At 40.9% G+C, this 229,523-nt stretch overlaps 28 protein-coding genes and 3 non-coding genes across 41 annotated transcripts; 16 read left to right on the top strand and 15 right to left on the bottom strand.

Moving 5' to 3' along the window:
- Positions 1–8,440: 8,440 nt before the first annotated feature.
- Positions 8,441–11,611, bottom strand: u2af1 (U2 small nuclear RNA auxiliary factor 1). The gene is made up of 8 exons (XM_085921050.1): positions 11,458–11,611; positions 10,583–10,670; positions 10,407–10,473; positions 10,255–10,304; positions 10,061–10,159; positions 9,860–9,993; positions 8,935–9,030; positions 8,441–8,805 (listed from the first exon to the last, which is right to left on the bottom strand). The coding sequence occupies exons 1-8, from the start codon at positions 11,601–11,603 to the stop codon at positions 8,652–8,654; spliced, it is 834 nt and encodes a 277-aa protein (XP_085777176.1). The 5' UTR covers positions 11,604–11,611; the 3' UTR covers positions 8,441–8,651.
- A 1,098-nt stretch (positions 11,612–12,709) lies between these two features.
- Positions 12,710–18,391, top strand: gabpa (GA binding protein transcription factor subunit alpha). Its single transcript, XM_085919844.1, has 10 exons — positions 12,710–12,875; positions 15,117–15,214; positions 15,304–15,451; positions 15,567–15,651; positions 15,723–15,947; positions 16,054–16,248; positions 16,319–16,375; positions 16,462–16,584; positions 16,680–16,872; positions 17,176–18,391. Exons 2-10 carry the CDS (start codon positions 15,138–15,140, stop codon positions 17,393–17,395), a joined length of 1,323 nt encoding a protein of 440 aa, XP_085775970.1. The 5' UTR covers positions 12,710–12,875; positions 15,117–15,137; the 3' UTR covers positions 17,396–18,391.
- A 205-nt stretch (positions 18,392–18,596) lies between these two features.
- LOC147050897 (amyloid-beta A4 protein-like) lies at positions 18,597–28,678 on the bottom strand. Of its 2 annotated transcripts, XM_085919840.1 has the most exons (18): positions 28,417–28,678; positions 25,847–26,014; positions 25,643–25,772; positions 25,463–25,575; positions 25,096–25,286; positions 24,731–24,972; positions 24,443–24,610; positions 23,135–23,268; positions 22,993–23,067; positions 22,560–22,718; positions 22,315–22,443; positions 22,018–22,117; positions 21,793–21,860; positions 21,571–21,709; positions 21,439–21,492; positions 21,182–21,273; positions 20,901–21,047; positions 18,597–20,286 (listed from the first exon to the last, which is right to left on the bottom strand). In XM_085919840.1, exons 1-18 carry the CDS (start codon positions 28,474–28,476, stop codon positions 20,185–20,187), a joined length of 2,271 nt encoding a protein of 756 aa, XP_085775966.1. In that variant the 5' UTR covers positions 28,477–28,678; the 3' UTR covers positions 18,597–20,184. The 2 variants fall into 2 exon arrangements, with proteins under 2 accessions (XP_085775966.1, XP_085775967.1); XM_085919841.1 differs by lacking the exon at positions 24,443–24,610 and having other exon boundaries at positions 28,417–28,677.
- piga (phosphatidylinositol glycan anchor biosynthesis, class A) lies at positions 27,307–32,151 on the top strand. Of its 2 annotated transcripts, none has more exons than XM_085919842.1 (8): positions 27,307–28,762; positions 28,874–29,037; positions 29,180–29,646; positions 29,739–30,009; positions 30,083–30,215; positions 30,421–30,553; positions 30,655–30,861; positions 31,006–32,151. In XM_085919842.1, the coding sequence occupies exons 3-8, from the start codon at positions 29,206–29,208 to the stop codon at positions 31,264–31,266; spliced, it is 1,446 nt and encodes a 481-aa protein (XP_085775968.1). In that variant the 5' UTR covers positions 27,307–28,762; positions 28,874–29,037; positions 29,180–29,205; the 3' UTR covers positions 31,267–32,151. The 2 variants fall into 2 exon arrangements, with proteins under 2 accessions (XP_085775968.1, XP_085775969.1); XM_085919843.1 differs by having other exon boundaries at positions 27,307–29,037; positions 29,180–29,397; positions 29,485–29,646.
- Positions 32,152–32,308: 157 nt separating this feature from the next.
- LOC147050895 (lanC-like protein 3) lies at positions 32,309–35,226 on the top strand. Its single transcript, XM_085919845.1, has 5 exons — positions 32,309–32,873; positions 33,125–33,248; positions 34,162–34,359; positions 34,419–34,626; positions 34,765–35,226. Exons 1-5 carry the CDS (start codon positions 32,337–32,339, stop codon positions 34,922–34,924), a joined length of 1,227 nt encoding a protein of 408 aa, XP_085775971.1. The 5' UTR covers positions 32,309–32,336; the 3' UTR covers positions 34,925–35,226.
- Positions 35,227–35,635: 409 nt separating this feature from the next.
- xk (X-linked Kx blood group antigen, Kell and VPS13A binding protein) lies at positions 35,636–39,675 on the top strand. Its single transcript, XM_085920583.1, has 3 exons — positions 35,636–36,202; positions 37,780–38,042; positions 38,206–39,675. The coding sequence occupies exons 1-3, from the start codon at positions 35,958–35,960 to the stop codon at positions 39,000–39,002; spliced, it is 1,305 nt and encodes a 434-aa protein (XP_085776709.1). The 5' UTR covers positions 35,636–35,957; the 3' UTR covers positions 39,003–39,675.
- Positions 37,381–37,463, bottom strand: trnal-cag (transfer RNA leucine (anticodon CAG)). The gene has a single exon. It is a non-coding gene; the product is annotated as a tRNA-Leu (tRNA).
- A 429-nt stretch (positions 39,676–40,104) lies between the features above and the next one.
- On the bottom strand, positions 40,105–41,823 carry LOC147050892 (dynein light chain Tctex-type 1-like). The gene is made up of 5 exons (XM_085920419.1): positions 41,684–41,823; positions 41,215–41,256; positions 40,992–41,115; positions 40,837–40,914; positions 40,105–40,655 (listed from the first exon to the last, which is right to left on the bottom strand). Exons 1-5 carry the CDS (start codon positions 41,756–41,758, stop codon positions 40,585–40,587), a joined length of 390 nt encoding a protein of 129 aa, XP_085776545.1. The 5' UTR covers positions 41,759–41,823; the 3' UTR covers positions 40,105–40,584.
- A 746-nt stretch (positions 41,824–42,569) lies between these two features.
- On the top strand, positions 42,570–57,552 carry sytl5 (synaptotagmin-like 5). Its single transcript, XM_085920362.1, has 17 exons — positions 42,570–42,700; positions 47,948–48,005; positions 48,129–48,204; positions 48,641–48,856; positions 48,961–49,257; positions 49,366–49,506; positions 49,634–49,718; positions 49,798–49,924; positions 50,000–50,100; positions 50,788–50,883; positions 52,275–52,453; positions 52,539–52,641; positions 52,719–52,880; positions 52,953–53,061; positions 53,351–53,489; positions 53,564–53,772; positions 54,351–57,552. Exons 2-17 carry the CDS (start codon positions 47,972–47,974, stop codon positions 54,500–54,502), a joined length of 2,226 nt encoding a protein of 741 aa, XP_085776488.1. The 5' UTR covers positions 42,570–42,700; positions 47,948–47,971; the 3' UTR covers positions 54,503–57,552.
- Positions 54,001–66,725, bottom strand: srpx (sushi-repeat containing protein X-linked). 2 transcript variants are annotated; one of them, XM_085920364.1, is made up of 10 exons: positions 66,594–66,725; positions 61,843–61,899; positions 60,447–60,635; positions 60,058–60,234; positions 59,583–59,709; positions 59,345–59,466; positions 59,059–59,238; positions 58,295–58,428; positions 58,019–58,140; positions 54,001–57,932 (listed from the first exon to the last, which is right to left on the bottom strand). In XM_085920364.1, the coding sequence occupies exons 1-10, from the start codon at positions 66,652–66,654 to the stop codon at positions 57,749–57,751; spliced, it is 1,353 nt and encodes a 450-aa protein (XP_085776490.1). In that variant the 5' UTR covers positions 66,655–66,725; the 3' UTR covers positions 54,001–57,748. The 2 variants fall into 2 exon arrangements, with proteins under 2 accessions (XP_085776490.1, XP_085776491.1); XM_085920365.1 differs by lacking the exon at positions 61,843–61,899 and having other exon boundaries at positions 66,594–66,658.
- Positions 66,726–66,751: 26 nt separating this feature from the next.
- Positions 66,752–70,878, bottom strand: LOC147050889 (NXPE family member 3-like). Its single transcript, XM_085920363.1, has 5 exons — positions 70,691–70,878; positions 69,150–69,913; positions 68,838–68,908; positions 68,550–68,753; positions 66,752–68,449 (listed from the first exon to the last, which is right to left on the bottom strand). Exons 1-5 carry the CDS (start codon positions 70,775–70,777, stop codon positions 67,908–67,910), a joined length of 1,668 nt encoding a protein of 555 aa, XP_085776489.1. The 5' UTR covers positions 70,778–70,878; the 3' UTR covers positions 66,752–67,907.
- Positions 70,879–71,627: 749 nt separating this feature from the next.
- On the top strand, positions 71,628–76,580 carry gpr161b (G protein-coupled receptor 161b). The gene is made up of 6 exons (XM_085920834.1): positions 71,628–72,099; positions 73,132–73,492; positions 74,113–74,840; positions 74,955–75,062; positions 75,154–75,279; positions 75,355–76,580. The coding sequence occupies exons 2-6, from the start codon at positions 73,149–73,151 to the stop codon at positions 75,621–75,623; spliced, it is 1,575 nt and encodes a 524-aa protein (XP_085776960.1). The 5' UTR covers positions 71,628–72,099; positions 73,132–73,148; the 3' UTR covers positions 75,624–76,580.
- On the bottom strand, positions 76,252–88,374 carry dcaf6 (ddb1 and cul4 associated factor 6). Of its 3 annotated transcripts, XM_085920833.1 has the most exons (21): positions 87,981–88,374; positions 86,469–86,530; positions 86,072–86,164; positions 85,449–85,634; positions 85,261–85,374; positions 84,829–84,964; positions 84,544–84,755; positions 83,871–83,964; positions 83,240–83,359; positions 82,872–83,156; positions 81,897–82,079; positions 80,896–80,955; positions 80,578–80,746; positions 80,360–80,463; positions 79,319–79,625; positions 79,184–79,225; positions 78,062–78,200; positions 77,739–77,895; positions 77,573–77,661; positions 77,198–77,303; positions 76,252–77,128 (listed from the first exon to the last, which is right to left on the bottom strand). In XM_085920833.1, the coding sequence occupies exons 1-21, from the start codon at positions 88,066–88,068 to the stop codon at positions 77,070–77,072; spliced, it is 2,805 nt and encodes a 934-aa protein (XP_085776959.1). In that variant the 5' UTR covers positions 88,069–88,374; the 3' UTR covers positions 76,252–77,069. The 3 variants fall into 3 exon arrangements, with proteins under 3 accessions (XP_085776959.1, XP_085776957.1, XP_085776958.1); XM_085920831.1 differs by lacking the exon at positions 81,897–82,079 and having other exon boundaries at positions 76,257–77,128; XM_085920832.1 differs by lacking the exons at positions 79,184–79,225; positions 81,897–82,079 and having other exon boundaries at positions 76,261–77,128.
- Positions 88,375–90,482: 2,108 nt separating this feature from the next.
- LOC147050886 (NXPE family member 3-like) lies at positions 90,483–93,430 on the top strand. The gene is made up of 5 exons (XM_085920753.1): positions 90,483–90,569; positions 91,512–92,281; positions 92,363–92,433; positions 92,498–92,704; positions 92,865–93,430. Exons 1-5 carry the CDS (start codon positions 90,483–90,485, stop codon positions 93,428–93,430), a joined length of 1,701 nt encoding a protein of 566 aa, XP_085776879.1.
- A 1,240-nt stretch (positions 93,431–94,670) lies between these two features.
- On the bottom strand, positions 94,671–98,331 carry LOC147050885 (NXPE family member 3-like). The gene is made up of 5 exons (XM_085920752.1): positions 98,245–98,331; positions 95,902–96,677; positions 95,645–95,715; positions 95,361–95,564; positions 94,671–95,236 (listed from the first exon to the last, which is right to left on the bottom strand). Exons 1-5 carry the CDS (start codon positions 98,329–98,331, stop codon positions 94,671–94,673), a joined length of 1,704 nt encoding a protein of 567 aa, XP_085776878.1.
- Positions 98,332–98,857: 526 nt separating this feature from the next.
- On the bottom strand, positions 98,858–104,103 carry LOC147050884 (NXPE family member 3-like). The gene is made up of 6 exons (XM_085920508.1): positions 103,925–104,103; positions 102,840–102,979; positions 101,946–102,724; positions 101,535–101,605; positions 101,248–101,454; positions 98,858–100,546 (listed from the first exon to the last, which is right to left on the bottom strand). Exons 2-6 carry the CDS (start codon positions 102,969–102,971, stop codon positions 99,984–99,986), a joined length of 1,752 nt encoding a protein of 583 aa, XP_085776634.1. The 5' UTR covers positions 102,972–102,979; positions 103,925–104,103; the 3' UTR covers positions 98,858–99,983.
- A 392-nt stretch (positions 104,104–104,495) lies between these two features.
- Positions 104,496–109,426, bottom strand: cep97 (centrosomal protein 97). The gene is made up of 11 exons (XM_085920313.1): positions 108,945–109,426; positions 108,312–108,454; positions 108,069–108,227; positions 107,852–107,953; positions 107,599–107,712; positions 107,357–107,523; positions 106,850–107,014; positions 106,575–106,765; positions 105,787–106,312; positions 105,563–105,638; positions 104,496–105,320 (listed from the first exon to the last, which is right to left on the bottom strand). Exons 1-11 carry the CDS (start codon positions 108,976–108,978, stop codon positions 104,916–104,918), a joined length of 2,082 nt encoding a protein of 693 aa, XP_085776439.1. The 5' UTR covers positions 108,979–109,426; the 3' UTR covers positions 104,496–104,915.
- A 62-nt stretch (positions 109,427–109,488) lies between these two features.
- On the top strand, positions 109,489–111,856 carry rpl24 (ribosomal protein L24). Its single transcript, XM_085920314.1, has 6 exons — positions 109,489–109,557; positions 109,683–109,758; positions 110,004–110,114; positions 111,023–111,159; positions 111,418–111,481; positions 111,723–111,856. Exons 1-6 carry the CDS (start codon positions 109,553–109,555, stop codon positions 111,801–111,803), a joined length of 474 nt encoding a protein of 157 aa, XP_085776440.1. The 5' UTR covers positions 109,489–109,552; the 3' UTR covers positions 111,804–111,856.
- Positions 110,732–110,914, top strand: LOC147050882 (small nucleolar RNA SNORA23). The gene has a single exon (XR_015067331.1). It is a non-coding gene; the product is annotated as a small nucleolar RNA SNORA23 (small nucleolar RNA).
- Positions 111,857–111,979: 123 nt separating the features above from the next.
- Positions 111,980–115,300, bottom strand: mpc2b (mitochondrial pyruvate carrier 2b). The gene is made up of 6 exons (XM_085920315.1): positions 115,223–115,300; positions 114,932–115,085; positions 113,979–114,019; positions 113,523–113,607; positions 113,180–113,291; positions 111,980–112,750 (listed from the first exon to the last, which is right to left on the bottom strand). Exons 2-6 carry the CDS (start codon positions 115,023–115,025, stop codon positions 112,708–112,710), a joined length of 375 nt encoding a protein of 124 aa, XP_085776441.1. The 5' UTR covers positions 115,026–115,085; positions 115,223–115,300; the 3' UTR covers positions 111,980–112,707.
- An 855-nt stretch (positions 115,301–116,155) lies between these two features.
- On the top strand, positions 116,156–121,266 carry LOC147050879 (high affinity cGMP-specific 3',5'-cyclic phosphodiesterase 9A). Its single transcript, XM_085919829.1, has 14 exons — positions 116,156–116,432; positions 117,215–117,376; positions 117,473–117,524; positions 117,608–117,710; positions 117,808–117,950; positions 118,028–118,087; positions 118,542–118,719; positions 118,792–118,914; positions 119,174–119,266; positions 119,367–119,434; positions 119,535–119,637; positions 120,463–120,567; positions 120,687–120,833; positions 120,901–121,266. Exons 1-14 carry the CDS (start codon positions 116,345–116,347, stop codon positions 121,090–121,092), a joined length of 1,617 nt encoding a protein of 538 aa, XP_085775955.1. The 5' UTR covers positions 116,156–116,344; the 3' UTR covers positions 121,093–121,266.
- Positions 121,267–122,412: 1,146 nt separating this feature from the next.
- Positions 122,413–129,552, top strand: LOC147050878 (glycerol kinase-like). 5 transcript variants are annotated; one of them, XM_085919823.1, is made up of 20 exons: positions 122,413–122,592; positions 124,375–124,448; positions 124,659–124,765; positions 125,211–125,288; positions 125,530–125,609; positions 125,746–125,883; positions 125,990–126,099; positions 126,220–126,286; positions 126,624–126,659; positions 126,935–127,002; positions 127,090–127,132; positions 127,217–127,297; positions 127,367–127,445; positions 127,539–127,635; positions 127,777–127,861; positions 127,991–128,111; positions 128,236–128,379; positions 128,449–128,538; positions 128,606–128,681; positions 128,939–129,552. In XM_085919823.1, the coding sequence occupies exons 1-19, from the start codon at positions 122,539–122,541 to the stop codon at positions 128,677–128,679; spliced, it is 1,626 nt and encodes a 541-aa protein (XP_085775949.1). In that variant the 5' UTR covers positions 122,413–122,538; the 3' UTR covers positions 128,680–128,681; positions 128,939–129,552. The 5 variants fall into 5 exon arrangements, with proteins under 5 accessions (XP_085775949.1, XP_085775952.1, XP_085775951.1 ...); XM_085919826.1 differs by lacking the exon at positions 128,606–128,681 and having other exon boundaries at positions 128,449–128,548; positions 128,939–129,549; XM_085919825.1 differs by lacking the exon at positions 128,606–128,681 and having other exon boundaries at positions 128,939–129,547.
- Positions 129,553–129,621: 69 nt separating this feature from the next.
- ddx18 (DEAD (Asp-Glu-Ala-Asp) box polypeptide 18) lies at positions 129,622–133,689 on the bottom strand. The gene is made up of 15 exons (XM_085919822.1): positions 133,504–133,689; positions 132,987–133,166; positions 132,834–132,920; positions 132,599–132,748; positions 132,140–132,275; positions 131,908–132,008; positions 131,565–131,764; positions 131,365–131,479; positions 131,060–131,199; positions 130,831–130,992; positions 130,607–130,759; positions 130,330–130,443; positions 130,195–130,251; positions 129,950–130,127; positions 129,622–129,802 (listed from the first exon to the last, which is right to left on the bottom strand). The coding sequence occupies exons 1-15, from the start codon at positions 133,607–133,609 to the stop codon at positions 129,657–129,659; spliced, it is 2,025 nt and encodes a 674-aa protein (XP_085775948.1). The 5' UTR covers positions 133,610–133,689; the 3' UTR covers positions 129,622–129,656.
- LOC147050877 (small nucleolar RNA SNORA13) lies at positions 132,401–132,536 on the bottom strand. Its single transcript, XR_015067329.1, has one exon. It is a non-coding gene; the product is annotated as a small nucleolar RNA SNORA13 (small nucleolar RNA).
- Positions 133,690–134,034: 345 nt separating the features above from the next.
- On the bottom strand, positions 134,035–136,079 carry LOC147050875 (uncharacterized). Its single transcript, XM_085919832.1, has 3 exons — positions 135,493–136,079; positions 135,239–135,396; positions 134,035–135,161 (listed from the first exon to the last, which is right to left on the bottom strand). Exons 1-3 carry the CDS (start codon positions 135,668–135,670, stop codon positions 134,475–134,477), a joined length of 1,023 nt encoding a protein of 340 aa, XP_085775958.1. The 5' UTR covers positions 135,671–136,079; the 3' UTR covers positions 134,035–134,474.
- Positions 136,080–136,136: 57 nt separating this feature from the next.
- LOC147050874 (actin-related protein 3-like) lies at positions 136,137–142,322 on the top strand. 2 transcript variants are annotated; one of them, XM_085919830.1, is made up of 12 exons: positions 136,137–136,384; positions 137,696–137,751; positions 138,001–138,125; positions 138,337–138,447; positions 138,946–139,041; positions 139,148–139,255; positions 139,440–139,583; positions 140,052–140,225; positions 140,753–140,845; positions 140,970–141,095; positions 141,268–141,351; positions 141,489–142,322. In XM_085919830.1, the coding sequence occupies exons 1-12, from the start codon at positions 136,341–136,343 to the stop codon at positions 141,582–141,584; spliced, it is 1,257 nt and encodes a 418-aa protein (XP_085775956.1). In that variant the 5' UTR covers positions 136,137–136,340; the 3' UTR covers positions 141,585–142,322. The 2 variants fall into 2 exon arrangements, with proteins under 2 accessions (XP_085775956.1, XP_085775957.1); XM_085919831.1 differs by lacking the exon at positions 136,137–136,384 and adding an exon at positions 136,418–137,283.
- Positions 142,323–148,911: 6,589 nt separating this feature from the next.
- dpp10 (dipeptidyl-peptidase 10 (non-functional)) lies at positions 148,912–192,289 on the top strand. Its single transcript, XM_085920881.1, has 26 exons — positions 148,912–149,094; positions 171,098–171,212; positions 173,297–173,392; positions 178,617–178,711; positions 178,799–178,873; positions 179,473–179,525; positions 179,813–179,894; positions 180,087–180,207; positions 180,997–181,151; positions 182,387–182,484; positions 182,635–182,758; positions 183,025–183,063; positions 183,332–183,439; positions 184,017–184,108; positions 184,189–184,236; positions 184,556–184,677; positions 186,126–186,170; positions 186,963–187,061; positions 187,149–187,218; positions 187,426–187,620; positions 187,967–188,021; positions 188,238–188,337; positions 188,561–188,619; positions 189,152–189,224; positions 189,502–189,575; positions 190,513–192,289. The coding sequence occupies exons 1-26, from the start codon at positions 149,038–149,040 to the stop codon at positions 190,651–190,653; spliced, it is 2,391 nt and encodes a 796-aa protein (XP_085777007.1). The 5' UTR covers positions 148,912–149,037; the 3' UTR covers positions 190,654–192,289.
- Positions 192,290–194,328: 2,039 nt separating this feature from the next.
- Positions 194,329–196,584, top strand: LOC147050872 (uncharacterized). Its single transcript, XM_085920816.1, has 2 exons — positions 194,329–194,753; positions 195,111–196,584. Exons 1-2 carry the CDS (start codon positions 194,684–194,686, stop codon positions 196,262–196,264), a joined length of 1,224 nt encoding a protein of 407 aa, XP_085776942.1. The 5' UTR covers positions 194,329–194,683; the 3' UTR covers positions 196,265–196,584.
- Positions 196,585–196,992: 408 nt separating this feature from the next.
- On the top strand, positions 196,993–200,587 carry LOC147050871 (cyclin-Y-like). The gene is made up of 10 exons (XM_085920818.1): positions 196,993–197,200; positions 197,902–197,976; positions 198,636–198,670; positions 198,776–198,873; positions 198,951–198,986; positions 199,136–199,193; positions 199,267–199,389; positions 199,645–199,811; positions 199,948–200,110; positions 200,228–200,587. The coding sequence occupies exons 1-10, from the start codon at positions 197,053–197,055 to the stop codon at positions 200,342–200,344; spliced, it is 1,020 nt and encodes a 339-aa protein (XP_085776944.1). The 5' UTR covers positions 196,993–197,052; the 3' UTR covers positions 200,345–200,587.
- A 642-nt stretch (positions 200,588–201,229) lies between these two features.
- On the top strand, positions 201,230–211,755 carry gdap2 (ganglioside induced differentiation associated protein 2). The gene is made up of 14 exons (XM_085920973.1): positions 201,230–201,407; positions 201,893–202,104; positions 202,862–203,001; positions 203,113–203,266; positions 203,649–203,737; positions 204,461–204,537; positions 204,617–204,776; positions 205,646–205,796; positions 205,975–206,051; positions 206,608–206,684; positions 207,276–207,415; positions 208,574–208,628; positions 208,971–209,114; positions 209,748–211,755. Exons 2-14 carry the CDS (start codon positions 201,914–201,916, stop codon positions 209,778–209,780), a joined length of 1,488 nt encoding a protein of 495 aa, XP_085777099.1. The 5' UTR covers positions 201,230–201,407; positions 201,893–201,913; the 3' UTR covers positions 209,781–211,755.
- A 10,163-nt stretch (positions 211,756–221,918) lies between these two features.
- Positions 221,919–226,920, bottom strand: tent5c (terminal nucleotidyltransferase 5C). The gene is made up of 2 exons (XM_085920082.1): positions 226,741–226,920; positions 221,919–225,497 (listed from the first exon to the last, which is right to left on the bottom strand). The coding sequence occupies exon 2, from the start codon at positions 225,476–225,478 to the stop codon at positions 224,324–224,326; it is 1,155 nt and encodes a 384-aa protein (XP_085776208.1). The 5' UTR covers positions 225,479–225,497; positions 226,741–226,920; the 3' UTR covers positions 221,919–224,323.
- Between the last annotated feature and the right edge of the window lie 2,603 nt (positions 226,921–229,523).

Here is a 229,523-nt window from a genome sequence, read left to right as displayed (position 1 = left end):
TTTATTCTCTGATTCCTTTCTGCCTTTGTCTGATCATTACTTGTGTGGCTTGTCTTTCTGTTCCTGTCAGTAGTCACGTCCTCAAGTCATGTTCAGTCTTGTCCTAGTTTTTTTTTTGTCACTTTGAAACTTGATTCTACCAGCTTCCCTGCACTTAGGGCCACAACCTTGCAATAATTGTGACACATTATATGGTGTCTCTGTGAATAGTTGTCAAGTAAGTGTCAGTCAGTTATTTATTTATTTATTTATTTATTTATTTATTTATTTATTTATTTATTTATTTATTTATTTATTTAAATAGATAGATAAATAAATCAACAAATAAATATAACAATATAATTTATTTATTTATTTATTTATTTATCTATCAGCTCCATGCATCCAGCATGACTACACACAGCTTCATTTTCATTGAGCAGAAATTATAAAACTGCCTGGTAACCCAAATTGAAACTCGGACAGCGCGTGTTGACAAACACATTCCACCGCCACTGCCCGCCGTGATCTCATTGCTGTTGGCCTATTTATATAACATCTTTGGGAATGCATGAAGATGCGGGAATGTCGACAAGTCATGGGGGGCAGTGTCACGAGTCATTTACATAACCAGTGAAGGTGTCATCGCGGTGCCAAGGGACTCCATTGAAGTGAGTTGAGGAGTTTTATTTGTGATATCTATAAGTAGTTGCTTGCAAATGTTTATTTGCTGTTGACTCTGTGTAGCGATTCGTTTTTGTGCATTTAGGTGACATCTAGTTCTTGATGACTAAGGATATCCAACCTAAAACTATATCTAAATCTCAAATTGTAACTGTAATATGCGATATGTAGAAAGTCGTTTTGACTAGTAATCGTTTCATCTATAGATATACGTTAAAATAATATTGTAGATGTCACAATCCACTCAAGGGTCTCCTCTCTCTCGTGACTGTATTATGAGTGTGTTGCATTCTAAAGAATTACAGCTTTTCGGGTTATTTGTTTGTTCAAATGTAAGAGAATGCAACACCATTATGAAATTTCTCACTTCCCTTTCTGATTTTCCGACTGTTTACAATAAGTAGTCACGAGTTATGTTATTTCACACTTGAGGCTTGAGCAGGCATGTCACAAAACCAACTTTGGGTCTAAAATCTAAAGTCGTAATCATTTCTTATACTGATTAGTTAAAGCGACCAAAAATCGGTTAGCTGGTTATTAAGAATATTATATTTACTTCATTTTCAGTCCACAGAAATGACAAGCCACTTTAGCTCTTTAACATTCCAATCCTGCTGGGTCAAACTAATTAACCCAACCTTGAGTAAAAGCAATCCATTATGCTCCAAATCAACAGCTACTCAGTGTTGGGGAAACTACCCAGATATTTTTTTTAATTAGGATGTGAGCAATTAAAATGTCACTTTTCTCGAATATGTCCCCCAAATGGAAACTTGTGCTATTTCTCGAGCTGTGTGAACAGAAAGTCCCGCTGAGCTTGTTTGTTGACTTTGCTACGGCCCTCCGCGCACCGCATTCTTCTCTTCCTGTCAAAGAGCTCCATTATGCGGCGTGACGCATGTGTCTCCTTTCCCCCCTCACGTAGGCCCAATTAGCGGCGCACTTATCTGACATGGCTCTATGGCCGACTTCCTGACAATTCTACTTGTGTGACTTTGTGTTTACAGTTGATGTTGCATCATTGTTTTCTTAATAGCTCTGTGGCATGCTCGAAATACCGAAAGGCTCACAAGTACAGTCATATAATGGCGTTTTAACTCACAGTCCCATCCAAATGTATTGGAACAGCTTTTTTTTTCTGTTTTTTTTTTTTCCATATTGGAGACAACTGGATTTCCAATCAAAAGATGAGTATCGCACTTAAGTTCAGAATTTCAGCTTTTATTTCTTGGTATGTACAACTGTGTTGAATAACTCAGGACAGAGCACCTTTTGTTTGAAACCACCCACTTTTTTTTGGTGAGCAATAGTATTGGAACTTAGCCACTTGAAAAACTGCATTGAGCCTGGAAAACATTGACTTGTTTGCTTCATTTATTTAAAATGCTTTATCAAGTATTTACTGCAGCTTCTTTCAGTCCTTTGTTTCTGAGTGTTTATCCTTTTCGGGAAGTAAAATGCTTGCTCTTTTGAGTTGAGGTGCGGCGGTTGATTTGTCCCTTCCAAGACCTTTGACATTTTGTTTGCTCCTTTCACGAGCTACTCGGTAAAAAGGTCGCAAGCCGTACATATTTTTGTCTCTGTATGGCCACTTATTGTTTACTGCATCTGTATCAGGTACGCACTATTTACATTAGCATCTATACTAATCTATACTATTGATCATTTCAGACGTGTTTACAAATCATTAACCAATCTAAATTGTCCAAAATGTCTTAATTGTTCTTTTTCACCATGCAATTCTAATGGTCGAACTAAAGATCTATTTTTGAGGTCTCGAGATTTTGCAGATATGAGGATTACGACCGACGCCGGCGATATGTGATATCATGAATCAAATTAATGATGAACAATTTGTTTTTGTTTTTCTTCTTAATTATGTAATTTTATTTCTATAAAATAGAAATACGAAGAAAGTTTTTGACTTGACTCTTCCTTTTGCACAATCATTATAGTTCAGAGGGCAGAACAACAAATCAATCATTTTGGGTGCTTTTAACATTCCCATCTGTCACTAAGTAGTCAACCTACACTTTGGGATGAAGTGCATGCACAGACTTGTAATTAGGACACTGCATACATCAGCTTACTGTAGCACAGTAATGGCAGATCTCTCGCACACACACACACACACACACACCGGGCTGTCATCTGTGAGTGCTATGACGCACGTCGGGCCTCTGTTAATATTGCACAGCAGCTCCATGAGCATTCCTTGACAGGCATTCCTTTCCATTATGGCTGCTGCCCACTCAGCCGAGCGAGCAACGGCGTTCCGATTTAGCTCCCCTCTGCAGATTGTCTTTCTACACTCCTGATGGAGCGCTTCACCTTTCATTCGTGTAACTCAAGCCACTGGTAGACAGCTGCGTTTTTAACACACGGCCAACTGCTGCCAGCTCATATTGGGAGACATGTTTCTCAAAAGCTTCAAACCATCCCAGCTTCAAACTGTTTAGCTTATTCAAGACAAATCTCCAGCTCTTTATGTATTATACATTGGCTGGAGATCCATATGAGAGCTTAAATTAGTAGTAAATTAGGTCTTTTTGCATTTCTTTGGCCTTTGAGACTCATAATTCAAAATATCAATGCACATTTGAAGTTGCGTAGACTATGTGGAAACATTTTTGAAAGACACCAGCGTCAACATAGACAATGTCATTCACATGTTACTATTAAAAGAGGTTAACTTTTGGGTAACGTTTGAATGCATCTTCCTCAAAAGCCATGAATTAACATGTGGTGTGCCTCAGGGCTCAATTTTAGGCCCTTTATTGTTTTGCATTGATTGATTGATAGATTGATTGAACTTATCACACTTGTATGATAAATATGAATGTTAAAAAGTGAAGAAAAAACTCGATAATACGCTATCACATATCGCTAGTGGTGTGTGCCTCTAATTGCATCACACGTGACACATGACTATCAGAGGAGGAACCTCGGGGTCATGGCAGGTGCCTCACTCGACCTACGTTGCAATGAAGTGACACCAGAAACCGTCACGCCGCATGGTTGTTACGTGAGCACGTGTATGTGTATCTGCAGTGAGGATTACTAACATAGCGTTGGGATGCAAATATTTACTTTTTTTTACAAACACATTAATGAACATATTGAAGTAATACTTGCAATGCAATATACTAGGTTGCCAGTTTTAGGTCCATGTGACGGTCTCACACTAAAATGATTCACGAGGAGGATTTGCAACTGTGCACAAAGGTCATCATTACATCACACTTGTAGTGTGCAGAATGTCCATGTTGAAATTGGTTTTGTTCTCCCCTAAGTGTGTCATGTTGGCACAACCGTCCGGAGGACAAAATGACGATGGGCATTGGCAGCAATGAGCATGACTGATTTGAGCCAGAACATCTCGTCATGGAGACTCTTTTGGGATTTGTTGAAGTAATTAAGAGTCTGTGCCCTGGGATATGAGTCTATTTTCTCTTCTTTTTTATTTTCATGTTAGAACTTTTCCCATCAGATCACTATGATAACGCTCTCAAGGACCAAACTCATGAGTTATTTCCTCCACTGATTTTCCTCCTGAATACCTCAAAGTTTGGAGTTTATTGCTGCCGACAGGCCAAAATCTCCAATGTGAATATTTGGTAAATTTCATATTTTTACACAAAACTACTATTGTGGCCAAAAGACCCGCATGTACTAATTACATTCTGGTTAATCCTTGCTTCACTGTCCTTTATGGAGCTATTCATTATCTATGGCTGGTGGGAAAATGGAAAAACAAAAATGTTTAAAAATTATTGAATTTGAAAAACACAATCAGTCTGCTATAATAGAGGACTGTAGAAATTTGAGAGTATTTCCTGTTGAGAGGCTGAAATTCATTGAATTTGGACAACTTCAAATTTAACAATAGATTAATTGACTATAAAAATAAGACCAATTAATTTGTCAATCAATTAGTTGATGGTTAATTAGTCTAATATATATATATAACTGATTGGTCAAGACAATTGTAGTGGTTCTGTCTTACAACAAGTCTTTCGGGGTCCATTGCGAACATTCAACTGACCAAATATGGTTCCTTTATTGCAGCAAGATTAAGATCAATTTCAGATCACTGCTTTATGATTGATGTTTCGGCTATTTTATTTTATACACAACACCCACCGCAGACAAATCCTGTGATCTTGATCATGCAGGCTGCGATCACGAGTCTGTAAAAAGTGAGCGAGCAAAAAAAAAAAAAAAAACAGCTGGCTGCAGCTCTCACGGCTCTTTGAGCTGGAAAACCCGGTGACCCAGCTGTCTGCATGCATTGACGTAGGAGATGGAGAGTTGGGGGGGGGGGGGGTAATGGGGAGGATAGGGGCTCTCAGGATGGAAAATCCTGAGTCACCATAACAATTCTCCAAAATCTACAAACATATGTCGCTGGGTGACACTTTAATGTGACAGTCATAAAACGCTGAGGATCCACAATTGCTCATAATATATATTTGATGCTCTGTCCTCGTTGTGCCTCGGCAGGAACTCCAGATAACATCTGTGTGCTGATGTTGATTAAGAAGCAATCACGTGCTGTGGGGCCACTTTGTCTGTCCTTTTATTGTCTTATGTCCTTTTATTGTTTTATGTCCTTTTATGTTTTGTCCTGCCTCCAGGGCCGTACATAGGATTTTGAAGCTGGGGGGGTCAAGGGTGGGAGGGGAGTACAAGTTTACAAAAATAACACTGATCAATAAATTGCATTTTTTTAACGAGACACTAACTATTCTCCTTTAAACAGCATTACGTCTGACCGCAGTTCCACTAAATATCCATACTCATTACAAACTGGAAATCAGAGTTTTCTGTTTCACTGTAAATAAGCCAAACCAAGCTACCATTTGAAAAATCATTTTATAAGGAATGACTTATTAATTTAGCATGAAGGTTGTATGAATACTGTCCTGTGTGTGTGTGTTGGGTAGCAGTGGCTGTGGACATCTCGGTCATGACACAGCTCTGCAAATGTTGCATAAGATGGAGCTGTGCAAGGTCACTAACGAACAGGATGGGGGGCGGGGACATGCTGCAGACGTCAATAACCTGCAAAGTTTGCAGAGGAGATAGAAAAGAGCAAGGCTCAGGATGCAAACAGAATGAGAAAATTAAATGGCAGACTTGACACACGTTCTTTTCTTTTTTTTTTATTTGTTTGTCCTACACAGTCATGTGACTCTAGAATATCATCAAGTATTTAAAAAGCTGCACTGGCTGCTGAACTTTTAGCTGTTGTAACGGGAAAGCCAAACGTCAGTGTTTGGACTCCTTGTATTAATTTTGTTTTTGTGCTAAAATGAACTAAATATGTCAATAAAATATATCATGATTACGTTATTCAATATGTATTCTTATTTAGAATGGAGTATATATTCATATAATACAGCAGCGGTCATGGGAAAAAAAATCTTTGATTTTATCAAAGTGTATGAGAGAATAATATAGAGTTCAAAGGTTATTTTCAAACGGCTGCACTCCGCTGAAGGGGATTTGTATGAAGCATAACGACACAACTCACACCCACACAATGATCACACTGTCTACCATGTGTTCAATTCTGCTTTTAACTATGTCGGTATTCTCCTCCAGGCTTGTCTATCAGTGTCCTGAATTTAAAATAAATTAATAAATACATCTCTGTCTACCATCCTACAGACCCTGAAAGTGATTGCGATAGGGGCTCTTGATGTTTTGCCATATAAATGCGATGAGTACGAGATCTTCCTCTCACCTGGCACCTACAAACTCTAAAGTTCTTCGTTAAGCAGTCCTCCTTTAGACTAAGGGAAAAAAATCATTATCTGAGATGAGCAGCAATGTAAAGATTGCAAAATTTGCAGACTAATTATGCTTTTGGTTTTAGTTGAAAGTTGTCCAAAAGTCAGGACAGTTCATTTGTTCAATTGCCTCACAGTTCTGAGCTTCGGGGTTTGATTCTCGGCTCAGGCCTCACTTGTGTGGAATTTCCAGGTCCTTTTGTATCTGGCATCTTTGCCAAAAATCAAACAGGATAGGCCAGTTTTCACCAAATATGTGTGACATCATGGTGATAAGCACTACAGAATGTTTTTTTTCCCAGTCAGACAGAAAGAGAGAGAGAGTGGAGCTATTTTCACCTCCTATTGAGCGCCCCCCCCCCCCCCCCCCCTCCACTAATGGACGTGACAATCAAGCGCTATCAGAGCCGCCTCCGTGTGACGCAAACTCCCAGACACGGGGGGTCGTGACTGCAGGTGCCATGGTCGCCCCTCCTCCTCTCAACCTCACCCCCAAGCCCACCCTCCCTCCCTCCCCACCTGTGTGGATGGCAAGGACCTGATTGGACAGTGGGACAAGAGGTCGAGGTGACATAAGCAGAGGCAACAGAGCGCTGACGAACTTCCTGCCCGGAGCTAAGTGCTGTGTGAATGCTGAGGTGACGTTTGTGTCACTCACACACAAGTGTGTATGTGTTTGTGATGTGTTAATATCTCCTTGTGTCCTTGTCTCATTCGAAACACAGTGAACCCATTTACATAGTACCACTGAAAGCAACACTACGTCACAAATCCAAATGACAATTGCCTGAGGAATTTAGAGGAAGTTAAAGAAACTAATTCTTTAACTCAGGTGAACTTCTTACATAGATGGAGGCATTCTTAAACATCTTTAAAGCAAATAATGACACTGGAGAAATTTTATCACAGGAATGTGTATGTTTGCTGGTGATAGCTGGCAGTTTTATTTATTATTATTATTATTATTATTTGCAGTTGTTGAAATACATTGCAAATTCTCCAAATTGATGGGAGGGCTCGACTCAAGACTGTTCAAGCCAGGACTGTTTTTCTGTCGTGCAAGTTTTGGGGTAATTTGAGCGGTTCATAAAACGCATCATCTGCTCTGAAAAGTATTTTATCTACAGGCCTCACGAGACTTCACCAGTTTCTGCAGTTATTCGCAGCGGGCAAACGAGTGCGTGAAAGGCCGAGAGGGAAGCGAACATGCGTCATCCGTCTGAATTGAACTCGCATATTCTGCTCATTAGCATGCGCGCACGTACACAAGCATGGGGTTTGTGGTCGTCAAATAAAGGCACGTGTCTTTTTTGATGGCGTCAAAGTCCAGTCAAAGTAAGCAAGAGCAAGGCCGGGTGTAATAAAAAAAAATAATCATCACATTCATTCACGATCGTTTTAGGCACATCATATCTGATTGAGGGATGCCGTGTCGCAGTGTGAAAGCACACGATTGTGTCAATTTGACGCTTTCAGCGGAGTCATTTGTATAGTTGGAGCAGTTCAGAATCAAAGTTTCTAAAATGCCAAATGTATTTTAAAAAAATGCAAACGAAAGACACCCTCGGGGGGGTGCTTATTTGCAAATGTATTCATATGTGCACATCACAATATATTTTGTGATTCTAACTCAGCTCGTCATCAATTAATCAGAGGGCGAAATAATCAGCACCCCATGATGTGCAAAGTTCTACCTAGTTTCTATACACGGTGTCTAGGTGAGAAAAGACATTCATCTCATATTTCATTCCTTTTTATCTACCAATTACACATCATTAAAGAGTCATAAGAATTGCAGCATGGCCAAAAAAGCATTTAGATTCCCAGAACCGGCAAAGCTACTTACTGCTCAAATGGGTCACTAATGGCGAGTGTTCCGACTATAACTGGACAAATGTCACAAATTAAAATGTGAGTCTTAATACTGTATTAAAACTGACAATTGATGGAGCCTAAAAGGTTATGCAGACAGATGACATACATCACCGTTACATAAAAATTTTAATGGGGTGAAAGTCATTTTAGAACATAACAAGTTACTTAGAGCCGTCACAGCTTCAACACGTGGCACCACTCAACTCTTCCTACAATACAATTGGGAGGGTACAAACTTAAAAAAAGGAGAGAGAGGGTAGGGGGGAGAAAGCAATTGGTGAGAATGGAACAAGGAAGCAAGACGTCTTGGCTCGTGGTTCAGAAACGTCCCGAGCGCTCTCTGTCTCTGGAGCGGCGTCTATCGTGGTCGCGTCCGCCCCCTCGGCCTCCTCTGTCTCCTCGGTCTCCTCTGTCTCCTCGGTCCCTTGAGCGGGATCGACGGTCTCTGGAACGTGAGCGGGTCCTGTGACGGCTACGCGGGGGAGGGACAGACGAGCAAATACATTTGGATTGCTTCATAATCTGCACCACGCACGCACCAATACCGTGAGCAAATTTGCAATGGTGTCAGTTTGGTGTCTGTGTAGACAGATGTACGTACCCTCCCTTCCGGCGGCGTCCATACAACTCTCTCCTCAGCTCACGTGAAATGGGCTTCAGGTGCATGAAATTGCAGAAGCCGCCTCGAGTGCATTCTCTGTGACGAGAGGAATACCCAGCACAGACAACAGCTGTCAGACATATTTCCTTGCAGGTCTGCTGCGACGGGCGTAATTGATTTTCATTGCAAATTTTGTTACTCTTGTGTACGCCTGTCACAATAATCTACTTATCTTAAATGGGACAGCTCAGCTCTTTTGTGGGTTTAGTCATGTGGTGGTAGCAAGCTGAAACCTCAGCAAGTGTGATGTCATTTTCAGTTGACAGCAAATGGCAAAATGATTTTTAGAGGTATTACATGTACATGTAAAATAATTACAGTGTCAAATTGATTATGGAAGAACTATTAACTTTTTACAGCTGAAATCATCTAATAAAAATATCCCTATAAACTGCAAAATATTAAAGCAAAAACATTTGTTCTTCCCCTAGGCTCTTTCATTGTACAAGTCCCAGCTGTTCATGGAAGTCTTTTTGTTTTATGGCGCCGTCAGGAGTGGCAGCCTCCCAGCAGTGTTCTCTCTTTCTTTTTATTTGTAATATGGACTTGGCCCGCAACAATGCGTGGCCATGGTCGGGGTCGTCCATTAGGCGACGCCAGTGCCTTCTACCGCACCTTGGCTCGGATCGGATGTTTTTCCCGTGCCTGGCTGCGCGCATTGGTTGGGACTGGTGAGAGTCAGCGACAGTCCCGCTCATCTGGCCAGTGCGCCTCGCAGCCGTGAACCCTGTGAGAGGTCCGCTCACTTATGCTCGTTGAAACCTGGATGTGGCCGACCTTCGCCGAGCCTGCCCCTTGGTGACGACGCACACCATCTGCATGTGCCCCACCCATATCCACCCATCCATCCAGCGCACACACTTACCCCATTTCATACTGGCGACAGCAAGCTTCCCTGAAGTCTGTGACGGGAGAGAGCTCCGCATGAATGGGTTGCCCGTTGAACCAGCGATTGTTCAGGTCAATCACTGCCTTCTCGGCATCCTCTTCACAACGGAACTACAAGGAAACAATGACGACTTAATAAAAAGGGACGACAGGCAAAAAAAGGCTACTGGACACCAACCTTCACATACACGTTCCCCACAAGGTGGTCTCCCAGGTTGTCGCACACGTTCATTTCCTCCACCTCGCCATACTTCTCCTCCATTTCTGTGAAGACCTCCTAAGAGCATGACAGGAGGAGCAACCAGACCATTTTATCTGTGTACTAAGAGGAGTAGATGCAGTGAAAAGCAACAATTTGGAAACCATTCTTACCTCAAAAAACTCATCATAGTGCTCCTGCATTTCCATGTCACTGATGGCACCTAGTGGACACAACGGAGAATGACAACAAGGCACATGCCAGCACTGGATTTAAATGCATTTATTACATTTATTCTCCTCATTCTATGAATCAAGAGACTTACAGGTGAGGCCATCAGCAGACTGGGCGCTGTTCTGAGGATTGCGGTAAATGTTCAGGAGGGCGATGGTCTGAAACCCAAGGCGCACAAAATCACAACGTTTGCATCAGATCTTATTAGATTCTGCAGGTGTGTCTGATGCAATAGTATATTCGCTGGAAACAATAAAAGGACTTTACCTGGCTGAAAGTTGGTTTATTGTGTAATCTGGAACAACGGTCCCCATGTCGACAGGCACCAATTTTAAAATAAAAGGAGCAATTTACTCTGGGGAAAGAAGCACAAGAACGTCCAGCATTATTATGACTTAAAAACATTGGTCACCAATATTCCTAGGAATGTTTTAGAAGTCGTAATTATAATGATCTCAAATCAAAAGTATGAAAAGAAATAAAATGAAAAATATATTGATTAAATCTATTGAGCGTGTAACATTGCTACTGAAAGTGAGCAAGAAAAGTAGAATCTCGTGTTTTACTTGGTTAGCCGCCGTTTCAATATTACAGTTAAAAATCAACAATTGAGAAATAAACTCCAATTTAAATCCGTTTTGAGTTACAGCACTCATTGTCGTGTTTCATACGCCGGATTGATATTGGATTGGGATGCAAATTTAAATCCGTTTTGGGTCACAGCACACATTGTTGTGTCTCATAGGACGAACTGCTATTGGATCGAGATGCTACATAGCACGCTTCGCGGCGTTTTCATTCAAACAAAGACTTGTCTTAAATCCTGCTACTACGCACATAATCCATTAAAGTACCACTTCCCTTTATTTAAGATATTAAGATATTATAATTTTAACCCGTAACGTCAACTCGTGGGAGTATTCCAGCACTACTCGTATGTTGGTTTAGAAGGCCAAGAAATGGTAGCAGCGCGGCATTTTCTAGCTAGCCAGCCGGCTAGCTAACTAACGCTCAATAGCATTAGCAGTTAATGATACAGCACCTCTAAAGCCGAACCACAGCATGTATGGAACACCAATCGATACAAAACTTACAGTAAGGATCCTACTTATACGACGAATTGTGCCCAAAAAAAACCTTACTTGTCTTTCTCTGTCCCAAAAATCGACGCCAAGTACTCAGCCATCTTGGCTAGCTTATACCCTTCCAGGCAGCAACCCCACGTTTTTCCGTCCCACCCCTTCACAATAAAATAAGAAACCACCAGCGCAATATGTTTGATTGGCATCCAAAGAGAAAAATGCCATATGAACTAAAACAATTTAACATATTTTGACAAAGTTAGTCACTGTTCACCCGTAAACACTTCATATCACACATTTCCACACAAAAAACGAGGAAACCAGGATTGAAAGATACTTCATCTTTATTCTGAAAGAAACACCAGAAATTCACATTGCTGTGCATTTCAGTCTAAAACGGCTTTCAAAATAAGACCAGCAGTGCATTTCAAGGACTGCTAAATTTATCTTCAACAATCATCTCCTTGTGTATTGCTTTATTTGGGTCTCAAATTGACCATTTATAATTGTTCGAAGAAACATGACTTTGGCATCCATTCGGCCCATTGAATTTGGATCCTGGCGTGCAGTCCAAACACTCAAGAAGTTATGTCATGTGGACTTTTAATTCAGTCAGAATATGTATGTGTGGAGTTCTAATTCACTTACACACGCACAGTTGTTTATATAAATACGAGACATTAGTCAATTTAGTATACAGTAGATATTGGCATTAATGCAACTCACATAAACACAATGGATACCATAAAAACCTGGGAGTGTAAAGTTAAATTTTCCTAGTTTTAACTTAAATATATTGATAACGAATGCACAAGAGAACAAAGAGAAATATGTTTATTAATCTGGTTGAAAAGCTTAATGGACGAGAGGTGTAAAATTTTGCATGTTTTGCTTGTGTGAACTTCCTCACAGCAATAAAATATGCATGTTAGGTGCATTGAAGACACTAAATTCTCCATTGAGTGCGTGAATGTGAATGGCTGTTTGTTAAAGTGATGTTATTGACTGTTCACCAGTCAACAGATGGACAGTTCACCCTCGATTCAAAATTGAAATATAATATATATTTACAAGTTTATATTTTATAAATTCTGCCAGGGGGAAGCAAAATGTAATGCAAACTTTATTTTTAAAGTGATATACAGTATTTTGTTATACGTGCAAAAAAAAAAAAATTATACGAAAATATTAATTTACAACTATAATACAAGACCTTCTAAACAATCCACAATGCGTCTCAATAAACTACACAAAGCTATGGTCAACTACCTTGAAAAATATACATGCGTATTCCTACACAAGTTTTAAAGTAACTTCAATCATGCCAGTTAGTCCCCGCCCTCCTCTCTTGTGTGTACTGTGTTGTAGTAGTAGTTGTTGACCAAAAAGTTCGCCTCGGCTGAGAGAATATTATTAAGGCTACCACTTCCTATTGATCACATTTCGAGACTTTAAAACCAAGGCTCCACGCTTAAGAGGTATGGTTGTTTCTCGAAACATTACAGTAGCTCTGAATAAAGTCCATTTTGTTAGCTTCGCTCGGGCTAGGTGTGTTCCCGCTATTTTGCAGCTAGCTTAGTGTGTTAGCACTCGTTAGCCTAGCATGGAGGCCGCCTGCCTTAGAACCTCAAAAGAAAAATCCCCTTGTTATTTACACGAACGTCCAAGAAACCTGTGGTAGCAAGTTGAAGATATACAAAATGGGAAATTGTTATACGATTTTCCTAGACGGAAGCTATCCGTCTCGCTAGCGGGGTTAGCCAAGCCCGCTTGCTTCCAACGCACCGAGTAACATACGTCGTCAAATGATAAAGGGCGTTGTTGGATCCCCTCGCCGCTGTCTGTACACCGTTACCGCTAAACCGTTGTGTATCGTAACAATATTCTATCTAGATTTTAGTCTCTCCTTGGATTTAATGGTCTTGCCGTAAAAAGCGTGTGCTGCCCAGACGGCTTGCTCTCGGAAGTCTATCAACGCAGTAAACCTTTGCCAGGATTTCCGGCTCCTTTCCATTTGCCCTATGCTGTTTTGTTTCCGTTTATTCTATTTCCGTTTCTCAAACTTTCCCCCATTCAGAATTCAAGTCGTAGTTAACGCTCATATTTTTGAAAAGTACGAAGCCCAGCGTGCATATAGGGAAATCGTACGCGTTTCTTGCGCTTACGGTGGACCCGCTGTTGTGTAACGAGGGCTGCCTCGCCCCACGCCAACACCGCCGCTTAGGAAATGTGCTGCTAACTTTGTTCACTCTCTGCGTCACCGAGTAACTTACTCGACCTGACGTTTAGTTCGTGGCTAATTCATCCAAACCCTCGCAACGTCTATATGTACATTTTAACGGGGTCTCTTTTGGCGTACGTTGGCCTAGCGTTTGGCCTTAAGACGCTAAAGCCTCGCCCTCGAGTGTGCTAACGTTAGCCGATAGCAGTCGGCAGTCCCAGGCGGCAAAGTACTGTAGAAGTCGAGGAGGCCACCACCTCCTTACTACATTTGTAAACTCCCCAGCACATTCACTAACCACTTTCACCTTCTTTAAGAGCGTATTGTTGATTCTTCCCGATTAAAACGCATTAGATCCAATGACAGCAGAGAATTTAAGAGGTTGCCATTATCATTCAACAGATAGCTTGGCCACGATATGGGTCATTTTCATTTATTAAGATTATTAACGTTTAAAAAAAAAAAAAAAAAAAAACACTTGAGCAATTTTTAATGCTGCTTATGTGTAATTGTCTCCAGTGCTGAATTCAGCCATACTTGAAAGTTGTTTTTAAAATGTTACTTCCAAATTCAGGCTATCATAGCAAAGATGGGATTAATATATAAATTTCATGGCTGTCCATCACAAATGTACTCAACAAAGTTTATAGAACTGTTTTTGAAAAAAAATAGATAGTGATAACAGCCTAAATTTAGCCACAAATTTGATGATGGAATTCATTGACAGAGCACATTTAGTAGCCCACTAAAATACACTTCCTGCTCCAATAAATGCATAATAATCAAAATCAACTTTCTAGCAACAATGTGGGAGGTATTCCACAGGTATCACATAATCCTCTGGTCTACTGTATTGTGACAACATAATGAGGCTATCTTCGTAGAATGAACGGGGAAACAGTTTGAGTGACATAGTAAGAGCGTTTGTAAAAGAATCAAAACTATGAAGTTGTAAGAAAAGGCATATCGGACAGTAGGGATACTGTGAGGTATATCCAGAAAAAAATATTCTCGAGAGGGGAAGTAAAAAATAAAAATAATGTGGTTGCACAAGTGTGTTGTGCACATCCTTTTAAAACTGAATGTCGCAGTGTCACAATCACATTTATAACCACAAAGAAACTTTTCTTTTTCATTTTTCAAAAGTCTCCAGGAAACAGATGGTACACTGCTACTGGAAGTCACCAAAAGCTATAGGAACAAGCTTAAGAAGATGTAAACATACGAACAACAGTGGTGGGGAAGAAGGATACACATTTGTATGGATTGATAAGTAGTTCAATTTCTGCCTGTGGACGCAAATTAGAAACAACAAAAAATCTTTGCCGATCCACTCAAACCAATTTTTGTTTCGCTGGAGTCAAGATGATGTACAATTTTCCTCTTATTTTTTTTTACAGTTGTATTCATTTATAACAAACCTAAAGTATCAACCCAAAGTAATATTTAACACAAAATGAATTTGAAATAAATCTGTTTGACCTCTACCTCCCTGCAGCTCGCCACTCTTTCAGAGACGATGTCCAAGAGTGGAGCAGAAGAGATGATTGAGATCGAGATTGACGAACGAGAAAAAGAAGCATGCTTGGAGGAGGGGTGAGAACGCTTGAATTTTTTCCCCCATAATTTTCAACCTTTGTAGTCGCCTCATTTCACCGTTTCAATTTCCCGTCTTGTCTTGTTAGGACCATGGAGGAACAAACCATCATGGCGTCAGATCTGATCCAGCAAGACATCGACATCAACGAGCCGGTCGGCAATTTGAAGAAGCTGTTGGAGCCTCGTCTCCAAATATCACTGGATTCTTATGATATATGCTTGCAGGACATTCAGGTAACGCCGCATTGAAATCCCCAAATGCTTTTTGGGAAGTAATTTATTTTGAAAGTCAGGTCACCCAGGACCAGATTGTGTATGGCAAATGGATGTGTTATTTTCTAATTTGTAGTTGCACCCAGATCACAGCCTCTTTGATCAGGGTGTCAAAACAGACGGCACGGTGCAGCTCAGCCTGCAGCTCATCACCAAACCGGGTAAGGATTGGAGTACAATCCCTAGTTTCCCAGCACCAAAAGCCGAACTTGCTATCGCCCCCGTAATCCAGGTGAGGAAAAGCTGAACATTTTGGAGATAGTGAAGCCAGTCGAGACGGTGGAGGTGGTGATCGACCCGGATGCAGCAGGGGAGGAGGGCTCGCTGGTGGATGAGGGGCAGCTGATCGCCGTGGAGAGATCCGGCCTGTCCGACGAGACCTCGGAGCAGGTGACGCGCTGGGCCGCTGCCCTGGAAGGCTACCGCAAGGAGCAAGTTCGACTGGGCATACCATATGGTGAGGAATGAGAACACACTGGAGGAGGCCAAACAGTTTACACATGCTCGTGGAAACAGATATCTTTGCTCTTATGGATTTTTCACTCTCTTTGTCTTTTTTTCAGACCCCGTTCTGTGGACGGCCGACCAAGCGATCCACTGGGCTGTGTGGGTGATGAAAGAATTCAACATTGACGAAATGGAAATCGGGAGCATTCACATCCCTGGCCGAAACCTCTGCGCATTCACTCAAGAAGAGTTCCTTCAGAAAGTGCCCAATGGAGAAATCCTCTGGAGTCACCTCGAACTCCTCCGCAAATGTAAGTCATTTTCACTGACGCAGTTTATTTTGTTTTAAACGAATCCTGATGTTCGTGTTTTGGTTTTCAGATGTTTTGGCAAGCCAGGACCAGTCCGGAGGAGACGCCACAGTCACCATCGATCAACGTAAGACTTTGCCTAAAACCAGATGGCCAGATTATTTCTGCTCCTTTTGTTCTGAGGAGCGTACAATCTTGTCCATGGTTGTCCAGCTGTGCAGATAATCCCGGCCCAAGTCAGCACACCCACGGCCATTAAAGTATTGAAGCAGAATCGCGGACCCAGGACACCCCGCATTTCGGGAGAGGAACGCAGCTCTCCCGGCAACCGCACAGGTAGAGTCGACTCCCTTCACATTTACTGAGTTTGGACGAGTTAAAATGGACGCTGGAGCCTTAATGCAAGGAATGAGCGACTCCTCTGACGACAGGCAACAACGGTCAAATCCAGCTGTGGCAGTTCCTGCTGGAACTGCTGACGGACAAAGACGCCAGGGATTGCATCTCTTGGGTGGGTGAGGAGGGAGAGTTCAAGCTCAACCAGCCCGAGCTGGTGGCTCAAAAGTGGGGCCAGCGGAAGAACAAGCCCACAATGAACTACGAGAAACTCAGCAGAGCCCTCAGGTACGCTTGGACTTCAATGCTGCACGAGTGTACATATTAACACAAAACTACTATGCAAGTTGTGGTCAGTAGGTAGGCTTCCCCCCCCCCCCCCCCCCCCAAAATGTCAGATAAAATGTTGATTTGACAGATTTTTAAATCCCACAATATTGGCCTATGTTTCTTCCCCTAAAACTAATACGATGGAATGCACTTTTTCTTCGACCGAGTATAAGTCCTTATTCATACCGAGTGAAGTCAAAGTTTCGAGTTTTGGGGAAACCTTGCTCCAAACAGTACGTAGCAGCATCTTCACTCTTGCAGGTATTACTATGACGGCGACATGATCAGCAAGGTGCAGGGCAAGCGCTTCGTGTACAAGTTTGTGTGTGACCTGCGGACCTTGATCGGCTACAGCGCCGCCGAGCTCAACAACCTGGTGGCGGAGTGCGAGCAGAAGAAGATGTCGCGGGTGCAGGTGCACGGCATTGGGCAGCCCATCACCACTGTGACATTGGCCACCACGCTAGACAAGGACAGCTGAAGGAGGAGAAGGGGAGGCCTTACCTCATGAACGCTCCCAATGAACTTTGCTGACACAGTCGAATGGATGAACGCTTTCTTTCAGCATTTTTTCAAAACCACGAAAGTGGTGGACAAGAGGGTACAAATGAAATGTGGCAACAAGTGAACGCTTTGAATGTGACTGAAATGATGTCTTCCTTGTCTTTAGCGACGACCATTGTGTGTGTGGGTGTGTGTATAAATATACTGTATATACATATGTATGTACACAGACGCCGTACACACACACACACACACACACACACACACACACACACACACACACACACACACACAGACGTGTTTTTTGGACAATAAGTCACTTTGGAGTATAAATCGCACTAATCAAAACAAAAAAATGCATCAAGGAGTTGTACTGGATTATGTCAGAGTTTGGGGCAGAATAATTTATTTTGCAAAAACTGACAAGGATAGTAGAGCTCAGACTCTCACCCAAAGTCCTCGTTCCCTAATCACGTTGACGTCAGCGAAAGAGATTTTTTGGATTTGAAACTTTTGCTTCTATGGAGAAGCTTTTCTTTTTGTTTCAAAATGAACTGCCAAAAGAAATGGAAGTGGTAGTAGGAGTCATCAGTTTGCTGCAACAAGTCTCCCCAGCAAACTTGCCAGTTTGTCATGTGGGATCCAATTGACAGCAGCAAAAAGCGCAAAACTCAGCCATGAATTCTTTTCCACAATGCAACTTGGCATTCGAGTTAAGGTAAACCAAAAAGTTGAGTCAGGTGTGAGTTTGAAGTTGCAGGACCAACCAACTATGAGATAAGTGTGACTTATAGTCCGAAAAATACAGTACACAAACGCGCTTCATGTTTTTGATAGCCGCCCCCACAGCCCTTGTATTTTCATATTTTTCCTTTTATAGAAGACCCTTTTTGTATTTTTATTTTAGTGTATGTCCCCTGCAATTTTGGACAACATTTTTGTCCATTAAGGGGGAATAAAGTGGCAAACAATTTTCCTCTGTGGTTTTTTTTTTTTAATGTTTTCCATAACAGTTGACATTTTACTTCTGATTAAGGTCACTGGTTAAATCAATGAAAATATGCAACATGTGAGACAAGTGGTAAACACATCTGACTCAAACTTCTGAGACTTTCTCCCATACTCCTAATTCCTAAACCATGCCTGGTATTTTAAAACAAAAATCAAAGAGACTAGCGTTTATATATGTACATTCAAAATTTTATTCATGGTATGGTGGCAGTAGAAACCTTTAAGCAAATGGTTCATGGAACTACAAAACTTTTTTTTTTTTTTTAACATTCACCTGAACAAGAGCTTCAGTTCACATGTCCTTGTTGGGATATGATATGTTCATGTTAAGGAGGGATGACGTTGAAAGGAGAAGATGTGGATGGGACCACACGACAGACCTAAGGAACAAGACACATCGCTGCAATGAAGAACCAAATGGTGAGCCGTTATGAAAGAGAGGCAATAAAAATAAGAATATACTAATCTGTGATTATTAAAGATGGAGGTGGAAAGGACTTAATGAAACACAGGCCTATTTTGCCCAAACATCCAATTTACAATCAATAATGGAATGACTCAACAGGAATGATTTGGATATTAGCCTCCAGCTCCACTCTCGTGGATCTGTCGAAAGGTCCGATACAGTCTGCAATGAGGGCAAATACAGTGGAACCTTGTCATTGGAAACACAGTTATACTGTTTGACTAACAAGTTTTCCTAATGACCAAGTCATTTTTCTATTGGACTTCATCAATTATTAAATTTGCTTGTAGAACAAACAAACAAACTAATTCATACTTTCTCTGACAGTAATGGAGTGTAGTGAATTTACTGACATTGAAGGAATTGTTTTTTTTCTCATACTAAGCAGCATTTCTTTGCCTTCACCCGTTGCCATCATCCTTCACACAAAAAAAACTCAATCAATTGTTTTCACGTTATCATTCATTTTTGTTCCACGAGGGAGATTCTACTGTATTTGATGATAAGCAGACGTTCCCCAGAATGACAAAGACAGAGTGCATAAAACGCAAACAGTAACACAATCATCTTCCTTTCGGATACTATGACACTTTATATATTACATATAGTAAGTATTTGAGGTTTTTTTTTTTCTTTTTTTTGCCCATGCAGCTAACACAACAGTGAAGCATGGATATAAGCTTAAAAATTGTTAAAGCATTCTGAATATTTTTTTTCTTCTTCTTCTTCTTCTTCTTCTTCTTCATATCGCACAAGTTCACAAAGAAGACACCAGAAATGTACAATCCCGCTAAAATATCTAAAAGTCAACGAGTCAGACCCGGTTGGATTGCATCCGTCGATATGGCCATGCACTACATAGACGTACAGCTAAATCTCCTTCATATATTACACACAAAAAAATGAAAAGATTCCTTCTTGAAACAAATTGGAAATGTTTTGAGCTGTATGGTTTTAAATAGCACAGTGCTGCGATGATTATAATAATATTCATATACTATGTGTATATACTGTATAGCTATAATCAGTTGATGAAGTTCATTGAGTACAAACACTGTTGTGTGATTGGCTTCAGTGTGCAGGTGACACCCTTGTCTCACTTCCGTTAGTGTTACTTTGTGCAATTGAGGGGGGATTCGCCAAGCTTTGTTCCATGTCTGCTTCCTTTGGCCCAAACCAAAAAAAAATAAAAAAAATCTTTGCTTTTTGAAATGAGCACAATCGGCTTTTTCAAATGGGAGCAGAGAGTGGAACAGCGCCTGGGAGTGGGGGAACAAAAGGGAGTCTTTTTAGTTGTGGATCTGCTCAAAGAACTTGTAGGTGGGATTCTCGTAGCCGTTCTGCTGCATCTTGGCCAGGTGACGCTCCTCGGGTGTCACTGCCGCGTCCACCTAAACAGCCAGCACAACAAGAGATTCTTGAAGTCCAACTTGATGGCCATGATTTTGAAGTCTTAGTTTTTATGTAGGGCTTTGGGCAGACTTGCTAACAATACTGTTCTCTGGGATGTGTCAAATTTAGAAGATATATTTTTACTGAGTAGGGTTGAGCAATTAATTGTAAAGTAAAATCGACCATTGCAATGTAGCAGAATGCGATTTTCAAATCACAAAGACTACAATTTGGAATATAAACAGAAACAGTTCGTAAGCCTTATTAATATTTTTTATACTAAAACATTTGTATGTATGATTAATCTGATGTTTATACAGATTCATGTATTGCGTGTGTAAGTTGTGTTTATTTTCAAAAAATTAAAGGACCTTGAAAAAAAAGACTCACATTAGATCATAATATTGAGGGGGGGAAATAATTTCAAGGAGATCATCTTTCAAAATCCTTCAGCTCTATTTAAGGGACTTTAAATATGCATTCATTTTGCTGATATAATGGCCAGGAGTGGGTTTACCCACCCAGCTGCAGAAAGTATGACGATTTATTTGCATGAAAAAAACAAAATGTAGCGAAATCCACAATCAGAGAAAATTGCAAATCACGCCTTTACCTCGATGACACCGTGGTGAATAGAAGTGTATTGCTTCTTCCTCAGCATCACCAGGGTGATGACAATGACGGTCGCTATGACGACGCCTCCCACCATCAGCCCAATGATGGCACCTTTGTTGGAGCCCACGTCCTCAGCAAAAAAGACCTGTCATTGAAAAAGCGTCAAAAACAGTGAGTTAAGGATTCAAATAAAGACATTAAAACACTTATTTGAACACGCCAGATTGTACAGAAAATATTATACATGTTAAAAAGTGGTGTTGCGGTGTCTTTAATTACCAGTTTTTGATGGTGGACTTCATAACCAGCACTTTGCCTCTCCTCGGTCTCCATACGCACTTGGGGCATCTCTTCTGGCTTCAGTGCAGACACTTTGAAAAACAAAAGCATGCACATGCATTATAAAAAACATGAAGACAATAACGCACTGTAGGTGTTCCTAATATTTTGCTCTGATGTGACTGAGCAAAACAAATTAAAAACCCGGTAAAAAGTGTGTGGGGCTAAAACGAAAAACTACAAGTAGAAGCGGATACCGGGCCGTGTGGGCAGTCCTCGATCTGGAAGTGGGCGGGCATCAACTGGCTCAACTGTGAAGAAATTGCAAGGATTTTTGTTTGCTTTTTGCGTACATCTGTCATGAGAGTCGTCAGTGAATGATGTGTTACCGTGGTTCTCGGTGTTGGGCTGGTTGAAGCTCTCGGGGTGGATGAAGCCCAAACCGCCGAGGCCGAGGTCCACGGGAGCCGAGCTGTACGCCTGGTCGGGCATGAGCGCGTCGTTGCCGTAGCTCATCCTGCCGTCCACCTGTTTACCGAGACGGAGGACCCGTTAATGTGTGCTGAGTTAGGTCACGGTGGTGAGTTGGTGGGTGGGGCAACCTGACTCACCCTACTGTCGCTCTGCAGGGAGGACACTTGCTGAGAAAGCTCGGACTGAACTCGTTGCACGATGACGGCTAGCGGAAGAAAAGACAGGATTGGTTGAAACGAATCATCACTTTAGTGAAGAAACGCTCCCAAAATGAACTTGTCATTAGCGTACCTTGGGACCTTCCGAAAAATAATACATGCAACATGCACTTGTCTTTAAGAAAGGAAGTATCAGGAGCTTACAGACTTGGCTGTGGATCTCGCTGGCCACGTTGGGCACCTTGTAAAGCAAACCGAGCGACTGGTTCATCCTTTCGTCGATCACACGCAGGTGAGTCAAAACCTACAGAAATAAAAATTACAACACATGGCGAAATCCGTATTGCGCACAAATTTAAAGGCCAACCTTAAAAAAAATCAAAAAATCTCCAAACCCTGTTCAGCAAGAAATCTATATTTTTTAAACTCCAAATAAAAATAGGTTTCAGGATGAATAAGACTATTTCTGATCAAAATAATCTGCTGAGCAGTGTGGCGTACCTGAGGCCGAATCTGCGCCGCCTTCCTCGGGTCGACGGTTCGGACGTGCTCGTAATGTTTGACTGTGTGCTGGCGATCTTTCTGCTCGGCCCGAACGTATTTCTTCAGGAGACTCAAAACCTGACGAGGCTGGTGAGGGAATATCAATAGTGGCACCAATCAATGTCAATACTTCTTATAAATACATATTTGATGAAGGTTTCAGTTTGCAGTGCTGTTTTTCGACAGTTTTTGTGTACGTGTACCCGTGGCGGGTCGGCCTGCAGTGCACTCAGGTAGTTTTCCAGGGCCATGCGTCGGCGACTGTTGAGCAAAGCTTCTACGCGGGCCATGTGGGTTTCCACCAGCTGCTGCCTCTCGCCGGCCGCCTCCTGCTCCAGGGCCTCCACCTTCTCCTGGAAGTGCTACGACAGCACACGCAAGAGGGACACGTCATTCTCAGAATCCCGTGAGACAGCAGTATCAGAAAAAAAAAAATCTATTTTCATTTCCTGTAGGTATAGTCGCTAAGCGTCCCAACACTTTTGTACCTACATCCATGTTTTTTTCCTGCAATTGGGACATCATGTTCTAAAATTTTGCAAAACCAGAATTGTGCTAATTTTAGCACGCTTTTTAACCACAATATCATAAAAGCAAAAAATTGAAGATCAAAATGGCTGTTTAATGCTCATTTACCTGAATGACAGCTTTCTTTTCAGCACGTGGGAGGTTCTTGGCCTTCCTCTCAGCCTCCTCCCATTCCTTCATCACCTGAAGATCAAGAGACATTATTCCGTGTACACACAGTGCACGCCAGTGAAAACATCACATTACACACCTGGGACAGCTTTTCCCGATGCTTGGCCTCCAGGCTTTCCTTCGCCCTCTGGAAGTCGCCGTGCTCACTGTCGTCGCCGGGGGACTCGAGGTACTGGTCCACGGCGTCTGGGGGGCTGGGCGCCATAGTGGGCACTAGGACGAGGAAGGAAGATCAAATATAGTGCAAGGAAGGTGACGGAAAGGTTGAGAGGAAAAAACGGTAACGTGATCCTCATGCCTCTAGAACATTGACAAACGTATACATGTAAAACAAGCAATGTTAGCATAAACCGTATTTCCTCAGTGGCTCAAGGTTTTTATTTACTCCAATGCAGAAGAGCGGACATTTATTCTTATTCTAGAAGAATTGAGTCCTGCATAATGGTTTCATTTTTTTTTCTTATGCCAATTTTTTTTTGGGACACATTGTGCTGCCACTATGTTTTTATTAACTAATGTATTAAGTCAACTAACAGACAATATACCAATATATTATGCAGGAAGTCTTTTATTTGAGATGAGGCGTTCATTTGTTTTATGAACTGAAGCAGGATTTTTATTGGAGGAGGCCACTATTCAAGGGAATACGGTAGCAGGTTAGACACAAGGGACATTGTACACACGTCAGCATACAGGAAAACACATGATTATGGAATGAAGGGAGATGAGTGTCCCAGTGGAAAATGTGTTTATGTTTGACATAGGAGCTCGGAGATAAGACGAGGAGTGTCGAGTCATGACGACCAGACGTGACATCTTAAGTCGACATGCAAACACGTGCAGCTTTTGCCCCAGCTTTGAAGCGCTTGTTGGCGGCTCACATGCTGAGGTTAAGTATCAGTTAGTGTGAGTGACTGCTTGGAAGACAATATGACAAATGAGATGAGTCCCTGCGTGATCTGCTGGTGATTATCAGATTAACGTAACTGTTGTACAAAAAGGGCGCCGCGGACCTTGACGGTAAATCCCTCCAACGGTTGTTAACTGTGCCGAGAAGATTTTGTTTTAATGAATAGAAAAGATTTGGTTTCATCTGTCAGTATTCCAAATGAATATTATTAATGAAACTATTTTTTTCTATCTGAGATAGATGTCATAAAAAATAGACTTCCATGAAACAAAATAAGTGAATTATGAATAAATATCGATGAACTAAGAACAAGAAAACATTGTAAAAAACGATATTTAATTCCTCAACCAGTCATCAGACTGGTCAAAACGAAAAGGAAAATGTGAGTACTAAAGAAAGCGAGAGATTCAGAGCAGTCAGGCTTCGGAGAGTTGACGACAACCCCGGTCACGCCCGTTTTTCCATCCTGCGACTTACGCGAGCTGCTGCAGACAGCTAGGCAGTATTCCTCGGAATCAAAGTTATTCCTGTTGCCCCCGCAGCCCCCAAACAGGAAGGGGGCGCAGAGAGCCTTTTCAGGTATGAAGTACCAGCGCTCCAGCATGTCGTGACACGGGCCTGAGTCGGCGCGTGCCCAACAAGCGGCTGAGGCGCGTACACACCGAGGCGGCGACACAAAAACAATAAATAAATAAAGCAATGTCCGAAATGATCACCAAAAATGAACAAAAAGATGAATAAAAACCAAGAGGACTGTTTTCGTACCTCGAACCACCTCCTCAATGGATTCAGTGGTGGTGGTGGTTGTCATGGCGACGTTAGCGTCGCGCTCCTCGCTATCCCGCTCGTCGGTCATGTCGTCGTCTTCCTCCTCTTCCTCCTCGTCAATTTCTTCATCGTCGGCATTCTCGTCCCTCTCAAAAGTGTCACTCTCTTCATCATCTTCCTCATCATCCTCCTCTTCCTCCTCAATAGCAGCCGGCTCTGTGTCGGTCAGCTCCGCCATGCTTGGGAGGAACAGTTCAGATAGTTTGGGGATTAAAATGATAACAATGGAGCCATTTTGATTCCATTATAAAATCGTCTCAATTTGACTCCTTATCGACTCTCGTCGGTTGAGGGAATCATACCCGTTATCGTTGTTCTCGGGCTCAGCTCCGCCCCACCAGACGTCCGACTCTTCGCCATCGATCGCCGCGCTATCGGACTCTTCCTCGGCTTCGATTGGGCAGCACACAAACTCCACCCCTCGGTAAAGATCAATACCGCACGGCATCAGGAGCCCGTAGTCATGGAGATTGGTGGCGTGGTCTCCACAGGACTGATGGATGAAAAAATGAAAATGTGGCCTTGTTTTTTGGATTCGTGTATCCGCAGAAACACCGATTACCATAATTCACAATGAAAAATCGATTTGAATGAGCATCTCGAACGCGAGCGGATGGCAAAAGAAACCGAACATAAGATTCACCACGGGGGACTCAAACAATGACCCACCTCTTTGGCCACAGCGTGCCAGTGCAGATGGCTCTCGCACTGGTCCATATATTCCTTGTGCAAGAACTTACACTTGTCAGGAACCAGCAAGGCATCGCTTACAAACTCCCCGACTGAAAACACACATTTAATTTATTTAGTAGACTAAACACACTCATTTGCATCCACGATTGTGCGTACCCAAGCAGCGGTAGGGCACCACGATGTGATTGTGACTGCGGCACTGCTTGCGGCCTTTTTTGCACCAGTTTTGGATGCTGACAGGCTGGTTGGCCTCCACGACATTAGTGATCTGAAGTTCTGGATACACCTGGAGAAAACATTCGATTTTTGCAACATTTCCTTGCCGTCGTATCTGCTTAGCGTCTTGCAATGCCTCCCTACCTCTCGGCAGTAATTCAGGATGCCTTCCTTGGTGGCGACGCAGCTCTTGGAACCTGAAGGGTCTGGCTCCCAGTTGCCACTCTGCACATTGATGTGCATGTTGAGCTTGCCGCAGAACATGGCAACCTGCGGCTCGGTCAGCAAGCCCACTGAGTCATCAGCGGGCACCTGGATTGACAAAGTGGAACACTATTTAGCCTCTCACAGTAGGAAAGTCCGTCATGATTGATTACTTTTGAATAGTTCAATTAATTGTGTGGAATTATTGATTAATCGTGTCTTGAAATCATCATATACAGCTAGCAAAGTTTAGCAAGTCCAGGGAGCATTGCTTTCAATACAACAATCTGTTTTGGGGAGATTTAAGATTTCACTAGTTTTGAATATTTTAGAACAATAATAACTGTCACCAGAGAAACTGGACAATTGCTCATTAATTTGCCTGGATGAAATGTCATCCAAATGGCATTTGTACTACTATAAGGGTGGAGATCAAAATGCAAGGACAAAGACAAAATTGCTCTGGAACATTGTGCATGTAAATCATAACTATAATCCTGGTGAGACAGAAATTGTTATCCCTTTAAGCCCTCAATGCACAAAGCTAAGCATAGTCACAGTACAGTATAAGTCGCATTTGTTGTCATTGTATTTCTACTTTAATTCCTATATAATGGTGGCCCAATGGACCAGGGTCACCACGTGACTGTCAGGCCTACTGCAGTTTTCTGATAGTGGCCTGCTCGAGTCAGTAAAGTTTCAGTATTCATTAAATTTAAAAATTGTGCTGCAATTCATTCTGCTCGGTATTCTTTCTTCCTGTAAAGTGATTATCTTGGTATTATGTCTACATCTGGATAATTATTTTTGCCATCTGAGCTTTCCTGGTGTGGTTTTATATTATTTGTATGTTTCTGAAGTCTTGCAACTGTTTTCTGATGTGGTGATCAGAATAAGGTGATTCTGAATTTCCTTCCAGCTCCTTTTCCTGGTATAGGTCAGCATGTACTAGCAGTTTCCTTTCGGGCGAGGGGACACAATAGCCGGAAACTTCTGAATGTGACAGGGAAAAAAGAGGAAGCTATCCATTTTTTCATTGTATACCAGTGAAACAAAACTGGCTTTACAAATAAAAAAAGATTTTGTTTCCTGTCTGAATAGAAACAAATGGACCATCAAGCCAGACAATAAATCGTATTTGCATGACGTCACGTATAGTGAGGTTGGGAGGTCGACGAATCTGTCTGAATACAATATCCCAGACGTTCTCCACCACCAACATGGTGGACAACCACAGACAACATGATTCAAGACTAATTCTTTAAAAAAATGTATCTATTTTTTGAAAGGTCATCAATCCACTGGGGCATACTTTATAAGGATATGTTTTAATGATAATGGAAGACAGACAGTTTGTGGGAACAGTTTCCTTTTCACAAAGAGGAACATTTCCTGACATTTAAAGCTGTGGTACACATGGATGCTGGCATTTTGCGCCACTGGATCACAATGAGAATCTTTGTTGACTCTTTCATGAAGATAAAAAACGTAGCCAAAAGACCTGTTATTTAAAACAACAAACGTTTTGTCTGGATGTTGGATTCAGGTTTGATACAGCTTTTACAAGGTAATAATATAATAATAATCATCATCATATCATCATAATATCATTCATCAACCGAGCCATACTTTTTTTTTTTAATGCAGTAAGTGTTTCCAATTGACCGACATTGTAGGGTAGGCCGTGATAGTGTTTTGAAGAGGTGTTTGACTCCCTGAGCCGAAGCCAAACAGCCGCAAACGGGAGGCGCCATCTTGCTTATGTCATAACTGCACAATGTTCAAGTTGGCTTAAATGGCTTCTGACAGGGAACTGAAATAGTGCCAACAATAATTGGTTTCAAAACCAAAAGGTAAAAAGGTATTACCACATCGAGAGGCTTTTCGTTTTATTTTATTTTTGGGTTATTTTCTTTTTACAAGAGAAATGTGACTTGTGGCCTTTGCCAGCTGCACCATTAGCTTAAAAAAGGCTAATGATAGCGCATAAACGTCATTATCTGCGTCAAGCTAGCAGGACATTTAAAAACCCAAAACTAATTGAAGAGCAAATACACACCCAATGCGCGACTTTATTCCATAACATAAAAAGAGGTATTTTTCCATAACCAATTTTGACGGACTGAGGCTTTGGGCCTTGTTAGCCTGCAATTTTAGCAGTTGCTAATCTATGCGGAAAATCTGTGTGCTCAACAACAATGCAGAATGCGCATCTTCACACGCCTTATATTAACAGTGATGTGAGGAACCTAATAACGGGTTGAATGTTGCAAGGGGGTCTTTCCATTTGCTTTTTAGATGCAATGATGATCTTACGCTCAAAATGTAATATAGACTGTAATTTCCTCCTACGTCATATTCATTTCGCCATGAGAATGACACCGTAACCTGCAGAGGCGCAGCCCGGAAACGGATCACAAATATTCGGCCACAGGCTGATGGTGATGATGACAGTGGAGGTATAGGTTGGTATTGGTAAGTGGGCTTGCTCCATTTATACTCCGACTCACCTCAGATGAGACCGTCAAGGTCGCCGCAAGTAAGAGCACAAACGCCTTAAGTGCCCCCATCACGTCCTCCCTGTATCCAGTACAAACAAACGACCTCTTGGCGATGTCCCCGTTAGATGATGGCTTGTTATTGGAATAACTCGCGCCTTTGGCTTGATACGGACGTGGCGGATAAAGTGATCCCTGATCCCAGTGATCCCTCCTCCCTGTTTTCCCTTCTCTGTGGTGACGGATGGGGGTGGGAGGGCCGGTGTTGGATGGAGTCTGCGTACAGTAGAGCTATTTAACCCGTAGTGGGAAGTAAACTATAGTACATAACCTTCATAAATATGAACCTGTGACAGAGGTAAGAAACACGTTTTTACTCTCACTTATATGTCATCTATCAATCATCTATCCATATGTATTCTCTATCATTCGGGAGAACGATTTAGTAAATGCATTTACTCGTGTTCAGCAATAGGGGTCACTAGAGCAGAAGAACAAACGTAAACATATGACGTCATGGACCCGGAAGTTACACGGTTGTTCGACCTGGCTAGCGCCCGGCGAGCTAATACAGAGGAAAATGTACACTGTTGGAGTTGTCCGTAGTTTGTCAAGACGAAACAAGACAAAACGGTAAGAACATTTGAATAAACTCGGTTTGCGCTTATGAAGTATATCAATCTTCGATCCGATGTTGACTAATTCAGGCACTGCTGCGTCCGGACTGTAGTCATGCTCAACGTTAATGAAATTGTGTTTCCGGTTATCATTACAGCTGACATTTGTTATTGTACAAGTACCATGAGCTACAGAAGGACAGCAGCTTTCAATCATGCATCTCAGGCCGTTTCTGGACCCCCATCAGAGGCCATCAAACCCGCCACAAAGACGCACAGCATTTGCATGGTGTCTGACTTCTTCTATCCCAACATGGGAGGAGTTGAGAGTCACATATACCTCCTGTCCCAGTGTCTGATTGAGAAGGGACATAAGGTGGTGATTGTCACTCATGCCTACGGTCACAGGAAAGGCGTGAGGTATCTGACCAATGGCCTTAAGGTCTACTACCTGCCTCTGCAGGTGATGTACAACCAGTCCACCACCACCACCTTCATCCACAGCATGCCACTCCTGCGTAGTGTGTTTGTCAGGGAGCGCATCACCGTGGTGCACTCGCACAGCTCGTTTTCTGCTATGGCCCACGATGCTTTGTTCCATGCTAAGACTATGGGCCTAAACACGGTATGTTGTTCTTAAGATGGATTCACACTGCATGTAAATGACTTTATTTACATATTGTCATCAGTTGATGATATAAATGTATGTTTTCATAGGTGTTTACTGACCACTCGCTCTTTGGATTTGCCGACGTGAGCTCAGTGCTGACCAATAAGCTCCTGACGGTGTCGCTGTGCGATACCAACCACATCGTGTGCGTCTCCTACACCAGCAAGGAAAACACTGTGCTGCGCGCCGCGCTCGATCCGGAGATCGTGTCCGTCATTCCCAACGCGGTCGAGCACAGCGATTTCACGCCCGACCCGTCTCAGCGCCATGACGACAGGATCACCATCGTTGTGATCAGTCGCCTTGTCTACCGCAAAGGTACGGTCTTTGTCGCTCTTGGTTGTTCACGTTTCAATTATAAAGGTTTACTCTGAGGTTTACAACTTTTCAGGCATTGATCTCCTCAGTGGAATCATCCCAGAACTCTGCCTCAAACATCCAGATCTGCATTTCCTCATTGGTGGAGAGGGACCAAAAAGACTTGTTCTGGAGGAAGTGAGGGAGAAATACCATCTGCATGACAGGTACTTTGACAGGACAAACCATCTCCCAGGTTAACAACGGTGACACTTTATCCTATAAATGGACAAGAAAATAATCCCACCAACATCCTCTAAAATCTCATAGCAACAACTCCATATTTTTGTTTTCACTTTCTGTAGGCCATGTGTTTGAATACTTTGATCACAACATATGTGAAGTGTTTATACTGAATTGATATAAATGCAGGGTGCGCCTTTTGGGGCCTCTGGAACACAAAGATGTCCGAGGAGTTCTGGTGCAGGGTCACATCTTCCTTAACACGTCACTCACAGAAGCTTTCTGCATGGCCATCGTGGAGGGAGCCAGTTGTGGACTGCAGGTGTGACGTGCATTCCTTCACCCAACCTTCACAAGAAATAAAGGAGAAATGTCTGTCACTTTATAACATTTATATTATTCTCTTCTGTTACTTCCTTAAAGGTTGTCAGCACTCGTGTAGGTGGGATTCCTGAGGTGCTACCAGAGGACTTGATCACGCTTTGTGAGCCAACGGTCCAGTCGCTATGTGCCGGGCTGGAAACGGTCATAGAGCGACAGCGCTCTGGGTCAGTACCCACTCCCGCCTCCATTCACGCTCGGGTGCGGAACCTCTACACCTGGAGAAACGTTGCCGAGAGGACTGAAAAGGTGCGTTTAACAGAACGCTTAACCTTCCACTGTGATTTCTGCACAAACGTGCACTATAGTGAAGGAGGACAATCATTGTTTTCTAAGACAAATCCTTACTATAAGTGAAGCCAAAAAAAAGTGAGTTGTTGTTTTCTCTCTCAGGTGTATGACCGAGTATGCGGCGAGGAGGTGCTCCCCCTCAACCGACGCCTCCGGAGACTCAGGACTCACTGCGGCCCGGTGGCCGGCTCCATCTTTGCCTTTGTGGCGGTTCTAGACTTCCTCTTCCTTTTGCTTCTCCAATGGTTGCTGCCCGACAGACTCATGGACGTGGCCGTGGACGCTAGCGGTCCTCTTGGGCTGTGGCAGCAACAACCAAGCAAGAGTAACGACAAAGCCCTGTTGAAAAGATTCGTCAAGTAAGCGGCTTCATCATGCTTTTTTATTGGTCCCCAAAACTATGGTGAGATTAAGAACTACAACTTTTGTTTACATTATTTTTTTACGATCTATGTCTACTGTGTCAAAACATTGGCACTCTTTGTTTTTTTTGTTCTATTTTTTTTGTTTTGTTTCTTAACCTTTATAAGGACTTATTTCCTACTCATCATGTGTTATATTGTGAGCATTTTTATAAATTAAACACAAAAAATTACTGAATGTGGACATGAGCACTTCTGGTCCCATGCAGTTTTTGATCAAACTGAAACAATGGAATTATTTCATGCACATGTTCGAGACTTTTGTTTCCAGGTTTTCCTCCTAGTGTACCTCACAGTGCACCTTTTTTAAAAAAATTTTTTATCTATGATCTTTTTCTCAGGACAGGTTAGTCTAGTTGAGCTGGTAAAAGACAACCCCCTCAATTTCTACTGTTTTCTTTAACAAATAGTGAAGTTTAAATGGCAGGCATATTGGGAAAATCCAATTTTTCAGGGCTAATGGTGCAAATTTGCATAAAGTTTGGCTGAAACGTGTAGGCAAATGTAAAACTATTGTCTGTGTGTTATTCTATTATCAGTGTATTGTTTTAAAGTGGAACTTCCCGTGTTCAATGGAAAATCTCGTTGAGGATGCACAGTTCCATGTCCATCTACCTTTTCCCGTGAATGGGTTGTGAAAAGACAGTTATGGAAGAACATGATAAAAAAAAGTAGCACCATGGACAGCTTCAAATGACTCCCCCTGCTGGTTACTTCCTTTCCAAAACAAAGTTGTCCCACACAGTTCCTTCCAGGATGCTGTTTAAGCTCCGTTTTGTTTTGATTTCAGAGCAAATTCTCCCATGAGAAATAATAAAAATTTACTTCAACCATACATGAATGAATGAAGGGTCGTTTTCATCATCCAATCTGAACCCAAACCATCACTGGTGACGACCAATCAGCTCAGCGCTGTCGGGATTGGATCATTGGAGGAATATTTTCTCCACCTTCCTCCCATCTTTAAGCAGGCAAACAATCATTTGGTTGTCTTCGGCATCTTCCTCGGGGATGGAGAACACACGCTGCTTCGCCAACCGCTTCTCGGACTACAGCAAGGGCGCGCTGCTGGCAGACCACGGGGCCGAGACGGTGGTTCCGGCCGTTGTGGCCACGGTGGACAAGATCCTCCAAAAGGTCCCCATATCCAAGGACAACTGCGACGGCGGGCTGTACGACGGTCCAGCCGGCGTGGCGTACATGCTTTACCACGTCAGCGAGTGTCCGCTGTTCTCGGAGCGGCGCGACACGTACTTGAAGGCGGCCAAGCGCATCATTGACGTCTCAGTGCGCTATGTGGACGCCGAGCCGGACAGAAACATGCGCGCCGCATTCCTACTCGGCGGGGCGGGCGTTTACGCCGCGGCCGCGATGATCTACAAGTCCCTGGGTTTGGCTGACTTCGTCAAGCCACTGACGAAATTTCGCAATCTATGGGAAGTATGCGCGCCCATTCATTTCCTGGAGTGCGGATCTGATGAGTTATTTGTGGGCCGGGCAGGTTACCTGTGCGCCGCCCTGGTCCTCAAACAGAAGCTGGGCATTGAGGTATGAAGACCTAGTTTTCTCGAAAATAAATTGACAGAAAATTTCAATATAAAATGACTCGAGGAGAACACACATTAAACACAAACAATGTATAACACAACTATTGCAATAATTTTGGCTTTGATTCTTTGATGCAAAATCCTACTGTGAACGTTAGTATCATGTTTTCTTTGCATTTTATCTGCAATATAATGGGATCATGAAATCTGAAAATCACCTATAAAATATATAACTTGTGTTTTAAATTGCAGATTCTCAGCAAGGATCAAATCAAGTCAATCTGCCAGGCCATCATCGAGTCAGGAAAGCAGTATGCCAGAAAGAAGCGAAAGCCTTTCCCCCTCATGTACGCCTACTATGGAACAGAGTATCTCGGTAAGAACCACCCACATTTGAGTTATAGACATGACCATAATAATCAATTGTATGATTAATTGTGTGATATCATTTATTAATTAACTGTGTCTTGAAGAAATGAGAGCGCACCACTTGGCTGCATCTCAACTTGTTTGCGAACATTTTCAGACAAAAATTACCATTGTATATTTGTGGTAAATAATTTGAATTTCCATTTCAACAAAGAGTTCATAACGGAGCGAGATCAACATGTGTGAAGCTAACCGTCCTTTCCTTGATTTGCATCAGATGACCAGACCTGAGCACCACAGTAACTATCACACCAACACACAATTAGTAAGCCATATTTGCATGAGGTCTAAAACATCAAATGACACATCAATGACAGCTTTTTAAACCAAAATAATGATTACGGACCTGGCTGTGGTTATGATCCTGCTGCATGTCTATACCAAAATGGATTATGGATTTAACTTTATTTAAAAAACTAATGGGAATTCACAGACAGTTGCTTCCCACCGTTTTAAAAGAGCTGTGTTTTTCCCTGCATGTTTTCAAAGTGAATCAGAAAGGACAAAAAAAAAATCATTGGAGGAATATTCTCACATTTTTTTATTTGATACCTGCAACATGTACCAAAAGGAAACAAAAGACTGAAAAAATTGTGAAAGAATATATACACTATAAAGACAACCTTTTTTTTTTTTTTAAAACCATTTAAAAAGTGCATCATTGTTACATCTAGAAATCATTGCTTATAATGAAATGATCCATCATGCCTGCTTTGTGACAAAAAGCCAGTCCTTCAGTAGTCCTTTGTTAACATGCCTGCGTGCTTCAGATTGTGTGCGAGTGTGAACAGCATGATATGTCCCTGCATGTGATTTTTGGTTGGGTTTCGCATGTCTTCCATCCCCCCCCCCCCTGCCAGGCGCTGCCCACGGCTTGTCGTCGATACTGCAGATGTTGCTGAGCTACCAGGAGCTGCTGAGCGGCGCCGACAAGGACCTGGTGTGGCAGAGCGTTGATTTCCTCATGAACCAGGAGCAGAACTGCAACTGGCCCGCCGAGCTGGGCTCTATCATTGAGCGCGAGAACGAGCTTGTCCACTGGTGTCACGGAGCTCCAGGTATATGAGCAATATCCTCCACCCCCCCTAATACATCTGACTGTTTCCACCTACCATAGGTGTGGCTTATCTCTTCGCCAAGGCCTACATGATCAATAAGAAGCCGCAGTATTTGGACACGTGCATACGCAGTGGCGAGCTGGTGTGGCAGAAAGGTCTACTGAAGAAAGGACCTGGCATCTGCCACGGCGTCGCCGGCAGCGCTTACGTCTTCCTGTTGCTTTTCCGCCTAACCGGCTACTCCAAATACATCTACCGAGCTCAGAGGCAAGAATCCCATTGTGCACAAATTTGGACATCATTGTCCTCAATGTCCCTTCTTGAGATGCAATCGAAATAATGACTGACGCAAAAAGCGGTCAAGACCAATATTCTTGATGAACATTTGGCTTTCCTTCCACAAAGGTTTGCAGAATTTCTGTTCACGGAAGAGTTCAAGGAAGGCTCGCGCTCCGTCACCAGCGTCTGCAGCCTGTTCGAAGGCCTGTCAGGGACCGTCTGCTTCCTGGTGGACCTGCTGCAACCGGAGCAGGCTGAATATCCGCTCTTCAGCGTCTTTGACTGAAGGTGACTAGACCAAGGCCTCTCAAAATGTGTTACTACACCAGTTTTGGCGGCACCTTGTGGCATCTCAGGGCGTTTCAGAACGCATAAAAGAAGCAAATAGGTGCAGTTTTTCAGTGAATAACATTACATTTAAGAGAAGATGAAGCATATATGCTAACAAGCGTAGCAAGGTTAATTGTTCTTTCTCGTGGTGATGTTTTTTTTTAAAGAATTGAGTCAATGACGTGTGACTTTGACATTGTTAACCATTGCATATAAAATTAAGCAGACTTTGAAGACAACTAAGAGACTGAATAAATATGATCGTCACCAAGTGGCATTCTGAAATAAATGTGTGTATTTCAAGTATTTTACATTAGCTTGTAATTAGTAAAAAATGTTTTATGGGTACTTAAAAAAACGGACTTGTTCATAAATGTGTGCATTCCAATCTTCAGGTTCGAATTTTTAAAACACCTCTGATCTTTTATTAGATTGTGATTGTGAGCTACTGGGAAGATGAACATCAACAATACTGTACAATCTTGTTCAATATATTTGTGCATCCCTGATGACAATGTGGAGAATGCAAACCGCTTATTTCATTTATCCAAATAAGCAAAGATGTTTCAGATATCAAATGAACAACAAATTATAACACCAAACACAAGAAGAAAACGTCACAACCTTGGGGGCGTGGCCAATACCGAAAGTCTGCAACAGTTGCTCCCCAAAATAAGTTGACATTGTTCTTACGACAGCGTTCGTTGTCGTTGATTCTTGATAGCAAACGCGTCATGTGTGTTGCGTCTGTGCCGTGTGACGCTGCAACCCCACTTGTATTCGACGCATTACAGCTCGCTCGACAGCGCCATATGTCTTCGTGGTGGTCGCTGTTGGTAATTACACCTGGGTAAGTGAAGCCATCAGTGGCGGTGCGGATGGGCTGCGGTAGGTTGCGCGGCGCTCCACACCAGGGCGCCTTCCGAACCGCCGACGCCGAGCGGACGCGCGTCCCCCGGCCTCGCCCCTCCATGGCGGTGTGAGCGAGGATGCGACTGCCCTGCTCCATCTTTTTGTCGGTGTCCCTGTTCACGGCCGAGACCACTGCGGCGCTCTACCTGAGTTCCACGTATCACTCGGCGGGGGACGAGGTCTGGCAGAAGCTCACCTTGCTCTTCTCGCTTGTGCCGTCCATACTGGTGCAGCTGGCCCTCATCTTCTTTCACCGGGACTTGGGCAGGGACCGGCCGTTCATCTTGCTGCTGCACATCCTGCAGTTCGGACCCATCGTCAGGTCTGTGCATGCTTTTTGTTTATTTGCTTCTGTGATTAAAACACGCACACACACGGGGACGTGCGTGTGTGTACTCGCTGTGCACGTAGGTGCACGCGTGCATGAGGTCGTTTCCATTTTCCGATGCACAGATTAGTTGCAGCCATCTGATCAATACTCCACTTATTGATATGTTCTCCATGCCCTCGCTGCTCACCCCCCCCCCCCCCCCCCCCCACACACACACACACAACCACGGAGGAGCCTTATTTCAAATCTAGTAGCATTGTTTTTTGGGGCAATTGATACAATTGATTGACAATTAAACTTTTCCTTCGCTCTGAGAATAGTATTAAAATGAAAATAAATGGATGATATCTACAACGAGGGAATTATTCATTTGTAAAATTAGTAGGATTATGTACTATTTACACAATTTTTTTAGCACACAAAAAAATAACAGTAATGTCACATGAAGAAAGAAAATGACAACGGCACCTGGCATGATGAGAACGTTGTCAAATATTCTTCATGCACATTCCATGGGTAAGAATGCCTGTGATTATGCATTTTCTCTTTTAAAGTACTGAAAGATTTGTCAGAATCATGTTGTCACCTAAAAAAACTACAGTGAAATGTAAATCACAATTCCCAATGCTGACACAATGTATATACTTTGAATGATCGATTCAAAGAGTGAAGTTCGTAACAGTGCCCCCTGGCTTCAGCTGCGAGGTCCATCATATTCAAAGTTGGTTTTCTTTGAAATATATACATTCCATGCAGCCTTTGCTGATGTTTGTATGGCGTCAACGGATTTGATCTTGTCATTTCCTTTTCCTCCTCAAGTGTACAAATACACAGTGGAAAAGGGAGGGAGGGTGGGGACTTGCATGTTCCCTCAGCGAAGAGCATGTCTAAGAATAGCATGTGACACCGTTGGCCTCCTTATCTTCTGACAACACGAGCTGAGAGGGGAAGACAGCAATCGTATTTCCCCTTATCTGAGCCAAAAGTTACTTTTGTACGTAGTGCCATCTAGTGTTAAGCTTTAAAGCACTTGTTGTTTGGATTTTGACATGGCTGTTTTACGTTATTAATCTTTAAAATGGTTTATTCTATCTTTCCGAAAATTGTCTGCAGTGAAATCAATTTAGACACCGAAATAATCCTGTGTTGGTTCCAAAATATAATAATCATGTCAGAAGTGGGATTCGAACCCACGCCTCCAGGGGAGACTGCGACCTGAACGCAGCGCCTTAGACCGCTCGGCCATCCTGACATGCTGGTATTACTGTCATATACAGCATATCATCGATATTAATTTTAAAAGGCGCTACCAGCTTTTGTCAAATGACGAATAACTCCCGATTCATACGTGCTCCAAAAAGTAAAATGTAACTTTCCTGATATAACTAACCTATCAGGAATTAAGGCACAAAATACAGCTTATAGACCGCATGTTGCAGAAATCCCCACTAAATTGCTCAAATCTGCCATGCACAGCATTTTTTATCCTCACATATAGGAAAGTCACAAATGACACAACTCTGATGTTGTCTCATGTGCAAAAGTGACGTGACCTGTGTCGCTCAAAGGTGTTTGGAGGCCTTCTGGATCTATGGCAGCGTGGGCCGTGTGGAAGATCCCTATGTCAGCATTACCAGGAAGAAGCACATGTCTCGCCGGGGCAAGCCTGAGGAGGTGGAGCGCCAGGTGGGCCAGGCTGAGGGCAAGTTGGTGACACACCGGGCAGCCTTTGCGCGCACCACCGTCATGCAGGCATTCCTGGGTTCGGCCCCGCAGCTCACCCTGCAGCTCTACATCTGCGTACTGCAGCGTGGCGTGTCTGTCGGAAGAGGTGAGACGGATGGGCTGGATGAGGTTAGGGTCAGAATTGCCAGCAGATTAGTCAATGGATTAAAAAAAGACTGTTATATAACAGCGCTAGTGCTTCACTTCATGATCATGGATCAAATGGAAGTTGGATCTCCAGGCATCAATGTATTTGTGTTTTTCTCCAGGCACTCTGATGGTGATCTCCTTGTTGTCCATCGTGTACGGCGCCTTACGCTGCAACATCCTGGCCATCAAGATCAAATACGACGACTACCAAGTGTCCCTGAGTCCGTCGGCCTACCTGTGCATCTTCATGTGGCGCAGCTGCGAGATCGCCAGCCGAGTGGTGGTGCTAGTTCTGTTCAGCTCGGTTCTGAAAATCTGGGTGCTTCCCGTCGTCCTGGTCAACTTCCTGGCTTTCTTCTTCTACCCGTGGATTCTGTTCTGGAGCAGCCACTCGCCTTTCCCCCAGCACATCGAGAAGACTCTGACACGTGTGGGGACCGCTGTCGTGCTGTGCATGCTCACCTTCCTGTACGCCGGCATCAACGTGTTCTGCTGGTCAGCCGTGCAGGTGAAGCTCAACGACCCGGACCTGATCAACAAGTCTCAGAACTGGTACCGGATGGTGGTGTACTATATGCTGCGCTTTGTTGAGAACGCCTTGCTGCTGCTGATCTGGTACATCTACAGGACCGACTTCTACGAGTTCATATCGGCGCCGCTACTCCTGATGGAACTATTGGGGGTCTACGGCGCCTGCGTTTTCTTCATGCTTCTATTCTACACCTCCTGTCACCCGTGTCGTCGGCTCTTCAACCCAAGCATAAACCGGGGCTTTGAAAACTGCCGCGGTCTCCTCTGTCTATCGTGCACCTCCGCCGAGTTGACAAATGACCCCCGCATGGATGCCAGGCCCGGCGGCGAAGTGGCCACGCCTGCCGATGGCAACATTTCGCAAGACGGAGTCTGCAGTGCTTGACTCCCAAGTGCCACATTGACGACTTTCTAGGTTTACACTTGCCTTTATTGATCTGCTCTTTCCCATCAATTTAACAGCACGTGCCTCCTTATATTACAATTTATTCATACAGTTGATGTTATTCTGTAACCTGCAGATAAATTAGATTTTTGAACAATCCCTCAATATAGATCAATCTGTTCCAACACTCTCCTAAAATAGGCCTCGCATTTTAGTTTTATCCACAACCAAAAAACAGAACACCAGTCAGTGTTTCCTGTATTATAGTGCGGGCTGGTTTCCAAGAATGTTCTGTCCATCCATTTAGAGATGATCCGGATATGGCATGCAAGATATGCGTGTGTGGGCTCTTTTCTATTTTGTCTTGACGATAAAAGCTTTATGTGCTGCTGCTGCTGTTGTTGTGACGTAGAGTATTTGAGACCATCATCAAACAAAAGACTTTAGTTGTAGTTTTTGCACGTTTATACAAGCACTCCAAGAGAAGCTTTTTTTTGTATTTGCATCCCAAGTCAGAGTTACGTCTCTATCTATGCAGTGTGCGCACCAAGAGCGCGCGCAAACACACGCACGCGCACATACGCATGAATGGGTGCTGTACCGTCGTTTCAAACTTCACGTGGCAGTGTACAGTGTTGTTTGTCTTTTTACATATACATCTGAAATGCATTCAATGGTTGAAATGCTCATTTAAAATGTCATAAATTTGTATTTATAAATGAAGTTTTATGCTTAATTCCATCAAATTTTCTTTTAGCTAAGCATCTATTGTCACAGCACTCTATTGACCTATAGTGGACAAAAGGAGATTTCTTCCAATGATTACGCTGGCCATTTTTTTATTTTTAAATCAGCGAATCGACGTAAGGGAAAGTGTATAGTTTAGCGCTACCTAGTGGTTAACTAATATATTGCACCAAGTACAATTTAACATGAATGTGATGTTTACATGTAGACTGGTTAATTCTAAACACATTCACATAATTCCAGTTATGATGGTGTGCACACTTAGTTATTTATACTTCATTCATCTAGGAGATTTTTTTTTCATCCTTATCAGATGTTTTAACTTTTAATTTTAAGTCGCTAACGGTACAAATGATCATGATCTCAGTTTTATTTTGCAAAACACAAAATTTAACTTCCTTATAAGAAAAAAGGGGCAACATTACAATATATACATTTTTTAAATATCTATTAAATCCTGGAACAAAACAAGACATCTGAGTAAATATTCTTGAACACATTTCGGCCAAACAACAAGTAATAAATAAATCATTCCTTTGTGCATGTAAGTACTGCAAGGACAAGACTATTTCGGAATGGAACAAGGGGGACGTCACAATGCCTGGAAACAGCTGAGGGCTTACTACAAAGCAAAAGTTCAATTTGCATTGCATAATGCCCTCAAGACGTCGGAATGATCACATATTACATGTATAACCACACGCTTGACTCATCATGGCATCCTGAAAATGATCAAACTATTCATTTCAGTCCCTGGGTGTTGGATTGTTGGGAGAAATACTGGACGTTAGCTAGCAAAGAGGATCGTCACGGTCCCGACGAGGTTTTTCTGCCATTATATAGCGACGGCAAAGACGCTGACCACGCAATACATGGTGCGGTTCTCCCATCGGACTGTGCAGCTTCCTGAAAAACATGTTCGAATGACAGTTTAACTTCTTTTTCACCATATTTTGTAAAACAGCGACTAGAAAATATAGACATACACAAGTCTTATAAAGAGGGAAAGAAAAGAAAATGGCAGCTGGGGCACTTGTATGTAAATCAAGATACTATTAACAATCCAAGGTGATAAATGATCTCTCACCATCCGTGGTGTTGTCCCAGTAGCATGAATTTGCAGTGTGCAGACCAGCGCCGCTCTTCTGCATGACGGTGCAGTTAACTGAAAAAAAAAAAGTCACATGTGACCCTGAGCCACTAAAACACATCCCGTACATCACATATTGCTGGCCAAGTCACCTATGTACTTGAACGGGCGTCCTTGTTTGACCAGGTGAGTTAGAGAGTGCTCCACAATGCTAGCACTCCACTGGTTTACTTTACTTTGACTGTAGTCCATCCCGCCAATGACTCCCTCGATGCACTGTGACATCAACGTACACAAGCACAAAACTGTTGTTTTCTTTTATCATCAATGATAAGATTGCCTGTAATACTGAGATGTGTATTCTCACTCGCTTACCTCTTTAATGTTATTAGTGACTTCATCAGCATTAAAGGCCACCTATGTGAAAAGTCAGAGGAATCATTTAGTTAGAAATTAAATTAGAACTAAACAGGATCCAACAATCAAATGTAAATATTGGTTTAATTCGATTTTGCAATTATTTCAAGTTAACAGTGCAGAAATGCACGAACAGATTAATTTCGATTCTGTTAATAGCTGTTCGAAAACAAGCAAAATAATACCCAGGGTAAAAGTAGATGCTTTTATATTTCTTATTTTGATTCAACACCGAGATGAAGTTTTTCTTGGAGGACCTGAGAAAACAAACGGAATTCCTTTCTTTCCTTGCCCCACCCACCCTGCTTAATGGAACCGACGCAGCTCCTCTAGCTGACCGATCCGCGGCAAATCCCTGCCAGCTACGACTTCCATCACAACGTCGGGCGTCATATTAAGACGGGTATTATTAACATACAGTATGTACCTCGTCGCCATTATTAAACTCCTCCATTTGTAGTGTCTCGTCGTCGCTGTCTAGCCGTGTTTCTGTTTTGCGCATGCGTCAACCAACGAGCGCAGAAAAGACAATCATTTAGTTGTTTACTTACTGCTATGGCGCCCCGTAGTGGCCGTATGCAGACACTACTTCAGTGACTTTCATTGAGAAAATAACTTGGATGAGAACATGAAAAACATACCTGATGACGACCAGAGGTGGCTAGTTCTCTCTCTCTTTGAAAGATATAAAAAGTTACATACAACACTGGCATGTCATTTTTTTCTTGATGTGACTTTTATGCTATCAATGCAACTTGTTACCATAGCGCTGCTAACATTGTGGAGTGTGAACTGAGTGCAAGAGAATAATTAATAAATATATGAATAGAAAAAAAAATAGTCATTCGTTCATCATCATCATCATCATCATCACGAGGGTCCCAGCAGTCTACCGTGCATATTTTAGGAATGTGGGAGAATACCTGGAGTAACCCCACGCAGGCCAGAGCCGGAATCAAACCCACCACAATCTCTGTACTGTGAGGCATACATATATTAATCATAAACAATATTAGAATGTTACATAGTTGTATCGTTTTATTATTATTATTAATGTTTTTGCATACACACGTGCACGCACGCACGCACGCGCACGCACGCACGCACACACCCAAGTACAGGCATACATGTGCAATCATGCAATCACACGCGCAAACAAGACACGCACGCAAAAACAGATAAGTGCACGCACGCACATGCATACACGTACACACACGCACAGACACACACACGCGCGCACACACGCACACGCACACACACACATACTTACACCACGCCCCCTCATCTAGAACCACCCTGCCAGTGAACGCGTACTCTCACAGTGCGCGCCGAGAAGACAAAACCCCTCACACGGTCCGCGACACCGGGACGATTCGAATCGTCCACCCGGCCCACGAAGGTTTCCTGCAGGCTTTCCTCTCCATCCCCTGGTCGTCCCTTCCAGGTAAGACGAGTGTCTCCCGGCGGGTCAAATGACGCGCTGCTGTTTTGTCACTGACATATGGCAGCTGCTTTCTACTTGTACCTCTCGTTGTGTGTGTGCGTGTGTTGGGGGGGTAAAAAAGGTGAGTGGGCGAGAGGAGTGGCGCGATCACGACCGCGGAGGCACAGCCAGTCACCGGTGGGACCGTGGAAAGTTCGGGGGCTTTGCACAGGTGCAATGCAGCAAAGAGACCATTTTCTCACCACGGTTGCTGCTGCGACTGCTGCTGCTGCTGCTGCTGCTATGGATGATTGTGTTGTAGTGTCAACTCTTTGCACCGCCACTTCAATTCATTTCGGCTTGTTGAAAACCTGAAGCGCATTGTGAGCACCCAGAAGCTTCATGTGTTCAAGCAGGAGACTGTTGAAGGCAAGTGGAGGAAGAGTTGCAGTGATGTCATTAGTTGCGTGCGTGATTGTGACAATGGATAATATTTCCCTTTTGTTTACATTCGATTTGGAATGATTACAATAATTGTGTTTATCTGTAATCATTGACAAATAAAGACAAACACAATCAATCAAATTCAAAATAAAATAATATTACAAAATGTATATTGTAAAAAGAATGCACATTTTAAAATTGAAATAGTCCGATTTATATTTTATAATATTCCATTTTTGTTTAAATTCAATTTGTAATGATTACAATAATTCTGTTTGTATTTATTTGTAAATCATTAAAAATTCAGCAGTATTATTTATGTGAAGGCAACATTGTTTTTGCCCAAAATTGTTTTCCAACTAGTGACGGTGGTGTTGAGTTCATTAAGAAACGATGACGGCATTGTTAAATCAATAATAATATTATTTGATTTTTGGTAAGCAAATGTTATCTAGTTGTATGCTAAGTAATTTTGAAAAATAAATAAATAAATAAATAAAATAATTCAATTTATATTTCTTTTTCTTGAAATACTGCATGTGGAGAATTGTCTCTCCCCGTGCTTCTTCTTTCGAGTAACGTCTGACAATAAATATACAATTGGAGCCGAGCAGGGACCGCGATCGAGTAATATAATGCTGTGTATTGATGAAGAGAACTGTATGTGGAGCACGTGCATACCAAGGGAATAAAAGAAATGGAAACGGAGGAAAAAAGCCTGCAGGGGACTCCCTGGTTTTCATGACTATGGATGTGGGGGTTAGCTCAGGGTCAGTGCAACATCGCGATGGCTGGCGTGTCCGTCAAATTCTCTCTGGCGCTACAGGAGGGATGCTGCTGCATCCATCACGTCTGCTGATGTCGTATAGTGCGGGGTTTCCCTCCCTCCCACACACCGGTGCCTCCCCGCTCGCTTGGTATGCAGCCCGAAGCATCCTGCAGCCTCAGCCAGACACCGTGTCCCCCCTCCCCTCTTCATTGAGATCGTGAATGTAGGCAGGCAGCCCCGCGACGGGTATGATCAATGCATGGTTTGATCATTTGGTCTTTTTTTTTTTTTTTTAAGCGCGTTGAGTTTGATGGATGGTCTTAAAATCCAGGTATGGATTGCACGAGCAGGAGAGGCAGAGTCATTTGGAGGCTCCGGCATTTGCCACCTAAATTGCAGAAAGATAGAAATGGAAAAGAGGATGTTGAGTTTAACATATAAGGCTGATTTCTCCTGTGTTCTTTCTGTTTGTTGCTTCTAAGATTGCAGATACAGTCCATTTGTCGCAGTACCTCCAGAAATTGTGTGTGGGGGGCAGTGTTGTGAGTTAAAGCGAATCATTTTCAGAATGAAAAAAAAAAAGTCTCATTTTCATTCCAAAAAATTGCAGTTTTTGAAAATGTAAGTTAATCAATGGCATATGAATGTATCCATGCCAAAGTAGATGAACAAATGGCTCAATTTATTTTCAATGGCCTCTTGTTGCTAGGTAGAATTGGTGATTAGGATTTTATTTATGGAACTTTTCAGATTCCCAGAACACATTTTAGCCTCTTGGGATTACAACTCTACTTGTAATATTGGATTTTTTTCTAGAACATAAGATGACAACTTCATAATCATACATTTAACCTAATCATACCTAACCCTATTCTAGATGTAATTTGAGTTTGGTCTTGGCTTTTGGTGCAAAAGCATGATTTTATTTTCCCATCATTAATATTGTCATTGTAAATTTCTAGAAAAAAATCTGACATTTTTTTTCCATAAGAAAAAGGACTTTGTCCTTGTAAAAATGACCTAAGAATCTCGAAAAACAAATGTAACTTTCTTGTCATATTACCAAATCTCCATCTCCATTGACAGGAGCTTTTCTGTTATCTCGTTGCCGTCTGACATTATTGGCTTTATGAAAAATACACTGAATGACTGGCGCCATGTAATAAAGCTGAATTGAAAAGGTCGAGTGCCTTAATGTAGAAATTAGATGGATGATCAAGAGTGTAGGCGTCTGCCAAGGTCAGTCTGAGAAAAAAAAAAAAAATCTCAACGTATTGGTTGCTATGACAATATAAACTGTTTAGTGGAGAGAGATAGGGCTCGAGTGGAGCACCTCTCAAACCTCTTTGCAAAAGAACACAACACAAATACACACTGCCATTTTCTGTACATGTTATCACTTTTGCTGCATTTATTATTGATGACTAATCAATACGACACTTTTAAAAGCGGCACTTTGTTCCAGTAATCACATCTGCAAGCAGTTAACTCGACAGATTACCAACATTTCCCCTCCCACTACACGACTATTATGATTATTAACATGATCATCTTTGTTTCATGTGGTCCATCCATCTACTATATTATTTCTCTGAGGTCAGCGATACAAGGCCACAAGTAGCACACATGACATGAGCCATGCTGCATTATCAGGCACTCCGTTTTTTTATTTTTTTTATTTTCATAAAGACGTGCATCTGGCTCGTCAATCATTGCGGATGCGTGCGGCAGAGACAGGAAGGAGCGCGATGAAATATTCAAGTGTGAGCGTGCTTACTGAGGCGAAGTTGTGAAACTGGGTTAATAACCTCCAAACATGCTGTCAAGAAAAAAAACAAAAAACTCTCGCACTGAAAGCAAAAAGGCTCCTCAAGTGATTGACAAACAGTTGTTATTGTGAGAGATGCATGTCATTTATTAACTGTCCTCATTTGTGTCGTAAAGTCCCGACGGAGGTCCGTTAACATCGGAGGTAAAGTTTAATTTGATACCAAGAAGCGTTTCAAGGGTGCACTCAACTCAAAGCAATGAATGGAACAAAGTGCTTTCATCTGGCGTCATCGTTCTGAGTCATTCATTGCTGTTTCCGCTTTTAGTGAGATGACAGCAACATGTCAAATGAAAATGAGCGTTAAACACATGTAGTGGACTCTGGAAACACCAAATAACATTCCGAATAAGTTCTAAGTTTAAGTAGTAGCACTTTTTGAAAAAATATTTTAAAAAAATGGCAAATTACTCTTCTCCAAGAAAAATATATCTCATAAAATTACAAGATTAATCTCATACCCTTAGGACAAAATATAGCAAGTTATTGCTATAATTGTAGCTAATCTGGTTATTTATTAAATTTAAAAAGTCTATTTCTTGAAAATATTTTGCATCAAACGGCTTTGGTGACTGAAATGGTTTTCAAGGTCACAGCACTGACTCATGTTTTCAAGTCAATGCTGAGTACCCTTGTCTAACCTCCCGCCTCCGCCCCTCGCCCTCTTTATAGTGATCACATCAACAAACACAGCTCACTAAATCAATCACAAATCTAGTTGCCTTCCTGTGGCCCCCGCTTCTCCTTCAGCAGCTCATTTTAGGAGGAGTGGCACTCGTTTCCTACGCTGAAGCCACCCTCTCTTTGCTTTTAATTAGTGGCCGAAAGGACGCAAACAAGCCATTAAGGGGCAACTTAACTTCAGGGCAAGTTGAAACAGCTACAACATCAAATCATCCAGTGTGTGTGTGTGTGTGTGTGTGTGTGTGTGTGTCTGGAAACACAACATGGCCAGCGGGCCTGGCGCAGAATTGATCAAGCAGCTGTGAAGCGGGGCATTATTGACCTTATGTTGATGCATTTTTAATGTTTTCAACACTCTCCTGTGTGTGTATGGGTCACTGGCTGATGACTGGCTGCTTATTGGTCACCAATTCCTGCGTGAATTATTCAGGAAGTCGTTTGCGTCAGAGGCATGCCGATTTACCACGGCAGCTGCAATAAGTGCAATGTGTAAGATGTCATGGCATTAACACCTTATTAACACTGAAAAAGTGTCAATCAAATGAGATCACTACATGGAGGGGGGGGGGGGGAATAAATTTGAAAATATGCTTTCTAAAAAATATGCAAAATAAGAATGGTTAGATAGAAATTGAGCATGGTCTTGCCCGTTGAAAGATTTGGAGCCTTTGAGGCGTTTTACTTCAGAACTAAGAACTTTTACAGGACCATTGTGTGTTTGGGTCTTGAGAAGCATTGTGAATTTGGAGAATTTAAGGAGCAGTACTTTCAAAACATTTAAGACAGTGTCTCATGATGAGTTCCTAGACCTTTGGGTGGATATCCGGAATGCAGCGCGGGAAGCATTTTCTGAATTTGGTTTCAGAATAATTCATCTGTCATCAGGCGTAATTGAAGACTACCTATTGTTTATTTTGCTACTTGAAATTCCTTCCGCGGCAACTTAAAGGTGAAAGAAATTCTCCTCATTGATCCGAGTGCAGCTGCAGCTCAACTCAAGAAGCAGCTGAGCTATTGTTGATAATGAAGCTGCACGACTTCCCTAATTGGCGTGAAAGGGAGGAGACGAGCGCAGGGAAGAGGATGTCGCTAAAAGCCGAGGGAACCAAGCAGGACGGAAAAGATTAGAGGGAACGAAAAGAAAGTGTTCCCACGGGATGGCAAAATTATTCTCAGTCCATTGATGTGACGTTCTATTAGATACTCTGTATTTTATTTCGACCACGATCCAAAGACCTTCGTCCTTATAACGTTGAGTTTAAAATGCTGTTCGGCCCAATGGCTTTTGTAACCCTACAATAATGAATATAATATTGTGTGCAATTACAGATTCTTGTCTTGTCATTACCAAGAAAAGGCTAGCTAATAGCTGTAAGTACGTGTGTGCATGTGTTCCATTTTAAATGTCACCATCAATTACATGTGACCTTACAACCCTGGCAATTATCCTATTTTGTGACACCTGAAAATGGCAAACACATTAAATTGCCGTTTTAATTCTTGCTAATGATACTGACTTTCCCTTTTTCTTGGCGCTGTACAGGTTTCATCGACAGAGGCTTCGAGGATGCTGATGTCTGTGATGGAAAGAAAGGCGTGTGGTGAATTAAAAGTCGGCGTCCATTTCCGTGCGGCTTCCCCGCTCGGTTGATTCCCACCGGCTGCGTGTAGACCCGAGTCAGCCATGGATGTGGTCGACGACCTGAACCTCTCCTTTCTGCTAGAGCACGAGCGAGATAGCATCCTGAGGGTGCTGCAAAAGGACGAGAAGCTGAGGAAGCGAGAGGAGAAGAGGATACGGTGAGAATCTCATTTGATGTGTCTGTGATTCAAGAACTAAAAGTTCATTTTGACCAAAAGAAGACAGTGCTAAAGGTGGAGTACTTATGATATGTCCAAGAACCTTTGGGATGAGGCTGCTCACATTTGATTGGCAGATACCAAGGACTTACATTTCAGGATAGTTTATCAATGCTTGGCAGCCAATGAGTGTGCTCACGCCCACAACGGCACAAACCCCCTTTTTTTTTTTAAATGCATGTGAAATGACAATGTGATTGGCACATTGTAGCTTTGACAACTATTTCTGATTGGAGCCTTTTTGTATCAGAAAATGCCTCACCAAAATTTCACAGTGCTCTAAACTGAGGTCAAAGATGGACAGCACATAAACGTACTTCACCGTAATGTGACGTAAGCATGGCCTTAATATCTTCATTTCTCTTGGCTACAATAGGAAGTTGAAGAACGAGCTACTGGAGATCAAACGCAAAGGTTCCCGGCAATCACGTGAGTCGGCGGAGCGTCGGTGCGCCCGCTGCCTCAAGACGCTGGGCCTAATCTTCGACCGCGGCGAGCTATGCGACGAGTGCCAGCAACGCGTGTGCAGCGAGTGCCGAGTTTCAACTCCAAAGCAGAGCCAGCGGAGGTGTAACGTGTGCGCTAAGATGTCGTAAGTGTCCTCTAGGCTACTGTCTGAATGTGTGTAAACTTAGATCACAGTTCTCGGGTCATGCTCCTTCATATCTGAGCCTTTTGTTTCCATTGTGTGCGTAGGGAGTTGAAGGTGGTGACGGGCGAGTGGTTCCTGGAGGAGCGATCAAAGCGCTTTGAGCACAAACTGTTGAGCAGCGACGTGGTTAAGCAAACAATCCTGAGCAGCTCGGCGGGTGAATTTCATCAACACGCATATGCTTCTTGTCTCACCTTTTCTTTATCAAATGTTTTATCCCAAGCCACAGAAGATAGAAAGTCCCAGGAGAACGTGGCACTCCATCCTGAGACGGGAAGGGCAGATACACCAAAATCCAGCAAGAGTTCCAAACATCTTATTGATGGAATGAGGAAGAGAGGGTAAGATGTGTTATCTAATCCACTTACTCCACAACTGACCATCCCATCTTAACGGAATAATGATACGCCATTTTGTTCTGTCTGTATGTGTTTGTGTGTTGATGACAGGAGGACGAGGATGGACAAAGTAGGCAGCAGACCCTTGAGGTCAGAAAACGGCATCGGCGGCCTCAACATCAAATCTGCTTCAGATGGAGACGCTCACAGCGTGCGAAGCGTTTACTCCGCTCCAAGTTATCATTCAAGCAGGTCAATGTTAGCTTAGCTCATTCCGATGAGCATTGATCATGATTGTGATATTATGGCTATTCTTCCTCAAGAAGTTTTGAAAATAAAAGTGACCTTTTACTACTTCCTCTGTACTTGTGTCTTTTAGGAAAGATACAGCGGCAGTACTCAACGATCAACGATCTAAAACTCTTGACAAATATTCCACCGCCAGCAGCAACCGGAGGGTCAGGGTTAGCCAACGCATCAGACGCACACAACTATACACTATACTGGTTGGTTTCATTTCAAAGCTTTCTTGTTTGCATGTAGCCTGACGGAGCAGAAAGTGTTTCCAGCTTCCACTCCAGCAGCAGCAGCGCGCCCGAGAAGAAAGCCACGGAAAATCATGGCTACGGCACTCCGACCATTTCCGTGTCCCAGGCTTCGGTATCATCGGGTCGGTACTGTCGACACAGTTTAATGAGGTCCCATTTATTGTGAAGGCTTATTCTAGTCTTTTCTTGTCAATTAGATCACAGTCGTTCCGAGATGGACCTTTCCACCGCAGGTTCAGAAATCAGTGATGACACCATGAGCCTCAGAAGTCGCTCTGTGCCAGGTCTCAATGGGACGGTAAGTGGCATCACTACAATTGGCGGCCGGACCACGACGACATCATAATGTGCATCATTTGCTCGTCAAGTTTCCAAATGTGGTTCCGTTTCTGACAAATCCATTTTGCTTCCATTTGTTTTGTTTTGAGGGAATGAGGTGTTCGGTCTAAGGCAGGGATCATCAACCATATTTGTCAGTGGGCCAGAATTTTACCTAGGGAGCGTAAAAAAAAAAAGAGATGAAAATCTAATTTTGGCACAACATTATGATTTGATGTTTATTCTTTATACACATCTATATTTTCATTTCATTACAATACTGAAGGCATTTTTAGCCTTTATAGTCTAAGTTGTTGCTATTTTCAGTTGCTTTAATGTGATCACGAAATATATGTATATTTTCGAAATTATGGAATCAAATCATGCGCCAAATCGAATGGTTCGGTGGTCCCAATTTGTCCCGCGGGCCGCCAGTTGAGGATTCTAGTCTAAGGGGCTTACAGTACTTCCCAAACTGGCCAAGAAATGATCACACGGTGGTCTGACTTGTCACATTGACTTTACGGAAGCTGGCTGAATGCGCCAACACACACACACACACACACACACACACACACACACACACACACACACACACACAAACAGACACACACAAACTGCCTCGGGGCAATCTCCATCTGCCTTCACATTCAATAATGGTCTACAGGAGTTCTCCGACCAGGACGCAGAGGAAGACATCGACGCCCTGATGTCAGCCCACAGTCAGACAGCAGGACGCCACCTCAGCAATGCCGTGTCTACGGTAACAACGTAACCTCTTTGAAGTAACACAACACGCACATGGTAGGGAAAGCGTGTCTTTATGCAGTCTCATGCTGCAGTGCAAACATGCCCCCTGGGTGTGTGCAACACCTGTTGTGTGTGTTGACTATGTAAATAGGCAGGGAGCTTTAAGGCCTCACAAACATTATTCGGCTGCTGCACACACACTATACCTGACTCATCATTGTTGTTTTATGATATGATAACATTTATTATGTCATATTTGAGATATATTACACACACCTTATAGTACATTAATTGAGGGTGTTCTTGAAGGATGTGGTGCATCATAAGGCACACAATGAACACGCACGACCCAATATTATGAGGCAGTCAAAGACTATCAGAGTCAAATTAAGTTTAGATGTTGTACAATTATTGTATTAAACATTTTTTTGATATATATATATATATATATATATATATATATATATATATATATATATATTTTAGAATAAAACATTTGTTTTTGCACAGTAGTGTAGTAGGCCCAAGTGTTCATTCAAGCATTTAACATTAAACTGGACTGTATCCTGCACTCCACACACATTAAAAAAAAAAATAATAATAATCTTTCTTGTTGGTAATAGAGAGGATATTTTAAGAATATAGCAGTGTGTAACTACTTTTATCGACATAATGTAATTTGATGGACAAAATTGAGCAAACACGATGAAGGAAATGTCCTTCAATTTGATTATGTGCGCTCATGCTGGTTTTTATGGCCAATACCGGACAAACCATAATCTCTGTATCTTGGCTCTGATAATCGCCATGGTAACCGAATGTCATCTTGTTCCTGGATGTGCTGCTGGCGATCTCTGCAGCCCAGTCTCTGGGGCCTGACGGGCTGGTGCCGGTGCCGGTGGTGGGGATTGTGTATGCTTAATTTCCGTCTCTTCTACTAACACGTCAAAAAGGCTCAGTTCTATTCTCTCTTTCTTTTCTTCTCTTCTTAACTCGCTGCTAGTCTTCCACCCCTGCCTCAGAGAGGAGGTGGGCCTTCCTCAATGTCCCCGACTCAGATGCTGAGACAGTAAGACACCAGCTCCACTTTTTCCAATCAGTAATGCGATGTGAAGCATACATACCGGTGAACACTATTTGACCACTAATGGTAGAGCAACACAAGTCGACAGACAATATATCTTTTTGCTGTCACATTTAAAACGTGTTCAATTTAACTGTCTGACAGGATTGAAAAGAGGTTGTTCTAAAGTTTACAAAATGGATTCCCTCCTGGCAAACTTTTCTTAGCAACAAGGACATGAGTAAAATGACCTCACCTTCTCTACTTTTCTCACACTTCTGCTTTTTCGTCATTCCATTTGCCTATCATGGACCTGTGCCACTCTTGTCTGCGCCCACCAGAGTAGCATCAGCAGCATGATGAGCATGTACAGCGAGACGGGTGACTATGGCAACGCCCGCGTCAGTGGTGAGATCCTGTTGAACATCAGCTACAGCTACAAGACGGGCGCTCTCAATGTGCTGGTCAAAGAGTGCCACAACCTGGCTACGGGGGACGAAAGGAGGCAACGCACTGATGCGTGAGACACACACACACACACACAATCTTATTCGATATTTTGGTACACACGGAAAGCAATAGTTACCGTGCGCGTTTCCTGACAGTTATGTGAAGACGTACCTGCTGCCGGACATGTCCCGCCAAAGCAAGAGGAAGACAGGCATCAAAGCTAACACCATCAATCCCGTTTTTAACGAGAACCTGAGGGTTTGTGCATTTATTTCATCAATATATACTATTTTTGGTTCAGTTCAAACTCACTTGTGTCTTCTTTATTGGTGTAGTATGTGATGAGCCACTCACAGCTGGAAACGCGGACATTGCAAGTGTCGGTGTGGCACCACGATCGCTTCGGACACAACAGCTTCCTGGGAGAAGTTGAGCTGACTTTTGACTCCTGGGAGTTTGATTCCCAAATAGATGAATGGTTCAGTCTGCAGCCCAAGGTAGCCCACTCCACTCTTAAAGACTTTTTCCTGTCATGTGCCAAACAAATGAGTGCCGACGTGTTTTGACAGCTGGAGAGCAGCATGGATGCTACCATGCAGTACAAGGGAGAACTGACTGTGGTGCTGAAGTACATTCCTGCAGAGAAAAATCTCATGTTGCCTCTGGACCAAGTACAAGGTCTATTCACAACTCCAATTATTTCTTCTGATGCAAGTTTCATTTGTCGTGCTGCCATGCTTTTAACTCAACACACTCCATTGAGTAATGTCTTATTTCATTCGAACGTAAAGTATGAAACCGTTTGCACATTATCGGGATTTATGCGGGTCATTAATAAGCATTTCAAGTCAATAAATGGATTTTGACAAAAATTAATGTACTAAATGACATGTCCTGTCGCATTAATTCAATTAAAACACCATTGGTAGATTGCCAATTAGCAATTCTGACTGTGGCCATCCTTCAGTTAAGAAAGGCTTCCTGAAAGGCAAGAAGAAGAGCACCTTCACGCCACCCAAAGGGGGCATGGTTGAGCTGCTAGTCAAGGGAGCCAAAAATTTAACTGCTGTCAAGTCTGGAGGAACGTCTGATCCTTTTGTCAAAGGGTGAGATAATAATCACGTTTGTTACCATTCAGGTTGACGTCATCAGTCATTGTGTTGAATATTACTGCGTGTAGTTACCTGCTCCCGGACAGCCAAAAGTCCACCAAGCACAAGACAGCGGTGGAGCGTCGAACGGTGAACCCGCATTGGAATCACACTTTCACGTACTGCGGTCTGCAGCCAGGAGATCTCAACAATGTGTGTCTGGAGCTCACCGTGTGGGACAAGGAGGCCCTGGCCAGCAATATCTTCCTGGGCGGAGTCAGGCTGGGGGCCGGGACAGGTGTGTGCAGTACTGCAATAGGGCACAGATGAATGATGGGCAAAAAAAATTCTGTGTATTTTTATATTACGTCTGCCTTATTGGCTCTTTTGTTTGTTCTACAAAGAAAATGTGACCCTTGAGGAAAAAAAAAGTCTGCCTAGCCCTGGTCTAATGAATTCCAATACAGGTTGAAATGCTAACAATAATAAAAAATGGATTATATCATTTTTATTAATTTGTATTTTTATTATAAGATTATATCATAGAAAATAATGCAAAACAATACTTTTGTGTTTGTTTACCCATCAGTACAGTAAATTATCGGGAATGTAAAATGCCAGGATTGGACGGATTGACTATAAGCAGTGAATCATTTTTGATCGTGGGTAGTGGAGAATCTTAAATCAAACAGCAACAAAGGAAAATGAATTACTATTACAAAAGTGGGAAAATGTATTTGTTGGCTTCTATAAAGGCGTAAAAATCGAATTGACTGGATTCATACATTTGTTCTGCTGTTGTGTTCATCACATTGCTCCAACTCCATAACACGATAAAGACTTTTTTTTTTCTCTCTCTCTAATCGTCCCCTCAAGGCACAAGTTACGGGAACGAAGTGGACTGGATGGACTCATATGGGGAGGAGCAGCGGCTGTGGCAGCGTATGATTGAAAATCCCGAAGTCCCCCAGGAGTGTACGCTCATGCTGAGGTCCAGCATGCGCAAATGCACCACATACACCGCATGAGCCCGAATGGATTACAAACACAAAACGTGTTTCCACCAAGTAGTACAGTACAGCTTGGAACAATAAAACCCCATCTGGCTTGTAATCGAACTATGTTGCACAACTCGGTTTTGTCTCAGACTCCAACTTGAGAGTCTCTCACGCAGAGATCTTGCAAAAAATTTTCACAGAACCTGCGGAAGGCGGGAACTGCCGCATCTGTGGGGAAAAAAAGGAATGCAAAAACAAAATGATCAGCCAATAGAAGAGAAAAAAAAATTGCTTGGCAAGCTTAGGTTGTCTGGAAAGGAAGGCTGGATTTGTCATGATTGTGGAGCCTCATTTTATAGACTTGGCAATTTTTTTTAAATCCATTCAAATTTAGCAGGATTGTTAATACAATTCTCTGTAGTGTGTCAAAAGACAATTTATTCCTTTTTACAGGAAAAAAAATGTAGCTATCCCCAAAAACCTCAAGTGGTGTCTTAAAAGTAGTACTGTATACTACTATTGTAGTATGTTGGGAAAAAAACGAATGTCACAACGACAAATTATATTTATATTTTTGGTGTTTCTTATTGTAAATGAAAAAATCGTTATAAAATCTTGTTGGAATATTACAATTTTAAAGAGAATGAATGCTTGCTAGCAAAGACCGAGTATTTTGCCCATATTTACTCTTAGTTTGAGTTTTTTGTAGTGTAGATGTGTCACAATTTCCGCACAAATTTGTGCATCAGAGTTCACTAACCAGAAGGAACCCAACTTTGCTTTTATACAGGATCCAGCAAAAGTGGGATTATTGCCGCAATTATGTACAATTACGCACAACACCAGGCAATCAGATCACATCGCCACAACATCAGCACAATAGCAGCAGAGTGGTATTTTACTTAAAAAAAAAGAAAAAATTCTCCAAAATTGCATGCACTTTCACACAGGGACTTGCAGGAAGAAGTCTACAGTCCTGGGAAACCATATTTGAAACATGAACAAAAAACAAAGTGTCCACGATTTTGGTACGCATCACTTGTAAGAGTGCAAACACTAAAAATACATGACCTTTCTAATTGTACTGCTTGGTGGAAATGGGCCAAAAGAATGACGTTACAAGAAACATCTCTTTCCAGTGTCACCCTTTCTCCCCAGTACGGAACAACCGCTCATGCCTTACGCTCGGATCCAAGCGTGCCGCACTGGGCTTTTAAAAAAAACAACTTCCAAACAAGAAACACAATGCAGTGTTGGATCTGGTTTTAAGCACATCCAGATGGGATTTGTGCGTTTGAATTATTTTTAGTATGTAGATGGCTATCAGATTTTTAAAAAAAAATACAAGACATGAGTCAAAGCACTGATAAATGTTGGTGATGAACACCCTTGTCATCAAGCTATTTTTGCTGTGAAGCACATCCTTGCAAGTACAATGAGTCAAAATGTTTAGTTCAGAACATTCTCTCTCGCTAAGATAGTATTCCGTTTCTTAAAAGCTCTTCAACAGTAAAGTAGCGACAATAAATGCAAATACAGTGGTGCCTTGATTTACGAGTGGCCCAGTTTTTCAAATTACGAGTCATTGATTTTTTTTTTTTCCTTTGTACAAGCTAGCTTGAGAAAAACAAACTGGAATGCCTCAATTTTTTAGGCAATTTTTTTTTTGCACATGCTTAAATGTATTTAACTAGTGTAATCATTTTTGAAGATATCAGTCCCAGCCCAAATGCTGACTCCCCTAAAAAGCATATCCAACACATGAATATACATACTACAGTATCTGTATACAGTAATCACCCTTGATAAACCTATTTTATTTCTTATGCATTCTCTTTTAATTTATTTTATGTTATTTTTAGTCAATACAGATATCTTTTTCATTTGACACAATAAAATTGTGTATTATTTCTTAGTGGAATGGTTCAATATGGGTAAAACTGATTTGATACATGGCTCGTAAGTCAAGGTACAATCGTGAAATGTTTGGTACCAAAGTTGTAGACGAATCCGACTTTCAGTTGGGGCGTCAGCTTCCTCGTCATCTTAGCATGTTCAAGTTAGCATTTAGCTCAAAGCACCACCGTGCCTGTAACACACAAGCTCCCCTAGTGCAGTGTACATAGCATGATTTGTCTCTACCACTAAATTGAATTCATTGTAATTCATTATATTAAATATTCATTTGATGCTTGCTTTGAAAAAAATATATTTATCTGGCCAAATGAAGTAAGGACCTGACTTCCAGCTTTGATGTAAATGTAGATAACACTGTATCAGTGTGACCAGTGTTGCTGCATGCTCGTAGAGGAAAATATGAACAAAAGAGCATACAGGAAATTGACCACTGATAATCACCTCCATCATTGCTTGACTCTGATGGTGGCGCTTCTATCGTAGGGGCTCACCACTCACAAAAACATGTCACCAAAGGAATGCTGTATAAGCCTTTTCCTATGATACTAATGAATGCCAGTCTGTGTGTGTGTGTGTGTGTGTGCATCTGTTGTGTATCCCATTCCTGCACTACTACTACTAATGTGCAAGATGATTTTAGATAACAAGCTTGTTCAAAACCCGCCTGCCGACTTTTGACGTACAGTATGTGTTATCGTGTCTCATGTTTCCGACGTGCCCAACCGATTTCATCCAAATATTTTGAAAATAAAACTATTACCTTTTCACGGATAGATTGTTTGACTGCATGTTATTTGACTACATCAAATCTTGAACATTTTCACATCATAATCTAAATCATGTATAGGGCACAACGTGTGTCATCAACCAATCCTTGAATGTTTTGAAATATTAAATTCTCAGCCTTGAGGTGGCATATTGAATTGTGTCATAGTTTCTATTGGGAAATGAATTCAAACCAAATAGTTTTGTTGGATTTTAAGGTTGCAATGTATTTTCTCCAGGAAGTGTACAAAACACACACTGTATAATCCAAAGAGTGTGAGAATCCATTATTATTAAAGAAGTGGGACATAAATAATATAGTTTTCCACTCCATACAGTGAAAATACTTGTTTCTACAAAACGTACTTTTGTTTTGAAAAATAATACATAGCAGTAGGCAAGACACATGAATCAATATGATTGTTGTGGTGTAAGACTTGAACGCTTCAAAAAAAAAAAAAAAAAAAAAACCCACGAGTGACGTGTTATTTCAAATATACACACACCTACGGGAGCATGTGTTGCAACAAAAGGGAAGCCACTGGATCGAAAACACCTTCAAGTCCCGTTGTAGGGCGATGTGAACGCCGACGATTACGATTGACAAGTTTGTTCGGCGGCCTGCTGCAACAGCATCTCGTCCTTGCGCAGGGGGAAGGTGTCAACGGTGGTAAACAGCTCGGCCGCCGTGATTGGGAACGGGTAGCGTTGCTTGTCCGTGCCCGTCTTGTCCATTAGAACCATCTGGAAAGACCTTTGTGGGATCTGGAGCAGTAACCTAGGCAACATGGAGGAGACAGTGTGTTTACAGCACACAATAAAATCAACAGGTCTTTGTGTGTGTGTGGGTGTGTGAGTGTATACCTGACTTGCAAGGCTAGCATGGGGGGGAGGAGCCTGTGTCGAATACGGCCAATTTGGGCCGGGTAGGTCCCGACCAACTCGATGATGGTGATGTGACGGAGGTCCAGTCCACACTGGGCATGCTGTTGTCCCCACAAATATACAAGTTTCAAAGTCTGACACGTAATACGAGTATTGTTTATGAGACAATATTCTGCCTGTCTCTGTAAATTGTTGGAATAGATGAATCAAGATATTATAATTGCAATCAATAAATGATACTCGTCTTTAAGTCACCTGCAGATTGGTCATCTGAAAGCGGTAATTATGATTGGCAGCCGTCGGGGCGGAGATAATGAGGAGCCGTCGCTTGTCGTAGAACTGGTCGAGCAGCGTCGCGGCCAAGCGCACCCCCACATTAATGTTCATGGCTGTGACGGGCAGAAAAAAAAATACATGGATGAACGAAAGCAATGTCTAGTGAATGGAATAAAATTTAATGTCAGATTTAGACGGCCCACTCCCATCAGGCTCACAGGAAGTGAAATTACCACGCCAAAGGCAAAGGCATATAAATGAGCGGCGGCATGAATAATAGATGGGCAAATACTTGAATACATCACGTCGGTTATATTTTGGCCTTGGTTTGGCATTCTGTGTGTGCGTGGGCCAAGAAGGCAGGACATTGGGGCCTAATTTCGCTTAATCCCAAAAGAAGATCCACTGCAAAGCACTCAAAGGTTCTCCTGGAATCATTACACCAATTATATGCCTATCTGTAAAAATACATAATAACTAACCACAGTGAATACACAGTGGGAAAGACCAAAGGAAGCGTAAATACAATTTGTGTCGGTATGAAATGTGTGTAATATACTGCAGCTAGGATGGATGGATGGATGGATGGATGGATGGATGGATGGATGGATGGATGGATGGATGGATGGATGGATGGATGGATGGATGGATGGATGGATGGGTGGGGTTGGATGGATGGATGGATGGATGGATGGATGGATGGATGGATGGATGGATGGATGGATGGATGGTGTGTTACGTACGCGCACAGTTGGTGTCACTTCCAGACCAGGTGAGTCCATATTGGCATACTCGGGCGGCACTGCCCTGCAGATCGGCGCCGCCGGTGCAGGTAAATTTGCAGGTCGCACCGTAGTTGTCGCCGTCGCTGTCACATTTCATGTAGCCATTGTCGGGCGGGGACAGTGGACTGCAGCGTCGCACTAGAGAAGAAGACTTTGGTCATGGGCGGTATGTTCTCATACCACGAGGGCGTAGTTTGATGGTCTCAGAAATGCAAAGAGTTCTGTTCCGTTTGAAAAATCCCACCTCGTACTCTGACAGTGAAGCGACAGGATCCTTTATTCCCGGCACGATCCAATACGGTGTAGGACATCTTGTGAAGACCTTCGGGGAAATCCGTCGCGGGAGCTTTCCCTTTCAGGATCACGCTACAAAAGACCACATCCGAGGTTGCGTGAGTTACTGTGATGATCTCATCTGTCTCCAACATGTGAATACCAAACAGCAAGAGGGAGGAAGAAGAAGGCGAGATGGGAGCACATACTCTGTAAGGATGCCGTCGGCCGTGTCCACACCTTCAGGCGTATACCAGGTCACCCTAGCTGTCAGTTTACCTGGCTCTGCCCACTTGTCCTTCACATGAGGACACTTGATCTTTGGAGGATCCTCGTCTGGTTCAAATGGAAACAACAAGAGAAAATGAAAAAAAAAAAAAATGATGAGTTATCATTTCCCAATGAACCCAACTCCAAGTGCAAAAAGATTTTTTTTCCTTACAGGGAGACTCAAGCTTTCGTCACGTATAACGTTCGAAGGTTAAAATTGCGCGGGCGACTGCAGGAACATTAACAATGTGCGACTGCAGGAACATTAACAATGTCTCGTCTCATCATTGAAGGCCTTGCCATTCAAACATGTCCTGTACATTCCTTGCTGACTTTATACCGGCAACATCCATATATCTGTCCATCCATGCATCACATTTCTTGAAGTACTTTCTGGTATCTACTCAAACCCACCGACACAAGTGGGGACTGTGGCACTCCAGGCTTTGTTGTACTGGCACGTTGACGTCTTGGGGCCCTTCAACGTGAATCCTGGCGAGCAGAAGAACTCGCAGCGAGAGTTGTAGTAAGAGCCATCTGAACACTTATAGCCGCCATTCATGGGCATGTTCATCTTGAGACAGCGTATTTCTGCCAAAGACAGAGAAATCAAAATTGAATTGACGGCATCAGACATACCAATGGAGGAAAATGAGGAGGTTCATTCTCCTGGAATTATTTCATCAAGGTCATCTCACATTAGCGTTTACGGTTCTTATTTTGAGTTGTATCCACAAATGTTACAATCATGAATCTTCTCAACCGACGAGGCTGTGCTTCTCGCTAGAAATCCTCGTCCTCACCTCGACACGCGTAGTTGGAGGACCAGTGTTTGGTAGCCATGCACACCACTTCGCTGCTCTGGGACTCGTACCCTTGCTTGCAGCGGATTTTACAACGTGTTCCCATGGAGTTCTTGGAGTGGTGTCCCCTTGGCGTGCGGCAGCTCACGTCGCCGTGCTTCAACTTAATGGGCGCACACCACGGTGACCCTAAAAAGTACGTTAAGACAGCCTGTTGGTGTTTTACAGTTTGAATCCGCCCTTATCATGAGGGATACATTCCAAGGGTCCAAACATTGGCAGAGCTGAAATATGCTTGGACACCCCCCCAAAGTCAGAAATTGACTTTAGGCTATTTTATGATTTTTCTGGGAATTCTTTGACACATTTCCACCCGACCCCCATAGGCATCTTTATCAACATTTTTTTGTGTACTTTTTGGGGTATGCACAAGTCAAGTCAAATTTATTTTTATAGCCCCAAAATGTGCTTCCCCAAACCACACAGACACATTTGAACTTATCAAAACATCTTTGGGAATGTATTTGAGCACAAGAAAATCATGAATTGTGAGTAGTATTAACAAGTAGCACTTACCTGATGACTTTTGAAGACAGTTGTATTAATTTCATGGGATGCCCAACCACATACAGCAGGAGGTCTTAGTTTGATTTAAAGCCGAATGAGTACAATTCAGAAATTCACTCAGGAATGTCTTTGGTAAAAAATAATCCTTAGCACAACAGAGTCTGTTTTTATTGTGTTCATTGCAAAAAAAAAAAATTGTATTCAAGCATTTTTGCTTTCCTTGGCATTTTTTTTGCATTTTCTTATTCTAAATGAATAATTAATTATTGATTATTAATTATTCTAAGTGCACCTTTTTTGTGCAAAGGGCAACCAGAGCAATTTGCGTGTTGGATTGAGGAGGATTAAAAATTTTTTTTTTTTTTTTTTTTTTTTATACTTAGTGACAACCACAGACGTTCTTACTATTTTCAGTGTGCATGATAAAATTCTTCAAGGCTTGAGGGGCTCACAAGAAAGATTAGATTACAATGCAATTACTTTTGATTTCCGAGTTTCAGCCGCCCAAGTTACCATGTCAACCATCGTCATGTCACAGAGAAGTTAACCCACGGCGAGTCCACCATAGTAAGAAATCAACATGTCTCCTTGCCAACTTGGATTACATGTCCACAACGCTTGCATAAATAAATTCTTGCCTTTAGTGGTTTCTCATCTGCAGTCTATTTGCAGCTGGCTCGGGATAAACACAAACATGTACAGCGAATTCCCAGAATGAGAAAAAGGAGTCATTGCAGGGAAAATGAATGAGGAGATATTCCTTTTGACCTTCTTTGGCCATCTGACTGAGCTCTTTGATGCAATTGTGCATAATAGAGAGTGACGTCACCTTTAAACGCATGAGTATACCAGTCCTCATCGTCGCCGTAGGAGTGCTGTCCTGACCCTGGGGAGGCAAGCAAAAGATGAAGAAAAAAAAAAAAAAGCAGCTAATAAGCAGGAAAAGATGTGAGGCAATGCTTTTAATACACACTCCCAGGCTTTTTGTGCACTGGGACTGCAAGTTTAAAAGATTGCTTTTACATCAGAAACACACTCACAAGAAAGAGAGTGTGTGTGTGTGTGTATGTGTGTGTGTGTGTGTGTGTGTGTGTGTGTGTGTGTGTGTGTGTGTGTGTGTGTGTGTGTGTGTGTGTGTGTCTGTGGATCTTTTGAATTGGAATCATGCAGAAGGGGCTGAACTTCAAATGATCCAGTTTGTTCCAACCACTTTGCACAAGAGACCCACTTAACTTTGGTCAGTGAGAATTAGTGGGGACTTTTGCATCTCAGTGATTTGCTGTGTATGAAAAAACTTTGCGCTGTTTATTTGAGTGATTTCCACAGCGTGTTTATCAACCTGCCACTACTCCGTGAATGTTTTTTTTTTTTTCTGATATGAGTGGTAGCAGAGCCCTTGACCCCTAGTTGTCAGGGAAACGGCATAATCAGTGTGGCCTGAAATCTGCATGATAAGCAAATATGATGTGAGCAGGCTAATAAAAGAAAAACAAGCTTGTTTATGGTCAGGAAAATCTCAGATGGGTAGACAATGTGGTACTTTGCATTTACATCTAAAATTGGAATTTGAAAGAGGAACACTCCTACAATTTAGAATCATCACTCAAAATGTGTCTTGTAAATCCAAGATTCAAAGCGCCATCTTGTATATCGTCCAAAAAATATGGTGTAAATCACAGGTGTCAAACTCAAGGCACGGGGACCAGATCCAGCCCCCCCACAACATTTTATGCGGCCAACAAAATCAAATTCATGTGCGTCAACTCAATGTTTCTTGTTAAAATATCCAAACTCGAAATTGTCCTTTCTTTTAACGACAGTGAGATATTGCAACATTTTGGTTATAATTTGATGTTCAAAATCAATTTGATAATTGCTGAACTTTTTTGTTGTGTGTATGTGATCAAATCCGCCCATTCATTTCTATTTAAGCCATGAATGGCTCCACAGGGGAAACCATAACTACAATGTGGCCCCAAACAAAAATGAGTTTGACACCCCTGGTGTCTAAACGAGTACATAAAGAGTATATGAAGAGCATTTGGAAAGGACTCAGTGCAAAACTGCTCCCCATCAAGCATACTTACCACAGGCATCGATTCCTCCTTGGCCAATTTAAACAGCAGTCAGTTAATGTGAAACAGAAACGTCTAAGGCAAACAGACGGCTTTTCAAAATGTGTCACGGTTGGGAACCACTTTGAAAATCATCAGTATGAAGAAAGAGTCAGGTTGGATTTATACATGTTTCCAATTTATAATTCCCTGTTTTTCTTTCTCCATGATGCATAGAAGAAGCCATGTGAATAGTGATGAGTAAGCACAGAGGAAGCTGGGAAGATCAAATAAAAACTATTGCCAACATGTAAGTGGTTAAAATAATGGTCTAGTGGGAGTGAGGAGTTCAACTTGTTCCACCTTGGCCTCAGCACATTGGTGAATGTGAGCTCTGTTCACGAGTAAAGGAGTCCAGTCCTCCTCCAGGCTTCGCATGTCAGTCTTCTGGTCAGTGACGTTGGCTTTCGAGACACATTTCTCACTGTGTTTTTTTTTTTTATCCTGACACTTATCTAACCAATATTGGGTGGCACGCACACACACGCACACACGCACACACACACACGCACGCACGCAAAGCCGCGACCAAAGCCGCCGCTGAGGTTTTCACTTGACACATGACACATCATCATTGGGAAAGAGCGAAAGACTCACGCTGAGTTTCGCTGGCTCAGAGGAAAACTTATGATTGCGCTTGTCGCAGAGGAGAAAAGAATGGGTGATATATGGAAAATGGATTGCAGAAAATACATACTCTGAAAATGAGACATTTGAGTTTTCTTATGAGGCCTTGATAGAGGAAATGGTTTTTGCAGAGGAACAAATCGTGCCAACAAACAACCGATACGCAGGAATAAAATTTCTGGAAGAATGTCTCAAAATTCACACAATACATTGAGTTCAAACTATTAGAATACATGACAGACTCGAGAAAACAAGTGCTATAATTACCGGTGTTATAATTACAATCATATGAATTATATCAATGTCAGTGGCACTGCAACTAAATTATACTCACGTTGAAGTCAAATATGGTTCAGTGACATATGTTATAACTTGCAGGCTGTCTCTACAGCATGCCCGATTGTTCGACATCTTTCTGTTTTTTGTTTGGCAACAACTGACCGCTTTTTGCATTCACAGATATGAACAGATGCTTCTCCATTATTCTGCACCTCAGCACCAATGGTTAGACCTCAGCGGTTCTTCACTGAATTTCTTCATGCGATGAAAAAGCAACTTCACGCTGCAGTTTTGCACTGCTTCCAAATCCCTAATTGCATGTATGACTATTTTAATCCTGCAGAAGAATAGCCTTTGTTTCAATCGCCTGATCAGAGGCCATATGAGGAGACTCACAACAGCGTTGAAGCTCTATTTATCTTCCCCTGCAACGTACTGGAGGACATGCGCCAAGTTCAACAAAACTGCTTAAACCACAGCTTGAACTCATCACTCAGTCACAATTTTTATTGTGCAAGCGTGCAGTGCGTGAAGGCCACACAAAGTGGAGGCTAATAAAATAAGACATTTTGGGGCTTATAAGTAAGTACAGCGCTACCTTGTTTTACGAGGGGCCTGACATTTTTCTCGATTTTTTTTTGCTCTTGAGTTGTGAGCAACATTTAGGTGGTGTCAGCAGTTTTGGCAGAGTATGACCAATAAAGTACAGATCCATTATATGCATTCCCATTCAAAACTTTGGACAATAGGAAATGCGATATGACGAAGTGGTACAGTACAAATACGTTTTTTATTTCTTGGTACCCGTGTATACCATGACAATGCAAATATAAGCATGCAAAACAATCATACGGTATAACTGAGCTCTTTTGATAGGCGTTCATAATTTTTGGACAAAGGAGACAAGGTTGCCACAAGTGGAATGGGACGGAGCAGTTCTTTTACCTATTACGGCTGCAGCTATCAAATATTTTTGGGGATCTACCCATTGTCCCATCGATTAATCATATACATTGATAAACAATAAAATGTGCCCGTGAGGTGCAATTGGTGTCAACTCGGGGTCTCCATTTTTACGTTCCACATTACTTTGAGCAGGTGGAGTCAATGAGAGTTTCAACTCCTGGTTGCGAGCTCACATTAGCGCCTGGCTGTTAACTGGCTCGGCTAACTGTTTGACAGTGCATGCATATTGTTGAATATTTGTGTGTTCAATTGTGACTGTAGCAGCTTGTGTATAAATATGCTGACTATGTGTTTATTTTGTTGCCATTTGTTCAATAAATCAATTCGTGTCGATATTTGACCAATTGTGAGGGGCATTACAATAAGTTTTGAGTGATGATGTCAAACTTTGGATATTCTCTGTCTTTTCTGTGCTCTTTTATTGCTTCACGTAGTGGTGCGTCAACTGAAGTGACATAAGTCGGTGTGAAAGAAATTATACCTCCGAAGGTTGGAGGCAGAATTTTTTTTATTGGACTTTTTATTCATCAAATTATTTGAATTATTCGGTTAATTGTTTCAGCCCTAATGCCCGTATAAATATTGTCACAATAACAATGCCAAGGGTTCCAATATGGGCCATTTTAGTCCCCATTCAAAACTTTGGACAAATTAAAAACACAAGTTTGACGAAAAGTGGTACGATACGCTCTTTTTGTACCCACTAATAACTCCACCTGGATGCAGGGCTCCCAAAAAGTGATATGGTATGGATCATTGTGCAATTAGACAATTTGTTAGTACTTTCCAGGACATTTTTTTTAAGTTATGCAAAATTCAACATGCATTGTGAACCCCTAACATCAGTGATACAAGAATCACTTGAGAAAACACAAACACACACGCAAACACATGCACACACAAACACACACGCACGCACGCACACGAATATACACTCACACGGACATATCAAATACACACAAAAACACCAATACGCACGCACACACACACAAATGCACACAAAACACACACACACACACACAGCAAAGTCTTAGTTACATTTTCATGACGAATGTGTAATGTAGCCGCTCGTGTTCATGTTTCAGCATGTGAGATTGCCATACAGCATGCGTAACTTTGAAGTCAGTCCAACTGCACGGCTCCAAAAGCCAGTCCGGCCTCATTATAAACTTTATATGTGTGTGTGCTGTGTGTGTGTGTGGGTGGGTGGGTGTACATGCGCGTGCATGTATAGACATCCATGAAGTGGTCATTAATGCTGGCCTCACAGGCGGACTTGATCTAAAAGGGGAAAAGCGCCAACGCCGAGCTGGAATACCCCCCCCCCCCCCCCCCCCCTATGCACACTGCACTCCCCCCCGTTCCACACCACCTCCACGTACACACAAGTAAAAAAAATAAAAAAAATAAAAAAAGTGGTTTAACCCACAAATGCAGGGCATAACATCTCACAGCCTTTGACTTGAGAGAATCCAATCTACATACGCAATCCATCCCGTCCGTCTCTAGAGACGAGACAGCAGCAGAACAACAAAAAAAAAAGTAGGGCAAGGTTTTAGGGGGAGGAAAAAGTGAGCTCTGGTAGGGTTCTTACCTTCATATGCGGAGCAGACGCAGATGTGGACACAGAGCAGTAGCAGAGACCACATGACCATGCTGAGAAGGTCGAAGGGATAAGAAAAGACGCTCCTCAACTTGTGCAGATCTTCTGCAGGAAGACGTCCAGCGCATTCCTCGTTTTCTCTAAGAAAAAAAAAAAAAAAGGCCCGCCTCTTTGCTCCACAAACAAGGGAACACAGTGTGGCTCACCCCGAGAGAGCCTTAAACTAACACGGACTCTTCATCACCTTTTAAAGTAGACTAGGCCAACCATTTTCCTACCAGGAGCCATTTCACTTTTTATCAAATCCTCCGAGGGGGATTTCGATTATTTTATTTTTTCTTATTATGATGTGACAAAGTATTTATTATTATATGTGATGGGCATTTTTGTGTGGCTATTTTTTTTTCAACATTGTGATGATACATTTAGTTTAAAAACGTTCAAAAGTGTCAATCTGCAGCAGAATATATGAATACATAAATGTGCTGTACATTGTACACATTGAGTGAATTATCTTTGATATATCATTACACTGCATCTATCTCCCTGTTAGTTTTGGCCCCCTTGTTCCCGATCTGATCAAAAAACCAATGCATATCTGGTGTGACACAAACTTTTGAAATATTTGACCTTTGATGGATCTACCAGCTCGGAAATATTGCAGATCTAATTGCAGAATAAAGTGGGATAGGGGAGCCCTTCTGTTGAGCAATGAAGGACATCTTTGTGTACGAGCGACAACATGTTTTTAAATTTTGACCTGTATATTTTGAAGTGAGGATGCGGTGCGCGTAACGATCCTGTTCCATGATGATGTAAACCTGTTTGATTAATAATAAAAAGATTTGAGTCTTGCAAATTGAGTGCTTTTGTGCAGTTGCAGCACCCTCTTGTGGCTATACCTATGAAGTATTTTAAATAAGTATATTTAAGTATATCTACATTGGCCAGGAGTTTAAATTCACTTAATTTGTGCTAAAATGAATAGTGACATAAGTGCATTGAATTTAATGCTATCATTAGCATATGTCAAAATTCACCCAAATACGTACGTGATTTTTCCTGCATTTATTGAATCATTTTCGTGATGTTCAAACTTATTTTTTGGATCCACACATATTTTCGTGATTTTCACGTTTTATATATGCACAAAAATATTTTCAATTTAATTGAAAAAGGGGGATCAGTAACACAAATAAAATCTTGCAGTATCTCACCTCAGTGTCAGCTTTCCTTAACCGTGAAGGGTAACGACTAGTTTCTAAGTGAGGCCCTATTGTCGCCAAAAGTGATCTTCTTGGTCCGTTAATGACAAACATAGGACAACATCATGTCTACCATGTTTTTGACAATGACCTCAGGTGGGTGAACGTCATGAGGTTGGTGGTGCGCCACGCACATCTGCCAAGCGTCCACCAGCTTAACGTTGAGACCCTTAAACATAGCGCGAAGCATGACATCCAGCTGCAGTGAAAACCAGTCGCTGTGGTTCAGGCTGACGTCCCGGTCCAGTGCCCGAGGGTTGGCCGTGCGTATCACTATCACCGTCCGCGGCGCCCGGCTCAGGAGTCGCACCACCGCCTTGCGGATATGCCGGAGGCGGCGTAGGTACACTTCCACGGGGAAGGGGCCAAAGTGAGCCCAGACGCTGAGCGCCACTATCGTGTTGGGACCGCCAATCATGCCGTCCAGTTCGTTGGCGATATAGCGCAATTCGTTGGCCATGATGGCGGTGTAGATGATGGGTGGGCCGTGGCAGCGGTACTTGAGCACGATGTTGTGAGTCCTGTCCACCGCCATTAAGGGCCCCGCTTTTTTGGGGGTGTGCAAGTCAAATTCTTTCATCTCTGTAGGACAGAACACAAAATTACGACAAATCAAAAGCGCTATTGTTGTTCTGAGGTTGCTGCGTAATAATCGGCCAAAATCTCAACGACCAGTTCTCACCTGGAATCGCTCTGACGATGTACTCGTACCACTGTCGAATGGTGGAGTCGCCGAACATGTAGACCAACTTGTTGGTCAAACACCGAGTGATGGACGCCCTATTAAACTGCCGCATGACGAGGCCATTCAATGGCCTCCACAAATCCTGGTAGTAGTACCCGGAGACCCCCAGCTTCACGGGATCTGTTTGTTGACTGCCGCTTTCTTCATGAATGAAAGACACAATGATGCAAATAAATCGCCATTGCCCAAAAATGTGACAGTCATTCGTTTGAAGATTCCCAGTACCTTTAACGGATGGCATCACAGTGATGTTGTTCGTTGTAGTTGCACGGATGGGAACTTTGATGTTCACGCCACTGGTGTCAAAAAAGTCCAGGTCAAAGAATGCACCAGAAATAGCAACAAATAGTTTCAAGTATCACTTGACAGGCATTCAAGTTTTTGCTCACTGTCTGACTTTGCAATTTTGAACCAATTTCAAATGAGTGTCAAATTGGACGGATGAACTTTACAATAGGCCGAGACCAAAGGTGATTTGGGGGTCACCTGACGGTTTGAAAAACCTTTGCATGTCAACCATTTGCTTATTGTACATACCTCTGAAACAGCAACGATTCACTGTCGGTAATGACGTTTTGGAGGTAGCCTGCCCTAGCGTGGTTGATTCTGGTGTCACAGCTAAGATTTTTGGGCTTGAAGCAGTACCACGGCTCACCAGAGTAAAGGTCAGTGTAGTTGCACAGTGGACCCTGGTCCGACGGCAGGCATGTATCACATGAGGTTGTCTCTGAGCTAAGGCCGCTGCGAAAAAGGCTGACAAAGAACACCCGATGGGGCAATGTCTCTCTCAGTCTCCGCAGCACGGCCACAGCCTCGCTCGAGTGGACCATCATGATAACAACCTGAGCCGAGCCATCCCACAACAACGGGAATCGAGCGGAATAAAGTCCGTTCTTGTGGTCCAGCACTTGCCCGGCCACACCCGCTTTGTATTTTGGGGAGTGCAACCGGGCCAAGAGCAAATCGCCGCCGTAGCGCTTGGGTCGGCCCTTGAAGTCCCGCAGTTGAACCTGCACTTCCAGCTGGTCGCCCACTGACCAGTTTTTGGCAGGGACAATTGTAAAGTGACTATGGACCGGGTCACTTGTCTGGGACAATTCGGGTGATTGGGAGCCAGAGGGCGGCTGGGGCCAGGTGATGAGGTCCAACAAGTTGCGTTCTTCCAGCTCTTCTTTAGGTGATTGTGGCTGGCCCAGATGAGGACAATGAAAGGTGCCCTTGTGCTGAAAGACTTGGTGGATTCTGGATTGGTTTGACGATTGGCTCTGGACCAGTTCTGACACTATGTGGTACTTCCAGTTCTGAAGAGAAGACATCACATTGTCACATTCTAAATATGGATCATTGTAACCCAATCACTTGTGCCGCGGAATACACGTGTGCAGGAAACGGTCCAATTTATGTTTGAGTATTTTTCTCATTTATTGTGTATTGTGGTTCATATCTCTATCGCAACAATGGATCATGATAGGGAGAAAAATGTAACGCTTTTCCAGTAGATGCCACAAGACACAAATCAACCTGCTGCCATCATAAAACAAGAAAAAAAAAAAAAGCTGTGTATTCATTTCTACAGACCCAGATTTCACACTTTACAAGCAAATTGAGATTGCCTTTATTTCTATTGAATTATATTACCGTGCCACAATCGAAGAAAGCATTGAAGAAAGCATCACTCAACAATAGAACTATCCGGTCGGACAGGTTTGTCTGGCAACTGGCGTTAACTTTCCTGTTATGCATGGTCCCATTGTAGGACAAAGAAGAAAACAAATATTGTCAATTGCTGCAGATAAATCAATCTTTATCCCCAACCTACCCAAGAGTAATGCCCCTTTAAGGCTCTTGACTCTTGCATTTGCTGTGTTGTTCAATTTTATAGTTTCATTCCATGAAGATAGAATGTGTTTTATTTGTTCAATTGTAGGTTCTTTAAAGAAACATACACAATTTGCAAATTCTACCAGGGAATGCAAATTTATCAGTGCAATTTTAGCATGTTGAAAAAGAACAAACACACAAACAAACAGACTGACTGACCAACTAACTAGACTTGGAGAATTGAAAAAATCTTTCACCTCCCCAATGGTGAGTTTCTGCAGCAGTAAGACGAGGCCAAACAGGGTGACAGCGATGAGGATGTAATTCCTTATACGTGGGAACATGGTGACCGTGACTCTGGTTGTGTTGACTACCGACCGTCGCCACAGTAATGATGATAAAGTCGGTGGGACTCTTGCCGGGATAGAATTACTACACTGGCTCCACCCAGGAAGTAACCAGAGAGAAGGAGTTGGCCATACTTTGATATTCATTCTTTGTATTCTTTAATAATAATAAGAATAAAAAAATCTTCATGTCAAGAGAATTAAAAAAAAAAAAAGTAAAAATGAAAGGAAATGAAATGCTGATATTGTGGCAAAACAATAACGACAAAATATATAACAAATATTTTTTTTTAAAATTAAAAAGAGAGAATTTTAATTTAACAATACGTTTTAGCCCTGACAGTTTGAGCAGACCTCAGATCTATGGGAAATTTGTTCCATAGGTGAGGAGCATAATAACTGAATGATGCTTCTCTGTGACGTAATACTTCAAGATAATAAAGAATGGATCAAATCGAACGGATTAAAGAATATCCCCCAAACATCTAAAGGTATCCCTGCAGCAACTAAAGAGATTAGATTAAATTTCTCTACAATCCTGGAAACTCCAAGTGCACAACAAAGTAAATATAAAAGCTAAAAAAAAGTGGATTTTGCTTGATGTTTCATCTAATTTAAAAACTACCAACAGTTAGATCAACATGAGTGGCTTTTGACCACATTGTTCATTATTTTAACTACCTACACACGCCACACTGTGGACAAAATGTGTATTGCACGGAGCGCTGTGATTGGCCGAGGTAAAAACTACGCTTTAGTGCGGGAAGCTCTGTTCCACTTGGGTGGTCCAGTATTTGTAAACGCAATTAAAACACTTATTATTTCGTAAATATACTAGCACTGCTGTATAAATAACCAAGTCAACTTCAACAGCAGTTGTTTGTATGCACACACGAAAAAAAAAGCCATTCTGCCTATATGTCATTTTTCATTTACTACTGTATAGTTGAATGGCGGAATGTTTTACCAATATATTCATCCGAAAATGGTAAGGAACGAAGCCCCAACATGGATACTGAAAGTATTGCTGCGATTAGCATCTACACGCCTTATGTGTGCAAAGAAGGATCTGCCGGGGAAAGTCGGGGTGGGAGGAGAACTGCATTGCTGCCCCAACTTTGGGGGGGTTGGAGGGGGATTCGGCGGATCGAGACACGAACACTCGCCCGGCTCGAGGACGCGTATGTCGGCTAAAGTACTCGAGCGGACTCTCGGCCTTTTTGGGATGCGGACATGGACGAGTAGAAAGTTTTAGGAAGTGCGGTTTGCATGAACTGGAGAATAAAATGCGGAGACACGCCATCGAAGAAGAAAACCAGGTAAGGGAAGTGTGTGAGAAAGATGAGGAGGAAGACAAAAGAGAAGAAAGTTGCTCAACTTAGCTAAGCAACTGGCTAGCCTCACTGCTAAAAACTTTTGGAACAGTCTTTTTTTTTTTAGTTCAACTTCCGCACTCGGATCTAATTACTCTATATTGACATCACTGCAACTCGTTTCCATTTACACTTTCTCCTTTTTGAACAAAAACTGCCGCTTGCAAAGAATTCAAACTAACGGAGTCTACCCTTGGAGTCGGCAATACTCCTTAAATATTTTACGCAATAAAATTACTTTTGCAAGATATTTCCTAGTTTGCATTCGTGCAACGTTTACCGCTAACTTCATTTGTTTTATTCCGAGAAAAAAAAATACAATAATAATAAACACACGCACGCTAATAAAACAACAAAGAATAACGCATATAGAAATAAGTTAAACTCAGGTTCAGTTTAACAGAATTAACACGTGTTATTAATATTTGAAGTCGTCTTTTTTTTATAGCGATCTTTTTTTATTTTCTAGTTATTCGTCTCAGTGACGTCACGTATAATGCGCGTTCTGCGCGAAGCGTCTGAAATGTTTCATTCTAAAAATGAAACGACTTCATGCAAACGTCTATTTCAGTTCGATTGATTAAACAGTTTAGTTGCGGCAAATTGCAATCTATATGACTTTTGATCGAAAAACTTCCACGATTAACCCTTTTAAATCGTTAGAGTAGGGTTAGGTTTCCAAACTAAAGTTTCAAAACAAGGTTAGATCAGCTACCCAGGGTTATAATTTGAGTTTTAAATAGGAATGACCCTTGGATTTTTTTTTCTCTCTCTCACAGGGGGGCTTGACCGATATGAAGAAAAATAATGTATTCAAATATTTTAGAGTATAAAATAAAATGCTTCAGGAACCTAACTGGGGCTACAGTCATGGGCCAAAGGAGATCTTTTGCCCTGAGATGGACTGATTTGCATTTCCATCCGATCAGAGTGATCCTAATTTTGCCCATTCATTCATAACTGTGCGTTCTGTTCCAGTGGGTCCTTCAATCAACATGAACACCAGTAGCAACTGCACCCCATTGGGGAGCGGTGGCGGGCTGGCTGCTCTGGAGTCGGTCTCCATCGTGAGCATCACCCTGCTGGCCTGCCTGGCCAACCTCCTGATTGTGGTCACATTGTACCGCCGACCCTACCTCCTGACACCCAGCAACAAGTTTGTGTTCAGTCTGACTCTGTCCAACCTGCTGCTGTCGGCCCTGGTCCTGCCTTTTGTGGCCGTCAGCTCCGTCAAGAGGGAGTGGGTGTTCGGCGTGGTGTGGTGCAACTTCACCGCACTGCTCTACCTGCTCATCAGCTCAGCCAGCATACTCACGCTGGGAGCCATCGCCATCGACCGGTTAGTGAGGGATAATCATCATGTGTACCTTTTTTGGTCCATTTTCTAGATCACTTCATGGTACTGTAGAAAGAAATAACAATAAAAGAAATAACATTTATGACTAAAGATTTGCAGCAGATTCCTGTCGTCGAAGATGTGTGATTTGGTCACTTCATAAAAATACTCTACCCGTGTTATGTTTTAGTGAATGTCCAATCAAGTCGCGCTTCTCCCAAACAAGTGCCAATAGTAAGGTTTTTCTTCTTCAAATGTCAATTCTTTTGTTTTAGTATTTTTAAATGTAATAATTTCTCATGGTTTATATGATATACTATTATATTATCAAAATATTTTTGGATATTTCTTCAAGGTATACAGCATAAATATGAAATACTCATTAAACTTGAGCATAATATTTATAATCTTGCCATAAGTATTTTTCCCCTTTTTTTCACAAAAGATGAACAATTAAGCCAAATATTGATGATAAAATTGATCATTTCATTTCCTGGGTTGACTTTTAGCAGAGGTGGCCAGCGTTATTTTGGTCTTCTAATTGTAAAAGATTATTTTAAGAATGTGACAATGCAGGGCCAGTGGGGGATTCTGACAGACTGCTTACCTTTTAATCACGACAGGTACTACGCAGTGCTCTACCCGATGATCTACCCCATGAAGATCACGGGGAACCGGGCCGTGGTGGTCATCGCCTACGTGTGGTTGCACTCCCTGGTGGGCTGCGTGCCCCCTCTGTTCGGTTGGTCCTCCTTCGAGTTTGACTGTTTCAAGTGGACCTGCGTAGCGTCTTGGCACCGCGAGCCGGCCTACACAGCCTTCTGGGTAGCCTGGTGCATCCTTCCGCCCTTCCTGGTCATGCTGGCGTGCTACGGCGTCATTTTCCGCGTGGCCCGTGTCAAAGCCCGCAAGGTGCACTGCGGCACGGTGGTCGTCTCCCAGGAGGACGGCGGCGGCAGTGCCTCGCAAAGGAACGGACGCAAGAACTCCAGCACGTCCACGTCTTCCAGCGGAAGCCGGCGAAGCTTGGTGTACGCCGGTAGCCAGTGCAAGGCCTTTGTCACCATTCTGGTCGTGATCGGGACTTTCCTCGTGACCTGGGGCCCGTACGTCAGTGTGGTTTGTACAGAAGCTCTTTTTGGACAGGGGAGCGTCTCCCACGAGCTGGAGACTCTGGTGGCGTGGCTTTCCTTTTGCAGCGCCGTATGTCACCCCTTCATCTATGGCCTGTGGAACAAGACGGTGAGGAAGGAGCTTCTGGGGATGTGCTTTGGAGATCGCTACTACAGAGAGTCCTTCGCCACGCGACACAGGACCTCACGCCTCTTCAGTATCTCTAACAGGATAACAGGTTTGTCTTGTCTCACCATACTTCAATTTGGCTGATGAAATATGTTAAATAAAATAAGGTGCCTTACCATTAGAATTGTAAATACAAGTGTTTCTTTTTTTTTTTTTTGACCAGACTTGGGGATGTCGCCCCATCTGACGGCCATGTTGGCTGGGGGAGGGCAGCTGCTGGCCCCTGGGAGCAGCACAGGAGACACTGGCTTCAGTTTCACTCAGGATTCGTGTAAGTGTCGCACAAGCGTGGTCAGTCTTGTCATGTTTCAAAGTATAAATATTTCATTTTGGTCATTTCTGTGTTGGTGTTACCACCATAGGTACGGACGTGATGCTGCTGGACAACTTTTCCACTGATGGCTCCTCCCATCAACATTATTCCTGCCATTCATCCGGGAAGAGGAGGAGCTCTGTCACCTTTGAAGACCAGCTCGAGCATTCCAAAGGTATTTGTCAGACATCCCCAAAGCTGCCTCTTTATCGTAACTGTGCTCACCAACATGCTTCTTCTCCTTAACCAGCGGAGCACGCGGCGGCATCAGTGCAAGTCCACGCCGAGGTCGACAAATCCCTGGACAGCTTCGCTTCCGGGCTAGCCAAAGCCATCGAGAGTGACGCCAAGCTCACCCTCTTTGGGGACATTTTGGCTGTTCCGGCTGCTCTTTTCACGGCCCGGGCGGCGCCCAGGCCAAGATACTTGGACGGTCAGAGACTGAGGTTGGAGAGCATAGACGAAGGCATCGTCAAAGACGACAATGACGAGCGGGACTCGGAGATGAAGGCTGCCTGAGGTCAGCCGACCTGCACGCAGTTTTCCATGGAGATTATTCAGACTGAAACACAATTTTACATGAAAGACAGAAAAGACTATGTGCGCATTCTTCATTCACATAGCAAAAAAAGCTCAACCACTACAACTTTATTTATGCTTTTTCCAAAGCACACCAGCTCAGTTTTTCTATTTTGGGCCAGTAATGTATCGAAGACTACAATAAGTCTGGTAAGAAAAGGCAGCAATGCAAAGTCAAGACCGTGGTGTCCAGAATTCTGCTCAGCCAATGAGCAACCAGCAGTGGTTGGCGTCGCCCACCTTGAACATCAACACGAGCTCAACTCACTGAGTACTCGGAATAGCACCAAGTTTTGTCAATTGAAAAGTATCCAAAACGTGGAAAGGTGAGCCAGGTCGGTACCGTGTGCCGAAATAATTGCGTCAGTTTACTTTTTACTGTCGTCTGTTAAGTATAATTAAACATCATTCTTAGAGTCGATAAATCGCAGATAATGGTTCAACTCAATTGGTCTAATTTCCCAGAATTTTCACTACGGTAAATAATGTCAAAGTATAATGTCAAATGAATGACATGGACAAATGTCACCATCAGCGTAAAATAATATGCATTGACCAACTTTATTAAAACGATATATATTTGAAGCGTGGTCTTCCAAACTCCAAGTTTTATGGAGTTCCCCTTAATGTTCCACAGTGCGTCTGCGCACATGTGTCTCGGAGGTACATTTTCTTGGTGTACGTATTTGTTTTAAATCTTGAAGCCAGACCCCTGAATGGCACTTTGGGAGGATGTTATGTGAAAAACATTCTAATAAGCACATTGATGGTGCTTCAGTCTTACCTCGAATGTTGTATTTTGCATCATACTCTTTTTTTTTTAATATAACTGAGATGTAACCTTTGATTTTTACTACGTTGTGACTAAAACTTGTATTGAGTTTTTATAAAGTTTGGAAAGTGTGTCCACAGTGCTGTTTTGTTCACGTGCACATAAAATGAGTCAACCAAATAATGGTGTAACCGTACATTTGACACGCAGGCATCTTTCAGATGCCTTGTAGCTTTATTCTTTTCTTCCAAAGTTGGTAAAATATTTTTATAGAGACGAGCCATGTTTGTTCTCCTCTCTCTAACAAAAGCAAAGCAAGCACCTTTGTTTACATTGCTTCAAATGCAACGTAACACCAAAAACCAATGAAGCAAACTCACTCCTGACAGAATATTAATAATATTGCACTTAATCTTGAACACCACCTGTCACTCACAGCTGCATAAGGAACTCTTTTCATTCAAGCACACATAGTTCACCCTTTTACATAAACATGAGTAAGAAAGTCACTTAAAAAAAAACAATTGGTGGGAAGTTGGGCTTCAAAAGGTAGTACTCTACACTTGTACAAAGAAGTGCTCTCAAGCAAAAAAAAAAAAAAAAAAGTCACCCGCCTAATGCTCATCCTCGTTTTCCTGGCCTGACCCTTCAGAGCGGTCGCCTTCGAGCCGATCTGGAAACAGTTCAGAGATTTGTCAATTTGAAAGTGAAACGTTGACGAGAGCAAGTGCAAAAGGTGTACCTGATCGGATGTGATTGAGGGATGCCAGCATTCGCAGCATGAAGGAGGCAGGCACTGTGATTGTGTTCCTCGTCTCCTCCAGCATCAGCTCGTTTCGCGTTATCACCTGCCAGACGGAGGCGGTATGGGGGGGGGGGGGCGTGGCATGCATATATGAAAAGGGTTGGTGGATTGTATACGATTGTATAAATTGGTATCTCTGGAATAGCTGTTAACCCACTGTGTTGAAGCAACCAATGCTTGTTATATACACATTTATGAAAAGCCACTTTTAAGTGACAGCCAGAGTCCAAACCAAGAACCTCTAAACTGTGAGGCATATATGCGAACACCAAAAAAAAAACCAAAAAAACGCCCAAGTCTTGGTTGTCGTACCTCATCAGCAAGAACCCTGTTGAAAGACGCAGACTGCTCCAACGGAGACCAGATCTTGATGTCATAGTCAATGCCGGACGAGGCCAGAACTGGCCGGGAACAGGGAAACAATACATTTGGTGGAGTGATAGAGATAGGGTCAGGTGGGGCGGGTTTTCGGACTCACTTGGGTCGTAAGGGTGCGGCTGCAGGCAGTTGACCACGTGGTTGTCGGCCTCCAGCAGCATGAGGTGCTCAGCGGTGTGCCGATCCCAGATGAAGATGTGGCCGCAGTCGGAGCCGCTCATCACAAAGTTGTTCCCCCAGAAGCAGGACTCCTTTATCTGGCACGAGAAAAGCAAACCGTGTCTAACTGTAGTACATGACTGGCTTTGAGATTAGAATGTGTTTAATAAATAAATAAATAAATAAATGGGGGGAAAAAAAAAGTTAGGAACTTCCAAAAAAAAAAAAGATGAAGAAGTTTGCAGAAAGCAGTCTTGTGAGTACCATAGTGCGAGAGTTGCGGTGGCCTTTGTACACCATTTTGACTGAGGGCCTCCTGATGTTTTGCGTCTCGCTCTCCTCCATCTCTCTTCGCTCTTTCCTCCTGCGAAACAGCTCCTGGATGCGAGCTGCGGCAGAACGTCTGAAACACGAGGACACCGTGTGACTCAACGTGCACGGTTGTAAACTCATGCTTTCGATTTAGGCTGGCACAAGCTTGTGACAAGCAAAAAAAAAAAAGCAGCCACTACAACTGAAGCACACAATATCAGTATAGTATCACAATATCCGCATCTTCCTTAGGGTGGGACAAAAAAATTGTAGTGCGTCATATTGCAACATGTTTTATGACACGTATTATGCTTTGTGTAGGTTTATCTTCTGGCTTAAGGGAAGCCACTATGATGAAACCAAGACCTAACATAACTAAAATATGACCAAGGAAATAAAACACTTTGCTGGAATGAGTTAACCAAAATCAAAAATAACTGAATCATTATAATGGTTCCATTGATGAAGACCAACAATATGCTGCTAGAATGGAAGAAAAATGTCAATTTATCAAACCCCCAAATTTACAGGACATTTTAAGTGGATTCAACATCATTTAAATTTGTGAAACTCAATGTTCTGTATCATCCTTGATTAATAAGCCAAGAATTTAGTTTTGACAAGTATTGAATAACATAGCTTACAATTATTGGATTCATTTATTTGTATTTAGTTTGATTGTTTGAATTGGACCATGATGGGTTTTTTCTTCTCATTGCTATCTGAAAAGCATCTTTGACCATCTTTTAGAAAGTCAGAGCAGCTTCTTGGGTACTGACTATCTACCAGTCTAATACACTTCTGAAATTATCAAATATGCTCGATATAGGTTTATTGTTATAATTAATAATCAATTCATCTGAAGACACTGACAATGTTAATGATTTCTCACAAGAATTAGGAAACAGATCAACACTTTCCATACATAAAAGTATTTTCAAATCAAAATCACAAAGTTCCATCGCTGATGATGAGTCTTGCTCCGTGCATCACACACTCAGTGGCATCAGTACCCACATGCACGACAGTTAGTTCTGCGTGTACATTAGTTGCCCTCATGACACACACTGTTACCTGATCATTCTATCTCCTACTGCAGATCCTCTGGAATTTGCTCTAGATGCGCAGTACGACAATCAATGATAAAAACTTGACATGCGAGAAGGTAAATATTGAGTTGACCCGTGTCAGTCGACCCATTGAACGTACCTCTGGCCTTGTCCTCGATACCTGGTTGACGGGATGAGGATGGGGTCGTCGTCACTGTCGTCAGAGTCCTGGTTCCCCCTTGCGGGCTGGCCCTGGCCCTCAGTCACCGTGGGAACCACATCCGATCCCTCACCCCCCGTGGGTTCCTGTCTCCGGCAGTCCCCAGAAGTTTCCTCCGGGGCGTCTGCCGGACTCCTATCATTTGACGAGCCTTCCGGTGGGCCATTGGCGGTCAACTTGTTGTGAGTACTAGAGCAGGAGGGGTCGCTTGAAGGCTCTGTTGTGGCCGAGGCCTCACTCTTCTGCGCTAAAGAGTCAAATGTCGGGGGGTAAGATTAAGACAATTAAGTTAAAAACACTTGCGCCAGGATTCAGAGCGTCTTGCTCCCTTTTTTTCCCGCATTCCAGTGTAATACACAACTAGTAAAAAGTCATTGCTTCCACGAGCACGAGAAGAGAGAGATTCGGCTGGATGACGCGAGAAATGTTACCTTCTCTCAAGCTAAGTGCTTGTTTAGTCACTTCAACAAAAACTATGCACAACTTCTGGTGTGTTTCAAAATAAAGTTCCGGTTTGCTTCTGAACTATAAATAACTGCTTTTCTTCACATGGAAAACATTTCTTAGCATAACATATACATTCAATAAATCAGATTTACGTACACTTACCTTTCTAACATCAAGAAAACAATTATATCATCAAGAAAACAATTGTGAGGGCAGAACAACGATACTGCAAATACGGTACCTGAAAGGACTTAATTCAAATCATTATGCCCCAAGTTTGAGAACCAATCATTGTGGTATTAGAAGCATTGACAGCTCGAAAGAATTACAAAAGCAATTTTTTTTGGGTGTGGTTGACCTTAGTGTTGAACTTTCTATGGGACAAAATTAAGTAAAGTTCTGTTTTTTTTTCTAGTGTAGGGTTTTGACTTGGAAGAGATGTGTTTTTTTTCAGAGCTCATATCTTCTTACTCATTTCTTAAATAAGAAGAAAAATACCTTAACAGCTTTTGATTATAAAGATATATAACTCACGTGGCTCCAGCACAGGATTCTCAGTGGATACACTCTGCCGGCTCTGCACTGTCTCAAATGCCTTTGGAGCGCCGCTGCCTGGAGAGCTGGACGTGCTACTGCTCCTGAAGAAGTAGAATGGTTTCACAACATTTTCTTCATCGTTGGGTTGCTTGGATGCAAACTAAAGTAGAGTTCAAAAATATTGTGCGAGATACAAAAGTCTTTGATGGGCTCACCATTCATCAGTGAAGTCCAGTTTGATGGTGCTGGCGGTGGTTCCCTCTGAGCTGTAGTGCAGGCTGAGCACCGGTTCCGCCGCAGTGGACCGGCTGGTGCTGGAGGTGGAGGGAGGGTTGCAGATGGCTGGCAGTGAAGCATCGTCAGACTGTGAAAAAGATACGCCTCCTGTGGGGCAAGAGTGCACACATACACGACAGCAGCAATGGTTCAAAAATGTTTGTTTTTTTTGTTTTGTTATTAATATACATCTTCTTATAAATTGTATTTATTCTCATGCCACAACATTAACAAGAGCAAGTGGTCTCAAGACGCACCGTGCTGTTCATCCAGAGTCATGGATCCCAGCTGCTTGTTTACAACTGATGAAGGGGAATCTGCAAAATATCAATAAATAAGAGAAATATAAAATAAAGGCAACTACCATATGTAGACCAAACATTGCTGCACAGTCACAATGCACAGAAATAGAATGCAAGTGACAGACATATTGCATTGAGATGAGGTAATAGTTCGATTAGAAATCAGGTGTTACACAACACCAACAAACTTAACTTCTGGCTTGAGCGAGAACATGAATACATTATCTTTAATTGGAGATTGGCAATGCGGTAAATCTTCTTTCGCCTTCCCTTACATGTGATGCCAAACATGCGGTGAGCACAACACAAATCACACAAAGTTAATTGACTGGCAAAGGAAGTCAAACAGTTCTAAAAGACATTAAACTGCCAGTAAAGCAGCCGGTCGACTGTGTACATGCCGGAACAGGGTTAGGACTGCAAGTAAAACCGCAAGAAGGCTCTGGAGTGATGCAACATGGTGGAGGACAACAGCTTTATAAAAAAAATAAAAATAAAAAAATAAAAAGTAAGAATAGTGTCTTATAGTCCGGAAAATACGGTATGTTGGATACCACACCACAAAATAGTACCAACCACATGTCCTATCATAATGACAACACTTACATGTATGAAGACAATATTAGTTATTCTTGTTATGACTCTGATACACCAATTTGAATATAATACGATATTAGAGACATATTGTAAATGGTGTCTGTATATCCCATCATAGTCGGAAGTTCCACTCTCTCTTCTCCCGTCCTGCTATTGTGAATGAACGAAAGTTATATTCGCATAAGAGAGCCTAGTGGCATGTTAATAAGCACATGGTGGTATTTCTGTGAATGGAGGAGAGATCACAAAGGGATTAGTGGTCATTGCGGAGCCTAACTAGATCTACAGAAGCATGTCAAGGGGAAAACCACATGGGGAAAAAAAAAAAAAGACAAGAAGCAGGTTTGGGTGAGGGTAACCTGTGTGGGGTTGAGTCTCAGGAACAGCAGTGGCTTCCAGTCTTTCCGGAGGGGCAGAGGAAGAGGAGGAGGAGGCAGAAGAAGGGGCCGCTCGCCGCCCCTGTCCTGGGGGGTCGGCCAGGCGAAGTAACCTCTGCAAACGTCTACACACTAAACTTATGGGCAGCCGATGAGGGCCGTACTCTGATAGAGAGGCGAAGGGAGAAAGGGTGGAAGTTTTATGGAGGAGGGACAACGAAAAATGGAGGACATGATGCTGAAGGAAAGGAACTGCTACTTGAAAGGTTGTGCCACGTATTCTAATAAGATGCCAACACAACACTGGGTTTGGACCAAGGACAAAGGACTTTCATTCTATAGGGCAATGCGACAGCATTGCGTAAAATCTCCTCCTCTTCCTCGCACAACACGGTTGCTTGATGCCAGGATGTCAGCGAAAAACCTCAAAGGAACATTTTGGAAATTAGACATGGCTGTCTATATGGTGTTTGTGGTGTGCGGGATTGGTCATCCCGAGTACACCACACACACCAGAAGAGCAGTCAACACTTTTCCGACAGTCAAGAGAGGTGTCTTTTCACAATGTGTGGAGTTTGCATGTTCTCCCCGTGTCAGCGTGGGTTGTCTCCGGGAACTCTGGTTTCCTTCCCACATCCCAAAAACACGCTTGATAGGCCAATTAAGCACTTCAAATTGCCCCTAGGTGTGAGTGTGAGTGCAGATGGTTGTTTGTGTGCCCTGCGATTGGCTGGCAACCAGCTCAGGGTGTCCCCCCCCCCCCCCGCTTACTGCCCGATGACTGCTGGGACAGGTTCCAGCACGCCCGCGGGGACAAGCGGTATAGAAGATGGATGGATGGATGGAATTTCACACACTATGTGGCACCCCAAATACACAAATATAAAGAATAAAAAAGTAACTCTTCAATAAAATGTCACCATTTAAAATCGACCTAACTAACAGGTTGAGACTTACCGGAGAGGGCAGTTTCTGACGCGGCCGTTCCTGGAGTAGGGGTCTGTCTCCGCAATGACGATGCTGATCTCTCGACTGATGATGTGCTGGAAGAGGGTGTTGCAGTAGCAGCTGAGGATAACGCAGGCGCAGAAGAGGAGGAGGCAGGCGAGGACGCCGCCGACGCCGCAGCAGGACTGCTTTGCAAGGCCAGGGCGTCAGCTGCTGCTGGCCTCTCGAAGGAGCTGATCTCCCGGCCGGCGGCACTTACAGTGGCGACGGGAATATTGGGACGAATGGTCGTTCCTAGAAGCAAGATCAAATATATATTACACACAGTAAACACATCTTACTGTAATACAGGTTTATGGAGAACGCAAATGTTCCACCTCGGGGTCGCGCCTGAGGGCGAGTTCCTCTACTGCTCTGAGCCTCACTGGCTTCCTCGAACCAGCGTGACAACATATCCGACATCCTCTGCATTAAGGACACGTTGGGGCTCTGTTCTCCTGGAAGGGAAAAATAAAAAGTAACAACTTTTCTGTATCATGACAAGAACGATTCATAAAATAAAGGTTCGTGAGAAATGGATGAAAGAGGTTTGGGTTATGAGAATACATGTCAAGTTGCACAAAATAATCAGCTTTCAAAATAAGCTTATATATTGTCATCTCCAGCTCAGCCATGACCCGAATGACAAGGACAAATGTGACCTATCCACAAGAAAATCTCTGTAGATCTGACAAATGGACGACTAAATCCAATATATGATCCAGGTCCCCTCAATAAGTTACTATGGAATACCGTGCGCACTTTATAAGATGGAAATCTTCTCTCACAATATCCAACAATAGTGATGTTAGATGCGTTCTTTTCTTTAATATTTGACCTAGTTTCTGTACATTGTGTAGAGTGGAGTACGTTTGTATGGACATATTATGTCTTTTTGGCAAATTAACCAAGAGATATAGATACATTTGCAGGAGTCATGGTGTTGGCAATCAAGGGCGATATACTTACCATCTCTCTCCCTCTCACTCTCAGGACGAGCTCGGGGTCCAGTATCTGACCAGTCGCCTCGCAAACGAAGGCGCTTAACTGGCGGCTGCCTAAGCTGTGGAAACACACACACACACACTGAAAGATTAGCAGCTTGTCAATCAAAGCGTGTTCAAAAATAGATGCACTGGCAAAGCCAAACAATGCACATCTCAGTCAGTCTGCCCCTCTCTCACAGAGCACCATGTTGCCTTTACTTTCCGTTAGCCCTCATCCCCTCCACCCTCTCCCATGCCTGTCCCTATCTTTGAAAGGGCCAGAAATGGAAGACTGAGGTCTTCCAGGTATCAACACTTCAATGAGGAAGTCAGGGACTGAGATGGTAAGAAGTGGAGTGACCTGCTCATTCAGTCAGAGAAAGTTGAGCTTACGGGTCACGCACGCACATACACAGTTTAACATAACTTCCACTTGAACTATTTGAGGTGAGTGGGAACATAGTGTGCGTGGGTTGCTCTATTTGGAAAGGAATGTTGGGTTGCATCTCGCCACAGCTGACCTCACGAGGCACTGAATCACTGGCACCGTGATGGAAAGTCGACGTGTTGCTTTTCCGACTTCAGCGAGAGTATCAAATGCCACCTGTGGTCAAAGACCCTGTGATTTCAAAGATTTGTTCCTCTGTTGTCCTTACCTCCTCCCTCCTCTCCTCCGAGGGGCCCTTCAACTCTCGGGCCTGATCGTCTTTGGGGTCAAACAGGTAGATGTAGTCGGATGAATAGCTGACCAGCACCTCTTGGCCGTCCTCGCTGTAGCATAGCGACGTCACCCGACACGATTTGTTGGACAGATGAGCCGGCACGAACCTCACGCACATGCCCGTTGTCCCCCGGCCCATGTAGTTACCTAGGAAAGGACTCGAGCAATAAACAAAAGGCAGCCTGCCATGATTTTTGCTGCAACTGCAGTTCGTACTGACCTGTGGCCCTGGTGCCCAGCATACGTCTGTCGTAGATGCGCACGGAACTGTCGGAACAGCCCACCGCCAGGTAGTAGGGCATCAGCGGCGAGATCGATATAGACGTAGCCGCTCTTCGGCAATTGATCAGGATGTCCTGTCAAACGCGGAATTTCTGTTGTCATTGCAATGCATCCATCCGTCCATCAGACAGGTTGGCCATGATCTGAATGATGCTTTTCATTTGAAAGCAGTGCGGGGCGGGTTCTCACTAGATTTGGTAACTTGGGCTGGGTGATTATGGGAAAAGTAAGAGTCGTGATCTTTTTGATAGCTATTGAAATGAATGACAATAATGGAGTGTAAATCGTAGTCTCTAACGACCAGGAAGCTATTTCTGATGAACAACAAACACGGGAAAGATAGGCGACGCATAAAAGATTATCACCGTACATCTTTGCAATCCTCTTTCGTGCAGCTGGTTTTCGTGCGGAGATCAAACCATCGCACCGTGCCATCCTCCCCGCACGACAAGAAGGTGTAGGGGTCGTTTGGTACTGTCATAATCTGGCGACACAGCCAACGGCCAAGTTAGACATGGAACATTGTCACAGAGGGATTTCTGAAGCGTTTTTGTTGACCTCATAGGCGGTGCCGTAATGGCAAGTAAACTGACACTGTCTGTTGAACTCGGCACTCTTTTCTGTGCGGGTGTAGTAGAGGATTCCATCTCCAGAGCAGGAGATGATCTCCTGGTCGTTGGTGTGGGGCATGAACTTTGCGCTGAAGATATTGGCCCGGTGGCCGGACCGTATTGACTTTTTCACCTGAGGGAGTCAAAAAGAAACAAGATGCCACTAAAGAGGGGGAACTGGTTTCATCTTGGGCTGGAACTAAGGACTACTTTAATAATAATACATGAGGTCATTGTTTTGGCGATATCAATCAATGATTTGGTTTTAAAAATCAACTTGGTTTGAGTTTCACCCCTTCATCATATACTTTGTTGAAACATTTATAAAATTCTTTCCAACTGACAGTGCGGGAAATGCACATGCAGCACTTTTTCTACTCAAAGCTCGAAATGGGAATCTTGAAAAACGAGATTCGTGAAGCACACGCGAGTATCCCAAAAAAAAAAAAAAGCCCTCGACATTATATCTACGTCATTCGTATCAAGACAGTGAGAAAGATTCACAGTTTTGACCTTTTCTACACAGATTATTTCAACATCCTTTATTTCCTGACACTTTTCTCTACAGACCTTTTTCTTGTACGGGTTGGTAATGGCCAGGAAGGTATCATCTGAACCTGACAGGATGTATTCTCCCGTCTCGTTCCACGATATCGTGTTGACCTGAAGGAGTCAAAGAGTCAGCACACAGTGACACAAGATAATAGTCGCGTCCACGTCAATTAATCAGAGACATCATTGATATTTACTTCTCCGTTGTCAACTCACAATGCGAGCTCTCACCTCCAAATAAAAGTCCACCCGACGACCGACACAGCCAGCCAATAACAAATCACATTCAGCCACATTCAGACTCAGTTCACGTAACATAACTGCATTTTCACAACAAAGTGGTTATTGATCGACCACCACTGTTTTGTCAGGTTTATGTGGTCCTGAAGTCAACGTCAACAAAGGAGGTACTCACACAGCCATCGTGGATATTGAGCGTTGCTTCTAGTTTCAGTCTCTGAACAAACTCTCTTCTGCCTGCAGATAACAAAGGAAATATGTTTTGGGGCTTCTGCCAGTTATAACAATATTACTTAGTATAATATCATACAGACACACCATTGCACCTCTAATACTGTATAATGTCATAAATAAAACGAACAATCACTTTAAACGTTAAAGGGCAAAAAAGATTCAAAAAAATATGCGCTGAAATAAGAATTTGAAAATGAAAAGTGCAAATACTTATTCATAGCCCTCTAAATGAACACAGTTGAGCCAATTTGGATGTGCACTTTATTATTATAATTTTTTTTTAACTTCTTAATGCATTTCCAAGGTATCGGATCATGGTGCACTTGAGTGTAAAGCAACATGATTGGGACATCCCTAATACAGTGGTTTACTTCACTTAACGTTTAAAAGGACAGCTAAAAGGGAAATAAACCCTCTGAAAATGTTAAGATGGGATTATTGATGAAATAACAAAAAATGAACGGGAATTTTTTTTTTTTTATTTAAATGCATCAAATCCTTCTACTTTACAATGAATATTAAAGCATCTTTTATTAGAGAGATGCAAAAACAAAGATAGATGTGATGTTTTAAATGTATTTTTTGGAATAAATACTTTGATTATTTGCTGATAAAGAAGATATGGACCAAAACTGAGCCATTTGCTGTCTTGGATTTAGTTCCCCCTTGAGGTTTATGTTGCTGACAACATTACCTGCATTATTGATTACGATTTTATGATGACAACTGTTTGAGGCTGGGGGAAAAAAAAAATCACTTTACATTGTTTGTTATGTCAGGGTTTCAAGAAGTTCACAGGTCTTCCCCCCCTAATTGCTGCAGCACACAACTTTATCCTAATGGCATTTAACAATGGCATTTTGTTTTCTTACGCAATAGGTTAGGTGTAGACCATATTATTCTTACATAAATGCATTATAGGCCAGAATCCTATTTTACATATAGGTCGTTATGTGGGGAGAAAAATACATCTAAGAATCCCTTTTGAAAGGCAATAGTGTGCGACTGGAATACAAGCCACAAGTTGTCACCCTTCTCCTTTTCCAAGCTAAATATAAACTGGGAGTGCTGCTGTTGCTGCTGCTGCTGCTCTTGCAGTGTAACTGAACACAATCACTGTCAAGTTAAATACAGCAATGATAAAAACTCAGAGGCACCTGCTTCAGTATTCAGGTGGATACAGCTTGACGGCGATGCCATCGGAAGGACCAATAAGTCATAAATAATTCACTTGGTAAATCAAGAGCACAATACCTCTTAAGTCAATTCATCTGACAATGAGTGTGAATCCATTATGAAATTAAATGTCGGTGCTACAGTGTCATCTCCGTCATAATAATAATAATAATAAAAATAAAAATAAACAAATAGGGAGAGGAGCATAGGGGGGCAGGGGCTACAAACCACTACGTTCCAAAACACGCTAGCGTTACTCTCCATGTTTCATTCTTACCCAAATAGTTCGTCCGAATGGTGTTTGGCTCGCTGTATCCGATGAGGCGTTTGTTTACATCCCATACCAGGTTGCCGCAGTAGGACATGGTGAGCGAGTGTGGCTTTTAATAAACAACAACATTGAAATTTAAGCTAACCGCCTCGGGGATTTCTTTGGCCATCGGTCCCTGTCAATCGGGACGATGCTAACGTTAGCTGGTCGCGACAGCGCAGAGTTTCATGGCGGAGTGAGATGAGAGTTCCTTGAGTACCGTCCAAGCAGTTCCTTCTTGCTAGTAGCTCGACAAGCTCCCTTGCTCCTGAGCAAGTAACTGTGCGGCGGGTTAGCCCGCCGGCCTGCTTTATTTTGGATAAGAGGCAAGGCGGACGATCAGCTGTGACCAAACAACGCGATAAACTGCGAGGTTTACCAGAGCGAGGGTGTGTTCGTTTTGGGAGTTGGTGAGACGCGCGGGAGAAGGGTGTTTGTTTTGTTTTGTTTTGTTTTGTTTTGTTTTGTTTTGTTTTGTTTTGTTTTGTTTTGTTTTGTTTTGTTTTGTTTTGTTTTGTTTTGTTTTGTTTTGTTTTGTTTTGTTTTGTTTTGTTTTGTTTTGTTGAAAATAAATATACAGTTGGATCTACTTCCCACAACACGGCGCACAGCATGCACGCGCACAAACACATTCCATTTGTTTTTGTTTTTTCGTTTTTTTTTTCTAGTTCAACCTTTTATTCAAACACAAACACATTAAGTATAATAACACCACCTACTACAAGCCGACAAAAACAAAATAAGACTTCCCCAATACTAGTTCAACCTTTTATTCAAACACATTAGGTATAATAACACCATCGACTACAAGCCGACAAAAGCAAAATAAGACATCCCCAATACCAAAAAAAACACGAAACAAACAAACCAAAGCACACACACCAAAAAAACTAAAAACTAAAATGAAAAAAGTAAAAACAAAATAAAAACACATTTCAGGGCAACTCCATCTTATTCACAAAGAATACACAGCCAGAGCAAATATCTTACAAAGACAGCCTTTTAATAAATGAGGTCAGTTTTACAGCATTCTTGGTGTTAATAGGCTTTAACGAATTGGTATAGAATTTCAGATCATTCTTCCAATGCAGAATGTTTTGTTTTAAAGAAGCGGCATTTGTGTGTGTATTGTTTGGCCAACAAAATAATATTGTTAATGAAAAAAAATCGAATTTACCATTATTAAAAAAGCCATATGCACAAACCATTTGTGTAATGTATTACTGTCTTCATATCAAAGCAGATGACATGACCTTAAGTTACAGCCCCTCTTCACATTCAGTTCCGATATAGAATGCTACAATACAGTGTTGCGAGTGCATGCCACATTTAAGATGTTTAGTACGTCATTCAGTCTTTTCCCAAAAGGACTCTTGGACACAGACCACCAAGCCAAGTTGAGACATCAGACACGAGCTGGGCTCAGGGTCGAACCTCACACCTCACAACTGTGCTTTCAATACTTGTGACTGCATTTTTGTGCTTCTGTCCACCAAAGCTTTAGGTGTTCAGGGGTACCTAATGAAGTGTCCACTGAGGGTCTGCAAGAAGCAGCAAGAATTTACCAACCTGATACATTATGTGCCTTTGAATAGTTAGTTGGTTATACTGTTTGTGCAGTGGAAAATTTTCAAGTGAGAAAGCACATATCAGTGCCTCTGGGTGTGGCTTTTGCCAAATGTTCAACTGAATTATAATTATTTTTCTGTTTGTTTGTTTGTTTGTTTGTTTGTTTGTTTGTTTTGCAGTCTTATATATGGCACTTTAAAGTTTTTTTTAATCTCTTTTTTGTTTTGGATGTGTTCGAAATAAAGATATCAATCAATCAAAAAAAAAATTACTCTTAAAAATGCAGGGTTAAAACACACCTACTGGTCGAGAATGCTGTCATCACGAAGAACAACACGCCTTTGGGAAGCGAGAATGTCACCTTAAACAACTACAGCGTGCAGGTGACGCTGGATATCTTGAAAAATGCTGGTGAAGGTAAGCCAGAAAATAAAAAAAATAAAAAAAATGGCTAAAAATTAAGCACACTAAAATCTATTGCCCATAAAAGTGAAATAAAATTGTACCAGATTTTTTTTACATAGTATGTATATATAAAGGTCATTAGATGTTTCCATTTTAACAATAATTTATGACAATAATTTAAAAAAGTCTACGTATTGGAGGTGATTGTTTTTCACAAGAAAATGTACACCCAGTACATAAAGCTAAACTTTGGATATTTTCATAAAAAGGTGGAATGTAATAGAACACTCACACTCTCATGGGAAAGTCAGTGTCTTAGATTGAATTTCCAAACACACCCTTTGTGTCACTCCATGGATGTCCTGCCTAATGGGCGAGGTTACGTTCTGATCGGAGCCAGCATAAGGGGGACCGAAGGACCAGGTAAGGCGGTTAGGGGATATCATCATAACTGCGTGACGACTCATAACCGAGACGATGAAAATCTCCATCACCATGTCTCTGAATGTTTGGAAATATATCCTCATCATTCTCAGCCTATATGGCCTCATCTTCCTGCTGAAAAACATAACCCTTGGGGAGGTGAGAGAAATTTGTTCAAGTTTTTTTTTTTGTGTGTGTGTGTGCTGAAGTTGTACTCGTGGGCTTACGTACCCTGTAACGTGAAACGTGAATAAAACTATAAGGCACAGTCAAACGCGAGGCCCTGCGGCCTGATCCTTCCTATACAATTGCATTGTGGTGAAAGAAAAAAAATAGATTGACACCTCTGTATTATGTATGAAATGGGAGGAGGGCAAGGAATTGCAAGGCCACATTTGGCCCACCACATCGTTGTATGTGGCCCGCAAAGACAAATTGTGCATCAAAATCATGTGTCATTACTTAAATTGCAAATTGTCTTCACATTGATGAATATCTTTTGAAGTCCTCTTTGACCCGGGATCAGAGATGCTGGCGTGGCTCCACGACACTGACTTGGAGGTCTGACGTCACACAAAAGAAGCTATTGCGAGAGGCAAAAGAAAACATTGCTGTCATTTCTGATAGTCTGAGATGCGGAAATGGAGTGGCTATTTTTGTGGCGCTTCCACCTCACTCGTTTGACGAAGTTACTTCCCGGTTGATGACAGTCAGATAGGTCGGGCGGAATCTTTATCACTGTGGCCACGGCAAGTGACAATACATGATGGAAGTCACTGTGAAAATGTTCCTCAGCTATGGGAAACTTATTCTCATCGTTCTCACCCTTTTCGGTCTCATCTTCTTGCAGCGCAATATCAGCAAAGTGGAGGTGAGAGAAGCTTGTTCAACTTTTTGGTAGGAGGCTGGGGGGCGTAATCTGTACTGGCATAAAGAGATGAGCAAAAATACATTATTCCAACCAATTTCATATAAATGCCAACCTTTTTGAACTACCCTTGATCATCTTTGTTACACACGACAACAGTTGTTCATAACTGAGACAGAAGGAGCCGTAGTTAAAATCTTATCGTCTTTTCGTAACACGTCATCTCTTCACAGAGTTGGAAGAATCACTTGGTGTCAGCACTGTACAAGGACCAGAACCACATCCAGTGGTCAAACCTCTCTGAAAGCCACCAAGCGCACAAGCGCACCCCTCACTGTCCACATCTGGCCAAGCCACTGTCACCTGAAGAAGAGCTGGAGGAATGCAACTTGTTGGACCTCATCGCCTGGCCCAAGCCGCCCTCTGGCTCCCAAGCACCCGACTTGTCCCAGACAAGTGACCCGGTCCATAGTCACTTTACAATTGTCCCTGCCAAAAACTGGTCAGTGGGCGACCAGCTGGAAGTGCAGGTCCAACTGCGGGACTTCAAGGGCCGACCCAAGCGCTACGGCGGCGATTTGCTCTTGGCCCGGTTGCACTCCCCAAAATACAAAGCGGGTGTGGCCGGGCAAGTGCTGGACCACAAGAACGGACTTTATTCCGCTCGATTCCCGCTGCTGTGGGAGGGCTCGGCTCAGGTTGACGTCGTGATGGTCCACCCGAGCGAGGCTGTGGCCGTGCTGCAGAGGCTGAGAGAGAAACGACCCGATCGGGTGTACTTCTCCAGCATCTTTGGCCAAGGTAATCATTCTGAGAAACTGGTGTGCAACATGTGTCTGCCGCCAGACCAGGAGCCACTGTGCAACTTCACGGACCATCAGACCGGTGAACCTTGGTATTGCTACAAGCCCAAAATGCTCAGCTGTGACACCAGAAATAACCATGCCATGGGAGGATACACCAAAGACATCATTACCAAAGAGGAAGCTTTACTTTTTCAGAGGTTTGTGTACACAATGAGAATGACTGGTTCTTCCTTGTTCATGGAGGGTTGTTTTTTTTCACACTTTCTTCTTTACGTCAGTGGCAAGAACATCAAAGTTGCCATCCGTGCTTCTTCAACTGATAAAATCAATGTGCTGGCTCTCACAAAAGGTATTGTCAAACGAATGACTCTCATTTTTTTGGGAGCTTGCAATTTGTTGATGTCATTGAGTAGAAGCTGCCAGCCGAAGACCGGATCCTGTGAAGTTAGCGACATCTGGGTACTACTACCAGGACCTGTGGAGGTCGTTGGGCGGGATCTCCATGCGCCACTTTGACAAAGCGTTTGCCATCACTCAGTGTTTGACCAACAAATCAGTCTACATGTACGGCGACTCCACCATGCGGCAGTGGTTTGAGTACCTCCACAGTGTGCTCCCAGGTTACTGCTTCTGTCTCATAGTTTGGAATGGGAGTTGTGAATGTTGATGTGTGACCCTGTCATGACACGCGACCACTTCCGAACGTTCTTGTGTTGAAGCCCCAGTGGTTCCTGACCAGTTGTTTTCTCTTATCCAACTTCATTGTATCGTGTCCTGCAGACTTGAAACAAGTCACCTTGAATCCAAAACCGGTGGGGCCCTTTATGGAGGTCGACAGCAAGCACAACATTCTGCTCAAGTACCGTTTCCACGGCCCACCCATTCGGATCGCTCCAGTCATGACCAGCGAGTTGCGCTACATTGCCAACGAGCTGGACGGCCTGACCGGTGGACCCGACACGGTGGTGGTGCTCAGCGTCTGGGCTCACTTCGGCACCTTTCCCGTGGAGGTGTACATAAACCGCCTCCGTCAGATCCGCAAGGCGGTGGTGCGACTCCTGGACCGGGCACCGGGGACGGTGGTGGTGATCCGCACACCCAACCCTCAGGCTTTGGACCGAAACGCCAGCCTGTACAACAGCGACTGGTTTTGGCTGCAACTGGACACGGTGCTGCGCGCCATGTTCGAGGGTCTCAACGTTTGGCTGGTGGACGCTTGGCAGATGTGTGTGGCGCACCACCAACCTCACAACCTGCACCCCCCTAGAGCCATTGTCAAGAACATGGTAGACATGATGTTGTCTTACGTTTGTCGTGACTTGACCGGGAACCAGGGCCGGCAATAGAAAATGTGGCTGAATGTGATAGAGTTTATTTGGCAATCCGCTTCAGCTGTGATTTATGTACACTGCCCAAAAAAAGAATCCACTTATCTGCATGCTGAATTTAGGCATGTGTACCCTCAATTAACTAATCTTCACCCTCAGAGAGCACGTCGATAAGAGTCGAAGAGCAACGGACCACAAAAAAGGTAGTGTCATTTTCAATGGTTAATGTTTTCACGCCGCTTAATTAAACTATAAAGTCAATCAACTTAGAATGACACACCAACCAAATCTGGCTTAATGGAACGGGAATAGCCTAGCGGCGACCGGTTTTGGACTTGAAAATACACGTCTTGAAACTCAAAATGAATGTATTCATTTAGAATTTTAAAAAATATCACAAGATGTTTAAAAAAATAATTGTACGAAACGTGCCTTTGAGTGAAAAGAATTTTGCTTCAGTTTGGTACTTTTTATTTTTATTTTTCACTTGTCATAATAGTTGTACTATGTTCATTTTGTTTTCGCTTGTCAATTATTTTACTGGTTCTTTTATCACAAACAAGATATTTAGGTTGCATTACCTAACATGTTCCGTCCGGCTTGTCCACTCTGATGAAGGCTTTATGGTGTCCACAAGCAGGAATAAGGAAGAAAAGTTGTACTAAATTCATTCTGTTTCCTTTTTCAATCACTTTTTGGTTTTTATCACAAACAGGGTATTTTAGGTTGCATTACCTGACATGTTTCGGCATGAACTTCCACCTATGAAGGAAGAAAAAGTGAAGGAAGAAAAGGGAGGGGGGAAACTAAGGAACGATATGGCAGACATTTGTTCCGTTATCACCTGAATGTCTTGTTATCTACTGAATGTTTTGTTTCTATGTGTCAATGAGTTACTGAGCTGTGCCTTATGTGTAAAGGAAATTTTACCAAGCTCTGTGTGATGTGTCAGTGTTCTGGTTGAATAACTTTGAATAGAATAGATAGATCTTTATTGTCATTGTCACATGTACAACGAAATTTTAAAAAACGTATTTTTACGCATTTTCGCAAAAACTCCAGGGAGCCGCTAGGTGCGTGCTAAAGAGCCGCATGCGGCTCCGGAGCCGCGGGTTGCCGACCTCTGGTCTAACCAATAACCAGATTCCAAATTCAAAGTAAAAGAGGGCGTGTAAATGTGTGTTTGTGTGTGCGTGTTTTCTCCTTGTCAGTCAAGCCATAAACCGGTTTCTACTTCACCTAGTTTGATTTATAAATATCATTCAGTCTTCTTGGTTCTGTCACGACAAACGTGGGACAACATCATGTCTACCATGTTTTTGACAATGACCCCAGGAGGGTGAATGTTGTGAGGTTGGTGGTGCGCCACACACATCTGCCAAGCGTCCACCAGCCAAACGTCGAGACCCTCGAACATGGCGCGCAGGATCGTGTCCAGCTGCAGCGAAAACCAGTCACTGAACTTTAGGCTGAGGTCCCGATCCTGAGCTCGAGGGTTGGCTGTGCGGACCACCACCATCGTCCCCGGCGCCCGGTCCAAGAGTCGCACCACCGCCTCGCGGATCTGCCGGAGGCGGTGTTGGTACACCTCCACGGCGAAGGGGGCGAAGTGAGCCCAGACGCTGAGCGCTACCACTGTGTCGGGACCGCCGGTCAGGCCGTCCAGCTCATTGGCAATGTAGCGCAACTTGTTTGCCATTATGGTGGTGCGGGTGACGATGGGTGGGCCGTGGAAACGAAACTTGAGCAGAATATTGTGGGTGACATCCACGGCCATGAAGGGCCCCACTTTTACTCCACCCTCCTGGTTGAATTCTTTTATCCCTGCAGGGCAGAGTGCAATAAAATTACACACACAAAAAAAAACAAGTGATCACGAGCAACCAAATTGTATTATTTGATTCCCTCAACAAGTCACCCATTTTCTACTGCAATGAGAGGCACGAACCTGGAATCACAGTGACGAGGTAGTCGTACCACTGGCGCACGGTGGAATCACCGTACATGTAGACCAACTTGTTGGTCAAACACTGAGTGATGGACGCACCATCAAACTGGCGCTGGGTTACGCCACCCAATGACCTCCAAATGTCCTGGTAGTAGTATCCAGACGTTGCCACCTTTGCGTGGTCCAGTTTTTGAGTGCTGTCTCCTAAAATGATGGCAGGCAAAATGTTGTGACAAATCACCGACCCCTTCAAAAAAAATCATTCCTCTGAAGATCAACAGTACCTTTCCTGGAAGGAAGCACTATGATGGCGTTCGATGAGGAAGCATGGATTGGAACTTTAATGTTCGTGCCACTGATGTGAAAAAAAATGAGCACAGTGGTTACAACAGGAATACAGAGGTTGTGCTGCTCCAATAGGACCAGCTGCCAAAAACTCCCATTCTTCTAAGACACTCAAAAAGATCTCATCTGGAATATGTGGGTCCATTATTTTAAATATGTTCTTGAGTTTATGTCAAAAAAATCATTGTGTGCAAACCTTTGAAAGAGCAACGCTTCCTTGCTGTTGATGATGTTTTCGAAGGAGTCTTCGAGGACGTAGTTGTTTACGGTGTCGCAGCTGAGCATTTTGGGCTTGTAGCAATACCAAGGGTCGCCGGTGTGAAGGTCCGTAAGGTTGCAGAGTGGCCCCTGGTCTGGCGGCAGACACATGTTGCACACCATCTTCTCAGAATGATTACCTTGGCTAAAGATGCTGGAGAAGTAAAGCCGATCGGGTCGTTTCTCTCTCAGCCTCTGCAGCACGGCCACAGCCTCGCTCGAGTGGACCATCACGACGTCAACCTGAGCCGAGCCCTCCCACAGCAGCGGGAATCGAGCGGAATAAAGTCCGTTCTTGTGGTCCAGCACTTGCCCGGCCACACCCGCTTTGTATTTTGGGGAGTGCAACCGGGCCAAGAGCAAATCGCCGCCGTAGCGCTTGGGTCGGCCCTTGAAGTCCCGCAGTTGGACCTGCACTTCCAGCTGGTCGCCCACTGACCAGTTTTTGGCAGGGACAATTGTAAAGTGACTATGGACCGGGTCACTTGTCTGGGACAAGTCGGGTGCTTGGGAGCCAGAGGGCGGCTTGGGCCAGGCGATGAGGTCCAACAAGTTGCGTTCCTCCAGCTCTTCTTCAGGTGACAGTGGCTTGGCCAGATGTGGACAGTGAGGGGTGCGCTTGTGCTGAAACGCTTGGTGGCTTTCAGAGAGGTTTGACCACTGGATGTGGTTCTGGTCCTTGTACAGTGCTGACACCAAGTGATTCTTCCAACTCTGTGAAGAGATGACGTGTTACGAAAAGACGATAAGATTTTAACTACGGCTCCTTCTGTCTCAGTTATGAACAACTGTTGTCGTGTGTAACAAAGATGATCAAGGGTAGTTCAAAAAAGTTGGTATTTATATGAAATTGGTTGGAATAATGTATTGCTGCTCATTTCTTTATGCCAGTGATGCATGGAGAAAATTACAGTTAACCATTGTCCAATTCTATAAGTGAATAACAGTTGTGCACCCAGTCCCACCCACGGCGAGAATTTTTCAGTGTCTTGGTCATGAAGTTTAGAAACATCTCAACTGTAACAGACCAGAGAAGCCTGGGTGATCAACAAAGTTGCGAGTTGTCTTTTGGGAAGGCATCACGCTGCAAAAAGTCTTTCAGTCATTACGTTACTTTAGCTACGGGACTAATATGTTTTAGACGTCAATAGATGCGTTCAGTTTTCAATGTTCACAGGTGACTAACTAAGGAGTAAATTTATCTGGCAACTCTCCACCTTGATATGAAATGTCTTCAAAAGTTTTTTCCAAGTTGAAAGATCATAGTGTTTAGAAATGGATTTATTTCAGTCAAAGTCTGCTTTATTGTCAATTTCTTTACATGTCAAGACATACAAAGAGATCGAAATTGCCTTTCCTACGAGACATATTACACCCAATTGGTCCACAGAAACATTCAAGTAAACAATACAAAAAGTCAAAATCAGAAGGTCCTCTAAAGGCCATAGGTATTCCAATGGGTTGGACTCTTATCTAAATTGAGATCAATGGGTTTTGCTCACATTTTGACAGGTTGGGTGAAATTAAACGTACAGATTACGCCCCCAGCCTCCTACCAAAAAGTTGAACAAGCTTCTCTCACCTCCACTTTGCTGATATTGCGCTGCAAGAAGATGAGACCGAAAAAGGTGAGAACGATGAGAATAAGTTTCCCATAGCTGAGGCACTTTTTCACAGTGACTTCCATCATGTATTGTCACTTGCCGTGGCCACCTTGATAAAGATTCCGCCCGAGCTGTCATCAACCGGGAAGTAACTTCGTCAAACGAGTGAGGTGGAAGCGCCACAAAAATAGCCACTCGATTTCCGCATCTCAGACTATCAGAAATGACAGCAATGTTTTCTTTTGCCTCTCGCAATAGCTTCTTTTGTGTGACGTCAGACCTCCAAGTCAGTGTCGTGGAGCCACGCCAGCATCTCTGATCCCGGGTCAAAGAGGACTTCAAAAGATATTCATCAATGTGAAGACAATTTGCAATTTAAGTCATGACACATGATTTTGATGCACAATTTGTCTTTGCGGGCCACATACAACGATGTGGTGGGCCAAATGTGGCCTTGAAATTCCTTGCCCTCCTCCCATTTCATACATAATACAGAGGTGTCAATCTATTTTTTTTCTTTCACCACAATGCAATTGTATAGGAAGGATCAGGCCGCAGGGTCTCGTGTTTGACTATGCCTTATAGTTTTATTCACGTTTCACGTTACAGGGTACGTAAGCCCACGAGTACAACTTCTGCACACACACAAAAAAAAAACTTGAACAAATTTCTCTCACCTCCCCAAGGGTTATGTTTTTCAGCAGGAAGATGAGGCCATACAGGCTGAGAATGATGAGGATATATTTCCAAACATTCAGAGACATGGTGATGGAGATTTTCATCGTCTCGGTTATGAGTCGTCACCGCAGTTATGATGATATCCCCTGACCGCCTTACCTGGTCCTTCGGTCCCCTTATGCTGGCTCCGATCAGAACGTAACCTCGCCCATTAGGCAGGACATCCATGGAGTGACACAAAGGGTGTGTTTGGAAATTCAATCTAAGACACTGACTCTCCCATGAGTGTGAGTGTTCTATTACATTCCACTTTTTTATGAAAAAAAAAAAATCAAAGTTTAGCTTCATGTACTGGTTGTACATTTTCTTGTGAAAAACAATCACCTCCAATACATAGACTTTTTTAAATTATTGTCATAAATCATTGTTAAAATGGAAACATCTAATGACCTTTGTATATCATCAGATACATAGTATGTTAAAATATCAGCCATCTACGATGCTGATATGTTTAGATGTTCAAAAACAATAAAAACATGAAATACAAAGATAGAAATTTAAAATGAAATCAATCAATCCAAATTCTTTATTTGTTTTTTATATATAGATTCATAGTTTAGGACACCCCTCACAACAAAGCACCGGTATATGGAATTCCATAGCTTCTGCCATGGGTGTTCAAACTCGGTCGTTGGGGGGAGCAGTCCTGCATGTTTTTTAATGTCTCCCTCCTCTGACACACCGGATTAAATGATCAGGATCGTTATCAGGCTTCTTTAGAGTTGATCATTTGAATCAGGGGCGTTGGAGGAGGGAGATGTTCAAAACGTGCGGGACAGCGACCCTTTTTCTTTTTTGTTTTGAAAAAGTTCTTGTACTAAATTGAAGTGGATATGCAGCATGTGGGAAAAGCAGAATTATGATATAAAATGGTTTTATATTATTTCTATATTGCGTCTTTTCAAGTGTGGAAAGTATTCCTAGAATGGCTCACTGTTATTTGTAAACAAAAGAGCGGAAACGGTTTGAATAGAGACAAAAAAAAAAAGCAAAGGCTGAATGAAGTGTTAAAAATGGGGGAGGAGAAAAGTCGCTTTGTGGTGTGAAGCAGTTTGTACAATCAGCAGCGTTCACTCTGATGAGAAATGAGGCAGCACGTGGCAAAGAATGGCTTCTCCAGTGTTTGGATTCCACACATAGACTCAACTGGCTAGTGACAAGATATATTCAAGTTCCATTCAGTGCAACAAACTGAACAATACTGACATTGTTTTTTTGCCCTAGGGTGGGGCGGAAGCTTCCATCACAAGTCAGAAAAAAAGAAGAAAATAGCAAAACAGGAGAAAGAAAAGTTCGTTTGTCACTTTAGCCGGCAGTCTGTTTTTCCATTGTGACCGCCGACGACATAAACACTGTCCGCATTTCAAAAATGGCACAAATTTGAACTTGTTTTTTCTGCAGGATGTTGCTGGGATATTTATTACACCAACACTACTATGTTCTCTGATTTCAAATTAGTGTATGGCAAAACTTTGTACCTTTAATACGTATGTAATGTAATTCAAGTCATTCTTTTGCAAGGGCATATATGTCCAATACATTCTCCTCCCTTTATGACGTTAAAAAGGAGGAAATCCATCCATCCATCCATCCATCCATCCATCCATCCATCCATCCATCCATCCATCCATCCATCCATCCATCCATCCATCCATCCATCCATCCACGGTTGTGAAAATCACACAATATTTCTGGTTCCATCTCGACAGACGTAGGACAACATCATGTCTACCATGTTCTTGACAATGGACCTAGGGGGGTGCAAGTTGTGAGGTTGGTGGTGCGCCACGCACATCTGCCAAGCGTCCACCAGCAAAACGTCGAGACCCTCGAACATGGCGCGCAGCACCGTGTCCAGCTGCAGTGAAAACCAGTCGCTGTTGTACAGGCTGACGTCTCGCTCCAGAGCCTGAGGGTTGGCTGTGCGGATCACCACCACCGTCCCCGGCGCCCGGTCCAGGAGTCGGACTACCGCCTTGCGAATATGCCGCAGGCGGCGTATGTACACCTCCACGGGGAAGGTACTGAAGTGAGACCAGACGCTGAGCGCCACCACCGTGTCGGGACCGCCGGTCAGGCTGTCCAGCTCGTTGGCGATGTACCGCAACTCGCTGGTCATGACGGTGGAGAAGCGGATGGGTGGCCCGTGGCAGCGGTACTCGAGCAGAATGTTGTGGGTGCTGTCCACTGCCATTAAGGGTCCCACCTTTTTTGGACTCTGCAACTCGAATTCTTTCATCTCTGCCGCGGAGAACACAACAGAGCTACGTAAGAGGGAACAAGTTGTCAGAAGCTACTGAGGATTCAGGATCTTTCACAAGAACACTTCGATGGGTATGGGCGGCACAGTATAGACATTGTATAAAAAAATAAACATATAAAATAAACTTCAATAGTGCAAAGTACCGTATTTTCCGGACTATAAGGCGCACCTAAAAACCTAAAATTTTCTCAAAAGCCGACAGTGCGCCTTATATATGGACCAAATTCCTCAATTTAAACTGGGCCGAAGCATTGTGTCATGAAATCAATCATAAGTGGCCCGCTGAAGACTATGAATCATGAATCAAAAAGACTATGGATCATTATTTTGTGATTATAAAAAAGGTTGTTGCATCTGAAGTTGAAATAAAAAATATAAAATGGAGAATGATTTGATTTGGATTAAAAATCTAACATGATGCATTAATGGTGCGCCTTATATAAGGACAAAGTTTTAAAATGGGCCATTCATTGAAGGTGCGCCTTATAGTCCGGAAAATACGATACAATTGCGTTTAAAATTAGCTTTCAGGGATTGTAATTAAATGCAAAATACGCAAGTGTGCACAGAAGTATCTGTAATCACTCAAGTACAGAGTGTGAAGACCTTTTCAGCCCTGTTTACCACCCAAGCCAAGCCAAGCCAAGACGTCACAACGCTATGAGACGGAGTCACTCACCTGGAAGCACGCTCAGGAGGTACTCGAACCACTGGCGCACAGTGGAGTCGCCGTACATGTAAACCAACTTGTTGGTCAAACACTGAGTGATATCACAACCTCTGTCAAACTGCCGCATATTGACACCACCCAATGGCCTCCACGAGTCCTGGTAGTAGTACCCAGAAGTCGGCAGCTTCACCGGATCTGGTTTTTGCCTGTCATTTTCTACATTGATGGCAGATACAAAGATGCAAATAAATTTCCGCCAAAAAAAAGTGAATTATTATTGACACGGTAGCCAGTACCTTTCCTCGAAGGCAGCACGACGATGGTGTCCGTTGTGGAAGCGTGGATGGGAACTTTGACATTGACCCCACTGATGTAAAAAAAAAAAAAGTTCATTCCAAAAGTTGCAACAAAAAAATGAATGTGAAACAGTGTAGATAGAAAAAGGGGTTTGCCTCAGTTAAATTTAAGGGTGATTGATTACAACGGTACCAACCACATCCTTCAAAACCTAAGACCTATGACACCAGAAAGTACTGCAAAAATAAATTATAAGAGCATCTCTTCTATCCTTCTATCATTTAAGGCGATCCCACCAGAGATTGGGGTCAACAGATTGGGATGAATTTGACCAAAACCAAAACCTGATTTGGATCTCAATGGCAAGAAATACATGAAGAAGAGCGTTTGTCATATATAGTAGTACGAACCTCTGGAAGAGCAAAGCTTCCTTATTGGTGATGATGTTTTTGAGGTAGCCTCCCTTGGCATGATTGATTCGGGCATCGCAGCTGAGCATTTTAGGCTTGTAACAATACCACGGCTCGCCGGAGTAAGGGTCCGTGTAGTTGCACAACTCCCCCTGGTCCTGCGGCAGGCACATGTTGCACACTGTGCTCTCAGAAAGAAGGCCGTGGCGAAAGAGGCTGACGAAGAACACTCGATCGGGCCGTTGCTCCCTCAGTCGCCGCAGCACGGCGACGGCCTCGCTCGAATGCACCATCGTGACCTCAACCTGAGCCGAGCCCTCCCACAGCAGCGGGAATCGAGCGGTGTAAAGTCCGTTATCGTGGTCCAATACTTGCCCAGCCACACCCGCTTTGTATTTTGGGGAGTGCAACCGGGCCAAGAGCAAATCGCCGCCGTAGCGCTTGGGTCGGCCCTTGAAGTCGTGCAGGTGGACCAGCGCCTCCAGTTGGTCACCCACGTACCAACGCTGGTTGTTTTTGGAGGGGATGATTGTTAACAGGCTGTGGGCCGGGTCACTTGTCTGACAGAGGGTGGGTATTGTAGAGGCAGATGGCAGCTGGGGTCCGGCGATGAGGTCCAACAAGTCTCGCTCCTCCAGCTCTTCTATCAATGACGGCGGCTGACCCAGATGTGAACAGTAGCTGTGATTGTGGTGAAATGTTGGGAGGCTTCTATAAGTGAGTGACTGGATCTGGCTCTGGAACTTGTACAGCGCTGACATTGTGTGGTACTTCCAGTTCTAAAGGAATGACATATATGAAAAAAAATCTCAAGGACCCATTCACAAAACAGATCCTCAGGTGACAGTATAGTGTGCAAAAAAAAATAAAATAAAAAGATTTAACTTCTCTCACCTCCCCATTGGTAATGTTGTTCAACAGGAAGATGAGGCCAAACAGGGTGACAATGATGAGGCCATATTTCAAAACATTTCCAGACTTCATGAACGCTTTCTTTCGCTGCCCCGGCAGTAATGATGATGTCATCACGTAACCTTGAACACGTCGGAGAGAGAATGTCTGCTTCAATAAAACAATCGTATGTCTTTTCTCAAATGAAATTGGCTTCACATGTTCATGTTTAATTTAATTTTCCAGAAACCAAGAAGTAACCCGATGAACATGACCTGGATGGAATTGACCTTACATGTCATTGTGCTTGAAACTGATTGATTGATTGATTGATTGATTGATTGATTGATTGATTGATTGATTGATATCTTTATTTCAAACATATTTAAAACAAAAATGGAATACAGAACTGCATACCTAAGGAAATAGAACTCAATTAATTAAATCTAAGTTTTGTTTTTTTTGTCTTTGTTTTCTTGCTTGGTGTAATGCATGATTAACTTATCATTGCCCCAAGTTGTTTTTATTATTATTACTATTAATTATTTTTTATTAAATGTTGCTGTTTTTTTTATTATTTGCGCTCTTATTTTAATTGTTATTAACGTTTGTACAAATCTGTTTTGTTTTACGCGTGTTCATTGGACATGTCAATGACTAGATTGTCTAGATTGTATCTATATTATAAATACGACAAGAATTTAAAGTTTGAACGCATTTATATAACGGTACACGTTCTTGTTATTGTTGAATCGATATTTTATGTGTTCATGATAGAAATTCGTCATCATCTAGTTAAGAGCAGTGTGCGTGATTTGCAATCTGTGCTGTGTTTTGGAGGGGAAAAAAATTGTTTAGTGCTACCAAAATCTTTCTGAAAGAAATAAAAATCTGTTCTAATCTGAAAAATATCGCCTATCCCTCTCGAGAGAAAAACAACTCAGAATTAGGTAATGTTTATTCATCCTGCAGACGACTCTGACAAGAGGTAAAGAAAGCATTACAGCCTTCTTCTTTCCTAAATAAACATATATATATTTAATATACACAAGCAAATAAAGCACCGGTAATGTAAAATATGAACTTACACAAGCTTGATGTCTGTCCGCTATCCACAAGCGGACCAGCCCACAGCTCGGTTCGGGACAAAACACAAGCCCCAGGGTTCCTGAAAAATCTTAGAAATGCATTTCCAAATCCAAATTGCAATAAATATTAGTCCCAAAGCACGATTGGTTTGTCCACAATTTGGGTAATTGTCAGTGTGACGCATCCCTGGCCGGGGTTTAAAAAAACAATCGAGATGTACGTATTTGCTTGTCGTCGACTCTGATTGGCTGCTTCCTCTTGGCAACTTCCGCATTACCCCCAACCCTTTTATTCTTTTTCTTTTTTCAAGATTGAAACACTTTATTGAATGAAAACAAATACATAGGAGAGAAGGGGTCTTAGGGATAATCGGACTTTATACGGAGTTTTCTGGCCAGCACAATCAGCACTTGACTCGATATTGGCTTCCCATATAAGAATCGAGTTTTAGGATCTTTTTAAATGTCAAGCAATATTCAAATTTGGCAGTTCTAATGGATTTATATTTTGGATGAGGATGCATTATGTCAATGTATTGCCTTGAAATGACACACATCCAGAGAGCATATATGCATTCATCTGCTTTTTATTGCAGTGTAATTACTTTGTATGTGTATTAGGCAAGGAGAACAGGTTGATATTCAACTATCAAAAGAGGCAGAAGAAAACATTGCAACAGTAAATCCACTACAATACTCACAGGTTTGGGATATTGGACGTTTGGCTAAAATTTTAGGTTGAACTTTTATGACCAAACTTGATTTCTAAACAACTTGTTCTTGAACAAAGGCATATGATCCGTTTATTGGTGTTCATAGTCGTAGATTTTGAGAATTTCACTTGCGAGCTAAATATCCCTAGCCTAGACAATATATGCTGTGGGCATAATGTGTTCAGCTAACAAACGTTCACTCTGTTGTGTGACAGACAATAAATATAAGTGCAGTTTTCAGTCATGCCTCAGTGGGCAAATATAACATGCCGTTTCTTTCAGTGGACATCTGTCTGGTCATGTTTGATTTGCAGCGATGAGGATGGCCGCGATGTTACCGCCTCCTCTGCTTCCTCCTCTTCCTCTTCCCTCTGCAGCAACGAGGTGGCGTACTGCTCCAGGAGGCTGCAGTCCGTGCTGTCCGCGCCTCCGTCGGGCGCTCGCACAGTCATCACTGACTCTGCAGTCCCGCTGCTCAGCAGGCTGTCCTCCAGTGTGGCCTGCTCGTCGCTCGTTGTCATTTGGAACCCAGAGTCCGGCAAGGAGACCTCGGTGGCCGCTTGGTTTGCGGTGCAGCTAGCTGCAGGGAGAGCCGACAGACACGGTCCGGGAGGAGTGGAGACGCCAGTGAGGCAGGCCAGCTGCTCCTCAACAGACTGCTTCCACTGCTGCATAGACTGGACCTGGGTAGAAAGAAAAAAAATAAATAACCGTGTCAGGCATGCAGCTTTGAAGGCAACCTCGTCATTTCTTTTTTTTTTGGTCATGGAGCAATATGTGTCAAAAATATTGTGGCGCTGTCCGGTTTTGGTGTCTCGACTCTTGATCGAAAATCGATATTCGCCATAATCGCCATAAGCACAAGACTCACAAACATAACTCACAACTCAAAGACATCCTTTTTTTTGTATGTTAATCAGCTTACCTGCTTCCATAGAAACCTAACCGCTTCCTCTTGAACCATCCTTTGTAATCTCTCCTCTTCATACTGCTTCTGCACCCTGCAAATGTATTTCAGTGCAAGTCTTCCAACCGTCAATAAAAAAAAATAAAAAAATGATACCACACTTCCGTATTAGTCCGGATTTAATATTTTGCTTCTTTTACGTAGCTATATAAGTCCAATAAAAAAGGATATATGGAATGTACCTGTCAAATTTGGATGATAAGGAGATGATGTGATCTTGCATCCTGCTCAGACGGATCTCACTGCGCACCTCTCTGGCTTTGGGGTGACAACACCGAGTGTACCAACCCCTCCACCACGACTGGATCTTAACAGCTGCTCTTGTTGCGCCCTCTGACTTGTTGGACAAATGTAAAAATGTTTCTTCTTCTGGGGCTTTCAAATGTGGCGTAACAGTGTCTTCCTCATTGCGCTGCTCTGGCGGGGGGACGCAGCGAGAGGACGCCGGGCGCATGGGGGCCAGCGAGTCAGCTTCGAATGTCTCCGTCTCGTCTTCACTGTCCGAGTGCGGAGGTCGTGGGTCTAGGTGGGGTACGAAGGGCATGAAGGTGGACTCGGAAGATAGCATGCTTTCGTTGAGCTTGTCCTCGTCGGTCTGCACGTCTTCCAAATGGAGGTTCTCCTTTCCCAGCTGTGGGCTGCTTAAACATGGAAGCGACGTGTAGGTCGAGTCGTAGCTCATCCATGTATTAAACTGCACTGCTCGCCCTGTGGAAATTTTAGAATTTGATTTGCAGGGGACTTGTGGTTAGCCTGTTTGCAGATCTGTTTTCAATATTTAAAGAATCACTTTTTTTATTATGAGCAAGTATGGGTGGGTTTATCCCCACTTCTTCAAGAATTCCTGAGGTTAAAAAAAAATAAAACCTGGTACTCTCTGCAGTTGAGTAAATAAACACCCGAGATCGGTCCGTCCATCAGGAGGGACACCTGAGTTCAATAAAAGACAAAAAAAAAAGCCTCTTCTTGCCTCTTTCTGGGTCTGATAGAATAGCAGCTTGCAGTGGTGGTGGTGGTGGGGGTGTTATTTTCTGCGCCTGTACAGTGTTCCCTTGTGGCGATGTATGCAAAATGTCTGTTGCTTCCACAGCGAGTTGAGTGGGCCGAGGAGGGCTTGGACATTCCCCGCGGGTCTCTTCTAACAACTGCATTTGGTGAAACCTCAGGAAAGAAATGTAGGATTTTTGATACAGACTAGTCAATATCTCACAAGAAACACAGCACAGTACTAGCTTGAGTTTCTACCTCTGCTTGTTTAAGATCTTCTCCAATTTAGCATCTTCCGTCATCAACAAGGGCGACGAAGTGGTCCGGAGGCAAACGGTGGACAGGTACTGAACCAGTTCAACATGCTGTCCCGGGCGAAAGAAACGACCTTTTCCCTGACTGTACAGCCACTCCGCTTTCAGTCTGGAATTGGTTACAAAACACACACAAAGAAAATAATAAATCACACTTTCTTCGATAGATGTTTATTCACACAGCTGCAGAGTACCAGGTCTCTGTTAGCAGTAAGGGGCTTCTCATTTGAGCAAAATCACTTTAAGTACAGCCGACTTTTCAAACAACAGTCAGTGACAGCACAAAACTTTCAAGCTTCTGCTAGAAAGCAAGAAAAAAAATAGTAAAGCTCAAATGCACTTCAAATGGTGAGTGCCAGCTCCTATTTAACATGAGTTTGAATTATGTCATTGTTTAATTCTGTACACAGCCACAGCTCAAGAATTGCCAAAGGGCAAAAAATGGACTCACCCTTCTTTTTGGGACACCACAAAGCCATCCAAAACTTTCAGGCCTAGACACCAATTCATCACATAGGGCCGGTAGTCGTAGTGCGGCAGTGACGGAGTTGGCATCACACAGGGGTTGTTCATAATGGACAACTGCTCCAGTTTGTGGAGGGAGGCCAGGTGTGCCACCTTTAGACAAATGTGACTATCTGTAAAAGTCCACGTAAAATCTCTGCACGCTTCGAATGAAAGAGGAAGGCTTACTTCATTCAGATCCGTTATCTCATTAGATGCTAACGACAGGATTGACACGTGGGCAGGGAGATTGGCAGGTACAGTGCGGAGTGTTGTCAGGCTGTTTCCATGCAGAAGAAGAGTCTGCAAAATTTATTTTTAGGACTTTCAGGCGACTAGTTGGGGCAATTTTTTTTTTATCCTTGATATATTTTGGAAAAAACAAAAAAACAAAAACTAGTACAGACATGTTATTCAACCACCAAACTAACTCCATACATACCTTTAGTGCCACAAGTTTGCTCAGATCCCCAATGTTAAATATGCTATTATCTGAAAGATCCAAGTGTTGCAGAGAAACACAGTTGTTCAGCTGCTCAATAACCTGCGGGAAAACAATCACACTTAAAATATGCATCTGAGAGAAAAAAAAATGTTTTGATCCATTCGTATTTTTTTCCTCACAATCACAACAGTAAGAAAAGTCACAAAAGATGAACCTTAATTGCGTTTCCCGACAGGTTGAGCCACTTGAGGTTGGGTAGGTCCCGCAGTCCCTCGATGTAGCCGATACTGTTGTTGGGAAGATTGAGGACTTGCAACTCCTTGAGCTGAGACACACCCATCATCCTGACAAGACGATTGTTGGCTACAGACAGCTAAATATGAAAGGAGCAAGAAAACACATGTAACATGAAAAATGTAGCACAGCATTTAGTTCAAGAGTGGGACAAGTTACGCACCTGCTGAAGGCCTGGGTTCCTTTCCAGATGGTCCAGTTTCATGATTTGATTTTGGTCCAGGATGAGTGTGTGAGTGTCCTCAGAGCAGATGAAACTGGGATCGAGCTTCCGCATACCCTGAGCCGAAAGATCTACCACAGGTCCTTTTGAGTAAAAAAAAAAACAAAACAAAAAAAAAAAAAAAAAAACCCCAAAACATAAACAAGGGATCAAATAATACAATGAACAATGCTTAAACACCTTGTGAATGTCATGAACTTATTAACCATATGATGTCCTCATCCTTAACTGGGGTTTAGTGAACGACAGGTTATAGTCGTTAGTTATTTGCTAGCTCTCGACAAAAGTAGATTCATTGCAAAGAATTGTTTACGTTAAAGTGCTTACAAGATTCCAGCTTGAGACTGCTCTAAACATATATTATTACATCTCCATGTGCAATTTAATACAATATGATTTAAAACAGGCTGAGAAAAGAAAAAACACTGTTATTTGGCATTACAACTACAAATAACAAGTTTTACGCGACTCACACAACGACAAACACACGTTAGCCAACTGTGGAATTCAACATCCATGGAGATTTTTGGATGCAACAACAAAAAACGTATATAAAAAGAATGTCATACTTACCGTTTGTATTAAATTGTAAATCTGACACCCCCATTATGTCGCCACACACTTCCAGACAAAATTACCGGTTAATGTTAGCTTACAAGTCTGGGTAACAAGACGCGTCCGTCGCTAGCAGGAAGTTGAGCGTAGCCGATGAGCATTCTGGGAAACGTAGTTCATAAATACTGCGCTCCTATGTATGACAGTGGGTCCAGTTGATCTTAAAAGACTACATTTCCATCTCGTTGTTTGTGTTGAGCGCGCTAAACGGTACGACGCCACGAAATGTTGCAACGGCGATAAACGTGTTAATTGAGTTAACTTGTCAAAACCTCTAGTATTGATAATAGTCACAAGTTTGTTGTGATATCGCTATTACCCAAAACTTCATGGTACTTGCCAAGACGTCAAACTGATCGTACTAATGATATATATATAGATATATATAGATATATATTTTTATCAGAAATTACAATCAAACGATAAATATATTTTAGTCACCCATGTTACAAATCGTCAACTGAGTTAAAAACAATCAAATAATTATTTTAGAAACTTTTCGTCTTTTTATTCAGCTTCCGTTTCCGGCGTCTTTCTTTCCGGTTTTGAGCCCTCTCGTAGCCGTAATGAAGTGAGTTCACCGAATAGAATCACACACCATCTCGTCATTTAAAAGACTATATTAATCAATCATGACATTTAAACGATTACACAAACCAATTTATTTCCTTGACGCCCAAACTTTGTGCTTTTCAGGGTTGACTTGTGCAGTTTCAGCGGGTATAAAATATACCCCGGCCATGGCCGCCGATACGCCAGGATAGACGGGAAGGTAAACGTCCTCGTTGATACCCCCTTTCTGGTTTTGGCAATTTTTCAGTATTTACAATGCAAACTAGGACTCACCAAACTAACTGCCAAACATGTTCGGTATACTATTAACGTTGAAGTAGCTTTCGAAATAAACGAACACCTGCAATAGGCCTACCCGGCTCATGCTAAATGCTATGGATGCTATCCCTGCCTACTGCGTCAAGTCCTCCAGCTTGATCGTCCAATGCAATATTTTTAATACAGGTGTTCCAATTCTTGAACGCCAAATGCGAGTCTGCATTTTTGGCCAAGAGGAATCCCCGACAGATCAACTGGACAGTGCTGTACAGACGCAAGCACAAGAAGGGACAATCTGTAAGTAATAAGCGAATACCTCATGAAAAGTGTCTCCAAACTTATTTCTACCGAGCGGTGGAGTTGTCATGGGCACGGTGCTTTCTGTGATGTGCTTTCTAATTCGTTAAGATGTAATGACTCCCAAGTGGACGTATTGATTTTTTTTTCCCATAATGTCAATAGCTAATAACGAATAAAACAATTTATTAGGAAAGTCATGTTTGCTTTTAGATCAACATTGTTATACATGACATTGTGCGTTAGTGATTTACTGAGAGAACAAAAAGCCGGCCTAAATTTGATTCCGAAACTGATTTCATTCAACCGACATCTTTTACCGTTTAGGTAAAACATCTGTCTTGTTTTCATCGATAAAACCTAAAGAACAGGATTTTTAAAAAAAAATTAAGCTTCTGCTCAAATCTTTTCATTTGATTTGAAAAGAAGCTTAATTTTTTTTTAAAAATCCTGTTCTTTAGGTTTTATCGATGAAAACAAGACAGATGTTTTACCTAAACGGTAAAAGATGTCGGTTGAATGAAATCAGTTTCGGAATCAAATGAATTTACATTTTTCTGCAAATGCACAAAAGCTTCACTGTATGTCGACAGTAGGCTGTCAATCATTTGGCTCTGGGGGGACGGTGTGTATGGTTTCCCCTCCATGTTATGTGCTGTTGCCGGGCTGTGTTTTGCAGGCTGTGCATCAGCACTCACTCCACACCCCGCAGCCATAGAATACACGGAGATCATAGTACTGGCCTTTGTTGTCACGAGTGACTCATTACCAATGGTCGGCCTCCAAACTCTCCGACATACTATATTGATTTCCTAACTTGAGATTTTTATTCATGTTTTGTTTTTGTACGTAGTGTTTAATAGCAAAACTGCCCTAGGATTGCCGCTAAACATTATGTGCCCTAACAGGAAGAGGTGAGCAAGAAGCGTACCCGCCGTGCCGTTAAGTTCCAGAGGGCCATCACTGGTGCCTCCCTGGCTGAGATCATGGCCAAAAGGAACCAGAAGCCCGAGGTCCGCAAGGCCCAGAGAGAGCAGGCCATCAGGTAAGAACACAGTAAAAGTCACACCGCTCTCTTGTCCGTTGATGTACGTCCTTCTTGAAACTGAAAATGTTCAAAGATAACTGAAGATATTTATTTCTAAATAATTACCAAAGTGAATCAAAAGTATATTCAACCTGAAAGGGGTGTTACAAAATTAGCACTAAAATGTGCAAATAAGTGAATTCACAAAAAGGCAGGGTTAACAAATTCAGGTGGATGAAGAAAACAAAAATTTCTTTCCTTTTTCTTCTCAATCAGGGCTGCCAAGGAGGCCAAGAAGGCAAAGCAGGCAGCAAAGAAGCCCGCTGTCCCCAGTACTAAGGTGAGAGTTGTGTTCATATTCATGCGGATTTGTTATGCAGATGTTACAAGCAATTAGATGTAAATATTGGCCGATTGTTGAGAAACTCTTGGGGATAGCTTGTTTTATGTGAATCTTATAAAAGCTAGTGTGGTCATTGTAGTTCAGTTATCGCAACAAAATGTGTCAATATGTTTTGTTCACTTTTTCTGTCATTGTATATCCCTGAATTCTCAAGTGTTTCTATTCCTCTGTCCTCAAGGCAACCAGCAAGGCTGCACAGAAGCCGAAGATCGCCAAGCCCATGAAGGTGAACGCGCCCCGTGTTGGTGGAAAACGCTAAGCTCTGGCTCCTTGGTTTTTGGTTGTGAATAAACGTTTTGTGGGTAACCATCATCTGAATGGGTTTCTTTGAAATGTGTTCTATGTGGTTTGGCTTTACAACAAAGCAGAACTGAGTTCTGAAATTTCAACTTTTTGTGATTTACGGTTTGAAATAGGACTGGACAAATCAGCGGCCTCTGTTGAACAGGGTTTATTAGCCATTCAGAACAGGCATCACAATTCCACAGTGCCTCAAAGTGCCATTTGCTCCATCAATCGGCAGATCAGGTGACAAAAGTCAGTTTGATTATTGCCATAACAGTGAGGTGACTATTATAAGTCGGCAGGGCTTTCTGTTTTATAAATTAATTGATACACTTGCAGACTTCCTAATAGCAAACATCATTTGCTAACCAGTGTTAGCGAGTGCTCCACAGGTTGAATAGAAATGGTGTTATGCAATTACGATAAGTGAAGCAATGAATTGGTTATGTTCTCACAAATTTAAAGCATTAAAAGGAATCACAACTGCATTATAAATAAGTATGAACAATGTGATGATGCCCTTCAATGAATGGACACATTCTTCAAAACCATACATTTTTGGGAAATGATTGCATGAGGTAATGATTGCTACACCCTAGAATGATAAAAATTAAATGTACAATCAAACAACTTGTTAAACAAGTAATTATTTGTGCGTAGGTGACCATCTTTTTTTAATGTTAAAATATACACACCCTGAAGAAACTTGAGACTTTTGGGAAAGTGCACATTTCCAGCAGGGAGCTCGATAGGAAATACGATTGGATCACGTTGCTGGCATGGATGTTAGGTGGAAACGGCGACATGATGACGTACAAATGATGAGGGATTTGTGGGGCAGCTCAACCGGTGTTGTCCTTTCGCTTAATTGTTGACGGTCAGGACTCTGCCACCTCCTGAGCCTTCTGGTCCTGGTGGTATCTGTTCAGGGACACGACAGTTGCCCAATGAAGAATATAAATGGTAACAGAACAGTTTAATGAGGAATGTGGTTAAATATGTTTCAACATGATTACAGTGTATGTGAGGAGTATTTATATAAAAAATAAAATAAAAATGAAATTGTGTTGCTCTAGTCTGTCAATGACGTGCAATGACAATAAATTTGATTTCAATCCCATTATATGTAATTCTATATATGTTATGCTTTCAAAATTTGGGGGGCAATGTGATTAAAACGTTTCAGTAAATTCAAATGGTTAAATCAATGTGTAAAGGCCAATTATAGCTTATAGCTTAGATCCCATACAAATACAAATATATATCCCTGCCTACTTTGCTAGATGCACTAATTTGACCTAACTTGCCATACAACAAAGCTGATCTCAAAAAGATGAGTTTCATGGTCACCTCCAAATCCTGTAGAGCTGGGAGGCTCCGGCACTACCCAAGAAGAAGTTGACAGCAAACAGGTTCCAATTCTTTGGGATGATGACCAGTGAATATCTGGACCAAATCAGGCCTGGGCAGCAAGAGTCGAGGTTATGCACACATCAGTGAGAACATAGTCTGTTTTGTCCAAAACGTCCTAAGATAACGTTTGTTTGAAGAAATATGATGGCGAAAACAAAAAAAAAAGGCATTCGACAAACCTTGCCTACCTTTGCCCTACATTGGTAAAAGGGCAATGTACTTTCTATTAAATTCAAGTCATAAAAGACAGTGAGAAAAAAAAGATTAAGTTGTATCTTACCTGTAGCTGTCAGTACTGCAGACTGGGAGGTACTCAGCTTTTCTGCTGGCCGCGTCATATCAGCCAAACCAGCTGCGACCAGGCCCTGAAATTAAATGATCACTTATATATTAAAAAAAATAATAATTGTAAACCACATAGAACCTGATCAATTCATTGCCGCTTTGGTCCGGTGGCTGCATTGCTAATTATTAGTGGCTAAACTGCTAATGTGCTGGCAACAATGATGTTGACGAAGTCTCCACTTGAGCGCCTGGGTGTGAGCTGTGGTAGACAGCAGCTCCTGCGTACATAAGTGTGCCGTCTTGTGTTTTTAATAAACAAGGTGACAGAGTCAGGGGTGGTGGTTTGATCAACCCACAATGTAGCAAGGAAACAATGTATCTCTTAACCACTCTTAACACTGACTGGAAATCAATCCCATGCCAGCTATTGATTAAAAAAAAAATTACTTACCCATTTGAACACGGGAGCCCAGAAGAACACTGTTTTTGGACCTTAAATGAAAACATTTGAACAAGTGAAAACCCATGAAAGCCCTCAACATTGTTTTATGCGTATCAAAATTCGAAGGGTTTCTCTCAGGAGAAAACTACAATCAGGTGAAACCCAAATCCAAGTGGCCAGGCTACAAAAACTGCTGTCGATACAAAAATAAACACCGACACGACTGCTCTGCTGCACAGATGAGAGAACCGTAAGGGATCCTAGAACCTGCTGGTTTGGTTGTCAAGAATGTAAAAACTTTCAAACTTCATTTCCAGTCTGCTTCCAGTACAGTACAAAGAAAGTATGAAAGCATTATTTTTCTTATCATGTAGGTCATGGGGTCTCTCACTTTAAAATTTAGTTAAGATGTTAAAAGCTTCCTTTGACAAATATAAGTCTTTGTGCGAATGAGACATCAAAATGCAAAGAGGACCATAAAAGGCCAGTGGCCTGCTTTCACTACACTTATTACCGAACCCAGTGCTGAGGGCTTTACAAAAAAAGGACACGTTTCTGCAAATTAAATCAGAGGGAGGCGATTTTGTTTTGGTTCCGCCCAGTCATACCTGGTCACAATGTTGTCCTTACATATTTCCATTAACCTTGGAAAAGGGAGGGGGGCACAAAAACCAGACTATAAACAATTTCAAGCATCAACTGGACTGCCTCCACTTCAGCTGTTGGTTATTGTGATCTTTGGATTAAAGGTTTGGTGAGACTGAACACAATAGCTTCTCTCATATTCCTAAATAAGCATCAAGCTCAAATCTGAACTGAGTATAACTCAAAGCTCACTTTCTAAGCAGATGATCAAAACCAAACACAAAAAATTGACCTGAATCTCGGTGCAAAAAAATGATCGCGACTTCTTTTAAAAAGATTGCTTTCATCGGAATGCAGGCGGTGTCAAGTCGCTTTACCTGCAGGGTGGTTGTACAGGGGTCTCAGTTTGGCGGGCAGTAGATGCTCTATTCGGTCCAGAATCCTGTGATAGGACACTCTCAATGCAGCCATGATGATGGTAGTATCTCGGGGTGGGAGGCAGATGACAACCGCTCGGAGCTGGAAGCTCGGCTAAACAAGACGGTAAGCGATAATGAAGTAGCTTGTATTAAAAGTTACGCAGTATTGTAAAATATACGATGTTGTAGATAAAAAAATATATTTTTCTTTTCAGATTAAGAAAGTAAAGGATGCCAATTCTTACGTACTAGCAACAATGCTAGTCTAGCTGTCACTAGCTTCTCCCTGACCGACACGAAAAGGTGACTTTCCGCATGTGCAGCAACCTTGGGCAATAGGGCGGGGCTTAGAGAGTAACACTGTCCTGATTGGGCTGTATTTTCAAAGACCGTTTCTGATTGGTGTAGAGTGGACCATGTGGGTCATGCCTCAATTTCTGTCCAATCGGATTCATCTTCTAAATCTTGCTCCACAGTTTCAAATGCTGTTGTGTCGCCTCCACAGCAGATGGCAGCAAAAACATCACAAACGTTCCTCCATTGTCCGCAGAAACTCAGTGTGGTCTGCCTTTCCCCTAGTAATGTTGAGTGGTCTGTGGTTGCCACTAGTGATGGGAAAATTAAGCTTCATGAATGGTGCTTTTGATTTAAGGACAAAGGCTGCTACAATGGAAAGGCTGCTTCTTTCAACCAGGATTGCCATCACGAGGAGTCAAAAACAATCTTATGAAGCTTCATTTTTCCATCACTAGTTTACACATATGCCTTTCCAATGTCAGACAAACAAACAAACAAACAAACAAACAAACAAACAAACAAACTAACTAACTAACTAACTAACTAACTAACTAACTAACTAACTAACTAACTAACTAACTAACTAACTAACTAACTAACTAACTAACTAACCGTCAAACACCAAAACTGATTAGTAACTCAAGAACATTTTGCAAGAATTAATTTTAATAATGATGATTTTTGTGATTTTTGCTTTTTTTCCATCCAGGCTGTGGTCTGCTTTTTTGCCAAGGTGCTAAGAAAAGAAGAAAATGTTTGATAGTGTGTACATTGTGACAAATTATTATATTTTTTTGTGTGTTCATTTGTCTTACCTGAAATAATATAATCATGTTTTTTGAAAAGAATATTTGGAAGGCTCTTTCTTCAACCACTGACGGGTAAAACAGCAGTGTGTTATTGCCTGATTACTTTAGTTTTGTGTCATTAGAAAAGACCGTCCAATGGAGAACAGAAGGCGGGGCACAGAAGAGATGGGAAGTATATTAAAGGGAGGTGGAGTGTTGTTCAAAGTCGATTAATGAGGTCAACGGACGCTTGATTCAAACCTATAAGCTGCTCTGAATAAATGAGATGGCAACAAAAATTATTTACTTTACAGTAAATGGGAAACCAGAGCAAGCTGAGTTGCCGCTGAGTTGTCCTGCTCAAGATGTCAAAGGTAAGAGCAGATCATTTACTGCCTTAGGGTTAAAGTATCATTGCTTATAAAACATTTTCTATTTTCAATGCATAATGTGTTCAATGTTCCTGAACGGAATTTTGCAATTGTAGACAAATAAACACAATGTTTAACTTGTGGTGTGAAAGCAAAAGTGGGGCTTAATGTGCACAGCTTTGTATGGCATCATAGACCTCACAATGATTTGGTCAGAGAAAGAATAGAACGGGAGCAATCCAGGTCTGCTGACTTTCCGACGGCTGCTACTGACAGCTCGATATGTTCACTGGCCTACAAACGTGCATTTTGTTTGAAGTGCTGTGGAATGTCAAAAGTGTCTAACATGGAGGACTCATAAAACACCAAATCATTTTTTAAAGCAATTTATCACTTATTATGCAACTGCCGTAAGATTAGTGTCAGCTTAAAGCCTCGACGTGCATACATCAGTTGGGTACTTGCAGTGTGGAATTAAAGTTTTTTTTTTCTTTTACAGTATTTGTGTTTGAAACGTTCTGTTCAGAAAAGCAACATTGAATGTCCGTGTAGATTCTTTGTCCCTGAGGTCATGGTATCTGCAAAAGTTAAATCAACTCAAGAGGTGCAGTTTCAGCTTTTCCATTGTAAATCTTAAGTGCAATTGTCTTATGCCTCAAGAATCACTGGGATTTGATTCAAGATAAAATTTCTTCAACAACAAAAAAAACCGTTCAGTTACCTTGCATCAATAGAACAGCACCAAATCTTTCAAAACACAGCAAAAACTGAAGCGACCCTTCCAGATCTGTTCCGAGCTGCAGCTGAAGCCGGTCCACATGACATCTTAAAGCTTTACAATCCCAAAGGCAACATTATCAACATCTCACCAAATCTGGAGCCGAATAAACCCAACGCCTTCTACAAACTGGAAGTGGTGGCTTCTGGCTGCAACAGTCAGCCATTAGGTATCTTTTCCTTGGCACAAGGGCACAAATCTTTAACCTGCTTGCAAAATAGTTGACATGACCTTTTATTGTTTTTATTGTTTTTTCCCAAATAAGGTGTGGAACTTGCTGGTGCACTGGGATATGATCTTTCATCTATGGAGAAAAGGTGGACTACCTCAATCTGGTGTATATTAGCACAAACTAAATGTACATTTCCTCATGTGTTGTTATTGTAACACGTTACCTCAGACTTATAGGCTTGGAAAAGAAAATCCTCGATGAAGCAGGAACTACGCCTGCGGTCATCTATGAGATGAAGAAACAGGTGGATTCATTCCGGGAGAAACTAGAGGTGTGTGGAAATTTACTTTTCAGGCTTCAAAAATAGGTCAAACTGAAAACGCATGTAGTGTCTAGCTAACTTGTGTCTTGAACCAATTTTATTTCAGAGTGTGGAACATCTCAGCTGGCTGGGGTTATTCAAGGACTTGTCTGAAGGGGCACATAAGCCCTCTCCGTTCTACCACAAGAGAACGTTACATAAAACCAAAGAGGAATGTGAGCATGTGCGTGAAAAGTTCCTTCAAATGAGGCATGTGGAACTGACGCCAAATATGGATTTTTGTGTATTCATACAATCAATGTATTCATTTCTTATTATCTTCACAGCTCTCTGGAGGTATCAGAGGAAGTAAGGCAGTACTTAAAGACTCCAACATTTGACAACTGGTAGGTTTTGGATTTGGATCAAATATTATTATTTTTTTGGATGCACTGTGTGTGTGTGTCTGAAAAGGTTGTGGTCTTCCATTCTTCTGGTTAGCATACTCATCTCAATATCAATACGCCTGCATGCTCACATATCAAAAGGCTCACGAGTGGCTTCATCCAAACCATGTTTGAAGTGGTTTCAATGTGCGTCGCATATGGATCGAGATGAGCTTTTACACAAATTGGGATGGATGGGGTTGTTATATTACGAGAAACCAAACCACAATCTCACACACACAGATGTTTACAAATATCAATTCCGGGTGGTTCCGTTTGAATGATTTATAATAGAATTCATTTGTTTACTTGTGTTTATCATGCTACTCTTTTCTATTTTGTGCAGGGCGGGCACATTAAAATTCACTTGACTGACTCTTCTGAGATATTTTTTTCTCTTTTGGTGTGAGTGCAGGCAGTGGGAGGATGCGGAGATAATGGTTCTTCTGCAAGTCATGTACACAGATTTGGATTTTATTGCGACCTACAATATTGAACCTGAAGTATTACAACAGTTCCTGTTTGAAGTGTATCGCAGATACAACAACATTCCTTTCCATAATTTCAAGCATTGCTTCTGTGTCACCCAGATGGTGGGTGGAATACGTACCATCAGAGATCTTCTGAATCAAAAGTAAAAGAAATCTTGTCATCTCTTATAACAGATGTATGGTTTAATCTGGTTGACCGACCTGAGAAGTAAGATGGACGGCATTGACCTACTGATCATGCTGACGTCTGCAATTTGCCATGATCTTGACCACACTGGCTACAATAATGCATACCAGGTACAAAAAAAATAAATCTCAATATAGAAGAGATCAGTCCAATTTCTCAAATGCTGAAATATTAAACAGCTGCAGCCCAACAATGAAGTTCACCATTATATTGTCCTATTTTTATTGAATCAAACCCAATCACCTGAGATCAACCTGGAAAAAAAATAATGCTACTCAAAATCTCAAGTGAAGTCATTGGTTTGCAAAGTAGTTCCTCTAAGGAAAACAAGTTATTTCCAGCCTTGACTATGTGTGCATATTATTCCAGATCAATGCTCGGACAGAACTTGCACTTCGCTACAATGACATCTCTCCCTTGGAGAACCACCACTGCGCAGTGGCTTTTGATATACTGGAGAAGGTACAACTTTTACTCTCTGTCCAAAAAAAAACATCGAAAGAAGAAATTGTCAGGTGGTAAAATTAAGGGAGTGATGAGATGAAGGATTTGTTGTGTCTAGACAGAAAGCAACATTTTCAGGAATCTGTCTCTGGACCAATACAAGCGGATAAGAGAAGGCATTATTAAGTGAGAATTTTTTTTTTTTTTTCATTTGAACCATTTTGTATATGTTTATTTGCTATGCCCAGAGTTGATGAAACAATAGCACAATATTTTGAAAGTGCAGATGCATTCTGGCAACTGATATGACAAGACACAATGAGATCCTCAACAAGTTCAAGTCCATTCTGGCTCCGTTTGACTTTGACAATAAGGATCACAGAGATGTGGTAAGAAATGAAATTGTACTCTTATTACTTATATCCACCTTTTTTTTCTCAAATCTTTTTACTGTAACAAAGACAAATTGTTGCTATAAAAACCTAACCTCAAAGGTTTGTTTTTTATTTTTGACTTCCTTTATAAACAACCTTTGAGTAAGAAGTAGTCGAAGTGGATGATGTCATAAATTGAGACGATAGCATGACTGCTCATGAGGAGTAAACACTTCGAAAAGGACAGATTGGGAACCGTCATTGGGTTCAAAGTTCAAGTGTGTGAAATTTCAAATGAGTGAGCGAATGTCAAGATGACTTGAGCATTTTACAATCAAAAGATTAATCTGAGCAACAGAAAGCTCAAGTGATAATAGCTTTTGTAGTTGCATAACAGGAAAATAGGTCATTCAACAGATTATAAATCCATGAACAAAAAAAACAAAAAAACTAAGCAAGAAAATTATTTTTCAGTCATTATTTGTTTTCCAAAAGTGGGCAATTGACCAAATTTCATCCTCTGGACACAAACTGAGCACTCTTGTGTCATCATCAATTTGTCAATCATCTGTTGGTCCTAATTAAAAGCGCTTGCATCACCGCTCCCTCCGTCCCTCCCTCCTTCCGTCCATCGTCAGTCGGAAATAAAAATCATCGTCCAACAGATAGGATGCTTGTACAAAGCCTCACATTCACTTCTTTTTACTTGCAACACCAAAACGTTTGACCTTTTCAAAATGGCTTCCTTGCCATTTAGATAAAAGTAAAAGAACAGGCTTTTATGTTTTCACTTCAACTGTGTGTCACAAGGACTCTATTGAATCTTTCTTCCTTACGCAGCTTATGATGATTCTGATCAAAGTGAGTGACATCTCCAATGAAGCACGACCCATGGAAGTGGCAGAGCCTTGGCTGGATTGTCTTTTACAGGAATTCTACAACCAGGTGATTGACATACGTCAAACTTACTCGAGCTTCCATCGACCACGCAATGTTTTAAATTTCGATTTCAATGGATCTTGTTCACCGTCATCCAAGTTGAATTCATTCTGTGTGATCCTCAGAGTGATGTCGAGAAGTTACAGGGTCTTCCCGTCACCCCTTTCATGGACCGGGATAAGATAACCAAACCCACATCTCAAACTGGTTTCATCAGATTTGTGCTTTTGCCGCTCTTTATAGAGCTGGCCAACCTCTTTCCCTGCCTGGAGGTAATCACATGACTTTGCATGCATCTGAGGGAATCTCCGACATTGCTGACTTTTTTTGGATCTGCAGCAACACATCATTGATCCGGTGCGGAAGGCCCTCGACTACTACACTGAGATGGAGAAAGCACTGGAGAAAGAGAAACAAAATCGAGCTCAATCTGAAAATGGATTCAAGAGCAAAGAGATACCAGTGGACCAGCCGAGTACAGATGAGCGGCGGACCTCTGGACCTGAAGCTTCAAGAACAGACACACAGTGACCAAATTGAAACTTGTATGTACAAACTCAGATGTACTTAGGGCATTTTGAATGTTATAAAGAAAAATAAAAAGTTTGTTTATGCAGGAGGTGGCAAAGGAGACGAGTAAAGTGATTTTGCTAAAATCCTATTTATGACATAACGCTGACAGAAATAAAACAGACTCCAACCAAATCTTGTAATATATTTCTATCTGTTGTTTTTTTTGTGTCACTGAAGACATAGAAGTTTTCAAATAATCCAGAAGCTAGTGCCAGTGAGTTAAATGGACATGAATAGTATATGAAATAATTTCTTCATGTTATTCCATCAACTGTTGATGAAAGCTACTCTCACATGGCTCCAGGAGAACCCAACCAGCCTGTCGACTAATACCATCTAGTGGTGAATACTGATATTACAATTAAAAACTATACAGTGGCCAAGCGGGGATTGAGGGTAGCCCGCAAATAGGGGAAATTCTAGTTTAATTGACAGCCCCGGAATTGTTCCAAAAATTAAAACAAACCTACAATATGCATTTTTCAAAAATGCTCATCTCCATTAAAAAAAGTCAAAACAATTAGGGAAAAAAAATAGGGGAATTTTTTTTACCTGTGAATATGGGATTTTTGTTTTCATGAATCAAGAGCCAATCACAGTGCAGTGCACTAAACAGGAAACAAAGCAACACACAAAAGTACAAATATTTGATCAGTCATGAAGTCCAAATATTGAATCTGTTATCATATGTTCGCTGGCAGGCAAGACCACTTCTGCTTCTCACTGAGAGGCTCATCAAATGATGTCCACAGAGATCAATTCTATTTTAAGCTCAAGGGGGATTTTGGACTGATTGAAAGAAGAGAAGGGACAAGCACGTGTGTCGAAACTTTTTAACCATGCCCACTGTTGCAACAGCTGTTTGACTGCCCACCATTGTATATAACTTTGAGACACTTGGATGTATAATCATTTAATTCATTTCTATAATGTATGGCTTATAATAATTTCATTTTTTTTCATGTATACTGTAAAAGTTGATACTACACTAAGCATGAGCTTGCTGTTCTTTCATAAGTTAAGAAATTTCTCAGTTGAGAACATCAATGCAAAAAAGGAGGACGAGAGTTTGTAAGTCAGAAATGAAAGCTCACCAAGTAACAATTTTCCACAGTAAAATGAAACATGATAAGTATTAGGGCCATATGCTTTCAGCAGCAACACGTGGTGTCTCTTTTTGCCGATTGGACAAAATGGGACCAACGCCTTTTTAGTAACGAACCTATAGGAGCGTCGCTTGAACAGGTCTGGCTTGTTTCGAGCAGGCTCGAAAATCCCGCCTACTCGTAAGTCTACTCATGATGCAGAATTGAGCTGCTGTGCTTCAAATGCAAACACGGGACTTGGGAGCTGCAGGGTTATCATTTTTCTCTCACAAAGGCCATTAGGAGAGAAAACACAGTTATGGATCCACTCGTGGGTGCTATTGATCAGGGCACGAGCTCAACGAGGTTTCTGGTAAGTGACGTGGCAGCGTGGCAGCATGTTCATGTTTGGTTTTGTGACAAGCGCTTACACATAACGCATAATTATCTCGGGATAGTTTGGAAAGTGAAGCAATGTATGTCTTGCATACTGTATGCATATAGTACAGCAATAGTAAAGATCAATAAATGAAATCAAATTTTTTTTCAAAGAAATAAAAAATAGGAATATGAAGAAAATAGTAATGATGACACTAAAAAGTTACATGATCAAGAAAGGGCTTTCATCTTTTTTGTACTTTGTTTGACTAATTTAAAATCTTATATTTTTGATTATTTATTATCTTTTGAAAGTTTTGTTTCAATGTACTTTTAATGATGTGAAGCACATTGTGTTACCTTTTGTATTAAACGTATTATTTAGCTAAAGCTTCCTTGCCGTGCCTTTAAATAAACAAATATAAACTTGAATAATGAGGTCCTAAAACTGGGTAAAATGTGTCAAAGCTTTAGTGAAAAAAAAAGTAAAATAATAATCCTAGGACCCGTTTGCTTTGACCTTGGACCAGCTCTGGATTAAAGTCAAGTGTAGATACTCATTCTCTCAATATATACAATTATACAGTGTAGTGTGTGTAGAAAACGTAATAAAAATAATGTGACGTTAAATATCATACAATATGATAACTAGGTGAACTTATGCTGCTTCAATTCTTGACTGAGAAGTTTTGGTATTAAAAATACATCAGCATGCAAGTGCAGTGCAAGTATTGTATCAGCTTCACCGTGTTTGTTTATTTGAATGATTTTCATTGCTTTTGTCCGATTTGAAGTGATGAAATCAATCTTTGCAATTCCTATCAGTTGTATGCTGAAGTGTGATGCTATCACCTGTCAAAAATTAACTTTTCATCTGTGGTGTTGGAGGTCTTTTTATAACCTTTGTGGTCCCCCCCCCCTGTTCTACTTTTTGCATGGTTTGGAACATAAATAGGCAACTAGTGGCCTACAAGCTGCATGCCACCTGTACCTGCACTTGCAATTAAATTTTGACAATGTTGTAATAACACTGTTCACCACTAGATGGCAGACATTGTTTTAAGGTTGCCTTCAACCCGATTTTCTCCGATAGACTCAGGAGCCTTTTTGATTGAGAGGAGAAATGATTTCCAAGACAACCAGAACAGTACAGCTACCATTGAGTCAATGCCCTGAGAAGAAATTCTGATTAGATCCAAATCATATACAAGGTTCCTCAAGGGTCTATTCTCGAATTTTGTCGCTTCAACATCACAAAATGTTTTGTCACACTTAAGCAGTTGCAGATGACACACACAACTATGGTTGTCATCACATGACTTAAACGGAAATAACTATTTTATGATGATGATGTTGTAAACTGCAAAGTTGAGTCATATATACTTGAAAAATACTGCATTTTTCTTACAATTGCCAATAAGTACTATACTGTACTCCATACCTCCCATTTATACTATTTATCTGACAAAATATGACTTCTGTGATCAAACTATATTGACATTACTTTGCATAAGTGACCAATTCCTTCACCTACCTGAGTTCTATGTTAAAGTTCATGAGATGACACAAGAAGTTAAACTTTAACTTACCTGGTTGTTTTTGGACTAAAGTTTAACATACCTGGTTGTATTTAGACTCATTGCAAGACTTAAGTCAAAATAAGCAAATCACAGACACCGTTGCTGCATTTCGAAAGATATAAAACACTCAAAGACTTGAATAACTAATTACTTTGCTACTTTTTGATGTTTTTCTTTCCTAATCTGCTTTTTCACAGGTCTTTAATGCCAAGACAGCTCAATTAATCCTTCACCACCAAGTAGAAATCAACCAAAGTTTTCCAAAGGAGGGGTGCGTTTTAAATATTCATAATATTACTTAACTATTATTTGCATATTCTTCATCCTGGACATCAAAAGTAGAATTTACATAAACTCCATTGTTTGTGCCAAGCATAAATTCATCTTCTATCCTCTTGTTTTTTTTCATGTTAAAGGATTTGTGAGAAATCGTATTTCATGTCAACAACATGAGATGTTTTGTATTTTTTTTCTTGACCAGGTGGGTGGAAGAAGACCCCAGGGAAATAATACAGTCAGTCTATGAATGTATTGAGAAAACATGTGAGAAACTTAGCCAGCGCAACATTGATATTGGCAACATAAAAGGTGGGTGAAAGTGCCTCCACTACTGCACATCATTAAGTGTCAAACTCAAAGCCCGGGAACCAGATGCGGCCCGCCATATCATTTTATGTGGCCCGCAAAGACAGATTTGGCATTGACTGTGTCATTACTAAAATTACAAATTGTCTTTAAAAAAAAAAAAAAAAGAGATATTGCTTGCAATTCGTCTTTTTAGAATATTTGAACAGTTTTTACTAGTCTCTGATTTCGAAACGAGTCCTTCATCACTTTGTTTTGTAGCCTATAGTGTATTTCGAAAACGTTGACAATCATAATGGGAGAGGGAAACTATGACTGTGATTTGGCCCGTGACAAAAACGAGTTTGACATCCTGCTGGAGATGATGAATTCATGATACCCCAATTTTTTGGGACATAATAAGAGTAGGAGCAGTTTGTTATGGACAATGACCATGTTGTTTCATCAGCGGTGGGTGTGACCAATCAGAGAGAGACAACTCTAGTTTGGGACAAACACACTGGAGAACCTCTCTATAATGCCATTGGTGAGTTTGCAAAGTATTATATTCATAGTCTGTTACGTGTTATATTTCTGAGTACTACATTGGTCCTCAAAAACAGGACTTCATCAAGCACACTTCACCAACATGGATCCTCCAAGAACCTCTGCTGTTGCTTTTAGAAATAGATTACACTGGATTGTATAGTCCATCTGGATTAAGTTAGTTCATGAAAACGAACCTAATCATGATGTAAAATCATTTTTTTGACATTTTGACTCTTTAGTATGGCTAGACCTTCGCACACAGTCCACAGTGGAGCGGCTCATCGATAAATCACCAGGCAAAAATAAGAATCACCTCAGGGTGAGTGTAATCAACTAGCAATCGTTGTGTTTTCACTTAACATTCCCTTAAAGTTGAGTAACTCTAGGCTTGAATTTGTCTTGTTTACTACTCTCATACATTTGATTTCTCCATTTTGGAAATATCCTCAACACAGCATAAGACGGGCCTTCCCATCAGCACGTACTTTAGTGCAGTGAAGCTACGTTGGCTGCTGGATAACGTGGAAACGGTGCAACGGGCTGTGCAAAGCGGCCGTGCCATCTTTGGCACGGTGGACTCCTGGATCATCTGGGTACGACCCCCCGCGCAGGAATAGTCTTTTTGTACATAGTCGGTCAGGGATAAGGAAATTGAAGCTCGGTGGTACAAGTAGTGGGGTTTTTTTTTTGGCTCCTCAGTGCCTGACAGGTGGCAAGAATGGAGGAATCCACTGCACAGATGTTACTAATGCCAGTCGCACCATGCTCTTCAACATTCACACTATGGACTGGGATCGTGAGCTTTGCAGGTAATGACACGTGCGCATTGAAATAACATTTGGAATATACTAACATGTGCAAACTTGTCTGAAGAGCCTGTGGCAATTTATTAAAAAAAAACCACACATTTCCTGTTTTGCTGCTTTTAGTTACTTTGATATTCCAATGGAACTTCTCCCCAAAGTTAAAAGCTCCTCTGAAATATACGGCTGGATGGTAAGTTGTTATTCATAAGATTTCACACAGAAAGATGAATGCAATGTGAAATGGTGTTTTCTTATCAACCAAAAACATATTCACACTCAATCTGGTCCATACTCGATGCACCGTGTAATTTAATTTACGTCGTAAGTGAACACTAAGGCATTGTTTGTTTGCTTATTTTGGAGTTAAATACAGGTACCCTCTCAGACCTAGTTTCAATTTTCAAAAAATATACATCATTTAGCCCAAAATAAGTGTGTGTGTAGTGTATATAAACCTGAAACACAAGTTTGACAATATTTGAAATGCAAATGTGAGACATGTACTTACTTACCTATCTTCTCACCAGAAAACAACCAGCCTTGAAGGAGTTCCAATATCTGGGGTAAAACCTTTCTTATGTAGCAAAAGAGTAAAAAAAATAAAATAATCCAACACATTATTCTTTCATTTAAAGTGATATTAATTTGCAAATCATATTTTTTTTTCATTTGGATTCAAAATGATTTTATTCCACATAAATGTTTAATAAATTAAATATATCATTTAATTAAATTTCGATTTTATATTATTAGTAATACATTTCCATATCAATACTATATTGTATGCCTGTGACAAAATGTTGAGCAAACACGCTAATAACGACATTGTTATTATTAGTGTCTTGGTGACCAGTCGGCAGCTCTGGTGGGTCAGATGTGCTTGGAGGACGGCCAGACCAAAAACACGTAGTGTACATCACTCACAACTTCACCTTTTACTGTATCTCACAATTGTCACTGATTCATTGGATATCTTTTTATCGTCACATTGAGGTATGGGACGGGTTGCTTCATGCTCCGTAACACAGGGAACAAGGTATGTTATAACAGAACGGAGTTTATGAAAGACGTTTTGTCATTATTCTTTTTTCTGTGTTTTTGTTGTTCCCATTTTTGCTAGCCTGTGATGTCAGAGCACGGCCTGCTGACCACAGTTGCCTACAAACTAGGAACAGATCAACCTCCTTGCTATGCGCTCGAGGTTTGTGAGTGCTTTGAATATTTTCCACGTATTTATTACATAGAGGCATAATTCATTTCACCCTGACAGGGCTCAGTGGCCATTGCTGGGGCGGTCGTTCGATGGCTCAAGGACAATATGGGCATAATACAATCCTCTGCAGAGATTGGTATGATTCTTGAAAAGCCACAAGCACATTAAAAACTACATTGAATGTCTTTTTTTATTTATTTATTTATTTTTATCGTCACCCTCATCTCAGAGAAGTTAGCTGCTTCAGCAGGGACATCTTACGGCTGTTATTTTGTGCCTGCTTTCTCCGGGCTCTATGCCCCATATTGGGAGCCCAGTGCACGAGGGTGAGATATGCATTGTTTACTGTAATTTGCTCCTGAATGATCAGAATATACAAAAAGATTTTTGTCTTCTTTTCCAAACATACAAATTGGTCTGAGACGTTTGGTGTAATTGTGCTAATTCGCTCTTTCTCTCTCCTGTAGCATCATCTGTGGCCTCACACAGTTCACCAACAAGAGCCATTTGGCTTTTGCTGCTCTTGAGGCTGTTTGCTTTCAAACCAGAGAGGTAATCAGAAGCTCTATTAAACTTTCTCATCAGATTTTGGGCCCTTTTCAGCATCCCAATGGTGGAGTAAAAAAAAATATCTAAAATTTTCAGACAAAGTGTGGATTATTTCTATTTGTTATGCATCAGATCCTGGATGCAATGAATATGGACAGCGGTGTACCTCTGGTGCAGCTGCAAGTGGATGGAGGCATGACTGCTAACAAATTGCTGATGCAGTTGCAGGCTGACATCCTTGGTGTATCTGTAGGTATGTTTTTCCTCATATTTAAGATTGATCTCCATTTCAAATATTCACAGATAATGAAACTTAATTAAAAAAATAATAATAATCTGCTGATGGTGTGTGTTCATTTTTTGTCACGGCGGTCCAGTGAAACCTTCGATGTCAGAGACAACAGCTCTAGGAGCCGCCATGGCAGCAGGAGCTGCAGAGGGTGTTAAAGTGTGGAGCCTGAACCCAAGTGATCTTCCTCACATCACTTCTGAAAAATATGAGCCTCAGATCAATTCTGATGGTAAGAAAACAAAAGCTGTAAGCATCTTTCCAGCACGTGGATCACCCTACATGTGTAATTTTCCTAAAGAGAGCGAATTCCGCTTTGCTCGCTGGAAGAAGGCTGTCCAACGATCCATGAACTGGGAGACGACAGAGCCGGCAGGCTGCGGTGACGACGGTATGGGATTGTAAGCGTGACTCTTCTTGAGGCTTCACCTTGAATGAATGCGCTCTCTTACTGCCAGGTTTAGCCAAGGAGGTGAACAGCATCCCTTGGGGGCTCTCTCCTTCACCTCCCTCTGTCAGAGTGGACCTCTAAAGGTCCGGCATTCGTTGCCGCTTTTATTCTTTGGGCAAATATTTTGGGTGTCTGCAGGTACCTGAAGTCTTTCAACACAAGCGTAAAAAAATCGAAATGGATCTCTGATTATGAAGCATACTGAAAGTTGAATGAACCTGCAGAGATCCTGACTGATGTGTTGGATAGTGGAAGAACACTGCTGAATGCATCTTTTAGATTCCAAATCATTTTCAAATATTTTTGATCACTCATTTATCTTTTTGTTCCTAACCCCCAGATAACCGGCAGAGACGTTAGATGGGAATAAAGGTGCTAGACGCAGCTACCTCAGAGCTGTCACATGACTCATCAGCGGACAATTGCCAGTTGGAAAGAAGAGTGGGAGCTGTGGAGCAATGAGAAGGTTTCTCTTTTATTTGGAATAAGAGAACACTTCAATTAATACATGTAGTATTTTCTAGGCATGGTTATACAGGGTTGGAGGGTGGGGCACATTTGGAGGATTGAGGAGCTCTGGTAGATATTCCAAGGTGAACGTTTATTTGTTTAAAATTGAATCTGGAATGTTGAGTGTAACAAATAGAAAATAGTACAATGGCATTTATATGCAGCATATCTGCAACTTTTCAGTTTCCCTGTGCAATTGATTGACGAGCACCTTTTTTTTTTCATCAGATGGAATGAATTACAGATTACTGTGATAGATGTTTTATTAAACTTTCTTATTTAACTCGGGGCTTCCACATGATATCAAATAAGTAAAACAAAGTCATTTACTACGCAAGGTCACGTGAGATTTTGTATTTAAATCCAACATGTATGCACTAATGTTTTGTGGACAAATAAGCAAACATGGTGTATATATATCTATAAAACATCCAGGAAATAGCCACAAAGTACAATTCCTACAAATCAAGAAGGAAAAAGAACCTTGAGAGCTATTTTTTTTTCTGATACTCTATCAAGGGACCAGTCCAGGCATTCTGCTAACTCAATTAACGAGAGAACTGCCTTGTGTCATTCCGTCCTTTGTTGACATGCTTGAAGATTTTGGCCTTGTGCACATTCTTGGATTTCTGGTAACCAAAGCCACCACCGCCTCCTCGTTTTTGCAGCTTTGCACCTTTGCTGCCGTGGACGTCTGAGAAAAAGTTGGGTTAAGGCAAAAAAAAAAAACGTGTTGAATCATTTTACAATGCTCTAGTAGTGTGGTGTAAAATTATTTCAAGAGCAGCGAATTCTCAATTTGTGAAAGATTGTACTCGCATTAATTGCCGGAAAAGGATACTGAGATCAACGTAGGGTGGGACTCTGAATCCAAACGAATTCGCCACCATGGGGAGGTTGAGTGTGTTGACGCTGTAGATCTGCTTGAGCGAGTGCGAGTCGTAAGCCCTCACGTACGACTTGTAGGCCTCTTGGGCTGACTTGTGGAGGTAGTAGTTCTTCTCAATCAGTTTCTCCAACTAAGACCATTTTCACTCACGTCAAGAACATTTCACCTCAGCTGAATTCAAACACTAGATTGCTTACCTGGGACTGGATATCTGAGATTTTACTCCAGGAAAATTCAAACTCGCTCAAGGGGACCTGGAGAGCACAGAACGCTGTTACTCCCGTCGGCGCACGAAACATGCGGCGAGCGTGGAGGCAACTTGAAATATTTACCTTGGCGTGCTTGAGGAAGCGCAGGAATCCAAGCTCCTCCGGTCGCAGAATCAGAAGTGCGTGGCCTCTGCCGTTGATGCCTCGAGCTGTTCTGCCCACTCTGTGGATGTATTCCTGTGGACGGGAGAGTTAAATTTGTAGAAGCTTCACGAGGCTAGAAATGGAAAAACTAATCGGTGACGATAGGTTTGCCGAGTTGAGATGGTTACAATGCAGTGATCTAATTTCAAGTTGTCTGATGTTTGTTTAGCTAGGATGATTCAAGCCATCACGAGACCTTGGGGTCATCTGGCGGGTCATATTGGACGATCCAATCCACCTCCGGGATATCCAGGCCTCGAGCCGCGACGTCGGTGCAGAGCAAAATGCCAGAGTCTGCATTGCAGAATTGGAAGAAGGTGGTGGTGCGTTTGGTCTGCTTTTGCTTGCCCTAAAACGATGAAGAACCCGGTTTCTTGACAGATAACACAAGTGGCACTGACAATCGATGTCACCGCTTACATGAATGGCCATGACGGGGAGGTCGATATAGTTGAGGAGCTCGTAGTGGAATTTGACAGACATGCAGGAAGAGAAGAAGACCATGAGCTTCTTCTTGCGGTTCTTCTTCAGGAAGGTGAAGAGCAACATGAAGCGCTTCTCCGATGGACATACGACATAGCCCTGCGATAAAAGGGGGACAATCGTGAAGAGAGAGCCTGACCACGTCAAAGTCACGCCACCAACATACCTGCTCCAAACCATCTACAGTGGCCGTGTCCTTGTTGTCATCCACCCCAACATAGAGGGGCTCTTTCTTCAGAGAAATACGAGCCAAGTCCTCCACCTTGCGCGTCTGTGTTGCTGAAAACAGCATGGTCTGTCTTTTCTCTGCAGAAAAGACACACCAACTCTCATTTACTCCGAGTTTGACCTAAAAAAAACAAACTGAATAACATTTTACATTGTCATAGGCATTAGAAACATTGATTAGCATAAGGAACTACAATAGACACTAGAAACCAGGAAAAAAACAACAACAACAACAACACATACTAGGCAGAAGCTTTATGATCTGCTTCAGTTCTTCCTCGAAGCCCACCTCCAAGATGCGATCAGCTTCATCAATAATCAAACACTGCAAGTTCTTGTACATGAAGCCGGGTGTGTTCTAAGGATGGGAAATGATAAAGTGACAAAACTTTTCAAATGGATGATTGAAGAAGATATTATCGTCCAGATGGATCCCGCCTCACCTGGAGGTGATCCAGAAGCCGGCCTGGTGTTGCCACCAGGATGTTGATACCGTTGGCCAGTTTTTGGGCCTCTGCTGATCGATTGCTGCCTCCCATAATCAGGCCATAGGTATGCACGTGGTGGGTCATCAGTTCTTTGAGCACACCATACGTCTGCATTGCCAACTCGCGCGTCGGAGAAAGAATCACGACACCGGTCCCTGATAGTAAGAGGGCAGACAAAAACTATTTATGGTACTATGACCAAAAGAGACAAAGAGGGTCTTCCGACTAAAACCCGCAGAAAATTCAACATCTATTCAATATTCATTCTTAAACAATGGATGAGGCGAACAATCATTACCATTTCTGGGCATGAATTTAAGTTTGAAGATGAGTTCTATGGATGGGATCAGAAAGGCCAGGGTTTTACCGCTCCCAGTCTTGGCAGCAGCCAGCACATCTCTGTCCAACAAAACAAACGCACATAATCAACAACGATAATAATAGCTGCAACTTATTTGAATACAGCAAGTGACATCATTTCCACACACATCCTAAAACTCAAAAGGAATGATCAAGAATCAAACGCCCACCTTCCATCCAGCAGAGGACGAATGCTTTTGTGCTGGATGTCAGTCATGTGTTCGAAGCCCATCTCTTCAACTCCTTTCAGCGTGCTTTCACTCACCAGTTCAGCGAGAGAAGCAAAAGACGTGTCCTCAAACGCTCCTGTACGGAAAGGCCAACAGATTAGAATTGCAATTATATTTGAATAATCTGAGTCATTGAAAAAAAAGATAGATGAATTGATGTTTAAACCACTATTTAGATGCCGTGTGACATTTTACAATAAAATGTGTACTTGGGGTTAGTCTTATCAGAGGAAGCATGGGTGACTTCTCTCATATCCAAGACAACCTCAAGTGTTTATGTATGCCTTGGTTGACACCCGTATCATGATGGAAACATTGAAAGGGCAACACAAAGGCAATAAATAGTATTCACAAACACGATAAACGTTAACAAGCGGATGAATGGGATATTAAAATTACCTGTCAAGCCAAATGGCAATTCGGGAACATCTTCTTTCTCACCATCCTCCTCATCCTGCTCATGTGGTTTGACGGGTTCCTCCTCTTCCTCCATCTCACAGTCATCTTTCTCACCATTAACTTGGTGCACAGTTTTGGGCTTTTTTTCAGCTAAGGAAAAGATAGCAATTTGAGAAATGACAGTCATGACACATTGTTTACGCAGTGGTTCCCTACAGCTTCGGAATTGTGTTACCTGGTGATTCAGGTTCCTCCTCTTCCTTCAACTCAGAGCCATCATTCTCACCATTTACTTGGTGTACAGTTTTGGGCTTTTTCTCAGCTAAGAAAAAGATGAAATCAGTTTGAGAAATGACAGTGGTTCAATACTGCTTCAGAGTTGTGTTACCTGGTGATTCAGCCGTGAGAGGCGGTTTTCTTTTCTTTTTCTTCTGCTTTCCAGTTCTTCCCTGTGCACCAGTTTCAATGTCAACTGGCTCATTGTCCTGCTTCTGCTGTTCCTGGATGACTTTGGTTTTGGCCTTGCACGCTTCTTGAGTGGATTTCTCACCCACTCCCTCTGACTTCACTGTAATAAATGTCGAATCGTAATGTGAAATTCAAACCGTTTTGATGGGCTAACTTATTGTTAATGTAGCCTACTATTTACAGTACATTGCTTGACTATAGTCAACGTAGTATAGGTTCAGTGGAAGTTTAAAACCACAACGGATATTTACAGGACGCCAACAATGATGCCACAGAATACATTAAGGGCAATTACAAGATCATTTACCACAGGAATTTTCAGATGTTTATTTGATGAAACATAATTAGAAATCATGCCGCGACAAGCTAACTACGCTAAGGAAGCTAACAGTCGTCGTCGAGAAAACAAACATTACACTTTGACGATCGCTACTTACCAGACTCCTCCTCCTCGGCGCACTTCTTGAGTAGCTTGCGCTCTTTGTTTTTTTCATTTCTTTTCTGTATTTTCTTACGGAGAATTTTCATCTGTAAATCGGCCATGTTGACGACTGAATCACACGTGTAAGCGGACTGGACGGGAGTTAGGACCCTATTCTAGAAGCAACCTGAAAGTTGCCTGAATGGAAATGTCAAGGACCCCACAAGGTGTTAAGCAAAATGCCCTATAAAAATACTAAAAGGAATACAGGTTTAAAATGTTCTGGAATAATGATGGATTCTAGCTATGGCAATCATATGGAACATCATTGTTTGAAAAAACAAATATTGCTGCGCACCAAAAAGTTAACTTCTTTCACCCAATTTATGCTTAGTTAATATATTAATATATTCGGACAGTCTGATAATTATGAGCAAATATATTGCTGTTTCACTGTACTAATTTTACAAAAGAAAAAACCTTGTAAAATATTTGGGAAATGAAAACTGAGCCTCCCCTTTGAACACAATATATTTTATTTTTAAACAAAATATTGAATATTTATAAAAAAAAAGACAAAAACAAGTATCACGTTAAGTTTCAATAAATAAATAAATATCATTTGTGTTTTAACTCTGTGTGCGCGTGTGTGTGTATATATATATATATTATATGACAAAACATAATAAGGGCAAAAGATGTGTCTCGTTTACTCAACTCCGACATTCCGTCAAAAAAGAAAAGAGCAGCATATTACCAGTGAGAGCCAATATTAGCAGATATTAATATCTTGACTATTTAATTTAAAACTATGGTAGACCATTAATCCGGTCACCGGCCTATGCCTAGTCTAAAATGATGACCTCGTTTGGCCATTTACTGGCAATATTAAGTCATCACCAATCATGTCAGCTTTTGATCAGTAATACACACAATCTTTACCATGATTTGTTGAATATCAGTGATTCACACACACTGATGGAAATGTCACAGAACACTAAGTGTCTCATCCTCGGTCTTAACCATGTGTGGATCTATTTCTAATTTGATCTCCGAAGCCTGAATCATAGCCTGAGGGATATTTCCATTAATCCCCTCAAGCGCCTGACCTGTTTGGTTTCTGCAAAACCTCCTTATGTGCTTTACAGGTCCCCTGTTCTTTCTCTTGAAAACCCTCTGCAAGCAAGTTGGAGGCCTTGAGGAGCTTGGTAGTTGTGTATTTTCTCCTAGCTGCAGAGAGGGGACTGGATTACGTCTTTGCATGTCCTCCTCCACTGCTTTGAACACCAGGTCAGTGATATCTCGGCGAAGTCGGATAAGCACCATGTTGTCTTTAATCTGACGCATATCTGCCAGCATGACGTTGACAAACTGGTTTAATACGTCGTGATTTGATAGATTTGCCGGTAACTGTTCAGGAACATCAGGTGAGCTTTTGTCATCATGAGGTTCAAAACTCAAGGACATAGTCTCTGCTAGATGAGGTTGTGTATTTGCACAGTAAGAAGAAGGGTTTGAGGTGGATGCCTCAGATGGAAATTCCTCATTTGGATCTTGCCCAGCCTCATCATCATCCAATGGACTCCCAAATGTGCTTGTACCCGTCTCATGATCATTACTCCCCTCAGTCTCAACCTCTGCCTCATCGTCCTCATGCTCATCGGACTTGTCCTCCTGCAACAAAGTCGGATGGAAAATCACAATCAACTAACATTCGTAGAAAATTATTTTGCAGATCGGTTTACACTTACCGGATAGGAATCACCTCGTCTTCGCACAATGTAAGGTCTCAGGAAATCTAGTTTCTCTCTCAGCATCCTTTGCTGAAAAGTATTGACCCTCTCTGGGTGCCATAACACCCTTCCATACTGAGTCCGCAGAGACCGTGATCTTCTCACAACATCGCATACTGGTGTGGATAAGGAATAAGACACAATCAGACTTGCTAGATATGAAATCTATATGTTAATCAGGACAAAAACTAACATCAAATTGTCACTCATACCAGACTTCCCCAGCAACAAGGCGCACTCGGACCACAGCTTTGTCTTCATGTCCCTGTCGTAGAAAGACTCCAGCGAGGAATTAAACAAACATTCGTGCCTTTTCCAGAAATCTATAAGTACGTTATCCCTTTTGGCGCCCCAGTGTGGCCCCCGAATCTGACCACGAAAATGTGCCATAGCTTTTCGTTATTTATGAAATTGTGGCGCCTGCTTCCCCTCGGACGGATAATATTCCGCTTCCTTTCGTTTGCCTTCATGATGGAAGACAAATGCTGCCACCTGCTGGTGTGGAGCGAGGACAAGAAATATAAACAATTATGTATTGGAAGTTATTTATTATTGTGCACAATGAGCGAATTAATTGTTCAAAAATCCTATTTAGTGGTTACATAACATCACAATTCCAAATAATTACATAAAATAAAACACCCTAAATTTGTGACACGCGGGACACACGTCACTGTACTACTAAGACACAGAGGCTATTAATGGAAATGATGACAAATTATTATTATTAATTTTTAAAAAAGGCATTAAACAAAGCTTGTATGAAAGAAGCCCCGAAGTGATGCTTTCTCCTCATGGTGATGGACAGACGGATTTGCTTTACGTGCTATTTGCCCTCACTCGTCGGGCCCCCGCCATCTTGCCTCTCCCCTGACTCCCCCTGCCCTGTCTACCAGAAGCCGAGTAGTACGGAAGTGGAAAGTGGAAACGCCACTGTGCAAGCTGTGCGGGCTGGGCTTGGTGTTCCGCTTGTGGAGAACTCACCGGTTGGATTCTTCTGCTGACACGGCCTGCTAGACCGTCATCTTACCCGTTTTACACATCAGAAACTCGGGGAAAGATGGCTGGAAGGCTACCGGCGTGTGTTGTGGATTGCGGTACTGGGTAAGATGCACAAGGGCCCGGGTGTGGAGCAAGAGATTGTAAACAGCAGGAGCAAAAAACAACAACGGGGCGTGTATGTCTGCGCGTGTAATTAATGCTTCTAGTTTGCCAACTTGCTGTCGGATAGCCTTTTAAACGTGATCAAAAGTCGGTAGCTTCCTCAGTGGGTCAATCATATGTGCAACATTGCTTGTTTGCCTCCTGTGTGTGTTTCTTCCTGTCAAGTAGATTTCATTGCGTTTATAATGTCGTCAGCACAAGACTTGATTGGGAAATCCTATCCCGCTTAAGTTTGATTCATTTACTAGTCTTTTGTTGGATGTGTAGCGTTTTGATTTTAAAATGTTTTCTCCCAAGTACTCGTGTCTTAGCTACATATGCGCAAGCGCAGTATAGCGGTATTTCCTGCGCACACTTCCTCATTCAGTCTTTTTAGTCCATATATGGTTATTTCTTGCATCGTGAGCCTTTTGATGATTTCTGAAATATTTGGGGCGTTTTCTTTCGAAAATTGAAGGGCTCACACCTTAATTCATGTTTTGCTTTGATTTAACATTTTGCATTTTCTCACATCGTTGCACATTTCATGACGTATAAGAAATGTGTCATCATTATGTGTCTTACCTGGAAGTTCTGTTATTTATGAAAACGGTCTGTTTGTGCAAGGAATTACAATCTGCAATCTTAGATTTGAATTGTTTTCATGTATCGTGTTGAATCTTATATTCAAGCCTGTACATCCTCACATTGCATACCTTAAAAAAAAAGGTATTTGTTGTCTCTCTAGGATTTTTAAAACACAACTTTTATCTGTTGCATGAATATCCCCCTCTCAGTCTTGTGGTGGAGTTTGAGCCTGTTGAGGCAGGTTGAGGTGGGCAAGCTGGGACTGTACAATGGTATGAAGGCCTTAAGTATGTCTGTTGCCACATATGATTGAGTCTGAGTCTGTTTTTTTTGTTTTGCTTTTGGAGTAATTGTGACTTTCAATTACATCGTCAGGTTTTTTTGTTCAAGTTAGTGAATGGATATTAGAGGAAGATGCCAGCCAGGATTTGTGAGATTTTTTTTTAAACCATTGTTACTGATAGAATGGTAAAATCGAGTTGTTTTTACAAGATCAAATTTATATGCAGGCATCAGCTGAGTCATGAATAGTTTTTTTTTGTAGACTTCCTGTTGGGAGTCCAACTAGTAGACTGCTTTAAAAAAAAAAAAAAATCACTGTCCATTGTTTGAAAAAGCTATCTTTACTTAAGCTACACATTGATTTTTGCCATTTTGGGGTTTGACTTCTTTTTTCTTTTTCAGTTACACCAAACTGGGGTATGCAGGGAACACCGAGCCACAGTTCATCGTTCCATCATGTGAGTTTTCCACGATAGTTTCAGCTCACACGAGCTCAGTGCCTACAATATGCCTTTTAAAAGAGGAAGTCTTTCAGTGCTTCAACGATCCACAAAAGTTTGAATTGTTGACAATTTTATATACTTTTGAAAGTACCGGTATTTGTATCAAATAAAATGGCTTTAAATAGACAGTATAACAATTTCACATATTAAGTGAGAGACATTGGGATCCTTTGCCGACCATGTGAATTTGAATTTTCTTTTCAGGTATTGCCATCAAAGAGTCAGCTAAGGTTGGAGACCAAGCTCAGCGGAGAATGATGAAGGGGGTGGATGACTTGGATTTCTATATTGGAGATGAAGCTGTAGACAAGCCCACATATTCCACAAAGGTACCTAACCCTGACTGCTTTGGTTTCACTCTGAAGATCTCAGAGTTATTCTGTTCTGACAGAGACAGTCAATTGTGGAAGCCATCCTTGGTTCACACATATTTTATTATATTATATATTTTGGGGTTTCTGGTGATTTTTGGGAGAGGCCGTTCGAAAGTATAGTGACTCATGTTTTCATTTTTATTTTCTAATTATTGGATGTCAATAGTGGCCAATCCGTCATGGGATTGTTGAAGACTGGGACCTAATGGAGCGTTTCATGGAGCAAATCATCTTCAAGTACTTGAGGGCTGAACCTGAAGATCACTACTTCCTCTTGGTGAGAATAATTCTCTGCTCTGTATTGATTAAAAAAAAAACTAGCATACTACCTATGTAGTAGGCACATTTAAAACTGTATGCATGTATGTCTTAAATGTCCATTACAATATACTGCCAATATCCATTTTGTCTTCAGTGCTTTTAAATACTTCCAAGTCAAATCAAACAATTGTATACAATTTTATTTGTGTTGAAGTGTGTTACAAAACATTTCCCCTCCATTGCTGTTTATTAACCAATTATTTGTTTATTTGGTATTATTTAGTGATTTTAAAAAATGACTGCACAACAGTTATAAGCAATAGCACGCAAAAAGGTTTGATAGTCATTGTTTTCCCAGATAAAATCAAATGGGAATATCTTATTTAGTTTTGAGAACCTGAAATCAGAAGGTTTGGACCATCTTTATTTGCTGCAGATCACGGCAATCTGTGGCACTGTAACCATTTGTCATTAATTACATTCTGAATATTTGTGTTTTGACATAAAATGACAGACCGAACCTCCTTTGAACACACCAGAAAACCGAGAATACACAGCAGAGATCATGTTTGAATCCTTCAATGTTCCAGGGCTGTACATTGCTGTGCAGGTCAGAATCATTGATTTTCATTTTCCAATTGTTTAAGAAAGATCTACTGACCGTTTACTTCCACATTGTGCTTTAACAATAATGTCGACGCATGACTGTTCTACAGGCCGTCCTTGCTCTTGCAGCCTCTTGGACGTCCAGGCAAGTTGGCGAGAGGACATTGACAGGCACCGTTATTGACAGTGGTGACGGTGTAACCCATGTCATTCCTGTGGTGAGTGTATACGTTGAAAAAACATTCACACAAATGACTCTATTTTTTTATTTTTTTTTTCTATTTGTATTTTTTCTAATTTGCACAATGAGAAGTTGATCTTATTGATGATTCAGCTAGCAAAATATCTTCTTGTACAACACACGTGGCGTGATAGTTAATTCATGGAAAATTGTTTTTCCAGGCTGAAGGTTATGTTATTGGCAGCTGTATAAAGCACATTCCCATCGCAGGAAGAGATATTACTTACTTCACCCAGCAGCTTCTAAGAGAGAGGGAGGTGGGCATACCACCAGAGCAGTCACTGGAGACGGCCAAGGCAGTCAAGGTTTGTCTTCATTTTGAGTTTCATCTTCTGTGATTTCTATTTCCATGAACATTTTCACCTTTTATTCTTGAAGCACATGTGAGGCAAGAAGAAAATCAATGCCAACATCAATGTTCAACACTGTCCACTTTCATAGAGAACTATATTTACGGTTGAGAAGCTGAAATTTCGAGTATGTGAACTATTCAAAATTAAAAAAGAATTTACGACAATGGCTAGGAAACTTGAGGCAGATCCAGCGGTCACCTTGGTCTTGACCCGTCACATCCAGATAGGAGTGAGGGGTTAAAAGGAAAAATTGGACCAAACTAGAATAACATACGAATAATATAATATAATCAAATTTAGTGGTACCCTTGATTATTATTGAATATCTCAAATTTTGAGCAATTTATTCCGAATATTATTGGCCATCTTGTCATCCAGCGTGATGGTAAGATTCATACAAATGTTGTCTTACCTTTTTAGGAGCGTTTCAGCTACGTGTGCCCAGATCTTGTCAAAGAGTTTCACAAGTATGACACAGATGGTTCCAAGTGGATTAAGCAATACACCGGCATCAACACCATCAACAAGAAAGAGTTCACTATCGATGTGGGATATGAGCGCTTTCTGGGACCGGAAATCTTCTTTCACCCAGAGGTAAGTTAAAAAAAAAAAAACACAACATCACAAACAGGTTTATTTGGATGACAATCACAGCCAACGTTTAAAATTGATTACGATTGCCACATATTGCTTGCAACGGTTTCGCTAAACGTGCAAGCTAACTATTATCGTCAACATATTCTGTCGAACGCGCTTTTGTCCTAAGGTGTGCAATTCTCTTTCGACACTTTGTATTATATTCTTAATTGTATTGTTTTAGTAAGCTGCTTCTAGTGTGTAAATTGAGTTTGTAATGAAATCAGTAAACAAGTCTCGCTGGAACTGCACTCGTTACAGTGGAGCGGAACAAACGGTGAATAGCAAATTAATAAGTATCAAGAGAGGGGGGAAAAACAACAACAACATACAGCCCCACACAAAACACCGCTAAAAATGTAAATGACTGTCATAAAAATAATAGTATAGCCGAGCAATTGGCACTCAACAACATAAGAGTAAGCCAAGCCACAAGGCGCTTCCTTAACCTAATATCACGTCTTCTTTGTTTACGACCCACCTAGTTTGCCAACCCAGACTTCACCCAACCGATCTCTGAGGTGGTTGATGAAGTCATCCAGAACTGCCCTATTGATGTCAGGCGTCCACTTTATAAGGTGAGCTGGCAAATGTTCACAGTTTCAATACTTTTCAATACATTTTGCTTCGATGCTACATACCGCCCCTTAGCTGATTTTAGATGTGTGATTAAAAGTTTCCTCAAACTTTTTCCTTGCTCAGAACATTGTTCTGTCTGGAGGGTCCACAATGTTCAGGGACTTTGGTCGCCGTCTGCAGAGAGATGTAAAGAGGTCTGTTGATGCCAGACTGAAAATGAGCGAAGAATTGAGTGGGGGCAAACTTAAGGTGAGAAAAATGTACTTCATCACAACAGAGTTGCCGGCTACTGATGGAAAAGATGTGGAATAATATACTCATCTGAAAATGGAGGCCACTGCCTAATCGTGTAAATACAATGAATTGTGCATAAAGGCATTGTAGTAGGGTATGAATGATATTAAATTGTGTCTCTCCGCAGCCTAAACCAATTGATGTTCAAGTTATCACTCATCATATGCAGAGATATGCTGTCTGGTTTGGAGGCTCGATGTTAGCATCAACTGTAAGTAGCAAAGCAATAAACACTTGTAGATGAATGTGATCATGACTGGAACTTTGTAACTCCTAAAAAGATTGGGCATTTTTCTGTGTGTTCTTAATGCTTCTGTTTGTAATTTCCTTTTGGTTGTTGTTCCACAGCCCGAGTTCTACCAGGTTTGCCACACCAAAAAGGACTATGAAGAGATTGGGCCGAGCATCTGTCGCCACAATCCTGTGTTTGGAGTTATGTCTTAACTCAATTCAACAGCGGTAAGGCAGGTGACAGGGGAAAGGTCGGGGGTGAGTTTGATTTGTGTCAAGGACACATTGGAGAGGTGGTTCTCTTGAGACAGCAAAGCGCAAAAGCGACACCTGACTGTTTTTTTTTTTTTTTTTTTTTTTCCCTTTCTGCCTTTTGTTTCTTTTCAAAATGAAACCATTTCCCGGTTTTGCATTTATTTTTTTGTTTTTTCAAAGCAACATGTAGTGAATGGTGAGGAGTGTGAAGTGAATATCCAGGTTTGGTATTGACCTTGAATAATAAATACCATTTGTTGCAAATTCAAGACAAAAGTACTTATGGTCAGTTCAGAATTAGTATCTGTCCTTTCTATTTTCAAATGCTGTATCAGAGCTTGATTATTATATTACATGCCTTTTGAAATTGTAAGTCTAGGATCATACAAAGGGTTAAGAAAGAACACTTGACTGTTTTATCTGATGGTGCAACTTTGTAGACAGTATTTTCTCATTGAATTGCATTGAACCCATCTGCTTTCACTTCAGACTGGCAGTTTTCCACCTCTGTGGTGCAGGGAAAGAAAACTAGTTCAAGGTTAGAACGATGCAATTGAATTCAAATGACTCTCGGACCAGTATTGTTTGATCAAAGCTTTTTTTTTGTTAATTAAATGCCAAATTATTCAAAGAATGGGAAATGTGTATTTAATACCTTGTTACATTCCAATAAAGGCATAAATTGGTTTCTTAAAACTGCAGTATGCTTTATTTTTAGTCATCCTCTATTGTGTTAGAGGGGTTGTAGCTGGGTTAGTCTTAATTATGTCCAATCAGACCCCCCCAACTATAAAGAAAACATGTTAAAAAAAAGCCTGGTTGTTATGCATTTCTGCAGTTCTAGCACCCTCTAGTGGTTAATTTATTTAATTTGAAATTTGCATGTATTTGAGCCACCTACGTTGAAGAGCCACACTAATCACCAGATAAAAGGGAATATAACACGTTTGATTTTCTCCACAAATTGACTTGATTCCCAATGTGCATGCATTATTAGAATGTGAGTGGTTAGATATTTCGGGGTATTAGTGATAATTGTAGCTCATTTATGTACAATGAGGTGAATGTCACCTGTACTAATTGGACTATATAACTAGAAAATGTCAATTTTCTGAAATGCTGAATATAAAAATTTGAGCACAAGTGAAAAGAATTACGTACATGAATTTAAAAAAAACAAGTGCAATGCACAATAAAACGATAAACTGAAAATGAAAATAATCATTTTCAAACATTGTGTCAAAGCTAACTTAAGTGTGAATGGAAGAAAACAGCGCTTGAGACCAAAAAATATATATAATTATATAAATATTTAAAAATATATATATTTAAAAAAAAAATAATACACATGTATGTGTGTCTCTCTCTCTCTCTCTCTCTCTCTCTCTCTCTCTCTCTCTCTCTCTCTCTCTCTCTCTCTCTCTCTCTCTCTCTCTCTCTCTCTCTCTCTCTCTCTCTCTCTCTCTCTCTCTCTCTCTCTCTCTCTCTCTCTCTCTCTCTCTCTCTCTCTCTCTCTCTCTCTCTCTCTCATACACACACACACACACACACACACGTGTATATAATGTAATCAAATAATATCTCAAATAATAATAAATAAAGATGAAATTAATAATAACAGAAAAAAATGAGATGTGTGTGTTCATTTCTTTTCTGCAGCTCGAATTGAGCTGTTATAAATCCCTCCATGGAGGATCATCAGCCTTGGCGCTGCAGCCCACCCCCATCCCCCATGCCTCAATCCTCCGATATGGAACTCAATGAATTCCCCTTATTGCTGTTTAATGGAGATGAGTAACCAAACAAATGAGCAGCCGTAGTCTGGCTCAGCATTGCAGGTTCTCATTAATCCGGATACTGACTTGCTGATGGCAAAACAATTTTTTTCAGACGACACACTGCCTCTTTCTCAGTGCTTCACCACTCTGTCACAAAAAGAGAGTTTCAATCGTAGGTAGCGCCCACAGGCAAAGAAGGTGTGGTTTTCATGTCACACCTGTTCTCGTGTGATCTCTTCCTCACTGTTGGAACTCTCCCCTGCAGTGCCCATCTGCGTCTGGTGGGAAGAAAAAAAAAAAAAAAAAGGCATAATGTCTCTCTACCCAGCTATTAAATTTATGCAAGGGAAAAAGAAGAGCAGATTACATTCAACGCCAAATGTTTTCAGACCATAGCTTTTATTTTTATGCCATCTCTTGGTAATTTGGGAAACAATACAAATATATTTGTAAAATAAAGTGCTTTGGAGATAACATTTAGACTGCTAATAAATAAAAGTAAAAAGTGGGGGTGGACTAGAGATCTACATCTAACTACAATAGGAAAATGACATTGAAGAAATGACATTTTTATTTATATTTGATGAGAACAGAAGTGTCCACGGATGGAGTTTCCTTCACTTTGGTATTTTCGTAGATGCAATTAGAAACCAGCAGTTTGAGCTTTGGCGTGAACACAGGTGAAGGTCTCAAGCTACTATTCAATCAACGCTCCTACCCTGAGTTATTGATCACGAGCTGTGGATGAAACATGATCTCGGATGCAAGCGACAGAAGTGAGTTCCCTCCCCGTGATGTCTGGGCTCTCCTTTGGAGAAACTCAGTCATCTGGGAAACAAGGAAACAATTTAGATTTCATAAATATTTAACTACAATCATTTACAATTCTTCTCAAGATGAATCGCATTACAAACCGTCATTTATATGAGTGATTAGCGTGATTTTAATTACCACCTGTTTTTCCTCTAAGTTCAGTGCATCATTAAATATGAAAACAACATTCAATTTTCTAAACTTCTCAAGAAAAGATTGATTCATCATATTTCGTCATCTGATTCGTGTGCTGCTAAGATTTTGCGATAACAGTCACAAAATTAACCTCATTCCATCGTCCAAGTAAGCAGCAGTGAAAGTCGCTGACGTTTATGGAATGCTAACTACAACTGGGCCTTTGGGTAGACCAGAGCAATAAAAAGAAATCAGCAGAAATCAAAACATTCACTGGCATTACGCTTATGTTAATACCTTTCCACTTCTCTTAGAAAAGCACACTCTTTATATTCATGCCATCTTCATATTAGCAATGACATCAATTGTTTTTTAATGAAGAGAAATAGCTCACACCCTTCATTGAAATGTATCAACAGATGGACAGTGGTGACGGCTCACTTGGTAACAAATTGAAAGCTGGATACGAACCATTCATTCATTCATTCATTCATTCATTCATTCATTCATTCATTCATCTGCCCTCGGCGAGAGACATAGCCACTGCTCGCAATGGGATATTTTGAATATTTAATGAGAACGAGACAGGCCCCATACACAGCTGAATGAAAATCCATTGTCAGTGAGCTGTTAGAGACGGAATTAACGATTTTTTAAACTTTATTTTTGATGGAAAAGAAAAAAAAAAGGGGGGGTTGCATGAATGAGCGCAATTATTTGAGAGTATCTAAGAAACGCTCCCTAGTTTGAATCCATCCATTTAACCCTGAAAGAAATTTGGGAAGCCTTATCAATTTTCTCTCCCACTGGTTCTTATTAAGGGTCGCGTGTGACCCCAAACATCTCACCAGGGAGCCAACCTTCCTAGATGCTTGAGCTACCTCATCTGGCTCTTCTTAATGTAGAAAAAAATCTAAATACACCTTGAGAGATTTTGACTTTAGGGATTCTTTTCCATCCAGACCTAATCTATGTAAATTGATGTATTGCATTATAGATTATTACTCCAAAGATAAATGGGCTGGCCGTGCTTCTGCCTTTGGGTCTTGCAAGTGTGAGTGTTTTAAGATTGATTCCCAGATCGCTGGCTGCTTACCAAAGTAGGGACATCCCACAGTGCCTCAGGGGAGCAGTTATTCATCTCCTCATGAGTGACTGTATCATTCAATTGCAGACCTGCTTGAGCTTTGCTTGCGTAAATAAATGACTGCACGGTCTTGCACAACAGCCTTTAATTGTCACAGTATGAAAGATGAGGTACCATGCAAACGCCCCCCCCCCCCAAGCGATGGTCCACATTCCGCAATAATCAACTTTATTGCCATCGCAAGCCAATTTGTCTTCCATGCATGAGGTGTCACAGCACCAGATAATTTTTTTTCTATACACATCCTAATTATTAGCACTTTCCAGTTGTGGAAGTATTATTATCTATTTTAAGTTATGCATGTTGAGCACTGAGCAAATTCATCTCCAGATGTATGTAAAGGAGAAAAACACCGCTGAATTCATTTTAACAAGTAATCTTGTCATTTTTGCATTTACTAAATGAGTTGTTATGACATCAATATACAGTGGAACTCGTCTTTTTTTTTTTTTTTGAAAGCCGCCTTCTGCTTTCACAACAAAAAGAAAATGACTCGTGTCGGTGTCCCAGTGAGCTGCAATATTCTGCGGTCTGATCTGAGGTAGCTATTTCCCCTTCAAAGCAAATTGGACACAATTGATTTTGTCCCATCACTGGTGGCGCAGCTTCAAAGCAAGTTAGTCTCCAAGGCCAAGTCATTTCATTGAAGCAAGGCAACCCCCCCCTGTGTTGAGTGTGGGCAGCAGTCCCCGCTCAATATGTATTTAATTAATTCCTCACTAAAAGACAATTAGCATGTTAAGTCAAAACCTTCACGAGTGTTTGAATTTGGTTGAGACTCTAGCTAAAGAAACAATTATACCCCTGCATATCAATCCCTTTTATTCCAACAATAACACCTCCCTTTTATATTTTGGAGTCACCATATATTAAGCATAAATTTACAAACAAATGCTGAGATTTATAGGAATAAATTGATTTGTGTTGATATTTACATTTCTTAACCTGTTAAAATTGTTGTCATTATTTTTGACTAATATTTACATCAATGAATATTGCCTATAGGAATCTGTAGGAATAGTTATTATACTACTACCAATGTTTTATGTGTGCTGTTATATTCTTATTTTATATGATCTGTAAAGCACATTGTTAAAACTAGAGCTGTAGTGAAATCACATTATCAATAACCATGTACTATATTATATTATATTATATTATATTATATTATATTATATTATATTATATTATATTGTATTGTAATTTGAGCACTTTAGTGTATCATACATACGTGATCCCAGCTCTAGACTGTGTGAGCAGTCCTTTGCACGTTTTTTTTTTTTTTCACAAGATGCAAAGCTCTTTGGAATTGTGACAACGTTTCTTAAGTTTTTGCCTGTGGGCGTTGTATTCAACGCATTGCACAAAAGGTGTTTTGCCAAGATGGAACTAAAGATGGAAGTCACCGAAAGAGCCTGGATGCATACATGCTCAGTCATGGATATGATTTTGTATCCTGCATACAGTCATCTGAAAATAGAATCATTACTTCCTGGAAAGACTATTGCAATGACACCAATAGGTTCAGTTTCTGTACATGTCAAATCTAATATATGTGTATAGATATGCAAAAAAAAAAAGCTACAGATACTGGAACTCATTTAGGCAAACATGCCAGTCTCCTTGTTGTTGTCACAGAAGCTTCGGACTCAGTTCCAGTTCATCCGCTCCCTTGCATAAACTCAAGCCCACAGATCTAAACTCAGCTCACTGCTGTTCTTCGTCTTATTAATTGGACCACGACTTAAAGGGAAGTAATTACCAGATCGTCTTAACATGGACTTGTAGTTACAGTTGGTTGATAATAAGATAATTTCAAAATAAACTCATAGTGACATATGTCTTGTCTTATCATTAATTGATGGAAAATTTCATTTTCCAATTAACTGGTCTGGTTCATCCTGATGAATGCTTCTCTCTTTAGGTTGGATTGTAAAAGAAACTGAAAAGATAGTGTTTCTTATCATTTTTTTTCTTTCTGTTTTTCACCATGTTGTCGTGCTGAAAAGAGAAACATGCAATTTCTCAGCAAGTGAAGGACACTGCAGACACTTCTACTCACTTTCTGGAACTTATTTCTGGTGCCTGCCAGCACACTCCTCCTCTCGCTGGAAATTTCACTCAGAAGTGTTGGAGGATTGTGTCCCTGTATGCCGCACCTTATACTTAGCCTTTTTTTTTTCCATGGAAATTCTTTTAGAATAGTGATTTGACGCGGTATGTGTCTAAATGATCATTGTTGTTTTTTTTTGCAAGAGAATGTGATTGAGATTGAGCGTAAAATGACAGTTTAGATGTAATTTGGATCTTGACATTATGGGGTGGATTGTAAAAAGGTGCAAATAGACTTGCCGAAGCTCATTTTGCTGTTTTGCAAAGCGAGATAAGAGACACTTGTGAAGCGATAATGTGTTAGAATTTCTGCTCTGGAACAAAAAGCCCAGATCACTAAAGAAAAATGTGACTCGATAATCCACCATGGTTGTTGTAATGTTGCCAATGTTCCTGCAAGAATTAGGACAACCTTGTCTTTGTTTCAGGAATGATACAAATCTGTTGTGCACATGAAATGCAAAAGCAGCCTTTGAAATCGAACCACTCTGTGATCTGATTTCATTTGCATTTTAAGGCAATCAAAATATGTGAAGGAAAACTTGAAATGATAAAAAAAAAAAAAAGTCTACTAATGACTCCTCACTCTCATCCACCTCCAACTCTTTGCGCCTGTTGCTCTCCCTGACATGAGCAGAGTCACAGCCAGGAAAAATGCAAAGTGTAAATTCACCACACTAAAAATATTTTGATGACATACATTCTAGAAGCCAGGTTGAAATCCATCCAATATGGCCACCGCATTAATGGATGGAGCAAGTTCTCCATCAAAACCATGAGCCACTCATATGGGTTGGAGCTGGAACGGAATTGATGTCGGAAAGAGAGGTTATAATTAAATGTTATTAGTAGTGGATGATGATGTTTAGCACCCATTACCAACGATGTCAAACATCTAGAAGCTATGGTGAAAGAACTTGTATGTTTTTTTTCTATGCAGTCATGCTGCTTTACTGGTAAGGCTCAACTTGATCAGAGACGAAGTTGCCATGACAACTATGCCTTTGCTGTATTACTTGTCCATCATTTCTGCTTGCACTTTGTGAATGACTCCCCCCCCATCAAATTTCTACTCCATTTCTGTATTTTGAAATACTTTGTCATGAGCAACTTTTTTTTATTTATTTATTTATTTATTTATTTATTTATTTATTTATTTATTTAATTTGCGTGTATTGTATTAATATTTCACCGTATCATTTGAGGTGCAACAATGCATATCATTTTCATCGCCTGAGCAGCATCTCGAAAAGTGCATGTGCGCTCTTGGTTGGCCATTTTTAAATAGCGATTGCGTTACGTGCGCAGTGTGGTGTCTTCCAAGCAAGCTTCCGTTATCCTTTCCCAAGGACTGACTGTATTTGCTCGCTTGACTTTGTTGCCATACTTGGATAGGAGAGGAGCGTTTTTTAAATTTCTTTCCAAGATGAACCAAACCGCTACGGTATCGCAAGTTAAATGCCAATCTACAAAAACAATTAAGGTAAGCTCTGATTATTTACTTAATTGGGCGACAGGTGGGAATTTCTGTATCTTATTGGCATGGCGTCAAAAGTTACCTGTCAGCCGAGATGAATTGTGGCATCGCACTTTGGAAATGATTAGGACTCATGCTTATGTTCCTCTTCAACTAAGTTGTCATCGGTGTTTTTGTTTTTTGGTGACTTAATATGCAACCACGCGTCGTTGAATCGTTTCCTTTGTGGAACGGCGTTTTATTGTTAGCGTTCAGGGGTTCAAGTGTTGGAGCTACACTGACGCAGTGGCGTCATTTCATTCGTATCACGTCGTGTTTGTTATTATTATTATTATTATTATTATTATTATTATTATTACATTTTTTGTTGTTGTCGTGCATGCCGCGGGTGCATTCGCTAGTGGACTCAATTACAATCCAGTTCCACGAAGCGGTGTGTTTTCATTATTTATTTTGCTGTTCATGGTGTCATGAAACAATGAGGATGCGATGTGAAAAGAAATCAAATTGCAAGAAATGTTTGTATGCCTCGCTTTAACATGAGCTGAGCGTATCATGCATAAAAGGAGGCTTTTCTTTTCTTTTGTCTGGGTGTGCATGTGCGCGTTTTCCTTGCAAAGGCGCGCGCTTGCCCACTGTGACTGAACAGTGATATTGATTTTGCTGAGGGGTTTTGCATCACTTTTCACCACCGGGGTCCCACATGAGGAATTTAGCTTTTGGGGGAAATCTATTGATCCCTCCCAGTATCCCAAAGGTGCGCACTTCTGGAATATTGGATGTAATGAGAGTTTTAACATGAGGCAGACAGAGACTTGGTTGTGATCTTCAATTCAAGCGAATGAATACGATTAATGAAGAAATAAAAATTCTTGTTATTTGCCTGTTTGTCTCTTTTGACTGTTTTCTTGGCAATTGTTTGCAACTGAGGTGCAGGCAGCACAAGTGGGAATAGCTGACTCCTGTAGCCTTTCTATTATTCTGTATATTGTTAGTCTATTTTCTGTTGTACCTGTCGTGTGTTTGTCATTTCATGCTCTATAGCTTGTGTAGATTCGATTCACTTTCATTTCCTTCTCTGCCATTGCTCCATTTCACCACATTACACCAGTTTACTTTTAATACTTCTATTTTCCCAATGTTTTGTCTTTATAGTTTTTCATTTGCATCTCATTGTTTTTCTATTTGTCACAAGCTACGGATGCTCATTGTTTTTTTGAAATTGTATTCTAAGTTGAGTGTATTGGGGTCCGAGTTGTCAGCACACCCTCTGTAACAGATTTTGTCTCTTTGTTTTATGTGTGTCTCTAATTTTCAGATGAAATTGAATTAATTCCAGTTTGATCCTTTGACTGAATTTGCATTTATTTGACCTCTAATTGCCAATCCCTTCCAATATGGATACTGCTTGGATTGCATCATGCCGTTGATCGTATGTTGATTTAACCGATTGCTCAAATTAAAAAGTAAATGATAACAGGATCAAGTATTATTTTGAGATGTTAATACTAGGTCTTTAGAATATGATGTCTATTTTTCTGGTAACTTAATTATAGTCTACACACCTGGGCCTGCCGCCAAATCTTATACAAATGACTTGTAATTAAAGCTTGAGGATTTTATTGATCGTCATCATTTTCCTGGATATTCTTGTTTATCTTGAAATATAACCGTGTTTCTCCACACAACAACAAATTCCTCTGGGTAACAGCCCCTGGGATCACAGAATGTAAAGTCAACTTTTGATCATGATTCGTTGTTGAAGATATTTAAATATTTCTATGAATGATGATCTAGTGATGCTTTTTGCTCTTATTTCCAGCCTTGTCCCAGAACAGCAAAAGCCAGCTGGGTTTGAGGCCGCGGCTGGCTTTTGGTCCTCATCTCTCAAGGTCTCACAAAGTTTGGTTCACAGCCTGAGGCTTGTGTCATTAACGGTCATCGTAAGTGTCAGGTCCACCCACGTGCAGATGGCAGCTAGAACGTAGGATTGTCACAGAACCAGGGTGTTGTGTCACTGATTCTGTATTCGGACCAGTGATGGCTACACAAGGTCGACAGGGAAATGTTTTTCAGCTCACGCTGCGCTACAATGACATGTCCTCTCGCACAAACAGCTTTCTTGCCACTCGATATTATGAGATGCAACACACGTTGTTTTTACACGTAGATTCTACCGTTGTTTTATACGAGGATTTCTGTTGACACCTTAACAACGCCGTCAGAAAACTTGATGACGATTCTCAGAAATTGGCAGTGCCTAACTGGAATTCCGATTCACATGATCTAAAATTTTTCCATGTGTGTTTAGTCATCCATTCTCAGCAATAATTTATCAGTCAACAGAGAAAACAAACATTCTAAAAAAACAAAACACAGAGGAGCAATTAAACGCATAGCAGACATATGGCAGCTGGCGGCCATCTTTCCGCTTTGAGGAGGCCAAAGGTGAATTTGTGCTCAACCTTCTCATCTTCACTAACAAGTGTAGCTGCACAGCTAAGACAGAAGCTAAAAAAAAAAAAAACGCCGAACACTCTATTAGATACATGCCATGTGCATCTTTGTGCTTGGGGGTGATAGCAGATGAGTAACAAACGCTATTGAAGCAAACCACTTTCATTTATATTTGATGTTAGATGTAAAACAATATGCTGAGATCCACTATCCGCATTGTTTGCATTTTTTTCTGTAGGTACACGACAAGCAACGTTCTCATCACTGTAACTCAGCAACCGGGACGATATGTCGTATCCCCTCCCACAGGTCTTCCGACATAAGCAGTCTTTAAAACCTACTCAGGAATAGCTTTCAGTTGGAGTGATGGATTGCTTCACTCAGTCTCATAAGAAGGATTACGTTGGCTCTTGAATCAGCCAGTCTATAAATTATAGCTCGATGCCATGAATCATGTGTCACTAATTTGTTTTATGGCTGAGACATAACAGTAACTACTTGCTAATTTGCATTAAAAGATAAGCTTTCTCTTGAGAGAGATAAATTGGTTCGTGTGTTTTGAAAGAAAGAAATGTTGCTTGATCGAGCTCAAATTGTGTTAAGCAGTAACCTTCCGCTAGTAGTTTGGAGTACGCCCACGTTCAGGTTGGACGCCTGACCTTCAAGCCGTGTGTGTGTGTGTGTGTGTGTGTGTGTGTGTGTGTGTGTGTGTGTGTGTGTGTGTGTGTGTGTGTGTGTGTGTGTGTGTGTGAGAAAATACACTGTTATGCCAAAGAAACAATATGTTTGACTTATGGGATCAGAGCGTATCCATGAGTGGACTGTCAATTGAATTTGTCCTTTTTTTGCTAGTAGCATGGCACGTGATTAACCTGTAACAATGACTCATTGCCGGGCAAACATCCAAAAGCTCTTCTTGTGATTCTCTCCCTGGCTCTTAAAAACACAACATGATACTTCCCAAAAAGTCTACGACGTTCATTTCATGAGCTTTGAATGTCACGGCTCAAGTGGTTGAGTGGCAAATCCCCAAACCGATCGCCGTGGCTTCAATTCTGAACCTTTGTGACCACGTCAAAGAGTCTTTGAGTAAGTTACTGAACTCCCAGTTGCCTGGTGAATAAGGAGAGTATTAAAAGAGTTTCAGGACTTCGGAATGAGAAAAGCTCTATTCAAGCAAAAGCCCTTGGACTATTTAACATTTACCACCCACACCTTTGCGTCTTGTGTTCTGACATTGACAAGTTTTGTATTAGCCAGTCCTTTATCACTCGGTGATACTTCAACTTCCCATAATAGTTCAACTCCCTCGGTCGTTACGTTTTGTATCACGGCAGCCGATTGTTTTCTGTTCTGCAAAACATCACGCACATTGTTCCCTGAAGTCTTTATGCGCTCGACACATAGAAGAGACAAAATCGAGAATGTACTTCTGTCTCGTGTGTGACTCCGGAGGCATGGCGCTCGTACAACCAACGGTGCACCCCCACCCATTCATCATAATGTCCTCTCAGAGCCCCCTTGCTAACAGTGTCGCTGGCTTACTTGGGGCACACAGAGGAAGTACGTGTCCCATAAGCAGTACATGCGTTTGTGATTTATCGCAGGACTTGTAGAAATTGTCTGTGCAGCACCTTCTATGGAGTAGTTGCAAGCCTGGCTTTGCCCAATTTTACTTTGTAGACTAGCTATAAAATTATCTGGCAGGTTGTGGGTGAAGCTTACGATCAAGTCGTTAGGATTTTGTTATGTGGGGTCCCTTGTCCTTTTGTTTTCTCTGGACCCAGCTGTTTTGCTTCTGTTGGTGACACTGACCTTCATGTGTCTTGGCAATTGTGGCTTCTGCTCCATACCACCTGCCACCTGCTACTGGATTGAAGCTCATGGATGCAGGTTGCTATTTCACAGTTTTGCAATTTAATTTCCCTGTCTTTGGACTTTCCCAACTATCTACTTGTCTTTTTTTTTTTCTTTAATTTTTTTTACTTTTACTTTTTTTTACTTGTCATTTACTCATCATTTCATTTTCACTTGTCTTTTTTTTTTACTTTAATTTTTTATTTACTTTTTTTGTTTTACTTGTCATTTCATTTTCACTTGTCTTTTTTTTCTGTCTTTGGACTTTCCCTACTATCTACTTGTCATTCCCATTTGGTCAAGCAAGTCATCTTTTGAAGGATCTCTATCACTGAAAATTGACTACTTTTTATTTCTAACACTATCTGATAGTTAGAGCACTAAATTGACACACATTTGAATCATTTGAGCATACCGGTACACAATTTCCCTCATAAGACAATAAAATGTAACTGGCAAAGATTACCCAAAGAATGATTAAGTTTCTCCTGATGAAGAATTTTGCAGCAATTGTTATCTAACTAAGTGTTGCTTTAATACATCTGCAGCCATGGCCTTTACCATCATTCATTGCCAAGAATGACAATTTCATATCGCCTCGACGTCAATAACTCTCTTTTCCGTGGTATTTAGAAATATCCTTAAGATGCATTGAGGTAATTTAGGGCACTATGTCCTGATTTTGAAAACAGTTGTCCTGGTCTCCCTTTTCTCATTGACATACTCTCTCAAAGCATTTTGCACATTTCCTCACAGTACTTTCTCTTTTATAACCCTGTGCTATTTTACTGGCATGCTGTTTTGTTCAGGAAATAAATTGGACAACGGTTGGAGGTTGAGTGTTGATTGGCGCTGCACCTTGAGATTTGTGTGAAAGCCTCATATCCATAATAGTAGTCAGGGGTGGTGTGTAATTTACACACATAATATACATACACACAAAAAAAATAATGAATCGTGAAAAAAAAAAAATAGCTCCGTGAATTTTGAACAACAAACCCATTTTGAAAGTGTGTCCTTTTCTTAGTAAGCATTGGCTTTTTCTACTCATCGAGAATCCAATTTAAAACTGCATAAACTTACAATCTGGGTTGCTAAGTGGATGTTATTATCTCCATGCATATTCTGTTGATGAACTCGCAACCATTCCACAGAAGATAATTACTCCCCCTTCTACACTCAACACATTTCCTCAGAAATTGAAACCATTTACAGAGCAATAGGATTTAATAGCGGCACTAATCTGTCGCAGCACAACTTGACAGATGATGCAATTTCTTGAGGCGTTGCTTGTTTTGTACTCTTTTTTTTTATTTTTATAGGATATAAAGCTTGTGTTTTAATCCCAGTGAAAGGACAATGAATTACTGTGACATTAAACTCAACAGATTACTGACCTAACCTACTTGGTGAAAGGTGATATAATTCTAACTGTATATTGATCCCTCTTGTGGGACATTTTGGGGAGAGGAGGGTGGGATGGGGGGTTTGGGGGGGTGACAGTAATACAACATTGGAATTCTGGAGCTGTCGTGCCTGTCTTGCTGTACAATAGAATGCATAGACTTTGTGACAAACTTGATGAAGCATGCATTTCATCACAGCAGGGCAGAGCGTCAACACTGCCGACAGAGGCATTAAGCAGCATTGCAAAGAAGAAATCCATATGTCTGAGGGCAGACATGCAATTTGGCTGTTTTTCTGCAGCTACTGTTTCATTGTGCATAACAGCCTTGTCAATTCAATCGAGATTATCGGTCAATCTTTTCATCAAAATCGAGAGGGGCTTTTCAGAGCTGTTAAAAGTAAATTCACAATTATTATTTTTTTTCAGCATGCTTAGTCATCTTGAGAGAATGGCGCCTGAATAGTTTGCTATTATTTTGCTTCTGAATGTGGATCTGCCCCCGCACTGAACACCAATTTATCTCCACATTCAGCCCGCAACAGTTTTTTTCCCCTCATCTTTTTTAACCAGTAGGGTGAAAATTGCACTTGACTCAGTGGATGGCAGCAATGTAGAAATGGCAAAATTGTAATAACTTGCAGCAAAATATTTTGAAATATGAACTCTGAATTCAAATTGTTGACTTTAAAATTAAGGAATTTGTGTTCATTTATGAAATGAATAATTCATTTTTATTCATCATGTTAGCCTGGTTGCCAGTCAATATGTCACAGTGCTCACCTTGCATTTCAATCTGAAATACTCCCACACTCCCAATATTAAACACAATTTTAAACCTGAAATTTTAGCTCTCCAATTTTTGTGTGGTACCACTGATCATCAAGCCGTGGAAATACACGTCATATTTTCTAACGATATTGTAGCTCCCAGCATAAACGAACTGTTATTGACCTACTCCTGACAGTAGCAACCCCCCCACAAGGTGCACCTCTTGCCCAGGCATGGAATTGACCTTAGCCTGCAGGCTCTAGACTCAGATAAGACAGAAAAAGGCCCATTGCGAACAGCAGAAAGTAAGCCTTTCAGCCCATACTTTTTTTTTTTTTTTTTTTCCATGCACGTCACATTAAAATGCATGAGCTTCGACGCTACAAACGTTTGAACGCCAAGGTCTATGGTTACCCCTGCATCGCTCCTCTGGGATGAACAGCTCGTGATTATAGAATGAACAGTTGGGAGAGATAGGCATTCAAGAGGAGAGTGCTGGGATATAGAAAGGAAGGAGGCAGTATTAAAGCTTTCAAGATGTCTGATTTAAATTTAAACAGTATTGATGTGTCCTGTTTTCAAGTAGAAACTTTCAGCCAGAAAGAGTCAAAAAGGCCAATTACTATGCCACAGATTCTTAAACAGTACTTTCACTTCGATCCACCCACGCACACACATATATATATATATATATATATATATATATATATATATATATATATATATATATATATATATATATATATATATATATATATATATATATATATATATATATATATATATATATATATATATATATATATATATATATATATATATATATATATGCGCACAGGGAAAAAAAATCATGTTCCCCTTTTATTGCTGGACACATTTTTTTGTGTTGTGTGGTATGCCTATAAAAACTGCTGCTTAGCAACAACATAATCCAGGAAGCTGCTTTAAAAAAAAATACGATACAATGATTTTCAATATTTCCTTCTGTTAAAATTTTAAAGTACCAGGAATAAACACTTACCTGAAAGCAATTATTGCACAAGAATAGGAATGCTAGTTGGCAAAGAGAAGAATAGTAAAGAAAGGATTGATGGGGGCAGATAACTGAATTGTTCAAGGCCAACATAAAGAACATCTTTTAAAGATGTGAAGTAGCATTGTCAAATTCTTTCAAAAAGTGAAAATGAAATGACTCTGACAGTGTGAAATGTTTGCATCAGGGGAAAAAAATGGTCAAATAAAATGTGTCCACTGATGGATTATACAGCCAAGTGCAGTGTACAAATGAGGAGTGATGAAATGATCTACTGAACGAGCAGGAGATGGACAGTTTCAAATTGAACACAACGACTGAAGAAAAGAGGAACAGTCAACTGGCACAGAGATTTAAAAAAACAGAGGATATGCTGATGGATGAAAGCTATTCACTGAATACCCACGAGAGGGCAGTGTTGCACTGAGTAGAGTAATGCACAGTGATGAAAGGTTCATTGTATAATGGTCGTTCATCTTTTAACATACAGGCACTATATGCAATATGAAACCAAAATACAATGAGCAATGAAGGGACTGTATACTGAAAATATAATCATGTTTTGAATCAGATCAAAGACACACATACTACATTAGTGGCCAAGTACTAAGCATATTTGTCTCATTACAGTTCTGTAGTGCAGGTTTGAATCTCCACTTGGGTTTTTTTTTTTTTCTCTGGGTACTCGAAAACATGCACGTAAGGTTTATTGAAGACTCGAAATAGTCTAGAAGTGAGAATGGTTGTTTGTGTGCCACCAGACTATTGCGTTGCCTCTTGGCCAAAGTTAGTCGGAATAGGCCTCACGCACGAACGCACGCGGATAATTCAGTTTTTTTTCCTCGTTTCTAAGAAGAAAAATGCAAATTTTCAAGTTGCTGTTTAGTTATGCAGTTTGGTGGATCTGTTTTGTTTTGAAGACGGAACAATCTTGCAGCACAACACAAGAGTTTGATATTTAAATTCCAAACAAATACAACAATTGTTATTTGCATTGAGATGGAGTTCAGTTTAAAAACAACAGACAAAGAAATAACGAGAACAGAACAAACACAACAGAGAAATCCTAAAGAGTAACAACAGTACCTGACAACAGAATTTGGATTATGTAATGTATAGTAGCTTGGGAAGGCAGTACCACATAATGTGGCAAAGCGAGGCGATAAATAACAAATAAGACAAAACGGGACAGGGAGAGGTGAGCCAGATAGTGTTACCGCTGTGTAATGAGAGTGGTTATGCATCGTCAAACACTCTTGCCCAGAATTTTACATCTGGACAAAATGTAATAAAAAGCTTTTTTTCCCCCCCTGCTACTATATATTAAAAATAATGCAGGAAAGAGGTGCTTCAGGGTTCGTTTCCCGGCCAATGATTTTAATACTCAGTCTCTGTTGGTCCCCAGATCAGTTAAAAAAAAAAAAAATAGGTAGCTTGCTTCAGGAGGAGCATCCAGCGTAAAAAATGTGCTAAATCATGCGAGCGACCTCCTGATGGGACACAGTGAAAGTCAAACAACATGCAGGGGAACCTGGAAACAGTTTTTTTTACTCTTTACTATCTTTTAGTAGGAGTGCAATTTTTTTTTTAGTAAAACTTCTAAGCTTGTGTCACGGATAGAAAATGTCATACTTGTTACCCGCGGCTCATAGCAAACGGCAAAGACTTAAAGAGCTAGAACCTGTTTGGTTGGGGGAAAAAAAAATTGTGGACTTTACATAGTACCTAATCTATCTAATGGAACCTATAACCTTCGAACTGAAAAATGTAGGCGCCAACCAAACCCTAAAACTTGATTTAACAGCCATTCCTATTTCAGTCTGTCCCCCCTCCAAAAAAAAAAAAAAAAAATCCAACTGAACAACATGTGATCTATTAATTAATTCATACCATACATCAGCAATCTTAATTGTAGAAAAAGCCAGTCGTGTAAGGGAACTGTTGAAGTGCCTATAAAGCCATAATATATTTTATTATGATTCCCATAGTAGAGGAACTGCTCATAGATAATAACTCAAGCTGTGTGACGCTTCCATACAGATTAGATGTCCTGTTTTATAGTTGTGGTAATTAGAAAGGCTTACTTGGCTCTTTCCTAAAGGGAATGACCCCAGAAAAAGCATTTGGAAGCTGTTAAAAAAAAAAAAAGTTAATTGCAATGTTCACTGGCTCTTCCTTTTATTTCCCATTCCCTCTTCTCCTCACATATTCTTCCCATAATTCCTCTCTTATCTATGTCACAGTCGCCTCTTAGTCAAATAAGAGAAATATGATGCTTGAAGAGTGAAGTTACTTTATTTTGAAATTTAAATTATACTAATTATACTAGACCATAGGTGTCAAACTCAAGGCCTAGGGGCCAGATACGGCCTGCTACATCAAATTCAAATTTCAAACACATCAAAAACAAATTGTGCATCGACTTCATACGTCAAAATTAATATTACAAGTTGTCTTCCCTGTAACAAAAAATCGAGACAATTGCTAGCAATTTTTTTTATCACCATTCACCTTTTCAAAATATTTGAACGCTTTTTACTAGTCTCTAATTTCAAAACTAGTTATTCATCAGTTTGTTGTGCACATAATCTATACTGTATACAATATAAGACAGTCATACAGGCCCTCTGAAGGAAACTATGACTACAATGTGGCCCGCGACAAAAATGAGTTTGACACCCCTAATCTAGACAATGCAAGGTGAAGAACACAATGAGAATAGAAATACAACGGGAAAATGCACTCAAAATGTTATGCTCAAAGTTCCAGTGGTTTGAGAAGCTCGACAATTTACTCAAGATGTGAACATTTGGTTGTTTTAAATTTTAAGAGTTTTGTCACCTTAGACGGCCTGGCATCAGAATGCAAGCCAAGTGTTAGATCAGCATGTGACTGAAAAGTTTCACAAATCCTTTGCCCAATTAATGGCCAGTTTAAAACGCGGAAGTACCCCAAAGGTGAGGTGATTTAAATAACTCCACTTAATAGGCAGTTACTCTGAGGGTTACACTGGCAATTATTGCTTGTGACCCACAGCAATTATCACTTGCTCCCAGAAGACAAAAGGCAATTTTCAACTAATTGAGTGCTAAGACACATGAATTGTAAAAGCTTGACCTTTCAGTCATGGTATGGAAGAAGGAAGAGAACGGTTGCGGCCATCTGAAAACTGTGACAACTCACTTTACATCACTGACCTCAATAATGAGCTGAAAATCTAGGAAAGAGTTCGAATATTTAAAAAAGAAAATCGACAAGTTTTGAAAAAAAAAAAAACAGTTACATCTGAAAACATATTTTGACTTCCATTCTGGAGAAACTGGCCTAAATCCAATGGTGCTATATATTTTTACCGTCTATTACTTACTCAATTATTTACTTACACTTTCGCTCCAGGAGAATTAAACTGAACTGTAGCTTACAAAAGACTTGTCTGAAACCTAATTGAAAAAATTCAACTTAAATAAAACCAGGTTCCGCCTATAACAAGCTGCCTAGCTTAGTAGTTTGCACCGCACAACAGACCCGTGTGACTGCTGTTTACTATGCTAAAAGTGAAATAGTACTTATGCACATACTTAAGGAAAATAATAATCATTAAAAGCAGAGCTTCTTCTGTCATGCACGAAAATATTTATTTATACATTTACAGCGAACCATTTTCAATGACGTTATCCCAGATGACTCAAGACGAAAGGCGGACACCACTTGAACGCATCGCCAGTCAGGCTCATATCAAGACGAACAACCACTCACACTTATATTCTCGGCATCACTGAGTGCATGGAACTGAATACACAATGTCTGCACAGAAGTCAGCCGATTACATCACTACACTATACCACCAGTGGCAATATATAGCTTCTTTTTTTTCTTCTATTTTTCAAAAGTAACAGAGGCCATGCCCTCTTCAATGTTAAATGGGGTATGTGCAATCAGTCCAAAATGATTCATAGTATGTGTAATAGACCAAAACCAAGTCTTTCAGTTCACCCCCACTAAAGTCAGATGAATGTTCTATTTTTAGCCTGCTTAGAGTGGTGAAGGTCAGGATAAACCATGTACTTTGATCCTGCACAAAGATACTGCATACATCTTGTATACTAAATGACTTCATAGAATTCATATGTTTGGTGCAAAGCTTGTAAATGCAATTTATTTGTGGCACTGAGGAACATTTGAATTAAAATACTCATATCATTTGATATTTAAAGGTCGTGGCTTGTGGAACATTCATCCAAGAAGGATGATAGAAGTCTGCAGCTAAAGTACCAATCATAGGACCCAATTGGAGTTTGAGTCCCTCAGTTTTTTTCCCCTCCGTTTTCATTTCCTAATTCCAACAACATGATTATACCTGCGCTACATCATTGCAGCTTATTAAAACAATACAATATACTGTTTTATGAAAATACATGAAATTCATATTTCATTTGACTTACATTTGGAAGTGTTCACCTCTGACTTGCAGTATGGCATGCTGTAGTCAGTCCATTCATGATCTTCTTCTTTGAGAGGCCACACCACCCTCGACAGGCACCTGTCTTGAGCCTCCCACCAAAGCAGCCTCCACATCTTTACTTCCCTCCTTGCCCCCCCCCCCCCCCATCTCCTCAAACCTCTGTGTGCCCAGCTCCATCTCAGTCTCTCCGTTCAATAAAACATCTGCTGAGCTTCTTTTTTTTTTTTTTTCCTAAGCCAAACACCATCATGTAACAATGCTTCCCTACATCCTCACACTCAAGCCTCAAGATAGGTACCAGCCAATAGTTCAGAGCAGTCATTCATCAGCCAGGAACATCCTCCATCCTTCCACCCTCCAGATGAAGACTACAAGTTTCTAACAGAGTTGTAATAGTACAGATTGTGCACAGCCGTACAGAGGCACAGGAAGGAGCCAGCCGAGACGAGCTTGCCTCCGATTGTAAAAATGCTTCTTAGACAAATATCTTCATTTAATTACAAGTTAGAAACAAGATTGGAAAGATCAAAAGTGCAAAATACGGTTCGTATAGTTTTAAGAAATGGAAGATACGCATTTGTAAATCCTCAAAGATCATTAACAGAAACGTGATGAGTGAAGTTTATTGACACTGAGTGTCGAATAATTTTGGCCAGTTTAACACCAGGGCTCGATACCCGTTCTTACCTGTGAATATTATATGTATCATTTGTGTTGTTTACAGGCAAATAATGACATCAAAATAAATGCAAGCCTATCTATGGTGACTTGTTCGCTTGAGCATTGGTTTGTTGTTTGCTTGACACAATGCAGAATGTTTTAAGATGATTAATAAATAAACACACAACTAGAGATTACCAATCTGTTTTAGCCTGCGGTTGTACTATTCCTCGTATTTCGCAATTCTTGTTTTTAATGTGAAGTGAGTGCGGTGCCATCCTAGTGTTAGACACTGCCGAGGTTGGTCATGAAACTTTCATCAGCTGCCCAGTGGCATGCAGTTGCTGAATGTCTGCACTAAATTGCCCCAGGGTCATAAATACTTCATCAACACAAGACACCTCAGCAAAACGACTCCCTCGGGCTCTCTTTCCTTTACATTCTGCCCGTCTCTCTCCAGCACATCTCAGCCTGTCCTTTCCCTCTGTCTGGCTTTGTGTGTGTGACTGGCACTCACCAACTGCTTGCTCGCGAGCAGTATTTTTCTCACATACTCATTCCCTCGCCACTTTATAATCCTATTCCTCCGTATTTTTTCCTTATCATCATTAGAGTTGCCGAAACCTAGAAGCGAGTACACCCTGGACAAGCAGGCAAGCCAATTGCAATCATCAAACTTTCACAGCACTCACAACGGGACTTCCTTCACTAATAAATGTGAAGATATTATGATTGTTTTTATGAAGACAGTAGTTTCAATGCATTGTGCCTCTTGGGTAAAAGGTGTGTTTGATTTTTATTTTCAAGTTGATCGGAGACTGTTGTAGTGGTTTACTCGCCCGATGTCGATGTCGCAGCAGGGGTTTCCACTCAATACTGGTGTGAATAGTTTCTCTCTCTCTCTCTCTCTCTCTCTCTCTCTCTCTCTCTCTCTCTCTCGCTATATATGTATATTCAAACCTGTGCGTGTGTGTGCACTCTGTGAAATGTGCTTTCTTGATTTTACGATATCATCTTTTTTTCTGTCTCTTTTTGTCGTCTAAGCCTCACCTTGAATTCCCTTTTATCACTGCATGAAGCCGCCCGCCGAAAGGATGTTTGCTCAAGAAAACCTCGGCAGACTTTCAACATGTTGGAGAGCGACTGCATTTGTGAGCGTGAGCTCTCGATGTGAAGAGCATAGAAATAACAGTCGGATCCTGTAACCAGGAAGCAATCACTGGAGGAGAGCAAGAACCCTGCAAATTTTTATTTCTTTGAATAAAGGAAGGGGAAGGAAAGTCAAAATAACCTAACATTTTGGTGTTCACAAATAACTGGTTGATAGTTTCATGCAAAAATTCTTGCTGAACACTTTCATCATGAAAAACATCTTACAATATCCTTGAAATCACAGATAAGTTGCTGCATTTGTTCATTCGCGTGAACTCTGGCTCCAATCAAGAAATAAATCTCCGAAGACTCCAATTCGCATTTCCTCCAATTCTTCTCTCTAGAGTGTAAATTGAGGGTACAAGATGGGGACGGTTTGTCTTATCAGTTCACTTCTACATAAATGTTACTATTTCTGTATTCAAATTGGCTGTAATAGTTTTGAGACATCAACGCACGAAGACAGAGCAATTTTATTGGAAGACTGAGATGTCAGCAGAAAAACTGTCTCATTGTCTTGAGACAGATTTTCAACAATACACACCTTTTTATTTAACGCCAAATTGTATACAGTCCAAAAAAGTATGAAATAAATGCATGCATCAATTCGTGTCATGAAAGTTTTCATAGCATCCAAATTGAGTCCCACATAATGTTATGGTTAATAAGTCAAATGTCAAATAGCAGAAGTTCAGATTGAATTCAAATGCATTTTATCATTTTTTTTTTTTCACCTTTCATATTTGTTATGTTGCAATTGTTGTCAAAGGTCAGGCAATTTGGCATGTAATGTTAAAAAAAAAAAAAAAATGGAAAAGAACCCATACCTGCGTGAAACAGAGCCTCAAAGACAAAAAGTATTATTTTGCCATATGCTCATGCTGGGTTTGATACTGTGTCGAGATCAAAGCTGACAATTCCCTGCTAAACACAACTGCAATTGCATCCTTGGCCTATTTAACACCCCACAGCCAGGCATGGGGAGAGCTAAATCTGGACTTATTGATCCATTTATCTCCTTGCTTAAGGTCAAGCAAGCCTGTGACAAAAGAGCACAATCACAGAAAACATGGCTTTGAAAATACTTGAAATGCTCCAGAATACTGCATGACTGAAAATACTAAGTTAGCAGGATATTAAATAAAATAAAATAATGAAAAAAAATCTATTTACCTTCACCATAGAGGTAATTGTATATTTTCACTGCTGTGTGCACAACTGCTAATGGAGCTCTTTCCAAACATATTTGTAGGGCAATCCAGTACAATTTTGGGAATGCCATCTTAGCATGGGTATGTTCTCCACTTGACCAAAAAAAGAAAAATGACACCCTGATAATTACAATTTACATATTCTAAAGGAGCCGAGTTTTAAATGAAGCTCATCCAACCAAGCCCTTCTTTTCATTCAGGTTGCGGGTGAGCCGAAGCCTGTCCCAGCAGACTTTGAGGCCTTTAGCGACCTTATTCATTTATTTATATATCTCACACTGAATACTGAAATGCTCTCAGATGCAATAACTAGTTAATATTATTTTACTATCCCCCCCCCATGGACATACTATATACACAACTGAATTGTCCTCAAATAGCCTACGGAGAGATTCTGTTTCTAGATTTAGCAAGACAATTCCACTAGGAAACAAATCAGCATCGGTAGCCTGACCCGTTTCTCTACGTTCCATCCCGCTCGCGAGGTGCAGCTGCGGCGGCTTGCGTCACGAAGCTGCGGTCTTTCTCTCTTCCTCTGGACAGCGGGCAAGAGATGCTGTCGGCCGAAATGGAGAAACTCTCAAGCAATGGGAGCATTTATCCTCATCATGCAATGCTTAAATTCTTGTGTGTCCTTCACGTATTTATAATCACACTTTTGCTGCAATCGCACCCATACAACGTGACGACAATGACTTTGGATTGTATTCGATCCACTCTGGACTAAGTTGAGTTGAACCTTTCAAAACAAGAGGGTATACTTGGTTAATAGTTGCCATGTGAGAGATGACCATAACATGCAAAGGAAAGGTTTAAGGAAACTGGAGATCACACAAATTTCACATAATAAGACTTAATCAAGCTAAGACTTCATTGGACCCCGGAATCTTTCAACTGTGAGTCAGACATGAATTGAAATTCATATCTCTGTCATGTTAAAACACTTTTTAAAGTCCATTTTTTTAATATCATTCAATACGTTCCATATGTATTCGAAGCATTGCCCTGCAAATTTGAATCTGTTCAATCAATTATCCATCACATTCTGTGTAGGCGCTTCAGATATGACAATTGGTTCAATCCGCTCTATAAATGAATTCTATCCAAGAAGCATTCACACCCTTGAGTAAACTTAGACACCCCCAAAAGGCATCAAGGTGTTTTTCCACGTCAGCCTGTTTGATTCGGTTAAGAGCTTGTCCACAACTCTCCTCCCCTCCGACGAGGCTGATGCGTGCGTGCAGGCGGGCGGCGTAGGCTTCTCCACAGATGCTCTCTCCTCAGCGCCCCTTACACAACTCGCTGGTGACGAAATTCGCACTATTACCATCCAATTGATGAGGAGGAGAGAGAGCATTTCTCTTTTGCTCGAAATCCAAATAGCCCTGCTTTTTGCCTGCAGCGATAAAACGAGAGTTACCCGAGGAGTTGATCATGACAGCTACCAAGGAACAGCCGAATCAGAGGCAGAAGGAACCGCAGCAGGATGAGGTGGGCAAGTGGAATTTATTTGGAGCGCATCTTTCGGATTCTCGCACTTTAACCATCCGATTCTCGTATCATTTCGCTTTATACGAACGCAAGACATGATTTGAACCCGTTCAAACTCAATCTCCATTTGATATGTTTAATTGTATCTCAGTATTTTAAACGCCATCTGCAGCTTGCTGGAAAACTGTAGCAAGAATGAGAAAAAGCAACAAAAAAAAAAAAAAAGGGGGTCCGTGCACTGTGGTTATCGGCTGAGGAAGAGACTGCGCAGGCAGGACGCATTGTAATTCAGCCGTTGCCTCCTCTCAGCTGTCCCCGACACCTTGGAAGGGAACAGTCGAGGAAAATCACTTTGGATGGAGGGAGGCTCGGCCACACAGCACATGCATGTGCTCGGCAGTCACCTTCAAAAATCACTATGGACTCTCATGAGGGGATTCATCTGTCATGTTTAAAATACCTCTGCTCAGGTGCAATCCTCCACTGTTGGTTTCTTGCATTAGAATTTTTCTATTTTATTTTAATCAGAGCTGGAGAGTGCAACTAGATCACGTTTTCCAACAAATTCCTGTACTTGTGTCGCTATTCATTTTTGTTTTCCTTTCTCTGTTCTAATATCCCTTCAACCATTCAAACCCTGAGATCCTAATTTTAAAAATGATTCCATACTAATCTATTTCACAGGAGTAGTATAACTATTTCCTTTGATATGTCGGAAATATCTCCTGGGTTCTTAGGATTTAATTGAGCTTTGGAGCCCAAGAAATCCAAACCTTTTCTTTGTGAGGTTTCTTTGCCTGATTGAATTGGAATTAGATGTTTTTTCCCCTATTCTATGTAATGCTCAGTGAACACATCCATCTGTCCGTTTCAGAATCTTGTGTTTAATATCAAACGGAAGCAGTGTTAACCTGCTCAGTGTTGAAGACATATCAAAATCACTGTTGGTCTAAAGACAATTTCTTTGTATTAAGTAGTATGAGTATATTCCGTATGCAGTTAAGCCCAAAATTTGTTGGCCCTGATTTTCAGTTCATTTTTTAAATTAGTATCAGGGCCTTTCGCCCAAATTCAGCTGGGATAAGCGCCAGTACTTAGCGGAACTGAAAATGCGTGGATAGACAGTTGTGTTGGTGGTCTGATAAAAACACACTAGTTCATGATGCATCAATAAGATTATTTAATAACTATTCTTGCAAGAAGCTTGCATCACATTTGTGTTGGTCGCTGATCTGAGCCAAAGCTATTTCCATCCCAGGCTCTGTCAACTCACTGTCTGCATACATAACTTGATGACAGGCTCTTAACAGGGCTACTCCTCATCAAAGTTGCATGGCCAGGCAGAAGGAATAACCAAAAGGAAACTCGTTGAAGGCTCTTTAAATAATATGTGAAGAGGAGTATTTCAGCCTTACCTCTTTCAGGATCTCTAAAACAAAAACTCATTAATATCTCCGCTGAGGTTACAGCTCGCGTGTTTGTCTCTTTGAATAATTGTCAGTTTTGCATGATCAGCACTATTTCTATCATGGCTGTAATAATTATATTGAAAAAAAATAGAGGATGGACTATGTCGAAGAGATTTGTCAGAAGACTGTTCAAATATCCCAACAACTGCCAATTTTCGGAATGTTCATTCATTAGGTCGCGAGAAGTATAGAGGAAGAAAATTAAAGTTGTGGGGGTTATTATTATTATTAATTGTTTGGTGTGCAAACGCTACAGTTTCCACACCTCGAATCCACTTTTTTTTTTTTTTCAAATAGAAAAAAAGTAGGTCTCCATCGACAAAGAAAATAAATTGCAGTCGACTGCAGTAGGTTGGCTGCTCTAAAAGTAGATCTTGGGTCAAACTAGGTTGGGCACTCCTGATTTCTATTGTCCTGTAAACAGAATATTTACACGATGACAAGTATGGATGACCAAAACAAATAATTAGGTGATGAATTGATTGTTGACAACTGCCATTGTGTGGAATCGATTGCTCATCAATTGCAACTTGAAGCAACCGAGACAAAATATTGTCAAGGCAATACAAAACCCACTTCTCATCTTACCCCGAGTTGGCTGACTTTCTCAAACCCGCGCTACCGATGCGTCGGCTGCCAAAGACGAACCATCTCAGCTACGACTCTGTCCGTTCCTCTGCAATTTTTATCGGAGTACTAATGTACTCTCAACTAACAATTTTACAGCTCAGTGCCTGCTGAATCCTCCGTTGTCAACCATAAGTATAAAAACATGCAGCTTCACTTCTTCACTTCACACTGAGACACATGCGCTTAAGTCCACGTCAATGACTTTCTTTTTCGATTGTTAAAGAAGTCAGGTACGTTTTCAATTTAATTTCTTTTGATAAATCATATCTCTTTTTCAACCGTGCCGAAAGGGCCCTGCGTCTTATCTGCAGCCCGCAGTGTTGTTTGTTGAAATGCAGTCATCTGCTTCTAATTGCATATGAATCAGATATTGGACTGCAGGGTAGAATCACATCGCCATGTCAACATAAATCCAAATATGCGGAAAAATATTGGTGGAGCTGTGGATGCGGATGCTTATAATATCGTCCGATGTTGTACTGATTGATCGAGTCGACTATCTGTTATAACAGCTCGGTTCTGGAGTGGTCTGAGCCTAGGACCCAGACTTTTCCCTTGTCATCCAAGGTATACAATGCAGTAAACTAGCACGATTTGTATGTAGTCTCACTTCAGTCCTCACCCTTTTCTGTCTCTGCCCGAAGGAACTTCTCCAGCTCATGGCTATAAATATTCTGACTCCTCTAGTCGGAAAGTCAAAGCAATTGTCTCAGCAGTGTGTGATCATGTTTTAAATTAAAAACCCAACACAGCCCTGATGTTCACGTTGGCCCGATTGGCGTGTTGTCGTGTGGCGGCTGACTTGACCTGTTTTCTGGATTTGGTCATGTGATCTTCACAACCTGAGCTGTGATTGATTGTTACCATACGTGATGTCATTTTGAGTGTGATCAATTATGACTTTATCAAATTCATTATAAACTAAATGAGTGCACCATCTCTTTAATAGTTGAGGTGCATTGATTCATGCATTGATCCATGCCATCATTTGCCCCCCTTCACCTGATGAATAATTGATTGAATTGATGCACTGGGGTGATATTTGGTTTAAAGTAGAACCGAGCGTAGTTACTGCTATCGCAGTTTTAATTCAAGAGGCTTCTCATCACGGCCTACTCTGAAGCCGATGCGTTGTAGCGTCAGAATAAAAAAACATTAAGAAATTGCAGTCTACACATTCACACTTGTTTATTCCATCAACTTCAAGCCATATACACTTCAAACATGTCAAACAAAAAGTGAAAAAAGTCAAATCGTTATTTAAAAGAGAAAGTAAGTACAATTATTACTTTGTGCTATTAAGCAAAAGTGATTTACTCATGTGTATTTGTCATACCCGTGCATATTAAAATGTCAGACTCGATTAGTAAAATGCTATCTCAAGTTCCTCCACTCTGATAGACATTTTCAAAAGTTTTCAGTTTTAGTATCCGAAACATTGTTGTCATAAAACGATCATTTCGTTCCATCTTTTTTTTTGTTCCAAACATTCTTGCGTAAGAGCGCTTGATTTTTGTTCGAACTGACTAATTATCAGTATTACAAATGATGACTAATTATATTATCATTATAATTATCCTTCAGAGCAAAGCATGCAAGCTATAATCTGTATGTTTTCCGTGAGTTGATTTTGGTAGAACACAATAGTAGGCATCGGTTTATTTATACTACACAGTGTATATATATATATATCACTGTACCTTTGTCCTTTTACTGTCGGGCTCATAAAGTAAAGACGTGGGTTTTCTTGTTACTGCTTGACTATGATTTACAGCAGTGTATGTCTTGGACACAATCGAACCTTTACTTTAAAGAACTGAACACATTAGACTGGATTGTGCTATAGCATAGAACTGAAGCTTTATTAGAAAGAAGTGAACACATTCAAAATCACACATATGGCTTTCTTAAAATGTGTCAGATCAGTATTTGAGTTCTGGTTGTTGAGGTTCTATTATATAATTTTTTTGTTATTTGTGATGAAATAAAAATTGACCGGCTAGAAATGCTTGCAATGCTTAACTTGACCACTCATCTAAAACAAGTCGTTTAACCCCGATACGCTCTCAAGTATACATCCTGCAGATTTATTGAGAAATACATTGTCCTGGTTGAGGGTCTAATGACTGCGATAAAGCTCATTTGCTGTGTCATGACTTCTGGTCGGTAAACCGTTAATCAGTTTCTAATCCATGCCTTGACACACTCTATAAAAAGAATTCTATTTTTGACACTCACAGTCAAATCTTATAATTGTGTTATTAAACTGAGGATGATTTAAATTGGCTACTCTTAACTGAGAGAAAATGAAAATTAGTGAGAAAAGGATTTTACTCTCTGGAGACAGATTGAGAGTACCTGGAGCTGTGATGTGAAATGAAGGAAAACAATTTCTGTAAAATATCGATTTCTATCTACATAGACAAGGAATGCTTTTGTGTGTCACAGGGAGAGGTTTCATTTAATTAAGAAAATAAAAGAAACAAATGTATACATTAATGGCACCAAAGTCATTTACTAGCCTTGTGGCCCATTGCAACACAAAGCACCACATAGAGAACTGAGGCGCTACAAAATGATGTTTTGCAGAGATTCATATAGGGACCTTTTTTTATGTTCTCTGTTCCAGCAAGCCACGACTCCAATTGTAATAAAAAATAAAATGAGGGGGTAGCATAACCATATATGAAGTCAAGCCTTTTATTCCAAAGATTACCTTCTAATTAGATCATGTTTCTCCTCCCCTCTGTCCAATCGAGGTGTATTAGTGGATTGTGTTTCACCTGCAAGGTTTTATGGGTAATTGAGGGCAGAAAGCCTACAGAGATAAGATTTATATGAGGGGAGGTTTAATTTATCTTCCCACTGACAGCATATGGGCTGGAAGATGCCATTTGAGACCAACTAACACAAAGGCTCAAACATTGGAGTTGGAGGATGGCAAATGTTGCTGCTTTCTCACCAGATAACACATACACCAACGATATGCTCCATACTCAATCAGATTGTGCAAACAAGGTTTCTGCACTTGATCAACGCAAACGCATGCAGCATTCTTTTGATTGCAGTGATGTAGATCTGACATTCGACAGCCAAATCATATGCTGAGAATAGATTTCATTTCTCTTTGGTAATTATGAGGTGCAAGTCTCAAGCAGGTCCAGACATGGATATGGACAAAAACTTTTTATACAGCCCTACAATGGATTTCCAATGTTTAAACAGCTTAGTAAAGTATTTAATGTTTCAAACAAGTGTGAAGCAGAAAGTATCGCCTATGCACTCGAGAATTCAACTTATGCAGATTTTCGGCAATTGTTGGTCTATGAAACTCAACATGTTTGTCTATGACTGTTGAAAAGGGTTTTTTGATGTTTACTTCACCGATTTTACCTCCATTTTTCTCTACAGGACCTTGGTGGGGTGAGTCCACCTCAAAGAAACTGGAAGGGTATCGCCATTGCCTTGTTGGTCATTCTGGTGGTTTGCTCCCTCATCACCATGTCGGTCATTGTCCTCACACCAGGTATTTATATATATTTTTTTAAGAGTCTCTTTCTGTTTGTTTTGGTACACATGTTAAACATAGTTATTTTAACCAAAATAAAAAATATCATAATAAAATTGGATATAACTAGACTAGCACCTCAACTTTGTCAATGTGTTCATGTATTCACTGGTAGTTCAAGCAGCTATAATTGTTCACCATACAAATTTAACTCACTTTCTAATCTAACGTTTTAATCTTACTGAAGCTTACTCCACAGTATTGTTGTCTGAAGTGCCGTTGTGATGAAGGGATGAAAATGACAACAGGATCTAATATTTAGAAGAGGTAATTGATACTCATCCACCCATCATTTTATTAACACACTAATAAGCGATTCATCCAGTCCAACATTATTAAATTACTTCTAATTGAATTCAAAACAATCCACAATGCGAGAAATAATCTGTTACCGGCAGTGTTTATTTAAAGGGAGGCATGTCGTAATTTAAGAGTCTTTGTATCAGCATCTTTGGAGTTTAACTGTGGAATAAGTATATAAAATATCATATTGTTGCAATATAATAAAGACTTATATCCATATTAATTTTCATATGTAATAGAATTTTAGCTAGCTCGTAAATGTGGCTCATAGGGTTAAATACTGAATGTAAATAGCATTTTTATTTGATGACATTTTTTCTTACATGTTTGAAATAAGACAACCAATCAATCCTTCAAACAACGCTGCTTTTCCACTTTAAAGTCACAGGCAAGGCGGATTTTCATCTGACAATTTAAAGGGAAAGACTGATTGACTAATGGCTAAGTCAATCAATCAGACGTCAAATGTCACTTCTGACATGCAAAGTTTGTTCAGCAGATTCTTCTCAACGTCTTCACGGGAGATGGCGACATTATTAGGTATCTTAGCAACAGTTAAACATTTGTCATCCATCACTATGGGGTGAACGCGGTCAATGTTCTCCTGAGGAGGTGGCTGTGGTATGACATCCGGATCATCCGACAATTCCTTCTGCGCAATCGATTATCCCCTTCACATGTTGTTTCTTTTCTCTTTCAATGAATCTTTGAGTTTGTAAAACAAATATTGTGTATTTAGTAAAGGATTTGTACGAAGACACGAGCCCAGAGCCCGATGTGATCGAGATCATCCCCCTGCCCTTTAAGCCGCTCTTGTATTCCATGGTTGGTTACCCTCAAAGCCTCCAAGTACAAATATGCTGTGTGGGGTTTGCAAGGAAAGCCAATATGGCTGACATTCAAAATCATTTGGCCCTTCTCCTCTGTTCACAATCAGCAGCTGTTCTATTTAAAAAGGCACGTTCTATGCCCGTTTAGCATTTTATATTGAAAAGTAAAGTATTTCCTGGGACATGTTGGCGACTGTATGAAAAATGATTTCTATTCCAGTCCAGATTATGGAAATATAACAGTATGGCTTTGTATGGCTCAGTATGTTTTTTTGTTTCTGTCTTGATTTAAATAATCTGGATTGCAAATATGCATAGCTGGCATACACAAAATGTATGAGTGGTGGAAAGGGATTTCTGAATCAACCATTAGGATGGCTCGCAAAGTAAACTCTTTATATCAACAGCTATCAAAAAAATTATTTCCGCTCTATTATCAGTGAGCCAGGAACAGTTTCAGGGACAGAGTCAATGAGAATCAACTGGAGGGCACATAGCAATCTAAAACTATCATATACTTTTGACAATGTTGTCTTATCATTAAAAAAAAAACCTACACTTTGACACATTGCTTTTTGAAATAGAGGTTTTAGCTAGACAGTGGAAGGAATGCAGAAAACAAGACTTAAGGAAACAGCCAATATTATTTTGTATAATTTTTGTATTTATTTGTATATGTGAAGCCCCTTGAGACTTGCCGGTGATTTAGGGCTATATAAATAAACTTGACTTGACTGGACACTTGTCAAGGTTTTTGTCCTGAGAGGCAAAATCGGGATCCGAATTTTGGGTGTGCGAAAGTATTTTGTTTCATTAATCGTGATATATTCTCCAACAGGGGTAAAAGTCATTGTGTCTCGTGCATAATATCGAGCGAGAGGAATCTCAAATCACGCCTTATATTTGCAGCTGACTCCCAAACTGGAAGCGACACCAAACTGACTGTGGAGGATCTCTTTAAGCCAGAATTCAAGGTCCATGACCCGAAGGCCAATTGGATCAATGGTAAGTCATAACGTTAGCATGCAAGGCATTGCATGTTAGTACTTAATCATCTTCTCTCTATTTCCTTTTGACACACTTCATTATGACAAGAGCTGGATTAGATATTTTATATTTTTATAAAATTTTTATATTTTATGGTACAGTTGTAATGTAATGACACTTCCGTGCTGTGTCGAAAAAAAAAATCTAATTCTGCTTTCTTTAAAATGTATTTTTGTGTTTGGCCTGAATGGTCTCATCTTGGAATAAGTGATTATGCTTTCCAAAGATTGAGGAAGAAGTTTCAAATACTTCAAAGGGAGTTGATGGACAGGATTATGGCATAGTATTCCTGTGTTGCTCTCTGTCTGTCTCTTCCAATGCTTCTCTTAGTTTCCCCCCATTGCCCACGAACTGTAGAAGAACTTCATGCCTCAGGGCAGGAAAAAGAAGCAAGGCCTTGCATCAATATTTCATTCCCCAGTGACATTTTTCCACTATCTTCACAACAATTCTCTAAGCTGACCCCAAGGCTGGAAAGGGAGAACTGATCGTGTGAGACGAGGCAATCAGTAAAAAACGGCTTTGCGGGTTGGTTTGTGGATGATGGGACAAAATAAACTCCTGGACACTGACGAAAGATAACAGACACATGAGACAGATTTGGCGGATTTTTGTGGAGGCTTTGGGGGATTTAGCTGGAAATGGTTTGAAAGTCTGAATCACATTGGTATGGCCCTATTGATGCTCCTTTGTCGGTGGATGTATTTTAATAAGTCTTATTTGAAATTGTATTGGTAAAGTAATCGTATATGTGGAAAGGTCCTCAGAGGATGTGCATTGTGAGTCCTTTGATTTTGTCAAAAATAGGCAGATCGTAGAGATGGCATTAAAATGATTATTTAAATGGCAAATTTCTGGCTTTAATAAACACGAAAAGAAATCAAGAATAAAAGGTGGTACACAGTAGAGGTTAATTGTTCAGATCAAGGAGAGTGAAAAAATATCAATGTTATAATTATGAGATTATCATGAAGTGTTCTTGCTCGATGGCTTCCACTTTGCATGTTAGCATTTTAGGATGCATTTGTTGCTCTTGACTGACAAACCTTTTCTGAAGTGATCTGGAGACTGCGGAGAAATATCTATTCCACCATGATGCCTGTTTTTCATGCAAGGTCACGGGCATTCAATATGGTTTTTTTTGCCCACTTACAAGCAGAGATTTCTCTGAATCTTTTGATGATATTATGGATTGATGCTTTTAAAATCCTCAGATTTTTTTCTTTCACCAGATCAAAAATAACAATTTGTTTCCAGGATTAATGAGAAGGAAAGGTTTGTTTTTTCTGAGACTTGTATCATGCAGCGTCATTCTTCTGGGTTCATCGGGACTTGCGGGCTCCTTAGTCTGTGATGTAATTATACTTATTTGCCAAGCCATGTCTCAGCGCACAAAGATATGGGCATTTGTCACATCTGTAAGAAGCACTTACTTTCGTATATTTTTATGGGCAACTGAAAATGGCCTCTTTGTATGAGTTGTAAATAGAGCATGATAAATGGCAGGGAGAAATGATGACAAGATTTACAGTACTGGCAGAATTAAAGGCTGAAAATTTGATCCATTCATCCATTTAACTATTAGCCATACCACTTATCCTGTGACAGCTCCTGGCTGACTTAGTGTGAGAAATGAGTTCTGCCCTTTATAGATTGCCAGTCAGTCAATCACTGAGAAAGAACAAGAGTGGTTATCATTCACATCCAGTCTTACGGGAAATGTTTGAGCTGAAAGATCACGAGAAGTGTGGAGGTGTTTCTAGTTGCGTCCGCATACCGGTGAGACGAACAAAACAAACATTTGACCGTTTTTTTTTCTCCTCCTTAGGGAATATCACATCTTTAAGGTCACTATGAGGCCTTGACATTTTACTTTCCAACGTCCTTGGTACTATATCATCTCGGATAGAGAGCCAACTTTAGAAGATGGAAGCTCATGATGAATTAAACATGGCAGGCTTAAATATAGACTTCCAGAGGGGGAAAGCAGATGTGTAATATTGCATAGCCTCTCCTTCTCATATCCTGTGATGTAATCTGACTAATTATTCTACGTATCTTAGTTGATTGGGTAATCTTGCATTTACTTGTTAAATTGTCACTGAGATTTGTTTCATCTACATTGATAAGTCACTGATTGACATGTTTTCTTATGAACATAAAGAGGACAAACTATATTTACGTTTATCTTCATTCTTCTGTATTAAGTCACATGACATCAACTGCATTGACTGTTCCTGGCATTTTATTCTGCACTCAATTCAGGATCACAGTAGTCATGACTAGTTTACAGTTTTGCTTTACATTTTTTATACATTGACACGTGATCCATTTTAACATTTAAGTGTGTAAAATGAGAAGAAATGTACATTTTGGAATCCCTGCTAAATTTGAATGATTAGAATGAAATTAAATTACAATTAATTACAATAGTCAAGGTGATACCTAACAAACCAGCAGTATACAATGGGACTGGTCTTCGCTATGAAAAATATCAGAAAATAGTTTTGACGTGTATTTGAAAGGAGAGAGTTCAGTCAAATACATAACGCTAATATTTTTTTTATTTTTTTTTGATGAGTCACTTTAGATGATGACATTCAGAGCGTTATCCTAAAACAGGTGTCGAGCAGGGCAAAGAAAAACCAGAAAGCTTCAGAAAAGAAAAAAAAAATCCATGTTGAATTTTCTCATTGACTTCTTTCACATGTTCACTGGTGAGTTTAGAGGATTTGAATTCATGAACTATCTGGATGATCTCTTCTCTTGCATGTCCATAAGATTATAAAAATTGATGGTGTAGGAGGATGTACTCAGCATCAAGAGGAGGGGGCTCTTCAAGTCAGCCATCCACTTTATTGCTCTCATAAACGAATCGTCGTTCTGATGAAAATGAAACACATCATCATTAGTGTGTTGCGTAGGTGGAGACAACATAAAATCCGCCATGTGAACCACAAAGGCCGAGATATTTTTGTATTTCGCAATGAATGCTTTTAGGTGTCGTATTCTGGCTAAATTCAAATTGGTTTAAGTCATGAACAATTATTTTTAAATGATAGGCTGCGCGCAGTGTACTGGTTTGCACGTCCGCCTCACAGTTCAGAGGCGCAGGGTTCGATTCCGGCATCACGGATGGTAATTTGCACAAAACAGACAGTTGCAGTGAGTACAGTGTAACTATTTACAGTGCAAAGTTAAAGCACAATAAGATGCAGAGGTAGGCTGAGGCAAGAAAAACCAATTGCACAGAGATTTCATTATTCATTGGGTTACAGACGTCGGGCATTACTTATACATCAGAATCTTAGCTTGTTCTTTTTCAGGTACAGACGTTGCATTATTTAAGGCGACAAGTGGCGTGCAGAGCAGAGACCGCTGGTAATGTTTTAAAGATCACGGACCGACTTCTCTTTTATCAGCTCGGAATGTAAATTTTTTTTATCATAATTTCACTTGAATTTTGCTTAACAGCAGGGAAGTTTGCACAAAAAAAAAACTATGGAAATGTACATCTTTTTTGAGACTTGGTTTAAAAAGCTCTAGAATGAGACAAAGATCACATCAAGGATATTTCTTCAGTATTATTTTGTCTTTTGTATTTCTGTCCCACAGTATTATGAGCAAACCACTTTTAAAATCAAATTTGAAAATATTTTTCTTTTATGGTAGTGTGTTTGTATGTTTTGAACATTTTTAAATATTGTACTTTTTAATTATGTAAAGCAGTTTCCCTATCACTGTATGTGGCATGTTCAGCTGTGGCATGGGAAATTTTCCGATATTAATTATGAAGCGCACTGGATGGCCCAACCACTGGTCAGTTAGCACAAGGCCTGGTCAACCACTTACTAATCACGTATGTGTGGCCAATCAGAGAATCTTGAGATTTCACGCTGCGTCGTTCTGATTATGCTGCATCGGCACATATTATGTTTACATGTGTGCTGCTGTGTCCTTTTGATAGCCGTGGTGTGTTTGTAGACTGACGGAAATCCCAGCATGTAGTTTGACCAGAGAATCTGAATTGTGCAATAATGTATACAGTCAAGTCGTGACACCTTGACTGTGCTATCCACTCAGCCGCTGCCAGAACACCAGGGTGTCTTTAAACGTGACTTTGTTCTCATTGTGGCAATATTTATAGAGCTAGTCTAAAACACCAAACACAGTCATGTTGATTCTTTTGGATTTTAATCTCAATCGCTTTCAATAGTTTATTCCTTTCTTATCTAAAACTGTCAGTTTTATTCGAAAAAAATGAAATACAATTTAAAAATATCCTTTTTTTTATTTCTTATTCAATGATTCAAATCTATATATAGGAATAGGGCTTTATTTGTATAGCACTTTCACATCTTTCTTTGTAATGAAACTCATTTTAATATCGAAGCTGGGGTAAGACTAAAAGATTTTTGGTGTGCCTCAAGATTTTTTTCCTATGAAAAGATTTGCAGTGGATGAAAAAAAGGTTGGGAAACACTGATGTAAAGCTTTACAAAAATGAAATGTAATATTCAAACTGATCAACTTTGTTTTTTGTTTGCAAATATTGTTCATCCGTCCATCCATCCATCATCCATCCATCCCTTCTTGAATTTCAAATTGTGATGCACTCAGACATTTTCAATTTTATTAATTGAGAGTTGTGTGCAGTCATTGTAATTACATTTTGTCTAAAACAATCATTGTCAGATCCATGTTCCCATTGGTAATAATTATGCACGTTGCCTGTATGACACGATGGCTTTAATGAATGCCAATGCTTTTCGGCCGACACTTTGCCAGGGCTTTGTTCTGGTTGTCATAATTAAAAGTCAGACAGTAATCACCTTTGCTGTACTGAATGACTTCAAATGTAATATGTATCAACCTACTGTAATCAACCTGTAGCAATCATGATTTTCTTTTTCCTATTCCTCTATTTTGATGGTTTCAGACTGTTATGCTCTCTTACTGAACCCATACAACACAGGCATTGTCACTTCTGAGCAGTTCATCTCAGAACAAAGCAGCTTTTCCATCAGCTGCGCTGCCTCGGGGATGAAATGTTTAGGGAGAAGCCCTTTGTGCTGTCAGCCTCTTAAATCTTTATGGATTTGTACACATTCATATGATTTGTCAGTATTGGAATTCTCTTTCCCCTGTATGCTGAATGTTTTTGATTTTTTGCTTCCTTCAGATTCTGAAGTTATTTACAGAAACAGTGACGGCCACGTCATCAAGTTCAACATCCTCTCTAACGAAACCGAGATTGTCCTCTCAAACACAACATTTGTAAGTAAAACCAAATTTTTGCGTGTGTGATCCAGTAATTACATTTGATCGTTTTCTCCAATATTGCGTTGTCTCCTTTTCCATTAGATAAATTTCAACGTGGCCAAGTACTCTGTGTCGCCTGACTTCAAGTATGTTCTTTTTGCCTATGATGTCAAACAGGTAGGTTTTCAGTCTTATTTGATTTAGAATCTAAATCAAATAAGACAATTTTATAAATCAGAGACAGCCAGTGCATGTACCTGCGGTCACTCAGAAAAGGCCTTACCAGATTTGGCATAGATTGAACTTTGTATTTTCTCAAAAATCAGGGGGATGGTGCTATTAATAAACATGATTTGATTGATTGAAGCTTATTCAATGTTATAGCAAGTGTCAACTCCTATTGTACATGATGGCGTCTGTGGCTCTGTAGCGTATTGTCATTTTTAGGATGAAATATGAAATGCCAATATGGACCGAGTGTGTTGTGTCCCTTAGCAACCACGGATGTATATTACGGTGGCAGCCAGAGCTTTTTCCAAAGGCAAAGCACACAGCGACGGCTTTCGCAAGATGCAATCGTATCACAGCTGTCAGCCGTGCAAATTGCATTGTCTACAGATTCTATCGCTGTGAGCAGCAAGCAGTCTGTTTGATGCCTTTTTCCTTCCCATTTTTTATCATGATGTCATTATCTGTGGCACTGCTGCTTTTTGCATTAATGTGTTTGACAGTCCTCTTTTAAGCCTTCCTCCCTTCTGTGTTTTATTTTGCTTCAGGTTTACAGACACTCCTACATGGCTTCTTACAGCATCTACAATATTCACACAAGGTAATTGTCGCCGTCCTCGTTATTTGTTCCAATCACATTAGTAATGTGAATGTCCTGATTTCAGAGTTTTTAATGACAAGTATTACATCGACAGGCCTATGACTAAAATTTTATGAATAGCATGAAGAAAGTAAGAAGAGCAACCAGAAGTGTCATTTTGATATGAAATACATTGTACTTTAAATGATTGAAAATAATTATTCATGATAGTCTTTTAAAACCGTTTCATTTTTCTTCACTGGCCTAAAAACAAGTGTCAGCTTGAAAATGCTATTTGAATCTTCCAGGGAGGTTTGGGAGCTCGATCCTCCAGAAGTGGTCAACTCAGTCCTACAGTATGCTGCCTGGGGAGTGCAAGGCCAACAATTGGTTAGAAAACAAAAACTAACTTTCATTGCTTTTCTATTTTAGTCAGTTGTTTTGCATGTTGATGTTTTCTTGGATTTATGGTTGATACATTTATATTTTGACATTTACAATTATTCTTATGACCTAAGTAACGCCTATTTTCATCTGTTCATTTTTCAATTTGTTTTGTTTGTTTGTTCATTGTCCTTGCAGATCTACATATTTGAAAATAACATTTACTATCAGTCGGATGTGAAGAGTAACTCTCTAAGGCTGACATCCTCAGGAAAGGAAGGAGTCATATTTAACGGGATTGCTGACTGGCTTTATGAAGGTAATACCCATTTCACCTTGTTATAATATTTTCATATATAATATTAGGACATAAAGAGCCATTCATGCATTTACACTTTTCAGGTTCAATATTATTTGGGGAATGCTTCAGTGATGTCGCACATTTAAATAGTGATATATTGTAGGGATGTTAAAATACCTTTCATTCCAACTTTCATTCCAAAGTGTTGAATGTTACAAATTTAAATATAATCATGTTACAATTACAAGATTAATTTGGAATACTGTAACACCCTTTTGGGATACTATTTTTTTTACTGTTTGAACTCTTAATAGATAAGTAAATTACAAAAAAATTAGGGGGTAGTGTCAGTTACCTGCATCTTTTTTTATTATTATTATCATTCGCGACAGTGCTCGGTTCCTATTATTTTCCTCTATGGGTGGCCTTGACCACTGTCCTTAGACTAACTTACAATTCTTAGATAAAAGCAATCCTTCGTGAAACCTTGTCTCTTTTATGCTAAAGTGACTTACAATCACCTCTTGTGAAGCTCCTTGATTTAATTAAACAGATAAACACACGCTTAATTAGGTGCATTGTTGTGCAGTTATCTTGGGGGGAAAAAAAAAGTAGTGATCCAGACAAAAACAACAAGGTGATTTCTGTTATTATGGGGCAAATTAGTTCATGCAAACCAAAATTAGTTTGCAGTTTCTTTGTCTGCTTTCTTGACAATCGATCCAGTTAAGAAACGCTGGCCCTGATGAAACAGTGTCGAGAGTTTCAATTCGATCAAATTGTACAAAGATGAATGTGCGCTTTCAGAGGAGATCCTTCAGACCCACGTGGCTCACTGGTGGTCACCAGACGGAGAGAGATTGGCCTTCCTTGTGCTAAATGACAGTCAGGTGCCCAACATGGCTTTGCCACGATTCACTGGCATGACATACCCCAAAGGAAAGCAGTATCCATACCCTAAGGTATGTCTTATCATATTCTACTCACAGATCCCCAATCATAGGTTCACATCTGTGGTTGTCACAATTTCAATTATTCATTTGGAATTGCCTCACATTTTCTGCACAAACTTCTTACACAAAGCCAGTCTAGATCAATGGAGGCACAAAAGTGCCCCTACGGTCATATAGCAAGCCAAGGGTGCACATAAGTGGTGTGCAGAAAATATTTATTTGCACACAATAGGTTTCTTTTTGGTAGCACAGCATAGGATGGGCCTTGAGGTGTTAAAGTGTTACTTGAGTGGGGAAAAAAAGCAAGAGGTATTACCGGAATTATTTGTTGGACGAAATCATACGAATGTCTCTATTTATTGCGAACTTAACTTTGATTTTCTGAAAAGACTTGTTTTTACGAGTATCTTAATATCAAAACTATTCACTCTTAATTCTTCACAAAAGAGCTTTATTTTTGAGAACGTCAAGTAAATGCTTCTTTCATGCTGGCGTGTATGACACACGTTTGCTATTGGTCCGTCTGTGTTTGGCACATTATTTGGCACGTCGACCAAGTTTAGCACTGGCATTTCAAATAATGAACAATTCAAGGTGAACTTGAAAGTTCCTATTCCATCTACATAAGCGAGTAGCTCTTGAAAGCTGGGCAATTATTGTGCATTCAATTTGGTACAAGTATGTTCTAATCACAAAACTTTTCCTGATTATTTTTTCAAGAAGTATTCTCGAGCTATTGCTGTCGGCTACGTCAATCTTCAATGCAAAATTCAAGGTGATTGGCTCACAATCTTTGGTGCTCCTTTGAGAACCAGATAAAAATTCTTATGTGCACCCTAGAAATTTTCTGTTAGATGTTCTTCTTCTTGTGGCTTAAAGGCAAAAAGCTGTACTAAGTGACACCATGTAAGACTATACTCAAGGTAGCCATCACTGTCAATCAATGTCATTCTCAGCGAGTGCAAGACGTCATTTATCCAGTGACAAGTCCCTCTCCCCCTTCCACTTCCAAGGTTCAGTAACACCCCAGTGCTCAACTAGCATTCCTTAAACTGCAAAACTCAGCAAATAGAAGCAATGCCTAAAGGGTAGTTCCGTCTCGCACTGTCATATATTTTGACAAGAGTGACATTGGGAACAAATGAAAACACTTCACGACTATTTATTTTTTATATTACAAATCCAATTCAAGTTTCCTACCTTTAAAAATGGAAAACAATTCATGAAGGCTGTCTCACACGCAGGCTGGCCAACCCAATCCAGTTGTGAAGCTTTTTGTTGTCAACCTTTACGGGCCGACACACACGCTAGAGCTCGTGCCTCCAGACAGCCTCAAACTACGGTGAGAAGAATTTCATTTCTCTCATGTGAGGAGATAAGAAAATATGTGTGAGCCATTTGCTTAATAACACGCAATACAGCAATTGACATTATACAAACAATTTCTATCGTCACAATTCATTGATTGAGAACAAGATCTTTCTCCCCTTAGGGACCATTATGTGAGCATGGTGAAATGGATCAGTAAGACGCATACATCTGTCAGATGGTTGAACCGGGCTCAGAACATCTCCATTTTGACTGTATGCGACACCACTACGGGAGCCTGTGTCACGGTATGTGCCCTCCAAAAGAGTGTAGGAGATAGAGTTCATAAGGAACTGCTAGAAGAGCTCCACTTGATGTCAAGTGGGTCGCTCTGAAGTGGGAGACAGATTTTCACCCCCGGACGGACGTGCCTCCATATGTGACAGACACCCTTCCTTTCAGCTGTGCTGCGATACATTTTGGAAAATTATTGAAGATAAATTGCCATGTGATCAGCTTGATGGGGATAAAAGAAGAAAAGGAAAACATACACTTTGCTTTGTGTCTTTTTCAGAGACATGAAGAAAATTCGGAGCTCTGGCTTTCCAAACAGGTGAACTGTTGGTTTCCCTTTCCTTTTTTTTTTGTGTTATTTTAGAACGCAATTTTACCATGTTCCTTTATTCTAAACATATATGAAATTATTTGATACTTTGAATCCATTTTTTAAAAAGTCAGAGAAAGTTTCCCCTCTTTTTTTTTTCTACATCTTATTCTACACTGGCTGATGGGTATCATCAGTCACGGTCCATTTCTTTCCAGTAGGAACTTTTGGCTTAGATTGTTTCTAAAGATGATGTTTCTTTCTTTCTTTCCTGTAGAATCAAGAGCCAGTGTTTTCTAAAGATGGCAAAAGATTTTTCTTGACTGTTCCAGTGAAACAAGGAGGACGTGGAGAGTTTCATCACATCGCTATGTTTAATACTCAGGTGAAGCTTTATTTGTCTTGAAATTGAAATTGAAAAAAATTGTTGTGCCACTCCTCATTTCCTTACCACAAAATCAGATATCATTTTGGCATCTTAATTGTATGGCTCTATAATGAAGCATAATTACCTGACAGCAAGTCACTCACTTCTATTTGTGTGAATGTTAGCAACCCTGTTAGTCAGTTTCTACACAATGAGAACAAGGAACTGTTCGTTCCCAATTATCCGTCCATTATGTGTCCATCATCATCCTTTTTTCATGACCACGTGTTCATGTAAGAGTCTCTAGTCACTTTGGATGTATTACAGAATACATTTACAATATATAAGAACCTTTCCCCAAACTTAGTGATTCTTTACAATACGTTACATGTGCCTCACTTCCACTAAATGGTATTCACATTAATATTGTGAATATGAGAATTTCTGACTCGTCTTCCCTTTTAAATTGTATTTGAAGTCTAATAGTGTTTAGATATTGTGTTTCTAGAATTTGAATTAATTTTGACACTCACGCTGTATTCTAGAGTCACTAATAATTAATAAAAAAGTACAAATGTTGTCTTTCTCATCTTAGTTCAGAACAGATGAGAATGAAGTCCGACATTTAACATCAGGAAACTGGGAGGTGACCAAAATCCTTGGCTATGATGAAAACAATGATAACCTGTAAGTTTAACTCATGATATGATCACCTGTTGTCTTATGAAAGTATTTAAGGATTGCACTTTATTATCTTCTTTTTCTAGTTATTTTCTCAGCACGGAAGGATCTCCGCGAAGGCGGCAACTTTACAGGTTGGTTTCTCATTACTTTTCATTGTCATAGTGTATTTTGTTTTTAGTATTGCTGCTAGGTCTTATAATCTTATAATCTAACAAAAAAAAGGTTTTATTAAACCACTTAAGTATTTTGTGAGCAGTTGTTTGAATGCTTTCTTTTTCATTTTTTTTTCTTTTTTTTTATTAATATTCTCTATAGCATCTCTTTGCACTTCTTTTCTTGGCTATCATAGCTGCAAAGTAATGGATTAATAATTTCTTTTTTTTATACTGCATCGTACTGAGCTTTTTTTTTTTTTTCCACATTGTCTTACTCATTTTCTCTTTCCTTTAGTGTGAAAACTGTGGGATTGTTCCCACGATGGTGTTTAACATGCGAGCTAAATAAGGCCCACTGTTTGTACTTTGATGCTGTTCTAAGCCCAACGCACCAGCACATTATTCTCCACTGTAAAGGTAAGTAATCATAGATATGACGTGGGTCTCTTCACCATTCAGACAATGGAGTCATAATTTATCGTAAATAAATTTCTGCCCAAATTTGACCCGACTTCAAAGCGACTTACATATTTTTTTCTTCTTCTCTGTAATACATCTTTACGTCTTATATTCCGGAGCAACTTTATAGTAAATAGAATGTGAACCTGCTTAAAGAAAAGTGTATTAATTGGTTCGGATGTGTGTCTGATTGCCTCTCCCTTAGACGTACGGCTGTCTAAATAAAATCCTTGACAGTCTCTTTTCAGGATCTGACGTTAGGGCTGAGCTCTGACCCAAAAACCGTTGCTTTAAAAAGAAAACCCATTATGTGCTAAGTTAAATAAATGGGAGCATAGAATTAAGAATAATTTTTTTAACTCCATGTTTTATAATTACTTTCAGGTAATGATATTGTGTTTTGAGTGACTCTTTTAGTAGAGAATGACTCTTCATGTTGTTTTTGTGTATTCAATTTATTTTGGCAGATGAGAGTGCTTCATGCTCAGAAGCATTTGGCCTTTTGGAGTAATGATTTATTGTACAATAACATTGTTCCCTCTCCCTAACGCAATAAAAGGTGGAGAAAAGTTGATTTCAGTTGTCCAAGCTCACATAGCACCTGCTTTTTCATCAGGAAAAACAAGCTTGTATAATTTCAATCATAAGATGCTTTTAATAAGTTGAACGTTTTCATGCAAGTACAAACATAACAAATCGCTTTGAGTGAGACACAAGTGGGCATCACAATGCAAAGGTCGAAATAAATACAGCTTGCCAAAGGATAATGAGAAAAAAATAAAAAAACTAAGTGCTTCCGTTTATGTAAAATGGCAGAGCGGGCATTTCTTTTCAAGCAATGTTTATTTCTTGCCAAGAAATATAATAGACAGGCTTTGTTCAGACAAATATGCTAGAAGCTGACGATAAAGTAAAGTGAATGAAAATTGGACCGATTTGAACCGTCCTCCTCTATATGTTAGTTACTCGGCAACAAACTTAATGGCTGTATGTTGTTTGTTTGGAATGAAATTTGCGCTACAGTTAGCCAGTGCCAATGACGTCAGATATGAAGTGATCGCAGGATTCCAATTAGAGCATCCCTGAGCACTCAGACCTCAATTATGTTCATTTCTTACATCAGTGAACAACCTGTCAACAAGTAGACTAAGCTTAGTCTCCTCCCCCCTAAAAAAAATACAGTGAGGCATTTTTATTTATTTTTTTGATTCCCCAATCTCTTTATTTTATTCAAGCAATACCTGGCCAAGACTGGCAGCAATAAAACAAAAAAAAAAACAAAAAAAAATACGCAAATACAAAGAGTACAAAGTAAACAGCACGGAATTATTGATCGAACCAACGATGAGACATTTGCCAGAATCAATTGTTCAAGCATTAATTATAATTTTTCATTTTCATTTTAGGTCCTGGAACACCTATGGTGATCTTACACAGTCTCAATAGTTCAAGTAAGGAATTCTATATTTTTCTTGATCCTGGCAGTGGTGCTTAGTAAAGGGTTTCTTGAGCAGAAGTCCTGATAACTTTACAGAGGAAAAAAAAAGAGGTGGGTGGGGGTTAATGTAAAAAAAAAACCTAAAAAAAAACCATGCGTATTAAATCATTTTTCCATCATTAACACACCATGTGTCAAAAAAATAATAATCAAAGAATAAAAAAATGAATAATTGAAATGAATTAAAAAGGGCGTGGAGCCTTTTTTATGACGTCATTCAGTGTTGTGAGTAGAAATTAAAGGGGGTGAATTAATTCCATTTTGGAAAATAGCAAAATGTGAAAAAAAGAACATCTCTGTAAATCCTTTCCGGATGACCTGGACACCTTGCCTATCAGTTAACATCTGTGCTGCAGAAAAGTCATTTGCTCAGTCTTATCTGGATATGCCTTCCACCCACAGCTGGGAACCGAAGACCCCTGGCGGTCCGGTTCTATAATGACACTTCTATTGATTTGAGGTTTTCCATCAGAAAATCAATCTAAATTCCATTTCATTTAGTCCCCTCCCAAGTATCTTTCGGTTTGGAGAAATGGGAAAGCCCCGGAGGTCACGGCCGCTCTAAGTATTCTTGTTATTGCTATAACTTTTTATACAAAGAGAGAACAATTTAGTACTGCCTCATTTATTCCAAATTGGATTCAGGTATTTAACAAGCCCTTAATCTTCAGTTTATGTACGTATTAAAATATATATTTTTTTTCATCCAACGAAGGACCCGCTTCACATTCTCTTCCTTTTTCAGATTACTTCATTCTCGAGAGCAACTCCATGCTGAAGGCAGCCTTGAACTACAAAAGGATCCAGCTAACTGACTTCAGGACTGTTTCAATTGGACATTTTGGTGAAAAATAAGCTCTCGCATAGTTCATCCCGATAACCACTGACAATTATTTCTCATATAATAGCCACTCCTTTTCCCTTTGTATAGATTTACCTTTGAAAATCTCCTATCCGCCTGACTTCTCGGAATCTCGTCACTATGGACTCCTCTTGATAGTGTATGTACCTGACCCTGTGATGGTGATGCGTCACGAATAAGGATGGATGGATGGATGGATGGATGGATGGATGGATGGATGGATGGATGGATGGATGGATGGATGGATGGATGGATGGATGGATGGATGGATGGATGGATGGATGGATGATGTTGCAGGGTTTCTTTCAAAAAGCTTACTGTTGTGGTTTTTTTCTGCTTTCCACAGCGATGGCTTCCCGGGTGGTCAGACTGTGAGTGACCGCTTTGCTCTCAGCTGGGACTCAGTGCTGGTCAGCTCAGACAACATTATTGTGGCTCGTCTCGATGGGCGGGGTAGCGGATTTCAGGGCCAGAGGGTCTTGCACGAGGTCCACCAGAGACTGGGCACTGTGGATGTTCAGGACCAAATCGCAGCAGTGGAGTATGTTTTCTATTTTTTTTATACGTATTTTATTCAGATATGATATGACAAAATAATTTATGTCGGCAGGTAAGTTGAATTGACATTTTTTAGGCTCTTAAAACAATCAGAATGTAATCAAAATGAGGTCAGAGAGTGAAGTGTGAAGAAACGTAACTGATCCACACAGAGTTCTGACATATTAAGCTTGTGTAGTTTGACTATAGTGTGAATTTATAGTCCTAGAAAATAGTAACAACAACAAAAAAAGCTACTAGTAATGTTTTGGGTTTTTTTTGTCTGTTGATTTTAAGTTGCATTGGACGCATGTCCAAAAGTGCAACTTCTTGATCTTGTGTTCTTGCAGCTACATGATGAGCTTTCCATACATCGATAAAACTCGGATAGCAATTTTCGGAAAGGTGAGCCTTTACTCCTTGTCATATTTGCATGCAGAAAAGGATTTTTTACAATTGCCTTTTGCCGTTAGGCTATTCACAAACATTTGGTGGAAGAAAGTAAATGCCACGAACCGAGACAATGTTGTTTATCATGAATTAGGATTTTTTTTTCTTCTTACCTTGCAACATGCTTCATATTAGCAACCTATATAATGATGTTTTGTTTCTTTTGTTCAGGGTTACGGAGCCTATATCGCATTAATGCTGCTTAAGTCTACAGATAGTGTCTTCAAATGTGCATGTGCAATGTCCCCCATGACAGATTTGAAGTTGTATGGTGAGCATAAAACCTTTCACAAAACACAATATGACGACAGACTATTTCATCACGCCATTCAGGAAGACAAATTCCAATATGGAAATGCGGTATTGCATGCAGTATTGTCATTCATGTCTCGAGGCTGGATAGACTTTATAACAAAGGATGGGAATGCTTTTTTTTAGTCCTACAAATAACAAGGAAGCTTTTACATAAAAAGTGTCATTTTTCTTTTGCATAGCATCAGCCTTCTCGGAGCGATACCTTGGCATGCCTCTACGAGATGACAGCAGATACCAGGTATGTTCACCGCTACTCATTTGTGTGTCAATACTCATTGAAAACTGCTTGCGCTGACATTCCTAACATACAATACATGCAGTCAGTGTCAATTCTGTCACAGTAAGAGAAAACTGTGATTACCAATCAAGAGTATGATTAATGTTTTGTATTTGGATATGCATTAAGCAATCCGAGTGTTGTTGTTTTTTTCAGGGCAAAGGTAGAAGGCCAAGGAGAGAAAAAAGAATAATTGTTTGCAATTGTGTTTAATGTTGTGACATTTAATTGCCCTCCCCCCCTTCATACTTTGTCCTAATCACTGTGTGTGTGTGTGTGTAGGTGTGTGTGTGTGCATTATTCTGTAGTCAGAATGAAAATAAATTTCCATTATCCTTTTCATTTGATCACATCTGACATACATTTTCTCCAACATGTCTGGCGGCATATCTATGAATACTCAATTACCATAGTCTTTGTTTCTTGTTATGTAGAGTCACTCTCTTAAATCTAGTTACCCAAGTGCAGTTGGTAATTTCTCATTACCTTCCAGTTCTCCAGTGTGCTGCAGAATGTTCATGCACTTAGAGACCAGACACTGATGCTGGTGCACGGCACAGCAGATGGTAAGTGAAAATAAATTGTCCGTAAATGAATATACTGGATCCGTTGTGCATCACTGCTGAGCACAAAAGAAGCAAGTATTCCTGGAAGGTAATGAAGCAAATAGTTTTAATCAAAAAAGAAAAAGAAAATGTGTTGCCTGAAGTGATGCAGAAATTTTCAGAGGAGTGCATTCTCTGATGAGCTATGAATGCCAAATTTGCCGATGCATTTCAATTCTACCGCAACCGTGATTTGAGCAGGAACTATGCTGACCCATTTTCACTTTTTTATTTGCAGCTAACATCCACTTCCAACATACTGCTGAGCTTGTCAAGAACCTCGTGAAAGTTGGAGCAAATTACTCAATGCAGGTGATTGTCGAAAAACACTTCTTGACCATTGGAGATGTGCTTGGGGGGGGGAAAAAAGTACCAAATAATAAATTCAAACACTCCTAAATGTAGCAGATGTACTGCACTCCTATTCAATGCAATTACAAGCTAAGCTTATACAATACATGTAAGCATAAGAGTCAATCTTTGAACTAATGATACACAAATAAATACAACTACAAAAATACCTTGAAACATTGAGTGCATGCTCGTATTAAGAGTTGGGCTTGCATTGCAAATTATTTTGGTCTTGTAGTGGTCCAAATTTTAATAATTTGTAATGTGAGCATCCAATAAGATAGGAACAATTGTGGAGAAAAAATGCCAAGGCATATAGATTTTAATAATTTGTTACGTTAGCATCCAATAAGATAAGAACAATTGTGGAGAAAATGCCAAGGCATATAGATAAAGGATTTTACATTTTCTTTGAGGTTGCATTTTATTTGTTATGGGGTGTTTTTTTTTTGTTATGTTTTATTTGTTTGTTTATATGTTAATAGTTGTTATGCTGCCATTTATCAAGCTGGAAAGCTCGATGTGTGCAGAAAGCTCTGAAGGAACATGAAACAGATTGCGGCAACAGTGGCCCGTTTTGATTATGACATTAAAATTGTTCATGTCAGCCCGATAGGGAAAATTGAAAAATGTTATCCAAATTTATGTTGTGATTTGATCCACTTAACTGTGTTTCCCCGTGAGTGGGGTTTATTTATTAATTCATCCACAATGTGGCTTAGTTTTCTGCACATTAGGCCTAGCTGTATTGTGCAGAGCAGATGGCGGTCAGATGACAAATGCGTTTGTCCAGCAGCTTTAACAACAGAAGGACGTACCCGATGGTTATTGCGTTCCTTCATCGGAACACCCAACATGATTTATATCATTCAGACTCACGTGCCTTCTTCCATTCCAGCTCTACCCAGACGAAAGCCATTTCCTGTCTCATCAAAGCAACCAGCACCTCTATGCCACGCTTACGAGCTTCTACAGGGAGTGCTTGAAGGAGGAATTACTCCCACTGATTGAGGATGATGATGAAGAGGAGGAGGAATAGGCAGAAGACCTTTTTTTTTGCATTTGGACCATATTTTAGAGATGGAGACGGACAGCATAGTTTAGAGCTGCTCGTGTGTTATAAAGGCAACATATGGACACCTAGGATGACAGTGACACTTTTTATTGCGAGGACTTGAGGTAGGAAATGGTCTCTAAAATAATTTCAGTCAAAGCACACTGTACACTGTTCTCGTCTATTGCGGGATCACATCATGCTTCAGCATTATTACAGTTGCATGGTTTTCTTCATTCCCTTCACTCTTTTGTGGGTACATTTGGAGGACAACACGTCTTAACATCCTCTGACTTTTTGGATTGGTTGGATTGCAACTAGAATCTCTGGCAAAAAAACTAAATACTATTTTGGGGTCAGGAACACTTGTATGTGTAAAATATTTAGCGAGACAAATGACTCAAATTCCTTCCTAACATTTTTGGATAGCGGTTAGGGTTAGGGTGAGGGTTAGGGTTAGGGTTAGGGTTAGGGTTAGGGTTAGGGTTAGGTTAACCCTAACCCAAATGAGAAAAATAGAAAACATATACCTCACTATTGAGCAATGTTTTTCTCGTCAGATATTCTAACCATTTCTCATGAGAGGAGGCTCGATATTAACGCACAAAGAAACGCTCCCGGCCTCTCAGATCCTAAATAAGTGCAATTCCTACTGTTACCCTCCACCACTGTCTATCAAAACATTTTATGTCACCACAAACACAACTATGTCACATTTCTTGTACAGGGGTTTTGTGTCGACATATAAAATGCCTTATAAGGTTCAACATCCTGTAATATATCTTGCTGGCGGTGGTAGTTTTCCATTAGTAGTGTCACGTAAACCGATGTCAACTCAGGTGTTTGAGAGATAGACGCAGTTTAAGATCGAAAAGATAAAACTCAGTCTGCCGTATGGTCTCAATTACGTTTCTACATGACAATAATAAATAAAAGGCCATTCAGTAATAATGAATTTCACAATATTATTTAATACCAATGCAGGCAGTGACATCGCTAAAATGGTGCATAATCTTTTTTAGGATATTCTCCAAAGACCTACTATTTGAAAATATATTACAAGTTATCAAATGGACTTTTTTGCAGAATCGGTAAGGTGTTTGCATGTCTCCAGAGAATGTGTCAGGTTTTGCCACATTTTGTACAGTACGATACAGCAAAGTGTGTACATAAATATATTTTTGAGATGTCTCGTAGAAAGTTGAGTCTAAAGGGAATTCATTGATTTGACTTGGGTGTATCGTATGGTTATGTTTCTATTGTGTTTTATCTCTACAATGATTCTTAGAATGGATTTTGTAATGCTTGGTGTTTTTTTTTTCCTTGTCATTTTAAAATGGGGGGAAAAAGGGAATGGACAGGGTGGTTGGTGGTGTTGGGGTTGTTGTGATTGTCCTCGAGCAATGGGAATAAATAGATCAATAAAAAAAAATCAATTAACACTGAAGTGTATTGAGTCACCATTGTACACACATAGCCAATGGCGTTGACTTAGACAAATATGATGAAGAATGTAGACGCTGGAGTGTGATTTCTCTTGAGCTGTACAGGGAGAGATTTGTGTCAAAATTAGTCACACAAATACATCCCCAAATTTTACATGTTTTTCAAATCCACAAATATAAACAAATCCACAAATATCATTATGAATTTCTTGTGTTTTTCAGATCCACAAATACAGTTGTGATTTTCAAATTTGTGATTTTCATCTTTTATTGTTGTGTGTACATTTAGCATTTGTAAATATTTAATTCTTTTGGAAATGTATATTTGACATTGTTTAGTGAGATCATACTAATTAAATCCATTTAAAGTCTTTAAAGTCAGAATTCTGAGAATATAGTCAGAATTCCCACTTTAAATTCAGAATTCTCACTTTAAAGTCAGAATTCTGAGAAAAAAAAAAAACCTGAATCCTGTCACTCCCGTCCCTCCCTATATATTTTTTTTCTTCACTCCCCCTAATCCTCTTCCGCACGAATGCGATAGCGGAGTACGCCAATGGATCTTTTGAAACCACCTTTTTTGGAAGACGGAACGTCCACTGCTGGACAATGTTTGTACAGCCTCGAGTTGTGTCGCAAAGATCAGGTTTGCACACCCTTATTTCTTTCAGAACTAACAGCTTTCTATTGAGTTGGACAAAAAATACAACAAAGAAAAAAAGATTTGCACTTTGGCTGGCACAACATTTTTACTCTTAGTTCTGCATAAGTGGTTGGCACTGGTGCTCATTGTCTACATCAATTTCAATTGGCTTCTGGCAAGCAATTTGGCATTGGTGTGGTGCAGAAAAATCACTTCATTTCCAATTCAATTGCAGAAACAATAATACACAACATCTAAGTAACTGCATAAAATTGGATTTGATCAGACAAAACATGTTTGTCTTGTGTCTTGCAGATGTCAGTGTAAACTATCTTAGTCTTTGCCAATATGAGCTATTGTTGTATCCAGTTTAAAAGGAGGGGCACCATCACTTTAAAGAGGAAGCGCAGGATGACATCATCAGGTTGCCTTTGTCCCTTTGAAATGGGAAGGTGAAGACAAAGGTGAGTGTGAGGAGGACCAAGGGGCAGAGCCTCCTTGCTGCAGCTCAAGCCAACACATTAAAACAGAAAGTGATGCAGACTGCTGGGGACCATCCCAAGCACAAATTGACAATATAACTTTCATCTGTCCTGACACTGCTGGTGATGCCACTGGTCATACTGAAAAGAAATACTGGGAATGTTCCCAGCTGTTGTAGAAATGCTTTGAAAATTCACACGAGAATCCAAACTGGGGAAAAACCATCTTCTTGCTCAAATTGTGGGAAAAGTTTCCCCCTCAAGGGAAATTTAGACATCAGAGCACCCAACGGAGAAAAACCTTTTGCCTGCTCAGATTGTGGTAAAACATTCAATCGAAAGACATTATATAGTACACACTGGAGAAAAACCATTTACCTGTTCAGATTGTGGCCAAAGCTTCTCCTTAAAGTCACATCCAACAAAACACAAAAAAAGACACACCGGAGAGAGACCTTTTGTCTGCTCAGTTTGTCATCGAAGCTTTGCAAAAAATGGCACTTTAATAGCGCACGCAAGAACACAATGGGGAAAAACCATTTGCTTGCTCACTGTGTAAACAAAGTTTCACTGAAAAGTCACAATTGACAAGACACGTAAGAACACACACTCGAGAGAAAGCTTTTGCATGCGTAGTTTGTGGTAAACTGTTTGGAATAAAGACCAGTTTAACAGCACACTTGAGAATACACACTGGGGAGAAACCGTTCAGTTGCAGTTTGTGTTTTAAAACGTTCACTGTCAAACATTTGCTCAAGCGGCACAGAAGAGCATTCCAAAATATATCTATTGATTAGTTATGTATAGTATAAGTATAGTATAGTTTTCTGGTGAGGGCTTTTTTTTTTTACTTGAAAAACAGTAGGTGGTATTTTTTGTGTTGTCTAATTATTGATTCTTTTTTTCATACCAGCTCACCGCCGCAAATGGAAGTAAATCCACAAGGACTTAAAGTAATATTAAGAAATATGTTTAATAAGTTTAAAACCAACTCATCTGTTTATTAGCGAATGAAGATATTTATAATTAATATATGGTTGTGTAAACTGTGTGTTGACTTCGTTCATACCCCATGCCAGTAGGTGGCAGTAATGCACCTAAATAGTAATTTAAATAGACTGCACTACTGCGTGCTGTCAAAACCAAACACGCTTCGATAAATAATTCATCCCGAGTTAGTTCTGAACAGATCAAAGTGTCGACTCAGTACCTCCGTCACCACTTTATTGGACTCAAACATAACTCAGTAGGTCTTTGTATCTTGACTAATTCGTCTCGGTGCGCCTTGAGACTTGCTAGGCTAGCTTCATTTAGCATAGCAAAGCGAGATTCGTTACTCGTATGTCAATGGGTTGATTGCGATTGAGTGTGAACGTGTCGGCATTGTCGTGTGGAAATGTGTGCAAGATCGAAAGCAGAGTACGACGAGAAACTTTGTGGGAGTAATGAAGACATCAAACGTCAACGACGTGACGGCTGGTCCCATCAACAATCCAGTTTGGCTACTCAAAGCAGGTTTGTATGCTCACGACAAACCCCTAAACCATCATTAAAAGTAGTTGCTGTCTAAGGAACCAATATTTTGGTCTTCCTATTATTTTAAAAGTAATACACACGGGATACTATTGAACACCGATTAGGATCAACAATATGACTAGTCTGCTTTAATTTTAGATTTGGAAAGTATTTACTGTTCAGATAATGAATTTCGGAGGATTCGGACCACCTAAACAATGAATTGATTGGTTTTTTTTCTCTAGATTAAATTGATAAAATATTAAATGCGGATGAATATCTTTCGATACCAATAAACCACTTGACATTTGACTTCTCCAAACCAAATTTGTGATTTTGTAATCCCGATCCCTGCAGACATCAATGAAGAATATCTTCATGAGTCAGAGTCTACTGGTGTCAAAGAGGAGCCAGAGCATGCCCTCATTACAGGAGAAGAGGAGCCAGAAACCATCCTTGTTAAAGAGGAAGATGAACCAGAGACCCCTCACTTTAAAGAGGAAGATGACATCATCAAGTTGCCATTGAGTTTTCCCTATTTCAAGAGTGAAGATGAAGACAAGGGTGAGAGTGAGGAGGACAAAGGGACGGAGCCTCCAAATAGCAACTCAACAGATGATGCTGACCATTGTGGACCATCACTAGCATCATCACCATCACACTTCCTTGGTGATGATGAGGATGATAATAGAGAGTCTGAAAGGGGCGCGACATGTCCTATCGACAACAAATGCTGGCAGTGTGGTCAGTGTGAGAAAACATTTTGTTCCAAGGGGAATTTGAATGTTCACTTGAGAAAACACTCTGGGGACAAACCTTTTACCTGCACAGTTTGTGGCCAAAGCTTTACTGAAAGAGGCACCTTGAAAGTACACTCAAGAACACACACTGGGGAGAAACCTTTTGCCTGTTCATTTTGTGACGAAAGCTTCTCTGTCAAGGCAAGTTTAACCAGACACACAAGAATGCACACTGGAGAGAAACCATTCGTGTGCTCAGTTTGTGGTAAGAGCTTTATCGAAAAGGGGACTTTGGTCAAACACACAAGAACGCACACAGGAGAGAAACGTTTTGTCTGCTCAGTTTGTGGTAAATGCTTCTCGGAGAAAGGCAGTTTGAGAAAACACACAAGAATACACACTGGAGAGAAAGCCTTTGCCTGCTTAGTTTGTGGTCAAAGATTCACTGTGAAGACAAGTTTGACAAGGCATACGAAAACACACACAGGAGAGAAACCTTTTACCTGCTCAATTTGTGGCAAACGCTTCGCTGCAAAGTCTTGTTTGGTGAGGCACACCCGAATACACACTGGAGAGAAACCATTTGTATGCTCAGTTTGTGGCAAAGGTTTTGCTCAAAAGCCAAATTTAACAGTGCACAAGAGAATACACACACGGGACAAACCTTTGCCCTGCTTAGTTTGGGGTCAAAGGTTTGCGAAAAAGATGCCATTAAAAGGACACAAAGGGAGACACACGAGGGGAAAACATGAATTGTCGAGCATCTGCTGAAGGGACACAAACGTGCTGCTGAGAAGGGTAGCGGACAATGAAACGGTTGCCTGCTTAATCTGTGCTGATCGCTACCTAGAAATAAACCTTTTGCCTGCTCAGTTTGTGGAAAAAAAACTTTGTGTGATAAGGAAGTTTAACAAAACACACAAAAACACACTGAGGAAAAACCTTTTGCCTGCTCAGTTTGTAGTCAAAATGGAACTTGAATGGGGTATTTTAATTTTACACACAAGAACACACACTGGAGAAATACTTCTTTACTGATGAGTTTGTTGTAAAAAAAAAACAACAAAAAACACTATTACTAAAAACCCAACTTTAACACAACACAGAAGCTACACTGAAGAGAAACCGTTTGCATGCTTGATTTGCGGTAAAACCTGCTATTAAAGGTCATTTTAAACAAAACACACGAGAACCACACAGTGTGTGCATAAAGAAGTTTTATTAAAAGAAGTGTTCAGAGACAAGTGTGCTGGTGAAAATAGCGAAACTTTTTGAAGTCGATGGGCAATTAAAACGGCTTGTATGGAGCATTGTCATCAAGTCACCAGTAGGTGTCGCCATTTGTTCTGCAAATTGATGATCGATAGTGCATTTTATTTGAAACCTATGATTTGCCCACACTATCAAGTCTCACTTTATTCTCTGTAAACATATCTTGCTTCGATTCATAATGAAGCCGAGCGGCTCACCGTCCGTTCCTCCTGCGACTTCTGCTTGAACGGCGGACGTGCAGGGGGCTCTCTCAGGCTGCGGTGCGGTGCGCCACCCCAGGAGTCCAGATGGGCAGCACGACGTCCTGCTGCGTCCCCGCCACGCCGAAAGTCCACTCCAGACTGGAAGAGGACCACCCGGAACCGAAGCTACGCCAGGAGGAGACACTAGCAAAGAACAATCTGCAACACATCAGTGACATCGAGAACATGGACGGTAACGTGAACGCAATACTTTCCATCGAGCTCAATTTGGATAAAAAGTAGTTGACAAACAGTCAAAACATGGTGGAATGAGATTAAAAAAAAATCATGTCAACATCTGAACTCACAAATAGTAATAGGTCCAGACCATAGCTTGTTTTAAAATGTGACAACAAAAAATGTCAGGAAAAGTCTAGTAGAACATCTGAAATGTAGGGTTAGGGTTCATTGGGGGGGATCTGTTTCCTGTATGAGTGTTTTCTTGTAAGGGGCAGCTGCTTCCCATCAACATTTTGATCCTGTAAAGACAAAAACAAAGACTGAAAGGAGTGGAAGCGCGAGAGCAGTGGTTGTTGAGCTGGCAGGCAAGGTGTTGTGTTGTTCATGGATTATTCACCAGCGTCTCCTCTTTCGTCCTCTTTCAAGCTTCCAGGAGGAAGAGGCGTGCAGTCATGCAAGCAAATCCAGCGTGTGCAATATTTTAGATATTGAATAAATAATTAGCACTGTTACATAACATTTTACTTCAAAAACCTTTTCCATCCACATTGGAATTGTGGATGTTCATTTTTAAAAGAAGGTCCTCGGCCAGATCAAATAGAATAAAACTGCAAGAAAAAGCACAATAAATGTTACACTTGCATTTCATCAGGATGAGATTCGAATTTACCATGGTTTCTTAATTCAATTTCTAACGCAGACGTGTTTCTCCAGAATTGGACATGATGTTGAGTCCAGCTGATCATCCTCAAAGCTGCACCATGTTCCTCAGCAAATCCATGAATGACGGTGAGGTCATTTTCTTTTAATAATCACGCAATTTAATGCAATGTAACATACTGCAATTTCTTACGTCATTCCAGAATGTAACATTTCATAATGCAACATATCACAAAGGAACGTAATACAGTATCCCGCAATTTAATGTAATGGTGATACAATGTGCATAACATTTTGTTACGAAACAAACCGTAACATATGTTACATTTAACACAATGTAACATTTGTTACAAATACCTCAGCGTAACACGGTTACACAGGATATTGTCCTGTGGTATATCATGTGCAATGGAACTTCTGATGCTAACATAGGAAGTTAATTTGAAAGCCAACACTAAAGTAAACATCAAGAGCTAACTAATATTAGAATCTAACATTAGAAACAATCATGAAGCTAATATTGGACGTATCGTATAGAATCTAACATTCTTCCTGAGCTGTAACGTCAGAGACGCTAACTCGTTTAAATACTGCATGTTTCCCATTGAATGAAAAGAAAAATATCAGTCGGGCTCATGAGAAATCCAGTTCAATTAAAATAGTGGAGTGAATGTATTATTTACATGCATTTATTTATTTTACTTATTTTTATTTGTGTTATGGTCCACAACGTTTCAATGCCTAATGCCAGGTTGTGAATGGTGACAACTCCTTTTTATGTTTTGCAGTACGAGAAAGACAGAAGATTCATTTCATCCGCTACGTGAGTTAGCACTATCATCTCCGGTAGCTGTCCATCACTTTCTTCAGGCCCACTTAAGACAATCCTTATGCGTGCGTGTGCGTGCGTGCGTGCGTGCGTGTTTAGCGCGGTCCGACCAGCAGGTGGAAGTATAGCTCCTGCTCCACTATCTTTCTTGATGAGAACACGGTCAGCAGACCTCACCTGAAATACACTATCAAATGGTAAAATCGTTATCAAATTAATACAGTTGGAATCGAGCAGAATAATATGTTCAAATATTTCTTTTTTTAATTCGCAGTGTAGCGTTGGCGATTTACTACCACATAAAGAACAGGTGAGAGGTTGAATGTTGTCTTAGATGTTGATTGATTGATTGATTGATTGATTGATTGATTGATTGATTGATTGATTGATTGATTGATTGATTGATTATTTGATTGATTATTTGATTGATTATTTGACTGATTGAACGTCTCCTTGCAGGGATGACAACGAAACGCCGCTTCTAGACATTTTTGACGAGAGACTTCACCCTCTCTCGGTGGGACGTCCGCCTCTTGTGTTTATTTTATTATTTTTTTACATCTACTTTCATTTCTTAATTTGGCCTGCAGAGATCGCAGCAGGTGCCTGGCGACTACGATCACCGGGACCCAGACCAGAAGCAGGTTTACCGCTTTGTCCGCACGCTCTTCTGCGCTGCGCAGCTCAGGTCTGAGTGCGCCATTGTCATGCTGGTGAGGAAACAAGGCGACTGTTGCATTTATATATTTTTCTCATCCAACAAAAGGACAACTTATCTTCTAGGACCATCATAAAACACAACCATTTTCAAACTCAATTGTCATCTAAATATAAAATGAACATCTCGAAATCTAATGTTCCATTTCTTAACACAACACACCACACCACAATGTAATATACTCCCAATGTAAGGTACACACAATATGTTGTACACAACATTCAACAGAAAATAATATTTTACGTGTCAGGTGTACCTGGAGAGGCTTCTGACCTACGCGGAGGTCTCCATGAGTCCCACTACGTGGAGACGAATGGTGCTGGGTGCTGTCCTGCTGGCGTCCAAAGTGTGGGACGACCAGGCAGTGTGGAACGTGGACTACTGTCACATCCTCAAAGATATGACCGTGGCCGACATGTACGTATCTCATCAGCAGCCGCGTTCACTTGAGCGTCAGGGCTTCGTTTAGAACTCGCTACTAGATGCTACTAGAAAAAAAAGTTACGTGGTGAAGTAACTCTGTTATGCTTGTTTTCTGACGTTCGAATGACAGGAACAATCTGGAGCGTCATTTCCTGGAGCTTGTGCAGTTCAACATCAACGTGCCTTCGAGTGTTTATGTCAAGTATTACTTTGACCTGCGCTCGCTCTCAGAGGCCAATGACCTCAGCATCCCGCTGGAGGCCCTCAGCCACCAGAAGGCCCAAAAGCTGGAGGTAGTACATCCTTCACACTAGTCCTTGCCTGCGATCATCTCGGTCCAAAATGTGTCAACTTGTTTCTTTAAAATGAAGCAAAACAAGTTTAAAGAGACGCTTTGGTTATATCTTCAGGCTATTTCCAGACTGAGTGAATCCGCATTCAAGGAAGCACGGCGAGCCTCCAGGAAGCGTTCGGCTAGTGTGGATCACCTGGACGGAGTCACGTGGCTTCCAGCCATCCTCTCTTAAAACCACCATATTGGTGGACATGTTGCAGAGCAGCCTCTGAGATGCAACTCTTTGAATTCAAATAATAATTAAAACATTTCTCTTTTTAGATTGAAGTATTTCTAAAGACTGTTGAATTCATGAAAGCTCCACTTTCTATCTATCAGTTAAAGGAAACCACAAAAGAGTCGTCTGTTCTATGTTTTTATTTCCTACACAGCATTGGGGGAATGAGATGAAGCGTTTCGATCGCATTTTATGGATTTTCATGTTTCAAGCGGGATTTAATTAAAGTCAACTATAAAGTCAAAACTGTTACTTGTTACGAAGGAGTCAAAAATACAACTGGTTCATGAAGCAAATTTGAACGTTCAATTTCTATGCACATACAGCACCTCATCTTGGAAACGCAATGCACTATGCAAGTGGACCAATGTGGTTTTTGTTTAATGTTCAATCTTATTGTTTAAATGTATGTTCCGTATTTCGTCACTTTTATCTGGGCTCCAGATAGAAAGACAATTATGGTACACTAGCGTTTCTGACATCTGGTTTTTCACTTCCTATTCATTTAAAACATGCTAAGTTCCACTTTTTTTCGGGTCAGAGATCAAGTACAGCAACTCTCTTCAACACAGAAAGCGTTATTATTTAGCTGACCTGTAGTTAGGACCTTGTACTGGAAACAGCAGCGCAAATACAGAATAAAAGCAAACGTCAGATAAATTTGGGACTTTAGTTTGCGTCAGCGCAGTATATTCGCAAAGAACAACTCAAATACAATCCACAAATGTAAGGTAAATTTTTGGATGACATTTTTTTAAGCATACTAATCATCCACGATGTTACTTTAGACGAGAAGACATGAGTTGTATTTTGAAATTATATAACCGGATGTAGATTCCGACTACTTTTCTTTCCAGTGACGTGCTCCTAGCATGACGGCTATCAGTGTAGAAAAAGGACGTAAATTAACACACGTCTTTATTTTCTATCGCCTGTCGAGTATTTAATTGAAATTGGTTATTTTTAAATCTGACGTGGACATCCTTCTCCACTTCCCCTACCCCCAACAACAGCTGAGGTACGTAACTGGAAACTTTAAATTCCCTACTCTTGTTTTGTGAATGCATTCATTTGAGTCGTGTCGAAGACCCATTTAATACTTGTTTTGAAGAGGACATTTAAAGTTATACCTCTAATGTTGCTTTACCAAGTGATCAGTGGTGATGTAAAACCACAACCAGACATATACCGCAGAAAAAAACCCTAAACACGGAACTGTCACAAATCATGGTGAGGCAAAGCCCGCAAGTGCATTCCAGCTGCTGATTTTGACGTGTCTGCCAAATTATGACGTAAGATGGGCAAATTTGTAAGATGTAGATCTGTGTAAAAAAGGGAAAATTCCTATGATAATGACCAAGTTTAATAAGGAGTGTGTGTAGCTCATAATTCCTGAAAGGAAGAATGTCCAAGCTCTTATTACCTTACTATTCAATCATCAGCAATGTTGTGGGGGGGGGGAAAAAATCTCAACCAAATTTGCTCCTCTGTTGCTTAATATAGGACTGAAGGCGTGAACCTGGAATGCCCGAGGGGATGGATCCTCTGGGTGCTCGCTCCCAGTTTGTGGACATCCAAACCCTCCCCACGTGGCAGCAGCTGGAAGATGATGGCGAGCACATTCCGCAGGATCTGAGTGACAGCCTGCTCAGCCAGCAGTCCTTTCCATCACCCTTCCCCTTCAGACCAGACATCAACTGCAAAATCATCCTCTTGTGAGTCTTTTAGAAAAAAAAAAAAACCCACAAAGATATAAATTTAGCACCCTCATTTTTTTTACATCACGTTATGTTTTGGTAAGGTTAAAACATCTCAAGAAATCAACTCACTTCCTTAAAGCCTTATTATTTTACTCCACTGAAAGAAGAGTGTTTACAAATAAGACCAGTGCCTGAATAAACCAACAAAACTGATCTTAATTTGACAACAATTAAATGTCATATTTATATTTATTATAAGATCATGTGTTTAATGTGGTTTTCCACTAAATAGCATTTTTTGTTGGTTCCTTCCTTTTTATATTTGTCATAACTAGCTAATTTTTTTTTAACTAACCCACTAACTAAAGTCTGTCAAATCAAAGTTCCACTGTTTTCAAAGTAAATTGCGGCCTATAGAGTGAGTCCACTTCATAATTCCTTTTTGTGGAAGATCACATGATCCGTCTGCTGCTCAGCTTGGTGGCTGACTCAGTGTGAGCACCCTTTGTGGTAGTTTGTTTAAAGGGAATGCTCGCATTCCTGACCACAAGGAACCACCCTCGTTGACTCGTGACCACTTAAATGTACTCCTTAAATGTCCAATATTTTTCTGCCTTTGCTTTTCACACAAAATCCTAAAAAATATTTTTATTGTTATCGGTACGTGTGCGATTTCACACACGACGGCAGCTCAAACAAGCAGAAATTGCTCACAGCTCTGCTACAAACATGTAAGCCAAAAATAATGGCATTGCCACCATCTTGCCCTTAGCACCGGTGACGTAGCGCTGTTGAACTGCACCGCTATCACCAACACCAGCAATGAAGTGCTCAATGACAAGAACCCTGTATCAGAGCGCATCCATCAGCTGGCGGGGCCCGAGCTGAAAGACGAGCTGCTCAAACTTAAAGGTGCCCAATGAGTTTTTATTTTAGTATTGTAAAAATATTGGTGTAATTTTCCGCTGTGCAGGTGTCGACTCCGTGTGTGTGTATTTCCCCTATGGTATGTTTCCTTGGCAGGATGTCGCACGGGAGAGGCGAAGCTTACGAAAGGATTCAACCTAGCAGCGAGGTTCATCATCCACACAGTGGGACCAAAGTACAAAGCCAAGTACAGAACAGCAGCAGAGAGCTCGCTGTACAGCTGCTACAGGAACATCCTGCAGCTGGCCACGTAAGAACCCCGAATCCATTGATTTCCATTTATCTGTCTATAATTTTGTTTTGTATTGTTGGATGAAAAGTAAATTACAGCACAACATCCAAAGTTTTCTTCAGGTGGTCAATAGTGGGTTATGAATTAGTCGTAGTTAAATTATTAATAACCCCGAAATGGTTTTGTTTATTATTGAAAAAGATTATTTGACAACGTTTACAATTAACAAGATGTTTTACATCATCTATTACCTGCCTTATCTGTCCATTTAAAAAAATTAAATAAATGTGCTTTTTGAGCTCACTTTTTTTACTGATTTTGTTTGTTGGAGTTTTAAAAAAAAAAAAACAATTATGAAATCAACTTGAGCATTCACATGTGATTGTCTCCTCAAAACAAGGGAACAGTCGATGGCATCTGTTGGCATCAGCGTAGTGAGCACAGCCAAACGAGGATACCCACTGGAGGACGCCGCACACATCGCATTCAGTAAGTGTGGCAAGTTTTTGTAGCCGAAATAAATGAGACCAAGATGCACCATTTCAAATCTTGTTCCACCAAAAGTACAAACTAATAACATTTACCAACTCAATATGAAATCAAAAAAAGAAAAGCTCTTACAAAAGGGGAAGTAAAACTAAAATAAGGTGATGTTGCAAAAGTGCGTGCCAGGGGGTTGAATGAATATCTATCAGGAAATGAAAGGATGCCAGATGTTAACGTTCCTTAAGCACATGCGCATGTCTTCCAGTCGTCCCACCCGTTGACTCACTCATCAAATTACATTCCGATAGCGTCACAACCAGCACCGCTATTACTCGAACTGCGATTCACATAACACAATTGCAGGCTGACTACTGTCTACAAAAAAATACAAAAAAGCAATTATGTAATTTAGGCAGAAGTCTCAAATCCAACTCCGGAATGTAAAAACCCTGCCTAGCTTGTTTACCTGCCTGCTTGTCTTTTTTTTCCCCCCTCCATCTTGACTAAGGCCCCCATGGTGACTCGTTTGCATATGATTGGTTAATTCTGAACATCCCCTACCCACATAGTGCGTACTTGTGCAACATTATCAAAGTTATTTATACATACTTCCCTTCTTGGAAATTGGACAAAAGGTTTTAGATAAGTAACAGTATCTTCAAGACTTTTTAATTAACTTGGTATTTTAGCAAGGGTGTGTAAACTTCTTTTATTCACACTTCACAGGAACAGTCCGCAGGTTCCTGGAAAAGCATGGAAGCAGCATCGAGGCAGTGGTGTTTGCTGTGTCAGACACTGAGGAGGTTTGTCGGACTTTGGATCATCAATTGAACCCGCGCGTCAGGACGACTAAATGTTCTGTTTGTGGATATGATTGTGTAGGGGGTGTATAGGAAATTGCTGCCGCTCTACTTTCCTCGCTCCGACGAGGAGGAACGGGCGTGCCTGCCACTCGTGCCGGCCGATATCGGCAATTCAGAGGGCGAGCCTGTCGTCCCCGAAAGGCAAATCCGCATCTCTGAAAAACCGGGAAGCTTGGAAGGTAAAATACGCTCACTCACTGGAGATGTCATTATTGTAGTAAATGCATGTTACGTTTATTGATACACCATGTTTAACACAGATTCAGCTGAGAAATTAGTGTGCAAAAAAAAAAAAAAACATTAAACTGACATAAAAAAAATATGACAAACACATAGGGTTGCTTGATATTGGGGAAAAATTGCATTGCAAAATCCAGGATGAGAGTCATTGATGTCATGTCCTCCAGGTCAAAGAGGCAAAGGATTGTTGGAAGTGTTTTCTGTTCAAAGTCTAGCGTCTGTGATTGTCCGGAGTTTCCGTGCGTAACTTGGACTGTGAAGGCACCATTATGCCGAAATGTATTGAAGCAGCACACGATGCAATCCAAGCAACGTCTGAGACATCCCTGCTTATTTCAGCAAGATGGTGCCAAGCCACATTGAGCATGTGTTAAAACAGCGTGGCTTCGGGGGAAGTGTGAAAGTACTTGTTCAAAAATGGAAAATAATCCCACCTGTAAAGTTTCAATAATTACTGTCCTCAGTTCTTAAATGTTGTTAAAGGGAAAGGTAATGTTCCAGATGTAAAATTGGGATCATGTTTCATTCAGGTAAAGCGGTCTGATGGTTCAATATTGTGTGAATAATTCAAAAACCAAACCAGTCACGGAATGTGGGTCAGCACCCGCCTAGGACCATCTTGCGTGTCTACGTCTAGTTTAAGGACTTATTTGGTGCCAGCGGAACATCTGGGACAGCCACCCACCCACACTCACACACACACAGTCATGTGACTCATCCTGAGAAATCTTTTCCTTGCCTAAGCACATCATTTTTGAAGTAAGTGTATTTATAAATATGCTATTGATTTGTCTACATTTTGGCACAGATGATTCGGAGGAACACAATCTGGAGTCAGATCTAGGCCAGGTGGGCCATCACGCCTTTGCTCGAATGGAGGGTGACGTCGACAAGCAACGCAAGCTGATTCTACAGGGTCACATGTCAGAGGCAGCCGTGCAAAAGCAGCACCAAAGGAAGTAAGCGCATCATCGATAATAATCAATTTTTGTGTATGTGTTGAGGGTCTTGGATGCACAAACTAAAAGCGCTTATACAGGGCAACAAAGAGCCATATGGACTAAATTTGGATTTGGCTTCATTTAATGGGTGGAAAAGATGGATGATTGGCCAATTTATTGTGTCTCTCATCTCTAGCTACAACCGCTGGTTGTGCCAAGCCAGAGCAGAGGACCTCTCCGACATCGCTGCCCTGAAAGCATTATATCAGACAGGTAGTGGTTTTGTGTATGTTGTGTGTGTGTGTCTGCACTAATAGGGCAGAAGACAGCTGGTTACAAATCAGTCCAGCTTTTCAGGTTGCTGGTGCACTTTAGTTGCAAAGTATCTTCCTCCAGTAGAGGGTTGTGTTGCTCCACTTTTCTTCAGAGTGATTGTTGGGATGCCAGGGCACACCAAAGCGCCATATACTTTTGGAAAGGTGAGTCCTGATCACATACAGGCTCCCCCTACCAATTCAGCCAAATGTAGTTTGAAGGCTCATTGTTTGGCATGGCACATTCAAATGAAGCTCTCATGGCACCTTGGTTAGGAGCGGCTGCTTTAGAAAATGGATGGATGCATAATGTTCACGCAGTTCATTTAAATAACACTATATAATAGTGATATGTGGAAAAAACACGATTGTATGAGGATTATTTTAGAACTTGTGGTCCTTATTCACATTACTGGAGGACTTTAAATTACGTTGCCAGTGACTAGGTGCTTTATATCAATAAAGCACATTATGTACACAATATCATACGCATGAACTTTTGTTTGTGTTTCTAGGTGTGGACATGTGTGGCAGGACAGTGATGGTTGTGGTTGGAAGAAACATTCCAGTGACCCTTATTGACCTTGAGAAGGTTACTGTGAGATTTATCATAATAAGAGTGAATTTAGGAAAAAAAAAAAAAAAAGCTTTTTTTTAATTAAAATTTTATTATTTTTCATTGGATCAAATAATAGCTGTCACAAAAATAATGCAACAAAATGAATTTCTTTTACTGAATTAAATTTCCTTTATAAAGCAAACTGAGCACGATTGATAGTGATCAGTAAATTAATTAAATTAACTAAATTAATTTCAAAAAAAGATTCAACCAGAAATAGAATGAAACATTTAACAAACAGTAAAATTTTAAAGCAAATTTGAAATCCCTTTGAATACATCTCCTTTATGTTTGAGATCATTTTAGGCCGAATTATTTGACCATAAAATGTCAAATATTTGTGCAACACCGCACACTGAATGAATTCACATAGAATTCAAGTCATTAAGCCCCAAAGACAAAATGTGAGTCTTTGAAGGTACTTTGATTTATACTCTAAAAGAAATTCATTTATTTTGTGGTCTCAGACACAACCCCCAAAGATGAGACTTTTGAAATTCAACAAAAAACTTTCTGTATGCTGTGGAATTTGTACAGATCAGATTTGATTGTACGCACATACAGGCCTTGCTGTATTTCATCCACGTGATGGACCACATTGCTGTTAAGGAGTACGTGATGGTTTACTTCCACACGCTGACGGGAGAACACAACCACTTGAACACGGAATTCCTCAAAAACCTCCATGACATCGTTGACATCAAGTGAGTGTTTGGTGGGACGGTGACAATTTAAAAACTACTCAGGCTGGTGTTTTGGCGATGATGATGATGATGATGAAGAAGAAGAAATGATGGGTATTTATTTTTTCTTTTAATGATGACAAGAAAACAGCTTGAAATGTTATTCGAAGCTGAGTTACAAGTTCTCGTCATCCCGCAGACAGTTCTGTGTTTAGGATTTGGCACAAGTGGAACAGTCCATTAAAAAGAAAAAAAAAAGACCAATAACAACCACTTGACTGACTTCTGAGAATCTGGAGTATATATTTGAAAATCTTCTTTAAACCTTCCAGACCCAGCCTGTCATCGTTACGGATTATTAATAAAACTGATGCAGTTTCCACCAAGAAGTATGGCAAGAGATTTGTTACCAAATAACTCGTTTTGGCCACCTCCCATTAGCGTGCTTAGCACACAGTGCAGCAATCGTGTAAATATCGGACTTTTGAAGATAGAATCAAAAATGGAGCCCTAGTGTACCAAGATTTTAGTTCACAACCATGTTTTATTTATTTCTTAGCAACCTTTGGTGTACTTGCGCTCGATAGTCAAGTACTTTTGCTTTATTCTTCAGTGGGTGGTCTTTTAAAGCACCTTACAAGCTCAAGAAGCACAGGAGGAGGTCAACATTATTCCTCAGCTAACTATCGAGCTCCTTCCATCCATCCATCCAACCAACCAACCACTGAGTGTTTCACATTACACGCCAGGATCGCTCTCTTCCATAAATATTTCAAACCCGCAAAAGAAGGATTGCAATGTGGATTTACCTCACTGCACGGTGGGCTGTAATTCCAACTCTTAAACTTTATTCTGGCTCAATCGCCGGCAGAAGCCAACCCAAGCACGGCACGTTTCAACCCATCTTGCCTCTTCTGGCTCCAGATCGCCTGAACGTGCCGCAGTGTTTCCACTCATTACTGGCTGTGTTCAGAGACATGTGAAATTAGCCCCCCAAAAAATTTCCTAGCATAAAAACAAAAGGCATACATAATAATAATAATATAATTTATTTTGAATTTATTTTCGAACATTTCCAGCATGTAATAATCTCATTGGTTAAATATATATTTTGTTTTATAGCTCACAGCATTCTTTTCCAGACCTAATCAGACCTATTTTCTGTCTCATTTATTCTAGGTTTAAGAAGAATTTAAAGGCCTTCTACTTTGTACATCCGACTTTTCGTTCCAAAGTAAGACTTGTTGTTTGATGTGAATACTTTATTGTTTTAATTGTCACTTTGTTTGCAGCCGACTGTTGAGTTGACTTCAATGGATGTACTTTAAATGCTGGTCGGTGTTCCAACAGGAGCTGCTTATGGCCAATCAATTGATGTCAAATATCAAGCAATCCCCTCCTGTAAGAGAGGGTGTGCACACTTGTGCAATAAAGCTCATAATTATCTATTAGTCAATATGAATAATAGATGGGGGAGACTGCAGTGTGTTGTCATCTGTCAAAAACTTTCCGGTTACCTGATGGATTGTGAAGCATGTCGTCGTGCCACATGAGCCATTCTTGTCCCACCTTGCAGATGTCCACTTGGTTCTTCACCACCTTCAGCGTGTCCGGCATGAAAGACAAAGTGCGTTACCTTGACAACCTGCAGCAGCTCTTCACCTGCATCAGGCCAGAGCAGATTGACATCCCGCCTTTTGTGCTGGACTACGATGCACGGGTCAGCCCATGCTAACTTTCAGCTTTAGTTGATTACAGTGTTAAGTGTTCATGTCAAGGTTCAAGAAGATTCACTTAAAAAAAAAAAAAAAACTTTAACGCTACTGGCTCATGACATTTTAACGTTCCTAAACGAAATCAAACTAATAAATTGTGACCCAGTTTCAAGAACAATTACAAGAAAAAAAATATGCATATTTTTTATATCACTAAAACAGAAGTAAAGTGTTGATTACAGTATGATTTGTGATTGGAAAAAAAAAACACGGCTTCTCTTTCGTCTATCGCATGTTATTCATTGCTAAATGTGATAAGCAATGTGAGAGAGGAACAGCTGAGCTCAAAAGTCTTTTGGGGATGGAAGTTTCCATTGAGAAAAGACCAATTGGAAAGCAGGTCAAGTCAGGTTTTTTGATTGACAAAAAAAACTTTTGGCTTGAGCTACTCTTCAACCTTGAGTTTGACTTTAAACCTAAATCGTCCATTTTTTGGTGATCTTAGCCATTCTTGGTTGTTGTTTTTTTTTAAGAAAAAAAAATGTTTGCTGTATATTTTGGGTCATTCTCCCGTTTCAAGACTTGTGACTAAGACCAAGCTTTCATTTGTGGCCCTGTTTCTGTTCTCTCTATTACAGTTGAACGGACGTTCCCAGTCGTCTGGCCCGTGAGAGCCGACCCGTTACACTCTGTCAGGTCGGAAACCATTTATGAACATTTTGTGGTCGACAGCGGACTCTTTCCATACCCGGAATGTCCGACGACTCAAAGTTACGTGACGCGGTGATGGTCATAACGCAGGTAGGCACTCTGGCGCTAAATGACATCGAGAAAATGTCGTAGCAAGTTTAAGTTGGAATCCATCGACCACAATGTAGCACTGAATGTTTTGATTTGAAAATCAAAAGCTTTACTTTCATGCCATTCAAATGACTTCCGTTACAATCAGTACTGTTCACACTTGAAGATTTATCATTATCATTTCAAAATCAATCATGAAAAAAAAAAAATCACAAGTCGTCACCAAACTTCCACTTTAATCGGATATTTTCTTTTTGTTGGGGGGGGGGGCTTTAAATGATGACCTACTGATGTTTTCCATCAACAATTGTCAGGTTAGCTAGAATCCAGCGAATTAGTCAAATTTAAACATCATTTAATGCCAATTGAAGCTTGAGTATTCTTCTGCCAGATGAGAAATGGAAAGTTAGCTAACTGGTAGCAAGCAAACGGTAATCTAAAGTTGCATTTTAAAATGTTTTTACTGCTTCAGCGTTATTTTGCCAGATGACGTCAAGGCATTGGACTCCATTGTTTAGGAGATACAAGACAAAATTCTTGTCAGAGCTAATAGATTGGCTTCTAGCGGCTTCCAAATTGCCTGATTGTCATCTGGATGGCTTCCGGTTCATTCTTTCCATTCTGTCAACATGGCGTCGCTTTGCTTTACACAATTGTCTTTGGTTTTCTAATGGCAATGACATTTGTATTTGTTTACTTAATTTTGTGGTTTGCACAAGCACATTTTTTTTTTCCGAGTTGCCATTGAAGAGGGGGGGGGGGATATCAAAACTATAGGAGTACTTTAAAATATTCCTCTGATTTACAATCTGTTTAGTGGTCACATGACCTTCACACTGCTTCCAGCTCGACACATAAGACTGAACTCAAAAGGTTGTGTTTGTCTGGACGTTTCCATTTTTAAGGTTTCCTCAGAAATGTGAATCTGTGAATAAAATAGTTTGGAAGTATTGGAGGTTTTTCCTGGGTAATAGTGCAAAATTGATTTTTGGAAATGTAGCTCTTAAAATTTTTATTTCATTTTAATTCAAATGTTAATTGTCAACTTTTTTTTATACTTTGATTAAAGTTATCTGTTGTATTTTGTATTTTTGTTTTCTTTTCTTGCGTGATTTTGGATGGCTATATGGACGAGCTGACATTTCACAAAGACAAAAATGTGGAGGTCAATGTTTCCTTTTTTTTTTTTTTTTAGTTAAGAATTGTGTCAGTGGAGTGGGGTGGACAAAAAATTACGAAACACTCCAAAAGGTGGTGAAAATGCCAGCTTGACAGATAGTGGGAAGAAAGACTTTCACAAATCCAGCTTTGTAAAATGAGGTTCTGAAGAAGCTTTAAAAATAGCTGAGAATGAAAATGCGGGTGTGCTTTCCAAATTCTGCGCTTGTTGGATGTTTGAACGCTAGACCGAGTTCACTTGGAAAAACTTTGGGGCGACGAGTTCAAGTGCTTTTAATATCATTCCAGGCTATGATGTCACCCATGTGGAGTATGCCACTAGATCCAGAAGGATTCATACCAATCCATACATTCCGCTAAGTTATTTGAAGTTTTGGAGATGGTTAAAGTAAAGTTTGCTGAATTTGGAGACATCTTAAAATTTCCATCCATATATTTGATGCAATAATTCCACCAGAAGCGTTTCACCTCAAGTACAAGACATTTGTGTCTCATCTCCTATAATTGTTTATCTTCAAACATTTATTTGTAACTTTGAAATGTTTTATTTAACTTTCCCAATACGCTTTGAGTTATTTGAGTGCTGTAAGCGCGGTTACAATTCAAACAGTGACCAACAATAATACTGTTAATTATTTTACAAATAAAACTCCTTTTCGATGAGGACTAGTGTATTTTTTTTTAAACGGTTGACCTATTTCATGTATAAAGTTAGTGTAACACGTCTGCATCTTGTTTTCAAATTTTTCTCGTATGTTTACTGCTAGTTTGAAATTGAGGCAGGAGGAATCTATGACTTTTGTTTAGCCTTGGCATAACTTCTTGCTTTCTGCTTCACTTTTATCTGGAACCAATGAGCAAAATGGTTCCTAGCATCAATGATTGGACCAGTTCGAGCAACAAATCAGCCGTTCAGATTCAGCGTCTCGACAGACACTTCACGCATTATTGATGGGACCAAAGATAAATCAAACACAGACTCGAAAAAGTTTTGAAGAACAACACACAGAACTTGATGCGCACAAGCCAACAAGACAAATCAAATGCTTAAATCAGAGCAACGCTGCCTGATCTCCACGTCGACTTTGTACAAAAAAAAAAAAAGCAGCAGAACACGTGGAAAGTGTGACCATGTTTTAAAGTGGAGATTGTTCCTATGAAGATGCATGATGGCACATTAATGAGAATGCAATTCGGTTCAAGTCGTTGATTTGAACCGTATTAATGCTTCCAGCAGGCATAAAAATACCAAATATTTCACTAAGCAACCCGAGACAAATCTGAGAGAAAGACACGGCTGCTCTGTATTTATCAGTACACCACAACTTTTTTTATTTTAATTGATTTACGTTTTACACTCAAACCATAGCTAGTATTAGCAAAGATGAAAATTGACACCCATTCATATTCATCAGCGTGCCCTAAAAATGAGACTCGCTTTTCAACTACCCAAAGTAAAGACAAAATGAATGTATAAATGGAGAAAGTTTAGGATTATTTGTTCATTCATCCTTTTTGTTCATGATCAAAATTCTTTTCTGACAAGAAAAATACAGTATACACACACACACACACACACACACGCATACGCACACACACACACACACACACACACACACACACACACACACACGAAATGACCATGAACAGTAAGGCTTTGACCATGACCATGTATGACCCTTGACATGAATAACTCCTTGACCGTGACCTTTAACTCCTGACCCTAACTCCAAAAAACAACCATGTATAGTACTATACATGCAGTATACTTTTTTACCCAAAAAAAGACTACAGTAAGGCTTTTTTTTTTTTGTTAGAAATAAAGTCTATGTGTAGTGATAGCTATATTTATTTGCCTACACCGTAGGCCCTATGGCATCCTGTTCACTTTCACACTTTAATATTCTCAACTTAATCTAAGTTTTAATGAAGGTAAAATGTCTTGTTTCATGAAGTCACTGACATCCCGTTTTGGGAGAATATCTCTCCTGTTCGCTTTTTTCTCCTCTGCTTCGGGAACTTCTAAGCCGTTTAAAAGTCCTCTTTCCTGCTTTGAATAAATGCTACCTTGGGAACTCTTTTGACAGCTCGGTATTCTTCATGAATAGTTTATATTTACAAGCAAATTCAAAGGAAACATCACGAGTTTCTGAATTTTCTTGGAATTTGGCCACAAGAAGTAACTCTTGAGAAATACAGCCCAAATCTTCTTGTTCTACATCGATATTGGAAAGATCGCCTGAGGGTTAAGAGTGACGTAATAGTATAATCACACTCCATCAGTCATGCCAAGCAAAAGACTAGACTTTCTTAGTTGAGTTAATTTTGTTAAAAAATATTTTCAGAATACTTTTTTATTCATAAGTGTTAATGAATTATGCACATGGGAACTTAACGCACTTGGGTGTGTTTTATTTGTGCAGCAAATAAAGGCTCACGGTGCATATGCAATTTCATGAAACATATGAGCATGAAAGTATGCAAAGCAAAAGCTAACCAAAGACATTCTTCAATGATCTACAAGATTATATTCTTAAAATGTGTTTCTATATAATTTATTAGCCCCCCCCCTTTGCCATCATGAAAATGGGTGTGGGTAATGCGCATTGAAGCTGGTGCCACCTTGCCGTAAAATAAAACGAAGAAGAAAATGACGTAACTTCCCGTTCACGAACGAGTCGTGAATTGCATTTCCCGTTCACCACCTGAACGGATCATTGAGTGAACGAGTCAGTGAGTCAGTGTGTGATTTGCATTTCCAGTTCATCGCGAGAACGAACGGATCAGCGAGGGAACGAATCCCGACTTTCCCGTTCGCGAACGAGTCAATGGGTCAACTGCCTTCCTTCCCGTGCATCAATGCATGAGTCAGTGGACTTGTTGCGTCTCCCTCCTGGTGTGAACTATGTAAGACAGAATGTAGATTTGCGATTTGCCAAGGAAAGATAGAAGCACAACTTTTATGCACGTTTTCTCCAAGCTAACGGCTAACTTTATTGCATGAAAGGATGCGCCGTTATGCAACAACGGAGAGTACGCTTCTCTTTGGGTAATCTTTGTTTTATAACACTCATCGCACGCCTGAATATTGTTATCCAATATATCTACTGCAATTCACAATTGAGTGCTGATTTGAAATTTACTTTCATTTTTATTTTTTAATAATTATTATTGTTTCAATAAACATTTATCTTAAACTTGTCTGGTGTTTTATTCATTGTTTTTATGTTCGCCAATTAAAACAAAAATCAGACATTTGGTTAAATGCTTTATATGTTTTACGTTGTTATATGAGTTGGTGTCCCTCAAAATAAGTAATGTTGGCACAACGGATTTTTTTTCCCAACCTTTTATTCAAACACAAACACATTCGGTAGAATAACACCATCAACTACAATCCAACAAATACAATATTAAAACATCAATGTCGGCATAACGTGTGTCGGCTGGCATAGCAGCAACGCTGTCTGTCACTCACTCGTGAATCTTCGCGAACGAACCTGAAAAAGGCGGTGTACCTAATGGAGTGTCCGAGTGACGTCACAGATCATCCAGCCAATCAGAAAGTGGGAGTGAGGGCGGGTGTGGCACTTTTTACTTTCGCTTTTTCCCTAATGAAGTGGCCTGTGATTAGGTACACCTGAAAATGGCGGTGTACCTAATGGAGTGTCCGAGTGACGTCACAGATTGACCAGCCAATCAGAAAGTGGGGGGTTGTTTGGGTGTGGCACTTTTCACTTTCATTTAAATTTTGACCATGATTTTTCCCTAATGAAGTGGCCTGTGATTAGGTACACCTGAAAATGGCGGTGTACCTAATAGAGTGTCCGAGTGACGTCACAGATTAACCAGCCAATCAGAAAGTGGGGGGTTGTTTGGGTGTGGCACTTTTCACTTTCATTTAAATTTTGACCATGATTTTTCCCTAATGAAGTGGCCTGTGATTAGGTACACCTGAAAATGGCGGTGTACCTAATAGAGTGTCCGAGTGACGTCACAGATTAACCAGCCAATCAGAAAGTGGGGGGTTGTTTGGGTGTGGCACTTTTCACTTTCATTTAAATTTTGACCATGATTTTTCCCTAATGAAGTGGCCTGTGATTAGGTACACCTGAAAATGGCGGTGTACCTAATAGAGTGTCCAAGTGACGTCACAGATTAACCAGCCAATCAGAAAGTGGGGGGTTGTTCGGGTGTGGCACTTTTCACTTTCATTTAAATTTTGACCATGATTTTTCCCTAATGAAGTGGCCTGTGATTAGGTACACCTGAAAATGGCGGTGTACCTAATAGAATGTCCGAGTGACGTCACAGATTAACCAGCCAATCAGAAAGTGGGGGGTTGTTTGGGTGTGGCACTTTTCACTTTCATTTCAATTTTGACCATGATTTTTCCCTAATGAAGTGGCCTGTGATTAGGTACACCTGAAAATGGCGGTGTACCTAATGGAGTGTCCGAGTGACGTCACAGATTGACCAGCCAATCAGAAAGTGGGGGGTTGTTTGGGTGTGGCACTTTTCACTTTCGCTTCAACTTTTTCCCTAATGAAGTGATTAGGTACACCTGTGTCAGTGTGACGTCACAGATCAACCAGCCAATCAGAAAGTGGGGGGTTGTTTGGGTGTGGCACTTTTCACTTTCATTTCAATTTTGACCATGATTTTTCCCTAATGAAGTGGCCTGTGATTAGGTACACCTGAAAATGGCGGTGTACCTAATGGAGTGTCCGAGTGACGTCACAGATTGACCAGCCAATCAGAAAGTGGGGGGTTGTTTGGGTGTGGCACTTTTCACTTTCGCTTCAACTTTTTCCCTAATGAAGTGATTAGGTACACCTGTGTCAGTGTGACGTCACAGATCAACCAGCCAATCAGCAAGTGGGGGGTTGTTTGGGTGTGGCACTTTTCACTTTCATTTCAATTTTGACCATGATTTTTCCCTAATGAAGTGGCCTGTGATTAGGTACACCTGAAAATGGCGGTGTACCTAATGGAGTGTCCGAGTGACGTCACAGATTGACCAGCCAATCAGAAAGTGGGGGGTTGTTTGGGTGTGGCACTTTTCACTTTCGCTTCAACTTTTTCCCTAATGAAGTGATTAGGTACACCTGTGTCAGTGTGACGTCACAGATCAACCAGCCAATCAGAAAGTGGGGGGTTGTTTGGGTGTGGCACTTTTCACTTTCATTTCAATTTTGACCATGATTTTTCCCTAATGAAGTGGCCTGTGATTAGGTACACCTGAAAATGGCGGTGTACCTAATGGAGTGTCCGAGTGACGTCACAGATTGACCAGCCAATCAGAAAGTGGGGGGTTGTTTGGGTGTGGCACTTTTCACTTTCGCTTCAACTTTTTCCCTAATGAAGTGATTAGGTACACCTGTGTCAGTGTGACGTCACAGATCAACCAGCCAATCAGAAAGTGGGGGGTTGTTTGGGTGTGGCACTTTTCACTTTCATTTCAATTTTGACCATGATTTTTCCCTAATGAAGTGGCCTGTGATTAGGTACACCTGAAAATGGCGGTGTACCTAATGGAGTGTCCGAGTGACGTCACAGATTGACCAGCCAATCAGAAAGTGGGGGGTTGTTTGGGTGTGGCACTTTTCACTTTCGCTTCAACTTTTTCCCTAATGAAGTGATTAGGTACACCTGTGTCAGTGTGACGTCACAGATCAACCAGCCAATCAGAAAGTGGGGGGTTGTTTGGGTGTGGCACTTTTCACTTTCATTTCAATTTTGACCATGATTTTTCCCTAATGAAGTGGCCTGTGATTAGGTACACCTGAAAATGGCGGTGTACCTAATGGAGTGTCCGAGTGACGTCACAGATTGACCAGCCAATCAGAAAGTGGGGGGTTGTTTGGGTGTGGCACTTTTCACTTTCGCTTCAACTTTTTCCCTAATGAAGTGATTAGGTACACCTGTGTCAGTGTGACGTCACAGATCAACCAGCCAATCAGCAAGTGGGGGGTTGTTTGGGTGTGGCACTTTTCACTTTCATTTCAATTTTGACCATGATTTTTCCCTAATGAAGTGGCCTGTGATTAGGTACACCTGAAAATGGCGGTGTACCTAATGGAGTGTCCGAGTGACGTCACAGATTGACCAGCCAATCAGAAAGTGGGGGGTTGTTTGGGTGTGGCACTTTTCACTTTCGCTTCAACTTTTTCCCTAATGAAGTGATTAGGTACACCTGTGTCAGTGTGACGTCACAGATCAACCAGCCAATCAGAAAGTGGGGGGTTGTTTGGGTGTGGCACTTTTCACTTTCATTTCAATTTTGACCATGATTTTTCCCTAATGAAGTGGCCTGTGATTAGGTACACCTGAAAATGGCGGTGTACCTAATGGAGTGTCCGAGTGACGTCACAGATTGACCAGCCAATCAGAAAGTGGGGGGTTGTTTGGGTGTGGCACTTTTCACTTTCGCTTCAACTTTTTCCCTAATGAAGTGATTAGGTACACCTGTGTCAGTGTGACGTCACAGATCAACCAGCCAATCAGAAAGTGGGGGGTTGTTTGGGTGTGGCACTTTTCACTTTCATTTCAATTTTGACCATGATTTTTCCCTAATGAAGTGGCCTGTGATTAGGTACACCTGAAAATGGCGGTGTACCTAATGGAGTGTCCGAGTGACGTCACAGATTGACCAGCCAATCAGAAAGTGGGGGGTTGTTTGGGTGTGGCACTTTTCACTTTCGCTTCAACTTTTTCCCTAATGAAGTGATTAGGTACACCTGTGTCAGTGTGACGTCACAGATCAACCAGCCAATCAGCAAGTGGGGGGTTGTTTGGGTGTGGCACTTTTCACTTTCATTTCAATTTTGACCATGATTTTTCCCTAATGAAGTGGCCTGTGATTAGGTACACCTGAAAATGGCGGTGTACCTAATGGAGTGTCCGAGTGACGTCACAGATTGACCAGCCAATCAGAAAGTGGGGGGTTGTTTGGGTGTGGCACTTTTCACTTTCGCTTCAACTTTTTCCCTAATGAAGTGATTAGGTACACCTGTGTCAGTGTGACGTCACAGATCAACCAGCCAATCAGCAAGTGGGGGGTTGTTTGGGTGTGGCACTTTTCACTTTCATTTCAATTTTGACCATTATTTTTCCCTAATGAAGTGGCCTGTGATTAGGTACACCTGAAAATGGCGGTGTACCTAATGGAGTGTCCGAGTGACGTCACAGATCGACCAGCCAATCAGCAAGTGGGGGTGAGGGCGGGTGTGGCACTTTTCACTTTCCGTGAAGCTTTGACCATGATTTTTGATCATTTGATTTATTAAAAAAAAGAAAAAAAGGATCAGTGTGTGTGTGCGTGTGTGTGTGTGGGGGGGACGATTCGCTGAACAATTTGTTTGAACGAATCTTTTGAGTGAACTGATTCTAAAGATTCAGTTCATTTAAGAGAACTGGAATGCACATCACGAGTGCCATTTTACCGGGAGGGGGGGATGACGTCAGTGCCTCCCCAGTCATGAACCTCACAGCACGTCACTGCAGTATACTATGTTAGTCCCTCTGACTAAGCTCAGAGTGAATAGATGTCCATAGAGATAAGTGATTCCTTGACTTACAAGTAAAAGTTCTTTCAAGAATTTCTTGTCTATCAAACCAACCTTTCCTCATGTATATAAGTCATATTTAGATTCTTACTTTTACACAAACATATCAATAAATAATAAGATAACATTTGAATTATCGTTGAATGCATGAGGAGAAGGGAAAATCATTGACACATGTAGGTGAGTGCAATTCATAGGCAAGAGGACATGTTTGTGAGAAGGAAGGCGCTGATGCGTGGACTGGTGCACGTCTCTGTTTCGGCCAAATGTCACCTGTGTCACGTCCTCTTGTGCGCTGGCCCCGCCTCTTGCTGGAAGTCAAAGGGGTGCGGGCGTGGGTGGTGGGCTAAGGCCGATTTGTTCTATTTGCGCAGCTTGTGTGCTTTCTGAGAGGTGGACACTTTGCACGAGCTGCTCCACATTGCATATTTCTTCCCATGCCAAGATGAAAAGCTTCCTAAGCTTTTATTCTGAATTTTTGATATTCACTTAAAATGCACATAGTACACGCAGTCCTCACATGTATGACAATTCAACTCAATGACAGTCTTACAAGTATTTCTTTATTTTTTGACATTAAGTGCTACTTCTGGCCTATTAGTTAGACCTCAAGCTACACTACACTGTGCTTCCACAACATAGCAGGCAACTTTAGGGTCAGCATTTGAGCGATGACATTGCAGACGTGTCACGTGTTGAGGCTATAGTGACATGAAAGATGATTGTTAGATTTTCAAGCACTTTTTCAGACAACAAATATATACATCTTGTTTGAATTGTGTAGAATGGAAGCTCCTCCTGCTGTTGGATACAAAAATACAAGCATCTTGTGCTGTTTTGAGTGCATAACAGTGCTGCCAAGTTTATTTTTGCATTTGCTTTTGTTTGGAAAGTGTCAAAAAGAAAAATAGCAACATAAGTTTTTTGTTCCCGAGGATTTCAAACCGCATTGAATTTATCACTTCAGTAAAAAAAAAAAAAAAAAAGCATATATTTTGTTTGATTGGTATTGACAAAAAGACTTTTTTATTGTTGTAGACATAATATGCCGACGGAGCTAAAAAAAAAAAAAAAAAGTGGCCTATGATGAACCGCAATCACACACCACATGACGTTAACCACATGTTTATGTATGGGACAGCAGGTGGTAAAAATGTGAAACCGTAAGTGGACGCATGCCCTTATGAAATGGGACATTGCTCTCAACCATATGTTCTTCTTTCACTAGCTTCCATACATGAATGTTACTTCAGCTAACATTGTATATGATTACAAAAGTGAAGTGAATGCATATGGTGGCAGTCTGTCCAAATGAGACATCCTGCTGTTTTGGCGTCTTAACAGTCGCTGCAGGAACCCACAAGCCTCCAACTGGGGGAGCAAAAACCTCCTAATACATCTTTTTTTCTTCACTTGCAGGTTAACGTTAAGATATTAAAGTAGTGGAAACATCTGTTCCAGAAGTGCAATGTAATGTAAAATGTATGAGCGATAACAGCCGAACATTGTTGTCGCTCTCACCCGTAGATTTATGTATAGCTATAGGTCGTTTTCATATGTTTTAATTACTAAATAGACACATATAATTTTTTTTTAAATTATTTTCTATTGTTTTATGGCAACTGCCATGTTTCAAAAAGTTATTGATTTAAAATTTTAGGCCATAATAGTAAAGATGGCCCGCGAACCCCGTGGGGACAAAGCGGTACAGAAAATGGATGGATGGATGGATGGATGGATGGATGGATGGATGGATGGATGGATAGTAAAGACAAGTAAGGAGGAGTAATTTCATAGCAATCTGTTACAAATGTGATTTGAAAAACAAGATTTTGTTAACTTACATGAAGACTGAGACATTTTATTTATGGAGCACTACTTGAGTCAATAGTTCAACAAATTTGTTAAAATTTAAAAGCTCAATTTTATTAAGTCAACACGTTGAGCAAGTTTAATCGTTATCACCATTTTTTTGTTGTTTAGTCAAAACCCTTGCTTCAGGCCCCAGGGACACTAACCTGCAAACAAATGCTCCTCAAATAAAGTAATTGATTAAGAAAATGACTTTGCTAATTAAACACGTGTATGTACTTATATATGAACATATGTAAATATGTACAGTATGCATGTGGGTATTAAGAAAAAATGAATAGAGCAGTAAAAGACTGACTAAGCATATTTGAATGGACAAATATTGAGGCTACTTTGATAATAAATCCACTTTGACTAACACTTTCCACAATTACCAAGTCACATGACCAGATTGTGTATGTGCATGTGTGTTATGTTTACCTGATGGCCATTGTGAGAGCTCAGCAGCTGTAAAACATTTTAGTGCCAATACCCCGCCCGCTGCACAGCACCCTGCTGCTCACACTTTTACCGCAACGTCATCATTCCCGTAAGCTCGGATGGTCTCTTGCACCTAGCATGAAGTCATATAAACTGCATCAGCTCATTTGGATTGATGTATGAAGATGTTTATTTGGTGTGTGTTTGCGTGTGTTTGTGTGTCAATGTGTCTGTTTTTTTGCATGTTTGTGTGCGTGTGAGGGAGATCAACCTGAATCTCCTCCATGAAGGCCCTGCACCAAACAGTTTCAGGTCTTCTGAAACCCAGGAAACGAAAAACAAGTGTCAGCAAGTTGATGTTCTGGTTAGAGCAAGATGTAAATGAGCAGAATAAACAAGGTGCTTGGTTTATTCAAACAGATGTCAAAGAGAACATCTGCCATCATAAAATGCTGAAATGAGGAGTTCTCAACTGCACACAATGGTTTGCGAATGACTGTTGTCAGTCCCCGACGTTTTATTTTAATATACTGTACGTGAATCTATTTGTACTCTTAAAACTTTAAAGTCATGTTTGTGATTTGCGGGTGAGCAAGGAGAAAAGTAGCTTTGAAAATTCATTAAGGAAGGCAACCACCCTTCAATTTCCAACATTATTCCTCCTCATTCTTGTACAAACATTTGGGGGGGGAACATATTTTCATCTCAGAAACATAATTAGCATAAACTAACACCAGACTGGCTTCAGCACCCCCCCAAAAATGCTTTGTTGAAAAACAAGAAAAATCGTGTTGACCAGTGGCAAAGGCTATACAGAGGCATTTTATTTTACACGTGTGTGCGTGGAGATACAATTCTGGAGTTTTCTATTCATTTTGTGTAACCAGTAGCAGATATTAAACAATAAGTGTTTGAAAGGTTATAACTTTACATTTAAAAAAAGAACAACAAAAAAGACAGGGGCAGATGTTGCTTTCAATATCTTTTATTCATCATTTCCTTTTCAAGCACATTTCCTGCTACATGTGAACATTTCCAATAAGGAAAAGGTCGAGTGAGGTCAAAGTGCTGACAAATAGGAGGTAAACCCTTCAAATTGTCATCGCAGTTACCACGGTGACAAAAAAACTCTTTTTCCAAACATAAAGTGTGACATGTTTATGTCCACCAGCATTCACCCACGCACACATACACAAGCCTTCCACTGAAAAAAAATACAACTCTTGAGAAAGTTCTCATGGCATAAGACCACCGACCATCCGCCACCACCGCCGAGCGAGCTAAACAAAACTTTTGTGAGCGCCACCTGCGCCTCGCACAGAGTAAGCACAACGGAAGTGGCAAAATTTAACACTGACAAGTTTACAGCAGAAATGAGCTCTGAAAAACTTAACAAAAAGGCACTTCACCCTCACATTTTTTTTTTCATTTATCCCTGACAGCGGACTGACAGGCAGACATCTTCAGTCATCAGAGGCAACAAGCGTAAACAATTACAGGCCACAGTTTCTTCCCCTAAGTTTTCTTGGCATCTAAATTGCCAAAAGCTTGCAATGAAGCATAAAGACCTGGCCACAAAACGCAAGCACAAGGCGTCATCACTCAGTGATGGCCAACTAAACCAAGTGTGAAAACCACAAGGCTTTTCTCACAAAGCCAAGATGGCTGCCTGAGCAACAGGAGCAAACATCAAGTCTCTCCTAACAGAAGAGTTATCTGCCAAAAAGACAGAGACCCCTATGTTAGCTTGAGGGCATTCGAAATGGATTCACCCCCAAAAATTAAAGTAAAAAAAAAATGTATCAAATGGGGAGCGGCTAAATGCCCGAGCAACCGCTTGTTAGCTTATTCACGTTCTTCATAGGCTAAATGGGACTGAAATCCTTCAGGGGGTGCAGGAGTGAAAGGGTGGCTGGGAGGGGACAAAAAAAAAAGAAAATAAAACTATAATAAAAGATAAACTCCAATTACCCACCAGAATTTTTCTGAACAGAGACTGCACTGGCACAGCTTTATTTCCGAACAGAAAAGACAACCCGCCTCTTCCGTGCGCAGCATAATTTAATTCAAACAACTCAAATTTAAAAGCTAACTCAAAAAAAACCAACACACTTTTTGGTCCAGAGTGGGCAGCATGTTGCTGGTGTGTTAAAAACACTAGTCAAGGTGCATGCGAGACAACTGGGTGTGTGTGTGTGTGGGGGGGGGGGGATTGCCCTCAACTCCAGATAAGGGTTGCTGACGGTTATCTGGAGCAAACATGTGCAGAGGCGGCAGCGCACTCGTAAAAGGCAAGCGGTTCTCAGAAAAGGCCGAGGGCCCACGTTTGGGACAGTTACGCATTGGTGGTGGGGGCGGCTCAAAATGGAGGGGGGGGGGGGGGGCAACAAACTGCAGTCGCCAACGCTGCTTCACAAAGCTAAGAATAATAACATGACGTCATCAAGCACTCATGGTATCTTTACCCTATGACCACACATGGGGGTTCAGTGATGGTGGCTGCGGCGGCTACCCCCAACCCCTGTGGAGACAGTGCGGGGATAATTATAGAAGGGGGGCTCGGGTTGCAGGGTGAGTGCGATGGAAATCGCCACGTGCGTCTGCTTTTAAGGAAGGCCACGCTACAAGACTGACCGGAATGGCCTTTGGGTCCGACAGCCGTCTCGTAGGGCCCTGACACGAATGACAGACAAAAATCCACCTGTGTGCTTTTCGGTCACACGCACGCGTCGGCACGATTGGCCATTTCGATGGCTCTCTTTCAAGGCGAAGATAGGCTGGCCTGGAGGTGGCTCGCCTCGCCCACAAGCACGTCCTTTCGTTTGGGAACACGGTGACAAGTGATCACATGACCAAGATCAACTCTTTCTGAACACATTGGAAAATAAATTGCTTTTCTTTTACATTACAGGCACTTTGTTTTTGTTGCCTTAGTGCACCCGTGAGCGAGTCCAATGTTAAATGAAAAGAAGATGGACTCAGAAGCAATAACCCAGTCTTTTTTTTTTCTTTTTTTGGACAACTTACTACACTGACCCGGAGATAGCGATTTCTTTTTTTTTTTTTTTTTTTTTAAACATTTTCCACCTTTTTGTAATCCCAGAAAGGAAGAGGAAAAAAAATTTAAGGCTTCATTGTCAAATAGCCCTTAATTGCCTTTAAAGTAACCTTTTAAGGGGTGGTAGGCATCCACCGAGACAGAAAATTTGTACACTTAAAATTTCTCATTGACGCATCGGAAGAGAACAAAACAAAAACTCAAAAAAAAAAATTATAAAAAAGGGAAGGCCTCGTGCAGAAAATGTGGTGACCTTCTGTTGTCTCATTTCCCTGGCAGCTCTTACTCAAACCCCCGGCCCGGGCCCGCCCGGCAGTCAGTTGCACGGCAGCCACGTGGGAATGTTCTGGTTGGCCACGTAGTAGTTGCTGAAGTTGTGGTCGCGTACGTACGGTGCCGGCTGGTAGTAGCAGGTGACGCAGGAGGCGTCTGGTATGGCGTTCTGCTCGGCGAGCACGCGGAACGCCATGAGTGAGATGAGGTGCAGAGTCTGGCGCCGCTCGTGGCCCATGAGGCAGACAGTGCTTTCGTTGACCACACGGCGCAGGATCATGAGGTAATCGTACTTGCTGGACTCCTCGCCCACAAAGTGGCTGTGGAGGTAGGCCTCCACCTTGCGCTGCTGCTCGCCGATGTCGGGGAAGTCGATGAAGAAGCGCGAGCACATGTAGCGCTCTAGGCCCTTGAACTCTTCTTCGCTGGCGGGCCGAAAGTCGCGCACCAGAAGGTTGCAGTACTTGAGCAGCCCGCCGCCACGGATCTCCTCGGGCCGCTTGGTGGCGATGAGCTTGTCACGCAGGTGGCCCAGCGCCTCGTCAAAGTCGCCATAGACACTCTCGCCACTCACCCCTGGGTGGTGCTCGGGGGACATGGACGCGGCGGCATCGCCGGCTGCGTAGAAGGCCAACACCGAATCGAGGACAATCTGGAAGGAGTCGACGCTGAACTCGAACTGGCGGCGAATGCGGTCGACAAACTTGAGTTCGACGTTGCGGCCGTTGTTGTTGGACAAGGAGATGAGGCTCCAACGGTCTTGCTCCGTGTTGACCTTGACCAGCTTTTGCACGTAGGCCTCCTTGAGAGTCGCTGGCGTGATCTTCTCTTTGTTGACGCCCTCGGGCAGAAAGTCCAGCAGCGTGCCCAGCACCACGTCGCGGATGAGCCGGAACTCCGACTCGTGCGGCAAGTCCACCCTGAAGATGACGTCCAGGTCCTTGTAGCTCCAGCCCAGGTCGCGCACCAGCACGTGGCTGGCCGTGGAGCCGTTCAGACGCACGTCTTTCACACGGACGCCGCTCAGTGCCAGGCTGGAGCGCACCCGAGCCACGATGTCCTTCAGACTCACCTCCAGCGTGGGGAAGTTGCCGCGGCCATGGACCGGCACCACCTCGCTCAAGACCTCATCCAGGCGACTCACTTGCTCCCACGATAGAACGCTGACAGCGGCGCTTGTTGACCCTTTGGCAGCCATGTTCTCGCCTTTATTTTAGCTGAGGATGAAGGGGGAAACATGACAGTCAACTGATAGCAGCTTTAAAATAATTTAAGATTTTCAGTAGAATTACTTTTCCATTTCATTTGGACTTTTTTTTTTTAATTGAGTGTGAATTGTTGTCCGTCTGTGTGTGCCATGCCATTGGCTGGCAAGCAATTCATGGTGTTCCCCACCAAGTGCCTGAATTCAGCTGGGATAGGCTCCAGCACGCCTATGATCCTCATGAGGGCGGAAAAGCAGTTCAGAAGATGGATGGATGGTCTAGTTTTTATTTTTCCAAAAATATAATATCTCGGCACCATTGAAGCATGTAACTGCGACGTTCGTTTTAAGTTTGGTTGGCCCGGAGTGACCGATTGTATGGTCAAAACTGTTTTTTTTTTGTTTTGGTTTTTTTACTACAGGCCTACTATTTTGAGATGTAATGGCAAAATAAGGGACCCCAAACTCCAAATGTCTGCGTATTTTAATTACTTTGTCCATCTAAAATTCATAGAAATTTGCATCTCTATAATAAGTTCAATTTAACTTTAAATGTTGGTAGACGTTTGTACGTGCTTCCTTAGAACGAGCCACTGCATATCTGAACCCCGTTACAATTATGTACGGTGTACTTAATGAAATTCTCTCCGAGTGTCACTCAGCATTTTCTTGGCACGTCAATCAGCAAGAAAAAAAAAAAGAAAGCTTTCGGGCAAGTCGAAATTAATGTCAAGTGTGGGTTTGGCAATATTTGATTTCACTCGTGTGGGACAGTATCCCACGCGTGTACACACAGTGCGTGAGGCTTCCAGAACAGCTCACGCGCTCGGTCCATTATGCCACTTTTCCAGAGACTTCCTTAAAAACACTCGTGCACGCGCGCACGCGCACAACCACATCCAAAATTAACCAGCCGGGCGACTGTGAAAATAAATTACTATTTAAGTCGTAAAAAAAGCAGGTCACTCGCTCAAAAAAGTGTTTTAACATCATATCGAATTAAATCAACCAGGTGGGTCACGGGTTAGCTAGTTATTGACTTTGTTAACGAGTTAGTTGGCCAGTTAAGTCGCCCATATGGCGACACTCGGCACCGGACATTGACACAGCTGTTTAACATCAGTCCACAAGATCACGGAATGAAACGTTACATTCGCGTTAAGCGCTCCAAACATACATTTATAATCCCGAGTCGTTTTGTTGCAATTTAGCCCGAATAAATAGAAGTAAAGACAAGAGATGGGCGAAATACGTACGTTTCCAAACGAGGTCCACGGAGTCATTCGGAGTGTGTGTTGAGGTGTAAAAAGTGGCCCAAGATGTTACATTTCCTTCATACACACGCAGAAGCCAGCATAAGTCCACGCAGACTGTAACGGACAAGCGACGAGACCAAAAAAGTTCGCTCTTATAAGCGTCCTCCCAGCGGTCGGCAGTGGAGCCTTTATATATAACCGTGGCACGACAGCGCGAAGAAGATCAACATCCGCAGTCCCACAGTCCCACGTTGTCCTCCTTAATTTCTATTCTTTCATATGTTATTTTTCTATCGTACGTCTTCAAATTAAATAAAAACAACTCGAATAAATTATTGGATTGAATAATTTATTTGTATAATTTATGCAAACGGAACTTTATTGCTCAGTTCGTTTGTATCAATGCGCCGTATGAGCCCGCTGATTGGCCATCTGTGTTTTGTGTTGCCAGGTGACCGGAGCAGAGGATCCAAATTTACGCTCTAGTTGGCGTTTTCTCAAATTCATTTAATTTTTTAAAATTATTATTACAGTCATCTATTGAAAATAGCGAGGAAATATTCCCCAAAAATTATCCGTTGAATTTGCACAGAAGCTTCAAGAATTTGGTTTGCACAATTTCAGTTGATTCATGCGGTACGTTGAGATCTGTACGTCTCTCAGTGCAAGTATTCTGAGTTCGAGTCCAACTTTCCTGAGGATTTTATCAAAAGAATATAGATTATACTTGAGATAAAATGTAATATTAAGGTTTTAAACAGAGTCGAGATTAGATCACTGGTGAGAGTTTCAAATTGTGTTTAAAGGTTTCAAATTATGATTTCAAAACAGGGTCAGAGACTTTACTTTATAAATTACGGTAATTTAAAATTAGGATGAATGTTTCAAATTAAGATTTCAAGACAGCGTTAGGCTTTCAATTTAGGATTCCAGGATGGGTTTGGCTTTCATATCAGTGTTACAGTTTGAAATTGGTCTAATTAGGATTTTGGGATTAGGATTGCAAATTGAGGTTTCAAACCAAGTTAAAGGTTTCCAACAAGGGCTGGACGTAGAAATTAGGCTTTCAAGACAGGATTAGAATTTTGTTAATTTTATTCATTTATTTTTTTAAATATCCACCTGGTCATCATATGATAAATTGATAACAGGCTGAATATGATTGAATAAAAAGTGTACTTGAGTTATTGGCTGTGCCTGAAAATATTTTGCCATTTCTTTGCGGTGAAAAGGAAATATGTTGTTGTGTAATGTGTACGTCAATAAGAGTCACACTGAAAGAACATCCTCCTCTTCGTAACGGTAACATGAAACTAGCAATGAAAGTGTGTGTGTGTGTGTGTGCGTGTGTGTGTGTGTGTGTGTGTGTGTGTGTGTGTGTGTGTGTGTGTGTGTGTGTGTGTGTGTGTGTGTGTGTCTATGGGGGTGGTGGTACCAAAAGAGGGGCTTCTACATCAGTTGTGAGTCAGCAGAAGAGGAAGCTACCGATGGGAAATCCCTGCGGTGAAGGTTGCTTGTGATGTCTTTAATGCAATAAAAATACTCAGAAACTATTCATCCAACATTGCGTTCATCTGAAACTAAATACAAAATACATTTAGTTGACATTAAGTTTCATTTTTTAGAAGCCTCATATCACATTAGTGTATTCCCTCCAATTTTGACTGATTTTGCCATTTACCAGCATTAAAAATACCCAAAATATAATTTCCATCCTGAAAATTGAAGACTTTTCCTAAATGGACCCATACCACACAAAAAAAATGTTTTTTTAAATGACATTCTTTTACACAGGTTCGTTTACAGTGGAGCTAAATTAATAAGATTTTAAATCTTAGTGGAGGAAACTGAAAACAAGGAGCAAAACAACAAAAGATGATAATACATACGGAACAGAAGGCATTAACTGTTTTTCAGGGAAATAGAACGTTAAAATGTTTCATAGTTCTGAAAAGACCAGTTGTTCATTTGATATAGACATTTATGAGGATCAGTTTGTTCTGGGTCAAAATTAACCTGGAACATACCATTTGGGCATGGTCAATAAAAAATGTAATAAAACATTGGCATCACATTTCAAGATGATTTTAACATAGTCACAGTTTGAATCTGGAATAGGTTAATTTGAATTGACATTATTTCCAATGGGATTAGAAATGTGAAACGAAAGGTCACTTTTTTTTTTTTGTTGCTTTTCTGTTTGTTCCGATTTAGCAGAACCAACCGCCATTAACACGTTAAACAGTACACACACACGCACACACACGTCCACATGCAAACACAAAGTAATCCATTAATGATTCCACTGCGATCTTATCTGTTCTCAGTGACTGAGTCAGGCCCACTAACAGCTCACAACTTCCTCTGACATCATTTCCTTTGTGTTCATCTTTACTCTCCCTCGTGCTCCACGCTCATGACAAGATAGTGCATGAAGCAACTTGAAGAAAGTATACAATCATCAACATCATAATTCAGAATGTGATTAGCGCGTGAGTTGATAAAGTCAAATTTCTTGTTGCTATACAAAAACATTTTCCAGAGGGTCATTTATGGGGATTCACATACATGACCAAATTTGGATTCAGGGCTGGATTTGAACTGCTCATAAATTTTGTAGGACAGATGATCCTCTGCAGGGAGGATATAGTGAAAAAGCGCTGTGGGAAAGTCCGCATGGTAACACACCTGTCGGCATATCTTACGTCATAAGAGAAATCGGCATTTTCACTGCTGATTGGATGGAGCATCTGCTAGCCGATGCCTTTCATTGAGGGACGATT

Source organism: Syngnathus leptorhynchus, chromosome 9 (assembly GCF_054491065.1).
Source record: "Syngnathus leptorhynchus isolate UIUO chromosome 9, UIUO_Slep, whole genome shotgun sequence".
Lineage (NCBI taxonomy): Eukaryota > Metazoa > Chordata > Actinopteri > Syngnathiformes > Syngnathidae > Syngnathus > Syngnathus leptorhynchus.
The sequence above is the reverse complement of the archived record's forward strand: the minus strand, read 5'-3'. Positions and strand labels throughout refer to the sequence as shown.

What these genes read in the sequence shown, in the direction of transcription:
- dpp10 (XM_085920881.1), top strand. Translation starts at nt 149,038, where the DNA reads ATGAACCAAACCGCTACGGTATCGCAAGTTAAATGCCAATCTACAAAA. An exon ending in GAAGGCCAATTGGATCAATG is followed by an intron (nt 173,393 to 178,616) that starts GTAAGTCATAAC and finishes TGCTTCCTTCAG; the next exon opens with ATTCTGAAGTTATTTACAGA. An exon ending in GAGTGCAAGGCCAACAATTG is followed by an intron (nt 179,895 to 180,086) that starts GTTAGAAAACAA and finishes TTGTCCTTGCAG; the next exon opens with ATCTACATATTTGAAAATAA.
- LOC147050897 (XM_085919840.1), bottom strand. Translation starts at nt 28,476, where the DNA reads ATGGGGGCACTTAAGGCGTTTGTGCTCTTACTTGCGGCGACCTTGACG. An exon ending in AGCTGTCTGCAGCAGCTCGC is followed by an intron (nt 23,269 to 24,442) that starts GTAAGTCGCAGG and finishes TCCTCGTCCTAG; the next exon opens with TGCCCACTATGGCGCCCAGC. An exon ending in TTCACCACGGTGTCATCGAG is followed by an intron (nt 20,287 to 20,900) that starts GTAAAGGCGTGA and finishes CTGGCTGTTTAG; the next exon opens with GTGGACGCGGCAGTGACACC.
- LOC147050892 (XM_085920419.1), bottom strand. Translation starts at nt 41,758, where the DNA reads ATGCGCAAAACAGAAACACGGCTAGACAGCGACGACGAGACACTACAA. An exon ending in AGTTTAATAATGGCGACGAG is followed by an intron (nt 41,257 to 41,683) that starts GTACATACTGTA and finishes CTTTTCACATAG; the next exon opens with GTGGCCTTTAATGCTGATGA. An exon ending in TCACTAATAACATTAAAGAG is followed by an intron (nt 41,116 to 41,214) that starts GTAAGCGAGTGA and finishes TTGATGTCACAG; the next exon opens with TGCATCGAGGGAGTCATTGG.
- srpx (XM_085920364.1), bottom strand. Translation starts at nt 66,654, where the DNA reads ATGGTCATGTGGTCTCTGCTACTGCTCTGTGTCCACATCTGCGTCTGC. An exon ending in CGTCTGCTCCGCATATGAAG is followed by an intron (nt 61,900 to 66,593) that starts GTAAGAACCCTA and finishes TTGCCTCCCCAG; the next exon opens with GGTCAGGACAGCACTCCTAC. An exon ending in GTATACTCATGCGTTTAAAG is followed by an intron (nt 60,636 to 61,842) that starts GTGACGTCACTC and finishes CGTACTTTTTAG; the next exon opens with GGTCACCGTGGTGTGCGCCC.
- sytl5 (XM_085920362.1), top strand. Translation starts at nt 47,972, where the DNA reads ATGCTGATGTCTGTGATGGAAAGAAAGGCGTGTG. An exon ending in TGCCAGGTCTCAATGGGACG is followed by an intron (nt 50,101 to 50,787) that starts GTAAGTGGCATC and finishes AATGGTCTACAG; the next exon opens with GAGTTCTCCGACCAGGACGC. An exon ending in TTTTTAACGAGAACCTGAGG is followed by an intron (nt 52,642 to 52,718) that starts GTTTGTGCATTT and finishes TTATTGGTGTAG; the next exon opens with TATGTGATGAGCCACTCACA.
- gabpa (XM_085919844.1), top strand. Translation starts at nt 15,138, where the DNA reads ATGTCCAAGAGTGGAGCAGAAGAGATGATTGAGATCGAGATTGACGAA. An exon ending in GAAGCATGCTTGGAGGAGGG is followed by an intron (nt 15,215 to 15,303) that starts GTGAGAACGCTT and finishes TTGTCTTGTTAG; the next exon opens with GACCATGGAGGAACAAACCA. An exon ending in AAACTCAGCAGAGCCCTCAG is followed by an intron (nt 16,873 to 17,175) that starts GTACGCTTGGAC and finishes TCACTCTTGCAG; the next exon opens with GTATTACTATGACGGCGACA.
- dcaf6 (XM_085920833.1), bottom strand. Translation starts at nt 88,068, where the DNA reads ATGTCCTACTGCGGCAACCTGGTATGGGATGTAAACAAACGCCTCATC. An exon ending in CCAACCCGTACAAGAAAAAG is followed by an intron (nt 85,635 to 86,071) that starts GTCTGTAGAGAA and finishes TGACTCCCTCAG; the next exon opens with GTGAAAAAGTCAATACGGTC. An exon ending in TGAGACTCAACCCCACACAG is followed by an intron (nt 80,956 to 81,896) that starts GTTACCCTCACC and finishes GATATTTTGCAG; the next exon opens with ATTCCCCTTCATCAGTTGTA.
- tent5c (XM_085920082.1), bottom strand. Translation starts at nt 225,478, where the DNA reads ATGGCTGCCAAAGGGTCAACAAGCGCCGCTGTCAGCGTTCTATCGTGG.
- LOC147050872 (XM_085920816.1), top strand. Translation starts at nt 194,684, where the DNA reads ATGAAGACATCAAACGTCAACGACGTGACGGCTGGTCCCATCAACAAT. An exon ending in AGTTTGGCTACTCAAAGCAG is followed by an intron (nt 194,754 to 195,110) that starts GTTTGTATGCTC and finishes CGATCCCTGCAG; the next exon opens with ACATCAATGAAGAATATCTT.
- LOC147050871 (XM_085920818.1), top strand. Translation starts at nt 197,053, where the DNA reads ATGGGCAGCACGACGTCCTGCTGCGTCCCCGCCACGCCGAAAGTCCAC. An exon ending in TACTACCACATAAAGAACAG is followed by an intron (nt 198,987 to 199,135) that starts GTGAGAGGTTGA and finishes GTCTCCTTGCAG; the next exon opens with GGATGACAACGAAACGCCGC. An exon ending in AGAAGGCCCAAAAGCTGGAG is followed by an intron (nt 200,111 to 200,227) that starts GTAGTACATCCT and finishes TTATATCTTCAG; the next exon opens with GCTATTTCCAGACTGAGTGA.
- xk (XM_085920583.1), top strand. Translation starts at nt 35,958, where the DNA reads ATGCGACTGCCCTGCTCCATCTTTTTGTCGGTGTCCCTGTTCACGGCC. An exon ending in CAGTTCGGACCCATCGTCAG is followed by an intron (nt 36,203 to 37,779) that starts GTCTGTGCATGC and finishes TGTCGCTCAAAG; the next exon opens with GTGTTTGGAGGCCTTCTGGA. An exon ending in TGGCGTGTCTGTCGGAAGAG is followed by an intron (nt 38,043 to 38,205) that starts GTGAGACGGATG and finishes GTTTTTCTCCAG; the next exon opens with GCACTCTGATGGTGATCTCC.
- LOC147050884 (XM_085920508.1), bottom strand. Translation starts at nt 102,971, where the DNA reads ATGACATCATCATTACTGCCGGGGCAGCGAAAGAAAGCGTTCATGAAG. An exon ending in ACAACATTACCAATGGGGAG is followed by an intron (nt 102,725 to 102,839) that starts GTGAGAGAAGTT and finishes TCATTCCTTTAG; the next exon opens with AACTGGAAGTACCACACAAT. An exon ending in CCTCCTGAGCGTGCTTCCAG is followed by an intron (nt 100,547 to 101,247) that starts GTGAGTGACTCC and finishes TCTCCGCGGCAG; the next exon opens with AGATGAAAGAATTCGAGTTG.
- gpr161b (XM_085920834.1), top strand. Translation starts at nt 73,149, where the DNA reads ATGAACACCAGTAGCAACTGCACCCCATTGGGGAGCGGTGGCGGGCTG. An exon ending in GGAGCCATCGCCATCGACCG is followed by an intron (nt 73,493 to 74,112) that starts GTTAGTGAGGGA and finishes TAATCACGACAG; the next exon opens with GTACTACGCAGTGCTCTACC. An exon ending in CCAGCTCGAGCATTCCAAAG is followed by an intron (nt 75,280 to 75,354) that starts GTATTTGTCAGA and finishes CTCCTTAACCAG; the next exon opens with CGGAGCACGCGGCGGCATCA.
- LOC147050878 (XM_085919823.1), top strand. Translation starts at nt 122,539, where the DNA reads ATGGATCCACTCGTGGGTGCTATTGATCAGGGCACGAGCTCAACGAGG. An exon ending in CTCCTTGCTATGCGCTCGAG is followed by an intron (nt 127,298 to 127,366) that starts GTTTGTGAGTGC and finishes TCACCCTGACAG; the next exon opens with GGCTCAGTGGCCATTGCTGG. An exon ending in TTTGCTTTCAAACCAGAGAG is followed by an intron (nt 127,862 to 127,990) that starts GTAATCAGAAGC and finishes GTTATGCATCAG; the next exon opens with ATCCTGGATGCAATGAATAT.
- ddx18 (XM_085919822.1), bottom strand. Translation starts at nt 133,609, where the DNA reads ATGGCCGATTTACAGATGAAAATTCTCCGTAAGAAAATACAGAAAAGA. An exon ending in CGTCCTCTGCTGGATGGAAG is followed by an intron (nt 132,009 to 132,139) that starts GTGGGCGTTTGA and finishes TTTGTTGGACAG; the next exon opens with AGATGTGCTGGCTGCTGCCA. An exon ending in GCTTCCTCAAGCACGCCAAG is followed by an intron (nt 130,252 to 130,329) that starts GTAAATATTTCA and finishes TGTGCTCTCCAG; the next exon opens with GTCCCCTTGAGCGAGTTTGA.
- gdap2 (XM_085920973.1), top strand. Translation starts at nt 201,914, where the DNA reads ATGCCCGAGGGGATGGATCCTCTGGGTGCTCGCTCCCAGTTTGTGGAC. An exon ending in AACATCCTGCAGCTGGCCAC is followed by an intron (nt 203,267 to 203,648) that starts GTAAGAACCCCG and finishes CCTCAAAACAAG; the next exon opens with GGAACAGTCGATGGCATCTG. An exon ending in TGCTGGACTACGATGCACGG is followed by an intron (nt 209,115 to 209,747) that starts GTCAGCCCATGC and finishes TCTCTATTACAG; the next exon opens with TTGAACGGACGTTCCCAGTC.
- cep97 (XM_085920313.1), bottom strand. Translation starts at nt 108,978, where the DNA reads ATGGGGGTGTCAGATTTACAATTTAATACAAACG. An exon ending in GTGGTGTCCCAAAAAGAAGG is followed by an intron (nt 107,015 to 107,356) that starts GTGAGTCCATTT and finishes AACCAATTCCAG; the next exon opens with ACTGAAAGCGGAGTGGCTGT. An exon ending in TCTATCAGACCCAGAAAGAG is followed by an intron (nt 106,313 to 106,574) that starts GCAAGAAGAGGC and finishes AAATTTCCACAG; the next exon opens with GGCGAGCAGTGCAGTTTAAT.
- LOC147050879 (XM_085919829.1), top strand. Translation starts at nt 116,345, where the DNA reads ATGGCAACAAAAATTATTTACTTTACAGTAAATGGGAAACCAGAGCAA. An exon ending in GCTTCTGTGTCACCCAGATG is followed by an intron (nt 118,720 to 118,791) that starts GTGGGTGGAATA and finishes CTCTTATAACAG; the next exon opens with ATGTATGGTTTAATCTGGTT. An exon ending in TACAGGAATTCTACAACCAG is followed by an intron (nt 120,568 to 120,686) that starts GTGATTGACATA and finishes TGTGATCCTCAG; the next exon opens with AGTGATGTCGAGAAGTTACA.
- LOC147050874 (XM_085919830.1), top strand. Translation starts at nt 136,341, where the DNA reads ATGGCTGGAAGGCTACCGGCGTGTGTTGTGGATTGCGGTACTGG. An exon ending in GGCTGTACATTGCTGTGCAG is followed by an intron (nt 139,042 to 139,147) that starts GTCAGAATCATT and finishes ACTGTTCTACAG; the next exon opens with GCCGTCCTTGCTCTTGCAGC. An exon ending in AGACGGCCAAGGCAGTCAAG is followed by an intron (nt 139,584 to 140,051) that starts GTTTGTCTTCAT and finishes TTACCTTTTTAG; the next exon opens with GAGCGTTTCAGCTACGTGTG.
- LOC147050886 (XM_085920753.1), top strand. Translation starts at nt 90,483, where the DNA reads ATGTCTCTGAATGTTTGGAAATATATCCTCATCATTCTCAGCCTATAT. An exon ending in GAAGCTTTACTTTTTCAGAG is followed by an intron (nt 92,282 to 92,362) that starts GTTTGTGTACAC and finishes TCTTTACGTCAG; the next exon opens with TGGCAAGAACATCAAAGTTG. An exon ending in CCTCCACAGTGTGCTCCCAG is followed by an intron (nt 92,705 to 92,864) that starts GTTACTGCTTCT and finishes CGTGTCCTGCAG; the next exon opens with ACTTGAAACAAGTCACCTTG.
- LOC147050875 (XM_085919832.1), bottom strand. Translation starts at nt 135,670, where the DNA reads ATGGCACATTTTCGTGGTCAGATTCGGGGGCCACACTGGGGCGCCAAA. An exon ending in CTTGTTGCTGGGGAAGTCTG is followed by an intron (nt 135,397 to 135,492) that starts GTATGAGTGACA and finishes TATCCACACCAG; the next exon opens with TATGCGATGTTGTGAGAAGA. An exon ending in GACGAGGTGATTCCTATCCG is followed by an intron (nt 135,162 to 135,238) that starts GTAAGTGTAAAC and finishes ACTTTGTTGCAG; the next exon opens with GAGGACAAGTCCGATGAGCA.
- u2af1 (XM_085921050.1), bottom strand. Translation starts at nt 11,603, where the DNA reads ATGCCAATCAAACATATTGCGCTGGTGGTTTCTTATTTTATTGTGAAG. An exon ending in TTTGGGACAGAGAAAGACAA is followed by an intron (nt 10,671 to 11,457) that starts GTAAGGTTTTTT and finishes TTCTTTCCCCAG; the next exon opens with AGTAAATTGCTCCTTTTATT. An exon ending in GGACGCCGCCGGAAGGGAGG is followed by an intron (nt 8,806 to 8,934) that starts GTACGTACATCT and finishes TCCCCCGCGTAG; the next exon opens with CCGTCACAGGACCCGCTCAC.
- LOC147050889 (XM_085920363.1), bottom strand. Translation starts at nt 70,777, where the DNA reads ATGTTCCCACGTATAAGGAATTACATCCTCATCGCTGTCACCCTGTTT. An exon ending in AGAAACTCACCATTGGGGAG is followed by an intron (nt 69,914 to 70,690) that starts GTGAAAGATTTT and finishes TCTTCTCTTCAG; the next exon opens with AACTGGAAGTACCACATAGT. An exon ending in CATCGTCAGAGCGATTCCAG is followed by an intron (nt 68,450 to 68,549) that starts GTGAGAACTGGT and finishes TCTGTCCTACAG; the next exon opens with AGATGAAAGAATTTGACTTG.
- rpl24 (XM_085920314.1), top strand. An exon ending in ACGCCAGGATAGACGGGAAG is followed by an intron (nt 109,759 to 110,003) that starts GTAAACGTCCTC and finishes TTTTTAATACAG; the next exon opens with GTGTTCCAATTCTTGAACGC. An exon ending in CCGCTGTCCCCAGTACTAAG is followed by an intron (nt 111,482 to 111,722) that starts GTGAGAGTTGTG and finishes TCTGTCCTCAAG; the next exon opens with GCAACCAGCAAGGCTGCACA.
- LOC147050895 (XM_085919845.1), top strand. Translation starts at nt 32,337, where the DNA reads ATGGAGAACACACGCTGCTTCGCCAACCGCTTCTCGGACTACAGCAAG. An exon ending in AACAGAAGCTGGGCATTGAG is followed by an intron (nt 32,874 to 33,124) that starts GTATGAAGACCT and finishes TTTAAATTGCAG; the next exon opens with ATTCTCAGCAAGGATCAAAT. An exon ending in CTATGGAACAGAGTATCTCG is followed by an intron (nt 33,249 to 34,161) that starts GTAAGAACCACC and finishes CCCCCCTGCCAG; the next exon opens with GCGCTGCCCACGGCTTGTCG.
- piga (XM_085919842.1), top strand. Translation starts at nt 29,206, where the DNA reads ATGAGCTACAGAAGGACAGCAGCTTTCAATCATGCATCTCAGGCCGTT. An exon ending in AGACTATGGGCCTAAACACG is followed by an intron (nt 29,647 to 29,738) that starts GTATGTTGTTCT and finishes ATGTTTTCATAG; the next exon opens with GTGTTTACTGACCACTCGCT. An exon ending in TTGCCGAGAGGACTGAAAAG is followed by an intron (nt 30,862 to 31,005) that starts GTGCGTTTAACA and finishes TTTCTCTCTCAG; the next exon opens with GTGTATGACCGAGTATGCGG.
- mpc2b (XM_085920315.1), bottom strand. Translation starts at nt 115,025, where the DNA reads ATGGCTGCATTGAGAGTGTCCTATCACAGGATTCTGGACCGAATAGAG. An exon ending in GGGCTCCCGTGTTCAAATGG is followed by an intron (nt 113,608 to 113,978) that starts GTAAGTAATTTT and finishes ATTTAATTTCAG; the next exon opens with GGCCTGGTCGCAGCTGGTTT. An exon ending in TGCAGTACTGACAGCTACAG is followed by an intron (nt 113,292 to 113,522) that starts GTAAGATACAAC and finishes CTTGCTGCCCAG; the next exon opens with GCCTGATTTGGTCCAGATAT.
- LOC147050885 (XM_085920752.1), bottom strand. Translation starts at nt 98,331, where the DNA reads ATGTCTCTGAATGTTTGGAAATATATCCTCATCATTCTCAGCCTGTAT. An exon ending in AAAACATAACCCTTGGGGAG is followed by an intron (nt 96,678 to 98,244) that starts GTGAGAGAAATT and finishes ATCTCTTCACAG; the next exon opens with AGTTGGAAGAATCACTTGGT. An exon ending in CCTCGTCACTGTGATTCCAG is followed by an intron (nt 95,237 to 95,360) that starts GTTCGTGCCTCT and finishes TCTGCCCTGCAG; the next exon opens with GGATAAAAGAATTCAACCAG.